The 288,358-nt window shown below is 32.8% G+C and overlaps 1 protein-coding gene across 1 annotated transcript; it reads right to left on the minus strand.

The window, feature by feature from the left end:
- Positions 1-11,116: 11,116 nt before the first annotated feature.
- LOC129229565 (nephrin-like) lies at positions 11,117-239,385 on the minus strand. The gene is made up of 22 exons (XM_054863892.1): positions 239,217-239,385; positions 102,758-102,898; positions 88,695-88,816; positions 75,971-76,028; positions 72,105-72,257; positions 67,233-67,400; positions 64,785-65,075; positions 62,079-62,290; positions 53,734-53,821; positions 49,159-49,295; positions 43,213-43,366; positions 40,309-40,367; positions 37,264-37,507; positions 33,959-34,270; positions 30,226-30,504; positions 22,691-23,002; positions 20,728-21,015; positions 18,718-18,903; positions 17,434-17,582; positions 15,310-15,370; positions 13,370-13,428; positions 11,117-11,311 (listed from the first exon to the last, which is right to left on the minus strand). Exons 1-22 carry the CDS (start codon positions 239,302-239,304, stop codon positions 11,117-11,119), a joined length of 3,756 nt encoding a protein of 1,251 aa, XP_054719867.1. The 5' UTR covers positions 239,305-239,385.
- Positions 239,386-288,358: the final 48,973 nt, after the last annotated feature.

Below are 288,358 nucleotides of genomic sequence, written 5' to 3' on the forward strand. Positions count from 1 at the left end.
ATTTCGTTTTGGGAGGTGAGCTACTGTTCTTGTGGGGCGGACAGTCCTGATTTAATGCATTTTACATTCACATGAAATAATACTTCCAATTGAAATGGAAAGGAGGGGGGATTGGTGTATTATTTTTTTCGAGGGGGGCGGTGCTGTAGCTTTGGGAGAAGGGGCACCATCGCACTTGCAGGATAGGCACACTTGATTACTAACTTGAACTTTGCATAAAATAATATTTCCTTTTGAAATGTATGGAGGGGGGGAAGGAGGGTACTGCTTCGTTTTACGGGGATAAGGGGGCTCTAGGTGTGTTGTGTCATCGCTCTTGGGGGTAAACGCCTTTATTTTCACGCTTTTAAGTTTAGTATGACATAATATTCCCTCTTGAAGTTTACTCTAAAAATTCCTCAAAACAGCAATTTTTAGATGCCCCCCATTCCGAAACCCGGGGTGGGACCTTTTACCTGTTCTTATTGGGTGGGTAATAAACAATTTGCACCAGGTTTAGCTTTTTTTTTTTTTTTTTTGGATGTTTGGGTCTGACCCTTATTTTTACTATAACTAAAATTGAACTGTTTAGTATGTAAACCAGCTTAACCCATGTAAGTAATAGGTTCCAGCAGTAAGGCTATGATATGAAGAGATGATATGAATGAAAATGCGACGTTAGTAAGTTATCTCAATAAGTTGTTGAATGCTCAATCGAGAAACCAGTGAAGGATTTCGAAATCGAGTTCAGAGAAGCACCAATGATAAAATATGGTCTCATAACAATGAAATGAAAACCTAATATTCTACATAACATCATCTTAACTAATAGTAAAGCTGAAAATCTGGATTTCTGTAACACTCCTAGACCGTTCAGCCGACTTTCATGAAATTTGGCACTAAATTATTTTGTAACATAGGAGTGGGTGGACACCTTGAAGTGATTTTTTGAAAATTCGATTTTGTTCTTTTTCTATTACAAATTCATTGCCATTTTTCCCATAAGTTTGATAATATAGGGTTTTTCTTCTCTTATTTTCTGTTCCAATTCCATTTAAACTCATGTGATACCTCAATTTTATGTCATGTATTAACTTGTGAAATAAAAAACGCAAGTTGATTAAGTAATAAATTTTTATATCGTTGATGGATTCAGCTGGTTTTAAAGTAAAATCGGTTTTTGCAGGTGGTGTTTAACCTGGTAAAAAGGATTTATTCTAACTGGTTTTGTAGCTTAATAGTATCGACAAAGAAGTATCATGTTAAGAGAAAAAAAAAAGGCTTTGAAAAGTCATGGATAGAATCTTATATATTTGTATTTTTTACACTAGTATAACTATTATGCCATACTGTTTTTAATAATAATAATAATAATAATAATCGTATGAAAAATATCCTTTTGTAGAGATTATTTTCAAAGTTCCTAACAAAAAATGAGCTGTTTTTAAATTTTATTTTTAAATTTTGATATAGGAAAAAAGGATGCAAACCCATAATTCCAAATTTCTCAATTTGGGCAAGCGGAATATAAAACGCTTCATTTTTGCTTTAGAATATTTTCGGTTTTTCTTTTTCTCTCTTTCCTTTTTCAAAATTTGTTCCATACTATATTTCCACTATGTTCAATAACTTATTTAGCGATACAGTCAAATTGTGATAAGTTATTACTATATTGGGTGCCCAAAAAAAAAAAAGCATTTTTAAAAGAAAGCAAAGCAAAATTCTTCCAGCCAAGACTAAATCATAGAAATTCCCTGAGGCACGTATATTTTCGATTCAAACTCGATAGAAAAGCTATAAAGTTCATACTCCGAAAGCAAAGCCTTACCTGCGGGATTTTCTGTTATTTCAGAAATGGAAATTGTTCTGTGGAATTGTTCCGAAAATCCAAAAATGGAAGTACTAAAATCATATCCCCTTTTTTAATAGAGTCAAATAAACAGATTCTGCTTCCCCTTCTTTTTGTGCACATATATTCTATCTAAAGAAATGGCAGCTATTTTGCCATTTGGTGATAACTCAAGTTATTTTAGGTTGCGGTTTAAGATTCTGAACAAGTTGTATTATATTTTTCTCCATCAAAAGGTATCCAAAAAGAATAAACTGTATTGTATATGGATCATCTCAAACGATGCATTTAATAATACTAAACAGAGCCAACAAAAATTATGTTCTGCATATTTTCATATTCAAGATACGTTTCTCTCACTGATTATCAGGTAAAGTTATTACCTAACATGGTATCAAAAGTTTTGCAGTATAATGCTTTTTGCAAACGTGATATAAACCGATCTTAAATATATATCTAAACAGTAATGAATTACATAGCAGCATGTCACGGAAAACGGTCATTTTGTCCCGCTCATGTATTTCATTAAAAATGATACTTTGAAAAAGCAATAAATATTTTTTAAACAAATTACAAACTTATGTGTGATTTCTTAATCCCAAAATTTCGTCATTACCCTTTAAAATTATTACTTTTTAATGAAATATGTGAACCGTTCGCGTGCGGGACAAAAGGTTGACTTTTTCGTGGAGTTGCCAATAGTTTAAAAATAAGGTTGTTACGATTGCCCAACATGGAAACTTCTATTTTCTGATGTGACTGCTTTTATTAAGGATTGGTAGCATACTCCTTGAGCATAATATTTGTGATCTTAGATATTTTCTTAAATTTTAAATTAAATAAAATTATTCCCTTTGCTTTCCATAAAGTCTTTTAATTTTAACTCAAAAATAGATAAATAATTGCGCTTCTTTTTTGTAAGAATCAAGCTGTATTACATGCAATTATGAAATATAAAGTGAATTATACAATGGTTATTAATTTTATTCTGTTAGGTTTTAATTTTTTCTCATTTAATCTTGGATAAGAATGAAAATTACAATTTCAAAAATCTGCACTGCGTACATCGTGACTTAACGTACATTGTTCCCTTAACGTTTTGATTCAAATTATTGCATCAGGCTGACATAATGGGGTCGTTTCCAAAACTTTGCAAGTATTTTTTTCTGAAAGAGCAGCTTAAAAACCTAGGATCTGACCCTTTTTGAATAATTCGTTTAAGTTTAATATTTAAAAATAAATTCAAATCGGTGCGCTTTCATTGTTTATGCTTCTGCCGATGACATCGCAAATGATGAAATGCCATTCACTGTTGCCATTCACAAAGCAAAATATTTAATTCGTATTTTTACTCACGTATATTGGCAACGATATTGCTGACAGCAAGCGTAGAGCGCAATAATTTAATTCGCTTCTTGATTGTCATAACGTGGAAACGTGGTATAAAGATGCGACAAAGTGCATCATTTGTGACGTCATAAGGACCACGCCTTGTTTGAAAAATCATTTATTTTAAAAAATTAATTAAAAAATTAACTGTTGGGAAAATGAAAGTACTTTCTTCGTCCATGTTATTATTTTTGCTTATTCTGTCAATTCCAGTGACTAAAATTAGTACCTTTGACTGAAGGAAACAACCCCATTGCAATTTTAATTTTTTAAACAGTTTTTTAAATGCTCGTTTTACTATTATAAATAATTTAAAGTTTGGGGGCATTTGTTGTCTTTTTTGCTAGCACATTTGTGACTGCTTTAGACCTCCACTGCACGAAGCAGTTTAGTTGATTAAACTTTCGAGCGAGGGGTTATAAGGATGTGTAACCAGGGAGAAAAGTGAAAGAGTCGCTTGGCAGCATGTAAATTCAGCTAGGGACCTTGTTATAGTTTTGGGACTCCTGATTGGCCAGCCGACGCAAATGCATCGGCAATATTTTTTTCTCCATCCAACGCATATGAACAAATTCTGTTCCTCAGAAATTCAGACTCACGTTTGAGAATGCTTTTAATCTCCTCCCCCTTCAAATAATGTCTAAAAGATTTCGTTTTTAAATGAAACAACAATAGCACGCAATAGAGCACGCAAAACAAACTATAAAGCAGATGACTGACGTTTTTATATGTTCGCCAATCAGTAGCGTTCAAATTTCCTGCCTCTACCATTCTCATCCCGATGGGTTGAATCAACTTTTTAGTTGATTAAACTCTTACAAAACAGGCCAGTCAACTATTTGACAGGCAACTTTTTCAAAAATTAATTTTTTTCAACTAACCACCTTGTGTATGGGAGACCTTAAATTTTCTAGTCTGGAACGATTTAAGGATCCTGAGGCGGAAACTATGCATCCAGTATTTTTAATCGGAACATCAACATACTTTTATTTTTACTTTTTAATACTTCCTACGAACATAATTTGAAACGGTAATTTGGGTAGTAATAAGTATACAGTAAGCCCCACAATAAAACTTTTTTTTTTAAATCTTTGTTAATGAATAATAAAAGACAATACCTCATGCTTCAATGTTGGTCCACACATTGTGTAATATCTATTATGACCAGATACTACGATATTACAGCTTTGCTGCATATCACCTCGACAGCCAGGAAATTCGCCCCTCTCCATCAGGTTAAGCACTTGGGGTAACAACACCAAACTTGCTATAGTAAGCAAATGTATTTAAAACCAACTAAATTAATGTGAAGAATACATTACGATGAAACATTTTGGTTTTGAAATCATACATTTAAAAAAAATGAGAGAAGATTAAAGTATTTTATTGATCCATGTTAATTTTTGTTAATTCTACCAATTTCAGTGTCTAAAAGTAGTACATTTGACTGTATTTAAAACCAACTAAATTAATGTGAAGAATACATTACGATGAAACATTTTGGTTTTGAAATCATACATTTAAAAAAAATGAGAGAAGATTAAAGTATTTTATTGATCCATGTTAATTTTTGTTAATTCTACCAATTTCAGTGTCTAAAAGTAGTACATTTGACTGACGGTTACAACCCCATTGAACCGATGTGTTACAAGTAAATAAGTTTATAGTAAAGGTTCTACTATTGGGAAAACTTTCCCCACCCGTAAAACCATGTATCACACTATACTGAATTTGTGACGCATAAAATTTCCCAGGATATTTGATTCCCTGTAGGTGCACCTGTGGAAATATGGCACTCTTAAATATCAGTTTAAGCATTTAGTTTGCTTTTCTCTTGTTCAAATTAATTAAGATCGTAAAAACTGTGACTTCACCCAATCTCTTGTTGATAGGTAATCTGCTTCTTTGGTATGCTAATTTAAATAAGATCCTAGGTTCTTCAGCAAAGTATTTCTTGTAGTTTCTGATTGTCATTCTAGTATTGCATGAAAAACTTACACAAAAAAAAATCAGATTCAAGGCATTTATTTAAAACAATTTTCAGTTTAGATATTTGTTTACTTTTTAATTTTCTGCAAATGAAAGAAAAACGTGGCGAATGCATAATATATATTTCTGTGTGTGAGAGAGAGAGAGTTCATATTTATGGTACAACGTAACTTTTTTTTTTAGCTATATCTTAAACAGTTTTAAAGTATCATTTCGTTTATTTAATACAAAAACTTTGCGCTAGCAAAAATGTGTCTACCGTGCACACTATTACATTGGATGATTAAAAAAAATAATTATCAGAAGCCTAAATTTCATTAATTCAAATCATAAACCGATGAAACATAGTTTTTTTAGTTTGAGCGAATGGTTGTTATAAATATTCTTAGAATTTATAATCTTGAAGTTTTCTGAGAAATCTGAAAACCTTTAAATCTGAAAAGTTTTTTTTTAATGTAGTAGTTTTAGCCAGTTAAAACACATATAAGAACTGTGAACATGAAAAATGAAGTGTTTCTCAAATGATTTGCAGACAAAGAAAACAAAACTTTTAAAAATTCTTCTGTTCTTTTATTACATCATCAAATACTAAGAAATTGATTAGTTTCTTATCTTCTTACAAAGCATGTCTGTTACAAAAATTGATATTCTCATTTTACTTTGTCTTCTTCACTGCCGTAAACAAAGTATTCACATATATACTTTTGCTTTATAATATACATGCCCTTTACACTGTAACAAAATCTATGAAATATATGAAAAAATACAATGATACAATTCTGATGATACAAATCTTTAACCACATTTAAATAAAACGCGTACACAATACATATTGCCTTTCAATATCAAACGCCTTTTTTATCTGAATAAAACAAGCTTATTTTAGTGAACTTACATAGAAAATTGTTACTTTATTTCGTTGCATAAAATCGCTAGCTTTTATAAAATGTTTTCTTCTTTTTTTCTTTTTTGCAGCATTGGAAAAGCATTACTTTATAAAAATCACAAAACTCAGGAGTGAATAAAGTTAACAAATCAGGATATATATCGAAAATAATTAACAAATCAGGAAAATTGAAGTACCCTCAACAGTTCAATAAAAGCTTTAGTTTATATTTCTTTCAATATTTTAAACAAGAAATGAGATTTTTTAGGGCTTCAGAGAAAAATACAGGTTTTCTAACGCTTCTTTTTAATTTTAAAAGAGAACTCTCACCAATATTTAAAAATAACTTACCTTATAAAACGTAGGCAAAAATGAAGAATGAAAAAAAACTAATTTATTTATTTTTTAATAATCGAAATAACATTCATGTACGTATCTATGTATTTTTAATCGCCGAGATCTGCATTAGGCAGAAGCTTTAATACTCCTCCCCGGTCTCATAGGCGTTTCGCAATTATAGAACTTGAATGCGCCACCTTGCGTTAAAACATTCCATTCCTCATTCGGGAAAAAATTAGGCCGATGACAGTTTGTAATGTTGATGTAATTTCAAAAGAATAAAAAAGAAAAACCGAGTAAACACAAAGAAAAGTTAGTTTTCGACTGAGCTTAAAGATACGTTTTATGTTGCTAGATTTGTTTCTTTTGCTTTTTTAAGCAGCCAATAGCCAGAGCCTACAGTGTATTTGAACTGCGTAGAAAAAGAAAAAATTGTATTTTTTCCCTCAAAATTTTAAGCTGTTTGAAAGCAGACGATTTTTTAAAAAAACTTTACAGCATTATTTATTCCGCAACAACAAAATAAACTTCTACCTCGTTCTAAATTAATTAAGCAAAGAAAATATTTGATTTCCCTGAATTGTTGCTTCAAGCACAAAGCGGTTGTAAATTGAAATCTGTATTTTTTTCTTTTAATTCTAATTTAAACAATTTTCAAGGTCAAAGTTATTCTTTTATGACCTTCTTCAGACATTGAGCTTTTCTATTTTTATACCTATTTCATTTAAAACAGTGTTCTTTTTAGATAATAATGTAATGGTAAGCAATAGTTCAGTTGTTCACACCGACTATCATGTTTGCTTAAAAATTGAAAAATTACGTTTAAAGGCAAATCCCCCGTCACGTGCAGAACAAAAAGACGCTTAAATTTCATTAACATTTTATCATATCCCTTAATATTTTAATGAAAAAGGGGTAAGCTATTTTTTTAATATTTACATTTCATACAAAGATATTTCTGATGAAGTTGCATTTTCATTATACAATTTTGTTATTTAAACATAATTGATTTGCATATGTCACGACATCCAAAGTCAATCTCTTGTAATTTGCTTATGTATAAGTTCATATTTTTGCTCTATTAATAATCTAATATTAAAAGAAATTGTAAATTTTGAGAGCAAAATTTCCAATGTAAAGGAAACATATCTCATTTGTTGAGAAACAATAGTTTAAACTATTGAAAAACAACATTTAGGTCATTCCACGAAAAAGCAGTCATTTTGTCCTGCACGTGGCGGTTCATATATTTCCTTAAAAAGTAATTAATTAAAAATGTAATGACGAAATCTTTTGCTTAATGAATTTATTATGCAATAACATTTTAATCATTACCCTTTCAAGTTATTATTTTGAATGAAATATATGAGGCGCGTCGTACGGGACAATGGTCTTTAAAGAAAAACCCTGAAATAAACGAAAGTTCAACTTTAATAGATTCGATAGCTGCATGAAGTTAAAAAATATATACCATGTTAAGTTACGTAATGTACTCGTTAAGTGGAAGCATATTTTTAATCTTTCCTAATGCAATATATATATGTATATATATATTGATAGGCTAAGAATATATTCTTTTATTTAAATATATTAAACAACTAGGTTATGTTAAATGAAAGAAAACATATAAGAAGTTAAGTTTGATATTAGTTATTAAAATTCAATGTCTGGTAAATTTAGTGATTTCATAATTAAGGGAGTAAGAAGCAAATGGATGTAAGTGGCAAAATTAAAAATTTGCAGATAACCAGTACAAATGATAAGCAAACCTCTCCTCCGTCTTGGCGCAAGAAATAGTACTAGTATCCCTGGTAGATGCTACTATAAGCATGATTTAGAAAATATTTTCATTGAAAGCCTACCTGGGGGGGGGGGCCTAGGGATGTAAGTGGCAAAGGGATGCCACTTACATCCCTTTGCTTCTCACTGTCTAAATTAATGATGGGGCCCTTTTTAGAATTGCAATAATCACAAGCAAATTGATACAAAAATCGGCTTATAAATTCTAAAGTGATTTATTTAAAAAAATTATATGTGAAAATGCGATTTTCCAGAATTGACAACTAAATACTCTTCAAATTTTCATAATCTGAAATGCTTAAATATTCAAGTAGTAGAAAGTACTTATAAATTTTTATCTATGCTTAAAATTCAATTAAATGCCAAAAAAAAATCATTTTCAATTGTATTTTAAAATGCATTAGCAAATACTCAATCGACAATCAAGAAAAAGTTCTCTTCTGAATCGATCTAAGATTCTGAATATGATCTTTTAAAAATTTCTTTTATGCAAAATATTAAGATATTTTTGTTTGAAAATATGTCATGAAGTTAAAAATATTTTTTAAAAAAATGAAAGAAAAAATAAAGTAAATAAAAAGTTAAAACAATGTTCATAAACCGATTCTCTTCTTAAAATGAATCATATGCATTTTTACATGTATTATTGAAAACTTTAAGAAAAATAAAGCTATCAAACCAAATAGGCTTTTTTGTTTAATGCATCAATTATTCTACCCAAAAATCTAGCGGAAAAAAGTCTATACTTTTTTGCAAAGATTTTCTGATTACTGAAGATTTTATAAGATACAAAGCTGAACTAAAAAAAAGACTTCTGATACCTGCTTGGATAACATGGAGTGTAAAATAGCATTAAAAAAAACTTTTTAATTGCAAGCTTTCTTCCTTTATCTCAGGCCTTCTAAAACTCAACAAGATGGTGCCCTGCAGTCACTTCCACCATTGAAAGGCACCCCTTAAATGTTATGTACAAAATGGCCAGAATTAAACATTCATTCGGAGCCAAATTTAGCTGCATCGAACAAATTTGTAGCAGTTAAGGTGATTTTTTAAGATACTTTTTGAGCCCCTGACCACCAGATCATACTGACAAGACTATTAAATATCTCAATAAATTCTTCTGATAAAAATTGGAATATTAAAAATTATTAAGCATTAGAATTAAGGGAGAATGGGTTAGGCAGACATTTTGCAGTACATATAAACTTCAAAATACGGTCTTAATATGTTATTAAAATTGACTGATTCTAAAGTATCAACAGTTCAAAACTGTCTGTAATTTCATCAAAAACATGCATGTATTAATTTTTAAATGTTTTTGAACGAAAGTGCAAAATCCGACAGAGCGCCTCTTTCTTTTATTTATATAACTTATACCATAAATTATATTGGCCTTCGTATGTATGTCCATTGTCCTTATGGATTAAATTTTTAGAAATTATTCGCCAGCACGCATTAAGTGCGTTAAACATCAAACTTTAGAAACACAAAATTATTTTAAAAGTTGAGAGTAGAAAATATAAATGCATAAAAAGATATTAATTGTAATAGTGATGCAAGAAATCAACATTCATAGTTTAGACATATTTTTTTAAGTACAGACGCAAAGGGCAAGATCTTTCGGGAAATCATTATCGTGGAAAACGAACTTGTAAAAATCGAAACTCAAATATCGCGATTGCAAAAATAGCGTCGCATTATCTACAAGTATGCGTATTGCTGTCACAATACTTGTAAGCGTATTTTTTTATAGTTTTCCGAATGTTTTTTTTTTCAATATTTTGCAGAAAATATTCAAGAATTATTTTCAACCTATATCTTGCGATTTATTTAAGTTGTACTAGGCGTTAGACGAAGACTGACCTTCAATTTTATTACTTCTAGCAAAAACTGCTGAATTGAAATGCATGAGTTGATACTTATTCCAGTCTACATTTAACTAGCATATAATTGTAGCAATGAATGTTGTACTTTTTTGATATGAATTTTGATGAAATTAACAATGATTTCCCAACAAAAAGGGGCAAAAGATCCCCTTAAAAACACCCGAATGCAACCATAAAGGGAGTTGCACAACTAGATCCCACTAGGAGTCTATGCACCAAATTTAAACGTTCTAAGACATTCCGTTCTTGAGTTATGCGACATACATACGCACATGCATACGTACATACAGACGTCACGAGAAAACTCGTTGTAACTAACTCGGGAATCGTCAAAATGGATATTTTGCGTATCTATACGTTCTTAGGCATTTATCCACGTGTGATCGAGTCGAAAACAAAACTCAACATTCATTCGAGGGTAGACAAAATGGAAATTAAGGTCGATTTTTGAGTGAAAATTTTTTTACGAATACAATACTTCCTTTTTTTTTTTGTAAAAATACAGTCAATCCCGCTTTTTGGAATATCTGTTAAAATAATCTCCCGTTTAATGTAATACTTTCTGAATGTACCAAGCCGTTTATGTCTGTTATTTTAATCCCGTTTAATGGAAAATTCCGCTTATTAGAATAATTTATCATGGAAAATTAGCTATTCTATTAAGCGGGTTTGACTATAGTATTTTTATTGTAATTACGGTAATGCAGCTTAATCTATGCCTTAGTTAGTGTTAAGTAATGAAAGTACCCTCCCCTTTGCACTGTTTAGTAAGAATAACTTAATATTTCCTGTTTAAAAATGTTGCATAACTTAGGCTTTCGAGATAATTACTGAGTAAGTTATGTCTAAATTTGGCTCCGAATAGTTTAGTTTATCAATGACTACGAAGAAAATCGAAATTAGACGATTCCAACAATGGTCTCATCTACAGATTTACAAATGTCTCTTGTAATAAACTTGATCATTTTCGTGAAGCTGTTTTTAAATGGAAGTACGATATCACACAAGATGGCTCCCAACTGTGCCAAGTATGCAGCTTCCAGGAGGACTCTCCGTTTGTCTCGTATGACAAAGCGCGGTATCGTCTGGAAGAAGAACCCTTCTTGGGTAGCGAGTGTCCTCAGTTAGAGTAGTGATGACTTCACTTGACGATATCGAGGCTGTCAGAGGAACTGACTGTAAGCTCACATGATCCTAAAAGAGTAGGGGGAAAACTATGTTTACCACTTGTCTAAGATAAGAAACACTTTGTATTTGAAGGATGTTGGGCCATTCCACGAAAAAGAAAAAGGAAAACGGATGTTTCGTCCATTGAGAAGGAATAAAAGGTGGAGAGAGGGAAGCTTTCAAATCTTTTAGGAAAAATCTTAAGTCACGTGATACATTTAAAGTAAAGTATTGAAATAATTAGGTTTCCTTCCCTCGTTTCACGTAAAACATGGCTCTCATTTGTCGTAGTCGAGTCATATGACTTGGGATTTTTGCTTTAGCGTTTCTTAAGTCAATTGCTCCTTCCATATGCTATCATGTTCTAAAATTTCATCCAGCACGTGACTGGTAATATATATTTTTTAAATTAACAATTTAATATGGTAATGAACAAACTTTGTTGTTTGAAAATGTTTAACATGTGTATGGAGTTGTAAGCAAATGACTGTTCATTGATTTTTTAAATCATTATTTTTTTATAAAATAATTTAGTCTTTATGTGTAAAATAACGACTTTTTCGTGAAATGGCCTTTTCAATAAGTAAACGTAATGTGTGTCGAAACTATGTGGGCAAAATTTTCTCGCCTAGATTCTACTTTTTAGAATGCTATTAAATCTAATGGCAATGAACTTCAAAGTCTGAATCTTTTTGTGTTGCAACAAGGATTTCACTGTAATCGAATTCAAACAAAATAATGGCAATACAAATGAGACTAAACATTTTTTTTTTTTTTTGCTGAAACGTTTATGCCCTTGCATTAATACTCGCTGTAATGAGATTTTACTGTATAGTTTCACATTGTACTGTGCTGCTGTAATAAAGGTGACGAGGCTCCGATATAATTAACAGACTGTTAGAGAAAGCAACCTTTCTACAATCATAGTAATACGACTAACATCTAAATACAGAGATTTCGATAAATCTATGAGTAAAATAACATCTTCAACTTCAACTCTAGAGTAATGGCCAAATTATTAGACTAAGACTGATTTAAAAGCAGATTCTTTATTGATTACATAACTATACACGTTAAGGAACATTGAAATAATTATCTAATACATATTTAGTATGCATTCCCTTGTTCTTGATGAGCATTTTAAGTCTTTTTGGCATACTTTTCACAACGTTCTTAACTTTTTGAAAAAGGAATTAAAAATTGTTTTACTTACTATTATATATACTCACATACTCACTAATTACCTAAAACTAACTTTAAATATAACAGAACACATTAATAAAAAGAACTAGGGAACTGTTTAAGCTGATTGACGTTATGTTCCTGGTAGGTAGATAAACAAAGAGCATAAACAAAGCAAACAGTGCTGCCACCTGCAATCATTAAATTATGCTTAAATAACTTAATAATCAGTGTACAGTATGTACTGTACTTTCACAGTAAAATAAATAGTATTTTAATGCAAATAGTGTACAAAAAACAAACAAACAAACAAAAAAAAACCTCTTTAGTCTAATAATTTGGCCAGCACTGTAGTACCCAATTCTGAGTGTAAAGTGTCACCTGTATACTTCGTTTCAAAAGCAGTTCTTTTATAGTGCCTTCTAGAATGTCTATAAAGAGGTTTTTTAAAAATTGTCTCTGTCACTATATGAGCTCTTTTAAACACTATGTACCGAGTCACTGCATCTATTCTGCCGTGTGCAGGTAAACGGCAATATCTGCAAAATGAGTTTTCATGATGTTTGAAGAAACACGTTTTGGATTCCGTACGAACAATAGGGAAATGTTGTAACTTACTTGTTTTCTTGCTTTTTTTTCTTTTGCAGCGTGAACCAAATACGCGAGCTTGTACTAAAAGCTAACGTATAATAGATGACAAAAATGTAAAAAAAAAAAAGAGAAATTTGCACTTACTGTCCTTTACCTGCCAAGAGGTTTTTCACTTTAACACCCAAAAAGTTTTTTTTTTTTAATAATTTCTACATGTAGTAACTAGTAATATTAGTATGCTACTACTAATAATACTTTTCTAGCAACAATAATTAAAATAATTCTCAAAACTTCAAAAGCTCAAAATCTTACCATTCCTCGGTTTTTCAGTATGTCTGGGCAGTTATCTTTTTTCCTGGAATGTGAGTATTCTAAAAGGAAATTTAACATTCTTTAAAACTCTCGACAGTTTATCAGGAATGAAATTTAAGATAATTTTAATTTTGTATGATTTTTTTACATCAAACCATCTGCAGAAGACACGTTATTTTGGAGTTTTAGTTACACAAACCAGCAACCAATATGAATAAACATGGTTTTTTCTAATCAATAAACTTTACAGACAAAAACTCATTCTTTGTTTTAGCACATTTTGGAACATCATTATTACCATTTAGAAGTTTATTAAAAATTATCATATTATTTACAACCATAAAATATTTTAGTAACATCAAACTTCTTTTAAAAGTTAGAATTTTTTCCTCATAAAAGTATCTGTTTTTTTTTTTTTTTTTTTTTTGGTTCATACGTTTGATTTAATAACTAATGAATACGTTATCAGAATCATTAACAAGTGTAATTTTTAACATTAAGTGGTTTGTCATAATTAAATACGCTTGGTAATAGAAAACAAAATTATGTAGACAATTTGCCAACTCGTTCCTTTATTAAGAATAATGAACTTTAAAAAAAAAGATCACTGTAAACTAGAAAATATTCTGCCTGTGAGTGTACTAGAAATATATTTGTTTGAATTAAAACAAGCAATGCACCCTTTTTGTATACTTTTAATGCCAATTTTCTAATTTATAACGAACCAATTAACAATCCATACTTAAAAGTATAAGAGTTACCTTTTTATGAACCACATCTTTTACGCTCAACTTTGTTTTCTAAAAATAGAGTTGTTTCCGAAACCTTACTAGTATTTATTTTTTTTTTGGAAAAGCATGCTAAAAACATAGGATTTAACCGTTTTTAAAATAATTTAACAAAGTCTAATGTATTTTTAACAATTATTTTAATCGGTGCGGGAACTGATTTTTTTTTTTTTTTTTTTTTTTTTTTTTGACTTCTGCACATGACATCACAAGTGATTGAATGTCATTCACATTAGCGTACTGCGCAAATTATCATTACCTGGCAACGCGGTTGACAGCAAAGCATAAACATTTAGTTCGGCAATGGAGTAGCGCGCCGAAGTGCATAATTTATGAAGTCATAAAGACCACGCCTTTTTTCCAAAATCGAACAGTAAAAAAAATTAAATAAAAAATAACTGTTGGGAAAATAAGTTTTTTCGGGCTCCATGTTTTTTTTATCTGTGTATTCTATCAATTTCAGTGACTAAAAGTATTACATTTGACTGAAGGAAGAAACCCCATTCTCGGTTAATAATAGTTAAGCTTAAAAATAAGTGGAAAGACAAGGGGATATATTCAAAACAATTACAAATTTGTATTCGAAATGATTAAACAATTTGGTCGCAACTAAATTCAGATAAATGTAAAAATTAAAAAAAAAACAGGGGGGGGGGGCGGGAGAAAAAATAATTGGGAACCCTAAAAATAATTGAATTACTAATTTGCTTAGTGAGATATAAATTTAAATAGGTAGTATGAGTACAGGTTGTATAGGTAGTAGAGTATTCAACACATTGTACTTGTGTTGAATACTCTACACAATATGTAATATGTAATAATATATACTATTTATTATATAAAATTAAAAAAAAAAACAGGGGCGGGAGGGGGGACGGGAGAAAAAATAATTGGGAACTTAAAAAATAATTGAATTTCTAAATTGCTTAGTGAGATATAAATTTAAATAGGTAGTATGAGTACAAGTTGTATAGGTAGTAGTGTATTCAACACATTGTACTTTTTAATTATATGCGAGAAGATGGTCAGACTGAAATTCTTCAGAAGATTTTTATTTAGTTGCTGCTTGTAAAGCCTGTTAAACGCCTTCTCAAAACCTACGTCCATGATAAAAATAATGTATAAGTAAATTAAAATAAATAAATAACTTACCGTATGATTTGGATGTGTCATAACTTTGAAGACACTTGTCGTTTACTTGCTTTTTGGTCTCCTAAAAAATGGTAACTTATTTATTTATTAAAATATGGCAGTGTTTGAATATTTTTACTTTCTATAACCATTAGTCTCAAGACAGAAAACGTTAAAAAAATATTTAGAACACCTTTGTTTTTTGAATAAATGCTTATTTATATTTAAAAATATTTTCAAACGTAAAATCTTCAAATTTATTGCAGTCAGGATAAGAAATTATGCAAAATATTTTCTCCATTTTTTATGTATGGTAAAGTTGAGTTGAATGGGGCAGCGCTGTATTTTTGCCCAAATAATGTGGGAAAAATAATTCTATCCTGATCAATACGTGTTGCAGCTTGCGATGCTTCTGCTACCTACATCTAATAGGCAAGCTAGATATAGTTTTCCACCTTTTTTTACCTGTATAAATGCAGCTCTGTGATTTCTCTCGACACTTCCCTAAGCTGTTTAGTGTATAAGTTATTTTGAAGTTTCAAAAAATGAATTTGTTATAACTGCAAATGGCGAAAAAGGGTAAAATAACACTCACTGAGAGCTTCAAAAAAAAAAAAAAAAAACCTCTCCAAATGCATGTGACACAATTTTTGCTAATTCTTACTTATGGTGACCCTCTAAATCCAAAGATGACCACTGATTTCCCTACATCACCCACGGCCTTTTATTCTTCAGTTTGCGATAGTTTCATAGTCAATACTTTTATTTAGAGTGGAAGGGTGTATTGAGCGTCAACATTCTTCTGAGGGGCTAGAGAGATGAAAAGTTCAAAAAAAAAAAAAAAAACATTCGTAGCGAGGAAAGAGACTCACGGGGAAAAGTCATTGTACCGTATTCTCCCTGTTGAAAGATTTAAAAAAATATCAAAAACAGTCCCTTTCTAATAGATTTTTTTTTTTGCACATTCATTTATTTTTGCTGTAGAACCAGAGTATTAGCCTCTTTCTATCAGCCTGATGTTGTAAAAGTTTTTAACGAAAAATATGGGGAGCATCGCATGTTGCACACAAGTCACATCGCAGACCTTCAGTAAAGATCCTTCTCGATTTAATAAATCAACATACATTCACATACATAATTTCAATTACAAAAGAAATGAAGTATGCTTTTAATAAATCATTAATGCGTATTTACATTTCTTTGAATTCATCGCCCCCATTTTTTTAGTAATGTATCAAGAAATTAGAAACTATAAGGGAAGTTTTCTTTGCCACACAGTGTGTTATATTATTGGGTTGCTTCTTATTTTTCAAAAATAATGTTCTCTGAAAGATCATGGCCGAAAACATGGGAAAAGTTACTTTTTTTTTTAATTTAGACTTATTTTCTCTCGCAAAAAAAAAAGTCTTAAACACTGCTGACGTCACAAGTGAGCGGCAAATCGCTAGGGTTACCAGAATAAAGTTTCAGGACTCTGCTAAACTTCGCTAAATGAAAATATTTTATTTAACTAAAAATTCTCATTCCGCTAATAAATTACTCACGGCGAAAAAATCATTAAATGGCGATATCTTGCCAGGAAAGAAAACCACGCTCTCCAATTCAAGATGGCTTTCATCACTTCTGACGTCACACAATGAAACAATTTGGTTTGAAAAGCAGACATTTTCAAAAAATGATTAAAAGTTTAATATTGGGAAAATAAAAGTTTTTTCTGGGTAATTGTTATTATTATTTTGCTTATTCTACCAATTTAAAGACGAAAAAGTAAGGAGATATATCATGCTATATATAGTAATATTGTGCAGTGCCACAAAAACTATCTTGTTAGAAAATAATTAAAAAGAAAAAAAAATAAGGGTTCCACAATTAATAAAAATGAATGTTCTAGTTACGTAGAATCCTTTCGAACGATTAGCAAGTAAAAATACCATCATTAACCCACAAATAGCAATAAATTTATTGTTATTGACGCATCAAACATTTATTTGCTAATTATTATTCCCTCACAAAGAGAATTTTTTACTCAGCAGTATCATCGGGATGATAATTCACGGGAATTAATTAATAGCTTTCATTGACAAATCTTAGAGAAGACGCATTACACAAATTGCAATTTTATTATCGTCAAAACAATGTACTTACAAAGAGCTCTTTCATTAGGATTTCTTCTTGATAGCTGGTTTTGTCGTCTACCTGACAAATTGCCTCTCCGTTGATGGATTGTTGATATTTGCTGGGCGTATACATCAAGGAATCGGGAGTTGTTGTTTGCGTTATTGTTTTAGGACTCCCTGGAAGAGAGAAAAGCGTGTTTGTTCAACAAAAAGCTAATGCTATGGAAATTCTTCTTTCGTGGTTGATGTTTTCTCTAAACAATTCAATGCATTTTTATATTTTAGTTATTTAGTTTTTTTTTTTTTTTTTTAAATGTTTTGTTGTTTTAGGGTTCACTTTTGTTAAAAATCGAAACTATGAAAAACAAAGCTCTGAACAAGTCATAGTTTTGCTGATGATTAGGGATTTATATCATTAGAAAGTAAAAACCAAGGTTGTACCATGCGCACTTCTTTAAATTTAAGCTAGGTGTCGTGGCTAAGACTTAATAAGTTTCAAGTTACTGAAGATTTGGTTAATACACCTGCAAAAATTCAGTACTACTTTACTCAAAGTAGCGTGCACAGCGTTTGGAAAGGGGGGGGGGGGGAGAGAGGGGAGAGGACACCTGTTCGACCGGGCACTTTTTGGGCTATTCGTACCAATAGAGGAATGAAATAGAAGCTCAAGTCCATTCTTACCTTAATTTGTAAAATGTTTGACTTAACGCCATTCTTAACACTCCAGAAATATACAACATACTATCCATTGTACTTTAAGCACTGCATATTATAAAAACGTTGCATTTAATTACATATTAATTGATTATACGTTTAAATACAGTTGAAGTATAGAAATGATTAGAATTTACCCTTTTGAGTTTATATCTAACTTGTGAGTCTTAAAGCTTTAGCAGAAAAACTAAAATCTAACAGTTTACTTTTTGCTTCCCTCAAAAAAATTCATATTCAATGCAAAAGCTGATACCTAAACTAATCAGTATCGTGGTTAACGACAAGTTGCTTCACGTTAAATAGCTTTATATAATGACATTTCTATCTGAAATGCATTCCCTGAAAGTGACGTTTTACTAAGATTTATTTATTTATTTATTTATTTATTTATTTTTTTTTTGGTAGAATGATCTCCTTTACGTAACTGATGTTCGGGTGGCACTAGTTTTGCTTCAAGTTTCAATAAAATCAGTTGACTGGTCTTGAGTATACTAAGACATACTAAGACGAACTAAGGACTACTAAAATGAAACTAAGACATACTACTTACGAAACTAAGACATACTTAATCTTTAATAGTAATAAATACAATGCATACCTCGACCATGGTGGTGTCTGTTTTTCCGTCTTTTAATGAAACAGATGACTAGAACAACATTTAATATTAATAGAAGCGATCCGACTACAGAAACAACAACAAGCAGGAGTTTTGGAAGCTCAGCATTGCTCTCGCTCAAGGCATCTTGACTTGCTCCAGTTGGCGCCATTGCATTTCCTCTTGATTCTGCAATGGACAATTTATGAATAAAGTCAAAAGAAGCAATCAATTTTCGATACTGTACTTTTTTTTATGATGCTCATACGACTTGATAGCACTTACGATTTTCAAATCCGTCACAGAAGTACTTTATCACGAAATTAATTTCTCCACCAATTGAAATGTTTTTAAAAAAGAAAAAAACCATGAAAGTATCAGGACTTCTAAAAGTTGAGACACAAATAGCAATTTGTGTATTTTACAAATTTTGAGAACTCTCACCAATATCGTTCTTTTCCTGACGAACAGCGAAATGTTATGAAGATGTCATGCAAGATAGAAATTGAGCCACCAGTAGCGTGATTGCCTGCATGCATAGGTTTTGTCCAGAGCATAAAAATGGGATGAGGTTTACGTTACGCAGGAAGATATTTTTTTTATTGAGAAACTTATTGCGTGCTAGAGTAGTATCAGATCTTTGCAGTTTCAGTAAAATCTAATACACAAATTTTTTTCGTTTGATTTTTTGATATTTTCTCTACCAGAAACTAACTTCAAATTCATTGCTCTAAATTTTAAAAGCGTTAACTCCAAAATCTTATGTTCAACAATGTCTCGTAAAAAATTAAGTTTTTACCTTACAAGTGTTTCAGTTTCTTTTTGTTATTACAGTAAACTTAGAATGCGTTATTTTTCCACATTAAAATTTGAGGAAGTTGAATGGTTACAAAGTGTTGACAGTTTTTTATAAGTAAAATCTTTGAGTGAAAAAAGTAACGTAAGAGCAGCGGTTTTAAAGAAAACACAAAATTTTTGATTCTTTGTTTTTGGGGTTTTAATAGTCAGCAACTAATTGCAAGCATGAAGATTTCCTAACAGCCGAACAACACATCATTAACACTAAAGTCATAACAATAAAAAAAAGGAGAGGAATATTTTTTTAAAACTCCATTAAAAAAAATATTAAAGAAGCAAAATATCACTTTAAGACCTTGTGATGAAAGAACTGACTGTCATAAGACCGAGAAATTAAATTTTACACCAATGTTGTGTGAAGGAATAAATTTGCTTGGAAACTGTGACCTTTCTTTCGAGACATTAACTATTCTCTTTTTAAAATTGTTTATTTACTCTTCATTTTCGAAGTATAAAAATTACCAGAACAGCTTATCATCCGCAGGCTTGGTACCACTGTATCAAAGTACACTGTAAAAATTTTTGTGTAACCTTACTCGGTAGCAGCTTAGTTACCTCCAGTGCTCTGGAGTAACTTAACCGATAAAACTGGCGTCAAGTTACACACCGCTTGTGGAAGGTTACACCATGGTAATGTAACTATAGCGTAATGTCTCACTAATTTTTTGCGTAAGGTTACGCCAGAAATTTCTGTATGCCTAAAAAAAATTAAGCTTTCCTCTGACTTTCTTGAACGAGTTATCAAGTGCATGCTTTTTAAACCCCTCCCTCCCCGCCCCAAGCAATGTACACCAATTGTTTATTTATTTTAAAATATAACAAGACATTTATATTGTACTAAGAAAGGAAATGACCTGAGTGGCGTCAGAACCCAGAACGCAAGTCTGAGGCAGGTCGCAGATCAAGAGTTTTTATTTTTCGGCCATAAAGGACGGTTTTCGTTTCGCTAATAAGAGTTTACCTGCTTTGCGCCGATTCTGATCGTTACGCATGCGCTTTGAATTCTACTGAAACCACAGTGCAAGATTCCTCCAAAAAATTTAAGTTTTCAATACAATGATGCTACACACTTCAGAGCTCGTGTAACGTTGCACCCATTAAAACTGGTAATTTAACAAAAAACATTTTACAGTGTATACGAAGAAATAAACTCACTTTGTGTGATAGCTCTTGTGTTCTCTTTGCTATACAAGCTCTCACCCAGCATGTTTCTGGCTGACATGCTGAAACTGTATTCCTTTTCTGGTTCCAGCCCAGAAATAACAAACACTGTGGTGTTTGCTGGGAAGACATCAACATATTTGGGATCATTTGAACCGGTAATTTCATATCGTATTCTGAACTGTTGCGGAAGGCCACTGCTGTATCCTGGAGTCCAACTGACTACCACGCTGTCCGAAGAAGAATTGACGATTCTTATGCTATATGGGGGATCGGGAGGACCTGAAAATTATGTTACTTATATATAGTTTCCATATTGTAGAAAATTCATTTTAAAATACTTAATGCAACCGTGCTAAGCGTAAAAATTGCATCTGCAGCTGAGTTAAAAATGAGAAAATTCTTTTTTATATCCATTACATTTTTTTTTTTTTTTTTGAAATGTCTCCCACCTTCAAATGCTTCTGAAACATTGTATTTTGGTAAAATATATTACAAAGAGCCACCTGACGACAATAATTAAATTTTGATAGTAAGTATCGATATGACTTTTGTGCTTAGCACTGACATACTCCTCCGGGTAAAAGTTAATTTTTTCCAGTGTTTTATTCTCATTCATACATTGAATGAGCAATAGCAGAACATACACGATTATTACAACAGTACATTTAATTTAGATATAACAATGTAATTACAGTTAAATTCAAATGGTTATGCAATTCATTAGTTTAATATCGATATCTTTTAGACATTGTAATAAATTAGTCAAGAAAGGAAATCATAAAAAGATAATTGTTAAAAATAATAATCACGTTTGATTTACAAAATTATGTGATTAAGAACGAAACAGGGAAGCTGATTAAAAAATTTTGTGAATCGCTTTTTTAGCTTCTCTATTTTTTGATTAACTGTTATTCCAAAATATTCCTACATCAAAGCGTCTGAAATCATTAAAAATACTTAAAAACCTATCAGTTTTCGGGATTTATCTCTTTATTAAGGGGACTGTGGACCTTGAAAGCTTTTTCTTTCATTTATTATTTTTGAAATATGAAACTGGGCATAAAAGTTGGTAAGTTTATTAGCATGCAAAATATCAAGCAAAAAACTGCAACAAAATAAAAATTTAATTAAAATTAAAAATTTTGAAATTTAAAATAAAAATTTTGAAATTTAAAATAAAAATTTTAAAATGCTCCACACGACTCAATTTTTGCTTTTTTTCTCAAATAATTTGCATTTTATCAGAGAACAGAACATTGTCAAGAACTTTGGGTATCCATTTAAGGATTGGTTCATTATTAACTGCACAGTATTTTTTTTTCGCTTAAAGCAATAGTTTTTGTTGCAAATATTACATAAAAATCAAAACTTTAATATTTTTAAGCAACATAAAATTCTCTTAAACCTTAATGCATACCCAGTTTTATCAAGCTACTACCAAAGTAGCATATTCTGAAATTTGAAGAATATCGACCAAAAATTAAGTCGCATGGAGCTTTTTTTTCAATCTGTGTCAGCATCAAATTTTCCAGTCCGAGATAAATGACGTTAAAGTCTAATTTCACCTACATTTAATGATCTTCGTATTTTAATACCTCCCGAAAGATATTTTTACGATGACTAAATATTTGACATTAATACCAATGTAAGAATTTATTGACACTTAGTTTACATGTTTTACACTTAGTTTTACTTAGTTTTTCGACTTTGTTTACATTTTTTACAGCCATTTTAATCGAAAACACGCTCTGTTTACTTTTTTTGAATGCATATAACTTCGCGATGAAACATCAGATTAAGAAGAGTTTTTTTTTTATACGATTCAGCACACTTCATATATTGTTACTTCCACGGAATAAAAAAAATCATATTTTTGACTGATTTCATCTATTTGGAAGTTCCATGGTCCCCTTAAGGTTTTAGAATAAAGAAAGAAAACTGTTTGTTGATTTACCTCTTCTTCGAAGTTTGACTTTGACGTGGTCGTGTCCCAACTCATTCCTTGCCACGCATGTGTAGTATCCGAAATCAGAAGCTTGTAAATGTTTCACAAACAACACACTTTCCCATGTAAGGTCGTCTAATTGAGCTGCCTGGGAAGCATATTTACTACTGCCAAAAATGTCTCCACCGATGACGCCGCCATTGTAGGACCATACAAAGCTGACAGCTGGCGCTCCTTCAGCTAGGCAAACAAGTCTTGCAGCTTCACCTTCTTCACCAGCAACGTCCACAAAACTGTGTGGCAAACGCACTTCTGGTTTGACTGTAAAAATATTTTAAGAGATATCATTAAAGAAACTTTAATTGTCCAAATATTTTTTTTTTCACAGAGAAAAGGTACAGAGGCAAAGGTACTGGGAAAATCAAAAATTAAATTTAAAAAAAAAGAAAGAAAACTTATCTAAGTGAACAAAAATTAATAGCTCCCGAAATTCCTGAATAGGGTGCGAAATTCACGAGCACTTTATGAATAGCTAAGTTCTACATAACTAATATTTTATCCTATTTTTCGCAAAAAAAAAAAAAAACTTTTTTTAAAATTTTATTTTAAACTTTGGCAGATTTACAGTTATCGTATTGCAAAAACAATTGTTTTGCATTTAAGGCGTTTAGTATCAATACCAACTAAATCCTTTTTTTTCCAGGAGAAACAAAAAATATTCACGGACGTTTTCTACCTGGTTGAGCTGGATGCTCTCCAAATTACATTGAGCATGATAGTATTCACCAAGAAATATCGAGTTACAAAAACAGAAAGACATTTAATAGCTTCAGCTGGTTTTGATACTAAATGCTTGATTAAAATTTCGAATAATCAATGGTTTTTTAAACGATAAAATATTGCAGAGTTCCTACAAAAACTATAAAACATTAAAAGGCTTAATACAGGTGTAATTTCATTTTATCTGTAATTAAAAGTTAAAATAATTTGCAAGCCTCATACGGTATGTCAATACAGGGATTTGCTTAAACTTTTTTACGATAATTGTAAAGAAAACTCCCCCCCCCCCTTTTTTTTTTAAATTTTACTTAGCCAATAACTAGATTTAATTCTTAAGCATTGTTTGTGACGAAGACAAAATCTAGTGACCTTCCACGGTAGCAGCAGACAAGTTACTCAGATAACATCCAGTCTGCTAAAGATTTCGAGAAGTGACAAATCCTTTCTTTGTCCTTCCGCATTTGCGGAGTGACTATGTTTTGGTGGTTCGAATTAAAGCTATAGATGTTCGTATTAGGGCTGCGGAGTCTGAATCAAAAAGTCGAAGTTGTTTCTTTTCCTTCAAAGTCCGCAATTCTGCCAGTGCTTTGCCGATATGGAGCCGAAGTCAGATTTTGTGGTAAAGGAGTCGGAGTCGAAGGCTTTAAAATTCCCGTTGTCGGAATCGGAGGTAGTCGGTCACTTTTCCTCCGACTCTGCAGCCCTGGTTCGTAACTTACTAAAAGATATCAAATTGCTGAAAGAACAGCTACTTTGATTACGCAAATGCTTCACAATGTCAGATGAAAAATCGTATGAGTAAACGTTCGAAAAGATGTTGTAGAAATACTGATAATAGTTACATGAAATCCAAAAAGGACTACTTTCTTGTTTTTTAATGCATATTTTTTCTGTAGAAAATAGTATTTCTGTGAATAGATAATGGCGATCGTGTTTTTTTAAAAAGAAAACATAATAATTCACTTATTTATCATATTTATTTTTTTTTTGATTAATTTTTGTCACTTATCCCCCCCCCCCCCGAAATTGTGCAAAGATTGGAAATTGATCAGGCAATAGGAAATCAGATTAATAAAAAACTGCATGTTGTGGACATCACTTGACACTCTAGTATACACTCGATATATTGACTAGATATATTGACACTCTAGTTTTAAAACGTGTGTTTTTTAATAACTTAGCAAAATATCTGACTTAGGCCCCCTAATAACGTCATGGTACGTCATAAATAGCATACATTTTTGATACCTTAATATAATTCAAGGCATAAAAGTTACTTCCCTGTTTGCCAAATCAATAATACAGGTTTTAAATTAGTAAAACATAACTCTCATCAAAACCTGAAAATCAAAATGTTTTGTTTTTGTAAAACTTCTGCTTCTAAGCCCACAAGTGTAATTGACCGTATTGGTAAATATGTATCTGCACATTATTATTGTAATGTTTCCCCCAATCACACAAAATATTTCCGTCTGGATTAAATTAGTGGTATATACAGGGTGTCCTAAAAGCCCCCTACACAATTGAAAAATTCATAGAAAAGCAACAAATTGTTATATAAATTCACGATTTGCGTCATAATATTCACTAGTACAAGAATATTTATCAACATCGTAAAAAACAAAGGAAAAAAAATAAAAGTTGTAATCATTAGTAACTTCTGTGACGGCCGTAAAGTCACAGTAAGAAAAGCAAGCGTAATGTGAGGTGTGAATTTTATCATACAGAAAGCAATACTTTTCATTACTAGAGTCGTTTAGATTTGGTTCGAGCAACAAGCGTGAACACATTGAAATCTGTCAATGAAAGGTAGTGTAGATCAGGGCACGTTTACGCAGTGCCGTTTTTTCAAAACGAATTATAACTGGAGAGCAAATAGTCATAACATATTGATGCTACTCCTCACAAGTTTTTGAGCATCAGTCGCATCATGTGTTGAGCATCAGTGGTGCATGGTTCGATCAGGTTGAAATGATACCGACTGGGGACGTATAGCCTTTAGCGATGAATACCGCTTCCAACTGTGTCCTAACGATCATCGAAGACGCGTTTGGTGACACCCAGGACAGAGGGGGGATTCTGCTTTCACTTTTGCACGCCACACTGGCCCTAAACAAGGCATTATGGTCTGGTGTGTCATTTCCTTTTATAACTGGATCCCCTTGGTCGTAATTAGAGGTACACTTACTGCACAGTGGTACATTGACGACATCTTAAGACCTGTTTTGCTGCCGTTCCTTTTGCAGTACCCTAGGTTGGTTTTCTGCAGGACAATGCCAGATGACGTACGGCACGTGTTGCTATGAACTGTCTTCAAGCTTGTCAAACTCTTCCGTGACCTGCCAGATCGCAGAACTCTCCCATCGAGCATGTCTGGGATACGAAGGGATGCGATTGCATCTGGTAAGGAATGTTGATAACATCGTTTGACAATTGGAGCGAATTTGGCAGGAAATACCACAGGACACCCTCCGGGAGCTTTATCGGTCTTTGTCACGCCTTGCTTCAGCTTGTATCCACAGGCTAGAAGCAGGTCAACACCTTATTGAACTTGTTAGTGTAACTTCGACATAAAATATTCAATTGTTCTGATAATTTAATCATTTACTATTCTGTGCATTGTCTTCCTATCCACCAATTTTCATCTCAGTCGGACCACTCCTTCTTGGTGCGTCGAATTTTTTGTTATAGAGTCTATTTTTGCGTGTTAAAAATAAATCCAAACTTCAAGGCGGGCAAGTTTACGCGTTGACGACTGAGCACCTTTACGCACGTTCTTACTGTGTCTTACTCCTGAACGTGCCATGACGCTTTTTTTTTTGCTCCGAATTGCCTCAAAACTTTTTAGTATTTTCAGGTGATTTAGTTTTGAAAATCCCCATTTAATGTTTAATTGAGTTACAAATACTTATCTATAGCTTACAATCATGTAATGCAGTCTTCATACCCGTTCAGCTTTTGCTTTATACACTATTTAGTATGTAATTTTTTTTTTTTTTTTAACGATGGTAAGTCATTATGTTCAAAACACTAACAGAACCACGTTAGGTGTCAAAATAAATATGCGATGGTAAGTCATTATGTTCAAAACACTAACAGAACACGTTATGTGTCAAAATAAACGTGCCCCTTATCCGGGGCACGTTTACGCAACCGACTTGGACTTAAAAAAAATTTGTTTAACTGTTAAAAACACAAACTGAGCAACATCCGAATATACCAATTTTGACTCCATTAACTGCTTCATAAACCCACAATGTCTAAAACTTCCTAAGTTAAAACATAAAATTTAGAAAATTCATTGAAAAAAATCCGCATAAACGTGCCCCGGTCTACTCTATAGATTTCTGTTTAATAAAATGATTAAACACTTCGCATTACGTTTGTTTTTCTTACTCAGACTTCACAGCCATCGATGAAGTTACATAGAACTTACCTTTTTCTTTCTCCTTTTTTTACGATTTCATAAAAAAAAATCATGAACCTATGACGTGTTATGGCCCAAATTGCATATTCATACGATAATTTATTGCGTTTCTACGAATATTTAAAATGTGTCAGACTTTTCGACACCCGTTTATATTGCTAGAAGAAGGCTGAAAGCCACCGAAAAAAAACGCAAATTAGTTTAAATCATCTCATTATTACGCGTCAGTTTCGAACTGGGCTTTTATTCAGGTCGCTCAAGCAGTTTAGGCGAATCGTTCGAGCGATTGCTGTAACTGATTACTACTTTAGTAGAAAACATTGCATTAGAAAACCTTCTAACAATACAAATTAGGAGAAAACAGTAAGGCAGTTACTTTTGCCATTGATGGAGCTCATTAGTCTTGTTTAGACGAATACAATTTGCATTATTTAAGTTAAAAAAATCCTAGCTACGTTTCTAAAGTAAATAGGGTACTCACAAGAAGGGATATAGACTAAAAACGAATTAAATGATCATTTACGTATAAATGTGTACTTGAACTTAGAAATAAATGTGCCATTTTTTTTTAGTGCACAAAGCTGTTCCTGTATAAATGCCATCTTTATTATGTAGTACATTTACTTAGGTTAACATGACCGTTAACAAGAATGGAGTCGTTTATGAAATTTTAAAAGTATTTTTTTCTGAAAGAGCATAGGATTTGACCATTTTCAACATAATTTGACAAAATTTAATATTTTTTAACAATTCATTAATCGGCGCGCAGATTGAAATTCATTTTTTTACGCTTCTGCACATGGCATCACAAGTGATAACATTCCATTCACAGATGGCATAAGCGCACAGCACACATTATCATAACCTGGCATCGCGGTTGTCAGCAAAGCGTAAACATTTAGCGTGCCAATGGAATTTCGGGCCAAAATACATCACTTGTGACGTCATAAAGACTGCCCCTTATTTCCAAAATCGAACATTTAAAAAAAAAAATCGGTAAAAAATAACTGCTGGAAAAATAAAGTTTTTTCTGGCTCCTTGTATTTATTTATTATTTGCTCTATTCTAGTGATTAAAATTAACACTTTTGACTGAAGGAAACAACCCCATTGCACAAGATTTTTTTTTTTTTTTTTAAATGGCTCTTGCTGAGAATATCGTCACAGCACAGTACAACATAGTGAAATATAATACTTTTTTATATTCAGCGGAAAAGCTTATGTTTATCTCATATCTACAGCTATCCTTACATGCATAAAGCTCGTTGTTAAAAGTAGTTTATCCCGAATTTCAAAAAGTAATTTATCCTTCTGTCTACATCAGTCATTCTCAACCTGTAGTCCGCAGATCACTAGATGACTGCGAGCAATTTTGATGTGGTCCGCGATCAGCTAGTGCAAATTAATCTACCCTGAATACATATAGTATTAATTAAATTTATAAAAGTAACCTTTGGGATTTATCTTATTTCACCTAATATAATTGTTGTAAAAATATTATTTACTAGAAAATCCCCTGGCAAGGAATGACGGGTGAAAATTGGCGTTGCAGTGACGTTTTCATAACTTCACCAAGTGTCCTGGCACAAATTCATTGTTGAAGTGATACGAAATTTGTAGCCGCAACGTGAGTTCTGTGATTCATCATTTTTCTGTCACTTTGTAACTGCTGACCTTGCAACTTTGAAATGACATTTTGTGCTATCAGGGTAATTTATAAAATACATGCTGCATAGGAATTTTTAAATGCAAAAACATTGTATTTTGTTAAATTAATGAGAAATGGTTACTAAATTTGAAAAAGTTTCAAAATCAGTCCATCAAACTGATTTCACAATTAAGAACACACTGCCCCTTTTAAAGCTAAAGCTGTTCATTACTTTGAAAACTGAACTATAAAACCGGTTTTTAACTTTATAAAATGTGTTTATCTTTCTTAATCAAGCACAACAACAAATATTATTCTTTGTTTCTTTTATATTTAGATCTTTAAAATTCTAGTTTAAATAATTCACCTCTTAAAAGAAAAATTCTCAATTTCAGAATGATTCATGGAAAGGGAAAGCATAAGCTTGGTGCGATCCAAAAGTACTGAGCCTTCGTTAAAAAAGACCGATTTATTGAGCTGATTGGAAGGACTGCCTAATAGTCTTAAAAAATAGGTACCTCTTGCAACAATGTACTTCTGTAGGCGGCTTTTCCAGGACTCAAAGGCATCCCTTAAATCCTGTTTCGAGGTATCTGCAAGGGCTGCCTTGACATGTGCTTTGATGTCCTCGATGCAGTCGAAATGTTTCCTTTTCAACGCTGATTTTTAATCGGGGAAGCAAGAAGAAGTCAGGAGGCCATAAGCCCGGACTTTAGGAAGGTTAGTGCAACACAGGAGCGTTGACTCGAACCTTCTTCAGTCAGAACTCTCAGCACGAGTTTCGTGCAGATTTTCCGCATGTGCAACTTCTCCGTAGCAATGCGTTGCACCGTTGTTTCCGATACACCCAGGGCTTTTTCTACTTGGTAGAGACTCAAACACCAGTCCGTGCTCAAAAATTCACACACTCGTTGCAAATTTATGTCAGTACGGGTCGAAATTGGGCGTCCAGACTGAGGTTTATCAGTCACCACTTTCTAGCCTTACGAAAGACCTCGTGCGATTTTTCCACTTGCGTATAGGACAGAGACTTTGTCCCAAGCGCCTGTTGAAGCATTGCGAACGTTTGGGAAGGAAATCGGAAGCATAATTTGATTTCTTTGCATTACTCTGACGAACTTCTTATATCGCCGTGTCACGAATCACCGTATAGGGGTTACTGTTAAGGCCGATGGTGCCGCTCCGAAACCTGGGAGGCAACTGAACTGCGTTGCACTGTAAAGCCAACAACCCCCACCACCGTCGCTGTAAAGCGGAGCGAGCTGCAGGGTGTGCATGCTTCAGTAAAGTGAGGCTCATTACTTTTAGATCGTACCATGTATATGTTGCTGTTAAAGACCGAAATTTGGTAATGTCGAACTTGCCGTAAAATGTCAACAATTCCATAGCAAAGATCTTGGTGAAAGACCAAATATGTCCGATGGATTTTCATATTCTTCAATTTCGGTTTTTACTGTAACATATACAGCATAGGACAGCATTTAGAGTAAAACTATGAACTTAACTAGCAACGTATAGCAAAAAAAATTGCATGTTAATTATTTTACTCCCATCGTTCAGTTCGTATAGTTAGTTATATATATTTTTTTCTTTCACTTTTGTTTTATGTCGTTATCTCACCCCAATTATTATGATTTTGCTTAGAGCAAGCAAACTGTGACCTAGGTGTAAGTGTTCACTCACAACTCACACTTGACTATGAGCTGAGCTCGTTGGACGGCTTCTTTCCCAATTCCATTGTAGGCCACGCAGTCAAATTCTCCAGCATCCAGACGAGTAATATTGATCACGCTGAGCACTGATTTCCCTCGTTCAACAGCTTCCCGCGTCCTGGTGAAGTCGAAGCCAGTTCTACGCCACGTGATCATTCGATTTACAGCGGGGTTGGCGTCAGCTTCACACTCGAATTCGGCGTTTTCTCCAGTACCGATCATTAATGTCCTTGTTAATTTGGTGACACGAGCTGGATCTGGAATTGTAAGAAAATATATAGAACACTGATTTATGAAGAAATTACAGTAAATTCGGTCAACATATTGAATAATTTAAAAATATATTATTAAATCATGGGTAAACGAACTTCTTTATAATAAGAAAGAGACCTATTGTCGAGCTCTGATAAGTTGACATCCAATTGGCTGAAGCGCAAACGATTCTATTTGATAAAATAGGGGTAAGAACAGCCACCGCGTCATTTAAAACTACGACTTTGGTTTGTAAATAAGTATTGGTGTACCGTTTTAATAGACCTGACTGTACCATGAATGAAACTAAACAAATAAAATGCACCTGACGTACATGTGCCTAAACCCTCGGCTAGCGCAGTGTGCCTACAAAAAAGAAGTCTTGACACAAACAGTACATATAAAACGAAATCAAATTTATTAATACGCAAAAGAAAAACACTATACAAAAGTAAAAAGAATAACTTGTAATATTCTAAAAGTAAAAACACGTGGCGAAGTATATATATATATATATATATATATATATATATATATATATATATATATATATATATATATATATATATATATATATATATATATATATATATATATATTTGTTAAAAAGCATAATTGTTATTTATGTGAGTAATGTGAGAAATATAAATCGAAATAGAGGGAAACGTGATATGCGAGTGCAACACGGTTACAAAATAAGGAAACTACTCAAAAAACGGTAATATTTACTTTTATCATCCCAAAAAATAGTTTAAATGAAAATTAGGGATATGAGGAGTTTACTCTTTGCACAAAAAATTTTCTTTATAAGATGATGCTGAAGTTCAATAGTGTGTATGGCCACCTCTGAGTGCCAGGCACGCTGCACAACGATTACTCATACTTTCTATGAGGTGGTGGATGAGTTGTGGGCTTAAACAGTTCCAAGCATACTGGAGAGCTCTTTTTAGCTCCGGAGCGGAGCTTGACGTGGGCGAACGGGCTGCAAGTTATCTCCCGAGCATATCCCAGACATGCTCGATAGGGTTCAGATCAGGGGACTTCGCAGGCCACGTCATTCGCTGGATATTTTCTGATTCGAGGAAGTCATCGACCACAGCTGTTCGGTGACATGGCGCGTTATCGTCCATAAATATGAACTCAGGACCAACAGCACCTCGAAACAAGCGAACATAAGGCTCAAGAACCTCGTCTCTGTATCTTTGATCAGTGACTGAGCCTGTCTCACAAATATGGAGGTCGGTGCGGCCATCCAACATAATGCCCGCCCACACCATTACTCCTGCTGACGCAAAGTGATGTCTTTCTCTTATGTTTTGCGGTTGGAAACGAGTCCCCTTTTCTCTCCAGATTGTTACCTGACGAGAATCACTCTGTAGAGTAAAGCGGGACTCATCACAGAACATCACATTAGTCCACTGTCCCACACTCCAATGCCGATGTTGCAAGCTCCAGTTTAAACGAGCGGTTTATGCGCTGATGTGAGAGGAATGCAAACTGCTGGTCTTCCGGCATACAGACCGACATGATTGAGTCTCCTGTAAACAGTTTGAACTCGAAATTGTTATTCCTGTGACGGCACTGAGCGCCGAACCCAGTTCTCTGGCACAGCTGTCCCTATGACGTCGTGCAGAAATTGCCAGAAAACGATCTTGGCTTGCGGTTGTGACTCTTTGTCGACCTGGTACTGGTCGGCGGGTAACATTTCCCGTATTTGAAAACCTCTGCCACAGTCTCGAGATTACACACTGAGGCACACTAAGAATACGAAACACTTCAGTTTGTGATCGTCCAGATTCTAGCATTCCAACGATTCTTCCTTTTGCAAACATGTCCAATTGGCGTCTTTGTGCCATTATTAGATCTGTTTCACCAGATCCAATTTTTCTTGGTACAGCAATTGCATGAAACGCGCATGAACTCTCCAAAGCGTGCGAGCTGTTTTATCCACATTCCGAAACGCGCACCTAATTCGCGCATGACACCATCGACTATACTATTTTGCATAAACATATTGTTTCTTCTTCAACCAATGAATCTCCATAAGTAACTTTATATAATTTTACGAAAATTTACAGATTTTTCTCGCATTTTATGAATTATGCTTAACTTTTGGACACTAGTGTATATATATATATATATATATATATATATATATATATATATATATATTCAGTTTAGTTAAGTTCACTAAAACTCGAGCAGAAACTAACTAACTTATTCTGTCAAATTATCTTTATTAAGAATATTTTAGAAGCATTTAAGTGTCCAAGGAATTTCAGAAATCATTTACTTTTCATGAATCAGTTTTTAGTGTTACGGAAATTTTTACACAAATAATAAGATTTAGAAAGATGCAAAACAAAATAAACATGTATCTTTGTTCTAATTGCTGAAAACTACTTTTTTCGTTGTCGAAAATTAACGTTCCGATTCTCCTTTAAAAAAAAAAAAAAAAAAACTGCTTTTGCACCTGAAATCATCAAAATTTGAACGAGATTCGGAAACGGTATGCATTTTTCTTTTAATATTTACCTAATTTTAATATGATATTACATCATTACAACAATCATTGAATACTTGATCAAATGGAGATTTAGCATCAACTATTTTATTTATTTCCTAGAAGTGGGTGAGAGGAGGTTTTAACACGCTTTATTATTTATCTAGTCATGTGTAAACAAAATGAATGAAACATAAAACTTAAATGTTCACATAATGTTTTGTTGTAGTACGAAATTTACTATTGCATATATTTTTTTATAACCAAGACATTTGGCGTAGCTACAGTTTATGCCGCCCGGGGCGGTACCTCGATTTGCCTCCCTTTCAGTAAAAAATATCTAATACATTAAACCATCGAAAATTATTAAACTTAAAATTTATAATTTTATTTAAGAGTGAAAGGAAACTAATTTGATCCGTATTCTTCCAACAAAAAAAGAGGGAGGGGGGAGGGATGTCACAAGCCTGTCTCGGAGAAGTATTCTAAATTTGCATCAAAACTCACTGCTAAATGTAACGTTTAAGGTGGGGGGGGGGGGAGGGTCCTCTCCCGAATCTTCATCAAAACTGAAATCACTTTTAGCCTCTGCTGACGTTAGTTACTCAAGTTCTTTCAAGGAATATTTTCCGAAATTTAAGTTTTAAAAATACAGTTTAAGTCTATCTTAGAGGATGTTAAGGTAATAAGGAATCTCCACAGATTCACTACGGAAATATTTCAACTTTGAACACTGAGAAACGCAGTTATAGTCATTTCGAAACCTTACTTTACAAAGGTTGTTCTTTTCCTTTCCCTCCAAATTTAAAGAATGATTCCCCCATTTAGATTTTTTTTCAAATCAACGTCGCTGGTCCTGAAAATATGCCTTCCGGCCTGGGGCACCCCCTCCGCTTTACCCTAGCTACACTACTTCAAGACATATTTACCAGGCAGTAAAATTAATCAATACTCACATATGACATTAATGTTTACTGATGTCCATGTTACTCCTTCGGTGTTTGCTGCTTCACAGCCATATTCACCTCCGTCATCCCTCGTCACATCTGTCAGTTCCAGCAAGGGCCCTCTGTAAACAGCTCTATGTCCGTACCGGGCCCCGCTAGGCCTAGCACTGCCATCAGCCATGTCCAACAGAGGAAGACCGTTTCTTGTCCATGAATAGGTGATTTGATTTGGATTTCCCTTGGCTGTTGCATTGACTACTGTAGACTCGCCTTCAAGAACATCAAAGCGTTCTGCTGCAGTAAGGAGAAACTCGGGCTTATCTGCAGATAAATAAGATTTTTTTATTTCGCTTATTATCCAAAGATAATACAAGAACATGTATTTTGCAGTAAAATATTAAATATGTTTTTATGTTATTGTATTAAATCATGCTTTACGACAAAAATGTCTTTTTACTCCATAACTAATCAGGATCAATTTCAGTTGTTCATGTATGTTGGAAATTTCGTTCAATTCATGCGTTTTAATTAAGGGTCCACAAAAAAAGGGCATATATGCATGCAGACATGCATTTTCCAAGATGTAAGCATGGGTTTCATCACCCGTTAAAGCGTAAAAATTAGTCGAAATTCTAAAACGAAAACCGCTAAGTACTACTTTAGATTTAGATCCTTCAAAAATACTATATTTTGGCTGTAGATGCTTCTGTAGTATGTATTTTCTGTATGTATTCTGTATATATTTTCGACATAGATTAAGGTAAAAAAGCATTCATTTCCTTACACACATTCCTGAACGAATAGTTATTAGTTCTCTTTTTAAATTAATCAAGGCATCAGTTTGACTATATAAATGTTTACGTTCCACTTAATCCAGGTAACTTTTCCGGATCATCATCCCCATTCGAGCACTGATATGACATTACGCCTCCTCCCCCGGGCGTATGTGCTCAATACAGGTAGTACAGCCATGGAAACAATTATAAGGACACGTTGAAAAATGAGTGTTATGTATGAAAGTAATCATCAACTGCAATCAAAATCAAACATAATTTTCTACTTGTAAATAGGAAGCATTAGGAACTTCTTAGTATGAAATTAAATTACAATATAATTGTTAAATCCCGAATTAACACAAATGTATTAGGTGAAACATTGAAAAAATTATAAGGATATTAAACAAATATGTCCCAGAAAAAATAATATTCTACAAAATCACTGTTTTTTCAGTTACCCTCATCAATCGTCCAGTCGTTGACTCAGAAAAGTTCAGTTAAAGTTTATTCGGAAATGTTTTTACATGCCAATTTAATGGATGACGTTCGTTCGTCTTAATTTGCATATTGTGTCCCATCCTTAGACACTTTACTAGTTAAAATGCTCCGCAGATTCTCTATGAGGTTTAAATAAAGACTTCTTGTGGGCCGGCCGAGAATTATCACTGAATTGGCCTCAAACCATGAATGTGTCCCACAAGACACATGGCAACTTGCATTGTCTTGTTGAAACAAATAATCACCACCTGTGATAAGGGGTGCTTCAGGTAGTAAATTTTCAGCTAGTGTATCAACATACGATTCTGAATTCAGGGAGATCGAATAGACTTACTTGGTGGTGCTTCATTAACTGCAAAACCTGCCCACCACAAAACCGTATCCGAATTGTCGTTTGGAAAAAAGAAAGGTTTCGTTTTGCAAATTATGCCAATAATAGTGAAAAGCATCTGGTCCGTACAAATAAAAAAAAAAATTTCATCAGAAAGTACGACATATTTCCATCGAGATCTAAAAGAAACGCGTTTCTTAGCGAATTACAATCAAAACTTCTTTTGAAAATTTTTAAATGGTGAATGTGACCGTAGTTTAGCATATGGGACATTGGAATTCTTTTGCGAAACATTACGCACTGTTCGGCAAGTGCAAGGTACATTCATGTGTCTTTTAATTTGAGTAGAACTCTTTTTTTTTTTTAAGGAAGCTCCATGAACAGTTGCTCGTTTCTGGAGCTTAGTAAGAGTGGGAAGCTTGCCTGTACGTTTTTCCTTGCCATACTTTTTTGGATTCCTCAAAAAATCATAAATTACTCTTTTAGATCTGTTACCTTCCTTGCAGTTTCACATCCACTTATTTTACATTTTTTGTAAGCAACAATTTGCTGTTTTCACATTCAGAGAGTTGTGTGCTGTTCGGCCTGATAAAGAACCAAATAAAGTGAACAAACTTAGTGCCTTACAGTTTTGTGTTACTGAAAATAATCGTATAATACATTTAAATATGCAATTTTTTTGTTCCCGGTCTCAAAATAAATGTGTGTCCTTATAATTTTTTCCAAGTGACAAACCAGTAAAACCTTAAAAATTCATGCATTTTAATTATTTTCAGAATATTTTAAGCAAAGTTTGTATGAAAATGTTTCACTTTAGGTATTTTTATCGTGAAAATATTTACATACTTTTCCAACCAAGCGGCGCCTAGAATTAGCGACTTTTTGCTTGTCCTTATACTTTTTCCCGTGTTTGTATGATCGGAAAATCGGATCTCAAAGCTATTAATTGAAAATATAATTCACAAAGATCCATGGATGAAAAAAAATATTTTTTTTTTCTAAAAATGCATACATCGCTTGAAATTGTTTTATGTTTCCCAGGGGCCACTCTCCTCGGGTTGCAAATCGCTAATTTAATGTGTATTACTTGAATCGGTTAAATTAAAACTAAGCATTAAAATTTAATTTTATGAAGTTTCAATACTCTCCTCGAAAACTAAACTTAGTTAAGAGATGTATTGAGAACTATGGAAAATGATTAAACAAATCTTTAAATCTTACGTTTGATTATTTTTTAAGTACATTTTATCGCATCTGCTTTTGAATTCTTACAGTTTTTAATACAAATTAGTAAAATCGTGGTTACTATTGTAAAAAAAAATAATAATAGCAATGATAATGATGAGAACAATAAAAATGATTTTAATATAATATTAACGTGACGATGAATGAAAATGATTTTAATAATAATAATGGTGATGACGATGATAACAATGAAATTGATTTTAATAATAATAATGATAACGACAATGAAAATGATTTTATAATAATAATAATAATCATGATGATAAAAATTAAAATGATTTGATTAATAATAATGATGGCGATGATAAAAATGAAATTTATTTTAATAATAAAAATGATGACGATAACAACGAAAATGATTTTAATAACAATAATGATGATAAAAATGAAAAATGAATTTAATAATGATAAATAAATAAAATTGGGAAAAAAACAAATAAAATAAAATGAAAGATTATACGTACACAACACCCTCAGAGTGAATATTTCATGGACAGTTCTCCTTAAGACATGATTTGTTGCTTGGCATGTATATGAGCTCAAATCATCAGCTGAAGTTACGTTGAACCGGACACGATTTTTTGTTGATTTTCCTCCGTATGAAGCATCCACAACCCCTTCATGGTGGCCCGGAATGGATTCTCCATCTTTCCACCACAAAATCGTAGCTTCTGGATTGCTGCTAGACGTCTCGCACGTTAGTGTCACCTTAAAAAAGCAGTCACGGTTTTAGTTGTAGAATGGAAACCGTAATTTATTATTGGCGTAAGTCACAGGTTTTGCAATATTTGTCACGTTTAAACTTCTCGATGTACTAAAAACCCTGCGCGTGAAGTGTGAAAGATAACCAGTAAACAAGTAAGTACAGTGCTGGCCAAATTATTAGAATAAGACTGTTTTAAAAGCAAGTTCTTTATTGATCACATAACTATAGACACATTAACGAACAGTGAAATAATTATCTAATGCAATTAGTATGTATTCCCTTGTTTTTGATAAGCATTTTAAGTCTGTTTGGCATACTTTTCACAAGGTTTACACCATTTCTTAGCTTTTTAAAAAAAGGGGTAAAAAATTGTTTATACTCACTATTATATATACTCACATACACAAACTCACTAATTACCTAAAACTAACTTTAAATATAACAAAACACACTAATAAAAAGAACTAGTGAACTGTTTAAGCGGATTGAGGTTATGTTCCTGGTAGGTAGTTAAACAAAGAACATAAACAAAGCAGACAGTGCTGCCACCTGCAAACATTAAATTATGCTAAAATAACGTTATAATCAGTGTACAGTATGCACTGTACTTTAACAGTACAATAAATAGTATTTTAGTACAAATAGTGTACAAAAAAACAAAGAAAAAAAACTTTAGTCTAATAATTTGGCCAGCACTGTATTTACATAGGTATTGCACTTCGTTCCATAAACGTTTTAAAATGATTGTCAATGTTTCGACAGCCGAAGATCTTTGCGGGCGGAAGGGGAGCAGAGTTCAATGCGCTACTATACGTAGGATATGCACTGCTGAGTAAAATAACTAATGGCGCCATCTGGGGGAAACTACGGAATCATAATTTCTATCTCAAAATTGTCTTCGAGATAGAGGGGGAAGTGATTTGTAGAGCATCATCGATTTCGTGCGAGCTTTGTTGACATTGATGCAAAAAAACAAAACGGTTATAACAGTTTTTTTTTTTCACAATTTTATGAAGAAGTCCCTCTTTTACATCCCTGTTACGTCAGGAAATTTGAACAGAAAGAAAATAATAACATTACGGGCAAAACGTGACAACATAATGTCATAATAATGTATATTGTTATAGCTTACTTTTTTTTTTCTTTCTCTGCTCATTTTCTCACGCCGCAGAGTGGAAAATCACGAAAAAGCAAATGCATGTTTTAATCATTTTATTCTTTGCCTTGATGCTCCCAATGTGCATTTTTGTACTAAATCGATGAATCTCTACAACTTTGTATGTTACTTCTTCACCCCATCTTGCTCTGTTTTAAAGATAGGAATGCTAACTCCCCGCAGTTTTCCACCAAGGGGTGCCTTAAGTGATTTTATTTAGCAGCCCATGGCCTCTGTATTATGCCTAAACTTTTGAATATACCACTTTCATGAATATGAAAGTAGCCATTCCGAAGTTATAAGGGTGGGCAGGGACTTGAACGGGAACATTTTTCAAAAATACAGCGTTTTAAAAATGATTTTTTCAATGTTAAAAAACAAGTTCAGGTCAGTTTTTATCCTTGCACAAACATAAAGGACACAAGGTTCTGAAATGCCTAGTTATTTAAAAAAATAAGTTCCAGAAGGTTACTAAATTTATTTTTCAAAATAAAGTGCTAGGAACCGACGGGAGTCGGATGTTTTTTTGCATGACCAGTACTTACGTGGATTTTTTACGAAACAATCCTCTTATAAGACTAAACTCGATAGAATTTGATGTTATTTGAAATGCAAAGTAAGAACGAAAGATAATGTCAGACAAAAAGGGAAAATGAGCCTCCTCACTCATAATGATTACTGCTTTTTAATGTTCTTTAAGCAGTATTTGCATTCAAATTTCTCGTTACTCAAAGTCTCTTGCTTTGTGCTGCTGAAAAAGATACATTTTGTAAGAAATAAATCAAAATCTGTTATCAATAGTGTGCGCACTGATTTACGACTTAAGTTTGGTTCACGCGCTTGTCTTCTGCAGACCGTAAGGAGATCGCTTGTTTCACTCGCTCGATGTTGTCCAGGTTCCTATCAGTCTTCGTGGGACCAGTTGAAAATCGCTTGTTTCACTCGCTCGATGTTGTCCAGGATCCTATCAATCTTCGTGGGACCAGTTGGCTTCTTTGCACTAATTGCTGTTGTCATCAGGTTGTTAACCCGCGTGAAAATGGTAATGCGGCTTGAAACAATACCGTAGCGTCCAAGGTTGAAATAAACACGAAAAACCGCAGCACAGCCGTAATTGACTAAGCATTTTTACCATGCGTGTCATAAGCAAACATGCGATGCTCAACTGTCCACTGATCCATAATTACTCAAATAGCATTGTTTACCAAGGGTACTAATAAGTGCATTCCCTCCCTACCTCGGGTAGCGGCTTCATTCTAATCATTTCAAAAACGTCCGTCGGTCACCCTGTACTATAGTTCGTCCAATATTATTGCATCATTAAAATTGTCTTAAATTGAGCAGTGATAAGCCAAATTAATGAAAGTGGACATTCTCAACTTTTGAGTAAAACACGGTAAAACGAAGTTCCGGTCCTGGGCAGACTTTCAATGAAAAGTTTTTATGAATCATGCTGAATAGCATCACCTACCAAGGGTACTAGTACTACATTTTACACGAAAACCAGAGGAGAGGTTCATCTATCATTTGTACTGGTTATCTCCTTTCGCACTTACATCCCTTTGCTTCGCACTGATTCAATTGCAATTTCACAAATAGTTATAATTATAATAACATCAACCATTTAAAACACTAAACCATACTTACTGAATCTTTCGCTTTTGGTTTTCTGGGTTTTATTTTGATAGAAACCGATGTTGGGGGAACTGTAATAAATGGCACAAAAAGCATTGTGTTATTACATAATAGTAGAATAAATTATTTTTTTACTGTTTAGCTCCTCATATCCTTTATAGAAATGTAATAATTTTCATCTGTTATTTGCTATTATTACTTAATAGCAAGGATAAATAAGTGTTTTTGGATGGATAGATTTACATTTTCCATTAATAATAAGCTTAAACTCATGAAAACGAAATGAATATTTTTTCGTTTCATTGCACAAATACACAAACAAATCTTTCCACAAATAACAATCAAAGAACATTTGATAAAAATTATTAACAATCATATCCCTCACTAATATATGAATGTAATTAAAGCATAATCAAAACTTATTTTTCAATCGTCTGAGAAGGCAAAATAATTGTACTACTACTTCCATTATTCTAAGAGAAAAGAAATTTTCAAAATAAAACGGAATTGTTTCCGTCATATTTAAACAACTGAAACAAAATAATTAAACTCAATTTCAACTGAAGCGTATGCTTGATTTATTGTTGAAAAATGTATAAACAGCTATATGATTCCGTTCTAAAGGTTAGTTGCCAGAACATTTTTTTCATTGTTTCTTAAAAGCTTTATAATTAATGAATTCATTATTCGAGTTTGTTATGTTGTAATATTTTCTCTAATTAGATATTTATACGTGAAGCAATATTATTTAAATGATATTTATGCATCTAATGATTTCCGCTGAGTATTATTTTCTTTAAAAAAATTCAACTCTGTAATTTGTTAGATATCTGTAAATATTAGAAAATAATAATCAACCTCAAGCTTTGAAGCGTTTAGAGACACAAAAATATGCAATTACCTTCTATGCTGTATGATATTGCGATTGAAATTGAAGTAAAGTTTTTACTTAATTGAACTTTACTTCATTCAAGCTGTTATTAAGTTTAAATGCATGTATAGTTTTTTGCATCGGTATGTTTGCTGATTAGTATGCATACAAATGCAAGTCAGAATGGTATCTGCCTGATGATATTTATATGATGTGTGCAAAGTATAAGAATAGTTGGTGCTTATTTTTATGAACTAGTAGGGAAGCCCATAATGTTAATGGGGATTTACTCTAGCGTGAAGGGAACCTATTATATTTTGCAGTTTTAGTTATAAGATGAAGAAAATGTTTTATAATGTTCCCGTGCAGTGGTGATGAAAAGATTGAAGATTTTCAAAAATGTAAAAAAAAAAAAAAACAGTTTCATGGATTTATTTGAGCGTGTCTGATATTGATGGTTTAGATGATCTTACTTGTCGTTGATACAAAAGGTATGTTAATATGCCAAATTGTGTGATGGGGAGTGGCGATCCGGAAGGAAAGAAAGGAAAAACGAGCAAGTCAGATATTCAGAGAAAGTGTAAAGTAAACCCTAAAAACGCTCCCATTCAGAAGACTGACGTTTCAGAAGTAACGCACGCTCATAGCAAATTTTTGAAAACGCGAAAGAAAAAAAATGCCATATTGAAATCCTCAAGCGTGTCAGATTTTTATACAGATAGTACAACTTCGTAGTCATTCTAGCCTAAAACCTTACGAACATTTAGAGGGGTATTTTTAACCTGACCCCTGAAAGGTAATCTCGCCATTTATTTCTACCAATGAAGTATTCCGTTTGAGCTCTCAGTTCCCCCGCTATCTCTCCGTGGTCTAGCTTTAACAAAACCGTTGTTTTGTTAAAGCGAGACCATGAAGTAAGTCTGTAATGAGCTATAGTTCGCTTATTGCGCATGTGCACACTCTAAACTTAATAGACGGTTTTTATTACTTCGGCTTGTAGAACTCGGCAGTTTATATTTCCTTCGTGATTCTTTAACTTTTTTCTTTAAAAAAAAAAAAAAAAAAAATCCCCTTTCTTTTTTTTCATTTTGTAACCTTCTTACACTCTTACGTTACGCTCAAATCATCCTATTTGCTAAATGCACGCATTCTAGCTAGAAATTAACCCACCTTATTCTGCCCCGCTTCAATGTTTCTGACGATCGATTTTTTTTTTACTAATCTGACGGGCTGTCCTAGACGCAAACCCCAACCTAAACGGTTTAAATTTGGTGGAGGTACTCGAAAGGATGCAAGATATCCTCCTATGTTTATTTGATGTGCTCGAATAAATCCCAGAACACTCTTGACACCCCCCCCCCTTCCTACTATGTATTTGACGGGTATATCATTAGGAAAGCATGAAAATGTTTAAAGTATTTACCCTAATGCAATAAATTCAAAACATGAAATGAGCATAATTAAATTTTAAATTTGAAAACAAAAAAATGGATTTTAGAGTCTAACAAATATTTAAAAAACGTTTCTAGTGTTAAAAACGCACATAGTATTGCACAGTATTTTAGACAAAAAAACTACCAAGCACAAGGACATTCCAGGCTTTTACACTAAAGCTAAGTTTCTGTACTTAAGTGTTATCCATTTTTCGCTTAACCATCTTGAGGATCATAAGCTAAGTATAAAAATTTGCAGTGTTCAAAAAATAAATGAATAATGATGCTATATATATATTTTTAAAATGACTTTTTTTCCTTTTCAAAATACATATTAAGGTTCTGGTGTCAAAATAACTTGGAAAAATATATTTAATAAATTATTTGTTTTCGGCAATTTATCAAATAATCTTTGCACTTAATGTTCCCTAATTAATTAATATCAAAAGTATATGACATCACTGACCAACATACAATGTATGTTTAAAAATATTCTCATTGTGTCGAAAGAAAAATAACTTCAAAACAAAATTTTAGAATTCTAATAAGGTGAAATACCATTATGCATCTATTGATATTGGAAGAAAAAAAAAACACAAAACTTCTACTTACAGAGCACTGACGGTTTTACTTCTGCTGTTAATGGTTTTTTTAAAGCACTGTTGCTAGCTTCGCATCTATAGGTAGCGCCATTATCACTGGACTCAGCACGTAACACTAGTTCACTCATTGTACCAGTTGTTGAACTTTTCTCTACTGCACGGATCTAGAAAATGCAAGAAATATTTACTTTATAAATCAGAACGCTCAATAAATAAGATGATTTTCTACCACGTTTGATTAACTACTTGCACTTGCAACACAGTTTCTTTAGTTAGAGAGTAGAGAGAATTTTTTTTTAATATTCATAAAATAGGGTCGTTTCTAAAATTTTAAAAGTATTTTTTCCTGAAAGAGCATGCTTAAAAACATGGGTCTGACCATTTTTTAAATAATTTGTTTAATATTTTTGAAAAATTACTTAAATTGCTTCGCTTTCATTGTTTATGCTTCTGTCGTGTGACGTCAGAAATGATGAAATGCCATTCATTGTTGTCCTTCACAGATTAAAATATTTAATTCACATCGTTACTCACGTGTATTGGCAACGATGTGGTTGATGGCAAGCGTAGAACGCAATATTTAATTCGCTTCTTGATTAGGATTAACGTGGAAAAATCTTAGAAGATGCACCATAGTGCATCATTTGTGACGTCATAAAGACCACGCCTTGTTTTAAAAATCGGACATTTAAAAAAAATAATTAAAAAAATAACTGTTCGGAAAATGAAAGTATTTTCTTGAACCATGTTATTTTTTTTACTCATTCTATCAATTTCAGTGACTAAAAGTAGTACTTTTGACTAAAGCAAACAACCCCCTTGTAATATATATCCTATATAATATATAGGGTGAGTGCAAAAGTATTGAAAAATGCATTTATTAGTCAAGAACAGAGAAAACAAGTGTGTGCTTTTTTAATCACTTTTGCCAAAATATTCTTAATGCATGCTATTCAAATACTTATTTACTTACCTAGATTACTTAAATGTACTCTGAATAATCTTAACTTCATAATATTTTAATCAAATATTTAAAATTATTGAAGTTGTGTAAAAGATCTAGCATGGGATGTTTCATTCCATATTCATTAAATGTTATGATTATTTAATTATTGAAAAAAATAAATTTAGAAATCTTTGTTGATGGAAATTACGTAATGCTCATTAATAATTCTCTTCTGTTTTCCCATTACTTTCACAACACGTCTTTCATGCGTGATTTAAAATTAATTATCTTTATTTTCCTTTTTTAGAATTTATCTTATTGATCGATAAGTGTTGATTGAGAGCCTGCTAAGAAAAACCACACACAATTCTAAGTTTTGTGATTAATGGCTTTTAAATTATATTTAGAAACGTTAATTAACAAACTTTCACTATACCGCTCTATTTTCCTAATGGTTTGAGAAAAACGTTAAAAATTAAAACTCCAGATTAATCTGTATAACATTATGTGTATGTATATGATTTTTTTTTAATTTCAAGATTTGCTTCCAAAATTAGTTTTCTTATTTCACACAAAAGTATTAGTGCTTTTTTTTTTTTTTTTTTTACAGAGAAACATTTTTAAGGAAATAGCCTGAAACATTTTTCGGACCACAGAAATCCCAGAAAGCATCATGTGACGCTTCTTATGTTTAAACAATTTAAGTTAAATAAATATCTTTGTGCTGAACACTAAAATAAGGAATAGCAACTTTAAAAAGTACAAGTTTTATCGTATGCCTTTTCATCCAAAAGCTCATTTCTTTTGCATTGAAAAAAGCGTTCATTGTAACGCCGAAACACGTGTCTGCAGTAATCAGAAATTTCCTTTTTGATGTTATTACTTCTTTTTTTTCGGTTAAACAATTATCAATTATAATTCCTTGCGATTTCTGAATACCATTCATTTATAGTACATAAAAACTCATATTTTAATATCGCTTTGTTAGGACAGCTTAGATTAGTAGCATTTTTACAAGTAGTATCACATTTTTTTGTATTTTCGTTTCGTGACTGTCGTAAACCTACCATGCGACCTAGTGCTAAGTACACAACTCAGAGGTAACGTTTTAGCATTTTGTTCTTATTTTTGAATTTAGTGATTTTTTACTGTTTTATTAGTTTGTGTAGTTTTAATTTCATTTGTGTGGGAAGTCTGCAAAATTTCATTCAAATAGGTTTTATGAAATATTAACTATCCGTCCTGTAGGTAGGATGAAAGTAAAAGTCACTGCTATTTGCACCTGAAGAAGGTATGTATATTCCCTCAATAGATAGTACCACCAGCTTTTTCTCTTGATACTATCTGGTTTTCAAATACTTATGTTGAAATAATTGATTTTTGTCGTTTATGCTAGAGAGTTTTGTAGCTTAACTTGCCGTGAGAATTTGATCATACAGATTTATGGATTTTTCAAAAAATAATGTTAAAAAAATTAAGTTTCAAAACAACAACTAAAGCTCGATACTAGAAAAATCAAAATGTAAATTTATGTTAAAGTGGGTAAATTTCGTGGACATAATTGTGCCTTCACTTCATACACAGCAGTGATATTAAACATTTCGCTAAAAATTAATCATCGAAGACCTTTAACTTCGTTCCCTTGCCCTGCTCAAACTGAAAGAAGGTACGTTATATTCAAGCAAACCAATTATCGGGGAAAAATGATAATTCTTACCTAAACACTTAATCATGTATCAAACATGATTATCGTGTGAAAGAAGCAGTCGAAAACTTTGTACAATGAAATAAGTAAAAATATATGGCAACGTGTATACTTGCACAAATAAAATCAATTGAAAAGCAGAACCCAGAGTGACGGTTCGCTTGTCCGGTTGTCTTTGTGTTCCATTGATTTTTTTATGCACTGATAAAGAGGTTTGGTTTTAAAACCCCGAAACAGCTGTCTGCAGAGCTTTTTTGAGCAATCCCATTGCTTATTGTTCTCACTTTACCGTTTTTGATGTTCTATGATTTTATTTTCCAGCCGCTTCCCTCTGCAGGACCACCCTTGACCGGTCCTCGAGACTTTTCGCCAGAACTTAACGCACACGCATACATACATACACACATACACACACGCATGCCTACATACACGCATGCCTACATACACGCATGCCTACACACACATGCCTACACACTGTGGCATACATATACACACGCCTACATACACACACACACGCCTACTTACACACGCGCACACACCTACATACATACACACACCATCGCCTACACACACGCGCGCGCACATACACACTCGCACAGGCATACACAAAGACACGCACACGCGTACACAAAGACACACATGCTCGTGATTGCGAAAAACATAACATGTCATTTAAAATGACAAAAATTCAAATTAATTTTTTAAATTATTTTAAACTCTTTTTAATTGATTTTATTTTTACATGTATACGTTGTCATATATTTTCAATTATGACTATTGTGATTTATACTTATTAATGCTTACATAACCATATTTCATTATCTATGACTACATTAACTCTGCTTTGTTTAAGGTACTTTAAAATTAATAAATCACATTTCGTAATTTCAGTAACATAAATGCATAATTTATTATAAATATTATTACTATTTAATACTTATGTAATAACTCTAAAGGGCTTTTACTGCACTAAAACTATATCTTCCGAATACTATGTAAAAATGAAACTTTATGAGAGAAACAAATGAATACCATTTCTATTGCTCTGTTACTCTTCAGATGTTAAGATAAAGCAGTTAAAGCTGACAACAATAAGTGAGGCACTTATGCATTATCTGCAGACCACTAAAAGAAGTATTCTCATCGGAAAAAACAACTTATAACTATGTAGAGAAGTAAGAACACCATGAATGATAAAACAAAAAATAAATAAATATAGTAAAAAACAGAAAAGGAAAGGGGAAAACAAAAAGAAAGGAAACAGACGAAAAAGGGAGGAAAAGAACCCGTTCTCATTTGAAAAGGAATGCCTTTGAGATAGAAAGCCAAATATAATAGATTTTATGGGTAGTTCGCAGATACATGGAAACTAGTCATTTCGTAGGCATACTTTTTGTTTGGTGCTTTGAGTATTTGAAATTTGTGGGTAAGTACTGGTCTTCTTATTTTTTTTCAATATTATTTTCTATACGTAAATAGTTCACCTAAATTGCTTTTACTACGAAAGAATACGGCAGATACTTAGTCAATGCGATCAAAGAATGGGGTCGTTTCAAAATTTAAAAGTATTTTTTTCTGAAAGACATGCTTAAAAACATAGGATAGGACTATTTTTTAAATAATTTGTTTAAGTTTAATATTAAAAAAAAACCTAAATCGGCGCGCTTTCATTGTTTAAGTTTCTGCCGATGACATCAGAAATGATGAAATGCCATTTAGTGTTGCCATTCAGAAGGCAAAATACTTAATTCGCATCTTTACTCGCGTGTATTGGCAACGATATGGTTGATAGCAAGCGTAGAGCGCAATATTTAATTCGCTACTTGATTATCATAACGTGGAAACGCGTTAGAAAGATGCGGCAAAGTGCATCATTTGTGACGTCAAGAACACGCCTTGTTTGAAAAATTGGAAATTTTAAAAAAATAATTAAAAAAATAACTGTTAGGAAAATAAAAGTATTTTCTGGGTTCATGTGTGTGTGTGTGTGTGTGTGTGTGTGTTTTTTTTTTTTGCTTATTCTATCAATTTCACTGACTAAAAGTAGCACTTTTGAATGAAGGAAACAACCCCATTCAGTTACTGACAAAAACAATTAACAAATACAGTATATATATATATATTTTTTTTTACAAGCTTTATATGATGAATTTAATTCGTACGACTTTATCAGAGAAGTTAAAATGTTTGCTAAGTGCCTCATAGGTACAACAACTACTTAATCAGAAAACATTTTATTCCTTTTACTGTTAGTTTTCTTCTCTGTTCAAAACCCGTCAGCGCCATTGCAGTCATTAGATGCCATGCAATCCAGTAGAGCATAGCTCGTCCAATTAACCCGTCTATTGTTAGTACGGGCGCAAAATTATTAAATTGTTAAAATGCACCATCGAAGATAACCCTGATTAACAGTGATGCATAGTTTAATCCTCAGGAAAAAGTGCTCAAGTAGAAAAATAATACATTTTTTTTTTTTTTGAATCGCAAGAAAAGTGACACGATGACCTGCCATTTTCTTCATTGATGCTTGAAAGGCCTTTGTATTCTCTTTAGAGAGAATAATCATTGACGATTAATGTTTTTAGTATGTGCCACCAAATCATTTAATTGTTCAAAATGCACAGTGACAAAAGAAAAAGAACTTTTAATAGTAGCGATACATTAATTATGCTCAGATAAAGTATTCTAGCAGAGAGAGTCCTTTGGTTGACTGCGAGAAAAGCTCCACCATGACATGCCAATTCTCCTCATCATCACATAAGAGGCCATCTTTAGGGCGATTCATCAATGGCGATTTCTTTTTTTGTAGTATGTGCTACCAAATAATTTATACGTTTGAAATTCACCGTGAGAAAAACAAAAAACCTTTTCATTGCAGCGATTCATTGTTTATGTTTCATATAAAGTATTCTGGAAGAGAGGGTAAGTCTTTTAGTGGATAGCGAGTAAAACTCTGCGATAACATGCCACTCTCTTTATTGTCACATGACCTTTCCTTCGTACTCCTTTTGAAACGATCGTTCATTGGCGATTCTTGGTTATTATAGGTTTAATTTTTATAAATTTCAGCAAACAAAACAGTTCTCGTCAAAAAGCGGCAAATAGCATTTGAATTCAGCAGTACGAGGGAATGTTACATGACGATGACAACACTGCGCTATTGATTGTGTGCTCTAACATTTATTCACCAAGCTCAAGACTTAACTCCATTTACTTGAGTGCGGTAACAAACAAATCAACAAACATACTTTGAGATGTTTTATTGCTACATATTTTTAAAATGTTTTGTAACAATCCAAACTTACCTCTTTATCATTTTTGAACCATTTCAAAGATGCTTGGGGATTTCCACCCGTAGAAACACAAGTAAACTTTTGTAAGTCACCAGCTTTGATTGGTTTTCCTTCTTCAAATCCAGTAATAGTTGGCGCTGATGGAGGGTCTGAAAAATAGTGTCAAAATGCTTTAGAATTGTTAAACAAACAATGATTTTGTTTGATTGCATCTAAATGCGAAAAAATGTGTTACAAAATTGCCGGTGATTTAAGTTTTATTGAGGGGAAAAAGGAAGGCTGAATTTAAAAGAATAAATTTAATTAGGAGTATGTTTTAAAATCAATATTAAGCCTTTATACCAATTATTAATCTAGCATATTTACGGGGGTTTTAGAACTCACAAAATGGTGATTCCACCGTTAGAGATAAATCGCTTTTTTTCTCAAAACCCCCACACTAACCCTCCAAATATGTTAAATCATCGTTTAACTACTTAAACTTTACAAAGAACGTAGGCTGTACGTTTACAGGGTGCGGCAAAAAATGGCAACCTTTTTGTCAGTCTTTACGCGGACATGTTTAAATGTAGCCACATGATTCTTTTACTATTAAATTCTCATTACTTTTTTGTGCCAGTCATTTATCATGGTTCTTTCGATTAATTGACATGCTTTCCTATGCAGAAAGTCAAACAAACGTGTTGCAATTTTGGAGCTGTTTCGACAAGGAAAACGTCAATGTGAAATTGTGCGTTTGCTCAATGTTGGAAAGGACGTAGTGTCTAAAGCAATTAAACAATGCAAGGAGCTTGGCCACGATGGCCGCCGTCCAGGAAGTGGCAGAAAGCGGACTGTCAACACGTCTGCTAACCGCAAAATCATCAAGAAGAGAGTTCAACGAAATCCGAGGGTCTCCATGAGAAAAATCGCTCTTGAGACCGGCATAAGCGATCGGTCAGTCCGCCGAATGGCGAAAGAGGAGCTCAACCTCAAGGCCTACAAGCTCCAGAAAGTTCAGCTTCTCACCGACGACAACAAACGCGTACGACTGCAAAGATGCCGCCAACTCAAGCGTCGGGCCGCTGCTTAACGATGGGAGCGTATCTTTTTCACGGACGAGAAACTGTTCACCGTCGAGCAAGCGCACAGCCACCAAAACGACCGAATATGATCCGTAGAAGCTCCAAGTACCTCAGCAATCGTCGAACATCGTCAAAATCCCGCTTCGGTGATGGTTTGGGGCGGGATCTGCGCCAGCGGTAAGACCCCACTCGTTTTTGTGGATCAAGGGGTGAAAATTAACCAATAAGTCTACCGCCGCGACATTCTTGAGGCTGTTGTGCTTCCCTGGGCTCAGCAGTACTTCGGCAATGCAAATTAGACGTTTCAACAGGACTCGGCGCCTGCTCACAAGGCAAAAATGACGCAAGACTGGTGCAGGACCCATTTTCCAGATTTCATCTCGTCGGCGGAATGGCCGCCCTACTCGCCGGGCCTCAATACAATGGACTACAGCGTGTGGTCCATTTTAGAGGCTAAGGTCTGTGCTAAGCCCCACAAAAATGTGGAGGCGCTGAAGCAATCCTTGCGCCGGGAATGGGCTTGATTGTTGCCGGAGGACCTGCGGCCCATCGCTGAAAATTTCAGGTCATGTCTGGACCTGTGTATCGCCGCCGGAGGAGGCCACTTTGAAACAGGCTGAATATGTTATGACCATAGGTCCATGCTATTGTTATTAATTGTTACATTTGTTAAAAAAAATTTTTTTGATAAAATTATGCAAAAAAAATAAAGTTGCCATTTTTTTGCCGCACCCTGTATATAAAAGAAATTAAAATTTAATGATAGTAAGGTGTTTTATGCAACAATAGATGCGCCTGTTAAAATGGGATTGTTCACCAAACATATTTAGGGTAACATAGTTATCTAGTTACTTGTTTCTTGATAGACTGAAAGTGAAATAAAAAGAATTTTTCATAACATGGGAACGATATTTCGAAGCTTTATTCAACACAATTGTCGCGCTTAGAAAGAGAATAGTGTAAGATATTTAAACACAGTTTCGTGCAAATATATGTTTCGTAAAAATGTCAGCAAAAAATCAAGACAGCCTAAATTTTAACTTCAAGAGAAGGATTTGTATTTAAGCATAAGTATTTCTTTGAGATCATGAATCGACTTTTATGAAAAGGTTTTGGTTTTAATGTAAGTTTTAGGTGCTTTTTTTTTTTTTGACTTGTGTCAATAAAAGCACTAGTGTCATTCCACATTTGCTATCTACTATCTGAAATAAAGTCAAGTACAGGCAATGATTGCTATAAGTGAGTGCAAACAGAAACTTATCGCTGCTGGTCCAAAAAATAGAGAGGAAACTGACTCACACCAATTTCTTTTTCACGTAAACAGCATGTTCGATCAACACACAAACTTCATACACTCCTAATTGCCAACATATGATTTTTTTTTTCACGATTAGTAGGGTAAGGTCAACAGTAACAGACAAGGGTCCAGTAACAGATAGCCATAAGTTTGGATTTAAATAATAAGCCTTTTAGACGAGTAAACTAATATTGTTGTGACCTATGGATACGGTGCAACCATCTACAGTCGAACCCGCTTAATGGAATATCGTGTCACGCCTCTGTCTGTATGTGTAAGTAGTGGATGAGATTTTAGACGTAGAAATGACGGCATTAAACAGGCTATGGTTTGTAAATGCAATTGTTTATTACATAAGACAAGGCAAATGACAGAACGTGCATAAGGGACTCTCAGTATTCCAAATCAAAGGGGGGGGGGGTAAAAGGGGATGGCTGATGGAGTACTCACCACGCATTCTGTCAGTCCTCGGAATCTACTCTCTGCGGTAATACTCTCCGTTGGATCTCTGTATATCTGATCTGATTACGTGAAGCTTTTATATTCCTATTAGAACTAGTGACCCTTGTTCCTTCTGGGCACGCGAGATGTGATTTCCTGAACTTTCAACTTTTCCCTGATTACATGGCTGGGTAAAGGGGCGAGTTGAACCTCGTGCATAAAACAAACATTCCTTAATCGATTACAAAGAAGTCGACGTGACTTACGACACGTTAATTACATGGGCTTGGTGTCCAAGTATCAAGGTTACGAACTAATCTTCTCTCGACCGCAAGTGGAACAATCCAGATGAATGAGTCGTTTTATTTTATGAGTTTTTAAAGCTAATGACCGTTGGATCTCTGTATATCTGATCTGATTACGTGAAGCTTTTATATTCCTATTAGAACTAGTGACCCTTGTTCCTTCTGGACACGCGAGATGTGATTTCCTGAACTTCCAACTTTTCCCTGATTACATGGCTGGGTAAAGGAGCGAGTTGAACCTCGTGCATAATACAAACATTCCTTAATCGATTACAAAGAAGTCGACGTGACTTACGACACGTTAATTACATGGGCTTGGTGTCCAAGTATCAAGGTTACGAACTAATCTTCTCTCGACCGCAAGTGGAACAATCCAGATGAATGAGTCGTTTTATTTTATGAGTTTTAAAGCTAATGATTTCGTCTATACGTAAATGTTCTAACGAGCGTTGTGACAATCGGATAATAGAATATCCCGCTTAATGTAATAAAGTTCCAATGTACTACACTGTTGATGTGTGTTATTTTTATCCCGGATAATGGAATATCCGCTTATTAGAATATTTTTTCTTGGCAAATTGCCTATTCCATTAAGCGGGCTAGACTGTACTAGTGTTATCAGAGGGAATTTTATGAGCTAGTTGGTATTTACAAGGCAGTGGTGGAAGGTTATAAACAATCACCACGAGGTCAGCTGGTAATTCATTTTGATTTATATATATTTAGGCTTTAGTTCTAAAAATAAAGAACTTTTGCCCATTTTGAAGAGTAAAAGGGAATTTTGTATATTACCCATCTTTTCCTCATCCTGTTTGTTACCAAGTATCATCAGATTTTTCGGTGTCTATTACTAAGAGTCGTATCTTTTTTAAAAGTCTTTTAAAAAGTCTAAATACACTAAAAGTCTCATTAAATTGAGTTAACCTGGGAGCGATGTTATAAGCATGTCTGTGACTGGTGCCGTTACCCTACCCTTAACAGTAGAGCCAAAGCTGAAGTTACAAACACACAAAAAACTCGTTTCGTAAAATCATTGACTTACATCATTATCACTCAAACTCGTCCAACTAAGTGACCTGTTACAAATACAGTAAACTCCCGATTATCGGCGGTCAGATTTTCCACTGGTCTTTTCACATTTTTTTAATGGTATGTACAAATATTATAGTCATTAAATGTTTTTAAACTTATGATTGTGTTATTGTTTGTTTTTAGCTTTTATATATATTTTTTTACATTCAGTGTTATAGATTTTAGCTATAATTCAAACGTATGTGTAAGTGTTATTCATATTTTTTAGCTATTGTACACACTAGTATCGTTTTTTTAATCTATTACTCGGATTAGCCAGTTTTCGGTTATCCGTGATTACTGTACCACCATAATCCGCTGATAATCGGGAGTTTATTGCACTCGTATGCTGTGTAAAATAAGATACGCGTAAGACCTACAGAATGAAAAAAAAAAAAAAAAAACTCACATACGACAGCTACAGTTGACGTCTGCACAATTGTTTCTCCTAATGCTTCACTTACTGCGTAACAGGAAAATGTTTTTGTGTCAGGATCCTAAAGACGAAAAAAGTCTTTTATTATTGCTGCTTTAGAAACATAGGGATTTTATAAGTCATATTTCTTAGCTTACATTATCTGTCATAATCCTTGCGTTTTGCTTCCGGTTTTTAATTGCTGCCAAAAATAACGAAAAAGTGAATAAAGAAATTGTTAATAAATATAACAAAGTATTTTCAAGACTGAACTTAAGCAAGAATATACTTGTGGGTGTTTTCAAAAGCTTTTTTTTTTTCACTATAATTGTTCAAAAATGCTTTTAAATTCGGTGATACAAGTCATCAGTATTAAAATAAATTAATGATAAATATAAGCCATTCTTTTTATGCGCAATACATTTATGTCAAATAGAAAGCAATGCCTTTTTTTTTTCGCTGTTTCGTTTTCAAAACGGAAGGTAACAGGTAGATATCTTTTAAATTTTATAAAGGTTCCTCTCAAATTTCTAAACGAAAATCTCTAAAATAAAATAGGATTTTTTTTTAAGTTCTAAAGACCATTTGTACAAGCTTGATTTGTTTTAAAATGTATAAAATAAAACAAGTATTTGACTTCTTGATTAAAATTGCTATTAATCTTAATATCGTTATATTTAGATTAATTTTAAAGCCGCCTAATTTTGTTTATGGCGGATCTACGTCCAGGAGTGCCCAAAGCACATCAAATTTTGTATAAAATTACTTCAAGATCCAAGGTTTTTCACTAGGTTTTTTTCTTATTTTGAATTTGTGTTTTTGGAAATATTTTTAAAACTATAATTCCATATAAATTGCCTATTAAAGGGATCAACATTTTCACATGCCCCTCAACGACATATGTCATTCGAAAGAGCTTTTTTTGCATTAAAAAGAGCATGTTAATTTGTTTTTAATTAATTAGAGCAGTAGATATAAGAGTTTCTAAGTTAGCGAGAGTAGGGCGTAAGGTTTCCAAGCTGCCCAAGCTCAACTCAACTCATACCCGGAGGTAAAGAGCGAAATTTTACCATAAATACGGAATTAGAAAGCGACTTTTCAAACGTACAAAACGGCGGTTTCGTTATATTTACAATTTGAGAGAAAGAGCACAAAAAAGTGACTCTCTTCTGGAAATGTTTTAGAAATGAATTCTCTAAAAATGCATTTTTTAAGGTTATTCGTGAAGATATTAGAAAAGGGTGTGGGATTCAGGGTTTTCTTTCAGACATTTAGTAGACCAAAAGAGCGAAAAGGGCAGTCTTAAGCTTTCTTTGGTCTTTTAAGGAGATCATGCCACCCTTTTGGCCTTTGGCACTACGCTTGGGCTCGTAACAATGCACTTGAATTTGCCATCCGAAGCAAGAGTTGGCTTTCCGCAGATCCGGCTATGGCTCAGACTCCAGGTATTTCGGAATATTTTTATTTAAAGATTTCCCTGGTAGTGATAATTTTTATTTTTGGTCATCTACTGAACCGTCTTATTATAATGTGGATCAATTGTAACATCAGTTACACGTAGGGTGGATCGAAAGAAAAGAAATTTCGAATCTTAATTTGGAGTACCCACCAAAAGCTGCGCATGTGTAAGAACAATACGCATGTAAAATATTATCAAGTTTGAAAAACTCTTTGAGGGTCCTACCAAGGTATGAATTTCTCAAAAAATTGGAAAAAAGGTCAATTTTCCAAAAGTTTTATGAAAATAATAAGGTTCAAAATTTTTTTTCTAATACCATTAAAATGTTTCCTCTTAACAATCTTTCCGTGTATCTTCAAAACTATTTACATTCTTTGCAGTATTAGGTTCACAAATAAGTTTGCAAAATTTCGTGCAGAAACTGACTTTTTTCAAGCTTTTTTGCACATTGATATATTTTTTCTATTTAAGTCCAGTTTTTTTTTTTTTTCAATGAATCTGCAGAATGCAGTTTTAAACGGAATTGAAATTATACATTACTAAATTAACAGCCTGGCACCTACGACAAGAAGCGTTATTGCTTCAAACTGGGCAAGTGGTAAGTTGTCGCTCCTGTCTAACAATTTACCTATTGGTCCTGAAAATTCACATGGACCAGCAATTTCACCATCAAGGAATGCGAACAGGTGAAGCAAAGTCTGCACGCATGCAGTTCGAAGATTAACTATTGGACAGGATGTCCAATTTTACTCTACGGCCGCAATTGCACCATTCATTTTTCTGGTTTTCTTGACCGTGCCATCACAGCCAAAAGCTAAAAGCTCCTTGAGGCTTAAACAAATTTTCAGTGCAAAAATCACATTGTTATTGCGACATGTTTTCGCGTTCCAGAAGTTGGCGTCACATGACGCAAGTAAAGAGTTTTTCAACCATGGATTTCTCGCTTATGGTTCTTCTATGGTTTCTGTCTCAAACCATTTATTTTGTCATAGTTTTGTCTTTTTGGCTATCGAAATATATACTTTTCAAACTCTTAAACTTATAGTTTGTAGGTTTTGAAGAGTACTTTCTGTCGCTGTCTTCGAACTTTATTCCTATCAACGACTTTAGAGCAATTATATTTGGTACAGTACCAAAATTCTGTAATGTTGCTGAAGCAATTGCTGTAGCACATCTGTCAAAAAATCCGTACTGGTCACACACTCTTGATAGAGTTTACAGAGGGACCCTCATTTGTTCCACATTTGAAGTGTCATCAACACCATAAGATGTTGATGGCTCTGTTGGTGGGAGTATAGCCGTTGCAAATTTTTCTTCTTCTGGAATTTAAACAAAGCTTCGCTGTTCCTCATTAGTGTTATTACAGCATCTCGTTACCTAAGTGAAAATCTGAAGAAAAAAAATTATTGATCCTGTCATTCAACGAAATGCCTATTTTTGCCACCCGGAAAATCTCCCCTTAACAAAGATCAGTGATGAACGAGAGCACATCAGAGAACTCACCTTGCAAAGAATTTTGAAGGCCTGACAAGTCACTTCTATTCATGAAGAAATAAGAGAGTTCTATAATCTAAAGATTAACTTTAATGAGTCAGACTACTTTGATGTTATCAATCGGCAAGAATGTACAATAACTGCCCCCCCCCCTATTTTAGTGCATATCTAATGAAAGTATTCTACAATCGATTAAAAACACCAACACCGATTTTGCTATTGTTTAGTTCGCCTGTCACATTCAGGTGGTGGAACGCTGTGTTAAGATGGTGACAGACGCTTCTTTGCTTGTGATTAGTCAATCGGCAAGAGATGTCTTCATACAAGCAAAAATCAAATCTCGAAGTATCATGTCATCGTTTGAATCAAAAAAGATTTCAAAGAGGTTTCATGAATGGATGTGACGAACTGACTATTTTCTGTGGCTTTGACTAACTGATACTTTTCAAATCCCTCATTTTGTGAAATATTGATGCTTATAAGTTAGAGCGACTATGTGTGAGTAAGTATACATTCTCAGTACACAATGCCCTTCTCTCTCTGTTTTTTTAGTTATTACAACTAAATTATTTTACTTGTTTACTTGTTTACTTTTGATGTAAAATGAATAATACATTTATACTTAATACATGTGGCTTGGCAGGTGGGAAAGGTAAAATGGAACTCGAAATGCAGCCACCTCTTTTCAGTGGGTGCGGGGTTGTTAATGTAACAAAGCTTAGCTTCACTTCCGTTTAAAACTGCATTCTGTACAGGCGTTGAAAAAAAGAAAACTGAACTTCAAAAAAAGAAATATTGCAATGTGCAAAAAAGTTTTTAAAAAGTGAGTTTTAAGTTAATTTCAAGAAACTTTACGGTTTATGTGAGAACTAAATGCTGCAAAGACTGTAAATAGTTTTGAAGATACATGAAAAGAGTGTTAAAAGGAAGCATTTTAACCGTATTAGAACAAAAATTTTAAACACTAGTATTTTCATAAAAATTTTGGAAAATTGACCTTTTTCTCCAATTTTTGAGAAATTTAAGCCTTGGTAAGACCCTCAAAGAGTTGTTCAAACTTGATAATATTTTACATGTGTATTGTACTTAGACGTGGACAGCTTTTGCCAGGTATTCCAGATTAAGATTCACTTTTTCGTTTTTTTTTTTTTTTTTTTTTTAATTCACCCTGTAGTCATCTAAGATAAAACCGTTAGAATCATCTAGGATTTTGGAAGGTGAACGTTTCCCCCTCCGTGCATCCACGCCTGAATATAAAGCCCATTGTTACAAAAGTTTGTTACCAAATAATAGTAATATTTATAGTAATTGTTATGAGAATGTTGAATGAAGGCTTCTCTGAAGCATGTATCAAGTTTATTTCCCGTCATTGTTTTATAGTGAGGGAAAACTTAACCTGGAAGCGAGGTAATGCTGTGATTATTATCCTGGTAACCCTCACAATGCTACTGGTTAGATTTGCCCCAACTATAGATCATTATCACCTATGCCAGTAATAGATATTGAGTCTAAGTAAGGAGGTGTGATATTGCGTCACAAGCAACTTCAATGTTGTGAAATATAAATTAGTTTGGAAAACCCTTTATATTTAAATGGTTATAATCAAATTAAAACACAAATGAATTACAGTGAGGAACAAGGACAAGTTTTTAGTGCCAATCGCTTAAAGTTAAAGGCGTGTTTATAGTTTTTATGTTAGTATGGACCATTTTTATGAAAAAATTAGGTTAGGTTTCATGATGTTAACTTTGTAGTATTTCTGAAATACATTTACACTAAAAAGAATGAAATTAAAATTTAGAAAAAAATTATTAAAAAAAAAGTAGAACAAATTTCAAAATTGTCCTAAACAGTGAAAAATAATTTTATTATTTGAACAACATCGATAATACTTTTTAACGTTATTTTTAAAGTTGGCGCAAAAATTATAGATAAAATAATTATTTTATCTATGCCATAATTCAGTTATAATTAAAAATTTAGCCAGGTCCAGTTTCTTCAATACCACTCGCATACATTATGCTTTGGTAATAGCATATTTGAATAACGGTGTAACTGTTTCGTTCCTAAATTGGGATGATTTTCTTAAAAACTGTAAATGAAGTATGGTTACACATGATTTTTCTTTTTGTTTTTGCGCGAAATTCAAAAATTACGTTTAAAAATATTATCGATGGTGTTCAAAGAATAAAATTATTTTCACTTTTTAATGCAATTTTGAAGTCCGTTTTTTTTTTCAAAATAATTTTATTTTAATTCATTAATTATTTAAAAAAGTAAACATTTGCAATATTACTTCTTTTCTTAGCCCAATAAATTAATTTGTAACGTTTATGCCTGTAAGAGGCCTCATTCTTGGCCAATTTGGTGCTGTTTATTGACACCGAAGCAGTTTCATACAATTTTCGTACCCAAAATAATACGTTCTTTCATTGAGGAGGAAGGTCATTCTTTGCCATGACCCCCACCAAAATGGTAGTCTGTATCCACCCTTAAATAAGTTTCTTATAGGTAACCTATTTATTTCTGATTTGCTCTAAGGCTTTCGTGAGACAGTTTAATACAATTTATTATTTTGTCATGAATTAACCTCTCCAGTGCAAGGTGATACATATTGTATAAATGCGTCAAACCATTTTTTACTGAATTTAGCACCAGTGAAATTGCTAAGGGAATACTCCTAAAAACCAAGTACACATTAATATGGATTTATTAAAAAAAGAAATCAGCCCACAAACCGTCTGTGCGATGTTTTTGACGCTTAACTCAATAAAAAATAGTATGCTCCATTAAGCATTATCATGGAAAGAAGGGTTAAAAAAGAAATGCATCTAAAATACATTTTAAACAATGTACGTAAAAAACATACTGTAAACACACAAAATCTGGGTGTTAAAACACATTTTCCTTGTTTTCTAGCTTAAAATTGTTTACACTTATGAATAATTATGAGAAAAATCAGTTAATATTTTACTGCTCGTCAAGCAAATTAATTTTAAAAGAAATAATAATGAATAAATAAAGTTTTCTTGAAGCAAAACGTTTTCAAAATAAGTTGACGGTTTTTTTCTTTTTTGGTAAACAAATACAAGTAAATAAAAATCATAATGAAAATAAAAAGTTCTGAAAAAAAAAAGCATTTTAAAATGGGATATTTTACAGGGAAATGAGTAAACAATAAGGTATATCCTTCTTATTAAGAATAAAAACACTTTTTTTTTTCAATGACGTACGAGACAGATACAATTAAAAGCAACTCCAAAAGCACTAATTAAAAGCTTCTTTGAAAAACTAGTTAGTTTTTTAATTAGCATATTTCTGTCTTAATTAGAGCAACGTTTCTTAGTACAACTACCATTGTTCTTTCAACGAATTCAAACGTGTTTGATATTTTTCTTGAAAAGAAAATTTATTAAACTGAGGGTGGGATATGATTATTTTTAAGACACGAAAATCGTTCAAATAAAATATTTATGAACCGAGTGTATAACTTGGTATTACTATTCATTACATAAATAAATATGCAATTAAACTGTACTGTAAACATTTTTGTGTAACCTTACTCCATAAAATCGATGGCAGTTTAGCTGCCTCCACTGCTCTGGAATACTTATTTTATATAACTGGTGTAAAGTTACACATTGCTTGTGGAAGGCTATACCATGATAATGTAACTATAGCGTCAAGTCTCACTCATTTCTACTCATTTCTAAGTAAGGTTACACTAGCATTTTCTGTAAGCTTACAGAAAAATTGCTTGAAAGGCTACACATTACCAAATATTAAGATTCATCTGATTTTCTTGAAAAATTTATCAAATTCATGCTTTTTAACCCCCCAACCGATATACACCAATTATTTATTTATTTCAATATACAAACAAGACATTTTTATTGCAGTAAGGGAGGAAATGACCTAAGTGGGGTCGGAACCCAGAACGCGAAAGTCACAGACTCGCATAGCAAGAGCTTTAACCACTTGACTACTAAGGCCGGTTACCGCTTCGCTAAGAGTTTCTGATGATTCTTCCCCGATTCTGATCTTTACGCATGCGCCTTGAATTCTACTAAAATCATAGTGCAAGGTTATTCCAACAATTTGAGTTTTCAATACAATGATGCTACACACTTCAGAATTCGAACATTAATACCGTTAACCTTACACATTTTTTTACAAATGAGTTCAAATAATTTACTGATTAAAAAAATACGATTTAGATACCTCTAAAATTAAATCACGTTTTACTTCGAATAACGGAAAGTAAAAACAAATTGATTTTATAATATACTCTAAAATATCGAAATCTATAAACAACCACAGTCAAGTTAGTTTATAAATATAATGCCTGAGATTCTTCTAAAGGTGTGCACTCATAAAAATAAATTTTTTGTAGTTAATGAGTGTAATTCTTATCTAAGATTTTTTTTATTTTGTTTTTACACCCTTGGGCAAAAAACAATCTATCTGGTGAAAGTACGTTACAAATGGCGCATCATAAAGCCCGCAGACAATGGAAAGTGTTCAAAAATCTCACTGTTTATTTGAGCCTCAAATGGTCAAGTTCATTTTTACCCAAAATGTTTCGTAAATTTCCATTCAAATACATAAAAAATCAGCTAAGATACAACGATTCAACTAAATAATTTTTTCATTGATTTTTCAAATGGTGCGTATACGCAGCACTTAATTTTTTTTTGCACTAGATTTGTAAATGGGGAGCAGACAGCATCAGACGCAGCAGTAATGGAAGAAAAAAAGTTACAATGATGGCTCAAGAAAATGAAATTTTTCTAAGATATACTTTAGAGTAGATGATTTAAAATGAGTAACAGAAGCCTAAAATTTTGGGTTTCTTTCTTTTCCTTTAGATCTCGTTTTAACAAAAGACCATAAATTTCATCGTAACATAAAACTTCTACAAGCAACATTCCACAAATTGACTTGATTGTTTGTCTGTTACAAATAATATACAGCATTTATCTACAATGTCTACTTTATCACTGTTTTATCTCTTTTCTTCAAATTCGTGGTTGTATTTGAGAGGTACAATATTTTTCTCTATAGCCTGTGGCAAACCTAACCAGGAAGCATCGTAATTCCATGATTTGGATTTGCGTAGCCTTCACAATGCTGCCAGGTTAGGTTTTACCTCACCAAAATTTAATTAACAGACAGGATATTTTGTTTATAACACATTATTATGAGACATTTGTAAGGTGAATGCTTGAGTATGATCTAAGAGTGATAAAAAACAATCGATTATCAGGATCAAGTTATTTCGCCATTATCAAACAAACTATAAATATAGTTAAGACAGTTGTTTAGTTAATTAAACTAGGAAATGTGACGTTGAGACGATCCAAAATGGAAAACACAGGAGATTTACCTGCCTGGACACAGAAACTGTAACGTTCGATGACGTCACCCATCCTCCAGTCTTATCTTCAGTGACAGCCTGGGTGGACATCATGGGTCTTCCATCAACAACCCATGATACTTCTACTGGGGGATTGCTGGAGCCAGTCAAACATGATAGTGTCACGGATTCACCAATGCGGACTTCTTTTGGACCACTAATCGTTACTTTGGTTGGTGCAACTGGAAAAAAAAAGCAAATTATAAACCGTTAAATAAGCATTGTGAGAAAATATGAATAAAGTGAAAAACCAACGTAGATAAAGCACAAATTCTCAAGAAAATAAAGCATATAGTGGAGCCTCTTCTCATATCAATGCAAAAAACTCATCGCACAACGAAAAAGTCACTGCGGAACTCGGTTATCTCTTGAAATACACCGCCAGATCGGTCAATTCCAGCTTCGGTCGCTCGTCTGGTCAGTGCTAATTCTGTATTAGCTACCAGTTTGTTTGGCAATCTTGGCTTCCTTAAGAGGTTTTCCACCTCCAGCTCCTCCCCCTCATACCATTAATGATCTGTTCCATGTTATGACCCTATACCCTCACACCCGGCAAAAGAGCTCACGCTCTCCACCGAAGAAAAATCATGATCCGTATCTCAGTCACTCCTATGCCGGTCTGATGAGTGCTAATAAACACGAAACTGCAGTCCTCGGTTGGAATTGACTGAGCTGGCGGTGTATTTCATGTACTTCTGTCTTAGCCCTGGCTATTTCAAAACCACATATTGCTTGTACATTAACTTTTCGAGGTTTATAACACAGTAATATGTTCAAATATCTTTTTGAAAAGTTAATACTTTTTCCGCTAGAGCTGTTGTCATAAATAAAAACTTATAAAAATGTGGTTATGAGAAAGTCAAGAAAGCAAAAGAAAATTTCAGTTAAAAGCAGTGCATTTGAGTTTCGAATATTTCTTCTAGTATTCTCAATAATTCATCGATTCAAAAGAAATTGCGGATTTAGAAAGGAAAACATTGGAGCTCTTTAAAGTTTTCCAAATATTTTTTTCCTTGATAATTAGGGTGTTCGCGTACTTTAAGATTTAATTAATCGCAGCATATCTTGATTTGTAGACTTGTTTTTATGAAAGTACAAAAAACTACTTGATAGCAATGCTTTTAAAAAATCTGAATTTAATTCTTAATTTATGGAAAATTATTTCTAATTACTTTTCTTTTCCTCATCAAACAGCAATTTTCCATTGTCAAACCAAAATTATAACTTCAATGAGTGCGATTTGGGCTTGTTGATCTGAATGTAGCGTAATATCAGATGCGGGTTGAGGTAAGAAATGTTTTGATTTTTATTGCCTAGACGGTGACAGTTGGATAACGTAGTGGAGACAGAGAGAGAGATGGATACGCAAATGAAAATGCACTCTTTCTCTATTTATTTTTTTCTCTATTTAGTTTTTTTAAAAATTAAATTTGGCAGAAATTTTCCCGCCTTGAGTTTTTTTAAAGTTTGAAACTCTGATGAAATCTTGATCAAAATGGAACTGCATAAAATCTCAATGCCTCTAAAACGTTTTCATAAAAACTATAAGTAATTTTTATTGAACGCTTTTTTCATGTGTCAAAACTTTTAAAGTTCATCTTAAGAAAAATAGTAACATGTAACTGAATTCCAGAAAACTGATTAAATAAACTTATTAAATGATCATCGGAATGTTTGAAAATTTATACCAGAAAGAAAGACGGCCAGTAGCAAAAACTCTTCAAGTGATTTTATATACTATACAGCTCGAATTAATTGCGACAAAGCTATTATTTTGCTGACTGTCAAGTTGATTGCCAGCTAGATCCGGCAAGTCCCAGTAAGCTAATGCATCTGTCTCAATGTGAACTGAATGTCAACTTTGATGGCTTAGAACTGGCTTAAATGAGAAATTATGAATATTGAACAATTCTTTAGCTTTTTTCTGTGAGAATAGGAAGTTACATTTTGCATTAATTCTTATTAGTACGCTTAAAAGGGACGTACTACTAAGAATTAATGCAAAATGTAACTAAAGTTAGCAATTGCAATCGTACTTAAAATCACGTATCTATACCAGTAAAAAATACTACTTCCATGATTGGTATTAGAAAATTGAGCTTCTCTAAGCTTCTAAAGAAATGCATTGTCACTAAACCATTTCTTCCTTAAAGAAAAAGCAAACGCGAAGGAAAAAAGAAAAAACTCAAATAGGATCAGTTCTTACTCTGAAATAGCATGATTCGACCTACAAGGACTAGCCAATACCTTGTGAGGTGTTTATTGCCTATTGATATTCATTGTTCGGGACTGGCGTTGCTCCTCTCTTTCTCTCTAGCCGCTGTATTCCTATTGTTTTCACTATAATGAAAGAATGGGAAATTTTGCCTACTCCTCTCCCAGATACAAACTATAAAGGATATTTTAATATTCCCAATTTCTCTTCTAGACTAGTTTCAAGCAGTCAAAACTGACATACTAATGACATTAAGACGGACTGAATTGCTTAGAGGAACGCACTGGAGCTATCTGGCAAACCAAGTTGAAAGTTATCGAAAAAATATATTGGTACCAATTAACTAGTTAAGAGTCTCAATCGCAAGGCAATGGCTCACGTCTAGCACATACCGTCGCGCTATTTTTCTTTACTTTGAAATACACATTGGCAAAAAATATCGATATAAAATGTATACTTACATAAAACATTTAATCTCACAGATGCTGTTAAAGGCTGCAACGTCACTACGTTTGAGGCTTCACATTTATAAACTGCTTTATTATCTTTAGGACCGACAGTGAACGTATGTGTATTAGTTGCTTCACGACCCCCAGTTGAATAAGTGATATCGACTTGGTCATCGTTTCGAAACCAGATGAGTTTCGCAGGGGGATTGCCTCCCCTTGATATACAAGCCAAAGTCAATTTATCACCTACTTGCACAATGTCTCCATCATGATAGCCTTCGATTTGTGGAGGTCCGGGAGGAACTATTAAAAGAAACAGGATTTGTCCTTTTTTTAATGAAATGCGCAGTATAGGAAAGTAAAACATAGTGAGTAACTGAATACAAATGCTATAAACTACAAAGTTTGCATGAGGTTTCTTTCACAAGTTTTCTCTTTATATAACAGGACAAAAACATCATATTATAAATCTTATATTACACGTATTTTAAAATTGTAATTTTTTAAAGCCTGTACTTTATGTGTACAGAACAGACTAAACAACTTGTTTTAGATTCTCAGGTAAATATCGACAGGTTTGAATTGTTCTGTAAACATGAATGGCACCGTCTGTGAAATTTTTGCGGTTCTTTATTTCGTTAATGGGGCGTATTAGATGCATACACTGTACTAAGCGGCATAAACAAATATGAGTATCGCGGGATTAAAGGGCCATGTGAACAATTTACAGGCAGGCTCTAGTACTAAAATATCACATTTGTTTTATAAACGAACGTTCTTCTATTAGTATTTTATACCGAACTTATGAGGATCGTTAAACTAAAAGAAAAAAAAAGCTGAAAAAAGGGTTAAAGTTTACATTTTTTCAAACGTGTAGGTTCTTTGCGCGATCGAAAGATATTGTTTTATTTCAAAAAGATATTTTTTTTTCACTTTGAAGTCTTCACTAAACGTAACTTCTCCGTTCTGTAGCCTGAAAAAGTACATTGATCCAAAAATGTTAAAAATTCGGAAAAATCCTGAAATTCTCAACTTTTTCGATTTTTTAGGCTTGGTTCTGGATCTGAAGGTATTATTCGATTTCAATTTTTTTTTTATTTCTGAAGGTTTCACCAATCGTAACGTTTCCATATTAGAGCCTTAAAAAGAAACATAAAACAAAATTTTTGAAAAATCACTAAGAAAACACTAAATTTTCCATTTTTTCAAATATTCAGGCTCGTTGCGGGATCGGAAGATATTATCCGATTTTAAAAATCTTTGTTTTGTTTTGAAAGTCTTCACCAATCGCAACTTTTCCGCACTATTACGATTCGAAAATAAAAACTTCGTTTTTTTCGTTCCACCCTACTACAGACTTGTCGTAAAAAAAATAATTTTCATTTTACTATGTAATAGAAAATTTCATTTAAACTAAGAAACCCCCAAACTTAACCAAAAATTCAAAAATGTAGGAAAATAAGGTTTGAAGAAAATTGAATAACTAGTCCCCTTTTTTTATGAGAGTACATTTTTTTTCTTAATATCTGCTTCGTTAAAAATGTAGAAAAAGAAACTAAAAAAAAGTATTTTTTCTTTGAAAAGTATTAATATTTCAAGGTAAAAGATAATAATTTCTTACAAATGTGTTTCATTCCAATTACTATACTTGAGATGGCGAAAGGAACAGCCTTGTTATTACATCCGTAAGAAAATGACATCGACTTTTACTGTGATGGAATTATCTACAAATTAATTTGCAAGTTAAATATTTAGCTTAGAGGTATTTTGCTTCTATATGCGTTTTATCTGTCACATACTCTGAATTAATGTGCAATCATATCATGTTTAGATTGGTTGAGTTACCAAAGTTATGCAAATCCTCCATTGTGCAGCCAAAGTTAACTACTGTATGATTTTGTTTGTAACTGACAAATTGAGTAACCTAAAGCCATGTTAGTCGACAAACATAATTTGCTTGTAGGAACTCTTGAGATACAGCGAGATTTCCACTGCCAACAACTTAGATAGTAACTATTCCCGAGTAGTTCATTGCAAAACCGAAACAGCTATCTCTGGATGCCATAAGCGGGCTCTTGCATGTAGTTCTGCCTTAGCCCTAGCTTGAGTGCGGTAACTTGCTCTTTATGAACTGCTTTTTATAAATCTGTATTTTGGAATAACAACAACCAAGGAAAAATTTGACATTGTTTTATTTTTCTTCAATATGATTCTTCGCAAATGGCTAATAGAGGGTGACAGTACGTACTGTATGACTCAATACTTAAATTTAGATATCTTTGAAATTTTTTAATTTCAAAACGCACCCCCTATAAAAATATATGAGCATCAAAGGACCTCTGTGCCAAACGTGGCAAAGGATTGACATAAAAAGTAGATTTACCAAAGGAACATTCGCATACATACAGCCATTTTTATGTAAATAGATTTAATTTACCTATTCTTAAAATGTATACTTACATAAAACACTTAGAAAAACATTAGTTCTCAAAGCTCTTGAAACCGCTGGATGTTCTCCAACGCAACTGTAGATGGCGCCGTTGTCGTCAAGCTTTGGTGACAGTGTTATAAAAGTGGATGTAGTCTTTAAACTAGAAATGGTTTCTTCGTCTCTAAAAGGTGTTGTATCTAATCATAAGACAAAAAAAAATTTTTTTTGTTTATATCTATAGAAACTATGCACATTAGTTATACTCATACAGGGTATTCTGAAATAGACTGACTGTTTTCTAGAATTTATAACAGGAAAACGAATAAAGATAAAAAAAAAAAATATCTTGCAGAAAATTTATGTGTCGGGCGAAAAATCACCCCTCCCCCACAAGGTGCAAATTTTAGTTAAAAAAATTCCAATAGATGGCGCTGAAGGTAGTAAGCCCAAAATTTAAACACAGATAGAAAGTTACATCATAATTTTTCAAAAATCGTTTTTAATGAAAATATTACATAACAATGTATAGTCAACTCTCGATAACTCGAAGTCCCAAAGGAACGGCTAAAGCGTTCGAGCTATTGGAACGTTCGAGTTATGGAAAGTTTCGACAACAGCCTTAAGTGTTTGGGACAATAGGAAAACTTCGAGATAAAGGAATATTTGAGTTGTAAGTTTCGAGTTATAGAGATTCGACTGTATTTGAAACGACAACTGTCGGCTGCAATCACATTTCGCAATCGGAGGAAAAAACGGTGAATTTCAATTCTTTTTTGACTTAAGGACTTGCTGTCTATAGCGCCGTCTACTGACAAATTTTTGAACTAGAATTTGAAACTCGATTTGGGGGTGGGGATTTACTGCCCACCGCAGGAATTTCTTTCAGGAAACTTGTTTTTTTTTTATCATTAACCGTTTTCGGACACCCTGTACGTTAGTTAGTTATGACGTAATGCGTACAATTGAATGATGTGCTGTAAAACAATTTTTGGAAGCAACGATTACAAAATGTTAAATGAATACGAGCATCGCACTATGAAACTTTGGAGCTCAAGATTTTATAAGCTACAGGGAAATAGAGACGACTATTATACATTGATTTATATTAATGGATTTCTTCAAGACACATAAAGTCGATTCCAATACATCCATTGAAATTGTTTTGTTTAAAATAAAACAAGCTGCAAAAGCACTATTTTTTTATTAAAAGAGTAAGAATAATTTATAGAAGAAATGACATACACAAGCGTTGTAAGGTAACCATAACAATTTTCTGTATTGATGATATCATAGCAAAAAAAAAAAAAAAAACTTCATATTGAAATGTTCTTCTAAAACAAAATCTAATGTTTACACAAGTTTTGTTGTGGCAAAAGTATGGTACAATAAGAAATCAAGAAAAGAGAAACTGAAACTACAATCAGCAGGACTAATGGATAAGTAAAGCAATTTTTTCCCTAATATTTATTTTTGTAACTTGATATTTTTATTTTTCAAATGCTTTGATGTGCTAAATATCATGCAGTTTAGAACAGGCATTCAAGGAAATTTATGAGAGATTGAATAAGAAAATGCAATTGTTATTTTTAGCTTTTTAGCTTTCTCTAAGCATTTTTATCGTAATTATTTATAATTTTATCTGTCTTTGGTAATAATATTAGCAATATTAGCAACTGTCATTATCATTTCTATTGTTTATCACTATCATTAACAAACGGTTATTATTATTATTATTATTATTATTATTACTATAGTGAAAAGATTTTAATACTTGTAAAATAAATTATTTATTTCAAAGAAAAAAAAGGATATTCTTAAGATTCATGATTTGCATCAGTAATAATAAGTTCTTACTTTTCTTCGTATTATTTTTATGCAATTGTTATGAACATTGTTTTAGATTTTAGTAGGTATATTTTGTAATATTTATTAATAGTGTTAACTGTCTTTGGCTATGCTTTCGGTAATAACAGCCACTATCATTATTATTGCTATTGTGTATATCGCATTAACTAATGCTTTATATTGCTACTAATTTTATGACTATTATTATTAGCAGTAGTACTATAGCTTATTCGATTTCAGTACTTGTAAGAACATTTTTTTAAAAAGTAATGATAATCATTAGAATCATTATTTGTATCAATAACAGTATTTTTTTGTTAATTGTACTATGATTTATTATCTTAAAGTATCAATATAAATAACAGGAAAATATGTGAAAGAAAAGCCTTTCTTCTACACATTATAATTTTTTAACAGTATATTGCTAATCAAGTTTGTAAAAAAAACAGGGGATTATTCAAACAACTATTTTTTAAGCTATGTAACCAGTATTTGCTTATAATATTTTTAGGTTTGATATTTTTGGCAACGCATGCCGCAAATACGTTATCGAAAAAAATACTCCTAAGAAAACTTTCATTTCTGCCAAAAAAAAAAAAAAAAAAACCTGCTCTTCTCACCTGCAAAAAAAAAGAAAAAAAAACTGTCGCTTAGAAAAACTCGTTTTTGTTTCTGAAAGTATCGGTTCTGGTTTAGCAGAATCTTGTGACTGTAATTCCATCAATACATAGAGAAATCAATTTATATGTTATGATCGAAATCTGTTTTCTTTTTCCTCTGATCCTATAAATAAAATACGAATCTCAAAGCTCTTTAATAACAATATCAGTATTCCCAACCATCCATTTCTTTTCATTTTCAAATCCGATTACCACTGAAGATACAAACTGAGAAAGAGTTCTCTATCTTTCTAAAACTTATTGTAACTCAACTATACAGAATTCATTATATATAAAAGATTTTATTTTTTCAAAAGGTAAAAGATGCCAAAAATCAAGAAGCAAAAAAAAAAAAAAAAAAAAAAAAAAAAAAAAAAAAAAAAAAAAAAACGGAAATAAAATTTTACAGGATTTTGCTTTCGAAAATGAATATCCTTCAGTTTTATTTTGCTCAAAACTTTTTACGAAACTTGATCAGGAAATCATTGCCTAGAATTTACAACAGCATGTTTAAATACGAAAAATGTGCATACAGGGCTTATCTGAGAGATTATACATACTTTTAATATCAGTTATACTGTGTTTCACAATTTGCTACTTATTTTGTGAAATTTTGTGGTTTATTGAACATGTTTTGGTCAGTATAAATTGATGATTTTTTTTTATAATTAAGAGCTACTTTTGTGTAGTGCAGTATTTATTATTAGGCATATTTGTTTTTAATCGTTTAGCGTAATTAATCAAGTGCACTTGGCACAAAGGGAATGGATTAAAGTAAAGTAGTGCATTTTATCTATTTATTTGTTCATTTTTTACTTCGTTAATGCATTCCTTAATTAATTTATTTATTTGCATTTCTTCATTTATTCATTCACTTATTTATTCATTCATCCACTTTTCTCTTACTCATTTACTATTTTATTCCTTCATAAATTAATGCATTTCCTTAATTCATGCATTTATTCATTTAGCGTTAAAGAATACTATCTAAAATAACCAAATATGAAACATTTTATTAGAAATCAGTTTTTCATTGCAATTTTGTTTGAAGATATCAATTTAATGTCAAAGTTCAAAATAATATTCCATACAGGTTTTATTATGAAATATTGTTTTTCTTTGCTTAATTTAATTTTCAATACAAATTTCCTACTTGTTCACATCTTAAAATGTAACTTATCTTTACTATTTCTCTTGACCACACATTCTCGTACTGATCCTATGCTTTACGAATTTCATAAATGCTTGTTTATGTATAGAGGCGAGTGGTGTTAAAAAGCGGGGCAACGTTAAATGGTGAAAAATTACGTCGTTTCTCATGCCACCTGTCTAGCAAAATTTTAACTATGTAGTAGCACATAATTACCCCTATTCAAATTAGAAAATAAATCCTCCAAAGATCAAAGCATATGATAATACAAGCAAATTTCAAAAATTTATACTTAATTTGTGATGTTTTGTTATCTTATCAACTTATGAAGTTCTTGTTATTAAGATTTTAACAATTTATTGAGGCCTACTTATATTCGGTGCAGTATTTATTTAGTTAATAATAGGCTTATTTCTAGCTTAAATATTTTTTTTACAATTAGTCAAGTGCACTCGGGTAAAGTGTATAGGGCAAAGTTAAATATTTCATGTCGTTTACTCATTCAATCATTTACTAAACCTCTTAGATATTTTTTATTATTTTATATACTTTCATTCATTAAATTAATAATTCACTCGTTTATTCATTCATTCTCTTATTTCCTTATTTACTCATTTGTTATTCATAATGTGTTAATTAAATAATTTATTTATTTATTAGTTTAATGTTTCATTAACGTTTTATTTAACTATTCATCCTTTCATTTACTCATTTCTTTGATTAAAAATATTTTTTTTACAATTGAATACAAAATCTCTTATTAGGAAAATATTTAATTTTTCAGCTTGTCCCATGTCAGTTTTCCTTTTTGTTTTTTTTTATTTTTTAAAGCACAAATAGTTTTATTACAAAATACAATGTTCTTTCTTTTGTGTTTGTGTGCATCTTAATTTTCAAAACAACATTCCAATTTGTTCATTTTGAAAAATCTAAGTCATCTTAACTATTTTACTTTGCCTCACATTCCCCTACATGCATATATTTTTTAACGGATACACAGGAAGTTAAGATATTTTAAAGATAATTCTTTCCTTGAACATTATAAAAAAAGAAATCTAAAAAGCAAAAAGAAGGTCGTAAAAGATTTCCTAAGCAAAGAAAGAACGTCTGTAAAATAAATAACCTACTTTAGTAGCAAGAAACTCTATTTTAACCATCCGTACTATTCCTGGCCTATTAAGCATCGAAGTGTACAGTCATTAAATAAATAATTCACAAAAAGTCATTCAAATGTTGGTTTTACTTACCTTTAGTAACTTCTATGCCGTTTCTCATCCATTTCAGTTTGGTGGCCGGTTTACTGTTTCTTGCTGAGCATTGAAGAGACAACTTCTGCCCCTCCCTCATTTCTACAGTGCTTCCGTTTTTGTGACCTCGTATTTCCATTACCCTAGGAGGAACTATTAAAATAGAAGAGAAGAAAAAAATACTCCAGAATCTATGCTTGAAAGCTAAAATGTGATAAAAGTTTTTTGATAAAAAATCTTAAGTAATGTGGCAGCGGTAATTAATGTGTTAATATATTATGCCAGTGGAGAATCCAATGGATACTTAATTTGTTTAATAATTATCAAAATTAAACAACTGATTATTGAAGAGACAACTTCTGTCTCTCCCTCATTTCTACCTAGCTTCAGTTTTTGTGACCATGTATTTTCATTACCTTAGGAGGAACTATTAAAAAAGAAGAGAAGAAAAAAAAAAAAAACTCCAGAATCTATGCCTGAAAACTAAAATGTGATAAAAGTTTTTCGGTAAAAATTCTTAAGTAATATGGCAGTGGCAATTAATGCCCAGTAAAGTAGAATCCAATGGCTACTTAATTTGTTTAATAATTATCAAAATTAAATAGCTGATTATTGAAGAGACAACTGCTGCCCTTCCTTCATTTCTTACAGTGATTCCGTTTTTGTGACCTCGTATTCACATTACGTTACCCTAGGAGGAGCTATTAAAAAAGAAGAGAAGAAAAAAAAAGACTCAAGAATCTATGTCTGAAAGCAAATTTGTGATAAAAGCCGCTGTTGAAAAAATTATAAGGTTATGTGGTATCGTTAATTAATGAGTGAATATTTTATGCGAAAATAGAATGCAATGATTACTTAACTTGTTAGGTAATTTTTAATTAATAAATAAACTGATCATTGAAGAGACAACTTCCGCCCCTTCCTGGTATTTAAATGTGCTTCCGATTTTGTGACCTCGTATTTCCACTACCCTGGAAAGAACTAACAAGAAAAAGGGACGAAAAAATAAAAGTCTTCGGCTGTATAAATGTTAAGAAACTATTCGCGGGGCATTGGTAATTAATTTCTGAATTATAATATGCAAAAACAATGTGCATTAATTTTCAAAAAACAAGTATTTTTTTCACCATTCTCATTTTAACCGTGCATCTATTTTCGTGACTTCGTAAATAAATAGCGATGACTAACTTAATTTATTTCTATCTTTAATAAATAGGGCTTTAAACAGAGAAAAAATTAACTAGCAGTATATAGCTACTAATAGCAGAAGAAAACCATAGTACTAAATATATAGTGCAAAACAGTACAAAAAACGATAGTTGTTTTTTGCATCCGCCTTTTTCTATTACCATAGGGGATTGCATTAAAAAAAAAGAGGGAAGAAAAATACTTCAGAATGAATTCTTGTTGTTTTTTTTTTTTTTTTTTTTAAAAATTTGAAAAAGAAAGTTTCGGGGGAAAAAGTATTAGCTGTTCGTTTCACCTGAAAATTATTGGAACAAATATTGTACGACAACAGAAGGTAATGAATACTTAATCTTACTTTATTAAAAATTGGGTGTATCCATCTACGTATGTATGTAAGTATCTATGTCACTCTTACTTCTTTCGAAAGCTAAAGATTTGTTGATCGAACTAGGCATCAATATATTCGTAGTTTTTCTAGCATCATGTTTTGGAGGCTTTGCTCTTCCACGACTTTAATTGACGGAGAAATTATATAAAGTTAATAACTTTTTTTTCTCCTATCATTCTTCCTCGTAACTCTACTGGTAATTTGTTTTTCCTTTCGATTGGCGGCTAATCTAGCCGCAATGGGAAGTAGTTTATGAAATAATTTTTTACAATAACTAGGCTTTTAAGGAATTATTAAATTAATTACTTATACCAAGAGAGGAGGTATCACTAAAAATATTATAGGTTCTATCAATTGTTAATAGACACACAATGTTAATGAGAATCCCCGAGATCATTTTATTTTAATCCCGTATAAAAAATTGATTTTGTTAACTCTTTGTGCTCAACAATGTTCACAAATTAATTACTTGATAAAAAATTGTTATTAATATATAGGATAAGCGAAAAAAAAAGAAATATTACTGATTTATTTTTTTTTAAATAATTTATTTACTTATTTATTTTTTATTTGAAACTTCCTTCGTAACGCACGCCATTTGTGTCATTGAACATGATTAAATTTTACAAATAAAATGTTTACTTCCTGCGATAAATTATGAGAAAATAGCAACGTTCAAATCTTATTAGTGACAGAGTCATTGCCATGTTTCGGGATTGCAAGGAACCCCTTTACCTGTGTCAAAAAAAAAAAAAAAAAACTCTGGAAACGCTTTCTGTAGTTGCTATTTGTGAAGCTTTAACATAATAATTTTTTTGTAATGATCACCACCTACTGTGAGAAAAATTCCAACTGTTCGAGACTTCTCTGTTGAGTTACAGTAAATATTTTCACTTTAAATTAAGTCAAAAAATGTCCCTATTTTCAAATCATTAAAACTTTTATCCTAATTCTAAAATTTGCAAATGAAGAAATGATCACATTATACAGACTGTAGAGGGGAGGCATCCTCCATGACTAGTTTACCACGCATTAATCTATTTAGTTGAAGTTTCTTGGTTTGAAATTAGAAATCCAGGTTTCATACATTTTATTGAAATTAGGTTCTCTGCTCAATTAACTTGTCTTTTTTCTCAAAAAAAAAACAGCTCTGTTGATGCGATTATTATTATTGTTTTTCAGATCAGGGGCCATTCATTAATTACGTAATGGTCCCGAGGGGAGGGGAATTGAAAAGATCTCTACATACCATTACTTGGAGGGGGGGAGGTCAAACCCATTCTTACGTAATATTTTCCATATCGATATTTTATATTAGAGATCGCGCGGTCAAGTGGTTTGGCAGTGATCATATTTCATTTGCGTCTGGAAGGTAAAAAAACATATTTGGATGAGCTGTTTTTTATTTGTTTTACCAAGAATGATTTAGTGTAAAATATACTAAAAATATCGCACTATGTATGGCATGTTCTGTATTTAATTAGTATCTCATCATACATGTGTACAAAGAAATGTCGAAAAAACATTCAGTCTAGATTCTAGGAAATATTTCTTTTCACGTGAATTTAACAACGATTCCAGTGACGTCAGATTCGTTATTTTTGAAAACCGTTATGGAATCATACGTAAGAAGGGGGGGGGGATCTTACGTATCCTTACATGGGGGAGGGGGATCAACAATTGCCAAAATCATCCTTTCGTAATTAATGAATGGCCCCTTACCTATTTAAAACTCAATGTTTATTTACATTGTCAATTACTTTGAACCCGACTAATTAATCTCAATAAGGAAAAGCAGCCGGGGTTAAAATTTTAAGAGTGCGCACACGCAAGAACCTATTTTCCACCCGACAAACAGCTAAAACATCTCCACCATTATTCTGCAGTGGGCAGTAACTACAAATTTTCATTCAATTTTTGTCATTCAATGTAAGTTAGCTTTATTCTGCAAGCTTGCTTTATTTGGTTTCCACTATAAAAAAAAAAAAAAAAAAAGCGGGGAAAAAAACACCCAATTTCAACATTTCCTTATTAATACTATTAAATCCAAAACGCGTTTCTCCAACTATCTCGAAAACTATTTTCTGCTCATACTGCCAGTAACCTGTTCCCAGCAGTATACCCTTCCAAGGTTAAAATAAATCGAGGTCCATCATGGATAGGCGGGCTGGGGTTGAAAGAGCAAAGAAAATAATTACGCATTTTATGTCAAGTGCTGTTTTTACGAAATCCTGATCATATTTATAGATAAAATATTTTCGAATAACCAAAATAATATGTAAACATTTACCTATAACACTAACACGTGCTTCTGCTCTAATCGGTTGATTGTTCAGTGCTGGACCAACCTGGAAAATAATAACTAAATGAGTGCTGTAGTTGTCAAATGTATTCGTAGCATACATCAGTGAATATCACAAATTCATATGGGAAAGAAAAAGAAAGGAGGGAAAAAGAAAAGGGAAAATAAATAACTTTTTTTTTTTGGAGGGGGGTGGGGAGATAAAAAATATAGCAGTTGAGAGTTTTAAGTCCATTCTTTTTCAACGAGAGGACTGTTTATGGAAGTTTTTGGATATGTAGGATTGTGGGGTAAAATAAAATAGCGGGACAAAGTGAAATGGTAAATATTAAAGGCCAATTAACTATCAAAGTTACCACTTTGATAGTAAATTGGCCTCGATTTTGTTAATTGTGCAAACAATCAGCTATTTTAATGATTAGTGGGAATTTAATATTAAGCTCTCTTAATTAAAGTACGGTTTAGTTAGTAGTTATCCTTTTAGTTCAAATGTGTGTTAAAAATAGTATTTAGTAAATTTGAGAATACACCGGCAATTTATAATTTTGGTAGAATGCCTAAGATTGATGTATTTTCCTACATCATTTATTTTCACCTCAGAAATAATGACATTGATAAGGTCTGTCACAGAGGGAAGGCATTTTCCATTAATATAGGCCTCAGGGGAATATTTTTCTTCGTTGCAACAATCTGCACATGTTAAGCATATGAAAACATATTCACTTCTTTTTACTTCCTTTTATAAAAAAGGAAGTATTGTATTCGCGAAAAAATTTTCACTCAAAAATCGGCCTTAATTTCCATTTTTCTCACCCCATAATGAATGTTGAGTTTTTTTTTCAATCCGACCACACGTGGATATATGCCTTGTAGCCTACAGACACCCGAAATATCCATTTTGACGACCCCTAAGTTAATTACAACGAATTTTCTCGTGACGTTCGTATGTACGTATGCATGTGCGTATGTGCGTATGTGTGTAGATGTGCATGTATCTCGCATAACTCAAAAATGGTATATCCTAGAAAGTTGAAATTTGGTACGTAGACTCCTAGTGGGGTCTAGTTGAGCACCTTCCCTTTTGGTTGCATTCGGATGTTCCTAAGAGGGTCTTTTGCCCCTTTTTGGGGGGAAATCATTGTTAATTTTGATGTAAACACAAGTGGTGTTATAATTTGTCGGACACTTGGCGATATATCACCAGTCTTCTAGTCGCCAAGTTTTGTCACCACCTTGGCGACAAATTTGGCGATTTTTTTTTTAAATTTTGAATTTGGTTTCAATTTGGCCACTGTTGATGATATTTAGAGAGTAAACAATTGAATCACATTAAAATTGCCAATAATGGGGAAATGACATTAAATTGGAGTAAAAGGAAGTCATGTGATGCAAACATCAGCTCGTTTACATTAGTTTACATCCCTGAAATTCAAGTTCACGGAGGTGAGAAATCAGAATAACCAGACTAAGTTTTTAGAGCAAAATCTATCTTCTTGTTTTTCGACAAAAATCTCACATATAAACAAGGAGGAACGCTTGTATCATGGAAAATAAAATTTGGTGTCATTACTGCCACGTGTTAATGAGGAATGACATTTTGTTTATGTAACGGAGGGGAGAATTTATTGTGTGACATGACTCCTTCTCCTACTAAAACGAACTAAAACACCATATTAAAAAGTTAAATATACTTAAACAATTAGTATTTGAGACACTTGTGAAAGGAATAATAAATAAATATGTATATACTTTTAACTAAACAAGTTATTAAGCAACATATACAGTCACAGTAGATGTGTGACATGCCACGGAGGTAAGAATTCACATGTTGTGAACCAAAAATATGTTAAAATAGAAATCTTTATTAAACAATTGTTGTCAGGTTTAATTAGATACATTTTTGATGAAATTAAAAAGCATTATTAAATGAATTGTTCCTTAAAAGTTTTACAGTAAAAGGTGTGTGACAGAAAAGTTACACTTTTTGAAGAATGACCCATAATTGAGTTAGGAATATTCACACAAATTTTCAGAACGATTGGTCTATAACTCTTTGAGCTGGAATGTTCACCAGTTAAAAAAAAAGTCGTTTTGAGCAAAACGCGTTTGAAAAAAATAAAAAATGCTGCGAACGTTTTCTAATTTCCACTGTCACTTAAGTGCTCATAGCATAAGAACTAATCAGAATTTTTCACTGAAAATTTTGGTCACACTTGAATATTTTTACTAATATTTTATGACATTTAAAAAAAATGGATTTTTTGATCCGTCTAAACTGGTTTACCCCCTTATACGAACAGTTTGAGCACTAAACGAGTAAACATATACTAACACAGTATCTTAATCATATTTAACTTTGCATTTGCTTGAATAATTGAGTTGAAACAATACTGCAGGACTTTTCATTTTTTTTAAGGAAGTGTTTAAAATCCTGTGACGGGTGTGACTCTTGCGAGACATGAGTTTTCACCTATACTCATATTTCTAGAAATCCTTCTGAATGTTTTGATGTTACATGATTATAGCATTTTTTTCTTATAAAAGACCTTTAAATGAAACTTAATAGATGATATTTTTGATGAATTTAATTATTTTTACTGAACAGGATTTTTTTCGTGATTTGACGGGCGTGACATTGCGCAAAGTAGACAACTTGGACATGCAATTTCTAAAAGAATAGTGATCAGTATAGATAACAAACTTGGCAATAGTGAGTACAAATGGTATGGTTTCCTTCAGTCAAAAGTACTACTTTTAGTCATTGAAATGGATAGAATAAGCAAAAAAAAAAAAAACATAGACCCAGAAAATTTCCCAACAGTTTTTTTTAAATTAATTTTTTTAAATGTCCGATTTTTCAAACAAGGCATGGTCTTGATGACGTCACAATGATGCAGTTTGCCGCATCTTTCTACTACGTTTCCACGTTATGATAATCAAGCAGCGAATTAAAATTGCTCTCTACGCTTGCTACCAACCAGTAAATATACGAATTAAATAATTTGGCCCGTGAATGGCAACACTGAATGGCATTTCATCATTTGTGATGTCATCGGCAGAAGCGTTAAACGATGAAAGAACACCGATTTAAGTATTTTTTTTTTTTAATATTAAACTTAAAAGAAATTATTTTAAAAATGGTCAGATTCTATGTTTTTAAGCATGCTCTTTCCGAAAAAAATACTTCTAAAATTTTGGAAACGACCCCGTTTATATTTCATAAAAAAGAAAGCTAGTAATTAGCACTTCTTTAATGGCCGCTAACTAAATTGGGTAGCTTGTTTTGGTAATAACAAATGCTTTTAATTCTTAATAGAAACAACACCTTTTCGCAGAAAAAATATGCATTTGATGAATGCTTTCTAAAATGATTCACGTATGTGCAATATTCGTTCACTTCAAAAAAGTAAGCTTTATTCAATCAAAATGCTAGCTAAATTTTTAATTTCAATTTTCAGTTATTTCCTATTTTCTTTAATTTATTTTCTTGATTAGCACACGTTTAAATTTTTATTCATTTTTATAACACATAAAAAATATTTTCCATGTTTCAAATTCGAATAATGCATTTGAGCACGATTTTTTCCATTACTTAAAATTTTTCAAACTGCATGAATTTTTTGCTTAAAATAAGTATAAAGTTTCTTAGACGAGCTATTGCTGCCTTAATGAGGAGCATAACCGAAAGAGTTTTAAATTCCTGCAGAACTTCCAGGGTGACTTTTTTCCCCCTTATGAGAATATTTTACCATTGCATTTGCAATTCTAATTTAGAGAACTTGATTTGATGCTTAAAAGTCAAGCGATGTCGAAGAAATAAATTGAAATGAAAGATTCTTTATTATTTCGTGATCGAATATTCTTCTTGACGGAGGTGTATAAACCAAGTGGGAGGAAAACTAACACCTATATATTAATGTTTTTTTTAATTTTCAATTTGAGTTGAATGTAAAAAGTTGAAAACAGAAATGCTTTATCGGGTTTTGTATCTTTTGCTGTTTTAATTTCTTTTCAGCTTTGCATATTTATTAAAATTTCCATTTATCTTTATTTTAGTTAAAATTAAAAAAAAAATAGCATTTATTTCATCGCCACGTTTGTTTCTCTTTTTCTGATTGAACATTTTATTGAAACTCTATTTCCTTTCTCAATATGTGGTACAAAAATTAAAATGAGAATACTTTCAAATTTCAGAAGAAAACCCTTCTTTTTATTACTGATTTGTATTCAGAATAACAATGTGACCTTGCATACTGTTTTTCGTTTAATTTCAATTGGCAATTGAAAAACAAAAGGCAAATCGTATTGCTTTTTTTTTTCTTTTAACATCGTTGCTCATAATTTGAAAAGTACCATGGTGATGACTATGACACTATCTGCTTTTTTATGTAGAGCCCTGAACCAAAAGAGAAAAAGAAGGCTTTGCGAGGTTTAACCCGGGATAACTAGCATCGGGTCTCTCAAGCCCGGTCATTACAAAACTACGCTCCAAAAAATCACTCCTTCATCGGAAATGAATGAGGTCCTCAGTAGCTGCGTTCAATGTGACCTACATACTGACCACATGCTTTTCAGGAATGTACATACCCCCTTTTCCCCAGAAAATTCCGGTTCGGGACTCAGAGGCCCGGAGCGAGCGCTCACGCTTTTCATTTCAGAATGTGAATGTAAAGAAAGAGGTTGTGAAATGCATCGCTATTTAAGCTACAAAGATGAAATGAAGAGGTTGCAGACCTTGTTAGTTGAGGTTTCAGCTGATGAGAACTCCCTTAATGAAGAAGAAGTTGACACAGAACAATATAGGGATCATCTGTCATGCTTAGAAGAAGATTTAGATTCATGTATCATAAAACTTTCTTAAACCTTACTTTTTAAAACATATTTTAGAGGTTATTTATCTACTTATAATTCAGTGTTGAAAATACAATTTTTTTTTTCTAGTTTGTTAACTCAATTTAATGAAATAACTAATCCGGGCCTAGGAGCCCCCCGCGAGCTTTCGTGTGACGAAATTTACCGCGAATTTTCCCGGGTTAAATTAATATTTAATTTTTGTTACGTATTGTGAAAACAATATTTGAAAAAAAAAATGAGACAGGAAATAAAATATATTCCTATGAAAAATGAATCAAGAAGAACTTCAACATGCTTATCCAAATTTTTAGTTTAAGCATCGGAAAGTATTTTATATAATGCTCAAAAATACATTTCGCTGGCATTTACCGTTAGTGAGAGCGAGAGTCTAAATTTATATCGTCTGTTAAAATCCTTAAAACAGAACTATTTTATCAAATCATGTATGTATTTTGTATTTTCTGTATGAAATACCAAAATTGTATTTGTTTTCAATGCTTCATGAGCCTTGACCTGTTAATGAGCAAGTTTAAATAATGATGGTTCCTTTGTGAAAAGCGTTGGAATGAAATCCAATTGTGTACAATAACTATTTCAAACATTCGGTTATTTGTTTTACAATTGTTGAGAAAGTCTATTCTACTCAGCGTTTTGGAGTCAATATTCATTTTTATATGGATACGAACCCGTATCAAAATTTTATTTCTTTGCTTTGAAAGATTTTAATCAATATCGATTCACATTTTGCCTGTCTTGGCTTTAGCTTTTCTTACCTTAGCGCACTAAGTTGAATAATTGTCTGTTCTAGTTTCTAAGAAAAATAAAATACATTTGATCTTTTTCTCAGAATGTTACACAGAATGTTCACAGAAAACCATTAAAGTAAACTATAAATATTTGATTCCTGACTTTTTCAACAATGCATCGTTTCAAAAGAATGCAATATTCCACAGTTCAATTCTATTTGTTTTAGCAAGCTTTTTTTTCGGATTTAAAACTTTGGCTTTATGTTTGGCCCGAATTCTTGGGACATAATGACGAACGTATACTATTTATTTAAAACATAAAAACACATATATAAGATACATGTAGAATGATTCACAAATGCATCTTTTAACTTTAAAGGCAAAGGAAATATTAACAAAAATAAAATAATATTAGTTAATAATTGTATGACTTTGAATAGCAAATAAATTCAGATCATAAAAAATCCTCATACCTATAATAGCCAATTCAGTGATCGAGTAACGCTCCTGACGTCACCAACAATGAAAACGCGTGCCACGGCATGATAATTTGATAATATTTTTTGGTAATGCTTGACATGCAGGGAAATGCTTTATTTTGACAAGGCTGAACTGGATCCGGTAACTTAACTGTTTTACTGGTAAGACTAGTTTTAGAAGAATGAAGAAACGAATAAAGTGGTCAACAATGAACGCTATCGACTAGAGTTTAGGTTAATTCACAGGAGTTACGGATAAATTTTCAACTCACAAAATATCACTTAACAGGCGATTGCTTCGTTCAAATGTAGATGCAACTTTCGCCCGTCATACCTTGACGGGCGATTTTCTGATTAATATGAATATAAAATAAACTAATTCTAAACGAAGAGACATAATTAAATTTAATTATTTTCCTGCAATATTCAAAATGTTTTTTAAGCCAGATTTTAACATGTTGAGTTTCAATATGCTTCAAGTATGCAAAAATGACTTACATTACATTCACAGTTCTAGAGGTAAGAGCCTGCGGTGATTGAAGAAATCAGTCAAAGAGGTAAACTTTTCTAATTTTACGCGAACATTACAGCTGTCTTATCGGACAGGTCACATGGTTTTACTTCATTCAACCGCAATTATATAGAGACCCTAGTGCCTCCTATAGTTTATTTGACTAACGAATAGCATTAATGGATTAATGGGGTCGTTTTTTCCAAAATTTTAAAAGTATTTTTTTTTCTGAAAGAGTTTGCTTAAAAACATAGGATCTGACCACGTTTTTAAATGATTTGACTAAGTTTAATATTGAAAAAAATACTTTAATCGGTGCGCTTTCATTGTTTTCGCTTCTGCCGATGACATCACAAATGATGAAATACCATTCACTGATGCCATTCACCGATAATATTAATTCGCTCCTTTACTCACATATGTTGGCAACGATATAGCAAGCGTAGAGTGTGCAATATTTATTTCGCTTCTTGATTATGATAACGTGGAAACGCGGCAGCCAGATGCGCCAAAGCATATCATTCGTGACGTCATAAAGACCACGCCTGATTTTCAAAATTGGACATTAAAAAAAATATATATAAATTAAGGGTTGGGAAAATGATCTTTTTTTCTCGCTCCAGGTTAATTTCTTTGCTTATTCTATCAATTTCAGTGACTCAAAGTAGTACTTTTGACTGAAGGAAACAACCCCATTATAGGTTGCATTTTCGCAATTAGCAATTAAAGATTTAGAAAGGGGACTGCAGCTACAGAAGAGTAAATTTTGCTGTGTAAAATATTTTGCAAAGAAAAATCATTGGCTGTGAAACTAGGTTTGGTAGTTAGTAATTCCTGTTATTACATATAAAACATGATTGTATGTGAAGACGCCATTTTAGTGTTATCTTGCAGTTATAACGTCGATGAAATTAAAATTTAAAAAAAATAATATATCCTGCTGACACCGTAAATTTTAATATTCTGACTCACAAATACTTATTCTATTCAAATAAGTCTCTAAAACTGGCGACGCAAATAAAACAACTCATGATTTAATGCATTCAGGGCATGACCAACAATATGGCGTTCATAGTCAAACCGACATATGAATTTCTTTCAACCGACACAAAAATTACCTCCTGCCTCCTGCTGTTTTATTGGCCTCCATTATTGACGGAATTTCAATTTCTCGGTAAAGTTCTAGAATAGTTATTTCGTTGCGTTTAGAAGGAAGCTTTCTTAATATAACATTTGCAATTCTAATCCAAGGAGCTATGGTTTTATGTTAAGAGCGTGGCTACGGGTGCATCGAAACAAATCTTTTGGATGGATCATTTTGACTTTGAAAATGCGGTAAAAGTTAACGGTTTCACTAAAGCTGAAAATTGAGTTTCGGGAAGATGTTGAGGACGCAAAAATGTAGCGTAGCATGAACGAAATAAACATTTTTCTTCATTATTCATTATTATATTTTTACAACTTCGTATGAATAATTTTGCAATTTCTGACTTTTAATTTTAAAAATAAGTCCTGAAACATAATCATTTTAAAGCGTATCGAAGTTTATTGGTATTTTTAAAAATATTTACTTAATTTATTTGCATAAAGAAGTTGAATTGAAGGTCATGTTTGATAAATTATCTATATGTACCATCAATTTAAACATGAGTTTTGTTTTTCAGCAATTTTGCATAACATTTTTTATTCTTTTAAGATTTGATTTTCTTATAACAGAAATAAATAAAGTCGTTAAACATTTTGGGTTTTATTTACTACCAGTGGCACCACGCACGGTTTTGTCCGTAGTAGAAAATTAAAAGGCCTTTTGGTTCGGTTGTATATTTACAAATAATGTATGATGAATTTCTCGCCAATTGGCTTACCCATGTTACGGTTCCATGTTATGATAACTTGGTAATTTACTCCTCCATCTTATGATAATTTTGCTCGGGAAAATATTTCTTAAAATTGGAATAAAAAAAGAACAAAATCGACTTTTCGAAAAATCTTTTCGAGGTGCGCACTCCCATGCTACAATCTAATTCTGTGCCGAATTTCATGAAAATTGGCCGAACGGTCTATGCGCTATGTGCGTCACAGAGGTCCCTGACAGACAGAGATCCGGACAGAGAGAGATCCAGAGAGACTTTCAGCTTTATTATTAGTAAAGAAGGCATTGTCTAATAATGAGTCATCTGAATCCAATAGCTTTGTATAAATTGCCTTCTGAAAATTGTTTTTACTTCGCACTCAGTCTACTCTCTGTGTAAATAAACAATGAAAGACACGGACGTCTATGCCTAATGACTGATGTGGAATTAAGAGCGGCCCAATTACGTACCATATGGGATGTCCAATTAGACATATGCCTCGTCCACGCGTCATTGAAATGTTTCACGTTTTTGACTGATTTCATAAATACTCGCAGGGTGGCGTAGTCAAGCACTAGAACTGCGAATGTGTTGTTCGTGAATGTAAAATGGCTTTAGTTGAAAACAAATTTGCACAAGAATTTGGCAGTAAACGAAATTTAGAATCAATTTTTCTCAATTTAGAATCAAATTATTTTTTTTATATCTAAGTTTCAACACTAATACGTTAGAAAAGTTTGACAGAAAGTTAGTTTGAAATCCTACAATATTTTAGGGTCGCCCAAATGAAACAGGGACAAGTTGAATAAAAATAATACTTTTAATGTAAATGAAAAGGATTTGCCATGGGCGTTTGAAACACAGGTCCCAGCGTTGCGGCAGCAGGTCGATGCGTTTTGCTGTAGAAAGATCGGAGCTGATTCCTGAGGTAGTCCTGTACGGCTTCCTTCACTTCATCTCCCGAATGGAAACGTTTCCACTGCAATGCTCTCTTAAGTGGCTCAAAGATATAGAAGTCACAGGGTGACAAGTCCAGACTATACGGGGGGGGGGGGGGCTCCGAAACTTCCCAACGGAATTTGTTTTGGGTCGTCTGGGTTTCCTGCGAGATGTGTGGGCGGCTTTGTGGATGATAGTGTGAACCGTTCCTTTACTCGGGTTGAGTTCGTCACTGATTTCACAGGTCTTGAACCTTCGATAAGCTCTGATCATTTCATTAACGAAGGCAATGGCATCATTGGTGATCGCGATGTTTGCTTGGGCCGGTCTCCACTGCTACTATTCTCTGATAGATGTTCGCATTACGCTCACCTTCCGCAACCAGAAACCGCACTACCTCGCGTTGTTCCGATCTGTGCGCATACATGTATAGTATTACTTTCTTTTTCTACAATTTCCTCTACTGTGAACAAGTTTAATCGCTCAACGGCAACTGAGATGCATAACTCATACCACCCTTTACATACTTGTGCAGTCGGCGCTGCAATCGAATCATTTATTCTGATGTTATCGCACGAGTTCACTTTCATTTGGACAAACCTTATAATAAGTTAGTGGCAACACTAATGAGCACTTTGTCTTACTTCTGCTTAAGAATTAATTACTGAAGAAATGTGATTACAACTTAATTGCTTAGCAGCCTTATTGCACCTACTAAACCACACTGGTCAACAAAAGAATAACGCTCCTTTAAAGAATTATCATGATACAAGTTGACATTACCTCAGAATCATAGTGAGCAGTAGAGGTTTAAAATCTAAATGATAAATACCAATTCTTGTACCAATACAAATGTCATACTAGTGAATCTTATTATTAAAATATAGTGTATTTGATTCAACTCACGAATTCGTCTTAGTTCCTTAACCGAATTTTCAAAGCAATTAGATATATTTTCCTTTTCTGCCAGACATTTAATACACGTTCCAAGTAATACCTAAGAAGCATTACATGCTTTGTTCCCTGCCCTACACACACACGTTTGAAAATACCTCCAATGTCCTTTTGTTTCGAAAATCGATTTTCGTTTAAAATCATAGCACATTACATTCAAAAATGAATAGCAAAGAAAGTTATCTTGCGATTCCCAGTCCAGGCATCTGTCATGGAATCGAAATTCTATTTAATTTCCTCTGCCAGTAAACTATTTTAAAATTTCCAACTCCCTTGTTCAGAAACTATTCGTGACGTCCTTAACAAAAGACATTTTTACAGAGTTAAATTGAAGAACGCGAAATTAGTCTGGAAAATCTGGTTAAACAATAAATTAATTGCCTGGCTATTTTATTTTCTAGGGTTAATTTGCTGAAGGTAATTTCGAGCAGATCAGCCTTTCTGGGGAAATCTAATTAGCTCGAATTAACAAGATTGCGAGTACTTTTTTAAGCTCAAAATGTCTGATTTTGGAAATAGGGTTATCTGAGCGGGGAATAAAGGGAAACATGATGGGAGACTTTTCTGGTTGTTAAGAGTTTTACAAAAATGTTTTTTCTGAATTCTTTGATATAATGTTGCTAATTTCGCTCTTTTTTTATGTAGAAAAATCCATGTTTATATGGATGAAAGCCTACGATTTCTAAAAAATGTTAATCATTTAGCAAGCATTTTCAAAAATGTGATTTCTTTTTTTTATATTCGTTATCCAACAAAAAAAAAAATTTTGTTGGAAATTTGAATGAGTTTTTATTAAAAATATTACTAACAAAATTAAAGATAACCGGTTTTTTCTGTAAATTTGTTTGTGGCAATATTGAAGTTGAATTAAAATTGTAGATTCAAATAACATTTAGCAGTGCACGTACTTATAAACAAGCTTAAATCTCGAAACGTACTGCATAGTTTAACGACTGCTGTGAACTTTCATTGTTCTATACAACATTTCTCTTTAACCCCTTCAGACCTGGGGTCTGGTATACCGGACATAAGCTGCTAATCATTTAGTTATTGGTTAAATTACTTGGTTTCTTTTTTCGTAGTTGACTTTTTACATTCTGCTTATTATTATCCGTGAAAAATTCTTCGTTTTTGGGGGTTGAAAATTGTAACATATAGAGATCGGGTTATTTTTCTAACTATGGATTCTCGTCGCAAAGGCAAGGTTTTTTCTGATTTTTTTAAAATATGTAATTTTTTATTAATTATTTCAAAGGCCTATATTATGTTTTATTATTATTTGGAAAACATTCTACAATAAAGTTCGTTTGATATTTCGTCGTTTTTTTTATCTGAAATATTTAATTAAAAAATATTAGCCCGGAGTGTTGGACGTATCATAACTCTTTAAAATTTTTGCCTACAAACTTGAAATTTTATCTACAAGATACTCTTTACCATTGTACACTGTGTACAAAACATAAACATGTTTGGTTTATCATTTCATAATTCCGATTGAAGGGGTAAAAATGTTATTTACCGTTCATGTTAAAATGATGCATTGGTAATTGATAATTTAATATAACATTGATGTGTGTTGCCAAATGCACTAATCATTTGAACTTCAGGAAGGGTATAATTTTTATATAAGGCAAACATACTAATCCTACAGAAAACTGAAACGTTATTTTGTGTTCTTCCTTCATTGCACTTAAATAATTGTGTCAGAAAGTACTGAACATCTAAATATTATATGATTTTATTTTAAAGTCTATTTTATATTAAACACCGTATTTGAGAAGTAAAAAAATACATTTTTCAATTTGTTTTGATAATTTTAACTTTTTAGTTTAGCAGTTGGTGTGCCATTTTTAATTTATTTATTTTATTTTTATTTTTTTTTTATTTTTTTTTTTTTTTGCATAATCAGTCACTTTGACGTCAAACTTTGATTTTCTTTAAAATTTTAACAGTAATGTATCTTCTATGGTAGTGCATTGAACGAAAGTTTTCCCTTTTTTAAACTGTTTGTTGGTTGACATTTCTTTAAAAAGGGAAGAATTGTTTCCATTTCACTGATTATTTATTAATTTATATTTTCTTACCTCGGAATCCCTTTTTTTATATATCAACAAATCATATAATTTTGTCCTAATTTATCTTTTATTTGCAGAAAAATAGCCACTCTCATTAATAAACTAAAATAGTTCTGTATTTGATCTTATCTCAGTGACGTATATCTATTCTTGGAATTTCGCATTTATTTCACAAGGTAATATAATTAACGTATAGTTCAGAATATTTTTCGTGTGTTATCAGAAAAATAGGTTCCACTTATCAAAACTAATTTAGTTTTGGAAATAATTGGGATTTTTCATAGCAAAAATGAAATGTTACCTGGCATTGGTATTCGGCTTCATCATCCATTTGAACATTATGTATACGCAAATTATAAATTCCCTTAGGCGCATCCACAATCATACTGTACCGCAAATATCCAGGTATTGCAGCGTCAAAACCTGAAAAAGAAGATAACACTAATGAGATTTTCATTCTTTTTGAATTTTGGAATGCATCCAAACATAAAATATCGTTATCAAACACTCTAGAATAGAGCTAATGTATTGCACGAAAGAACGTTAGCTTACATTCGAGTTAATTAAAATGAGTTTACATTTTGAAAGGGATACATTAAAGAATTTCCCTATCAATGGTTTTGAAAAACTTGTTTTCTTTATCTTCTTTACTAATAATAAAGCAGAAAGTCTCTCTGTCCGGAGGATGTCTGTAGGATGTCTGTAGGATATCTGTAGGATGTCTGTGACGCGCATAGCGCCTAAACCGTTCGGCCGATTTTCTTTACTAATAATAAAGCAGAAAGTCTCTCTGTCCGGAGGATGTCTGTAGGATGTCTGTAGGATATCTGTAGGATGTCTGTGACGCGCATAGCGCCTAAACCGTTCGGCCGATTTTCATGAAATTTGGCACAAAGTTAGTATGTAGCATGGGGATGTGCACCTCGAAGCGATTTTTTGAAAATTCGATGTGGTTTTTTTTAATTCAAATTTTAAGAAAAAAAAACTATCATAAATTACGAAATTATCATAACGTGGAATCGTACCATGGGCGCAAGCCAATGGGTGAGATACGAAATTATCATAACGTGGAACTGTAACGTCGGTACAAGCCAATTGTCGAGAAAATTCACCATACATTATTTGTAAATATATACAAGCGAACCAAAAGACCTTTAATTTTTCTATTACGGGCGAAGCCGTGCGGGTGCCACTAGTTACTAATAATAAAGTTGAAAGTCTCTCTGTCTGGATGTCTGTGACGCGCATAGCGCCTAGACCGTTCGGCGGATTTTCATGAAATTCAGCACAAAGTTAGTTTGTAGCATGTGGGTGTGCATCTCGAAGCGATTTTTCGAAAATTCGATTTTTTTTTATTCTTATATTCTAATTTTACGAACATTTTAATAAGAAAATTATCATAACGTGGAAGATTAGATTACCAGATTGACATAACGTGGAACCGTAGCATGAGCGAGCTAATAGCTATAGCAAATCGGCGAGAAATTCATCATCCATTATTTGTAAATATACAGGCAAACCAAACGACCTTTTAATTTTCTACTACGGCCAAAGCCGTGCGGGTACCACTAGTGTTAAATAAAATATAGTTCTCGTCATTAAATATTATTCGTATTTTTGAAAAAAGATCACAAATGCTTCATCTTAAAATATTATTACAGGTACTAAATTTAAATTTTCTAAAAATAAAAAATTTCGACCCTGATTGCCGTCCTCATATTATGATGTATCTTGCTGGTCAAAACACACTTAAAATTTCAATTCGTGTAATTTTTGAGCAATTACGAATTGCTTATTGTTTTTACTAGACGGTTAAATGACGTCCGTGTCCCTTCATTTTCGTCCCCGAGTCTTCTGCTAGTACCACCATCTCCGTGTGCTGCTCCTCTGGCCCTGGGCCTCCACCATGTCTACCGGAATCCGCTCCTCCTGGGCAGTTGCGTCCATCACCTACACGCCTACATACACACATACACGCCTATATACACACTTTTACTGCCGTTTACTACCAGCCATCCCAATCTCATTCAATTTCCTTTTCACTTGTATTTTTAGTTTATTTTAATGTTTTTATGCTTTTGTATGTGTTTCTGTATTATATCGAAACTGTTCCAGCGAGTGCTTGGTTGCTCATGAACTGTTCTGTTCCCTCCAATTACCACATCCGGTAAATCCTCACTAGGGTTGGTACGGTTATGATTGGTGGAGTTTAAATAAAATGAATACACATACACACACAACACTACATACAAGAACACACCACTACATACACACACAACACTACATACAAGAACACACCACTACATACACACACACCACTACATACACACACACACACACACCACTACATACAGGAACACACTACTACATACACACAGACAACACTACATACAAGCACCCACCACTACATACGCACATACACCACTACATACACACACGAACACACGTCTACACACAAACATGCCTGCACACAGCGCACGCACGTCTACATACACACACACATACATGATTGTGAAAAGAATAATTTGGATTCATGATGTCAAAAATTCAAATTTCCTTTTTTATTTTCTCTCTTTCTGTGACGTTTGAATTACCTGTATACGCCTAAATTTCGCTTAATTTCTAAATCTCCCAAAAACATGTGATTTTCCGAATTGAAACGTTGATAAAACTCAGTGGTGTTTTAAATGACCCGAATAACGCTATTCATCTAAAATGATTGACTATTTAGGCATTTATAATCATGAAAACCATTAACTACATAAGTATTTTTCTTCCAAAAACCAAACATCCTTCTAAAACAAAAAAGAAAAAAGCATCATAAAAAATAAGTAAATGTCTAATTAATTTTAAATGTGCTCTATTCTGCTTTCAGATTCATAAGGAAGAGTAAAAAAGCTATAAAAGCAGCTATAGCTTTTTTACTCCTATAATATCCTATAATAGCTTGATAATAATAGCATTATAAAAGAGGGAACAGCAGTTCTATTATGTTAGGATGTGATAAGAGTCGTCAGACATTTTTTGTGATTGATGATGACGCAGTAATATGCATCAAACAATAGAATAAAAGCGATAAGCTTTCTTCTAGCTCGTTTTTTCTTGGTCTTCCAATGTTTTCCAACGCATACATCATTTAAAAAAATATAGTTTTCCAACTTTTACTTTTATCGAACAAAATATATTTTTTGCCTAATTACAACAATGTTCTTTACTGATAACAAAAACAAATTTTTGGTGTACAGCAAAGCATAAATATTACCAGATATTCTCGACTATAAATGGGGCCGTTTCAAATAGTTTATTAATTGATTATTAATATTTTTCTATTTATTTTGTGATTAATATTTTGCTTTGTAACTCATTTGTTGCAAAAATGACAGAAGAATTAATTTAACACATATTAACAAAAGAAAATTCTGTTCCATTTCAAGGTGCAATAAATAAACAAATACAGCTCCAAAAGTCTTGCTTAGTAATACTTTTTTAAATTCTTAAAAAAACACATCTTTGTAAATATTTTTTTTTTAATTATTTGTTGGAATTTGCTCCCTACAGTATAAAGGGATTGCTTTCTCATGGGTTCACTACGATTCGATTCCGAGTCACAACTGACTACAACAGTATTTATGTCGAGGACTGCATACTAAGTGCCTTGCCTCCATTATTTTTTTATACCGATAGATGGCAGCACCATCACCGGATCGAACAGTTAATGAGAATTTAGAACTAGACCAGGAGCTAATAGCTGTCTGGTGCTAGCACCCCAGAGGTATCGTTTCACTTGGAGGACATTGAGACCACGAGCATATTTAACGTCGCCCAGTCTTTTTTAATGACGACGGTGGATCTTCGACCATCGAGGTTCGAACTCAGGACCCTCCGGTCCCGAATCCGACACTCTACCGATCGGGATACCACGGCCCTCATGTGTTCACTATGCAACGTTTTCTCCGATTCAAACAAAAAAATTACGATATTTTTAAACGTATTATTAATATTTTATTAATTGTAAGTAACACTAGTTTTATGCAGGCACATTGAAAAGGAGAAGCTGAAGGCGTGGTTAGTTACAGATCCTGACATGCAATACATGGTGTAACTGGTATACTACACTGATGGACAAAATTAAGAGATGGAAGGCATTTTCACACATTTTTAATAAAATATCACATAAAACCGGGACAGTTGGTTGCCATATAATAGTACTATGGTGCTGGCGTTGCTGAGATAAGGTTATGTATTCTTGTGGGCGTTGCTAAGGCAGCAAGATGTATAAAAGTCTGCAGCCAGCTTCTCAGCTCATTCCATTCTACAACAAAGTAACGATTTGTGTTGTGTTTCTTGAATAATCTTGTTGTTTGTGTTGATTTTTGGGTGAAATAAGTGAACATCATCGTTTAGGCGAAGGTGGGAGGTGGAGAATTGTGGGTAGACTTGAGGCAGGACAGTCCTAATCTCAGGCTGCTTAGAGAATTGGGTGTAACTCCAAGCGTTGTGTTTCGAATTTGTAGAATCAGTTTAAAAACAGTGGAAAGTGTCAAGAAGACGAGGACAAGGTTGTCTGAGAGCAACAACGCCCAATAAAGACCACTATTTGTTATTTACAACCTAGCGCCAGATGATGTCTACAGCGACATAACTGTCTAGGGACCTCGCTGGTGCTTTATACAAATTAGTTTCAAGGAAGATAGTTGCCAGGAGGCTCGGTGAAAGAGGGTTGTATGCCAGGAAGCCCGCCATTTGCACCTTCCTACAAAAGACAGCGCGTACAATGGTGCAGACAGCACCAATACTGGTCACACCTCCAATCGTTCTTTTCACAGATGAGTCCAGATTCTGTCTAGAACCTGATTCTCGGCGAATATTTATATGATGGGAATCTGGGATCCGATACCATCCCAGTAATATCATAGAAAGGGACCATTATGCTGGTGGAGGAGTGATGGTTTGGGCAGGGTTCATGCAAGATACCCGCACACCGCTCCATGTGTTTGACACTGATTCCGTGAATGCCCAGAGGTACAGGAAAGAGATTCTACAACCCTATGTGCGTCTTTTCAGGGGTGCTGTTGGCCCTGAATTCGTTTTTATGGACGATAATGCCGACTACATAGGGCTGTCCCAGGTTGAGGAGTATCTGAAAAGCGAAGATATTCATCGAATGGATTGGCCAGCCAAATCATCCGACCTGAACCCTAATGAACATGCTTGGGATGCTCTTGGGAGGGCTATTGCGATACTCTAAACCCCACTCAGATACTCTAAACCCCACTCAGAATCATTTAGGAGTTAAAAACTGCTCTGGTGGAGGAGTGGGAGGGTCTTCCACAATCACTCCTGAACTCTCTTATTAACAGCATGCACACTCGTTGTGGATGCTGTCTATCTGTCGGAGATGACCGCACACCATACTAGAGGCGACCGCACACCATACTAGAGGCGGCCACACACCATACAAGCCTCACTTTCATTGCCATCTTTCATCCTGAAGTTCAGTGCACATTGGACTTTTGGCAATAACTCTTGACAATGAATGGCACTTTAATTTTTGCTTTGCTCACACTGTTGTCGCACTATAAGTTATATCCATACCGAATTTCATTTATTTTTATCCAGTATTTCCCGAGATATTTGGGAAAATACTTTCCATCTCTTAATTAGTGTATTAGACACACATTTTTCTATACATACAAAAAAAATACGATGATTATGTGTGCAGTTCACCTCCTGCGAAAATGTTAGGTCTGGCAACATGAAATTTTCATAAAGGTATAGGTTTTGACGACGTTGTATCTATGAGCCTGATTTTGGACAAATTAAGGTAAATGTACCGATACTAGGCGATGTACCACAAGTAATTTACCTGCTTTAATTGGTGAAAGCCTGACTTTTGACAAATTAAGGTAAATGTACCGATACTGGGCGATGTACCACAAGTAATTTACCTGCTTTAATTGGTGAAAAGTAGGCTTATAGGCCACTAAATGAAAAGTAATTGAATTGGTCGAAGCTTTTTGCTTTAAGAGCGCCAAAGATAATATTTGTCGTTTAAGATATAGAGCCGATTCACCTCGACAAAACGCCATCTCGTGGCAGGTGCTTTAAAACCGCGATAAGAAAATTCCATATTAAAGGGAAAACAACTGATGATTGATGGTTGGAATTTGGTCCTTCTCCGTAACAGGTACAAAAGGGACGGTTTAGAAGAGGCATTGGCCAACTGCAGATCGCCAGCTTTTGAAAATCCCTACTCCTGGTAGTAAGCTATGTCATTGTATTCTTTTTGTAAACGAGCTAATGGACAATTTCTAACGAAGACTGAAAAAAAAAAAAAAAAAAAAAGAAGCAGCGATATGAAGACTTTGTTTCACTAACCTAAAAATACTTATCACTCTTTTTTGGTTAATTTGCGAGTTTCGAGTTATGGAACGTAGAGAAAAGTTCCCAATGGTGTATTTACATGGGTTTTTCAATGTTACCAAGTTTCAAATGGTAAGGTATAAAATTGCTGTTTATGTGGGAGCAACAATTGTATGCTTCATATATTAAACTAAAAACAACAAAATCGAATTTAAGAAATATCTCCGAAGTGCATAACCCTCGGCGATAAACTAATTTTACGCCGAATTTCAATAAAATTGACCGAATAGTCTTAGTTCTAGGCAAGTCACAGATAGTTATACATTGTCACAAACTAGAGTTTCGGTGCATGGTATTACATTCTTTTGAATATACATTGCTAAGGTATTATTGCAGATACTGAGGCATTATTTGTAAAGCATTAGAGATGATTCTAATGGTGGACAAATCGTTGCGTATGATCACTTGTGGACGCATCACCTATTGACAGATCAGTTTGCAACTATAGCGAAATAAACTATGCAAAACCTTTAAGCTCAATTTTCCCATTATTCTAGTGAATTCGCTCTTTAAGAAGTTTAAGATTGTTACATTACTCAGCAATCTATAGTTTATAGCAGTATTCAAACTTAAAACACAAAAAACAACATGTAAATTGCCCAGATGGCGTAGCTATTTTTTACTGCTATATATATGTATGGAATTAAGAATTTGATCACTGGTGATAGAGTGAATGATGTAATGTCTGATCAGATGTTTAAGTTAAGTTTATTGATCAGCTCAGTGAGCTTCGTTTTTAATTTTGTATGTTATATAAACCAATAAATGTTTTTTTTTTATCAATATGTCTCTTGCTCAACCACACTCTGTTTTTACCAGTTTTTTTTTATGTAGCATTTATTTGTTTCTTATATTTTCTATAGCTTGACGTCACTAGTACACAGATCCATAAAATTGACAGGGTCAGGATAAAATTGAGTGTTAATAACGAGGAGCATTTTCAAATGTCTCGGCGAAAATTCAAAAACCAAATTTCGCAAAAATGAAGAATTAATCTTTGAAAACAGTGATAGGAAAACAATTTCTGCAGATTGGGATATGAGTTTATGAGGACTGAGATAAAATAAATATTTACTCGAACACAGCCCTTTTTTTCTTTATTTTTTTTTCATCTAAGAAAACTGATATTAGTAATTCCGACGAAAAACATAAAAGTATTGTAATATACATTAAGTACTATTGTAAATTTACAGGGTGTCCTCAAACAGACTAACAGTTTTCCAATATTTATAACAGGAAAACGGTTGATGATAAAAAAAAAAAAAAAATCTCGCAGAAAATTATTGTGGTGGGCTGTAATATCTCTCTCTGGAGGTCATTTTAGTACAAATTATTTTAATAGATGGCGCTGCAAATAATAATCCTATAAGTCAAAAAAGAAGAATTCAAATTCACCGATTTTTCTACCGCTTGCGACGTGTGATTGCGGCTGCCGGTCAACATTTTTAAAATATTGTTATGTAGTTTTGTTCATTAAAAACATTTTTCGAAAAATTGTGATGTGGTTTTCTATCTTTCTTCGTTTTACGTGCTTATTATCTGCAACGCCATCTATTGGAAAATTTTGTAATAAATTTTGGAATTCCGGGTAGGGGAGAGAATTTACGGCCCACGACATAAATTTTCTGCAAGAAATATTTTTTTTATCATTAACAGCTTTCCTGTTATAAATTTTTGAAATAAGTCAAATTCAGGAAACCCTGTATCATTCGTATTCAAATGCACATTCTAAGGTGAATTTTCTAAGAAGAATATACTATGAACTTAATACGAAGTAAAGATTCGAGTAAAAACTGCAGTTAGTAGATTAAAGTACTGAAAAGAAAATGTTAAAGAAACACTTTATATTAAACCACTTTTACGAAAAAATTGATTTCGAGCATTAACTTAATTGATACAGAAGTTTGAAAAAAAGTTTTCTATATTGAATCTCAAAGCTTCGGTTGCGTTTAAATTGATAAATTAATTAAGGTTACTTTCCTAAACTACGGTTTTTTAATAAAATTTCAATTTCATTAAGAAAATTGTTTTTGATCAGCTTTGAAATTACTTGTCACCTTAAAGTTTGAATTTCCCCTGACATGAGAAATTGTTGTTTTTCTGTTATTTTCATGTCTTATTATAAACAAGTCGTCTGCTTTTTCTGGAAGGTTTTTTTTTTTTTTTCTTTTTTTTTTTTCTAATACGCATAGTAAATTTTCAGTGATTTTTTTAAAAACAAGTATTGAGACCTTCCCCACTCATACATAGCAGCAAGTTTCACTCAAAACTAAACGAGCATACATTTCCGTACATCAACATAGACTTTCTAGCATCCGGAAAATCTTCTCTTGATTATCCAAGACTGCACATTCTGTCAAACATACCTTCTTAACATTAAAAGTTGGTTTAGTTTGTAGAAACTAAATATTATTTTCTCATCTTGGGAAATAGATGCGTAAAATACAAACAAAAACGAACAAATAAAGCGCTTTTTAAACAATGCAGCTAATGCATTTTTTTCTATAAGAACATTTTTTAACAGATTTCAGAAGAAGGAAAAAAAAGCACAACAAAACAAATACTTTTTATCCCCTCACCCCCCTCAAAAAAAAAAAAAAAAAAAAACATGTTGCTCTTTCTTTTCAGTGGTTTTTATTTCTCCCCCTTTCCAAAAATAAAAGAAAAACTATAGTATATATTTTAGACAGTAAATAAGTAAATAGCAACATGTCATTTTAAAACAATAATTTTCATCAAAAAAAAAGGTCTGCACAGTTCTTCTTTGCATTAAATAAAAGCAATCCAAAGTCCCTTTTTTGTGTGACCAAAAATGTAATAAATAAATTAAAGCTTTAGAATGAAAATAAGAACTAATAACCTTAACAATCATTATTTCACAACAGGAGCCATAGCTGCAGAATAGCAGTTGGAGTTGGAGTCAAAAGCACTAAAATTCCAGGAGTCGGAGTAGGGAGTTGGTCATTTTTCCATCAACTCTGCAGCTCAAGAAAAATATCTGAGCTTTGAATTTATTTTATCTTGATTCAGTCATATTTTTCTCTATCTTACGTCAATGTTAAGTCTACGAGATTTGGTATATCGATTTTTATTTATAACTTTTTTTGTATTTCTTAAAACTAAAAAAAAAAGAAAAAAAAAAGATTATGTTCAGAATTCACAATTTTTTTCAGTATTTTTGTGCCACAAAATACTTTTCCATGTTTTCGTTAATATTAAAAAACTTTAAACTGTTTAAAAAATATTCTAAAGTATCTAAATGAAAAAAATATTTTCTACACGTTCTTTTTCAAAAGTGTTTTCCAATAAAGTTTGTTTGAAGCAAATACGTCTTTGAACTCGGGGTCTCTATTTCGCTATTTTTTCCCCGTATGCGCTAATATTAAGGTATTTTGAACTGTTCAAAATTGAACGAAATTTTTTCCAAATCAGTTGTAAAATTTGGGAATGAGGTGTCCTCGCCGAGATCTTTCGACCAAAAAACGTTTGTTCAAGGACGGATACAAGGGATGTTTGATGGGGGATCGCTCCTTCTTTGATAGGGATTCTGCACCGGCAACTTTTTTCCAAATGGAAGTCTTGAAATCCAAGTGTAGGCCATCTTTGATGACGTTAAGGAAAGGAATGGGGTTCGAATCTCCCTCCAGGAAATGTTTCAGAATTTAAGTTCCAAAAAGGCAATTTTAGACGATCCTTAACGATATTATTAGGAGGAGTCTGAAGGTCTCCCCTCTGGCATTATGCAAAAATTTTAAGTCTTTAATGTGTGGTTCTAGATATATCAGGTAGTTTAGGTTAATTAAATTAAAGGTTCAGTGACTTTTCTCCAGTAGTTTTGGGAACTGAGTTTCCAAAAAGCGCAATTTTAGACAAATACTATCTTCGATGTAAGGGGGAGAAAAAAGTAAGGGGGAGTGTTTCAAAAAATTTCCCCGGAATTATTCTTCCTTGGCTAAATCTCTATATTTTAGTTGTTTCAGTCAAAATGCGGTATCAGCTTTAAGCCCTCCCTCCCTCATGCATTAACAAAACAAATACGTTGTAAGAGGTAAGTTACAAAATCTACCGCCCCCTCCTTGAAACATTTCTGGATCAGCCCTTTAGTTTGTTTGAATCGGACTATGCACTGAAAAATACAATGGATGAAAGGGGGGGGGGGCAGACATATTGACAGCCAGACAAACAAATTTCCCATCTAAAAAACTCCTTTTCAATTTCTAATTTTTCAATATTTGTGTTATTATTTTATTCATAGAGAATCTGCAAAAAGCTTCACTTCAAACTTTTTTTTCGTCTTTGTTTTATTTTTACCAGAAAAAAGGCTAAAAACGTGTAGATAAGTGAAGTAAGTCTTTAAGACGACTCGGATTGGTGACTGGATATTTCAATAATAATAATAATAATAAAAATTTATTTAGATTCTGAAATTTTGAATTCAAATTATGTTTTTTGCAATCACGAGTTGCAAAAGGACCCTACTCATTTGTTTCTAGAAACAGCTCCTGTCCCTTCAAGCCTGCCCCTCCTCTTAGGCGTTTACGTATGTATAGTTGTGTATGTGTAGGCTTGTGTGTTTGTGTGTGTGCGTAGACCTGTTTGTATGCACGTTGGCATGTGCGTAGTGTATGCGTGTAAAGGCGTGTGTGTGTATGTGTATGAGCGTGCGTGTGCGTAAAACATGGACGACACCGGCCAGGAAAAGCGGATTGCCAGGACCGGGGGAGCTGCGCCTGCAGAGGATTGTGGGGGCTGAAAAAGGAACCAAAAATCAAGGACGGTCAAATGAAAACAATTAGCAATCGTGATTGCTCAATAAACTGCAGCCGTATATAAACGGATTTACGAAAATTGTACTTTTCATATAGAAAGAACATAATTTTACAATTTTTTCTCCTCTAGCTTCTAAATCTTTAAAAAAGCATTAAAGACTTCTGCTTCTTACGTAAAGTTTGTATGATACATAGGTTAAAGTGGTTTATTTCATAGCTAGACCCTTACTAAAATAATGAAGAATTTTACAAAGATATTCTATAATTATCAGCACAAAAGCTCATTGCAAATTATAATGCTGACTACAACAACACTTCCAAAACGATTAATAGAAACTAAATTTATAAATAATTTCGTAGTCGTATTAGAAAGAATAATCATCAAAAATATTGACTGAAATACACATAATTTTCAATAAATCTATTCATAATTATCTAACAATAATCAACGCACCTAAAGCCAAGCAAATTTTTAAACAGGATTTAATGTAGGTGATAACTTACTTATATTCAATGATTTTTTTTTAATGTTATGTAACCTTAAGTTTCCGTATAATATACGTTTTTTTAATTACAATAGGATTTTCAGTTTTATCAAAATAATATTTTTTCAAGAAATCGCATTTAAAAAATGACATAGCCCTGAACAAAGATTTTTTAATATTTTTGTCTGGTACTTAAAACGCATGTAAATATTAAAGGCATCGCACTTCCTCTCATATGCGCATTTGAAATAAAAATCCGAAGATAACTTTAAACTGTAACAGAAAAAGATACTATAATTAAATTTAAGTTCACTCAAATATCTTAAAGATGCTACATTTTTCTCTTCACCGTGCAAACAAATTTTCAACTGAAAGGAAACTTAGAAGCTCCAATTAAACATGCTGAAAACATATTTTCACTTGAACAAATGTTAAAATATTTGCTTTAATTAAATCTTACATGGTTAACTGAACATTGTTTATTTAATTGACGATAAAATACTTCCTTAGATTTAAGGTAAATAGTGTAGAGATTTATCAATTTTGTTCTTGAAAAATATAATAATATTTTCCCTTGAAGGTATTTTCTCTTAAACGTTAACGGTAGGATAGACTGATGGGTAAAATTCATATATCACTCACTCCTTTCAACACTGTCATATCTCAAAAAAAAAAAAAAAAACGTGATTTTTCAGGAGAGCGCTTTTAAAGTTTTAAAGTAAGACAACATCTATTTAAGCTATACAGGGTGTTTCTGAATTTCTGGGCAATACTTCAAAGTGTGATAGTACACATCAAGATAAATAGTATGAAGTAAAAAAAAGGGTGCCAAACGTCTTCCGAAGAAGATAGGTTCCATTAAAGTTCACGATCCAAAATTTCAAATAATCATAAAAAAAGAAAAAAACTGGTCGATTCGTCTGCGGTTTTTTTTGCAAAAATACACTACTCACTCATGGCAGTCTTAAAAAAAGCATGCCTCAAAATCGCTAAATTTTTAGACATGATGTTTTTGAAAAAAGTGAGCGATATATAGGGTTAAGTTGAAAAGAGGGCTTTACATTTTGAGTGCGTAAGCGTGCAGAACTGAGGGTTTTATAAATGAGCAACAGACTTATGCTGATTTGACCTACATGCGCGAGATAAATCTTTTTTATTGTTAGAGGGTTGTTCGTAAAAAAACGTTTTTTTTTTTGTTTTTTTTGTGCATATTAGCAAGTTCTTACGTTTTGCTTTTAATTGTGCTATACGGTGCGTATAGGCCATTCCACGAAAAAGTAGCCACTTTGTTTCACACGTGGTGGTTCATATATTGTATTCAAATGTAATAACTTTAAAAGCTAATGACGAAATATTTTGTTTCTAAAATCGCACACAAGTTTGTAAATTGTTAAGCAACAAAATTTTGTTCGTTACTCTTTTAAATTACTATTTTAATTAAAATATATGAGGCGTCACGTGTGGGACAAGATGCCGTTTCCTGAGGAATGTTTCTTAAGTGATTTTTATCATATTAAGCGCGATATTACTGTGTACCTGAATACGAAGTATGAAAGTACCTAATGCAAGTTGCTTATTGCTCGAACTTCACTGTTTCGAGTAACGCAGTGAAAAAAAAAAAGTTTCCTGAACTGTCGAGAAAAAGGTAACACTAGCTTGGAATACTGCCTCGTCGCAATCTCATAAATGCATCCTCTAATCTCACGAAATTTTCGTCGTATTCGACGAACTGGCTTCGTGAGAAATGCTCCGATGAAAGTTTTCATCAAATTGAGTTCAAACTGTTTGTCAAAGTGACAGATATTTTGTAAGATTTTAAAATGCATTTCTGACTCACTGAGGAAAGAATCGTCGTAAATGAGGAAATTTGGCTATCAATTGCGGGAACCTCGAACGTGAACGATGCATTTCTGAAAGTGCATAAAGCACCATATTTATCATTCAGTATAAGGGCTATTTCACGAAAAAGTCAACCGTTTGTCCAGCACGTTACGGTTCATATATTTCCTTAAAAAGAAATTTTTAAAGGGTAATAACGAATTTATTTGCTTAAGAAATTACACATGAGTTTAATTTGTTAAGCAAAAAGAAATATGTTCATTAATATTTTAAATTGTTATTTTTAATGAAATATATGAGGCGTCACGTGAGGCACAAAATGATCGTTATCCGTGGAATGGCCCGCATCCTTTTTATTTTATGTTATTTCATTTACTTTAGTTTTAAAAATCTTAAAGTTTCAAATCAGAATTCTGCCAAAACTTTACGGTGAAAAAGCTGAGAAAAACACAAGTTTTATTATTATTATTATTTTTCTTTTAAATAAACCACGAAATTCAAACACTGCAAACTTATATGTTCCACTCCTCATATATTTTTCTTAACATAAAAACATTGCATATAACGTATTACTTTTGATTTAAAATAAAACTGCAATTCTTACATATAATGGAAAAGTTGTTTTTTTTTTTTTTTACTATAGGAAGTAAAATGGCACAACATAATTGAGAGAAAAATAGAGTTGTACGAGATAGTCTTCGCTAGCATCGTAATTTTTGCTTGAGAGTTTCGAGTTTTTTTTTTTACTATTTTTATTAGTACGTTCTACTACGTTGAGTTACATTATTTCTAATATGTTTGTGCAAGGATTTTGATGTTTTTCGAAATTAATTTATGCTTCTACTTACCGAGTAAAAAACCATCTTTGCTCCATTGTACGTCCCCTGCCAGATCTCCAACTTGACATGGTAAATCGAAAGTACTCCCTTCTACTGCAATCATGTCTTTGGGCGTTTGCAGAAAATGTTGTTGGAGGGGTGGCTTGGATGCTAAAAAAAATAAACCACGTTAGAAGAACTGTATGCTAGAGAAGATAGTAACTAATTTAAAATATATGCGGTTTATTACATAACTAGTACTGGGTAATGCACACTAATATGAGAAATTTTGTTTAATGAAATGAGCAATAGTGCGCCCTTTTTTACATACAGTTTAGCTCTCTTATTACAAACATAATTAAAACGATATCATGACTATAACGAACTTTGTTTTTTCAAATTTGATTTAACACATAATTACATAAAAGTATCACGAATAATACGTGCATTAAAATAAAAATTTCGGCTGCGATGAACAACAACTGCTGACAACTGTTTGATGGAATACTGTAAATATCTTCTTTTTTTTAGAAATTACTTTGTGAGGTTGCAGAAAGCCCATTAGGTATCTAAAACTATTTGTTGACTCTTTTATATTAAGAATAAAGCATCCTAAACTAGATCACTTGTGACATTTTAAATTTTTTTGGAGATAAAACTATCTCTCTTCCATTTGTAACTACAATCTGTCGTTCAATTGTAGATTATCATCGTTCATTTGCAATTGCTTTCAAAAAATATTAAACATTCACAAGTAAGATAATTTTTCCTGAATGTACTAATGATTGAACTACAATGTAGGGGAGAAGTGGATACAGTGAGACAGGAGGAGCAGTAAGACAAAAGCAATATATATTTTCTGTTTGGATATTTAGAGCAAGGTACAACTTTTGAAAAGTCAGGACGATATACTGTAAGCAATTTTATAGATAAAAGTTTGCTTTAAATTATCATGTAAGAAAAATAACTGTGTCATCATAGTTCTAACCCATCGAAGTAAAATATCCCCACTGTTTGTTGCATTGTTTCTAATTGTTAAATGAACTGTACAGGCTGGGGTTATTAATCTTACATTAGTCTATCAACCAACGTTCATTTTAGCAATAGAATGATGTTGTTACTTTTCTTCGTCTGAGAATGGTAGCCATTATATTTTGCAATGAGGAAACAGTGAGACATCATTACTTTTGAGACACCATTTATTAACTAATGGTCCCTTGGCACTTTTATATTAAAAGTGGTGAAATTATGCATTGAAGTATATTCAACTGCAACTAGCCTGTTGGTGAAGATAATTATAAAATAAGTTTGAAAGCCCTGCATCAACAAAAAAAGAATGCTTAATTTGAATTATGACTTTTATTGCTATTCAACATCACATACATATTTAAATTTTGTACTTATTCTATTGATATTGTTTTTTTTTACTGCTTCATTGCAATATGCTAAATGAAATAATATTTTTTCACATTTCAAAATTTCAAGATGCCTATAAAAAAGCAACTCATAAATTGTTTTGGAGATTTTCTGAAACAGAGAGGAAAGAAGCTGTTGTACAAGAAATTGACAAAGGCTACAGTGAAAGCATTCCTTCCTTATCTAATGTTACATTACAAGATGACACTTAAGATCAGTTTACCAATCCAGAATCATCTAAATCATTCTGTCCAAAACAAATACGTGGTAGATGTCCCTGTTATGTGTCAAGATGACACGAAAAAACCTTGCCAAATGCAAAACTTGCTCAAACCAAAACCAAACGTCAGCAATCATTCATATTTTTCCAGGTTAATTTAGATTCTATAAAAGTTCGCTATTTCAAAAAAGATGTCTCACTGTTCCCACTTACCAGAAGAACAGTGAGACAAAAATTGCATTTCGTTTTAATATTTTTCTCGTTTTCACAAAATTCGTAGTTTTTTCTAGATTCTCTTTTATAATGACTATTACAGAGACAACATCTTACGATTTGAAAAAAAAATAACTTCTGTGTTTTTAAAGCTAAAAAATGCGATTGAATTGCTGTGCCTCATTGCACCCACTCTTCCTCTATGTCAGCAGTAATTAATATCTGTATTTCTTGCGGAGACGCTCCTTTATTTTTTTCACATAATCACATAATTTTTACAAATAACGACTAATACAAACAATTCCGGAGTTTTGAATGTTTGTTTTAAACGAGTTCAACTGTATTTGGCATCGTTTCGTCAGCGCTGCTACAGATTTTTAAAAGTAAAATTGAGTCTGTCTGTAATGTATGTACAATAGTTTTTTCTTTAATTTTCTTTACACTTCGCACAAAAGCGTTCACAACATAAAACGTATAAGTCAGACGATAGTTCGAAATATCCAGACGCAAATTTGAGGAGCTGGTTAAAAAGAAATAAATAATAATAACTTTTTCCCCGTAACATACTAGCTGGAATCTTTAATACATAAAAAAAAACCAATAAACTGAAATATAATTGATTTTAAACTGAAAAAGTAAGTTTAAACAAGTAAGTAGAATGTAAAAAATCCTAACTTAAAATTGCAATTTTACTTTTTATTCGCTCCTCCGTATTGTGTTTCATAAATACTTTCTGTTCTTATTAAATAGGTTTTGAAAAGAGCATGGTTTTCATTTCCCGCAAACAAAGAGAAAAAAAATTATTTCTAGAGAAACGGGAACAAAAGGCACGTAGAAAAAGGAAAGACAGCGAAAATAAACTTTTTTTTTTCTTTTAATCAACAGTACGTCTTAGACTGTTTTTAAGTTCATAATACCATAATATCAGAAATTCAAATAGTATAAAAATGACAATTAATAACATCCACCTGTCTCTGGAAGTTGTAATTTCGTTGTTTAATTAAAACTAGCTTTTTATACGGAGAGTTTATTAATTTTTTTAGCAATATACTTTCTAATGTAATTCAAGGTATGTGTTGGCCTAAAAAATGTCATAATGAGTATTTTTTCTTTAAAACTTTTAAAATTCTTTTTGCTTTAGTTAGTGAAACTGTTTCAGAGAAGAGTATAAGAAGTTACTCCTATGACAAAATATGAAAAAAAAAATCTATTTTTTGATGCAATAAGTTTTTTCTCAGTAGGGTAAAAGCGCCATTGTTCGTCCACCATTTTCGTTTCTCGTTGTATCGGGAAACTTATTATTATTACTATTTTTTTTTTTGATCAACCCCGATTGTTTAACACGCTCCACTGGACACAACTTTGTATTTTCAAGGTAGATTGTGCAAAGCGGGGAGAAGCAGCTAGTCCAAAATAAAACAAAAGATGTATAGCTGAAACACTGCTGTTTTCCATTACCTCAAAAAAAAAATAAATAAATAAATAAATAAATAAAAAATAAATAAATAAATAAATAAATAACCGTTCTTCTTCAAGCAAACCATCGTTTTGCGATGAGGGATTAAAAATTTATTTAGCTAAGTGTTGTGATTTTAAAAAATAAGACTTGTTCAATCAAATGGACTAAGAATTACTTTAAGATTGTGTGCATATGATGCTTGACTGTTTAAATTACCATCAGGTCATCATTCAAAATTAAAACTAAAAATATATAATTTAATATTTATTAAACTAGTCGACCCGTGCGGAACTCCGCACTGTATTTCGAATCGTTTCATAAGGCATTTCGCTCTTTAAAAATTTCAAAGAAAGAATATTATGAAGAAAAACCGAAAAAAGTAAACGGAAAAAAGTAAGCGCACAAGAGAAGGCATGTAATTTGAAAGACATCAGTAACAAAACCCCGTTAAATACAACGTTGTGATAATTTGATCATCGCTCACCTTTTGGTTGTACGTATTTTCAATGCAAACATAAATATCATTAAAAGTGTGGCTGAGTGACTCGTTAAAAAGCAGTAATTTTGCATGTGAAAAAACAGGTTGTGGCAAATACAGTCCCCCATGTGAGCATCTGACGGGAAAAAAAAGCAACATTAAAGAGATATGTATTGGCAAGAATTCGAACTGGCGCCATTCTGATTAACAGCACGACACTCCAACAAACCTAGCAATTGCGCGTTTCTTTTCAAATGCTATTCATTGAAGGAATGCGTAATAAAAAACAGCAAAAAAGCTTTTTGCCGAAAAAAAATAAAATCATGCGTCTATGTTTTGTTATTAGCCAGCATGATACGACTTAAAATTATTCGTAAAACATGGAATTTGATTACAGAATGAGGAAGATCTCACGTAGCTATTGAAAAAAAAAAACAGTCTAGAGAAGTAATAAATTCGATTGAAATTAAGTGTTTTTATTTTTGAATATTGAACAATTTCCCATAGCAGGCTGCTTTAACCGTTACGACTTAAATGCCCGCACATGTTTCTCTTTTAATCGAACAGTTAAAATTCAAAACCAAAACCAGTTGAACTGAGTCCGTTTTTTACGTGTAATTTTTCGAACGTAGACAAAATGTTTTTTTTTTAGCCGAAATCAGAGTTGTAGAAAAGGATTTCTTACTAATGAAGTTGATAATAATTTTAATGTTTTATTTCGAAAAAATAATTAAAGGTTTACTGGATAAAACTCGTAATTTCAATTTTACGTAGTATTTTTTCATCCTTATATATTATTTCTGTAGCCTGTTTTTGGTTTTTACGCGAGATCTTCCTCAATTCTTGATCGATTTCTTTGATTTACACCTTATTTTAAAGCTAATCGTGCAGGGTTACTGACGAGAAATAGACCCACGTTCTAAAAATTGTTTTTTCTGTTAAAAAAACCTGTTTTAAAGAACCAGAATGCGGTTTTCGGTTAAATTTATTTCAACTTGCACTAAGACCGGAAGAGCTGAATAGCTTGCTCGGCAGAGCATTCGACTGGTAACCAGGAGAATGAATGTTCGGGGGCCCATGTCCGGACAATCTGCATCAAAAAATTAGAGAAACATCACGTATTACATAAACACTTAATAACAACGAATATGAGGGAATAGAATAAATGAGATGGAAAAGCTCCTTGCTGTTATGAAAACTTGATGCAACATGGAGCTAAAGTGATTTTTAAATGTAAGGCTTTATTATTATTATTATTATTATTATTTTTTTTAAACATTGGCTCCGGTAAGAAAATTAGAACATAATGTAAGCGAAAATTTAAGTATCAGGTTTAAGATTTCAGATTGTGCAATAGAATTGTTTTTGTTCAGAAAAAAAAATCGTATATTGAAATATAGATTCATGAAATGAGTTTATGACTCTTTTTACAAATAAAAAAATTACTACTTCAATTTGAAAGGTAAACTACATTTCTTTTTTTTCTTTTTGTAAAAAATAAATATCCCATCACATTTTTAGTACATTCGAAAAGCAACGCTTAAAAAAGAACTTAGTTCAAATTATTTTGTATTTTAACCATGCTGTTAAATGATGAACACGTGCTGCCATCTAAGTTATAACGGTTCAAGCAGCCTGCGATAACGCCCCTTGCTGTTGCGAAACCTTAATGCAGCCTGAAGTTTATATGCAGATTTTTTTTTTTAAGCAAAGTTCTAATACAATTTTCCAATTTTTTGCGTCGGTTTCGGCAAGGGAAAAAATAAAATTAACCTGTGTGCGTGCGTGTGTGTGTGCGTTTTAACAAAGCTTAAAAGCACTGAACTTAGTTGTTCGGTTAAATTGATAAGTTTTGTTCGGTAGAGCGTTCGGCTATAAACTAACTGATCTTCGAGCAAGCTCGGGCTGTCCGACCTAAAACAAATTTACATTAATATTACGCATTACATGTACTCATAACATACAACAGATAACACACGTAATAAAATAAATCCAGTAGGAATGCTACTTGGTGTTTCGACTCCTTTATGCAGGCTACAATCATCATTCAAATAAGTTGACTGTTAATCGAAGAGTGTTCTTCCTTTTTTTTAAGCTTCGACTCCGTCCAGACAACTAAGCATAGTGTAATCATAAAAAAGTATTAGATTTACCTCAAGGGAATCCTTTTTTGCGAAGAAAACATTTTCATTGCATGCTGAAATGTAGATTTTTCTAAGAGCAATGTTCGACCTTTTGTACAAATGAAAAAATACTACGCCAAATTGAAACTACGAGTTTCACCCAGTAAACCTTAAACTATTTATTCGAATACGATATAAAACATTAAAATTATTTTCAACTTCATTAGTAAGAAATCATTTTCTACTAATCATCTCTACTTTCGGCACGAAAAAAAAAAACATTTTGTATACGTTCGAAAACGTACAATGTTTGTTTCAATCGTTGCGTGAGATCTTCCTCAATCTTTAATCAAATCCCATGGTTTAGGAATAATTTTAAATTGTATCATGCTGGCTAATAACAAAACATAGACGCATGATCTTATCATTATTTTTTTCCGGCAAAAATTGTTTTAGCTGTTTTTTACTACGCATTCCTTCAATGAATAGCATTCGAAAAGGAAGGCGCAATTGCTAGGTTTTTTGGAGTGTCTTGCTGTGAATCAGAATGGCGCCAGTTCGAATCCGTGCCAAAAAATATCTCTTTAATGTTTCTTTTTTTCCCGTCAGATGCTCATATGGGCATGACTGTACCACAACCTGTTTTTTCACATGCACAATTACTGCTTTTTCACGAGTCACTCAGCCTCACTGTTAATGATATGTATGTTTGCACTGAAAATACGTGCAACCAAAAGGTGAGCGATAATCAAATTATCACAACGTTATATTTATCGATGTTTTGTTACTGATGTCTTCAAATTACATTCCTTCTCTTGTGCGCTTATTTTTCTCGGTTCTTCTTTATAATGTTCTTTCTCTGAAATTTTTAAAGAACGAAATGCCTTATTAAACGTTTCGAAGCACAGTGCGGAGTTCCGCACGGGTCGACTAGTTTGTACAAAAGGTCGAAAACTGGTATTGGAAACATTTACATTTCAGCATACAATGAAAATGCTTTTCTGCACAAAAAAGATTCCCTTGAGGTAAATCTAATACTTTTTTCATGCTTACATTATGCTTAGTGATCTGGTCGGAGTCAAAGCTTTTTTTTTAAAAAAAGGAAGAACACCTTTCGATTAACAGTCATCTTATCTGAATGATTACTGTAGCCTGCATAAAGAAGTCGAAACACCAGGTAGCATTCCTATTGCATTTGTTTTATTACGTGTGTTATCTGTTGTATGTTATGAATACATGTAATGCGTAATACTAATGTAAATTTGTTTTAGATCGGACAGCCCGAGCTTGCTCGAAGATCAGTTAGTTTATAGCCGAACGCTCTACCGAACAAAACTTATCAATTTAACCGAACAACTAAGTCCAGTGCTTTTAAGCTTTATTAAAACACACACACACAGGTTAATTTAATTGTTTTTCTTGCCGAAAGCGACACAAAGAATTGGAAAATTGTATTAGAACTTTGCTTTTAAAAAAAAATTGCATAAGAACTGGGCTTTGCATAAGAACAAGGTTTTGCAACAGCAAATGGCGTTTCCGAAAACTTGATTTTTAGACCGAGTCTATTTTTGTCATTATCCGGTCTGATAAGTTTCAAAATGGGGGGGGGGGTCTTTAAGAGATAAGCAAGATCTCGCATACTGACAGAAAAATAATCCACAGAAATAAAATATAAGGTAAGATATTGAAGATAAGTGTTTTTATTTTTGAAAATTTTTACAATTTGCTATCGCAGGTTGCTTGAACCGTTATGGCTTAGATGGCAGCACGTGTTCATCATTTAACAGCACGGTTAAAATACAAAATAATTTGAACTAAGTGCTTTTTTAAGCGTAACTTTTCGAATGTAGTAAAAATAAGATAGGGTATTTGTTTTTTTGCAAAAAGAAGAAAAATTTATATATTACCCTTCTAATTGAGGGTAGTAATTTTTTTATTTGTACAAAGAGTAAAAAACTCATTGGAAGAATCAATATTTCAATATACGATTTATAATATTTTTCTGAACAAAAAACAATTCCATTGTAGTCTGAAATCTTAAACCTGATACCTATATTTTCGCTAACATTATGCTTTAATTTTCTTGCCGAAGTCAAAGCTTTTTTTTTAAAAAAAAAAACCTTACTATCGAGAATCAATTTAGCTTCAGGTTGGATTAAGTTTTTATAACTGCAAGGAGCGTTTAAATTTTATTTATTCTATTCCATCAAATTTGTTATTCATTGTTAATAAGTGTTCATGTAATGCCCGATATTTTTCTACTTTTATGATGCAGATTGTCCGGACGTGGGCCCGAACACACATTCTCCTGGTTACCAGTCGAACGCTCTGCCAACCAGGCTATTCAGCTCTGTCTGTCACAGTGCAAGTTAAAGTTATAAACTTAACCGAAAATCTCATTCTGGTTCTTTAAAAGAGGGTTTTTTTGCGCCGAAAAAAAACAATTTTTAGACAGTGGGGTCTATTTTTCGTCAGTAGCCTGCACGATTAGCTTTAAAATAAGGTGTAAATCAAAGAAATCGATCAAGAATTGAGGAAAATCTCGCGTAGAAACAAAAAACACGTTATCCTTTACAGGCGCGGGTCATTAAAATTTTAGAAATATAATAAAAAAAACACAATGGATGGAATAAATTGGTTATCTGGACATAGATTTTAGAGTCAAAATTTTTTTTAAATTCACCCCCTCCAGCTGGGGGTGGTGTCCCCGCTTGTGACCACCGCTCTCCTAGAGCAGAAATTGTTTTCTGAAGTGGTTATGCTTACCTCGTATGACAATTGGAGTAATTTCAAATATTTTAAGCTCTTAAGCATTTTTACTAATTATTTCAATAATTTATGCCATTAAGAATATTTAGAACACAAAATTCAATATTTTTACTATAAAAATTCCAAGATGAAGATGAAGTAAAATTCAAGAAAGTTCAGATAGATTATATAAAATTATCTAAATAAGCAATTTAAAATGTTAAAAATATTTTTGGCACATTGTTCTTGCTTTATGTGCATTCCCTTTGTGCTATAAAATATTAAATGAAAAAATACGACTGTATAATACCATTTACAGAAAAAATAATATCAAAGCTGATAATAAAAAAAGTATACAACTGCCTGGTAGGAAAAGCAGATCTCAAATGTGTACAGTCATGGACCTTCAAATTCACCTGTTCTGGGTCAAGAACCCAAAATAAATAAACAAAAGCCCAATGTAAACTATTCTTATGGTCCCCCTTTTCTGAAATGTATCAAATTACATCTTTCACCCACAACAGTGAGATCAATGCTCTAGACGGGCGGTGTCCACATTTGGGGACACCTGGAAAGAAACTTTGTTTATGCATTCAAAAATGAACTCGAATCTTTTGCAAAATTATGATTGATTAGCTCAGGATTCCTGAGGGAAAATGGTTGACTAATTTAGTTTATGGTGTAAATTTTAAAATCTAGAAAAAAATATTGTATTTGAGCTTGAAAATAGAGGCATTTTAAACAAGAAATTAAGCCAACAAAAAGAGTCATATTTAATAGTGCTGCCATCTGTGTGCATTAAAGAGAAATAAAAGCAACAAATGCAGCTATTTTTGGAGTTTTAAAGAGAAAACTTTTTTTTAAAGAAATTTTTTAAATTGGTGTCCCTTTTTGTGACCACCGCGCCGGAAAGGGTTATAGAAATAATATATAAGGATCATTCCTTTACTTTATCAGTTTCACCGTATTTAGTTTAATATTTCTATTATTATTATTATTATATACATTTTTAGATCATTAGGTAAAGTCTTCTTTTTTAAACCGCATTACTCTATGTTAAGGTGTATCGAAAAAACTAGTTTTTGGAAATTCAAAATTTCAAGTTATTAAAAAATTGCCCCGTTCAGACGCACATAGGCCATACAAAATTCTATTTAAATCAAAAACGTTAGATCTCTCAGGAAAAAGTTTTGCTCTGATGTAATATATCAGTCTCTCGCATGGTACTCAACAATAAGAATTTTTTTTAAAGTTAAAATTAAACTTTGAATTTAGGACAAATTAATTGCACAGTACAGCATAGAAAATGTCTCTAACACTATTCATGCCAAATCTTAGACAAAATGACCTCCTGAATCCAAATAAGATATTCGATTTCCTACACCACTCCCATTTTTTGGACCCCCCCCCCTTTTTTTTTTTTTGCTTTTTCGACAATTCTATAGCCATTATTTTTATTTGGATGGAATAGAAGAGTTGAATTAACCTTTGATGTTCTTTTAAAAGGCGTCTATCGAGTTTCACCGACGCAAAAATCCCCCCCCCCCCCGTTTTTCAGTTTTAATCATACTTTTTGATATAGTAAAGGGAAGGTTAAGCTTTAAATGTCGGCGAAACTGGGGATAAACCCTTCTGAAGGGCTACAGAGATAAAAAGTCCAAAAGTTAAAATATATATACATTTGTAGCAAGGATTTAGAGATGGATGATTTAGAGGAGTAGATCTGCGGAGTGATTGATATGCAACGTGCGATGCTTGGATGATTTTTTTTCTTGAATATTTATGACATAAACATTTTTTACGATAGGTGCTCTTGTTAGTGAAGCTGATGTTCTGGTTTTACAGTAAAAAATAAGTGAAACAAATTGTGAAGAAGAAAGCAGAAAATAAACATGGTTTATGATGATTTTTTGAATATTTTAGGCGGAATACCCTCGAAATCTTTCTCTTTGCTACACATTTTTATCTTTTTGAACCTCTCTTGCCCTTGTAAACGGTTAATATATTGCTCTCTTCTCTTTCGAATAAACGAGCTGATGTGTGCATCACATGACTTCCTTTTACACCAATTTAATGCTATTTCCCTATTATTGCAATTTTAATGGGATTCTCTCTCTAACTCTTTAAATATCACTAGCAATGGCCACATTGAAAGCAGATTTAAAAAAAAAAAAAATCGCCAAATTTTTCGCCAAGTTGGCGACAAAACTTGGCAACCAAAAGACTGGCGATATATCGCCAAGTGACCGCCAAATTATAACACCACTTGAGTTTGCATCGAAATTAACAATGATTTCCCCCCAAAAAGGTGCAAAAGACCCCTTTAGAAACACCCGAATGCAACCAAAATAGGAGGTGCACAACTAGACCCCACTACGAGTCTATGTACCAAATTTCAACTTTCTAGGACATACCATTTTTGAGTTATGCGAGATACATACGCACATACGCACATACGCACATACACACATACGCACATACATACAGACGTCACGAGAAAAGTCGTTGTAATTACCTCGGTGATGGTCAAAATGGATATTTCGCGTGTCTATACATTCTTAGGCACTTTTCCGCATGTGGTCGAATCGAAAAAAAAAACTCAACATTCATTTGGGGGTGAGCAAAATGGAAATTAAGGGCGATTTTTGAGTGAAAATTTTTTCGCGAATACAATACTTCCTTTTTTGTAAAAGGAAGTAAAAAGGGCTATGAAAGTGTAGAAAAGGGAAAGAATATAGGAGAAAGTTGTTTCCAAAACCTTAATTTTGAGTATTCTACGCAAGAGACCAACTACTGCAGAAAATGGAAAAATTAAACAATAATATTCAATAAAGTTATTTATGTCAATCACCTATAAAATGTTTTTAAAAATTCCTTAATTTTAAAAAATACACAGAAAAAACTATTTTTTTGAAGAAAGTTAAGTAATTTAAAGAACCTTAAGAAAGTGAGGAACACCACTTGATAAAAATGATGTTCTATATGTGAGTAGGGGCAACTTTTTTTACCAGTTTGGAATTTTGAATTTCCAAAAAAATATGTACATTCATTACTATCGTACATTCTTTGTTGCTATGTTTGTGATACATTTAATGAGTTTTAAATGTGTGTCAGAGATAAATTTAGTTAAAGATATTTAGTATACCGATCTTCATTTTCTATTTAAAAATGAACAACACTAAGAAAAAACACGTCTCTTCACCTTCGTTTTTTAAAGAATGACATTTTTTTCAGCAACAATTTTGTTTCTAGAAAGTTCTATCTAAATTATAAACTTTTGATTAAAAATTAGCAATCGTAGAAGTTTCTCATACTTTTTTTTTAAGGCTTACTACAGAATTTTTTTTCCAAGAATTTAAATAACTTTAACTTCGATAGTCGCAGATTCATTGCTTATAAAGCCTAGAAAGTTAAGGACTTCAAGTAGCCTGGCAAATTGTCAAGAAAACTATCCTTCTGCTAAGAGTTGATTATTTGGAAGATTTATGAATGGCAAAGACTTTTGCTCATAATAGAGAAGATAATGGACAGAGGAAACGTAGTGGCAGAGCGTGATTACTTTTTCTTCCTCCGCTTTTCCGCGAAGCTATAAGAATCATACGCTCTAAAAATTCCCAAATAACGAACGCTCTAAGTTAATTTAATAAACATTGTATACATTTGCGGAATGAGCGCTACTGAAGACTGCGTAATGGAATAACCAATTGCCGGAAGTATGAAAATTTTCATTTCTACATCAAAAATTTATTTATGATCTATAAATTCTGAGAAAATATTTCTCTTAAACGATTAAACTTCACGGAAGAACAAATTTATTTCAACAAACTCGATCATCTACTTTACCAATTCGTAATTCGAATAAACTATGGGAGGTGCTGTAGAATCTGGCTAATGGCTACCAAAAGAGGTAAAAGTAAGACCCACCCATTTACGTAGGATATCAGCTGTCCAATGAGCAGTGGCGGATTTACAGTTTTTGGGTCCCGTCGCATTGCATTTTAGGTAGTTCTTAGAGATAAACAACGTAATCTATAATATGTGTCATGTGCCTTTTTTGACCGCCTTCGGTTCTCCTATGTCGCGCATTTAAAATATCCCAATTACGACATTAGCGACACGGTAAATCCGCCCCTGTCAAGGAGACATCTGATTTGTCCGGGAAAAATTGAAATACTTAACGTCTTTGACTAATTTCTTAAGTCACCGCAAGGTGGTGTGTTCAAGCTCTAGAATTATAAATATCAATATCAGTTTTGAAACATTTGTAATCAAAATTTCAGTTTCTTCTTATGACAGATGTTTCTATGTATCAGTCAAAACATTGGTCCCTAAGCGAATACAAATGGCTCTACGTAAAAAAATAGCTAGTATAGCTATGTTGTAAAAAATATATGTAGGTATTTTTCGTGGGAACGCCATAACTTCCTTAATACTTTATCAAACTTCATAAGTAAGGCATCATTATAAAGTGTTTTCATTCCCATTTTGGATGTTTTTTCGAAAAAAAAAACAAGCAATGTATTTTGTTTTTTATAACGCGTTACTTTAATGTATAGTATCTCAAAATAATGATTAACTGCTTCAATTATTTAAAACGTAGTGTTAATAATGCGAAGGTCGCGAAGTGGAATCCCCATGGATCAAAAAATGTCGTTTTGTGGACATTTTCTTCAGCAGCTTTCTGATTAATTCAGTTCTGAATATGTGAACAAACGCATTGAAAGATTCTGAACTACAGGTTTGTTGTTATGAAAATTATATCTTAATTTCATGGAAAATTACAGTATACATTTTTAAAAGTATTTAAACAATCAGAGACATCGATTTCTATTCATTTTGTCAACTCATAACGCATTAGTTTAGTGTATAGCATCCAGACATTTGCGTGAGAATACGGTTAATAATTCGGGTAATATAGGATCGATCATTCCTATGTGAAAAAAAATGAAGTTCTTAAATGACTGACTTCCCTGAGCTGAATTCTGAGCAAAAATTCCATGAATTTATAATAATGTGACACACACACGTAGTCAGAATAATGTAATTAAAATCTATGCGATATAACAGACATCTTTGAAAAAAAAAACTGTGTGTGACCTCTTTCAAGCATTTATTTCAACGTGTGAGTTGTCTTAAGCAGCAATGGGGTGGTTTCCTTCAATCAAAAGTACTACTTTTAGTCATTGAAATGGATAGAATGAGAAAAAAAAAATACATGGACCAAGAAAATACTTTTATTTTCCCAACAGTTTTTTTTCCAATTAATTTTTTTAAATGTATAATTTTTCAAATAAGGCGTGGTCTTTATGACGTCACAAATGCTGCAGTTTGCCGCATCTTTCTACAACGTTTCCACGTTATGATAAACAAGCAGCGAATTAAAATTGCACTCTACGCTTGCTACCAACCATATCGTTGCCAATACACGTGAGTAAAGATGCGAATTAAATATTTTGGACCGTGAATGGCAACACTGAATGGCATTTCATCATTTGTGATGTCATCGGCAGAAACGTTAAACGATGAAAGGCACCGATTTGAGTATTTTTTTAAAAATATTAAGCTTATAGAAATTATTTAAAAAAAGATCAAATTCTATGTTTTTAAGCATGCTCTTTCCGAAAAAAATACTTTTAAAATTTTGGAAACGACCCCATTGCTATTATTGTTTTCAATCTGATTTCCGGTAACATTTTACGAATACTAGTAGAAAATACGACAAAAGAATGCGTTGTTTTTTTCTTTATTATATTCTTCTCAGTGCGTTAGAGATTTAGAAAACTAGGCCATTTGGGCTGAAATTAAATTGGAGTGTAGAAGAGTTGCTCAGATGTATGTCCACTCTTTCGGATGAAAAGGTTCTATGTTGTCTAATTCTTTATTTTTTTTTTTTTCATTAAAAAAAATAGTATCTAGAAGAAATGAAACAAATAAGTAGAAATTTTTTTAAATGTTTAGTAAAACTAATAATAATAATAAACTTTAAAAAATAAAAATAACACACAGTGAAATTGTTTTGACAAGCAATTTATAAACACAAAGCAAACGGGGAAGTTAAAAAAAAAAGAGAGAGAAACCGAGAAATCGATTACGTTTGCGAACAGCTTGAGATGTAAAAAGAACGGCAGGACTTATACTTAGCATTTCTGAAACTAACAAGTAGGGAAAAAAGGCGCTGTGAGAGAGGTTGTACCAAACCGCATCAAAACCCTGGTTTAAAAACATATTGTCAATCTTAATATAGTAGTTTTATACAAACATAGGATTGTTTGGTACATTCTAACTGAGCTAGGAACATACAATTTGAAATTATAGTGTTTATCTCCAAATAATTGAGTTAGATGTGCAGGACCTTGTATTTTGAGTAAACTTCATCCCAATAATTAGTAGTGCCTCGTTATTGAGAGATAAATGCGGTATTTTCCATTGAAAAGATTATATTGCACGGAGTTAATGTTACCATTAATAAATTGATTCATCCGTGAGATGGTTGTTAACATGCGAAATGAAAGAGTGCGAAAAATGATTTATTAAATCAATATTGATTAATACAACATACTTACACCCGTTTATGGCATCCAGAGACTGCATTTTTGTCCTAAATAAAGGCTCATTAGTATGGAACTATCAACAATTGAGCAGAAGGCCGATGTCCCCATTTTGAAGTTGAGATTACCAACAAACTGGTAGCAAATCTAAATTTAGTTCCTCAGCGAGCAATGGTGCACTTTAACTCGAAATATAAGGTAAAACCTAAAGTAATAAGCAGTAAGATACACTCAAGCAAAGGCTAAGGCAGAACTGCATGCTATAAACCGACATCCCGGTTGACCGCAAGCAAGGTTAACCGGAGTGAAATATTCAATGAGAGATTATCTGTCTCCTGCTCGGTTACTGACTATCCCAGATTGATGAGATCATAACAAGGACAAAAAGGAAGTCTTTGGATGTGATAACCGGGCTGTCGGCATATTGCATGAAGTTTTGCCTAAGCCTTAGCTTAAAGAAGGCAACGTATTGATTATTAGACGTTAATTGAAAGTTTGAATATGAGATCTTGAATTCAAATTATGTTTTTCGCAATCACGGATTGCAATAGGACCCTCCTCGTTGGGTTATTCCCTTCTAGTAATGAATTTTGTCGCAATCATAATTTGATTTCAATTAGTCAGAGTTCAAATATGTGCCAGGCGCTGGATGCCGGATGCTGTGCGCTGGATACTGTTCTTGTGTAAAAAAGACTGCGTTAAGTCGAGAAGGTCGTTTATAAATAATTAGGTTCTGAAACCCACTTGCCCCAGCATTATAAAAAAAAAAATAATAAATTAAAGGACGACATCATTCAATGGTCAAGTGAAAACAATAACTCCAATTCGTGATTTCTCAAAAAAAAAAAAAAAAGTACTTTCTGAAAATCGAATCAATTAATTGAATGAGGTACTGAACTACAAAAATGCACTTTTGAAATGGGGTGCACCATTAAGCAAGTATGTCTGTTTTTCTTCATTAAGAACTCTTAAACATAATAAATTATGTAGTAGTAGATATTTTTTTTTCAAACAAATATGTAATTCTTGCTTTTTAAAAGTTTAAATCGTTAAGGTTTTAAATACAGACCATTAAATAATTTCGAAACGAACATGAACGATATGATTAGTTTAAACTGGTAATGGATTTTCATAGACATTTAGCATTCCTTAGTTTTAAACATGTTATCTCATTTTACTTCTTGAATTAAATTAAATGTTTTTATTAAGATAGTTTCTGAATATAACTTTGAATAATATGTTTATACTTCTTATTCACTAATATTTGTTCCATAAATCCCCCAACCAGACTTAAATAGGAAAACATTGAATACGTATGACAAGTAATTAACAGTGTGAGAATGTTACGATCAAGCGGTAATGAGCTAGCTTTTTTTTGCTGCGAAAAAAAGCAGATGAAATACCTACTTGAGGTTTTTTATATTTTTCTAAAAAGTAAACGAATTTCAAATACTTACACTGCTTAATGCCAGTAAATTAAAAAAAAAAAAAAAAAAAAAAAAAAAAAACGCCGTAAAAAAATTACAGAAAACAAATTACGCACGATGAGGGTTTATTTAAATGCATATTTTTTTTTTTTTAAATCATCATTAAAATATTTGAAAAATCAGAAAAAATACCGTGTAAAATATCAGTATACGCTGACAATTATTGAGGTATATGAAAAAATCTTTGATAATACTTTAGTCGTGAGCGAGATTCAATCAAAATTTTCAAACGAGGTCATTGTATGCTTTCTTCAAACTCCCTCTCCGGGCGTCTGAAGAAAGCTCGATTTTCTAATACCAACCATGGAAGTTGTATTTTGTTACAGATAATAGATGCGTGACAGAAGTACGAATATCTTTGCTAACTTTCTAGGAGTTAATTTTTTTTTTGGCGTACTAAAATGCACTAATGCAAAATGTAACTTCCTCTTCTCACAGAAACCATCTGAAGAATTGTTCAACATTCATAATTTCTAATCTAAACAAGTTCTAAGCATCAACATTGACGTCTAGATCACATTAAGACAGATACAACAGCTTATTGGGAGCTGTTGGAGCTGGCTGGCAATCAACTTGAAAGTCCGAAAAATAATAGATTGGCCCAATTAAAATTGAACACTACTTATGATGCGTTTTTGCGCTAATAGCATTCAAATTTCAGGTAAACTTGAATGGTGGTTAGCCTGTTGTATTTTTAATTTTCTGCAAAATGCGTTTTATAAGTTTTATATTAGCACTTAAATCACTTGAGAAAGCTCAATTGGTTTACTCTTGCCAAATTACACCCAGAGACTACTGGAATAGGAATCACTTAACCGTCTTATTCTCCTTATCTAATTACTTGCGTGCATTGGCGGATGTAGGGAGAGGGTCAAGCTACATTTAATTCATTTATATTAAATTTACTTCAAGAGTATATACAATATTTAGTTGTGTTTTAAAATAAAATACATTGTTCAGTTCGCAACAGCATACGCAACAATTCGCAATAACGCATCTACTCTGTATTATATCGAATCTGTAATTATTGGTCATTTAATATGAAACTATGCAGATATTGCTAACTACCAGTCAAAAGTGCATTAAAATTACTGAAGCGAATGCGAGGTAAACAGCAGTATCTGCTTCAACCAAGATTTCGATTGCAAAATCAAAATGAAAGTAACTATCTAATAAATATTTCGATATAAACATATAGAATCGACTAAATTAAAATTTCAATGTTTTAATTATGTTTGTGGTAAACCAAAAATGAGTTTCTTAAAATATCTAAAAAAGTCCATTTTGTAGAAACTGCCGTTTACTTGCTCACGGTAGTATACGTCCAATGTGTTCAAACAATTATGAGGGAAATATAAACCGTTGCAGTTACCTTTTTAACTCATTAAAAATTTTTAAAGTAAACATTTTGAATACTTCTTCTTTTCATTGCTTATGAAATTAATTAGTAACATTTTTGTCATTTTTGGTGAATTATTCCTAGCCGATTTTCTGGTTTTCATTTCCAATTTCAGTTTTCGATTTCAGTATCAGAAACTTTTCGCATCCAAAACCGCAGTTCCGTACGTATTAGAGCAGAAAGGGAGTGGGGGGGGGAGGGTGTCAATCTTCAGCATCACCCCCCCCCCCGCCCCTAAAATGCTAGACTGTATCCTAACCTGCTTGTTCATCGTATCACTTGCTCATTTTTGCAGGGAATAGAAAAGAAAACGCTTATTAAAAATGTCCCGAAAGACATCTTTGAGCTCAAAACTGCCATTCAGTTATTCATCGAAAGCATTGATATCTCGAAACTCGACTTTTGCAGAACTTCGTCTATTCGTCTGCACCCATGACACAGTCATTAATGGCAAGCATGTTGAACATCGCATAAACTAAATCGGAACATCTGTAAATACAAGATTATTATAAAGTTTTTGTTTGCATTTGGAGACCTGGAATTCTACTTTTTAAACAGAAACTTTGAAACGGTCACTACTCAAGCACTTGTCACTACTGGTGTTTTACCTTATATTGTTACCTCTAAAATGTACAAAAGAAATTTGATTTTTTTCTTTTTTTTTTGAGAACGTAAGTTTTAATTTCACATTTCTCAAAAATTGTCACCTTGCACTTTTTCATCTCGGAAAAAATACGAAAATATATTAAAAAGTTTTTATTTTTCAGTTTTGTTACACATTTGTTACATACTTCCTTAAAAGTCGAATGTTAAAAGATACTAGCTACGTCGCCCGGCTCATACTTGAGTTATTTGATCATATTTGAGACAAAAAATGGCAACAGATCTTTCGTGTCAATGATTTTCTTCACGCTATAAATTTCAATAAAACCATTGTTGCGAAAAGTTGAGATGAAGCACTGAATAATAATTTGAATGGAGGAAAGCCTTCGAAAAATAGGGATTTTATGTCGAAATCTAAGTCATAATTGAAAGTTTTTAATTTATATCTCCGCTAATTATTATGAAAGGATTATGTTAAATAGCCAAATATAAAGACGAGAAGATTACGAATCCATCGATACCTGATTCGATGGTCAGTTCACTGTCGTTCGGGAGAAGAAACTTGGACATAGATACATAGGTACATACATACGCTCACTTTTTAATTATATAATATTAACTCCACTAGTGAAGATAATATACATGTTTTATTCGATAGAATAAACAGAGACAGTGGGAAGAGAGAAAAGTCAGACAAGTTCGGAAAGTTGATAATGCTTTCCGCAGTTTAATGAAATCATGTCTCTGGATCCCAACAAAAATCAATTCTCCAGGAAGAAATCCCAAAATATTGTTTCTCCTATGGATAGGAATTCAATCGTCGCTAATCTCTATTGATCGAAGTTAATTAAGGAACGCAAAAGTCAATAGGAAATTAACGTTCTTTTCAGTTTTGTTAGATTTGCTTGTAAGCTTACAAGAGTTATATTTTTATGTTTATCTTTTTTTGGTAGTATTCCTATATTTTACCTCATGTAAACTGTATTGCTTGCTGTATCGATTATAATGCTATCGTCTGTAACGAAGAATAACTATCTGTCATCAGAGAATAAAATAAAATATGGGGGTCTTCCATAAATAATGTCAAGATCTGACGGGGAGGGGGTTCAGCTTGTGAGAAGGAAGAAGGAGAAGTTAGTAAGAAGTGTGATATCACACAGTTTTATATTATAATATGTTTAAGAAAGACAGCGCGACATGTGACAAGCTAAGGAGAGGAGGGTAAGGTGAAGGATGTCACTGTGTGGCAATAATATGGGGGGGGGGATCAAATACGTTTAAATGCTACTTGTGTGGACAGCCAATATTTATATTTAGATTAGAGCTAGAGCTACACTTTGATTTCACTGTCAAATTTTTGCTTTGGAATTTTAGATATTCTAAAACTTATTCAAATGGAACACCACGGTAACAGTAATTTAACTTATAACTATGTGTTACATTACACTTTTGAAATGAAGCCATCAAATATCAAGTTTTCATACTAGTAATATTGCCCATGTTTGCTATGTCTATAAATTAGTATGTTGCGGTTATCACAAAACTTTCTTCAATATCTTTCTTATGAGCACTTGTATAGTTAAAAAAAAAGGATTCGATTTAGATTTAAAAGTCCAATTTTTAAATTGAAATTTTAGTTATTCTATTTCCCATTCAAATTAAACACTACGTGACCAATATTTCAACTTGTAACTAGTATATCACATTTTTGAAATTAAGTCATAAAACATAAAGTGTTCATATTTTTAATATCACCAATGTTTGCCACGCCTGTAAACTAGTATGTTTCGGTCATCACAAAATTTTCTTCTAAATCTATCGTATGAACACTTGGCTAATCTGAGAAATTTTTGGATTCGATTTAGATTTTACTGTCAAATTTTTTATTTGAAAGTTTGGATATTCTAATCCTTATTTAAATGAAACACCACGGAACCAGTAATTTAACTTACAAGTTGTGTGTCACACTTTTGAAACAAAGTCATCAAATATAACATTTTCATACTGTTAATTTCGCCCACTTTAAATCGATTTAGCGATATTTTATCGGCCACTGTTAGTATCGCTAGTTCCGAAAAGAGTAACCTCTCCCTCCCCTTCCTTTTTTCATGCACTAATTATTAATACGCAGCTAAAGCCCTGTTAGTTACTTAACTTTTTACTGTCTGTCGCAGGTGCGGATATGCAGGTCAAAACAAAATTTAGCTAGATAAATAGAATATGGTTGTAAAACCGCACGAGAAGCGAAAGAAAAAAATACACAATTGTATAATAATATTTTGATCGCACTTTTTTTTTGTGCTCCTTATAACGAAAGAAGTTTATATTTGGTTACTTCTCAAAATCTTTTGATATTTTGTTTTCGGCTGATTGTTGCAATACGAGGGCATATTTACAGCACTATCTTAGTGCATGGTAAATGAATTCAATAGTTGCACAAGTTTCAGACAGCATATGTCACCTGTTTTTTCAGTTTTAACTTTCATTCTTGAAGAGTCATTCAATCACTATTTTTAAGAATCTTTATGAGTGCAACGAGACGACAGATTAAGCTTTCTATCTATTCTCTAAATTGAAAAAAAAAAAGAACATGATACTTAAATGCCTGCATACTTTTAATTAATGGAAATGCCATTGATTTGTTTGCTGTAAAAGTAAAAAAAAATACAAATAAAATAAAATTAATGTATAAAAAGTTGTTTGTGGAAATTCGTTTTGTGAAACTGAGTTCAAATTACCTACGAGCCGCGACCGGCAGCAATAACTAATATTTATTCTAGGTATATCCTTCAACAACTAGTGTAACAGACTCACCGTGCAAATTGTCTCGAAAATGGGGTTAAAACATTTTAAGAGATTTTTTTTTTTTTTTTGAAGAACCAAGTTATACGTAAAAACTCATTTTAATAAAAATGTTATTCCGAGCTTTGATATTTTCACTATGTATAAAATAATTGTTCAATATAATTGAAAACTATGAAGGTTTTGTGTAGGCAAAGAATTTGTTTATTAAATGAGCTGAAAAAAAACCTTGGCTATTTTAATGTATCGTTAAATTTTTATATAAATTACTTAGCAAACATGCAAGTTTTCTTTTAAAGTAATTAAAATTTTGGCACCAAAAACATGTTTAAAGATTTTATCTGACTCCATCTGATCTGTTGTAGCAAATTGTTCTTTTCCAACGGAGTTTTTGCTTTAAATCGTTTTTGCTGCATATTTTCTAAGAAATTTTAATACAATTATTGTGTGACGTATTTAAAAATGTTTAATTGCGTAAAATTTTCACAGCAATAATTATGATGACGATAACGATGATAATATTAATGATAATAATAACAAGAACATCAACTATAATAATAATAAGTAATTATAAAACAAATCATCAACTTCAAATGAAAAAAATAAACAAATTTACAGAGTATCATGAAGCACGCTGTTTAACATTTTCTGATGCACTGATATGTCTGCGAAATGAAAACTTAAATGAAAAAAGTTTTAAAAAAACGTTACTGTTTTGCTTTATTGCAGACTAGCTGCGTTTTCCAGCTTTGCCGGTCTACCTTGAAAATAAAAATTGTGTCAAGTGACGTATAGTTAACAATCAGGCTTAAATAAATAAATAAAAAAAATATCATGCAACATTTTCCTCCCAAACAATGACGACAGATATTAAAATACCTTTATGAAATTAAATCGAGAAAGATGGATTTAAAAAGCATTACCATGGAAATACAAAATAAAATAAGTTTGAGGAATTAAAATGCGAAAGAAAATGGTTAACAATTTGAATGGAAATGAGATTTTTTGAACTTTATTTAAAAAGGCTTGTAACATTTTTTCTTTTAGAGAAAGAAGCTTAGTTTTTCGAACACAAGTCGAGATAGATCTGGAGTAAAAAAGTCGCTTTTTCCAATGGTGTCAAAAAGAAAACTGTGGGACAATTCCTTCATTTTTTATTGATAGATTTAATGAAGAAAGTATTGCCTAACTTTCAGCTAAGCCAAAAAAAAAAATTCAAGCTAAAAACTCAAATAACTCCCACCACAATTAAGTTAGAGCATTGAAACAAATCGCGTAGAACGCGGAAAATCTAACGATCTGTAATATTAATATGCGCAATTAATTTTTCACTTCCATATTCAGGAATTTATGCGAAAATTGGACCTAAATTGGAATGAAAAAAGAACTATTCGATGATTTTTTTTTTCAAACCGGTCTGCAAACCTTTCCGGGGCTACAAGAAAGATAATGAAAAATTTCAACAAAATCAGCCGGGTAGTTCTCTAGCTTTGCGCGTTCAAACAAACTGACGCTTTTTGAAGACTTCATTTTATACTATGTACATATTATGTGCAATTCTTTCACTTATATACTAAACAAAAGCAAATAATTGCCTAAATTTACTCACCTTTAAAATATATAAAACGATTATCAAAACAAAGCTTTAACGAAATTTAAGAAGTAAATTAGTTTTAAATTAGTTGTTGAAACTTCATTTTGCGTTATAAAGACAGGCAGGAAAAGGAAAACGAAAACCAATTTTAAAAGAAACTTTATGCTCTTACTAAATAATAATTTTCGACAAAATGCAGGTTAAGCAAAAAAACAAAAAAAAAAAAAAAAAAGAACACATTTTTAATGCATAAAAAATACCCCACAAAACCAAAAACAGATGCTGTAACATAATTCAAGTTTTAGATTGGAAGGAACAATGCTTAATACACTTGTTTTAGCTTCTGTAATAGGGAAGCGCGGAAAATCATGAAAATAAAAATATAATAACCATAAAAGAAAAAAAAAGTTTCAGGTGTTTTCTTCATCAATCTTCGAAGCAATGTTTTTTTTTTCACAGTTTTTCGTAACAGCTCTCAAGCTTTAAAAACAATTTCTAAAATCAATTTTTGCGTTGGGACACAATTTATTCGCTGCGTTCCTTTCACGAGAAATGAGAATATAAAGTGATGCGCAAGAAATAAAGATGTTCTAAAACTTTTTTAATGTTCTCCCGAATCCGGAAGGAACATAAATTAGAACGAAAATGTGGTTGAGCGAATATTAATGGCTTTTGCGGAACCATAGAAAAATTATGATGCTAGAAAACAAAAACTAGTTTATTTTCACCTTTGCCAATAAAAGCGTGTAACTCTAGGAGCAAAAATCTTTGCAAATGATGGTATAAATTTGCCCATCGTTCTTTAAAAGTTTGGTTGCAGTTTTTGGAAGAACATTCCGAAATTTTTAATGGTTATCAATAGCATGTCATATAATAGTATTCGTGTTTTGGAAAAAAAGAAAGTGTTTTATATAGCTTAAAGTAAAAACAACTTTTTCTATCTGTCATTTTATTTACGCATTTGTCTCAATATGTAAAACTAGTTAATAGTTTCCTTTTTAAAAACTACATTATTTATGGTTAAAAGCAATGGTTATTTTTAGAAGTAGAAAAGAGAGGAAAGAAAAACATATTTATTTTCCGCTGTAGTTCTGAAATTTTGACACCGTTGCATTACGGTTACGGATAATCTTTTTTCTGTTTGGTTTTTCATAGAAGGTTCAATTTAACTTGCAGAAGTTAATGAGTTTTATTTCATAATTTTCATTACCAAATCTTGATTTTACTATTTTAAAATATTTTAAGGCAGATACTTAATGTTTTACAATTATTTCAGCCGATTACCAAACAGCAGTAATACATGTAAATGTGTTAGTCATTCTCGAAATTTTCCAAAAAATCATAAATATTTTTTTACAGGACTGCCCCTTGCTTATCTTGAATTCCCTTTCTAACTCAGTTACTTTTACGTTCTGATTCGCCTGACGGTTTGTTTCCGAATTAAAATACGTATCATCGTCATCATACGTATGACTCCAAAACATTATTTTTATTGTATTTGCAACCAGTATCTATTAAACTTTGACAATTTCTATCATATTTCGAAGAATTTCGTCCGTGTTTCGTTGCTTAGGTAACTAAATATTTTTCAGCAAGAATAATCTGGAGGAGCTTTCATTCGTATGCAGCTGTCAAAAATTTCCGTTACAAGTGTTGGATAGTTTTTTCTTTATAAATAATAATTTTTACCACTTTAGAAGCAATAGCTATTGCTAAATGTATAACATCTGAATTTATAGTTTAGCAAAAAAATTTAAAACATTAGTTTTTTGTGCAACAAATAATATTTGTCATTTCTCTTTCAGAACTCTTTTTGTGCTTGTTTTTTACAATTCCGGCAATCCATCCCCAAGCTAGGATGGCAAAAATTATGACGCTTTATAGAATTCCTGTCAAAAAAAGGGTATGCCAGGTTAAACTTTAGAAATAAGTGGTCAAAGAAGTTTGAAAAGAATACAGTAACTCATTAAAAACTTAATTTTATGGATTCAAAATTCTATCAACGTTGATTGTTGTTGTTCCTACCTTAGTTGTGTACCTAAGCTGGGAGTTTTTGCTCCCCACCCCCGAGCTGCCACAAAGAAAAACACATTAAACTTTGTTCTTTTATACAAAACTGGCTTCCCCGTTTTTTGCGTTTTCTACCACTATAATTAGACAAATGTCTGCCTAAATATTACCGGTACAAAGCGCTTATATACGAGGAAAAATCTGAAAGTCTTTGCACCGATTTTTTGAAGCCAAAATAGCTGCGAAAACAAAGCAAACGTATACATTCCCAGCATTCACAGTTCCTTGAACCGTACCAGACATACTTGCTTTTTGCTCGGAAGAGAGGAGCTGCTATCAGTCATTTAAGATGAAAATTGTTCTTCAGACGTCCACAGCTTATAAGCAGCGAAGTGTTATTCGTTTCGTACGGAACAAGGGTTAAAAGCCCATTGCAATTCACAGGGAAATGCACCTGCAGTCCAGATCTTCCCCTTGGGAATTTTTACGATTTCAGTCCACTGAAGAAGTTTTCGGCAGGACAGAAGCCAAGAACGTGGTCCAATGGTGATTCCACAGGCAGCTGGAAGAATTCTACGACAGGGGTATCTCTAATTTAGTGCTGCGATGGGACAAATGTCTGAACCGGTGTGGTGACTATGTGGAGAAATAGTGTAAGTGACATAGTTTACTACGTATATTTGTAAATACCTGTATGTATCTTTTTTTGGCAAATAAAAAATAGTCGCAAAGACTTTTTGATTTGCCCTCGTAATAAACACATTTCTTTAGCATTAACAAAACCTTTAATAACACATAGTGCGGTCAAATTTCACTTTATTTTTTCAACAAAATATCTGTTAGAAACATATTTGCCAGTAATATAGAAAACGAAACATCTAAACCAGACAGCTCATTCTATCTAAATGCGTTTTGAATTTCAATATTATGCCAAACAGTCTACAGTTATCCATTGTCACCAGAAAGAGAATTAAATAGTTTATGAGAACTGAATTCTCTGCCGAATGGCAGTTTAAGCCTCGACTGAAGTGCTACACGTTAGCCCAAAGTGCCCGACAATAGCAGAGAAAATGAAACAAGGATTAACCATTATTCTCGTGAGTACTAGTGTTATTTCATGGTTCAAATGAAAGATTTGAGTAAATAACATCCTGAAGACAGCAGCAGATCTACTGCGCTTCATTTATTGAGTTATCTAACTAAAGATAAATTATGTTTTGGTTCTGTTTGAATAATTATTCCTGTGTTTGAAATTGCAACGTCAGACGCGAGGCTGAGCAATGTTTGTTGCATTATGCAACAGAAGATGATTTGAAAATTGTTTCCTTCAATAATAATAACAAGGTTAAAATATCACAAATAGCAATAGAAATTGCAAACCATTGTTCTCCAAATTTCTTACAGCACTCGGTGATTAAAGTGAGCGTACTTCAATTTCTGTATTAGATTTGATTCAATGTAATAAGTTATGTTTTTACGCACACTGTTTCTAGTAAAACTGTAAAATGATACCGGTTCTGTAAAACATTTCAAATTAAAATCTCTTCAGGCATTCAAAATTGTAATCTCTATATGTATATTTAAAAAAAAGTAGCGTCAAAAAAATTGTGAAAATAAGTCTTTGGCGGGACTGTGTTGAAGAGACCTCCTAGCACCTACAGCCTTGAAATTTGGTACAAAACGACTTCGAGCTCCGGTGGTTTAAACCAGGGGGTTTTATTTTAAATTTCGAATTAGTTCTTTTATAATATTTTTTAAGCTCAAATTTTACGTAAATTGCCTCTTCAAGGGATGAGAGATTTCAAACACCCTTTAACATACTATGTCATTCAAAAGAGACCTTTTTTGCATCAAATAAAGCTTGTTCCAACTTTCTCAATTAATTAGAGCAGCATATACAAGGGCTTGTATTTTAACGTCAAATCCTAGGCTCAACTCAATTCAAGCGCTTAGCTAAAGAGCAAAATTATATCAAATGCTCAGGAGTCCTTCTGCACCAATAGCTCTGCAAGTTTGTACAAGTTAGTTTAAAACCCGGGAAAGGGTTGCTTTTTGTTCCAAACGAAACTCGTAACACGTTTTTAATCTGATTCTTTCTATTTGACGATTTAAAATTTTGCAAGTCAAATACAATTGCGAAGCAATCTTCGGGGGTTGGTGAGCGTCAGCGAGCTGTGGGCAGAGCCCCTTCATAATTAGAAAAAAAAACCATTAGAGGCCAGCTAAAACACTGTATCAGGAGATAAGTTGTCTTCGCTCGAAATATGTACCAATCGATCTGTCTACCACAGGACTGAGAGAAACGCTAAACAAAATCTGATTGCTTCCCCTTAGTTTCCAACGTTTTTCTCTCTTTGTTTCTTTCTTTCCTAAGAGGATTTTTCCTTAACGACCACAGCCTTTTGTTGACCTAGTGCGATCCCTCAATAAGATATCCAGTGTTCCATGTGCTACTGTACAGACGCGAGTATCAATCGTACAAGAGTATTTTTAATCCCAGTATCCTTCTGAACAGAGGCACCTGGGTTCTCACGATGTAAAAAAGATCTAGGAGCTTAAATTAGACGAGAGCGCGTGAGCCAAATAGACACTGAAGGTAGTTTAATCTTTAAAAAAAATTCCGTTTAATCACACGACGTGGACGCTGACAATTTTCTGAATTTCGAAAATTCATCGATTAAAAACTTGGAATGTAGGTTCATAACCCGCAAATAAAAACATATGTTCCATATGCCAATGATTCCTAAAGGGGGTGCCGCTACCCCCACAGGGAGATACAAAGAATACCGCGAAGTGTCCACGCTATCAGTATATATCTATACATACAATGATAGATATAGTCTGGGATGCCGTGAGAAAACTCTTTCTTATAATACTATATATATTTCAGGGCTGGAAAAATCTTTAAAATTTGACATGCCCTGCCGAGCATGTTTGTCTAAAAAAATACATAGACGAATAAAATGTTTACATATTCAGTGTTTTTTATTGTATTACTAGCTGTACCCTACGCGCGTTGCTACGCCAACAAAAAAATATATCATTATACTGATTTTCATGACAATCGTTTGAACGGGGCAGAAGTTGCTACTCTGCAGTGCCACCTGGTGGCGAGTGGCTTCAATGAGCATATTATGCACCTTCTCCGTGGAAAAATACATATATGTAGCAATTTTCATAATGATCGGTCCAGGTATCAAGTGAAGCCGTGACTATACTCAAATTTTGTACTCACGCAGTTTGCAAGATTAATCAATCGCTAAAAATATCAAATAGAAAAAGTTTTAAATCCCCCCGTTGCATGAAAAGCCATAAAACAATAAAGAAAGAATTTATTTGTTCAAACTCAAGAAAAATGGCAACAGCTAACTTCTTATCAATGAGATCTTTCACGCAAATTAATTTCTGCAGCCGATAATTTTATTCGTATTTATTCAATGGATTGTGACTTAAATTGGAATGAAAAAGGAACTATCGATCGGATTTTTTTCGAACTGGTCTATAAACATTCCCACTACCAAAAATAACAAACGGTGAAAGTTTCAGCCAAATCTGCCGGGTAGTTTTTGAGTTCATGGATGACATACAGACAAACATTCATTTTTATATATATATAGATAAGAAAAATATTTGAATTTGTCATATAGCATTAATCAGACAAAAAAATAATTTAAAAGTTTTATATCTGAATCAAGAATCATTTCAATATAAAATACAAAAAAAAGTTTAAATAAATAGTACATAATAAGTCGTCATCACCAATACTTAATTAAAAAATTATGATAATTGCATGCCCAGCCGGGCATGTAAGGGTAAAAGATTCATTACTGATCGGAATTTTTACTTGCCCCGGGCACATCGGACAGTATAGTTTTCAAGCCCTGATATATTTCCCACAGAAACATCTGTAACTTATACATCACTGCTTTAGTGCACATTTAAGTTATAGTGCTTTGATACTTATTTTTTATAAAATCCTATGATTAAAATAATTGACTAGCTACCTGGCATTATATAAAAAATATAAAACAGTTCTACTTATCCAATTTAAAGTCAGTACATTTGTTAATAAAATATAAAAAAAAATAACAGAGTTAATTAATAGACTAATTACTTGCCATCCTAAAAATAACTTTTTAAAGTTATACTTATCCTATTGAAAGAGAAAATCTAAGTCAGCACACGAGTCAAGAAATTATAAATAAATATATGATTAAATCTTATGCCCGCTTTTTGTCCGAAGGCACGTTTTTTATTTCAATAATTATTACCTTAAATTTAAAAAAGAATCAAACGAAATGACTATCGTAGTTTGTAGGTGGAAGGTGTCAGGATAACGTAATATTATTGACAATCAAAAAAATAAGCTGGTCTTAGACCAATCACAAGTTCCAAACCTTTTTTTTTTTTTTTTTTAAGCGTGATTGCGCCATGCTGCTTCATTGCTGCTTCGCTGAGACTGATTAAAACATGGGGGCGTTGATGTAAACATGACATACTTATGCATCGCCGCTAATACACCATGGGGGCAGGGGGACATGCGAAGGCCTATCGGCTTTGGGCCACCCGGCCCTACGTGTGAATGTCATTTCTCTTTTTTAAGCTACTGTTTTCACTTGTACAGTCTTTTGCCTATTATATGGATTATCCGAAATTTTTACTTATTCACGGTTACCGTGCCACCCTATTTCGCAAATAATTGGGAATTTACTGTACTAAACACCAAATAACTACGTGAAAAATGCGCATGCTTGCAGCGGAGGACACAAAATGTGGATTTAGACACAGATGAGTTGGCGATAATCCATCAGAACTCGAGTGGAGGGGGGAACCAAGAGGCATTTCTCAGGCCGTCAATCGTTACTCCAAGCAGAAGAAACATTGAAGATTTATGTCCGATTACGTGCCAGATGAACACCATTTGGTATTTTGAAAACGAGAGCGTCCGTATTATACGCGCCGTTCGGGTGGAATGGAAAGCTCGTAAAAGCTTTGGAGGAGAACATAAAATGCGATTTTAATTACGAACTGCAGAATTTCTTTTTAAGATTCCCAAGTTGGAAATGGATCGGAATTTTCCAGTTAAGTAATCTTTGGAAGCATTTTAGAACGATAACGACAGAACCTTTAGGGATTTTTCAAATTGTTGTGTTACATAGTTTTGTGTTTATTTCATCATGCTGGACAAATGTACAATCATGAATTAAATGGTGAATGATGTATTGCTTATGATTTTGTAACGCAGTTGAACTAGTTTAACTTACTAATATCGCAAAGATTCTTCTTAAATTTAAAAATGAAATAATTTGTTATCCAAATGAAAGCAGCTCCTTACTTTAGAACTTCTTTTAAACTATAGAAATTTTAAATACGTTATATGTTATGGTTTTAGTTTAAAAAGTGAGAAACTAAGGTTCGGTTTCTTGACATTTTATGCAATAAATAACATAAAGCAGTAAGTTACCGCACTCAAGCCAGGGCTAAGGCAGAATTACATGCAATATATCGACTGCCCGGCTATGCTACCACGAGACTGCAGTTTCGACCTTGTTATGGAATCAATAGTCTGGAATAGTCACCCACTCGTTTATTGGGTATTCCAGGCTGATGAGTCTATAACAAAGACGAAAACTGCAATCTAGTGACGTCATTACCGGGCTCTGCGTATTTTGCATGCAATTAATAATATATTTGGTGTGGTTATAATGGAAGCCTAGTGGCTCAGTGGTAGCTTTTTGCGTTTCCACGCCACTGGCCCGGGTTCTTTTCCAGGGTCTTGCATGGTTTATTCAGGCGTTCATCCCTTCAAGGGGTGGATAAAATGAGTACCAAACGTACTTGGGAACAAAACGCTGGGGATTTCGTGTCAGGCTTAGCACGTATCTGAAACATCTGCCTTGCACCCCAGATCCCCAGGCCAGGAAAACTGAGTTGGGCACAGTAGGCCTTGACCCTCACGGTCTGTTGTGCCATGGGGTTTGGTTTGGTTTGTGGTTATAATGAGGTCATGATGAGATATAATGTGGTTATAATAAGAGTGGAGTTAGTCCATCATATAAAAGTTTCGAGCCATTAAAGATATCGAAATAATAACATTGGGAAAAAATATCACGGGTTTTTAATTTTGACTTGTAGAGAAGGTTTTTAACGTTTCGTACTTTGACTTACCTTTTTTTTTTCAATTACGCATTAACTTTTATCAAAAGAAGCTCAAAATTCGTTTTAAATTAGCTTTAAATGAGTAATGTCGCTTTCATTCTGCATGCGAGCACTAGCACAGCCTGAATTTCCAATGTTGGGGCGGAGAGTAGTCGTAAAACTCACTGACTCTATACTAAATTCCATGTTATGGTTGGTAATAAATTTTAAAATCAAGGATTTTGGGGGGTTTACCACCAACTTCCTCCCTCGTTGGCCACCTGCATGAAAGGACTGTTAAGAACTCGGCATGGAAACTGACTTACAATTATCTACCTCAAGATAAGATGAAAAAAGTGAAAATTTCTGTACTTCCTTATTTGCCAATATGTTTTAGCACATTTTTGAGCAACTGGTACACTTAATAGATGAGAAAAAGAAAAACCTAAACACCTAACTTAACTCATATTGTACATTTTTGGACTTAATCACTATCTTTATAACCGGGACTGCAAATCTTATGTTCCCCTCCATGACTTAGGATATTCAGTATAAATCTTGATCTCGTGTAATTTAAGATTATTAGTTTTGGGGAGTTATTGATGAAAAAGATACATTTATTAAGTAGTTTTAAGATAAAAAAATAATATTTTTAATTTACTTTATGATTAAGTACGGTGGACTATTTCATGTTCACACTGTGACTATGTGAAAAGATTGAGTTGGGAAGGAGAAATTCTAACCCCCTTCCAGTTCTAACCCAGAAATTAATTTCTTTCTTAATGACCTTTCGTAATTTAAGCCAATAAGAGACATTACATGTTTCATTCAAGGTAAAACTTGAACAAGAGAAGAAAACATGTCAGTGATGTAAAAAAAAAAAATTCTGTTTTCGTCAACTCGGACAGTCGCAAAGCACGATTAAATCTATTGTTGTTGTAGTTGTTGACTAGACTGGCACTCTGTGGTGCGCTGCTTCACTTTTCCAAATGTACTGTAATTTGGTGTGAAGTCCGATTTTCACAGTACACGCATGCTATAAGGACTGGTTTATAGGGTAGGCAACCAATCACATCACAACAACACATTCACACAAAGAAAGAGAAGAAAACAGGGGAGAGAAAGTACATCCATGCTCGAGCCGGGATTCGAACCCGGGAACTCCTCATCGCAGCCAGATTTTTTTGGCCACTAGAGAAGGCGGCCAACTATTAAAACTATTGTGACACAAAGTACTGAGCAGCTTGTTACAAAGGATTTAGTGAAAAAAACAATTTGCTACGAAGGTCTTCACATTATGTTAGCTGTCGATAAGGTAACTTTCATACGTTCTGGGGGAAAAAATGGAAATCTATAATGCCATTCGGTGATGATTAAACATTGTAATACAATCACTTTATTACAGTCATTTTTCAAAGCAGCATATTATGCAGTGCCTATATTAGCAACTAAGAACTGATTTGGAGGCAAGAGTTTTTACTAATGTCATATACGTCACATAAAAAAATTACGAGACAAGTAACTCCACCACCAAATGCTCATAAAGGTTCAATAACTGGGAATTCAAAGAAAATAGCATTTTCTTACAATTTTGAACTCCAGCCATTATATTTGGGATGAGTGGGGGGAGGTACAGAGAGGGATCATGGGGGTAATGACACCGGCCCCCCTGAATTGTCGACACTATTTTACATTCACATTGTGCTAAAACAATTTATAAACAAAATGCAAACGATTGCAGTAATCCATTTGATTCATTTTTTTTTAAAGTAACATTTCAAATACTACTTTTTTTCCTTGCTGATGAAATTAAAGTAACATTGTTGCCGTATTAGGTACTTTCTGCCCGATTTCTTACTTAAAACCGTAGGCTTATTTAAGGGGGGCGGGCCTTTCCTCAGCAAGACCCCCCTCCCTAAAATGGTAGTCTGTATACACCCCCGTAAGGGGTTAGGGTTTAAAAATATTACTCAGTAAAACGTCACCAAGTAATAATGAGAATTAAATGATAATAAAGTAAGTATAGACAAATGCAGAACGATCTTGTTGTTCGTAACGATTTCAAGCATAAAAAACGAAACAAATCTGAATTCCAATATTTGGGAGTTAGAAGCGTCATCTTTTTTAGTAAATTGCAAGCCTTAAATATGTATCAAAAAGAAGAAATGAACTTGCCCCACTTTCAATACAAGCGCCTTAAATATAAAACTCAAACACCAAACCATTAAAGTGAGTACCAACTCGCGAAATGCTCTCGTGTTTCGTGATCATTTAATCTTGAAAACGTTCTCGAAGACTTTCGTGGTTTGGATGTATGGTCACAACCGTCGCTCCGCCAAATTTGCTTCCAGAAATCTAAGAATCATGTTTCTCTTAGCTTATGTTACACGTTTACAGTCGCTGTTTCAACAAAGAGGACAACTTTGGAAGATCGTGAAGCAACATACATATAGCAACTTTATTACGCGCTTCGAGTTCTCTCTTAATTAATCTTAACCGTAAGTTCTTCACAGAAACTTTTCCTTACCCGAGTTTCTCCGAGATTGGTTTAGAAGATGCTAGTAGAATGCAGTCTTATGCTCTTTAAATAAAGATAATAAAGCTGCTTCCGAATTAGGTACGTCTTAAGTGTGTTATGTAAGAATGTAATCTAGTGGTATCTTGGAAAAACGTTTAAATAAGCATGTAACGTCAATATTTTTAGTATATTTTGTTGTACACGTTGACAAAGACACAGAATGGCAAAAACAAAATAAATATTTTAACAATTGAGGAAAATTTCCCTGGTTGTTAATTAAAAACCGATAAAAAAAACGCCATCCTAAGTTTGCATATTTTCTGCAATCAAAGTTTCGAGAAATTATAAAGAAAAATATTGCAAAATGAAAAATAACACATACAGGAATGTCAGCTAAAACAGGGGAAAAAATATAAAGTGTTTCTGAAATAGCTAAAAACTCTAGAAATAACTTGAAATTAACCTAAATACTTAAGGCGTAGGGTAGACCGGGGCACGTTTACGCAGTGCCCTATTTTCAAAACGAATTATAACTGGAGAGCCAACAGTCATAACATATTGATGCTGCTCCCTAGCAAATATCCTTATACATTTTTGAGCATCAGTAGCACTTCGGTATAGCAAGCAGAAAGAATAATCTGTTATCTACCAAATCGTGTAAATTTTGAATTGAACGTTTTGAAGCTTATTGTGAATAAATAACACTTAGTTAAGAGAAAACAAATATATAAAAATTAGCAAAATTTTATCCTTTTTTGAGAATTGTATTTGTATGAAATGAAATGTTATTGAATTTTTTTGCACGTTAAAAATAAATCCAACCTTGGCGAGGGGGCAAGTTTACGCGTTGACGTCTGAACACCTTTACGGACGTTCTTACTGTGTCTTACTTCTCTGGTGAACTCAAAATTATAAACTTTAACTTTCTGCAGAAATATGAACTTTAACTTCTACCAAGAATACGAACTTTAACTTCCACTTCCACTAAGCAGCGCGGCAGATAAGCAGCTGCCATTGAATTGTCACTCAGTTTTTCCTTGCACGTTTTGTTTGTTGGTCGTGCCTCCGGCGCTAGTACAGAGCGACGTGTTGATTCGTGATGTTCGCGGCTACAATTTAAGTGTTCTCAATGCTTTAAGAAATTATCTATTCTTGCTAAAAAAAATATTTTTCAGTGTTTTCTCCTCAAGAATGTTTCGTCGTCTTTTACGGAGGGTTCCTCGACCAAAAATAGTGACTCACTCAACCTATCAAAGTGGTAACTAAAGTTACGACCAAACTTGTAAACGTGCCCTGTCGTTTTTTTCACTCCGAACTGTCTCAGTGCTTTTTAGTATTTTCTAGCAATTTATTTTCAAAAACCACCTTTAAATTTTTAATTGAGTTACAAATTCGTATAGGTCTGTCTTCATTCCCGTTCAGCTTTTACTTTATACACTATTCAGTCTGTAATAAACTTGCTTTATTTTAACGATGGTAAGACATTATGTTCAAAACACTAACAGAACCATGTTACGTGTCAAAATAAATATGCATAAACGTGCCCGTGTCCGGGGCACGTTTACGCAACCGACTTGGACTCAAATTTTTTTTTTTAACGGTTAAAAACACAAACTGAGCAACAACTGAATATACCAATTTTGACTCCATTAACTGCTTCATAAGACCACAATGTTTAAAATTTCCTAAGTTTAAACATAAAATTTAGAAAATCCTCTTGAAAAAAAATCCTCGTAAACGTGCCCCTGTCTACCCTACTTACTATTTACCGTGTTAAGGTACCGTATAAGGACCTAAGCAATCCCTAACATGATCTATCTGACTATTTCGCATGTAAGCCCAACCCCTGAATGCGGTAATGCCACATATTCCTATCTTGCATCGGGATGCTTTTCTCCAAGTGTGATGGGGATAATGTGGGGATAAAGCAGACCAGGTTCGTATAGGCCGTGAGCATTTATTAGTGAAGAACCTTCATACAGCACAGGTACATAGAAATTCAGTTTGCCGATGCAAAAATCTTATTTACTGAATTCATAACTCATTGAACATAATAAAAAACAAAGCTCACCCATATTAATGGTCTTCATGGTAATCCATAGAAGTATATCCGAGGAAGACAGGAACACAAATGAACCGCAAACTCACAACCCCGCACATGATCAACTGCCGCACGAGGTCCAAAACACCGTGTTGCGAGTTCAGAAACGGAAGTCCTATGCACACAGCAAATTTTCCAGAAAGATCGCGAAGCAACCAGAAGGGCCGGGAACCGGAAAAAGTAAGAGGGAGCGGCACAAGCGCACCCCCAGCCAAATTAGGTCAAGGGGACAGCGGAGCCCCGTGGGCTCCGTTCGTCGGAAAATGGGGATAAAAGCATCCCGATGCAAGATAGGAATATGTGGCATTACCACACTGAAGCTTAGCCCTTAGAGCAGAAATTGTGCAAATGGAGGGAGCAAGTCCAATCATTGGCTAAACGAAATCTGACCAAAAGATCCCAAGTCACGTGACTCAACAACGGAAAATGGCTGGAAAGTCTTTGCATGAAACAAACGAAGGGAACCTGATTTCTTCTAATGCTTTGCTTAAAAATATTTCACGTAACTTGGGGTCTTGGCTTCACGGATGGAAGTCTTTACTCCCTTCATTTTATCCCTTGTCAAATATTTTGCCCTAATTTAAAGCTTTATTCAAAATAATGTCGTATAATGCTACAGACAGACCGCCTATTTATCGACTAACTTTATTTCTGACTTCCTAAAAACATATGCAACAAATATGTTCGTTGGAAACAAAAGAATCAAAAGTGTTTGCTACAATGGACAATTTTCAATATTTTCTATAAAAAATTGCTTTAAAAACAGTCGTTTAGCCTCTAATTTAATGCAAAAAATTGCTTTAATAATAAGTTCAGTTAAGTTAGTTTTTATTTTCTGTATTGAACTAAATGATCTGTGAACGAATTCTTCACTTTAGAGCAAAGTGGCTTGTTGTTTGCAAAGCTAATATTCAAGAATTCTTGAGCATTACCAATTCAGAGTGTCCCTCGAAAATGTATGTCCTGTTTGAATGTTTATAACTGCCACAATTGGATTGTTTCCAAATTTTAAAAGTATTTTTTCTAAAATTACAATTTTTATAAAATTTGACATAGTTTTTTTTTTAATATTTTAATTGGTGAGCAGATTCAATTTCATTTATTACACTTCTGCTCATGACATCACAAGTGATAACGTGCCATTCACTGATGTCATCAACTTAGAGCATAAATTTTTAATATTTCATCTTTATCTAATAACAAAGAAAAGATAAAATATTAATGAATGCCATGTTAGCTTCAGAAAAGCCTACATTCAAAAAAAATTATGAATGCGAAAATTATTACCGTTTAATAGCAACCTTTTTTAAACAATGCGTAAACATTCAGCGCGACAATGAAGTAGCGCGCCAAAGTACATGACTTGTGACGTCATAAAGACTACGCCTTGTTTCCAAAATCAGACATGATAAAAAATTGAATAAAAAAATAACTATCAGGAAAATGAAAGTTTTCTTTGGCTCCCATGTTACTTTTTTTGTTTGTTATATCAATTTCAGTGACTAAAATAATACTTTTGACTGAAGGAAACAACCCCATTGATGTCTCTTTTTCAAGTGTGAGGGTTTAAAATGAAGGGTGAAGCTATACTCGACATTTAGTACAGAAAATTCACCTCTAAGCGCTATTAGAAAACTGAGAAAATAAAGTATGTACAAAATTGTTTAGAAAGGAGTTTCCCCGACGTGTACCAACAAAATTCAATTATTCGTTTACTGAATACGTTGAAGAAAGAATAGTGATAAGAACCATTTCGGCTGTGTGTGTGGGAGATTACGAGCTTCCGAAGACTCATAAGAGAATGAAAATTCCATGAAATGCTCCTTTAACCTCCTAGCAAAACTGTTAAGCAAGCGGCGCTTGAGACAGTAGGGCTTCTATCAAATTTTGAACCTTGCTTACGAAAAACTTTTACTCCTTGATTTGTACAATCTGTCAATGAAGAGGATGAAGACTATAGAATTGTTGTGTGTGGTTCCATGAAAACATTTCAAAGAACAGTCAATGCCCATTTCCCCTACCTCCCATGGTCTCTGGATTTGAGCCCAAAGATTTTTTATTTTATGAACTTTTGTTGCCAATCCTAATACAGTAGTTCATACACGCGTAAGGACTGTTTTGACCGTAGATCCGGAATTAAACTGAAGGGAACAAGTCCAATCATTGGCTTAGCAAAAGCTGACCTAAAGACGCCAAGTCACGTGACAAACCAACGGCGAATGGTTGACACGTTTTGCGTGCAACAAGCAAAAGAAACCTGATTTCTTCCAATGCTTTTGTGGCAACGGCCTAAACTCAGAGAAACAGCGCATGCAAATCTGGCAAAGTTTATTTAAAAGTCTCCAGCTGAGTTGGCTAGCTCACGGTATCTGGATTGATGTGTTGTGTAAATGTTAGATTATTCCGAGATGGAACTGATTAATTTATATTTATTTCTTTTAATGGTAATGTGTTTTGTTGCAATTTACAATAAATGTTCGCTTTTAACAACTGGATTACCCGTCTCTACACTTTTCTTCAAAATCTATCACGTGACTTCTGGCCTTGATTTCATAAATGAAAGTCTTCCCTCCCTCCATTTTTTACTTCCTTTTACAAAAAAGGAAGTATTGTATTCGCGAAAAAATTTTCACTCAAAAATCGCCCTTAATTTCCATTTTGCTCACCCCCAAATGAATGTTGAGTTTTTTTTTCGATTCGACCACATGCGGAAAAGTGCCTAAGAATGTATAGACACGCGAAATATCCATTTTGACCATCACCGAGGTAATTACAACGACTTTTCTCGTGACGTCTGTATGTATGTGCGTATGTGTGTATGTGCGTATGTGCGTATGTGCGTATGTGCGTATGTATCTCGCATAACTCAAAAATGGTATGTCCTAGAAAGTTGAAATTTGGTACATAGACTCGTAGTGGGGTCTAGTTGTGCACCTCCCCTTTTGGTTGCTTTCGGATGTTCCTAAGGGGGTCTTTTGCACCTTTTTGGGGGGAAATCATTGTTAATATCAATGCAAACTTAAGTGGTGTTATAATTTGGTAAACACTTGGTGACGTATCGCCAAGCTTTTGGTCGCCAAGTTTTTTCGCCAACTTGGCGACGATTTTTTTTTTTAAATTTTAATCTGGTTTCAATTTGGCCACTGTTGGTGATATTTAGAGAGTAAACTATTGAATCACATTAAAATTGCCAATAATGAGAAAATGACATTAAATTGGAGTAAAAGGAAGTCATGTGATGCACACATCAGCTCGTTTCTTCTCAATGGTTGTGACGGAAAAACGACACCTAGAAGTGATTTCTGTCTGCGCTAGTGTGGAACGTGCACGTTTAAGTAGTTACGTACGTTCAAAAAAACTTAGAAAGTTTATCTTTATTACTTCCTTTTACGAAAAAGGAAGTATTGTATTCGCGAAAAAATTTTCACTCAAAAATCGCCCTTAATTTCCATTTTGCTCACCCCCAAATGAATGTTGAGTTTTTTTTTCGATTCGACCACATGCGGAAAAGTGCCTAAGAATGTATAGACACGCGAAATATCCATTTTGACCATCACCGAGGTAATTACAACGACTTTTCTCGTGACGTCTGTATGTATGTGCGTATGTGTGTATGTGCGTATGTGCGTATGTATCTCGCATAACTCAAAAATGGTATGTCCTAGAAAGTTGAAATTTGGTACATAGACTCGTAGTGGGGTCTAGTTGTGCACCTCCCCTTTTGGTTGCTTTCGGATGTTCCTAAGGGGGTCTTTTGCACCTTTTTGGGGGGAAATCATTGTTAATATCAATGCAAACTTAAGTGGTGTTACAATTTGGCGGACACTTGGCGATATATCGCCAGTCTTTTGGTCGCCAAGTTTTGTCGCCAACTTGGCGGAAAATTTGGCGATTTTTTTTTATCTGGTTTTAATTTGGCCATCGTTTTTAATATTTAGAGATTAAACTATTGAATCACATTAAAATTGCCAATAATGGGAAAATGACATTAAAATGGAGTAAAAGGAAGTCATGTGAGGCACACATCAGCTCGTTTTTATGTATCATTTGTAGTGGTAAATGTAATAGTTAATCTTTATACATAAATGGCTACTTCTGTGTGTATGTATGTATGTCCGCGGTAATCTTGAAAACTACTGGACCTAAGATAAATAAATATCTTTGTGCTGAACAGTAAAGTAAGACAAAAAACCGTTAGAAGAAGCACAAATTTGTAAATTACAGCAGACACGTGTTTCGGCGTTACAGGGAACGCCTTTTTCAATGCAAAAAATAATGAGCTTATGGATGAAAAGACATCCGACAAAGGCCAAGAGCAGATAAGCATGCAGCTTAAAAGATAAAAACAGCGGATTAGCCAAACACCAATGACAAAGTTATAAACCGATCAGGAACCAATAGGAATGCAAGCAAAGGCTAAGAGCTTTCTCTTAGGTGCGAACCCAGAAAGAAAGATTTCAATTGGACAAAGATTAAGCCGAAGCTTAAACAAAAAGAAAAGAAATTGTCAGTAACCGTGAACCGCAAGAAAGGAAAAGCTGAATGGAAAACCATGAAATAAAATAAACAGAAACAAAATATATTCGAAAAAAGGAAAAATAAAGATAAATAGAAGAAAATTGGGGAGGGGGGGGGGAGTTTCAATTTTATGTTCGGTATGTTGATGATTGTTTTGTTCTAATGAACCAGGGTGCTTATTCCAAGCTCGAAATTCACCTTGCAAGATTAGTTCTGATCGTCTCACTAGATGGCGCTTTAAGGAAAATCGCAGTCTCGCAGTTTAAATCTCGCAAGTTCGTATTCTAAGATCCAAAAGAAGGGGGAAAAAGTGACTTTTCGCGCCTTTACTTGCGAGCGAAATCTCGACTGCCCCGAAGTAGGTGAGATTATGCGATTTTTGTGATACAATTATGGGAGTTTGTTTTTCTGAAAGGTATTGGATCGAGGAAAACGAATTTGGATGATGCCAATCTTGGAAATGGTTTAGGAAGGGGGGGGGGGGGTAAAACTGCACCGGGAGGAGGGGGCAAGTGGTTTTCTATTCAATTTGTGATACAATTGCGGCAGTAAGTTTTCTGACAGGTATTTATTGGCAGGAGGATAACTAATAAGGAATTAGGATTTTGCCGGCGCCGAAAATGGTGCAGGGGGCAAGGGGGGTCGTAACTGTATAGGGAGAGTGGTTTTCCGTTCCATTTTCGTGCCGCAAAAACGGGAGTTAGTTTTCCGCTTGCCAATACATTTCAGAAAAACTAATTTGAATGTTGCGAACACCGAACATGGTGCACAGGAGGGGGGGGGGGGGTGCAAATGGTTTTTAGTGGAATTTTTTTGATAAAATTACGGGAGTTGGTTTTTATGAAAGGTATTGGCACGAGGAAAACGAATTAGGATATTGCCAACCCTGAAAATGGTGCAGGGAAAAGGGGGGGGGGTCATATAACTGCACTGAGGGGCAAGTGGTTTTCCGTTCAGTTTTTGTGACACTAAAACGAGAGTTTTGCAAAAACATTTTGCAGGGAAGAGGGGGTGGGGGGGGGGCAAAGTGGATTTCGGTGAAATTTTCGTAATAAAACTACGGGAGTTGGTTTTTCTAAAAGGTATGTTATTGGTACGAAGAAAACGAATTAGAATGTGGCCAACCCCAAAAATGGTGCAGGGGGGTAGAGAGGGTGGGGGGAGAGTTATAACTGCAAACATAAAATAGGCATATATGCAACATTTCTCGCTTTAAAACAAGTTTTCAATGCTTAAAAGACTTAAACCCACTTTCACAACATTATAATACACAAATATCCGAATGAAATTGCAGACACGTGTTTTGGAGACATTAAGAGCTCCTTTTTCAATGCAAAAGATGTCAGTTTATGAATAAAAATGCATTCTCGGCTAAGGTTGTTTATTTCCATGGATTTCATTTTCTTTTAACCAAATCCATCACTTAGGAAATACGTTGGGAGGGGGGGGCGGGGATCGGGGACTTCCATTTTCAAGAAATAATGCATTTGAAAAAATTAAGGAGCTATGAATTTTCTACTCCCCTTTATTGGTTTTGACCGCTTGACGGCCTGCACAAATGCGTCTAGGGCAGGGTTGGCAAAAACCCGGGTTTTTTTAAAAAAGCCCATGGACCCAGGTTTTTTTGGGTTTTTTTTAAATAAAACCCAAAAAAAACCCCAGCTAAAGCTGGGTTTTTTAAAAGAAATGTGGCTTTTTTTCTTTTTTTTTTGTCTTTTTTTAGGGAAAATGTGGGGTACTTGTAGCACATTGTAGCGTAAGTATATTTACAATGCGCAAAAATTGTCTTAGGGTAAAAAAACTGGAAAACTAGTTAAAATTCAGCGTTTTCTGAAGAAAAGTATAAAAGACGACAAAACCCAAGAATGGTGAAGTTTCAGATTTTTTAGTTTTCATGATTACCAACAGTTAATGCAAAGTTACTTCTCGAGTGAGAAAATCTATTGTTCGTTTTTAATTGCTACTACTTTTTTTTTTTTTTTTTTTTTGCATTTTACTTTCCTGTATTTTATTTTGTTATGCAAAACTACTGTAGATCCTCAAGTAGTTTTTACTCCCTTTTTACTGAATTCCAGCTTAATCAAGATATTTCTTTCAATTTTATGTTGCCAGTTTTTCTATTTCTGTGTACAAACTAAGAAATATTAAACTTTTTCGTTAGATAATGAAAATACTGTACATCCTGTTCTGTTTTCTGCCCGACCGTTTGAAAAACCTGTTAATTTCTAAAAAATATACCTTGTGTTTATTCGAGATTTGCGAAGTGTTTGTTTGCAGGAAATAATTCACATGAAAGCCTTTTAGCTAGAGTAGTTTCCTCTGTACAATCTGCAAATATTAGGAAAATCAGACGTGACAGGACTTAGTCAAAATAATTTGAGTCCATTTATTTATCAGTTAAAGAAAAAAGTTAAATATATTTATTTAAAATCTTTGAAACATTTTTTTAATGCTGTTAAGAGTTGAGAAATACTATTTCAAAAAATTCATTTTTTATGTCCAATGTCTGTGGTGAAGAAGAAATGAAAAAAGAAGTTTAAATTGTGAAAGTATTTAAATTAATTTTTTTAAAAACTTCCCAAAAAATAAAAAAAACCCAAAAGTGGGCTAAATAATGGGTTTTTTTAAATGGGTTTTTTCAAAAAAACCCATTGGGTCCGACCCAATTGGGTCCAATCCGGCCAACCCTGGTCTAGGGCAAATTATATAAAAAGCGTTCATAATTTTTATTTGTCTTTTGTACATTTTCCCATTTAAAATTTAGTTGTTTCAGAAAAGTACTATTTGTTTCTGAAAATTGTATGAATTTCAAGTTTACACAGAATAAACAATCCCCCTTTTTTTGGGTTTAAGGGGGGGGGGCGGTGACATCACAAATGACCGCCCCGTCTGTCATACATGCTAGGTACACCACTGACGAATGTAATTTTTTTTCTGTCTTCTTTTGCTGTAAAATCCTCCTCCCCCTTTTTTCCCCTAAATTCTTTCTTTGTTACTTACTGTCATTATTCAATTTCAATTGAATTTAATTTGAGAGAATTTTTTTTTCTTTATTGAAATTTGATATTGATTAACTAATTACAAAAAAGTACAAAGCCTGGTAATTTCTGGGAAATTGTTTCCAAAATTTGATTTTCCATTTCGCCCCGATTGCTCCTTTTTTCATTTCTTCTTCAATTTAGAATCTTTCCTTTGGGTTGAACGTTTAAAGTTCTTTATCAGCTGAAGTGAAACGATGATTAAAAAGTCTTACTCCCTTTACGAATATTTTTCAATATACATTTACAGAAGCAGAGTATTTATTCATTTTAAACTGCTCTTATAACCAAGATTGCTGTTTTGACTTTTTAATCTTGAAGATAAAGATGAAATTATGTAATCATAGTTACAAGTTGCTTGTTTTGAAAAGGAAATCTAAAAAAGTACTGTTTTGAAGATATCTTAAGATTGGGTCTTGGAAAACAATACCTAGAAAAAATGGAATTTGAAAACAGGAATAATGAAGAAATAAAACTTTTTATTTAAGCATATGCTTATTAAATTATAATTTTAAAGAAAAAGAAAAAAAAAACTGGAATATGTCTTTGATACTGAGATTGTTGCTATAATTACAAGTTACAACTGAGCGGGGGGAAAGGTTGGTTTTTACATTACCAATCCTAATATGGAAGATTGTATACTCTGTTATGACTACTCTCATCCCCAAAAGCTCAATTAGCCCAACAAACCTTTTACATGTTTCAGGGGTGCCCCTCCCCCCAAATATCGCAAAGACTCCCCCCTACAAAAGCAAGAGCCCCCCTCCCCAATAAACAAATACCCCTCAAAACACCACCACCATCCCCTAAAAAATTCAATAGCGCAGTCAGCGCCATAACCTAGGCCCCCCCCCCCTGCATTTTAGTGTTTTATATTCAATTTGAATTAGCAGATTTTTTCATCAAGACTTTTGGATGCAGCTAAACCTTTCGCATTCGACACGAGACACGACAACAACATAATATACAATCCCCGATTACGGACTATTAATATTTCTTCGTCTGCATTTATGACAGTTAGGATTTTTTTTTTTTTTTTTTTGATATCATGATTTTTTCTAAAGTTATTATTATTATCATTATTTTGATTATAGTTTCTCGGGAAAAATATATTTCATACAAGACGTTCTTACTATTATAGATGGTTTCATATTATAAATCAACAAAATGTACGGTTAATTTTTTTTCTCATGTATGTATTGGCTTTTTTTCCCTCTTCGATTTTTGTTTTAGGACACTGTAATATTGAAATACTCGTATGCATAAAATATGACTTACCTTTAGCCCTCGGCTCATTTTTCCTTTGTGTACTATTTTGTAAAATTTTCGGTGAATTTATTTTTATGAATTCTAGATTTGCTTCTAGAAAATCTAAAATTATTTCGATGTGATTCTTTGCAACGTAAAACGTATTCTTTGAAGTATGAGCCATTAGCGTGCCAAATCGTCAAAATTCGCGCCTTATCTTGCACGGATGGAGCAAAACAAAAAGTATCTGCGCCTAAAGACCATTGGTTGGAAGAAATCACGTGCCTCCTCCCCTCCCCCCGCGCCGCCAAAACCGGCGAAAAACTCTTCCTCCCCCATCGCGGCTGGAACTTGGACTCGTCGCCACATCGCAATAAGAATTTTTTTCCCTCAGAATACCACTTTGCGAGATTTCTCGTCACGTGATCGGCTCTGACGTAACGTTTCGAACTCGAAAGTAGAAAATGTTTGGAATGACCTCCCAGAATCAGTTTGAGAGTGATGAGGTTTTATCTATTTTAAACTCCATTGATCCTCATATTCAGTTTTCTTGTGAGAAAGAACGGAATAATTGCATTTCATTTCTTGATGTACTTGTTTCTCGTACTGAAATTGGTTTTGAAACTACTGTTTATCGCAAACCTTTTGCTGTTTCTTTACCTCCTCATAGACTATCGTCTCATCCTCCAAATCAAAAATATTCTGCTTTCAATTCTTTTGTTTATCGCGCAATTAATATTTGTTCTTCGTCGGAACTTCTCAAAGTGGAACTTAATTATCTTAAAGCTGTGGCAATTGATAGAGACTATCTGCCAACTTTGATTGATTCCATTTATAAAAAACTTTCAAATAAATCCCAAACTAATGTTCTTAACCGAACCTTCATCAGAAAGAATTTGGTTGTTTTGCCATTCTTTCCATCTGTAAGCTATCAGGTTGCTAAGATTCTAAAACGTTTCCAATTCCAGGTGGTGTTCTCTCCTATTAATAAACTTTCATTCTCTTCTCTTAAAGATCCTATTCACCCTCTTAATTGTTGTGGAATTTATAGAATTAATTGTAGTTGTAAACTTGCCTATATTGGACAGACTCGGCGTGCTTTAAAAATTCGCTTGAAAGAGCATCAAAATTATGTGAAAAAACAACAATTAAATAAGTCTAGTATTGCTCAACACTGTTGGGATTCGAATCACTCTTTTGATTTTAACTCTTATCAGATTATCCAAAAATGCCCCAATTCATCAGATCTTGACTTTTGGGAATCCTTTCATATTTTGAGGAACAGTTCTAACTTAGTTAACGATCTTAGTGCAGTTCCATATTTTTCTAACATTTGGCTCCCATATCTTTAATACTGTCCTTTCCCCATTCCCCCCCCCTTTTTTCCCCATTCATTTTTATCGATCTTCCTTTGTTTATTTTTACCTTTTTGTCTTGATTGACACTCCCCCCCCCCCCAATTTTCTTCTATTTATCTTTATTTTTCCTTTTTTCGAATATTTTTTGTTTCTGTTTATTTTATTTCATGGTTTTCCATTCAGCTTTTCCTTTCTTGCGGTTCACGGTTACTGACAATTTCTTTTCTTTTTGTTTAAGCTTCGGCTTAATCTTTGTCCAATTGAATTCTTTCTTTCTGGGTTCGTACCTAAGAGAAAGCTCTTAGCCTTTGCTTGCATTCCTATTGGTTCCTGATCGGTTTATAACTTTGTCATTGGTGTTTGGCTAATCCGCTGTTTTTATCTTTTAAGCTGCATGCTTATCTGCTCTTGGCTTTTGTCGGATGTCTTTTCATCCATAAGCTCATTATTTTTGCATTGAAAAAGGCGTTCCCTGTAACGCCGAAACACGTGTCTGCTGTAATTTGCAAATTTGTGCTTCTTCTAACGTTGTTTGTCTTACTTTACTGGACCTATTTCAACCATTTTTTCACCATTGATAGCTACATTATCAGGGAGCAACTTAGGCTGTAATTTATTCCTAAAAGACGTAGTTTGAAAACGTTATGATGGAAAACAGTAAATGTCATGTAATTTCCCCATTAAATGATTAAATATAAAACTCATTGTTACAAAAATTCGTTGCCTTACAACAGCAATATTAAAAGTAATCATAACGAAAATTTTGAATCAAGGCTTTTACGGAGCAAACATGAGTTTAAAGTCATTTAAACATTTGGAAACTCTACTTTTTTCACACTTCGGGAAACATAGTAGAGAGCTTTTTTTCCTTCTTCTTTTTGTGTGTCTGTACTATTTAATTAAATAAAGCGCACAATTTTTTTAGTGATCTTCGTTTTTGTCAGTTCATATTTTGGAAATTCTTCAAAATTCTTGTATGCTTCAATTCGTGCTTTCGTTTCTAAATGAATACTCGTTGGTTCTTTATACTTATTGCTATTTTACTTTTATGGGTAAGGAAGAAGCTCTATTTTTAATCACGTCAAAACGGTGTGTTTTGAGTTCTTTCAGTTGAAACAGAAAACGAAAGAAAGTAGCGATTGTTTCTCACAATTATTACTGACCCAGGCAACGCCGGGTATTTTTTCTAGTTAAATATAAAGTTTTAAAACCGGAATATTCTTTTGTGCAAACCCTGCATTATTTAGGCCCACTCCCGTATTAATTATCGTCTATGCAAAAAAAAAACAATTAGTTTATACGGAAAGTTATAAATTGTTCGAAAGATTTTTACCATACAAATCTCCATCGGAAATAAATGGAAATGACCCTTCGAAATAAAATAAAGCCCCCTCCTTTGATTGCATGGCAAACACGGCGCATACGAGGCGCAAGGGATATAAATTGAGGGCGTAAATTCCAATCACATATGTTATTTTAGTGTCTTATTTAGGGTACCTTCCAATCAGCGTGTACCGGGGGTTTTATTGCCCTAAACCTAATCCCGAAATCTGTGGCGCTGACGATTGCTGATTGATGTAGCTGAGGAAGAATAGAAAGGGAAGTAATTGCATTGAGGAAGAAACAATGGAATCGGAGGACATTCTGTGTCGGTTGGAGGGGAGTTCGATGTGTTTTGTGTCCTTTTATGGGTAAATAAAACTCCTTTAAGGACATTTTGTTTCTGATGATTACGTCTGCGCGTGTCTGCTCCCTTTGCTAAGCGGAGATTTCTTGTGGTGGTCTTAATCAAAGATGAGATCTTCATTCATATTCGGTACTAGACCTCAATTTTATGATAGGAGACATTGGAGAAATGTTTGATTGAGGCATGGAATAATACAGATGGAAAATTATAATTTTAGTTCTGGTTTATTTTTTGATTCTCCGTCGTAATCTTTTATGGATTTTTATGTTCCTTGTGATATCGCACCCCTGCAAGGAAAGTGACACAGCTCGAAATTGACCAAAGCGTTCTAGCTATTGATTTAAAATCAAAATTTAATGTCCTTTCTTGTCACAAAATCCTTTCAAATTTAGCTTGTAAAACTGGTATGTAGTCGCGTAAAAATGATAAAATCAATAGTAGCAAATCATTAAAAATTTATAATTTAGAAGAAATATTTTTTAACATAAAGTATGCATTATTAATTTAGAAAACAAAACCAATCAGCAAACACTACAGAGTGGTGTCGCGACGGGGAGGGAGGCAGGCGGTCCTCCCCGGGTGTCACCCGTCTGGAGTGTGATACCAAAAGTGGAATTGTAAGTTTCTGAAAAATATGAAGCTAAAATGCATTTTTTAAGACTACAAATTTGAATTTTTTTCATGCAGAAGCACTTCTTTCTCGCGCTCCACATCATGGAGCGAATTCTAAACTCAGGATTAGGTTCATATTCTCAGTACTGAGACTGAAAATTGTATGAATTTCATGCTTACATAGATTTTTTTTTTTTGTGATTGTGTGTGTGTGCTGGGGGGGGGGGCACCTCAAATTACAGCACCTGGTGTCACCCATGCTAGGTACGCCAATGCTATAGCATGATGAATTCGCACGTATTGTAATATTTAAGACCACTAAATCACTGAAAAGTAGTATTACGTAAAACCATGGTCTCTCCAATGCTGATTTTTTGAATTGATTCACTCTCCCTGCCTGGGTGCGGTGTGTGTGTTCTGTTTACGTGTGAGAGCAGGTACGTGTGTGCCCTATTTGGAAAGCCTTTAGCATTCAAAAATCTTGTAATCAGATCATGCATTTGTACAATGTACAAATGATATAATTTTGACAAAATATCATGCATAAGACACATAGGACAGGCCTGATGTAGCCGTTTGCATCAACGGTCAGGAAACGTAGCTGTGTGGAGATGAAATTTCCTGTCTGTTATTGGAAACTACTTTTAAGGCACTTCCAGGGAAATGTCTTGAAACGGCCACCTAAGTAGACTTAATCGCAAACTGCATATTACTTATTTTGATAACTATATCTGGTTTTAGATTCACTACATCTACCTTTTCCAAAATTTTATTTATAACGACTAGTATTTAAAATATCGTTCTGTGATTTTCAATTTAACAGTTAAATAGTTGACACTAATCACTTTTTTCGATTATATATTCTTTTACTAAAGAGCTGTCGTCCCCTGCTCGTTCTCGCTCAGAAACTTTGGGGAACTGCAATCAGTTCCATTCTGATCGCTTATAGATCCGAAATCGCCACTCTCGAAACCAGATTACCTACATTTTGGTGCTGCAGGAGCGAAAACAATATAACGTTCAAAATAACATTATATTATAGTCTCTACAATTTTTAGGTCCTGCCGATCTTACCAGATTGAAACGATAATCGCCCCAAAAAATGATTGCGCCAAATTCTCAAATACGAAAACATCTTACATCATTATAGACTTCTTTTTCTGGATACTGTGGAAGCACTTAGTTTAGCAAGGCTTTAAAATTCGTGATTTTTTCTAGCGCGTCGTAACTGCGAAAATTTAAGCCTTAACAAATATATTTCACTTATATAAATATAATCAAGTTTCGTTTCTTTTAATATAAAATTCGCGAAATTTTCAACTCGCAAAATCATTACCAATATCTTCATTTTCGCGAAATTTTCGGATCGCAAAAATTAGTTTTTTTACAGTATTCAATTCTCTAACAGAGGCTTGGAGGATTATAAGATTTCATTTACTTCAACAGAATTTATATCTGTGGGTTTTTTTTTTCAAAGATAGAAAATTCAGCAGAGTAACATGAAGTAGCGGAAAAGAAGTACTTTGACCAGTACAAAACATGCTATACATTTTGCATATTCTCATGTTTAGCAGCACTCGTCCTTTCAATTTTACAGGACTTCAGTTTTTACACTTAGATAAAAAACAACTTCTTTTTTTTTTTTTTTTGGTCAAGCATTTACGCATATATGTCACACTAATTATTTAAACTTAACTACAGTTTAATTTTATACCTATTGCTTGTAAATCTACGTAAATGCAAGGATTTGTAAATTTTCTAGACATTCTACTTTAATTACTAGGGCACAAATAATAACTTTTAGAGATACAAACGTTTCCCGCATGAACAACAGCTAATTACAACACTAAAAAAAAACACGTTGTTTTCTATGTTTACCTCAAAACATGTGGAGCATATAATAAATAACCCAAAAACAAATGGAAAATATAAATGTAATTTAAATCTTACTTTGCAAAAAACACATTTCAGTTCAAACGTAATTTTGGAAAAAATCAGACAAATATATTTTAAGTTACTCAAGTTCTAATGTACAACAATTCATATTTGAGTTTGCTATAACAGTATAGTAAGTTTAGGTTGCATGTAATACCCCACAAAAATATTATTCCATAGCACAGTTTACGTTACATAGCTATGTGATTAGCAATAAAAAGTATGAAAACATTTGATAATCACTTTTTAATTCTCATTAAAATTTTGTTTTTCTGCACATCATTAAAAGTAACATTGCCATACCCAGTAAATACCATTAATTATTAATCGTTTTTGAGCTTCATTATTTATTAATTAAATACACTTTATAAACAAGTCCTATATTATTTAAATTAGTGTTCTTGTTTCAAAACCCTTTGAATATTGTATTAGGTTTATGTAGAAGATTCTTAGTTCTAATTTATTAAAATTTTTCTTTTGATGTTAAGTGGTTGCAAAAAACAATCTCACATAATTCATTAACACTCTTTCGCAAGTCAAGAACTTTTTTTTCTGAAATTTCACAGAATGCCATTCATTCAAGATCAAAGGAATCTTGTTAAAATTTAGACGGAATCTAACGATAAGGAAAAGACTTTTGTTCCCTCTGCGTTTAAGTCGTAATTGGCAGCACAAAAAAACCTTTTTTTTTTCTTTCGGGAATTTAATATTTTTGCTCTTCTTTGATAGCAAAATGCAATTTTATTATAAGCCACAACTAGCATACCTATTTCTTAGCGTTTCTGTTAAGACTAGTATTTAAACCATGCACGTAAACAATACAAATATTTAAAGGAAAATATTTTTTAAATGTTAAGTTTTAAGCACTGCACAAAATTTTTGCTCAGACGTTTAATAAATTGCATCGCAAAAGATGGCTTATTATCAAAACCAGCTAAATTTATGACTATTTAAAAGTTTTTTTTTTTTTTTTTTTTTTTTGTAATTTTACTTTCAAGCATAGTTTTACATTTCTATGTCTATAAAATCGCACCATAAATTGATCTAGAACGAATTTCTTTCAATCAGATCGAAACCCGTTTACTTAAAAATCAGTTCAATCCATAAATATTCAAAAGCGCTTTTTTTTAAACACAGCTTGATGTTTCTGTATCTTTACAACCACGTCGCTGTTGTTTTTAATCTGCAAATAATAGGACAATAATGCACATTTAAAAAACAAAACACAGATTAACTCGTACTCCGAATGCTTTTCAATGCAGGGAAAATAGGGGTACACGTGAACAAAATTTTTCATTTTTTCATATCTCGGAAAATGTTGTAAATTTCTAACAACAAAGGTTTTCCATAATAGTCTTTTCTTTGTAACATTTAGGTTTTTTCAGCTTTTTTGAAAAAAAAAAAATCTTTACTTTATGAAATTCTCAAAAAAAGCTCATTTTAATTGAAAAGCATGGGATACATCTGAACACGATTGAGAAATAAAGGACGAGCATCATATTTCAACAAAGAATCCTTTAATATAAAGCATATACGTATATACCAATTACATTGAACGGTTTGTAACCTATACTGTGTCAGTTTAAATTGTACAGTAACTGTCAATACGAAAAGTATTTTTTTCCGAATTATATAACTCTTCTCACTGCAAATTTTAAAGCTTCGCAGCATGTTCTAAATTACTGAACTGAAAAGAAAAAAAAACTTATAATTCTAAACATTACAAAGACTATATTCAGTAAGTTACCGCCCATTAGCCAGGGTTTATTGCGTAAAATTTATTCTTACGGACACTCTATACACAATAGAAAACTTAAATGAGCAGAATTTTGTATGCCCTGTGTGTTTTTTATTTTTTTAAACATATGCTGAGCTCGTTTTAACATTAAACGCTGCAAATATGTAAAACTATTGATCACATTTTCTGATCAGTATGTAACATCGAAGGTGAAAAGATTAAATTAGAAAAGGTTAAGCAACAAAATTTCAAAAATATTTCAAAAATCAAAGTGGACAAATAAAGATTCCAAAGTAAAAATTGAAGTAATTGATTGCACATCGTCAAAAACGCGCAATTAGTTTCAAAACTCATGAAAATAAATAGCAAACAGAACTTCTCATAAAGCTAGGAAAATTGCGGAGTACGTTGAAACAAAATTCATTGCAACACTCTGGAGAGAATAAGCACCGTTAATTACATGCGGTTTCAAATGATGTTTTGGTCTACTTTGTGCTGCTTGAACGGTGATAAGAGAAACACAGCAGATGATTGAAACGCGAACCGTTCTGTTTAACTTCATAATTATTGTCAGCAGTTATGTATTTTTCTTTTCTGTTTTAACCTGCTCTTCAAAAAAATGAAGGCAATGGATAGTCTGACCACCGATGAGATGGAAAGGTAAACATCTGGTTTATAAGCGAAAATTGATGTATCTATTAGTTTACAAGGTGGTAGTATGTTCATTACAGATGAGCACTTTCGTTTCTCATTTATTTAGACGCAATTTTGTAAAAATAACAAATTTGATCTATATTCTCACAAAAAAAAAATAATAATAATAATTTTTTTTAAAACACAATTTTGATCTTATCATTTTGCTCTTACATTTCCGGAGAAAGTGTAAACATTTTATTTTCTTTTGCTGTTTCCATGTTTTTTTTTTTTTTTTTTTGTTTCCTTCCTGCTCAAGTTAGAGAGCTTGATAAATCAATAAGGCCCTAGCCACATTATAAAACGCGTGCATCAAAATCCCATCGCTACTTTCACCTCTCTCCCTGCTAGATTCATTTAGATGGAATCGTCCTAATTTGGCATCTTGCCCTGTTTCACGTCTTCCACGGGCAAAATATATATTCTAGAACTAACCAAAGTGTGACAGCGAAGAGTTGACCCTCCGCATTTTTTCAGAATTGTCCATTTTTTCAACTGGCGATATGGAGAGGAAAGTTTAAACGGACTTTGCAAGGGGGTCATTGGTTCTAGAGTTTGAATACGTCACCTTGATATTTAAAAAATAACCAAAGAGGTAAAACATTTAAAATTTTTTAGGTCAAGACAGATGTCTCATTGGACAGGTAGCGTGGAGGTCTTGGTTTTACTTCTTTCAGAAGCCATTGGTCAGAGATAACAACGCCTCCTATAATTAATTTCAATTGAAAGTTAGCGAGAGTTGGGTTGCAGTAAAGAATGCAAAGCTCGTCATTTTTACTTTTTCGCCAACGCAATGCAGTAACTGCTGCAACTTAAACTTTTCAGGTCTTAATAATCACATAACGAAAATATTCTAGGAGTACCTCTTCTTTTTCATATCGCCAAAATATTACTCAACTGCAAAATATGGCACGCGTTCTTTCTTCCTTTTCTACCTATTTTAGGAATGGACTCGTTTTCTCGAATGATTGACAAAAGTCATTTGTTTGCGGGTGGACTATAAACAAGTAACTGAGCTGTCTAACTTGACATTGAAGAGAATTACCTAGGGTTGTTAGTTGTTATTACAAAAATGTTTTTGTAAATTTTAGTAGGTTGTGGTCGTAGACATATCAAATTAAAGACTTTTTTGCTTATGGTTTTCAAGCACTTTCAGACTTTCCGTTCCTTATAAGCATGGGCTGCAGAGTTTAGTCATGAGGAACCCAGTGAGTTCTCGAAATCTTTAAGGTATGTGTCATAACGAAAATAATTAGTAATTAAACCTAACTTCTAGAGTTTACTCTTGCAAGTAAATGACTGCTTCCCGGTAAGTCAGAATTTCTTTTTTGTATGAAGTGACCAAAAATATGTATGTCCGTGCCTTTTGAATAACTTGAACTCCGCTGAGATTAAAAAGAATTCATACAAAATACATTAAAAATGACTAAAGTATGGTTTCAAGCTAAATGCTACAGCACCAAAAAAATTTTAGTATAATTTTGCCAAGGAAAGATTTCGGATGAAGTGGAAGCGGACACAGAACACTGCATTTCGTACTAGGTAAGATCTGCTAGAACTCACTAGCTGTAAAACTGTGACAGCTTGCGCATCCTTGCTGCCCTACAAAATGAAAAGTACCGCTTCCGCTTTCATTTCATCCGCCAGCTCTCCTTTTTCGTTGCTGATGCATAGAGCAATCATCTGCATAGGGCAATGGAACATGTGACTCGCTCTCTGCTGATAACAGAGGAAATAAAACGAAATAATTGAAACTCGGCTCTGCTTGACCTTCCTTCATTTGCCGTTTTAGGCAATGGACTACGTGACTCGCCATCTACCAATCATTAAACGCAATGCCCCAGAAAAATAAAATCAGTAAGTAAAGCTCATTATCAGTTTGTCGTGTGATATAGCGTTACACTGACACAAAACTGCATTATTACATTTATAAAAATTTGCTATACTAACAAACAATCTTACAGAATTTCCAACGCATAGTGTTTATGTAAGACAGTATGATTACTTAATTAAATAGAAAAGCAACATACCAAACTTGATATTAAAACTCCATGCTTTTTTGTTTTATAAAACAAATGAGAGCATACCTAAGAAAAAAAAGAAAAGAAACTATCATTTCAACTCGATCATTTCATAACAATGAAAGTACAAAATATACAAAATCAAATAAGCCGAAATAAATGTGGAGGGGGGGGGGGGTGATCTCAAGCACCGTCTGAAAGAGCATTAAAATTAGAAAACAGAAATAGAAAGTATTAGTAACAGAAGGAGGCAATGGAACACGTAACTTGCTCTGTGCTGATTACAGAGGAAAAAAACAAGAAATAATTGAAACTCGTGCACTGCTTGACATTCTTTCCATTTGCCATATTAGGCAATGCGACTACTTGACTCGCTGTCTACCATTTATTAAACGCAAAGCACCGGAAAAAAAATAGTAAGTAGAGTTCACTTCCAAATAATGCAAAATCGAATAGAGATATTTGTAATCATACCCGTACAAAAAGGCTAATTTAGTCTAACTAGAAACAACATATGAAAAATCGAGATTAATACTCCTGACCTACGCAGGTGTGTTACCTTTGCTCTCAAAGCAATATCTGAACATGCAGCTCCGTCCAGAACCAAACGAGCCTACTTTTCCGTGAAAAATATCGACTTTCTAGTATCTGATCAATTTCTCAAAATTAGTTAAAATCGCGTATTATTTCAAAACTAATTTTTTTTAAATAATTTAAGCTGATTTCTAGAAATAAAATAGACCTCGCTCTTCTAAAGAATTTGACGCGTAAAAAATAAATAAACGAATAAATAAACTAGCAGCACCTTTTTAAACAAAGCAGCAAATACATTTTTTTTTCCACAGAAAAAAATCTTTAGCCGCTTTCAAAAAGGAAAAAAACGAGCTGATGTATGCATCACATTACTTACTTTTACTCCAATTTAGTATTATTTCCTCATTATTGGCATTTTTAATTTGATTCAATGGTTTACTCTCTAAATTTCCTAAATTTTTCATCAAGTTGGCGACAAAACTTGGCGACCAAAATACTGGCGATATATCGTCAAGTGTAAACCAAATTATAACACCACTTGAGTTTACATCGAAACTAACAATGATTTCCCCCCAAAAGGGGCAAAAGACACCTTTAGAAACACCCGAATGCAACCCACTAGACCCCACTAGGAGTCTACGTACCAAATTTCAACTTTCTAGGACATACCGTTCTTGAGTTTTGCGACATACATACGCACATACGTCACAAGAAAAGTCGTTGTAATTAACTCGGGAATCGTCAAAATGGATATTTCGCGTGTCTATACGTTCTTAGGCACTTATCACGTGTGTTCGAGTCGAAAAAAAAAACTCAACATTCATTCGGGGGTAAGTAAAATGGAAATTAAGGTCGACTTTTGAGTGAAAAGTTCTCTTTTGTAAAAGGAAGTAAAAAAGAATTAATATTAATAGGCTCAATGAAAAAAAAATGTTTGTTTTTCCCCAGTTGCCAAAAAATAATTTTTAAATTTAATGTACATTCAAAAACTAAAATAAAATAAAATAAATGTCAACCTTAAAGAAATATTTTCATTGTCAAAAAAAAAAAAAAAAAAAAAAAATCGTCTGCGCATATTTTTATGTAGAAACATAAAGGACTATTAATTTCTCTGCCAAAAAATAAGTACATGAATTTTTTGAGTGGAGGAAAAAAAAAAAGAAATCATATTAACAATAATTATTTCACAGTAAAATTCATGGCTGCAGAGTCAGTGTCAATCTCATTTTGATACAAAAGAGTTAGATTCGGTAGCCGAAGGTTTTTTATTCAAAGATTGAGTTGGAATCGGTCTCTTTAAGTCGGCAACTCTACAAATATTTGCGAACTCGGAGTCGATGGGATAAAGGAGTCGGAGTCGATTTTACAACTGTCAGAGTCAGTCATTTTTCCTAAGTGTATAATTTTTGCCATTTTTGTCAGAGCCGAAGACGGGGAGTCGTAGTCGGAATCAGGTGCCCCAAAATTCTCGGAGTCGGAGTCGGGAGTTGGTCGTCAAGAGCTGTTTCCAATAAAATTTGTTTGAAGAGAATCCGCCTTTAAGTTCGGAATCTATATTTACTTTTAGTTTCCTCGTAGGCACTAATGAGAAGGGGTTTGAACTTTTCAAAATAGAACAGAAGATGGTTCAAATCAAATGATATTTTTTACGCATGTCCTTCATCAAAAGCTTTTTCTTTCACCGTTTGCTAGAAGAAAATTAGCCTCTAATTTCAGAAGTTATATTTTTCTTGAATTTCCCCGTAGTCCCCCCCCCCTCGTTTTTTTTTTTTTTTTTGATTTGATCAAAAGTGAACGAAAAACTGTCCATATCAAAGAATGAAGTATAGGAATGAGGTGTCATCGCAGAAAACTTTCGAACAAAAAACAATTTGTTCGAATCGGACTATGCACTCAAAAGTTATTAGGGGAGGGGGTCAGACCGATAGACAGACATACATTTTTCCCCACCTCAATGTCCTACTTTACAATTTTTAAGTTTTCGATATTTATTTAATTACTCTATTTATTTATGACTTTTTTTTTCATGTTTCGCGACATTTTTAAGATGTGTTAAGCCTTCTTTCGTGCTTTTTTTTCCTTTCTCTGTTACTGGTAAAGTAGGCTAAAAATCGAGGTTAATACTCATTACCTTGTATTCTTTAGCCAAACGTAAGTAACTTATGCTCTCAAAAACATTTGAAAAATAGAGGTTATTGAACCTGAGGTTATTGAAGTTACTGGTTCTGACCTTCAACTCTGAAACCACACGTGTATGTGCCACGTGTCGGGCTAGTTCGAATATAATAAGACTAAACGTATTACTTATATATACAAATATTTTTGCATTTATTTTAGTTTAAGTATGAACCCATTAGATATCTAAGAGGTTTCTTAGCTCTTTAAAAGAAACAATTTTTCATAAGAAATTATATTTACGTACAAGAAGTTTAGAAAAAGTCGTTAATGAAGAAACCTTTTAAAAGTAGACTACATTTCAGACTTCTCAAAAAATCAATAATTTTTCATATTTTATTCCAAAAATGTTCTCTTTAAAGTTTTCTGCGATTCAGCAATTTTATTTGAAACGATGTTTGTTGATTGTTTTTTTTTTTTTTTTTTTTGTAAAGCAATATTGAAATAAAAAAAATTAAAAGTGTTCACTATAGTTTTACACAGCTGATTGTTTTAAACGTTTGCAACAATAACGTACAAAATGTTTTCTTATTATTTGTTAGTTTAGCCTGGTGCCAACGATATGAACTCTTATTTTACTCAGTACTGTCTCACTACTCCTAATATACATTTCTACACTAAAACTACAATCCATGTTAAGAATTAAAGTGATCAATGAGTGTTTTTTTTACTTGCACAGCTTTCATTTGCTTTGCCAATGTCACTGATTCACAACCCTCATCGAAATCGTTCACTGTTTCCCTATTCGGTTGACTAACTGTTCTAGACAGCTAATATTAGAGAGCATAAGCTAGTGAAACGTCGCAGCATTGTTTTCATATTGGCTCGCAAAAAAAAAAAAAAAAAAAAAAACTGCTTGGAGCGTCGTCAAATTTCACTCTTTTTTTCCCTTTTCTGGAAAATAACATTGAATTTATGTTCGTGAAAGGGCTTGTAGATTTCAACGGAAATCAATGAGGATAGATTGCTTCCTTGGGGAAGAAGTCCCGCATAGAAATCAAAGAATGAAGCTTTAAAGAATTCTTTTCTCAGATCAATATCCTGAAAAGAGCTGCAAAGACTATCGATATTTTACTTTATCAACTGATACGAGTTAAGAAAGTTTTGTTTTAAAATGAAGCGAATCGAAAGAACAAACCGAAATGTCGTCTGCTTTCGAACTTTCCACAAAATGACATAAAGTGTAAAAGATCTTTATGTTTTCCGAATCCTGTTTGATACGAGCAATTCAACTTTGTAGTTTAAACATTTTTCTTTACTTCGTACTTTAATGCTATCAATACATTTTGATTTGGAGCGTTTAGGTAACATTTTAACAACTGCATCACCAGCACTTTTTTACAGTCCAAGGAGTTAATAAGGTATTACACTGATAAAGGAAATTCAGGGGAATCTGGGGCAAAGTAAAATAGCGTGTCAAAGTGAAATATTAACTATGTTTTTTTTTTTTTTTTTTTTTTTTTTTTTTTTGCGTCAATTATTTGGTAATATTTAATCATGTAGTACCACATGTGGTCTATTCCAGTCAGGAAAAAGTTATCTCTGAAGATGATCAAAGCCAGTGGCGTAGCTGGGGTGGGTCGGAGGGGGTGATCCGCCCCGGGCGTCAGTGTTGAGGGGGCGGTAATTTGACAGTGTTGACGTGAAAAGAGTTAAACATATTTCTCCAACGAGGAAATAATGCCATTTATTCCGTTACTGGAGGCAAAAGAAAAGGCTCTTCGAAATATTCGGGAGTTTAAGGGGGTCTAAGGACCTTTAACCTTCAAAATTTTTGACTTTTCGGAAAAAATATATGTTTTGCATCATTTAATTCTGAACAATTTGATACCTTATTTATTACCATACGCAAAAAACTTTTTAAGTTATTGTAAAAATGCGTTAACTTTCCCCCAGCAGCTGTTTAAGCTTCTTTTTCTCAAGTGCCGGTTTCTTGTTTTGCGTGCGTGATGTCTCAGAAAGTTTCTTATATATTTCCGTAAAACTTTTCATGCATGTTTTTCTGGTTTATTTTTATGGTCTGAATCTAAATTTTAACTAAAAATAAAAGACATTACTTTTTAAAAAATATATATTTTTGCCCAAAATTTTGGAAATTTTTGATATTAACTTATAAATTTTACAAAATAAATAAATTTAGGTAAAAATTTAAAAATAAACCAGATAAAGATGTATTAAAAATTTTATGGAAATATATAAGAGACTTTCTAAGATATCACGCACGCAAAACGAGAAACCGGCACGGGCCGGCACTTGAGAAAAAGAGGGTTAAACAGCTGCTGTTAACATAAATCTCTATGGAGAAAGGTTACGCATTTGTACGATAACTTGAAAAGTGTTTTGCAAATGGTAATAAATAAGGTATCAAATTGTTCAAAACTAAATGATGCATAACATATTTTTTTTCCAGAAAGTCAAAAATTTTGAACTTTTAAGAGGTTCTTAGATCCTTTAATGATATTAAAATTACTCTGATACAAGACTTTGTTTCTTGATGACTGCTTCTTGTGCATAGTTGCTTATCTCGTTTTGAAACGGTGCCTAGCATTACTTATAAACTGGGCTACAGTGCACTCTAATAAAAGCTTTGCATTTGTCGCGCGTATCTCTCAGATACACTGCTTCTATTCTAAAGACATTCTCAATTAGACATAAAAATTACTTCAAATCATAATCCAAAACAACAAACGCACTAGACTCACTAGGTTTTGCTGTGAGATTTGCAAGAATTTATAAAACGTAGGTAATAGTGTGTCCCAGATATATGCGCCACCTCTCATTTGCTTATAGAGACCGCAGCTGCTAGAAGGTTGAAAAAAAAACCCATCCAAATTCTACAATGTAGCAGTGTCGAATCTAGGAAATGGGTAAGCTTGGGCTGTAATTTCTGAACCCGTCAAATTTAAGTGCACCACCCAAGCATAAATCCAAATAGGGGTTCTGACGTTGCGAGAACCCCTTTGATGAGACAATAGAAAAAATCCGCATTTTTTGTCCCTTAATTTCGGAAAACTTCCAGGCTGAACCCACAATATCCACCCCACTTCCTATAATGCCTCCAATTAGAGCATTTCTAAGACTATAATTTTGACAATTTTCCGGGAGGAGGAGAGCCACTTACCCGTCTCTTCTTTAACTTGGCCATACATACATAGCCTAAAATGTCGTTTCTTGAGATTTCAATTTCAAACAAGCTCCGATCGGAACCCTCCTTGTCTAACGTAGCCAAAGATATATAGCTTTGAAAAGTGTTTTTAGGCGGAAAAGCTTCGGTACCTCCTACCCTTCTCTTAAAATTGCGTTTTTAAAGTTTCATTTTCGAAAAAATTCCGGGCAGAGCCCTTGAACCCTCTGTTTTTCCCTAACGTCATTAAGAACAGCCTAGAAGTCAATTTTTTCCCCTTCAATACCGAAACATCACCGGGAGAGAACGCATTCCCCTCACTTCTCAACCTTAAGGCCAAAATTGCGTTTTTAAAATTTCAATATAAAAAAAATTCCAGGAGAGCTCACAAACCCTAACATTTCCCCTAAAAATAGTAAACATAGCCTCTCCGGAAGGTACCCGACCCCCCCCCCCCCAGTTTTGTAACGTCACCACGGACAATTCACTTTTATAATTCTAAAATTTCACTTTTATAATTGAACTCTTCTTTGTCCAAGATAGCCTAAAATAAACCTGTTTCGAGAACGATTTGAAGGAAATCCTCTTTCTCGTCCTCTTCCTAATGTCATAAAAAAAAATCCCTTTGAAAAATAACATTTTTGGTGACGTAAGGGACCCTCTAACGGCACCAAAGATCGCCTACCATTGCGTTTTTCTGTTAAATCGAAAAATTTTCGGTAAGAGCTTCCCCTTAAAATTTCAATGGCGCAGTGTGCGTCATGGACACCCTTCCCCCCAGTTGGAACCCCTAAAAGAGCTGATCGAAGTATACGATATTACAAACAATTTTTTAAAATAGATTCTGATATTGCAATATTTTGTGCAATTCAAAATTTATTTTTGTTATTATAAATGATAAAGTTTTTGTTATTGACGTTAGAAAGTTTCCTTTAGACTAACTAATACTCGGTGCTCTTTTACTTAGTTATTTCATATTAATCTTAGTACTTCTTTTTACAAAAAAGGAAGTTATGTATTCGCGAAAAAATTTCACTCAAAAATCGGCCTTAATTTCCATTTTGCTCTCCCCCGAATGAATGTTGAATGTATTGCTCAACCCGACCACACGTGGATATATGCCTAGGAACGTACAGGCACCCGAAATATCCATTTTGACGATCCCCGAGTTAATTACAACGAGTTTTCTCGTGACGTCTGTATGTAGGTATGTATGTGCGTATGTGTGTGTGTGTATGTATGTCGCAAAACTCAAGAACGGAATGTCCTAGAAAGTTGAAATTTGGTACTTAGACTTATAGTGGAGTCTAGTTGTGCATCTTCCTTTTTGGTTGCATTCAGATGCTCCAAAGGAGATCTTTTGCCCCTTTTTGGGGGGAAATCATTGTTAATTTCGACGTAAACTCAAGTGATGTTATAATTTGGTGGACACTTGGCGATATATCGCCAGTCTTTTGGTCGCCAAGTTTTTGTCGCCAACTTGGCGACAAATTTGGCCATTTTTTTAATTTTTAAATCTGGTTTCAATTTCGCCACTGTTGGTGATATTTAGAGAGTAAATTATTGAATCACATTAAAACTGCTAATAATGAGAAAATGACATTAAATTGGAGTAAAAGGAAGTCATGTGATGAACACATCAGCTCGTTTTTATTTTTAATGTTTAGTACAATTTGTCGTGTGCATGCGGGGCACAGTGAATGGGACAAAATGAAATAGATTATTTCATTTACTGATTCTGCCATTCGTTAAATAACTGACGTATTCATGTATTAATTAGTTTTTTTTTACATTCCATCCTTTAGTAATTCACCTATTTGTTCATTAATTCAATCATTTTCTGATTCATTCACCTTTTTATTCTGTGATTAATTTTTGCTCCTTTTTTTATTCATTTATTGCTTCATTGTCTATTTCTTTCATCATTCATTCTTTCATTTACTCATTCATCTAATCACAAGTATTTTTAATTACCAAATAGAAATGATTTCGATAAATAAATATTCTATTTTTTTTTTCCTCAAGGGAAAAAAAGATGTACATTATTTGAAGGTACAAATTTATTGCAAAATTTAAAATAATGTTTCAATGCCAGTTTTGTCATAAAATACATTGTACTTTCTGTATCAAACGTAATTTTCAAAAAAAAAAATTCCAATTTGTTCATTTTGAAAAAAGGAAGTTTTCTTATCTATTTCACTTTGCTTCACATTACTGAGGTATATTAACACTACCTTTTTTATTTTTATCCGTGTCTCAAAATCTTTTTCCACAACTTGAATACACTTCTACGCGCTGCAGTTCTAATGGATTTGAGCTGTTACATTAGGCTTATTAAAATCAGGGCTGTGGAGTCGGTGGAAAAATGATCGACTCCGGAAATTTTAAAACCTTCGACTCTGGCTCCGATTCCGACTCCTTACCCCCAAATCAGTCACATTTCGACTCTGGCTCCGCAAGCACTCGCAAAACAGGACACTTTGAAGTGGGGTTGGGTTTTGGCCACATTTTATTTTATTTATTCTCCTAAAATAGCACTCTTACCAGTAAAACAGTTAAGTTACCGGATCCATTTCAGCTTTGTCAAAATAAAGCATTTCCCTGTGTGTCAAACATTACCAAAAAATATTATCAAATTATCATGCTATGGTGCAAGCTTCATTGTTGATGACGTCAGAGCGTTTCTCAATCAGTGATTTCTTTATAGATATATATTTTGAGGATAGGCATTTGAAAATATGTAACACTGTATAACACGATTTTTCTAACATAATACTATCACGTGTATTGAGTTACCTATTTAATTGCAACAAAATTTGCCAAATAATATGGGTGTCTAACACATCACGTTTCTAAGTAATAGCCTCTATAGTATTTCCATACACCTTCGCTTATAATGTAATGAAACGAATTGAATTCCTTATATATTTCAATAATGAGAAGTATAAAACATTATGTAAGTATAACTGTAAAAAATATCATCTATATCAGTTATTGTTCAATAGAATCTTTTATTTCAATTAGAATTGCTGAAGTTTCTGAAGTGAGAACGCTTAATTTTTGAATTTACCTCTTATTTCCGCAAGAAAATGATTTTTTCACTCTTACATACGAGGGTTATTTTTTTCAAGCTCCGTTTGGCTAAAAAAAAAAAAGATAACTATACAAAAAAAAAAGGTTTTTCTATCAAAAGTAAGGTACAATGCATATTATTTCTCCATATAATCACCTTGACGATTTAGGCATTTGCCGTACCTGTGCACAAGCTTTTCTATACCTACCTCATAGGTTGCCCCAATGATTGAAAGTGATTTTTGATGGTGTCTTTGAGATCTGCCCTCTTTAAATTTTCGGCATCACTAACGAACAATACTAGCACTCATTAAGTTTTCTCCATATACACGACTTATTCTTCCATGAATTTCCGCTGCCCTGTTACCTTCTGCTTACAAGAAACGAATAAATAACACTTCTCAATTCACATTTGGCGGGAGACTCGATAGAGACAGCCAGTGTTTCAGAGACACAGTTTTCGTGTCTGTAGCTCAACAGGAAAGGGCAGATTGGACTCGACAGTAACTGAGTGATTGGACAGGGGTATGTGCAGTATCCTAGTACGCAAACCAGCCACCTGCCGCCCACCTGGCTTTCCCACTCTGAAAACGGAGCTTGAAAAGAAAAAAAAAAAAACTATGTATAAAACTCGGTTTGACAAAAAATTTTGTCTCACCTGTGGATAAATCTGGCAAAGCATTTTTGTATTTGAAAAATTTTCTTCCCAAATTGAATGATACTAAATTACACTGGTGTAAGAAATTAAGAGAATTTTTAGATTCGGTCTATTATCTCCAGAACTACCGGACCGATTTTAATGAAATTTGGTATGTACATACTTTAAAACAATACAAAACAAATAACCACCAAAAATTTAAAATACACACGCATGATCATAAAAAACACTCGTTAGAGTCGAATGGTATGAAACAACGGTTGCGAAATTGAACAAAAAGAATGGGTTAGTAGGTGGTATAGTCCCCTCTAACAGACATATAGGCCTCGCAGTGTGACTCCATACTTGAAATGAAGCAGTTTATGGAATCCTAGGGCAATTGATTCCACCCGTTCATTAACGCTGTTCTCAGGCTATGGAGGATCCCCGGAGGGGTGCTGCGAGTTGCGATTGCCCTACCGAGAGCGTCCCAGACATGCTCTATAGGGTTGGAGTCAAGAGATTTGCTTGGTCAATCCATCCAGGGTATATCCTCCCTTCCAGAAATTCGTCGACCAGAAGAGACTTGCGTTAACATCCATTAAAATTAGCTCAGGGCTAGCAGTGCCCCTCAAGAGGTGAGCAGAGGGTTTCAAGACCAGATCTCTATACCTCGCAACACTCACAGAGCCTTTCTCAAAAACATGGAGGGGTGTGCGGCCATCCAACATGAGGTCTGTCCAGACCGCCAACCCACCACCACCATAATGGTCGATTTTGCGAATATTGGAGGGTAGGTAGCGGGTCCCGGTTCATCTTAACCAACTTTATTATTCTACGTTCATTTTGATAGAAATAGGAACCCGCTATCTACGCTCCAATATCCGCAAAATCGACCGTTATGGCGGTGGTGGCTTGGCGGTCTGGGCAGACATCATGTAGATGGCCGCACACCCCTCCATGTCTTTGAGAGAGGCTCTGTGACAGTTGCGAGGTATAGAGATCTGGTCTTGGAACCCTCTGCTCACCTTTTGATGGGCACTGCTAGCCCTGAGCTAATTTTAATGGATGTTAACGCAAGTCCATATACAGCTCTTCTGGTCGACGAATTTCTGGAAAAGAGGATAATCACTGGATGGATCGACCAGGCAGATCTCCAAACTCTAATCCAGTAGAGCATGTCTGGGACGCTCTAGGGAGGGCAATTGCAAATCGCAACGCCCCTCCGGGGACCCTCCATAGCCTGAGAATAGCGTTAATAAACGAGTGGAAACAGTTGCCCTAGGATCCCATAAACTGCTTCATTTCAAGTATGGAGTCACACTGCAAGGCCTATATGTCTGTTACAGGAGATCATATCCTCAACTAACCAATTTTTTTTTGTTCAATTTTGAAACCGCTGTTTCATACCATCCTACTCTAACGAGTATTATTTATGATCAAGCTTGTGTATTTTAAATTTTGCGTGGTTATTTGTTTTGTATTGTTTCACAGTATGTACATACCAAATTTTAATAAAATCGGTCCAGTAGTTCTGGAGATAATAGACCAAATCTAAAAATTCTCTTAATTTCTTACACTAAAAGAAGTCATTTTTGTCGGCCCACAAATAAGAACGCTTATGAAGAACAATGACCTTCATGAGAATATTACCCAAACGGAACTAGCAGCTTGGTTGTCTCAAAAAGATGTAACTAGAGGATTTTTAGTCAGTCGATCAAAACACTAAAAATGCCAATTTTTTGGAGAAAAACTTGTCGCAAAACGATGGGGTGCAGAATGTCATTAAAGATACATTTCTTGTATTCTCGCTTCGATTCTTTTCCTCCTAATCTTGCAATGGTGAGTGATGAGCAAGGTGAACGCTTTCATCAAGATATTAAAGGCATAGAAAACTGGAATTGTGCTAGAGTAAAAGTTACTTGTATTGCAGTATTTCTGATGCAAGGGATTAAGTAATAGGACATTTTCATTTTCAACTGCCTTTTAGAACTATGAGAGTCCAGCTTGTTGCTCTTTATGTTATAGTTTTGCATAAAATGGCTTCAAAAAGAAAGTTAGTTGAACTGAACTTGAAATTGCTAAAAAGTATGAAGTATTAAAATTAATTGAAAAGGGAAAAATCCAGAGAAAATTAGCTGACACATATGGAATTTCCAAAACTAGTGTCTAATAAGTGCGCCAAACTATGAATTATTATATTAGCTATGAATTTTTAGGAACTATTAATATCAAATAACTTTTTATAAACAATGATTTTTTTTTTGATCAATTTACTGAAATTTTAAATTTACATGACACATTATATGTCATTCTGAGAAAATAACTTCTAAAGATATATGAATAACATTTTAAATTATTGTTTCAAAGTAATGTTAAACAATGAAAGTGAGTTGAACGGAAAGAGTAAGTGTCAATTAGTCAAAAAATGAATACATGGTGCAAGAAATTACAAAAGAAACAAAAAATCATTACCCCCTTTATAAGTTGACCACCTGTCTAAGTTGACCACCAAAGTACTGCACCGCAAGTGGTCAACTTACACAGGTTTCACTGTATTACCATCATTCTATCTTCATATCGTTAGGTCAAAGATTGTCCAGAAATGAGGTAGTGAGAAGCAAAGGGATGCAAATGGCAAAATTAAAAAATTTGGAGATAATCAGTACAAGTGGTAGGTCAGTTCCTCCTCTGTCTTGGGGCAAGAGATGGTACTAGTAGCCCTGGTAGGTGCTGCTGTACAGCATGATTTAGAAAAAACATTCAATGAAAGCCTACCTAGGACCTTATCTTTACACGTGTTTTACTCAAAACGTGAAAATGTCAACTTACATCCCTTTGCTTCTCACTTCCTCCAATAATGCTTTACTTTGAGGAGAAGAGGAGTTCGTGAAATCGTGGTAATCTGTGACAAGGGGAAATGAGGAGCAAGGAGCGTGAAAGCACACTACTGAAAACACATTTCATAACAGAAATTGAAACATTCTCGGTAGCAAAATGTTTATGTAATCAATCGTGACGTGCTGTAAAAGTTGGAGAAAAGGTAGGGGGAAATGTGGCACTGTGCAACAAAGAGGGGAACGAGGGTGGGGGGGAGGTCAAAGACGTTGGAAAGTTTCGACAATTACTGACAGTCTATTATCAGAAATAAATATTTTCTGAATTCATTAATTCACATTTTACTGCAGTGAAAGTCCTTAAATTTTACATCTAAGTTTACTAACTCACAGAAAATTCAACGTAATTTAATAGTTTTTATTACGTTATATTTTACTTTTTGCTCTTTTATCAATTATCATTAAAGCTCATGAAGAAATAAAGAACTTAAAATACGGTAATGTACCGAAAGGGACTTGCTGTGGTTTTTATTATGGAAAAACTCTCCTCATTAGTGTAATTCTATTATCAATTATTTGGGCAAACTTTAAAAGTAAACGCGCAGTAGAAATTAAGGCATTAACAATTAAAGACGAACTTTAATTACAACGAAAGAACCTTGTTGAATTTGAAAAACGTTTTTTCGGATACTGTGAAAAAGAAAGATTTCCCCACGGCAAAAGAGAGGTTAATTAAAAATTTACATCAGAGGTATGAAAGTTTAGAACCATTCTTCCTCTGCATTTAATAAGAAAATGACAATAAGGAGAAGGCATTAAAAATACTATAGCTGCAAATTTTGTGTGCTTAAAAAAATGTATTAACTATTTAAAAAGATTCGGACTCATCTAAAACACAGAATATAATGACTATATATATGTGCACTGTGGTGTTCAAAAGTTAAGTATCCTCATATACATAAAAGTGAGTTGACTGATCGAGTAACGCTCTGACATCATCAACAATGAAACCCGTGCCATAGCCTGATAATTTGATAACATTTTTTGGTAATGTTAGATATGCCGGGAAATGCGTTTTTTTTTTTTTTTTTTTTTTTCAACAAGGCTGAACTGGTGAGGGAGAAAGTAAAAATTTGATGCGCGTTTCGCTCATTTGAATGCGACTTATTTAAAAGACTAACTTAATTATACAAAAGCTGGCATCCCTAAAAACTAATAGATGCGTCCATTTCCGCCTGTAAACCGGATGTTTGCCTTTCCTTACAAACCGTGGTTAGACAGTACAGTTAACTCCTGATTATCCTCGGAATTCGGTGCGGTAACCGCGGATAAGCAAAAACCGCGAATAATCCGAATTATAGTAGAAAACGATTCTCCTGCATATATCAGCTAAAAGATATGACTAATACTCACACATACATTTAAATTATAGCTAAAAGAATTGCTACATATTGCATTTACTAACATTGAATGTAAAAACAAAATTATGAGAAAGGTAAAAACGTACAAGAACACAATCATAAGTTGAAAAAAGAAATGTGGAAAGACAAGCGAATAATCCAAACCGCGGATAGTCCGACCGCCGATAATCATGTTTACTTTATGTGGGAAATGGTTTCCAGATCAGTTAGCATCCGTAGCAAGTGACACTTAAACAGTTCTATGTACTTCTGCACAAATTAGTTTTTTTTTTCTGTCGAAGTCTGCTAATACGCTTTGCTTATTATCATATCACCCGGATTATCCGGGTTTTCGATCATTCAGATTATTTTTGGTCCCCGTTAGTCCGGATAAACGAAGTTTTATGTATTGCTTAATTTTAAAAAAAAGAAAAAAACTTTCATCATTTAAAGCGGTGAGAAGCAAAAAGATGTAAGTGGATAATTTCAAGTGTTGAGTAAAACGCGTTTAAAGATAACGTCAAATTCAGATTACCGCAGGGGCATGTGGGGGCACAGGCCCCTCCTCTTAGATTTCAGAGGGACCCAAAATCCCCTCAATTTATCATGCTAATTAAAAACAAATAATAATTTCACTCAGAATTTAGAATACAATGATATCATTGATAGTTTTGCAAATGCAAAGAAAGACAAGGAAAAAACTATTTGTTGATAAAAATTTCCCTTAAAAATGTGATCTCTTTGCAGAACCACTCCAAATCAGAAAACCACTCCAAATTTAGTCTGTATTTACTATTAAAAGTTATATCATACATAATTTTGGTATTTTCGGTTTACTGCAACGGGCAAGTTTAACCACATTTTATATATTTATCGTATACTACTATATCTCTTCTACTTTTTAAATGTATATATTATATTGTGATATGAAGTACCACCAAATTTAGTTTGGTTGTGTAAAAACGCAAGAATCGAAATATTTTATTGCTTTAACATGTAAAAAAGCGGGAATGGGGGAAGGGGGGCACAAAATTAATTTCGTGCCCGATGTCTACAAAAATCTTAGTCGGACCCTAGGGGACCCTGAAATAGAAATGTGCCCCGTCCAACATCAGGATGATCGGGCTCTGGATAACGTGATAAATAGACTTCATTGTTTTTTTCCCTAAATCATGCTGTACAGCAGCACCTACCACGGCTACTAGTATTATTTCTTGCCTAGAGACAGAGGACAGGTTCTTTACTGGTTATCTCCAAATTTGTAATTTTACCACTTACATTCCTTTGCTTCTCACTGCCTCATTCAAATTTTTCGAACTATTTCGCTGAAGTCTGTTTTCCATATTTTTTATCAATTTATCTTTTTAAAAACTATTTGAATAAAATAATTTGAATAATAATCAAAATGAGCTCCACTACGAGTTTGAAAAAGACTTCCATAATTAATTCAGGCTCTTTTAATTCCTTTGTGGTCGTGTCTAAAATCAGCTTTTCGTTTCCACAAAGATAAAGAGAGAGCGAAAAAAAAAAAAAAACTCTAGAATTGAAAACAAAATAAGCAAGGGAAAAACTACAAAATAGATTAGTTCTTCATTTGCATAAGCGAATCTCTTGCTTCAGTAAAGTTTTAGAGGATTACATTCCGAGTTAAAGAGCTTTGCGATGAAAGAAACACTGCAGCGTGAAATTGATCAAGATGTGTACAGAAATATACTTAAAAAGGGGACTAAAAAACAGATAAAAAAGATAACAATTAACTATTCTTTAACTTTAAAATACAGGCATCCCTCGTATAACACGGTTAATTCGTTCCGTTTAGTATTGAAACCGTGCTATACGAGACTTTTTTAAAAATAACTTTTGAACTTATTTTTTACGCTAATTAATCATTTACTTAGTAAAAATCATGTTAATATGTATCTTGTTGAATCGAAACTTTTTTTCGTCTTATATCGAAACCGTGTTTTACGAGACTTAGAAATAATTTAAATCAATGGATGTGTACTGTGTTATATCGATACCAAGTTTCATAAAAACAAAGTAAAAACGTATTAGCGTTATCAAATATTAACAGAATGTTATTAAACAAGTGTGAAACTCCATCTTATTTTAAAGATAACATTCGTGTAATATTGAAACCGTGTTATAATAATTGCAATTTCGGTACCGTGTAATAATGAAACCGTGTTGTATAATCGCAATTTCGGTACCGTTTAATATTGAAACCGTGTTATAATAATCACAATTTCGGTACCGTGTAATATTGAAACCGTGTTATAATAATCGCAATTTCGGTACTGTGTAATATTGAAACCGTGTTATAATATACGCAATTTCGGTACCGTGTAATATCGAAACCGTGTTGTACAAGTACCGTGTTATACAAGGGACGCCTGTATAGTAGCTTGCCAAAAGTAATATCAAAATATTTCTTTTGGAAATTATATTGATTTTTATGTAGTGCACTAGCGCAGACAGAAATACCTTCTGAAGGGGGTTTTTGATCAAAACTATCTTCTGAAGGGGATTTTTTGATCAAAAATATCTTCTAAAGGTTTTTTTTTGATCAAAACAGCCCTTTCATATAGCATTTTTGTTAAAACCAACGCCTTCGGGGGGAGAGGGTTCACCCACAAACCCCCCTTTCGCTGCGTCATTGATGTAGGGAATGTCGGGCAAAGCGAAATGGCTTAGATAACTTACTTTTTTCAAAGGGAACAAATTTAAAATTTGTTCTGAAAATTACGGTACATAAAGAAATAACAATATATTTTTCAGCAAATCTTGTATTGAATCATCATTTTTTCTATTTTAGGAGTTTAATTTGTATCTCAAAAAAAAAAAAAAAAAATCACTTTTTATTTTCATTGGGCAAAGTGAAAAATGAAATGTTTTTCTAATGAAATTTTTTCTATTCAAAATTATATTTTTAATCATGTAAATGAGTAAATATAAGAATGAACGAATAAAGGAAAAGTAAAAAAGCAATAAATGAATACATAAATGAGAAAAACTAAATGAGTGAATAAAATAGTGAATGAATAAAAAAAAATAAGTGAATGAATCAATAAATATGGGAATTCATAAATGAAGGAGAGTAAATGAACTAATTAATAAATGAATACATAAGTGATTTGATAAAAGACTAAATATGTAAACGAAATTGACTACTTCGCTTTGCGCATCCGCTTTGCCCCGCAAGAACTTGACTAACTGCACAGCGTATTTAAAATACAAATAAGCCTAATATTGAACAAATAAATATTGCAATGAATATTAGTGGGTCTCAATTAATGTTTTAAATGTTAGTAACGAAAACTTTATTATTAAATAATACCAAAAATAATAGTTAAAATGTTGCACGATAGGTGGCACTGAACAACAAAGTAAATATTTCAGCATTTCATTTCGCTCCGCTATTTCACGTTGCCCCACATTCCCCTACATGTATACTTATATAGGTAAAGAAAAGTGGTTGATATAGATTATCAAGATTTTTGGAAAAAATTACTCTTGTTTATTCAGGTTAATATGACTATTTAGTACTTGTAAATAACTAGCAATATTACTCCCTAACAATTTAAATTTGATATTGCTTTAAACTTTTTTTTTAGGTAACGCATGTAGATACTGAATTTCGTTCCTACACAAAAAATTCATCTCGTAGACAAGCAGCTTTAAAATGACTACTTTATCGCTTGGAAAAATCCACAGAAAGTGCGAATAAATAATTATAAAATTTTTAAAAAATGAAAGAAAAAATGCTTTAATTAAGATGTAACTATAACCTCTACACATTTTCCAGTTAAAAGTCAAAATTTTGCCAGTTAAAAGTCAAAATTTTTATGGTACATTTTTAATGTATATTCGATCGACAATGTATCAAAAGCTAGAAATTAGGCAAAATAAAAAAATGATCAAAAGTTTTAATTTTTGATGTGTATGACACAATGCCAGGAGTAAATCTACAAGTTACAAAACAGAACTTGATGTTTTATTAGAAACTATGTGATGAAATGCCACTCACTGATGCCATCAGCGCAATCTGATGCTAAAGATGCAAATCTTTAGCATCAGATAAAGATAAAAGTATTATGTTGCAGTTTTTCTCATGAATTTTATGTTTGATTTAGAAAAGCCTTCATTCGAAATTCACATTGTGATTGCTATTGAAAGTACTGTTTAATGGCAGCCCCCCCCCCCCCTTTTTTTTAACACTGCTTAAACATTTAGCGTGCCAATGGAGTAGCGCTTATGACGTCATAAAGACCAAGCCTTATTTCCAAAATCGGACATTAAAAAAAATAAATAAATAAAATAAAAATATTTTGAAAATAAAAGGTTTTTCTTGGCCAATGTTTTTTTTTTTTTTTTTTTTTTTTATTCTTTCAATTTCATGGAATAAAAGTAGTGCTTTTGACTAAAGGAAACAATTTCATTGTACTTTAAAGCAGCATTTCTCAACCTTTTTTCACTTACGGACCGGCAAAGCTTTTAAAAAAATTGCGGACCGGTGATTTTGTTTTTATTTTAAAGCTATGCTTCTCATTGGATATGCTTCCCAAAGCGAACTGAAAAAACGTCCGTGCGAGTTTGATTCTCTAAATTCATCATTTCAACACGCATTTCATAGTTTTCGCGCGCTATATTGATTAAAACAAATTTCAACTTGTTTGGACTTACCGTTTCGGATGTAATTGAATTTTAGTAAAAACTAACCTTTTATTTTTAATTTCTTTTTTTTCTTTAATGTTTACTTCTGGGTGTGCTATCCATTTGAAAATCTGTACAAATACTGCTTTCAACGTGTGTTTGCACAAAAATGTTTCACGAATATGCTTTAGTTAAAGTTTTCACTTTTTGGTACGTTGTATGGTGGTGTAGGATGAAAAAAATATTTTTGATAAATTTAAATAAAACTGAATAAACTTAAGTGAAAGCAGAAGCTGAATTATATTTGCTGCTTCAATAATTCAATATTTTTTTTTAGCAAATGCGTAACTTTTAACTGCTTTTTTTTCCGCCTTTGACTCGCGAACTGATCGCTAACAACTTGTATTTTGTCATCAATAAATAATTTGTTTCGTTTTTACGAAGTAATAATACATAAATTAAACTTTTCTTGGCAAAATATCTCACTTTTCTAATGCAATTATAAGTGACCAGCATAAATACCCGGCGTTGCCTGGGTCAGTAAAAATTGTGAGCTTCTTCCTTACACATAAAAATAAACTAGCAATAAATATATAGAGCGAAATAGTATTCAGTTAGAAACGAAGGCACGACATTTAAGCATATGAAAATTTGAAGAATTTCCAAATTATGTACTAACAAAAACAAAGATCACTAAAAAAAACCGTGCGCTTTATTTCTTTAACTAAATAGTACACGCACATACACACACATAAAAAAAACTATATTTCCCTAAGTGTGCAAAAAGTAGAGTTCCCAAATAATTAAATGACTTTAAATTTAAGTTTGCTTCGGAGAAGCCTTGATTGAAAATTTTCATTATGATTACTATTAATATTGCAATTGTAAGGCAATGAATTTTTGTAACAATGGCTTATATGTAATCATTTAATGGGGAAATTATATGAAATTCACTGTTTTCCATAATAACTTTTTCAGTCTAAGTTTTTTAGAAATAAATTCTAGCCTATGTTGCTTCCTGATAATGTTGCTATCTGTGGTGGAAAAATGATTTAAATCGGTCCTATAATTTTGAAGATTACCCCGGACGTACATAAAGTAGCCATTTATGTTGATATATAAACATTGGTTCTTGTAATAATTATTACATAAGCAAATATACATTTCCGAAAAATCATAGAGAATTAAAACAATTAATGTAAAAAATGTCGTATGAGACATTAATGCATACCACTGTCATTTTTATTTATTTATTTTATTTTATTAATTTATTTGTTCATTAATTTATTTATTTTGATTCAAGGAATTTTTTTAACTTAAAAGAGCAAAAATCTCCGTGGACCGATCACATTTTTCTACGTACCGGTGCCGGTTCTTCGGACCACCGGTTGAGAATAGCTACTTAAAGGATTATTAGGAGGTCAAGTTTAGTCAAAAATTCAATGCCAAATTTAGTCGAGATCTGACGTTAGCTATGGATTTGTATAGGGAACATACATGCACACATATTCTATACACCATAATTATATTCTCTTTTTTTATTTATATACAGGGTGTTCCGTTTTAACCTGCAAGACCTTTATTTTCGCAACAGTTAGTCCAAGATGCATATTTCCGATTGCAAAAAAGTTCAAAATCAGACGCAGGGTTAAGACATTGAAAATTTGAAGCAAAAATGAAAATCAGTCCAAAAATATAAAATTTAACTTTTTATACGGGCCCTAGGTCCCCTAACTTATAATTAGGGAAATAATTTCTATTGAAAAATAATTCTAATACAAAAAGTTTGTCATTAGTACGACTAATTTTCACCGAGATATGAAACGCAGCGTTTTGTGACTTAGACCACTTAACACTTGCCGTCTATAACACATTTGGGGGAAAATATAATAGTTAATAAGGGTCTAAAATTATATTAGCATAGAGTGTGGTTTTTCAAATTGATTGAGGTTTTGTAGTGTGTTTTTGCGTATCATGGCATAACAGTTGCATTTATTTTTGAATAGCAATGAAAAATATAAATATTTTGTTTTTTTACTTCGACAACCTGTCATTCTTCTGAAAGGGCGATAAGGTATAATCTTATATTCTGGATGGTCCCTTAAATTTTTGAACTCAAATATCTCCTTTAGTTTTGGTAGCACAAATTTCAATTTCTTTTTGTGTTCGTAATATCTTTCAATGTGGATTATTTCCTTAAATATAAGTTAGGGGACATAGGGATAAAATAAGGACCGTATAAAAAGTTAAATTTTGTATTTTTTGACTCATTTTTATTTTTGCTTCAAACTTTCTATATCTTTACTCTGCATCTGGTTTTGAACATTTTTGCAATTGGAAGGACCATCTAGGACTAACGGTTGCGAAAATAAAGGTCTTGCAGGTTAAAACGGAACACCCTGTATATAGATTTAATAATCCATTCAAAATTATAATTCAGAGTTTCTCACTTGACTTAACGTGTTTTGCCATTGAATAATATGCTTACAGCTTAAGTTTGAAAAGAATCACTTTTGTAGAATAAGATTGTGTGGACTTCTTATTCAATAACAGTGATTAAAATACTTTCTAAATAGCAAATACAGCCCTTTTTTTCGCATTTCTAGATTTCTTAATTAACAAGCAGTGTTCTTGTTTTAATATTATTTTTAGTCTGCTTAAATTTTATTTAATCAAATCGTTGTCATTTGTTTTTTTCTTCTTCATTTAGTCATGCTATTTGATGAGGTGAAAGTTGTTTTTGTACTTGTTCTTTTATTTTCTTATTATTTAATTAAATTTATACAAAAGCGTTGCTTCTGTTACAAAAAGGAACGAATTAATTAATCGGATGATCTCGCGGGAAATGTTTGCGTCTTAAGATAACATTTAAAAATTCACTATTTTCTCTTACTTTCCCCATTTGTTTAAATACGTCCTAATCCACTCCATTTTGACAACAACTTAGGTTCAATTCCCTTGTAGCCGCTGAGTAATACAATTTTTTGCCACGCAGCTTTTTTCTTTAGTTAAAAAAATGATTCGATACTTTATGAAACAAATCAACTAATAAATTAACTATGATTATAAGACCAGAAAGATTTCAGATACTTTTCGAAGACTTTGTTGTCACCAATGACAAGTTCTTCATCTATTTTCTTCTTTCTCTGTTTTATATTATTCGCTGAAGGAACCACCAAATAGATTAAATCTTCACCATGTTTTCTAGTTTCTGCAGATTTCTCCTGCTCCAAAAGTTCGTCAAAACTTTATAAATTCGTTCAAAAAGTAAAACGATGATAAAAATAGCAGTTGCACAAAGGCAAAGATAAATGGAGTTTAAGAAGAACAATTTTGTGGTTAAACAAATGAGCACTATGTGGCTCGAATATGTAACGTGAGAAGTTGATGAATGCATATAAATACCGACAGCTCGATTACGACTTCCAAATAATGCAGTTTCATTTATAGAGATCAACCAATCCAAATCAAGATTTCGTTCTGTGACTATGAAACCGCCCAGCTCTTTAAATAAGTGCTGTGAATTTTGTTATTTTAATTGTATTTTTTGAGTAATTCAAAATATTTTAATATCAAAGCTTACAAGAGAAATTCAGTTTTTGTCTGAAAAATCACCATAACTAATTACTAAATCTTAGCACCTTAAAAATTCAGTAAATTACAAAGATTCTGGTTATGTTTCAGTATTTTTGTTTCAAGAAATTTATTATTATTATTATTGAAGGATTGCTGTTATTTTTTATTTATACAGAAGCTAAGAAGCTTCACATAAATAGAGGACTGCGGACAAGGAGCCTTTCTTTCAGCCACTTACGGGAACGATTTACAGCACAAGAGAAAGATGTAATACCCGGGGCACCGGCGGGAATCGAACCCGCGACCTCCGCCTTAGAAGATTATGCTTCTAGCAGAGCCACGGAGGTCCCAAAATAGGAATGTCTTTTATCATAGAATAAGCTCTAACGAAAGTAGACGATTGATTGAATCAGAGAAATGAAGTGAAATCAAAGCGCAAGAAACCAGCATTTTTTTTTTTTTTTTTTTTTTTTTTGCAAAAAAAAAAAATGCCCAACATCTTTTACAATTAACTGTGTGTTTCATACTTCGAGTTAAAATCTAAAAAAAAATAAAACTGGGGTTGTTTCCTTCAGTCAAAAGCACTACTTTTAGTCAGTGAAACTGATAGAAAAAGCAAAAACAAAAAGACACGGAGCAATAAAAAACTTTCATTTTCCCAACGCTTGATTTTAATTATTTTTTAAGTATCCGATTTTGAAAATAAGGCGTGGTCTTTATGACGTCACAAATCATGTACTTTGGTGCATCTGTCTACCGCGTTCCCACGTTATGATAATCAGGAAGCGAAATAAATATTGCGCTCTACGCTTGCTATTAACCATATCGTTGCCGACACATGTGAGTAAAGATGTGAATTATGTGCTCAGTGAATGGCAATTCATCATTTGTGATGTCATCGGTAGAAGCGTAAACAATAATCGTGCACCGATTAAAATATTTTTTAAAAAATATTAAACTCAGTTAAATTATATAAAAAATGGTCATGTTTTTAAGCATGCTCTTTCAGAACAAAATATTTTTAAAATTTCGGCCCCCAATTTAAACCCCATTTACTCCACCGCCAAGAACAATGTGAAACCAATCAGAACAGTTTTCGACAATAGCAATACAAACGCGGTTACTTATACTAATACATGAAATATATTAGAGCACGAAGTAGAACAAAGGATTTTCTCCTAGCCCCTATCGCAGACACCAGTCATTTCTGACAATTAACAGAGACATTTTGCGACAGCTTAGCAGCTGTGGCTTAAACATAAATCGAGCGCGGTGATTAAATACCGCGAATCAAGATTTCGTCACGTGACGATTAAACCGTCTGGTGTCCTGAATAAGTCCTTTGTCCGTCGTTGCGGTGGAGGCGTGCGCAGACAAAGTGCGCGTTGTTGTTGGATGTTATATTGATAAAGCTGCAAAAAAATTAAAAAGGAAAGTTGTAATTGAAACTTAAGCAAAGTGTTGACGCAAAATGGGTTTTAAGTGTTTTGGGGTTCTTATCAATCTACACAATGCCGGTTCTATTTGTGTAATTAATAGAAGCTTATTTAAAGGAAAACAGTTTGCATTTAAAGCTGTTTATATTTAAACTGGCTCTGCAATTTCAATGCGATGCTTTGGAGCTGGCTTACAGGAGTACAGCGGGCTGTCGCGATGGTAATACGATGTTACGGCATTTTTCTACTACACGAATTCGGTAATACTGTTATAAGTAATACTTATAGTCAAAATCACAGTACAAATTTCTAATCCCAGCTTTTTGGTTTCGGTCGTAGTGGCCTGATGGGTAAGGTTTGTAACCGGACTTATAACCGGAGGGTCCCTGGTTCGATACTAACCGTTCGAAGATCCACCGTCTTCATTAATGGTGACAGTGGGACGTTAAGCATGGTCGTGGTCACAAAGTCCAGCAAGTGAATCGATACCTCTGGAGGTATTGTACCAGGGATTGCTCAGTTTTTTGTCTAAATTAAAAAAAAAAGAGAGCTGTCTTCAGGATTCCCAAGCAAATGGTTAAACCACAAATAGTGGTAGGTACGGGGGACCCGGGACTGGAAAATGAAAAAAGCTGTTTGGTTTAGAAAGAAAAAAAACACATTTTTATGCAAAACTATCATTAGCTCTGCTTCTTCCGGATTGTCCATCAAAATGTGGTAGCCAAGAAGAGGATCTCGCGCCAGTATCTTGAATGTTGCGGACCGTTTTTTTTTTTTTTTTTTTCTCTCTTTCGTTTCAAATCTCAAAGCTGTATAGTAGCTGTAAGAGGTGCGGGTTTTTTTTTTTATTTCAAAATCGTGAATTTTTCAAAACCGGTCTATTTCCCCTTACCCATTCTTTGCTATGTTTTTGGGACCATGCAAAAGGCCTAAAAATTGCTTTTGTTTTTAGCTCAAACACTAGTTCAAAATTCACGAACTTTGAAATTAAATATCTCCGAACCTTCGACAGCTACAAACGAAATAAACGCCTCTGATATGGACACCACACTATTTCCTTTTACGTCGATTAAATGATATATGAAGCAGTGCGAAGCAAAGGGATGGAAGCGCGAAAGTTAAAAATTTGAAGTTAACTAGTATGAATCGTAGGTGAACCTCTCCTCTGTCTTGGAGCAAGAGATATAGCCCAGTAAATTTAGGATTTCTTCACAACAAATTTATAATTAGGAAATATTTTCAGAACCAGTTCCTCATAGCAAATAGAGTAAATCCTAAAATGTCCCCTATGTATTGGGGTTTCCAATCCCGAAATACCGATCCCGAATCCCACGGGATTCCGCATAATATTTAGCGGTATTTTCAATCCCGCAATTTTTTTCCATTCAAGCGTTTTTCAACATTTGCCGCTCATAAAACGACTATTTTTAAAAGCATTGTGTGAAGTTTGAATTATCTTCCTCATATATCTGCAAGAAGAGCAAGACAAATTCTGAGTCTCATATGATGAACGGAGGATTTACCATTTAAGAACACAATAAAAAAAAGAGCATATTTTCTTGAGAATGAATTGATATTTTCATTCGAAGTTTCTGTTTTCTTACGGTCAGCAACTGAGAAAAGACGTATAATTAAAAAAACATTTTTGAAGACCATCATTTAAGTTTAAAATCCAGGAAATTACACTTTATAAAAAATAGGGAAAATGTATTACTGATTGCAAAACCCGCTGGAGTAGCCGGCATGCAATTTTGGAGCACTTCTGTAACCTTTAGGATTGCCCTCAAAACCTTTGACTCATAAAAGGGTACAATATTTTTCTCCAAAGAGAAAAGCAAGGAAAAACATGGCATTATTTATATATTCGAACGACTCTAAAAGAGGCGACAGAAATTTGGATGAAACGCAAAATAATTCGCATGACAGAGCAGCAAATTAAACTGTTCAAGTTTTTGAATGTCTGTTTAAAGTGAGGGGTAAAATTAGCGAAGTTATCCAAAAACTTTTATTAAGACTGCGACTTGGTGAAACCAAGCAGCACTCATCCCTTTGCTGTAATGAGTTAAATGCACTGTCACAATGACAAACGTTAATGAAGCCACAAGAGTATTTTCAATGCAAGTTACACTAGATGCAGCAAAACACATATCCAATCGACATCGTTTTTGTCCGAAATTTGTAGATCTTGAGCAAAAACACAGCATGTGTTTGCATCAAGAGCATTATTTTTTTGAGCTAATTTTCTCATTCCATCCGAGCAATGTTTTGTTAAGACGCGTTGAACTGTTTTTGGGAATACTTTTGCGTACAAAACGATAATTCTTAAATGGGATCTGATTTTGTAGTGCTCTGCAATTGGTGTACAGAATTCCGGAAAACTATTAATTCATGTAACAAAAATAATTCTTCCTAAAAAAAGCACATTTTTTTTAAAACTAAAGTTTAATTTTTAGAAGAAAAAGTGAATCCCGGGGGAACCTGGGACCCTGCGGGATTGGCTCCTTACAATCCCGAAATCCCGTGGGACTGAATTCGGCACGGGATTGGAAACCGTAGTTTGTATGTGAGCTTCCATCCAAAATGGCGGATCAAAGATGGCCGCTCTAGTACTTTGAAAATGAATATTTTGCAGTTCTAAAAAAACCTCTATGATATAAAAGTAATAGTGTTTCGATAAAATAACCAATAAAAAAGTTCAAACAATTATTGTTTTGACACCAAAAGCTAAAGTTTTTATTTTCCACGTAATATTCAGCAGAACATATAACCTAAAGAATTTATTATGGTATTCTTTTTAAGATATTAATTGCAAAATGATTAATATACTATTCCATATATTAAATAACCTAGTAGCTTTTATTCCATATTTGAAAGAAATCTTGCTATTTTTAGCTTTGGAATGAGAAATGATAAAGGAAGAAAAGTGACAAAAATAATTTTTAAAAAATTGCAGAATATCATTTATTAAGAACAATGAACTAACATACTTATAATATATAATTGAAAAACATGTAAAATAAATAAAAGATAGTAATGTCGGTGAAAATCTAGGTAATTAAGCGTTCCCCACCAAAAAATATTGTAAGAACTCGTCCGCCGTGTGAGAGACCTTTTCTGGACCAAACTCAAAACTACTGAACTGTGAGATCAGAGGAAGCAATTTTCTGATTTTTCTGTAGCAACTTGAAAGCTCTAGACTTTCCCTTTCTGAATGTTGCTGACGTGGAGTCACATCCTGCGCCTAGGGGCCCAAGACTTATTGTACTTTCAATGTATTGCAACATTTTTCTTTGTCCGAAATTGGTTTGAAGGTAAAAAATACAGTGATGTTCGAGACATACCTTTTTCAATTAGAATCAAGAGCAGATCTGTATCAGTACCTATTACTGCTACTGGTCTGGAGCTATTCCGGCATGTTTTTATTGAAATTAAGCAAATTAATGCATCAGCGTCCCTATCTACTTGTACAACTGTGATTTTCCTAATCGGAAGTATTTCATCATAAATTGATCTTGATTTGTTGTCAGAATTCCGCAAAAAGTTGTTTATATATATAGTCGTTGCCAATACATTTTCTTCAAAAATCAATAGTCTCAGACATTTTCGGCATCACCCTTCTTTGTTTATTTTCAATGTTAGTTAGTAGTACACTAGTGTATCCATTAAAAACTACTGCTTCACATTAAGAAGCTTTTTCCGAAGACCCCTGAAGTATTTGAGGCATTGTCTTTTTATTATACGTCTGAAGTCCCCTATGACAAAATGCGTGCATAAGATATCCTTCATGGACGAATAGATTGGTGACGGTTTAACACAAGGCTCTACTGATTCAATGGTAGCTACCACACTTGGTTTCTTTTATCATTAATCAGAGAAACCCGACCAATAAACGAGGGTGGTTGAGGGGTTAATTCATATTTGGGATGAGCTCGTAAATTATCGTTTGATTTGAGAGCAGCAGCAATCCGGGCGAAAAGCTGTGGAAGCATGAACAGAACACTCATTTCTCAATAACAATCCCTTTTTAACCGACTTCAAAAAGGAGGCGGTTATCAGTTCATACCGTATGTATGTTTTTTTTTTTTTTTGTTTGTCCACTCATAACGTCTCACCTAGTGAACCGATTTTGATGATTCTTTTTTTAATGGATAGAGGATGGCTCAACTTAGGTCCCATTACTTTGTTTGACCATATTTGTTCTTTAGATAAAAAGTTATGGGCATAAAACAGTAAATTTCCCTATTAAATGATTAAAATCATATTGTAGCGAAGTTCTCTCATTTCATCCGTGGATAACGGTGGCTCAGTGGTAGAATTCTCGTCTCCCACACGAGCAACCCGGGTTCAAATCCCTACTAGGACAAAGTGAAATTTACTAAAATTTCGTTTCTACTGTTGTCCGTATTTTCTCGAATGTTCTATTAATTTCTGTATCTTTTCAAGTTTGGAAAGTTCCAGCACTTTTTCAAGTTGTATATAAGGAGATGTAACGTTCATTCGTGGTTCTGAATAAAGATCTCGAGTTGAGACTAACAAGTATTCGCTTCATTTGGCTTTCACATTGTCTTCGCTATCTTCATCTACGCGACAATATGAAACTCATTATTATAAAAGTTTGGTGCCATATAACAGTAGGTAACATTAATAGTAATTGTAATGATAATTTTGAATAAAGGCTTTTCTAAAGCAATACAGTGATAGAGCCGAACTTCTTACTAGGTAACTTCTTACTTTTACTGAAATATCTACATTTACACTAAAAAGAATAAAATAAAAAATTTTGAAAAAAAATAGAACCGACTTCAAAATTGCTCTAAAAAGTGAAAAATAATTTTATTCTTTAAACACCATCGATAATACTTTTAAACATAATTTTTGAAGTTGGCGCAAAAACAAAAAGTAAAATCCATTGTAACCATGCTTCGTTCATATTTTTATCAAAAAATCATCCAAACTTAGGAACGAAACATTTATATCGTTACTCAAATATGCTGTCATCAATGCGTAATGCATGTGGTAGTGAAGAAACTGGACGTGGTTAAATTTATACTTGTAGTTGAGTTATGGCTGTGAATGATTTTATCGATCGTTTTTGCGCCAACTTCAAAAATTATGTTTAAAAGTATTATCGATGGTGTTTAAAGAATAAAATTATTTTTCACTTTTTAGAGCAATTTTGAAGTCGGTTCTATTTTTTTTTTCAAAATTTTTTTTCTTCTGAAGTTCAACTTCCCCAAAAGAACTTCCTAAAATTGACGGCAGTAATTTTTCACCGACATTTTTACCATTGTCACATAATTATATGGAAACGTAATTTTTTTTTAAAAAATCGTTCTTGAGGAACTATTTGCTATCTAAAATGCACAAAAACACGATTTTGAGATAATAATGATCTTTTTATTAAAAATAAAATTTTTGAAATATTTTTAACAAATTTCTATCCCTCTTTTTTTTCCTTTTAAATTCTCACTGAATATCACAAAAGGAATTTTGAAACATTTTACGATATATGGTAGTTTTAAAGAGCTAAACAGATCAGCATTGAATTTTCGCAACAAAAATTTTGCATTTCAGGCAAAAACACAATTTACAGATCATTATATGTTTATAGCTCTTTGTGGGGAAATGTTGGTAAAACACAAGCATCAATTCACACATGCATTTTTCAAAACAGAGTACATAGCATTTTTAGAACTGAAAATTAGCAACTATTGACTGATATGAAGGGAAATATTTTTTTTTTTAAATACCGCAAAAAATATTGATATTAGTAGCTTATGTGTTCTGTTGCATGCTACGTAAAACAGAGAAATTTCAGTTTTTGGTTCAAGACAAATGGTTGAAATTTTTTATTGGTTATTTTAGGTTTTATACCGAAACAATATTGCTTCTAGAACCTACAGGTATTTTTTTCAGAATAGAAAAAAATCATTATTTTTGACATAGTTATAAAAGGGGCAAAATCTAGTTAGCGGTTCGCCATTATGGATAGATGTTCACATGGGAACTAAGGCGATTTTTCAGGATTCGTTCTACACATATTCAGGAACTAATACTAAACATTTCAGCTAATTATAAATTTGTGGTGCATCAACCCTATTTTTGGCCTAAATTTACTGGGCTAATAGTACTAGTTCCCCGGTAGGTACTGCTATCTGCATGATTTATAAAAACTTTTCATTGAAAGCCTACATAGAACGGGCTACTAACGCGTTTGATTCAAAACTAGAAAATATCCAATTTATATTCATTTGTTTCTTATTGCCTCATAAGTCTTTTAGCAATAACTTCGAAATAAACAAAGATACATGGCATGGCAAAAAACGTAAATATTAGTTTTGAATTTAAAAAAAAAATCTTTGTTGTTTTATGAGATCATGACCATAAAAGGGATTACTAATTAATAAAAACTCAATTCAACTACAAAACTTTTTTACGCATCTTTTATTACATAGTTAGCTGTTGCTGTAAAATATAGCACGCAACGCTTTTTTTTAATAGAGAAAATATTCTGGCGATGAAGATTCAAGCTCCCATTAATTCTTAATCATTATTTTTTTTTATTTATTTTCTTCTTCCGAAGAAAGGTCCAGCTGTTACCTTATAAAAAACGGTTTCTCTCCCGAAAATAAGCAATTTTGCTTTTTAACTATTTAATAAGACTCCTCGTAAAGCATAGTGTTCATAATTAATCATAATTTAAAAAGCATTTTTTGCCTGCTTTTTTTCTTCATTTAATACTAACCGCAACGGGTCTTTCTGCACATGTTTTCAAAATGTCATCAATATTTCAATATAAAAAATCCTTTTAAGAAATAATATAAATTATTAATGATAAGCATTTTTCTTCTTCTACACGGAATATGATTTTTTTTTTTTAAATTCATTTTATGATGGCTTTCTATTTTTAAATACGATTTTGCTGACATTAAATCTTACTACTATTATATATGTGAAAGTTTGTATGGATGTTTGTAACTCTTTCATGCAAAAACTATTGAATGGACTTTAATAAAACTTTACAATAATATAGCTTATACATCAGAATAACACAAAGGGTAGTTTTCGTCCCGGAATAAGGGGGGGGGGTGCATAACCCCACATAGAAGGCGTTAAAACAAAATTTTTAAATTAATTCTCTAATATGGGGGAATACTTGCACATATTAACCTTATATGTCAATCGAAAGCACTGATTTTTCTGCTGTAGATGGCACCTCTTCGAAATTTCTAAGTAGAATAAAAAACAAGTTATAAGCTTTTTAGTTCCATGCTTTCATCATCCCAATTTAGTACTTAGAGTATCACCTCAATTTCCTGTTAACAGCTAGAATTGTTGTATTGTTTAATATTTTTGCTGTTTGTTTGACTGTTTAAGGCTTTTCTCAAGTCAAATCTTAACACAATGATTTCGCACAAGACTGGCGAATAATAAATGGATTATGCTCATTATTTTCCATTTTAATGGAACTTTAATGCAATAAATGGTAATTTTTATTTATTTGTACTGATTGGACACTTATTCATTATCCAACAGACCAGCAAGAATTTCTTCAATTTTTTTCGCAAAGAGATAATAATAGCTCTGAGGCATTTAGAAATTTTTTCAACTGTCGCTGCTTTTAAAGCTAAAGACTACGTAATACTGTTTCTCGGTTTTCACCATGGAACCAAAATATCACCATCAAAAGAATCTTTAATAACTTTTGTTAAAATGTAAAATAATAAGTTTTTTTGCAGTTCTAAAATCTACTTATTCTTTTTTAAAAACTAATTAGGTATTACTTCATGTAATTCCCTAAAAAACACTAAAAGTCATTAATTTTACGGGACCATTTTCATAAGGTGTAGCCAAGATATTCTATAAAATATCGACTAAAGCAATCACCCCCCCCCCCCCTAGTTTTCTCAGAAATCAGCTGACCAGCATCGGAGCGAAGAGCAAGAAGTCGTCCACAATGATGGCAATCTTTGAGGTCAGTGGCGACCTTATCATGTGACAATTGTCGCAGTGGCGAGAGCCCCCATGACACAGAGACCCAGGAGTGTATCCAAAAAGGTGCATGAAAAATACTTAACTTTAAGGAGGCCCCTTAAAATGCCTTGTAAAGTGTCATCAAACCAGTAAAACTCCTAGGTTTTTTTTTTTTTTATAAGGGGAAGGGGTTCCTGAAATTGTGACAGTTTGTGACAAAGAGGAGGAAAGGGTAACAAAAAGTTTTCCTCGAGTAAGAATTATAGACAAATATGTACAGGTTCACTAATAGAATTCTCAAAGTAAAAGGAACAAAAGCTGAAAGATATAATACAGTCAACGACCTTTATAAAGACCCCTGTCGTCAAAACAAGCTGGGAGGGTCCAGCTGGTCCGGACTACTCTCATCGAATCTTTAGGGTTTTTTTTTTTATTGAAAATGATCTTATGTATGGAGTGCATAAAATACTTCCAAGAAAAGTAAAGAAAAATTTCAGCTTTAATAAATGAAAAAAATACAATTTATTTTCTCACTTTCTTCCCCTGCAAAATCAAATTGTATATGAACAAAAATTGTTCTACAATGAAGATTTTGTTTCGCTGTTTTTATTTTTAAGAAAAGTAAATATACATACATTCTTGGGCTCTCTGGTAATTTTAATTAAGTATTTCTTATAAATAATTTATTTATAAACTATTGTTTATTTAAAATTTTATTTTTTCTGTTTTCTTTCTCCCGAAAATCGATAAAATAAAAAGATGATGGTTGCAGCGTTTGTATGAGAATTGTGGGCCTTCGATCTTGGACTACCCCCCCCCCCCCCCCCCGTCCGCTTTCAAAATTTCTTGTGAGCGCCGCTGTTCTAGAGAATTGCAAAAAAAAAGGAAACAATTTTGGTGGGTCCCCATATTGGGATGAAAGGTTCAGTTTAAATGCTTTGACGGACGTTTAAAGAGCATTTGATCTATGGAACATGAAACGAGACTGCATCTGTTGGACGATAAAATGAAACAGTTGTTATGAGAGGTCGTTTTAAAGAGCAATAACTTTAACATGCTCAAATAGCCACAAATCTATAGATTTTTTTTTTAATCAACGCTACAAAATTCGTTTTATATCAAAAAAATTGAGTGGAAATTTATTTTAAAAGAATTTAAATGAGCTATACTCTTGTATAAAATGTAATCATTCCTTACTATATCCTGTAAACGGTAAGAAATCAATGATTCGAAACAACATTCCTATTGTCCTATTATGCAATGGCATAAACACTAGTGGACACTGGGGTAATGAGTAAAACCTATTGATATATTTTGCTACATTTTATACAAGTTGAATTTTTACAGAAAATAAGTTCCCCTTTGGGTAATTTCAATGAGTTGCACGGATAATCGCAATCATAAGCAGTAATTTACCCGCACTTGAGCCAGAGCTAAGGCAGAACTACAAGCAATATTTCAACAGCCCTGTTATCCCACCCAGAGACTGCAGTTTTATTCTAGTCACTCCCGATAATAACTTACTGCTTATTAATTTAACTTTAGCCTTCATATTGCGAGTTTAATCTCACCATTATTTAGGAATTGTCGCTGGCGTGTTAATATAATTTTAGCTACCAGTTTGAAGGTAATCTCAGTGTCAATGAGAGGATATCTGCCTCCAGCTTGATTATTGACGATTCAGACCAATGAATCCACAACAAGAACGAACCGAAACTCTCCGGATGTGAAAATCTTGCTGTTGTTATATTTCTTGCAATCATAAATATTCTTATTTTATGAATTTCTGCGGAACATATGTCGGGAAGTTTATTTATCTAATACTTATCATCTCCACAAGTTGCTTCAACGTCCTTAAGATAAATAATACCCTTTTCATTATCGCACAAAATAAAAGAATATTTCCCTTTGCTTTCTTTCTTTCTTTCTTTCTTTTTTTTTTGTATTTTATGCAAATCGAAGGGCACGATCTTTCTCTTTCCCATTTTAGCCTTTAGTCCATTAAGCTCAAATGCCACCTGTGAAGGAACAAAACTGCCAGCTTCCTTTTTAGCAGACGACTTTGTAAGCCATGAAATATGCTTACGACATATTGGAGGAAGGAAGATTACGGGAATAGCTGTCATAAAAGGCAACCTGTGAAGATGATGAAACAAGAAAAGAAAGATTTCGCAGGAAATTTCACTTTATGAGAGACTGTTTCTTATTAAACCTTGTGTTAAACGGCGTTACTAAAAATTTACACTTTTCTCATGCAAACGCGTCGCAGGGCGTTGAGTGTTTGAGTTTGACAGAAGATGCTTCGAAAATAAACTTAAGAAATTTCTTATGATTTTTTCTTATTTAATTTTACGACTAAGAAATTTTGCACTTTTCATTAACTGTTTTTCTCAGTCGTTTGTTATACTGCTTGAATTATAATTGCACCATATATAGCGTATTTTAGTTTTACAGATGTTTCAGAAACAAATTCGAGGAATTTCTCATGATTTTATTTTTAAACTTTTAGGGTTTAACATTTTTTTAAATTTTATTACTTGTTTTATTGAGTCGTAGGTTCTACAGCTTACTGTCTCTACAGTTATGCTGCCGTAGGCAGGTCAAGGTCATCGAAAGAAAATATTATTATTTTTATTTATTTATTTTTGCATTTTTGCCATCTATTGTTCGTTAGTTTTATTGTACAAGTTATCTTATTTGGTTTCCGCAGAAAAAAAAAAAAAAAAAAAAGGCGAAAAACGTCGAATCCAACATTTTCCTATGGTTAGTACTGAATCCAAAAACTTCTAGCGCCTCTTATTTATCCAGGTAGCACGCTTTGTTTTGTTATGCGTTTTTTAATTGCTATCATCGTTGTGATCACCATTTAAAACGTTTATGAAACATTTTTAAATTGCAACGTGGTGACAACCACGTGCACCACTTCAAAAGGTTTTGAAACTTTTTGAATTTTGAAACTGCAACGTTGTGACAACCATTTTAAAACGTTTATGAAACGTTCTTAAACTACTGTCAACGCTGTGATAAGCATTTTAAAACATTTTATGTTCCTCTGGAACATTTAGTGGCTCCGTTGCATTTATCCTATTCAATGCGTTTTCCCTCTATGAATTCCACCATTTCACAATGAGGGCCGCTGACCTCCCATCTGGGGTGATCCAATGGAAAGTTTAGGGAGGTCACTGTGACCTTCCAAAAAATTCTTATTCGACAAACTTTGTCTAATGATTCAGCAAAATTATCATAATTCGTGCGAATTTGGAGTTCTATTCGGCAAATTATCATTATTCGGTAAAATTTGGAGTTTCATTCCGTAAGTTAAGAATTTTTGTTCTTCCAAACAATTTTAAGTTCGAAGCGCCCGTGCATTAAGTAAATAGCCTTTTTACTGGTTTTTAATCCTTTCAAATGTTATTATTACTGACAAAGATGTCCCACTAGGCCAAGTTTGCCCAGTTGACGGTATATTCGTGAGGGAAAATTTACAGTAACAATCCGAAAAATATGAACATTTGCACAAATAAATGAAAGTCATCAATAGTTGAGTAGCTCATTAGATTCCATCTGAAACTTTACAAAATATCCAACCTTTCGGATTTAACTTCCCGAACTTACACTGTATCATCCAATTTCTAACTTTCATTGAAACAATTAGAATAGAAAATCCAGATCTACAAATCCTCCAATGCTAAATTTAGTCCCTCTCGCTTATTAATTCAGACTCATATGGAAAGAGATTAAATTCTAAATTAATTCCGCACCTGGAGACGATTTAGTTGCATTGTGAAGTCATAATTGCTCGGACAGAAAGGTCCATTAAATTTCTCGCTATGCATTCATATGGCTTGCATGAGGTGCTGAAATTATACTGTATACTGTCCAGAATGGGAATTGATTTCAATGAGAACCATTTATTGGCTTATTTCAGTTAAACTATGCGGTGTTTAGTCTTGCACAAATAACAAAAATTCTTGCAGAAAAAATGTTCGGGAACTTTACATGATTATTTTCTTCTTTTAGTTCTTATTACATTAAGTATATTTGTTCATTGGTACAATACAGTATGAGACCCCAAATCCGGAATTCTGAAATCCGACAGACCCGAAAACCGGAACCCATATCCTTAATATTACAAAAGAAAAACAAAATAAAATTCCCAACTCTTCCTTCAGTTTTAAAAGTTGAAAACTGTTAACGTTTGTTGTTGAAAACACAGTACTTTCATTCAGCCTGCCACGTGTTATGCGTAAATAAGCATTTTGCTGTAATTGTGCAGCGAACCTTTAGCCTCCACTTTCGGTTAATAATGCTTCTCTTTTTCTTCTACTATGTATACAATACAAAGCCTATTGAACAAAAATACAATATTATTTTTGGTAAAAATGTGAATTATTTATTGTATCGATCGGCACCTTGCAAAAAAAATTAAAAGCGACATCCACGGACTATATACCGCCGCAGATTATCTCCGACTTTTGTTTTGTCATTACGAAATATAGTTTCGTTCAGATTGATCAAAAAATAAAAGAAATTCCTCAACATTATCAAAACTAGGAAAAACAGAACAATTTGTAATCAAAATCCAAAATTTGGAAAATTCTGAAATCCGGAAAGGTTGCGATCCCGAGCATTACGAATTTGGGGTCGTATTAGTTAAAGGTAGTAGGTGGCGTTAACATCGAAAACTGAAAATGGCATTTCTTAAAGAAAGAAGTACCAGGCGCATCGCAAAGGAGATTTTTGTAAGTCAATCTCCCAGGACTTTCGCTTTTATCACACATTACCAATTCCAACGTGACAGTTTACATCCATATAAGGGCTATTATGACGAAACCGTCTCCCTTTAGAAGATAAATTCTTTCTTCGCTAGTACATGACGCGAAGTTGAAGATCGTCTAAATGTTCTCAAATCTAATAGATGAAAGGTGCACGCGAACAAGTGCATTAAGGTTAGGAAAATATCGTTTTGAGGTAAGAATAAAAAAAATGAGTTTACATTTGAATTAGGTTTTTTTAAATAAACTTCCTTTTTTGGTACAAGAATTTAAAAATAACTTATTGTTTTTCCTGGATTTTGGGACATCATAACATCGGAACAAAAATTATTCAAAAATCCGTTCTTGATAATTATATTGTCAAAATACTTGTTTTAATGTGGTTCAGTCGTAGAGCGTATTGATTTTGTAAAAGATATTGTCATCCAAAATTGGCCACCAAAATCCTTTCCCGGAAAAATATCTTGTTTTCAATGCATTGTAGTTCTAGTTTGTCACCTTTCATCTACTTTTTGTGAGAACCAGTAAAAGGAAAAAAAAGTCCTATGAATATAGGGTTTTCTTCTTTATGATGTTTTTTCGCATAAGGATGAAAAAAAAGAGCTTTAAATACTATCTATTGTCACGAGAAAAGCTCAATTTACAATGTGTAATCTATGGTAATTGGTATGGAAACCTTTTTATATAAATTTTACGACTCTAGAGAGCAATTTATTTTTATTCTTCTTTTTAAAAGTTTTCTAGTAAATTAAATATAACTGAAACAGAAAACTATCTTGTTCAGGAACCTGACAGATAAAAATAGAGAACAAGATAGTTTTCTATCCCTCTCGTCTTTGATTCTCAAATTAACTTTTAAAAATATTTATGCAAATTCACCGTTTACGTCGAATCTCTCAAATTTGGCAGAGTTCCTTTTATACTACAGAATCCACATAGGGGTTATTTCCGTTCCTCGTGGGGGAGTAACTCGATTTTTAGGGTTTGTTTTGCCAGAAAATCCGTGAAACAGAATGTGTATTAATAAGTATGAAGGAGTTTTTGGAATAAAAAATTCCAAAGATATCTAAATATAAATTTTGAGTCATAAAATTGCTCTTTTTCTACACATTTATGGAAAATTTTACAATTTTTTTCTTTTACTTAAGCTTGATTGTTCAACATATGAACATGCGTCACTTTACAAAACCTTTTTTTTTTTCGAAGTAGACCGTACAACGGCGGGCAAATCAGCTAAATACCGTTTAAAAATAAGAATAAAGCTAGACTATTTAGATCTGAACTTAATTTGGTTAACTGGAAAAATCTATAATATGGAGTATATAACAATATTAGAAATATCTGACCGTAATTTATGAAAAAAAGGCCATATTCTAACGAAATAGTAGCGCACTAACAAGGTGAAAGAAATAAATTGAGAAAAAGAAATCATAAATATTAATAGGACATGAGCTATTTTGCATTGCGTTACCAAAAAAGTGCCTTATTAAAGATTCCGTACCCTGCCCGAGAGCTATTATCCTTTGTTACGTCTAGTAAAGTCTTTTACATTGGATGACATATTTATTTCATAGCATGTTCTAAGAATTACTTCAAATACGACGTCCGCAAATTTGACTCTAAAAAATCTTGTTAACGCGGTTTTTTAAAATAGGTGATAAGAGAGAAAATTTGTGAGGTATGATGAGGAACTTGATAAGGAATTTGTAGGAAAATGAGCTACAAGTTTCGCAGTAGGATTCTAAAAATATACCTTCATGTTTCCTTCTTAAAAAGTTTAGGTATAATGATTTTTAGTGCATTCTAAGTTAACCAGTTATTTACTGATTTGTTTGATCGAAATTGTTTTTTTTTTATATAATCGACTAGAAAATTTTTCTTGGGATTTTTTTTTTTTTTTTTATTTTGCTCCACGAGAGAAAAATGGATATATTTTCCACTTTCTTTTGAAGGTGCAAACTTACTGCCAGAAATAAAAAATAGTTTCAACGGAAGTTTTACAATAAAATACAATGTTCTTCCTTTATGCACTGTAATTTTCAAAACAAATTTGGGATTTGTTCATTAAAAAAAAAAAAAAAACTCAGTCATCTTAATTATTTCACATGCCCCACATTTGCCTATACTGCCGTGTGCAGGTAATGGGCAGTAACTGAAAAATTTTCATTTTCCATTTTTTTCGCATTTTTGTCAGCTAATGTACGTCATCTTTATTGTACAAACTCGCTTACTTGGTTTCCGCTGAAAAAAAAGCGCGAAAAAGACTTCTAATTCCATCATTTCCCTATTGTTAGTATTGAATCCAAAATGTGTTTCTTTAAATTTCTCGAAAACTCATTTCTGCAGATACTGCCGTTTACCTGCATACGGCAAAAAAAAAAAAACTATTAAATAGACATCATTCCGTTTTTTTCTTTTTCTTTTTCTTTTTTTTTTTTTTTTTTTTTTTTGTCCTTATCTCATCAAAGTTTCCTCCATTGGTACAAGATTAGCTTAAGGTAGCCAAGTGGCGTTGATATGGGAAATTGAAAATAGCGTCTATGAAAGATAAAACATCTTGGGGTGCAACGGACGGAGGGGGTGGAGGTAATTTGAGTGTCAACCCCTTTGAACCTTTGAGTTTAAGACATATCGACCATACTCTAAGCCCCCAGAAGTTATATTGTGGCTGCGGTGGTGCCTGGGCGAAGTTGAAAATCGTTGAAATCTTCTCAGAACTGCTAAGAGTGGAGACATAACAGTGCATCAAAATCATACAAAAAAAAAAAAAATTAATTTGGATTCTGAAATTTTGAATTCAAATTATGTTTTTCGCAATCATGAACTGAGACAGGACTCTACTCATTGGAGTTATTGTTTCTAGAAACAGCTCCTGTCCATCCCCCCCCCAAGCCTGCCTCTCCTCTTGGGGGGTTGCGTGTGCATAGTTGTGTGCGTAAGTGTGTAGGCTTGTGTGTGTGTGTAGACCTGTGCGTATGCACGTAGGCGTGTGAGCGTGCGTGTGTGTAGGACACGGACGCCTCCGACCTCGAGAGCGGATAGCTCAGGATCGGAGCAGCCGCGCCGCCTGCAGAGGACGATGGGCGGTGGTCCTGCAAAGGCTTCTGGTCCAAGCTGAAAAAGGCACGGAACATCAAAAACGGTCAAATGAGAACAATAAGCAATCGTGATTGCTCAAAAAAAAGATAGGAATTATGTTCAAATCCAAAGTAGTATTTTAAGCGAATTTGTATCAGTATAACTCTTAATAAGGAGCCTGTATATATTTTAATAATAACCAGTAAGAGCCGCCCGCCTTGTCTAGTTGTCAAAGGAGTCTGACATTGATAGGCTAGTCCCGGGTTCGAACCCCGACGCATAGATGTACTTTCTGACTCCTGTCCTTGTCCTTCCTATGTGTGAATGTTTTTGTGGTGTGAATTGCTGTCTACCCTATAAACGGGTTCCTATGGCAAGTGTGTACTATGGAAGTCCGACTTAACACCAAATTACGATACAGTTGTAAGTGAAGCAGCGAACCTCAAATTGCCATCCCAGTTGCCACAAAACCACAACAACCAGTAAGAAAATATATTTATCATCAGTAAACAACACTTTCTCGAGGAAAATAAAAAGTAGTCTGCCTTCGAATTTTAATTATTATTTTTTGTTCTCGTTTCTGGGGATTTTTTATTTTTTGTTTTCCTTTGAGTCACTAACCCAAACTAATGGCATATGCAATAAATCATTTCCAAACTCTTTCATCATCAGAACGGACGGAAAAGAAAGAGCGAAAAATCCGAAGCATTTAAAGTGATTACTTTCCGTGTGACGCGCCTCAAAACCAGCTCTTCTCACACTTAAAACACTTTATCGGTCGCTCACTTTCAACTGAAATACAGACAGGGAAACCTTATGGGGGGAAAAAAAACCTCCGAGGCAGAAGAGGATCCAAGCATGTGGGCAGTGACAACGACTGTTGTCGCTGTTGGGATGTCAGATTGTCACTCACCAACAGAAAGATGCTTTCGACTCGGAAGGCCTCAACTCCTAAGGGTATGGTAGTTGCATTAACGAAAATAACCTCTTCGTTTTCTGGGAGATGACTCCTTTCAGAAAATAGAAGCTTTCGCGCGACAGTGAAGCTTCCGTTTTTGAGAAGTAAGACAATTGTTAAACTTTAGAACTGCACTTTTATTTTGTACTCCAGGGAAGGGGGGGGGAGTGATTTTTGTGTCAAGTACTTCTCAAGAGAATGTGACGTTTTAAACTATCATTATTATTTTTAAAATTCTTTTTACGTTGTTTTTTTTTTCTTTTACTTCCTTTTACATAGTAAAGGAAGTATTGTATTCGCAAAAAGTCGTAATTGTATCGCAAAAATTCGTAAAAAAATAATTTGCAATTTATGACGTTTCGAAAGCAAATTAATCATTTGTAGTTGTCCTATGGTTTCACTATAAGTTTGATTTATCAAAATAAGGTAACGACATAGCTTTTCGTTATGCTTTTCTTTGGTACCATTAAATATTAATCACTCTGAATAAAAACGAGCTGATGTGCGCATCACATGACTTCCTTTTACTCCAATTTAATGTCATTTCCCCATTACTGGCAATTGTAATGTGATTCAATAGTTTACTCTCTAAATATCACCAACAGTGGTCAAATCAAAACATATTATGAAAAAAATTAAAATTTAAAAAAATTGCCAAATTTTCGCCAAGTTGGCGAAAAAACTTGGAGACCAAAAGACTGGCGATATATCACCAAGTGTCCGACAAATTATAACACCACTTGAGTTTACATCGAAATTAACAATGATTTCCCCCCAAAATGGGGCAAAAGACCCCTTTAGAAGCACCCGAATGCAATCAATAGGGAAGATGCACAACTAAACTCCACTAGAAGTTTACGTACCGAATTTCAACTTTCTAGGACATGCCGTTCTTGAGTTATGCGACATACATACGCACGTACGCACATACGTACATACAGACGTCATGAGAAAATTCGGTGTAATTAACTCGGGAATCGTCATTACGGATATTTCGCGTGTCTATACGTTCTTAGGCACTTATCCACGTGTGATCGAGTCGAAAAAAAACTGAATATTCATTCGGGGGTGAGTAAAATGGAAATTATTGTCGATTTTTGAGTGAAATTTCTTTCGCGAATACAATACTTCCTTTTTTGTAAAACGAAGTAAAAATGCTTAACTCATTTTGTGCAATCTTTAGCTTTCTTACGTCACTATCGTTTCTAACTTCAGCTCGGGAGTAAAAACCGTGGAAAACATTCCTCCATCTGGAACAAAGCTTGTAAGTAATTCTGCATTCGGGTTTCTTTCCCTGACATCATTCCAGTTATTCTTTGTTACCAAAGCACTTTAAATTAAAAGGCAATTAGACAAGAACAAAGAAGTAAGTTCCGGAGTCACTCTCTATAAATAATGAGCGAGATTTTTGACTTTCTCTTTCACTGCCATGTTCTCTTTCACTCGTCAAGAAATCTGGAATGGTGCTTTAAATTGAAACTTACTGAAGAATTAAACGGAGAGTTAATGGATGGAAGTGATGTTGTACAACTTTTAGATTATTGTAGGTCAGGGGTTGTCAACCAGTTTGGTAAGAGTGTACTCTAAAAACAACAATTTTAAAAATGACGAAGAAGTACTCAAATTTCAAAATATTGCAGAGTCAAAATGGCTCCGACTATGTGATATTCAAATTTGAAACATTTAAATGCTCATCAAATACTCAATCCAACCTAAGCCCATTTTTGAGGTATTTGTGCTCCTTTTTGTCTATGTAAGAATTTAAAAATTGAGTATTAACTGAGTTATGTACTCATTTTTGAGTATGAAATAATTAAGCACACTATTTGAAAACGTGGATACTCATATTTGAAACAAATGGTTTAAAAAAAACTTGAAAGCATAAATGCACTCATTTCTGAAAACTTCATTTTTCTCAGTGTGACACTTTCTGGATGAACAAAATTATTCCTGCCACTCATCCAAACGAAGCAAAAAAATAAAAGAAAATACACAGCACACACAGATCTAACTGGACGAAACATTGATGCTGCCACACGTAAAATCAAGTCATCACGTAGCACACAGCATACAGCATGCAGTCCCTTCCCCGACTTCACTGTTATGTACAATCAATGAAAATGCGAGTGCAGTAAAAACTTAACTCCTCGCGAATTCTCGCAGATTCTATGATTATTAACACTTTCGATTTGATGCGGCAGAAAAAAGAGAACATTAATACTTGACTTAGAATAAAGTGAGAAGTCAAAGTTTTGATTAAATGGTATCATAAGAAAAACACAATTATTAAACTATCTGCAATGGAAGTCCACAAATTGCTAATATCATCGTTATAGTTAACGTCGTAAGATCAAATTAGAATGATGCAAAGAGACATTGGTCATTAGTAATACTCAAATTAATTGCTTTGTAAATTTGCACAGAATCTAACCAATTACTGAAAGTTCTATTTAATGTGATTGATTCTGAAATCTACTGATTAGTTAAATTATTTTAAGGTTATCATGAAGAGTGAAAGCGAAGTTTAATTTTATGCCATGATTGCATCTATAGATTTCAATCTGGTTAAATATTAATCGAGATCCAAAGTCATGTAAAATTAACTATGTTACATTGAATGTTTTAGTTAAGTTCATTTTGTAAGCAATAAGTATGGTTCCTGAAAATATGTAACGGAGGGTGGCTCAAAGCGGGTAGGTTTTCAAAGAACGCTCTAAAATTGTAGCTTTTTGATTTTTATCGCAACAAGTCGGTTTTATTTCCTAGCAGGGTTCTTTAACTTCAAAATAAAAAGTGATCTTTGTATCTTTTCAAATCCAATATTTACTTATAATCAAGCATTACAAACACTTGAAAAACCAGCTTTGCCCTACCAGGGAGCCCAATGCGGATAACCTTAACTAACTGATTTGGTACGTTTGCCAATCAACTATGAAGTTATAAATGATTAAAATAATTGACTAGCTACCTACCATTAAAAAAATATGTAAAAAAGTTGTACTTATCCAAATTAAAGTCATCACATTTGTTTATAAAACAAAAAGAAATAACTTATTAAATTAATAGATTAATTAATTTCCATTCTTTAAAAAAAAATTCTAATTATACTTATCCAATTGAAATGGAAAATTTAAGTCAGTGCATGAGTCAAGAAATCATAAATAAACGTATGATTAAATCCTATACCCACTTTGCCTGACCCGTTTTGCCCAAAGGCACGTTTTTTATTTCAATAATTATAACCTTAAATTTAAAAAAAGAAACAAACGAAATGACCATCGTAGTTTGTAGGTGTATAGTTACAGAATAACGTACTATTATTGACAATAAAAAAAAGCAGGTCGTCGACTAATCACAAGTTACAATACTTCATTTAAAAAAAAAGAAAATCATTTTTTTTTAATTTTAAGCCTGGTTGCTCCATGTCGCTTCACCGCTGCTTCGCTAGGACTGATTAAAACTCGAAGGTGTTCGGGTAAGCACGGCATACGTATGCATTGCCGCTTAAACACCATGGGAGGGCTATCCGCTTTGGGTGACCTACCCGCTTTAGACCACCCCTCCCTAAAGAGCTAATGTTAAATTAACAATAAAAAAACCCCTCCTATTCTCATCTCAAATTAAAATTAATTTCTAGGGTAAAAATGTGTAAAATTTAAATTATTTATATCAGAAACTAGATTGAAAATTTAGAATCCTTTTAAAAAATTCACTCAGGATTAAAATCATCTACCTGTAATTTATTTATTGAAAATTAGAAAATTTCAATCAATAAATCATTGAGCTTTCTTGCTGTCTGCCAGCAATGAAATCAGGTGAAAGGCATAAAATATTTAAAATTTGCCAAACAAGATGACAATTCGGGGGCTTAGGGTCACACAAACGTAACTACAACCACTCTCAGTTTGAGTTAGTTTGTGCGAACTTAAACCTCCGAATTCCAGTTATACATATAGCTTTGAAAATCCAAACAAATTTAATTGTACAAAGTAACGAGCTGATGTGTGCACCACATGACTTCCTTTCACTCCGATTTAATGTCAATTCCCCATTATTAGCATTTTAAATGTGATTCAGTAGTTTACTCTCTAAATATCACCAACAGTGGCCAAATTGAAACCAGATTTTAAAAAAAGGCCAAATTTGTCGCCAAGTTGGCAACAAAACTTGGCGACAAAAATACTGGCGATATATTGCCAAGCGTTCGCCAAATTGTAACACCACTTGAGTTTACATCGAAATTAACAATAATTTCCCCCAAAAAAGGGGCAAAAGGCTCCTTTAAAAACAACCGAATGCAACCAAAAAGAGAGGTGCACAACTAGACCCTACTAGGCGTCTACGTACCAAATTTCAATTTTCTAGGACATACCGTTCTTTAGTTATGCGACATACATACGCACATACGTACACACAGACGTCACGAGAAAGCTCTTTGTAATTAACTCGGGAATCGTCAAAATGAATATTTCGCGTGTCTATACATTCTTAGGCACTTATCCACGTGTGGTCAAGTCGAAAAAAAAAACTCAACATTCAATCGGGGGTGAGTAAAATGGAAATTAAGATCGATTTTTGAGTGAAATTTTTTTTTCGCGAACACAATACTTCCTTTTTTGTAAAAGGAAGTAAAAAAGCGTTCCATACTTTAAATGTGCAAGTTAATTGCCCCTTATAAAATTTCTAACGACTGTTAATTCGGTTTTAATATCTCCGGTAATCGAAGTCGTATAAAAATGAGACTAGCTAAGAACACTCTAAATCAAGTCAACTTTCCAAAAAAAAAAAAACAATATCGTTTAATCCGTAAAAGCACTATGTCTCAGAGAGACACACAAATGCATCCGTCAACTTATAAACCCCTTCCTTTTGGGATCGGTGGTTATTATTGTTATTGTCTTGTGCCAGCTAGGCGCTCAATTTTGTACGCTGCTTCATTTTTCCAACTGTACCGTAATTGGGTGTGAAGTCCGACTTCAACAGTATACACATGCCGTAAGGACCCGTTTATAGGGTAGGCAACCATTCACAACACATTCACACAGAGGAAGGACAGAGACAAGAGAGAGTATATACAACCATGCCCGAGCAGGGATTCGAACACGGGAACACCCCTTCACAGTCAGACTCCTCTGAGATCTCCACTAGACAGGATGGGCGGTGGCGTAGGTGGTTAAAAACTATAACACGAAGTAATTTGCGGGACGAAATGGGTTTGGACATGCGTAATTACTGTTTTCTCACGGTTGATACGGAATTGGCATAAGTCCAATTAAAACGAGTCTATCTGAGTGAAGGGGGGGGGGAGTAAATATTTGATGAGCGTGTTTGTCCACTTTACTTCGATTCTGCTAAATTTAGAGGTTAACAGCCATCTACAAATTAATAGATGAGTCCATTTTCGGCTGTAAACTTGATGTTAGCCTTACCATCTCACCGATGTTAGAATGCACGATTTTGTTAGAAAAAAGATTATTTATTGCAAGAAAAATGTGAACAGTATATAGGTTTTTTGCCTTGTTAGTCAATTTCTAGCTTGAAGGTCGAGAAAACACAAAAATAGTCTTTCACACTCGACAGTTTTCTTTGTTAAACTTCTAGAATAACAATCTTAGGGTGAGAAGAATATTTTTAATAAATTATCAGCAAGTGCATATTTTTACCTTTAGAATTAATTTTAAGATTATCCATGTAAAGCTAACCTATTGCTTCCATACCTCATTTTGCTTTTCTAGACCCATGGTGTATGGCATTTTAGGAGTTATTAAAGTTTTGTGAAATAAAACAGCATCATCAAATAAAATTCAATTATTTTTTGCACTAGGTCCAATATATATATATATATATATATATATATATGTAAAAAATCCCTATACTTTATTTTTAACATGATCATATGAAACCTTTTCAATCGACTTCAAAGTAAAAAGTCAATTTCAGTTCAAGTTACCAAGCACGCCAAGCGATCGATATGCACATTATGACTCTTTTAAGCCAAACGAGTTTTTTTTATCCTTCTAGATGGGCGATTTTATCGTGGTTTGACGTTCGAAACATCAGAAATTGCCTTTCAAAATAACTAATGTCAATACCCGATACCTGCAAAATGTATCGAAATTCTAAAAGCTCATTTCGTCGAAGCACAATACACTGCTTCGAGAAGAATGCAGTATATTTAGAAAAATTGATCTCCGTATGGGCTCTGTAGCGTTTTTGCGTAGTGGAAGTGTTCGGTCATGAGTCAGCTGCGGTTGAAGTTTCGTAATAGCGTAATGTCGTTCTTTTCACGGTTTTTAAGTTTTAGTATTGTTTTTCTGGTAGAAATATGGGGGACATTCATTAATATTCTGCGTAGGTATAATTACATATCAAACTTAAAACGTCCCATGTCATAAACTTACTTTCTTAATTATGCTTCAGGGGAGCAAAGAAATGTATTTCTTTATTTTAACTTTTGAATGAAGTAGTTCTTACTCTCAAAATGGTTTTAGCGGTTTTTTGGTATTTTAGAGAAAAATTTTATTATTTCTAAGAGGCACGTATGTGTTAAATGAAGTATTCATTGTGGATGGTATGATTAATTAGCACTTTCGTGCTATTTAATTTTACAAATTTAGCAACAGTGCTCTTCAGAGCAGGGGCATAATAACAATTTAAACCGTTACGTATACGAATTTATATGCAAAGCTTTTTATTTTAAAATATATTTCATAGGGAAAGAGTTTAGTTTTCTAAATTTAAAATGTTTTTATCTCCAACATTATTCATTACTCTCATCGATATTTGTAATAACTATTGTTATAATAATCCTCATTTTTATCATCATTATTTTCAAAGTTGTATTTCGTAGTTAAGATTCTATCTTTGTTATTTAGGTGTAAATATGATTTTTCAATATTTGTAACACATTATGATTTAAAACGTCTTTTTCTCAAATATTATACTATTTTCTATATAAAAAAATCGCTTAATCTTTAAAGCATTTCTACATGTACGTTTGTTGATCTTCGTGCGCTAAATGACCTTATTTATAATTTATTGGCTAAAGAAAGGAACTATTTAAATATTAAGATATTTTTCAATATTCATTAATGCGTCAGAATGTTTGAGTGCCAAGTATTTTTGTATTTTTATTTTAAATTGAACGTTGTCAAACAATGTTTTACCTATTCGCCATAGTTAAACTAAAATGCATTTTTAAAGCATTTTCCCAATGATAAAAAAAATAAATTAACGTCAAAGGACATTAAAGAAAGGTTTTACATAATTCAGCCCATTTTAGGATTACTTAATTTTTTTAGCAACGAAACCTATTTTTCCTTTGTAAAAAATAAATAAGCTTCAATTCTATGATCAAGAAGTATCCAAAATATATTTTTCTTAGCGAGTTTTGGATGCACTGACATTAGTTTCCTTCTAAAATATCTTTTGCCAATGTCCATTAAAAACAAAAAAATTTTGAACACTAATGAAATACTCATTTTCCCATAAATTGATTTACCTAACGTGAGGAAGAAAATCTAATAGTGCTTGCTTCGTAGTCCTTATTTTCATATACATATCACATTTCGATTTGCAATATGTGAAGCAATTTCGGAGGAATCGATATTTTTTTAACATTTACAACGACTGACTTAATCGATATCACTCACTCAAAATCCAAACCAAGAAAATAACTTTCCCGCTGATACACGATGTTTTTATGACGCGTATTTGATCTGGTTTGGTATCGATATTCGATTAAAGAGCATTCTACAGAATATAAATGTTCTGTTTTGCATTGTTTTCTTCCAGAATTCTGAATTATTTAGTTTATGTTACATTTTATTTGGCAGTTTCAGTAACAATATTGCGTTGAATGTATTTTGTAACAGAATGTATGAAACAAATGAAGAAAAGAAAAATATGCTAGTTATCCAAGCAAAAAGGTCATTATAATGAAATATATTTAGTTTTGTTTTACGTATTATCGCGTCAACAATCGTCGCCAAATTGAAAATGTGAAACTAGCTGTAAACTGATGTCTTTTATAATTGTTCTTTGAAGCTCACTACGGAAATAGTAGTCAAGTTTAATGGTTTGCTTTCTTTGGTTAGGGAGTTGTTTTATTAACCGACTTCAAAAAAGGAGGTTTTGATTTCGTCTGCGGCTTTTTATGTATGTTTTTGTATCACTCCAAGAATGCTGGACCTATTTGAAAAATTCTTTTTTTTTTTTTTTGAAAGAGTATACTCTTTCCAGATGGGCCTATGTTAATTTTGCCTCGATCTGATGAGGGGTCCCGGAGAAATCTAAAAAACCTTAAATTTCATACGTTTTGGCTACGTAGATCAGCTTTCGTCAGCTGCGCGATACGTCACAGATCACATGGTTTTGGCGTGAACGTTGCATTTTTTCGACGGAGGAATTTTGTCTTGAACAATATTTAATTCTCACGCATCGGGATGTTTGATTTTCACGGCGCCGCCTGTTAATTTTAACTATAGCCTTACTTTTGTATTTCTTACTCATGTAGCAAATCAGTAAATTAAATGTGTTTTGCTACGAAAACAGAAATTTGTTTGCTAATAAATAACTATTACATGTAGTCATAAGTTTTTTTTTAATATTTCAGTTTTGAAATATATGTAGTGTTCAATTCAAGGGGAATTGAAAACAAAAATCCTTCCCCCCCCCCCGATTTAATACTTCACGACGCCGCCAGTTTAATTTACGGTTATGGCAATATTAGTTAACAGACTTAGTTGGAATTGTTTTATGAAATATGCTCCACGATTACTAGAAGACACCTGGGCCGACTAGGAAAATTCTTTTTGTGTTTGAAACGGTATACTTCTCCCGGTCGTCTAATGGTCTTCTAGTCCGGGTATGAGGGATCCTGAAGAAATCGAGGGACCTCTTCAAATTTCATACTCGCGCTTTGTTGTTTGTAAATTCATAGCGTCTCACTTAGTAAAACGATTTTTATGGGTTTTTTTGTTTAATGGATAATAGTGATCTAACTAAGGTCCCAAACCTTTGCTTTACTTTATCTGCTCTTTAGAAAAATGTCATGGGCAAAAAACAATAAACTTCATTTAGTATCAATATTAAACGATTAAATATAAAATCCATTGTTAAAGAAAGTGCCATAAAACAAAAATACTTTCTTTACTCAGTGTTAATATTAATCAGGGGTGCCGCCTTGAGGGCGGGGGAGGGTGTTTTGAGGGGTATTTTTCCTTTTTAGGGAGGTTCTTGCTTTGGGGGAGTACCCCCTAAATATTTCCCCTGTATTAATCATTAGCAGGCATATCGCAAATTTTGAATAAAGACTCCCCTGAGGCAAACAGGAAATTCATATAGTATCATTGCTCCATTAGTATTTTGATCTTCATGGTACAACATCACAGTAGATACTTTGTTTCTAGTGTGGTGTTGATCCATAACGTGGCCAAGTAAAGAGAAATGTGACACACGTAATATTATGAAATATAAAACAGTAACGAAAACCATTGATATTTAATGGTTCTAATTAAATTAACGCAGAAATAAATCCTTTAGAGGAACAAAGATCAGTTTTTAGTGCCCATCGTGTAAAATGTTATGTGCATTGAGATTTTTTCTTTTTTTTTTAACTGATTTTTTTTTCTCAAAAAAGACGTTCTCAATTCGTCGGAACCTTTTTATGTATGTCCACTTGAAACTCAAACACGCATAGACCAATTTGTATTTTTTTTATTTTTTTATTTTTTCTTGTTTGAAAAGGTATAGACTTCCCAGGTGATCCCATGGTCATCAGGTCAGTATCTGAAAATAGAATCCTTGAAAAATCAAGAAAACCCTTCAAATTTTATGGGCAAAGCTAAAGCGATTTCTGTTGTTTTTTAGTGACTTGTGATTTTTTTTCGGAAAGAACACTTTAATAAAGTCAAACTGATGATGAAGACAATTTTCTTTGTAAATAATTGCGCATTCGAGAAAGCCTTTCTCCACAGTATTCTGAAGTCTCCGAGACGCTGTACTCTATTTCTTTCTCTATTTTTCTCATCTTAGCTGTTTTCAGACTGTGCTCGACGCTTTCTCACTCGAGAAAAACAAAGAGGAACGAAAAAGTAAAAAATAATTAGTCATACTTACATGCGATTTCCTATCCAAACGTATAAATCAAATTTATTTTACAATTCCAGTGCAAAAATCAACTAAACACCCAATTATAAAATAAACACTGATTTTAATTACTGTACGATGAATTATTTTAATACCTAACTGATTATATACGATCTCCTAATTTTTAATAATCGTTTGAAGTTCAGACCTCTTATAAACTACTACCTAACGTAACTGACAACCCACCAAATCCTGAGTAAAACACTACTTTAACAAAACACGAAAGTCTTTAAAACTAAACCTACTCAGTTACGTTAGGTAGTAGTTGATTTTTGTACTAGAATTGTAAAATAAATTTTATTTATACGTTTGGGTAGGAAATCGTATGTAAGTATGACCAATTAGTTTTTTACTTTTTAGTTTCTCTCTGTTTTTCGAAGTAGGTTCTTTATTTATTTAAAACTAATTTATGTTTTAAGGAAACTTTAATCTCGTTTAATATCTTTTGAATTTGCCCCGATAGTCATCAATGGAAAAAGGTTTTTAAAATCCCATCAAAAAATAAGTAAATAAATAATCATAGCGGTAAATTATCGCCTTTTAGCCAGGGCTAAGGCAGAACTTCATGCAATGTACCGACAAACCGGTTATGTCATCCAGGAATGAAGTTTCGTTGTAGAGGACTCATCGGTCTAAAATAGGGAATAAACGAGCTGGAGGCAGATATCATCTCATTGAAACAGAGAGTGCCAACAAACTGATAGACAAATTAAATTTATCTCACCAGCGAGAGTCCGCACCATCTTGCGGTTCAACTCGAAAATCGAAGGCAATCTTTGACTCTTTTACAATATAAAGCCACTTACTCTCCATCATTATTGTTTGTTTTTGTTAGCTATTAAAGGTTAAATTGTTACAAATTAAGATTTCAGGAAAAGTTCCGATTCACCCCTTTCTACGGGTAAATTGGAACGCAGCCAGCTAAATATTATATAAATACACATTGCTTAGAACGGAAATATTTGGCATAAAACGGAGCAAAACAAGAGCGAAATTTTTACCCAAACAATATATATATATATATATATATATATATATATATATATATATATATATATATATATATATATATATATATATATTTAACTACTTTTTCATGGTTTAAGTTAAAAATAATTTCCGATTCGCTCCATTTTATGATAGTTTCTTATTTTACTGTTTAACCACTGGTTAGATGGAAATGCAAACTTCCGGTTTACAGGAAGAAATGGACGTATCTATTAGTTTTGAGGGATCAGGGATGCCAGCTTTTGCAGATGTATGTTAGCCTCTAAATTAAGAAGAGTCACATTCGAATGGCGGAACACGCGCATCGTATTTTTTGCATTTCCCCCTCATTCAGATAGACTCGTCTTCACTAGACGTTTGTTAATTCCATACAATCTATGGTCAAACAGTACTTGCCCTATAACTCCTTCATACTAGGTAGTCTTAATAAAAAAATATATTCATTGTCGCTGAAAAATTTAAAGTGAAAGGCTCCAGTCCACTCCAATATATATATATATATATATATATATATATATATATATATATATATATATATATTGGAGTGAGACTGAGGTGTAGAAAAGAAAATAATTAATTGCAAAATTTGCACACTTGATTAGTGAACAGAAATACGCAATGGCTATATTGTCGCAGGCAGGTAAAAGGAAGAAACCGCAAAATTTTCATTTTCTTTTTTCGGCCATTTAGCCATCTATTGTACATTAGCATCATTGTGAAAACTTGTTCATTTCGTTTCCGCTGAAAAAAAGAGCGAAAAACATGCCTAATTTCAACATTTCCCCACTGTTGTCATTGAATCCTAAACGCAATCCTTCAAATATCTGCAGATACTGTAGTTTACCTGCCCACGGCAGTATACATTGCAGTAGCTTACATGATATTTGTTCAAAGGATTACTTTAGTTTAAATTTCTTTTATAAGAGACAATTAAAAAACAAACTGCTTAGCATGGAAAACTTAAAGACGTAAATTATTATGTACTAGTGGTACCCGCACGGCTTTGCCAATAGTAGAAATTAAAAGGTCATTTGGTTCGCCTGTATGTTTACAAATAATGGATGATGAATTTCTTGCCAATTTGCTATCTTCATTTACTCGCCCATGTTACGGTTTCACATTATGATAATTTGGTAATTTACTCGTCCATGTTATAATAAGATGTTTTCAAAATTATAATAGAAAAAGAACAAAATCGAATTTTCGAAAAATCGCTTCGAGGTGCTCACCCTTAAGCAACGAACTACTTTCGTGCCAAATTTCATGAAAATCGGCCGAACGCTCTAAACACTATGTGCGTAACAGACATCCAGACAGAGAGACAGAGATCCAAGAGACACAGACTTTCAGCTGTATTATTAGTTAAGATAATGGTAAATATTACTGCAGCAATTTAGAACGAAGCTATTTTATTTTTTCTATTTATTGCTAATGCGTCATTTAGCTACTGTTCTAATGTACAAAAATGACTGTACGTCCATTTATTGCATTTAAAAAATAATTTCCTACTTTCGAACAAAAACATTTTCTAATATGCATACTAAACAATTCCTTAATCCTTCTGTTTCCAACACGGGGTAGCAATTTTCTCCTTCTTAAGTTCCATAAAATTACTTTTGGCTCTTCTGGCAATTTTGCCGGGAAAGTTTCGGATTTCCATAAGTAAGGTTAATTAATTTTCTCTCACGAGTTGAGACAAACTGGAAGCAAAATTGGGAAATTTTAAAAATCGAGAAGAGCAAGGATTGAGAAATGCTTATCTTCAGAACAACCTCAGACATTTGAGATTCCAGAAACATGTAATGTACCTTAGTTAGAAAATATAATTTATATATCTTCCCTCTTTCAATGTTGTTACGCGGTAAAGAAAGATATATATTTTCTTACAAGTTAAAAATGTACAAATGTGCATGTAACAATGTGCATGGATGCTATGCTACGAATGTGCAAGGTAACTATGTGAATTGAGAATGATTTTTCAATGGCTTGAGGCGCCTATATTAAAGTGTTTCCTCCATTTAGAATCGAAGTAGTGGGTAAGCTCGTCCCGTTCCGTTATGTATTTATAAAAATAAGTTTAGCGTCATGTACCAAATAGCCAACATTTTCAACAGTTCCATGAATTTCTAAAAATGAAATTAGGTCCATTTACTGGGTATGCTACCTTGCTACTATAGTATTTAAGCAATCTGGAAAATAGTCTGGAAACTCCTCAATATCATTATAAATTCCTTTTTTTTTTTGTGACGTAATGATTGGTTATTTCAAACCGCAAAACGAAAATCATTTTCTATTTCTTTTGCTCAAAAATACGGAAATCAACTGGAAGATTATGATATGAAAATGGCTATTTTCTTTTCAATAAATTGAGAATGTTTTATCAATAAAAAGCTTGATATACCTTTGATCAAAAGGGTCGTTTCTGAAATTTTAAAAGTATTTTTTTCTGAATAAGCATGCTTAAAAACGTAGGATTTGATCAAAGTTTACTAGTTTTAAAAAGATAATAATAAATTGGTGCGCAGGCTCAATTTTGTTTTTTACGCTTCTGCGCTTGACATCACAAATGATGAACTGCCATTCACTGTTGTCATTAACACAGAGCGCAATATTAAATTAACATCTTTTGCTCATGTGTTGTGTCAACGATATTATTGATAGCAAGCGTAGAGCGCAATATTTAATTGCTTCTGAATTATCATAACCTGGAAATGCGATAGACAGCAAGCGTAACATTCAACGTGCCAGTAAAATGCGCCAAAAAAGTACATCATTTGTGACGTCATAAAGACCATGCCTTATTTGAAAAGTTGGACATTAAAAAAATTATTAAAAACATAACTGTTGGTAAAATGAAAGTGTTTTCTCGGTCTATGTTATTATTCTTCGCTCATTCTATCAACTTCAGTGACTAAAAGTACTTTTGACTGACTACCCCATTCTTTCCTTGATCCACAATCGATGCAGTGGGTAAACTCTTTCCATTATTTATATCTAAAAATAATTTTACTTTCGTGTACCAAAAGCTAAAATTCTCAACAGTTCTATGAATTTTTGAAAATGGAATCGCCTCCATTTACTGGGAAAACTTCCCTATTATTTAGAAAATCAGGAAACTAGTCTAGTATCATTACAAAGTTTTTGTAATTAGGTTTTGTGACGTATGATTGATTGTTTCAAGCCGGTAAACGAAAATCATTTTCCATTTCTTTCGCTCAAAAATACGGAAACCAACTTTAAGATTATGATATGAAAAGGGCCATTTTCTTTTCAATGAATTGCGAATGATTTCTCAATAAGAAGCTTGAGATACCTATAATCAATTCTTCCCTTGATCCACAATCGATGCAGTGGGTAATTTCTTTCCATTTTGTATATATTTTCTTCACCAACTGGGTTCCATTCCCCGCTAAAAATATCCGACGGCTACCGACAAAGAGAGACTACAATTTTTTTTCTCACGCCTGATCGTGCCGGATATCGATTATTCTAATCATAGAAGTAGATTTTTTTCCCTTATTCTGTTTTCTTCTCGTTCTTCCGCATCAAGGAATGCCAAATGCGATTTGAGTTCTCTTTGACGGAAAGGACCGGGAAAAGAAGTTTTTTAACTCGAGGGATATAGGAAATCAAAGGAGGGAGGACTCTGAATTTTCTCAAACGTTATTGCTGTTGAACACTGCTTATGCGAACGTTTATAGTAAAAAAAAGGAAGCATTTTTCAAAGATTTCGCATGTAGCGTACTTTTTGAACCCACACACACACACACACTCGCAAAAAGGTTAAACGTTTACCTTTTTGGAAAAAATATAAAATAAACGACATGAGCACAAAATGAAAATACGGAATTGTAAATTCGTGTTTCTGCTCTTGTTGGATGTTTTTTGGTCCTCTTGATCCACAATTTTGCAATTATTTGCATTGAAAAGAGAATCAGCGTGCTCCTATAATATGGTTTGTGTTGCTCAGAGAAAAGGTTAGAATGTTTAATTAAAAAAAGAAAAGCTTCAACTTTATTTATTATTTATAAATTTACGCACAAAAGAAAAGAAAAAAAAAGATGGTACATACTATGACGCTTTATCGAGTTTCAATCTAAAAACAAATGTTTAAAAATTTTCTCCTTTTTGTCCTTACCATTGCCAATTGCCATTCCAGTAGATGGAAAATATAACTAAAAATAATTCATACTCAAGAAACGTCAGCTCGCTTCAATATAGCTAAATGTTAGTCGAGGTGGGGAGAATTTTTTTATGTTGCTACATTAAATACTTACAAGTTACGTGAACTTTAAGTGTCAAAAAAAAAAAAAATCCGTGCTTTATTTTTAAAATTAAATTTATATTGATATTATTCCCCCCAGGGCCAAAGCTCTTGGTAAAAAAATTTTATTGAAGTCTCCTGCGAAGACCTTTCATAAAAATTTAACATTGATTTCATAGAAACATCCATTAGAATAAACACATAGGCTAAAATTTTTCGTCAGAATGAAGAACGCAGTTCTATTAATCTCAAGACAATAATTCTGAAATTGCGCCCGCAGTCTCTAAAAATCTCGTTTTTACTCTATATCTTTGTTAACTCAAATTCCACAGAAGAAAAAACCCGTATCAAATGATTAACTGAAGTTTTGACAGTGAACTCAAGGATATTTGAAATAAAACGGGAAAAATACACGTAAAAAAATAATTAAAAAAATCCTTCAAAAAGTCGTTTAAGTGGTTGAAAAAATGGCTAATAAGGAAGAAACTTATTCTCGTGCTAGCGACAATATGCTCAAAGCAAATGTAACTTCAATTTTAACTGACCTGAAAGCACGGGTTGGATTCAATTTCTACAGTACTGACTCTTTTGACTGGTGCAAAAACTATACAGGTTCACTTCCAAACTATTAAAATAATGTTGAATGCAATTTCTAATTAATACGTACTTTAAAAGGAACATTTTCGTGACGTGACTGAGCAAAATGTTCCCCAGTACTATTGGTATGTCTCGGTACATGTTTAAACTCCGTACTTTCGGCTGTTGCTACCACAGAGATACAAATACACAAATATAAAGTTATACATACCTAAATGGGTTTTTAGACTGAATTTAACCTGGGAGTTTCGCTAACTAAAACGCTCTTACCGGAAAAAATACTGTTCAAATTAGACTCTAAAAACATTTCAAAAACGTTCCTGAAAAATGGATGCCTTAGTTGCCAAATCGATTAACTCCACTTTTAAAAAAATCCTCATTTCTGCTTTAATAGTGCTTATCAATGCTTAGCATGTGAATTTATATTAAAGTTTTGGTTCAGTACATTTCTGATCCTGTGATGGCAGAAAATGTAACAAGAGGGCCAATTCACTCCTGTGGATAACACTATATTCTTCATTTTTTTCCTGACTTTTTGTTTTATGGAGTTAATCGATTTGGAAAGTGAAGCATCCAAATAATGAGCAGTTAATGTGCCCATATTCTGCCAGTAACATATCTTCCAAAAACCAGGAACCTTTTCCTGCTTAGAGACAGTAACCTTCCGGAAAAAACCTTGAACATTTCTTGAACGCAGGGCCAAAGCTAAAGCAGAATTCAAGCAGGAACCAAGCATCTCCCTTGAATACAATTCTTGCCTTTCAAAGCTGCAGCTATCAAGGGACTTATTTGCTATTATCGGGAGCTTAGTCCATATGGACGGGCCGTAATCGAAGTAAAGCCGACATACTTATTAAACACGCTCAGTCAATTTTTAAATCGGTAGCTAAAATATGTTTCACGTCAGAGAAAAGTCTGCATTCGCGCAGCTTGTAGGAATTCAGGAAATGTTTCTTCACATGATTTTATGGGGAAATAGATGAAAACCCGTGATATTCTGAAACTTTGAAGAAATAATCAGTGACGTTTCGGAATTTCTTTTAGTGTAAGTGCACTTCAAACAAACGCCATTTTCTGCAGAAAAAAATATTATCATGTTAAGATGCGCAGGAATTTCTTCCCCCTACTGTTGGGGAGTTTACTTAAAAATGTTGCGTAATATTTGAAAGAAAGAAAAAGAAAATTAAAAAAAAGAAAAAAATATTTTAAGTCGCTTTTTCCTGGCCTTCAATTAATTTTTTTTTAACCAAATTTTTAAACTGAAGGTACTTGCGCTACGCTGAAAAACATGTAGCCAAACAAACAGACGAGTTTAAATAGGCATATCGATTTACATATTACCATATTCCTGTTCAGCATATAATGTCTATACATCTGCAAATCACCTCGGAATTTCAATCAGTTACAAACCATTGTCAGGGATTTAGAAGGGTATACGGTGTTATTCAGATAATAATACACATAAGAGGTTTCCAGGCATATTGAGTGGTCTGTCAGTGCGTGTCATATTTAGTGTGTTAGTAGAATGTCTTCAAAAGATTGATTTTCATCAGTTCTCGAAAAATCATTGTAAAATACTGATAGCAATAGATTTAGGATAAGGAAGGCACATTGAATTTTTACTGTGTTATTCAGAATATTTTAAGAAAATTGAAGTTATATCCAATGTATAGCCATGTTCCGTAACGCGAGCATTTTATGCACTTTAACATTAAACCAGTGATTCAATAACAGTGAGTTTAGTCTTACATTGTAACTCACAAGGCTTAAGAGCCAGTTTTTATAAGAGTCGGCAGGTCAGATACATGCCATTTTTTATTTCGCTAACAATTTTAGAGTGGTTTCTTTGATTGATTTTAGAAGACACATATTTTTTCCTTTCTTCCGAAAAAAATTTTTGTGACCCACAAAAATTCCGAAAGTTGGTCCCAACTTAGGGTTTTTCTCAAATCCACATTTTTTAATATTCAATTATCTCTGCGCGTAGAGCATCAGCAAAAGTAATCTTTGTGATTACAACATGTTTTTGTTGCCTCAGATGAAATATATCGTAAATTTTATGGCTGACCTTCAGTGAATCCTGGCAGGGGTGGCTAAACAGTGCGGAAAAAAACAGAAAGTGAAAATGTGTCATGTTTGAGGCATCCTGGTTCCATGCACTGAGGTTCAACCATACTTTTTGAGAGTAAATTTGTGTAGTGATATATATAAATTACTAAATAGGCTCATTAAATGCATGGTTAATGCTCACTGCTGCCAAAAAAATAGCAGTTTTTGTCATATAAATATGACAAAAAGTGTACTTTTTTAGGGGCTTGTATCTCAGTGCACTGAGTGTCAGTATAGAGCTTACTGCCTGCATTAGAGTATGTGAATATTCACAATCTAGTGATAGAACTATGGGCAAATTCTTTTCAAGAACACAATACTTATTTCAAAACAGTAAAATTGAACTATTTTGTTTTTAATTCAATCAACATATCCGGGTTTAAACTTTCCTCCGGGGACTTCAAGATACTATTTAAAAACTAGTATGATCAAAAACTTACCATAAAAGAGTAATAGACTTGCAAATAGACTGATTATGCTTACTCGCATAATTTATAATATGATAACTGAAAGCAAAATGAAAAAAAAAAAGTTTATTATATTGCGGTATAAACGTAAGTTATTTGTTACACATTTTGAAGGTGTTTTAGGTATATTTTTTCAATTATTTTAATTGAGAGAGCTTTTTTCCGTTTGCACTGTACATCATAGTTCGTTGACATTCGTTTAGGCTGTACATTATAGTGACCAAAATTATTTTCTCTGCACTAAAATACCATGATAGCAAATAATTACTAAGTAATATTTTATCACTTATGATAAAAGCAATACTGGGTCATTCCATAGTGACTAACGTAACATTCGCAGCTGATTTTCAAACTCTTTTTACGTACACCGGGAGTAAAAATAAATGTGTTTTGGTTTAATATGAAGATTTAAAATGTACAAGGGTGACTATTTTTCATTTCTACCAAGAATTTGAAGCAAAATAAGCGGTGACAGGTGTTTTTTCCTCCAAAAAAGGCATCGTGACTAACGTAACATTTTTGCAACCCTGAGAAACAATGCTTATGTTACGAGGCAAATTTTTCTGAAATTTAGGCAGCCATTAAAAATTGGCCGATATATTTGTAAGAGGCAAACAATCTATTTTTAAAAATGTACTACAGATTCGTTACAGATGAATCTTTTTTTGCCCTAAATGGTACTTTTCCGAAAAAACTGTGTGTGACTAACGTAACGTGACTAACGTAACCATCGAATAACAAGCAATGAATGCATATAAAAAACTTTTTATAATTAATTTCTTGCTCTTATATTAATTTTACTCTTTTTAGGAGACTTCTTTGTGTTGTATTATGGTTCTTTCTTTACTTTTTTTCTATATTAGTGTAAGAAATTGAATGGAAGGATTCAGTTCAATTAACTCAATTTGAATGTGCGAAAAAAAAATAAACAAATAAAAAACTGCTTTTACAAGCTGAATACCATCATTTTGGGCTGATTAAATCTTAAATATCTCTCTTTTAAAAAATTAACTTTATGCAAGTTGATAGTTTCACCGAATTCTAGTATTCTGCAGATATACTAGTTATCGTCATAAGAAAATCCTAGTACTTTTCAATGGCATATTATTTTTTAAGGTTTACTGATTCATCGAACGAATAGTGTTGTGCATCCTTTGGAATTAAAATGTAATATTGAAAAAAAAATATTTGAACGTTTTTGCAGAATGCATTTTAATTCCAGATATCACCGCAAATGTTTGAATTTCTAAATGATCATTCTTGCATTTTCTGAAATATATGGCTGCAGCGCTTATTGTCACTGTATCATGTAACATCTTCAAATGTTTTCCAACGAGCAGCCATTACTTCATTTTAGTAATAGGTGGAGATGTATTTTCTAAAAATTAGAGACATTCTCCTTTGTTAAGATTGTATTTCTATTATCTTAATTCTTAAACTTGGATTCTTGTGTTAAATGCACATTCAGCAGAATACTCATTTTGCTTTACTCATCTTTTTTCTTTTTAAATAATTCTTTAAATTAGAAGTATCTTTATAAAGACCTTTAAAAAAGTATTTTTCTAAGTAAACAGAAGGTCTACAATGTAATATTACTGGCATTTTTCACCCTTTATATTTTCAGTCAATATAGAATGCCTACATATTCAAAATTGTTCATGAAAATGAACATTAAATTAAATAAGTTTTAATTATATGCAGTCATTTTTAAAATGTTACATTAGTCACATGCAAACTGTTACGTTAGTCACACCTCAAATGTTACGTTAGTCACACTAATTATTTTATATCTACTGATACTAAAATAAATATTTTGCACTTTTTAAGTAGATATGACACAGATGTAAGAAAATAAAAAGTGCTGTTTGGTTTAATCATCTGGTTTAGTTTTTAAGCAGAAAATAGTACATTTTCGTGACTAACGTAACGCAAATATTTTCAGTTAAATAACCAAACTAATTAAAATACTTATCTTATAATGTGTGCAAAAAGAACAGTCAATTTTATCGGGCCAACATCTAATCATTTAGAATAAACATAGTTCTTTTAAAATTTTGCAAGAATTTTTATATTACACAAAAAAACGTAGACGCATGTTTTTTGCACATGCTAAGCCTTTTCTACAACCTCGCACGTTTAGAGCCAGAAGATTTATGTACTAGAAAGTATGCTTAATGAAATGATAGGTCACAATTAAGGCTTTGTGGAAAAAAAAATTCTGAGGTTGAGGTTGACATTTCTATGGAATGACCCTACTATGACATTATAAAACAAGGGTATAGTTGCCAAACTGACTAGTGGGACAGTAAAAAAATGCAAGGCAAAGCATTGTAGCTTGAGTGCAACTAACTGGACGCGTCGTTAACTCTTATGCAATTTCCTCATCTTGAAGTGCATTTTATGAGCCTGCAGTACCATTCTCCTTAGTTATGAAATACACCCTAGTTTGAAATGTAGGCATCAAAATCTATAACAACCCTCAGAGCACTGAGATATAGGACCCTAAAAGTACTTTTTTTTAAATCATATTTTGATGTTTTTCTTTCATTTTGCTTCTAGTTATCATGTTATAAAATATGCGAGTAAGCATAATCAGTCTATTTGCAAGTTTATAACCTTTTTATGGTTAGTTTTTGATCATACTAGTTTTTTAAATAGTATCTGGAAGTCCCTGGAGGAAAGTTGAAACCCGGATTTGTTGACTGAATTGAAAACTGAACAGTTCATTTTACTGTTTTGAAATACGTTTTGTGTTCTTGAAAAGAATGTGTCCATAGTTCTATCACTTGTTTGTGAAAATACCCATACTCTAGTTTCAAATGCAGGCATCCAGTTCTACACTGACCCTCAGTGCACTGAGATAAAGGCTCATAAAAACTGCACTTTTTAGCATTTTGCGATACAAAAACCGCCATTTTTTGGCTGCGTAGAGGGTGAGCCACGCAACTAATGAAGGTATTGAATAATTTTATATATATTCTTACGCAAATTATGTACAAAAACTATGGTTGAGCCTGAATGCAGGGAACCAGAGGGCCTCAAACATGGCACTTTTTCATTTTTTTCGACAAAGTTTGGCGACTCCTGAAAGGTTGCTCTGAAAGTCAGTCACAAAATTTATGATATATTTCAATTTAGGTACTAAATGTCATATTGTCAACACAAGAATTTTTTTCGCTAATACACAGATATAATCTTAAAATCTAATATAATTTTATAAAACGTTGATTTAGAAAAACTTCTACGTCGGGCTCCACTTTACGAATTTTTTCGGGTCCCCCAAAATTTTTTTGGAGGAAAAGAAAAAAAAACACGTTCTTCTAAAATCTTTAAAAGAATCCACCATAAAAAATTAAGCAAAATCAAAAATGTTGTACATCCGAACACCCCATTTCTGCCGGGTTTTTATAAAAACTGGCTCTTAGTGTTTAACAAAGTATGCGCGGGAACTCTATGTATTGCAGTGCTAAGAGCAAAAGTCGTATCTGCAGCAAAGTTCAGAATGAGAAATTGTCATTTAAAGTTCTGTGCCTCCATGTATTTGATGCGGATGTAACTTTTTTAGATTTTTCTAAAAAATATTTATCATTGACAAACGACCATAATACGTTACATTTAGGTAAAATATGTAGCAAAGAACTACCGAATGAACTCAACTCAATTTTGATGAAAAGTGCAGGTACGACTGTTGTGCTTAGCACGGCAGTATAGTCTTTAGAATTCATTCTAGTGTTCCATAGTATGATTTATGTCAATACGTTCAAATTGTTGCAAAATTAAAGATAAATGCAAGATATAAACTCCTATGAGTCCCATGCAAATTATACCTAGTTAAAGTTTATGTAAATGGAATACGCCTCAATATCTTTACAATACAAAACGATTAGGCTCTTTTTTTTTCTCCATTTAATTTTTCTTTTAATTTGCTATCATTAATGAGGTAAACGCGTTTTAGATTCAAACGAACAAGAAGAAAATTTTGGAACTGGATTTTTTTTTTTTTTTTTTGTTGCACTCTTTTTAATTTTTAATCGGAAATCAAGTAAGCAAGCTAGTGCAATAAAGCTAACGTATATTAAATGAGAAAAATGCATAAAATGAAAAATAAAATATCCTCAATTACTGCCCTTCACCAACCCACGGCAGATATCGACTTGGCATATAAAGTTTTAACTGAACTTTTTGAATTAGTTTAAAATCAAAAAAGAATGAAAGTATGATATTTCAGTTTCATATGAAAGACAAGGTTGTTGACTAAATAATAATGTTTTTTATTACATACAATCTGTTGCAACGTTCATCGAGAATTACATTAATGGTAAACAGCCTTTAAATGTTAAATTAATGTACATTCAAATTCTATACGAACTAGCTTATAATGCATTTCAATCCCAGTTAACTTTAGGTAACTTCTCTTGTCGGTTCATTATACACTGAAGGTACCCCGCACGGCTTTTCCCTTAGTAGAAAATTAAAAGGTCATTTGCTTTTCCTGTACATTTACAAATAATGGATGATTAATACCTCGTCAATTTGCTATGGCTATTTGCTCGCATATGTTAGGTTCCACGTTATGATAATTTGGGAATTTAATCGTCCACTTTATGATAATCTGCTCGGTAAAATGTTCTTAAGATAAGAATATAAAAAGAACAATTTCGAATTTTCGAAAAATCGCTACGAGGTGCACACCTTTATGCTACAAACTAATTTTGTGTCAAATTTCATGAAAATCGGCCGAACGGTTTAGGAGCTGTGCGCGTCACAGAGATCCAGACAAAGAGAGATCTAAACATCCAGACAGAGAGACTTTGAGCTCTATTTTTAGTAAAAAAAAAAGATATATAGTTAAAAATATAAACATAATGATTTGTAAAAAGCAGGTAGATGTCGAGTAATGCATTTCTCTAAACATTCAAAAAAAAAAAAAAAAAAGCTGTGATTTTTTTTACCTCTCAAGTCTCGAACTTTATAAATTTAATGAACTAGTTCGACTGATTGATAATTTACACCCATTAAGGCTCAAAAGCATCATTCATCAATTGCCGACTAAAGCAAATTTACTCTGAGATGATGACATTAAAAGTATTACGACCCAGACCCGTCATTTCAAATTTTTCCACTCAGAGCAAATGCGTATTAAATGGGAGTTATGCCAAAAAAAAAAGAGCAAAAATCACGACCATTTAAATATATTAATTTCCCAAGGCTAGATGGGAAAATACTCCCTTTGACTAAAACTCTAGATTAGCGGTCATTGTTTCATTGAAAATGCTACCAAAGAATCAAGTCCTAGTTGCCAATCATACGTTTTTTTTTAAAAATAATATCGCATTACGAATACACGCTCCCAATCCAACTTGAGCCCTTTTCTTGAGTCTTTTATAAACGTGTTTTAGAATTAGTATTACAAAAAATTGTCATTTATTTCAGGCCGAAGTAGCAAAACTAATCATTTCTGATGTTTTTACACCTACTAGTGTTTGAAAATGGTCTGTTTTAACGATCGCGTTTTTTTAAGGTAAAGGGTTCGCTTGTGTGTTTACTGTCTTTCACAATTCCAAATTCCCTAAAAAAATCGTGGCTGGTAACAGACGTTTTCTAACTAATAAATAAAGCCTGTATGTGTTTTCATATGATTTTATTTAGTTATAATTGCCTACATTTGTATTACATTAAAATAAAATCATATTACATTAAAACACATTTTGTTGCATGGTTATATCTTTAGATGAAAAATATTTTCAGTGAAATGTTGTTTTATCTTTGTATTTGTTGTTAATATTATTAAGGGAGAATAGGGTAATTACTTTTTGCGCGACGTGCATATTAAAAAAATGGCTACCAAAAGTGCAAAAGTGGCTGCCATTTTTGTGACTTTGGTAGCCAGTGGCTACTTTTTAGAATTCCTTAGTCTAGAGCGTTCCCTACCCATCGAAATGACTGGTCTGTCTTGCCGTTGTTCAATTAACATATAGAAGAGTTGCAAATAATGCGAGAAACTTGAAATGAGAAGTGTAAAACAGGCAATTTTCGAGAAAAAAACGGGAAGTTGGAAAAATTTGAAGATAAACAAATTACAGTGAAGAACCGTTTATACGTTTCTCTTTTATACGTTTTATCAATTATACGTTTTTATAATTGGTCCCTGCAAAGTCTAACACATTAACCTATACCTATTATACGTTTTTTCATTTGTACGCTTTTTTCATACCGTCCCTTCAAAAACGCATAAACGGTGCTTCACTGTATTATGTAACTTTAAGCACAATTGCCATGCTTTATCACAGAAAAGACGCCTTTCATTTCGGGAAAAAACTAATTTCAACTTAATAAAATAGACACGAAAGGGCATTTTACAGCAAATTTTCTTATTTTTCAAGAAGATGGCAAATACTTGTGAACAATCACTTGACCTTAGCTGAAGTTAAAAGCTTGTGAACAACATTTGTTAAAGCAGATAATATAAAAAATGCTCTTCCTAATTTAATGTACACACACACACAAACACGCAAACACACACACACACACACCACCGCGGACACACACACAAACACGCACACAAAACGCACACATGCACAAACATGCGCGCGCGCACACACACACACACACACACGCACAGATCAGAAGTTAGATATGAAACGATTTTTCAAAGTATTTTTCCTATTCAATTCCTATCAAACTTTTAAAACAACTTTCGATTTAAACTTCATCGGCTTTGTTTAAAATTTTTGATTTATTCTAAACTTTGTCAGTCAAGGCGTATGTTTTAACTATTGTAATATATTAACAATAAGATATTTAGCATCGTTAGCAAACATGATTTCTATTTTACGTTAAATTTAATAAGAATTTCATCTTCGTGGACATTTTCTTCCGCTTAGTCATAATGCTCTTTTCTTCTTGTAAAAGAATGTAACATAATCTTGTTAATCTCTTTCCATACTCGAATTTACGGTTCATCAGTTATGAGCCATAATGGCTCCGAAGCTAATTTTGTCGCATGGACTGGAAAATAAAGAATTGACAGCTTGAAATTTATTGATTGAAAGTCTTTCATGCTTAATAAAAATGATTGATTACTTGAACAATAATTATAAAAATCCATTGCTTTGGGAGAACTTTTCTGAAAAATGAATACCTGAATGAACGATAGATAAAATTTAAAACATTTGACAACGTATTCGATTGTTTAATTTATTTAGAAAAAATATTGATATTTTGTTTTTCATAAAAGTAATTCACTTAAATTGTTTTTGAAATGTCACATTTTAAAAGTAAAGAAAAAAACGAGCTGATGTGTGCATAACATGACTTCCTTTTACTTTAATTTTAATGTCATTTTCCCATTCTTGGCAATTTTAATGTGACTCAATATTTTACTCTGTAAATATCACGACCAATGGCCAAATTGAAGCCAGATTAAAAAGAAAAAAAAGCCAAATTTTTCACCAATTTGGCGACAAAACTTGGCGAACGGAAGTAAAAATAACTTGAGTTTTAACGCGAAATATGTGCGAATTTTTCAGTGTTTCGCAGAGTTTTACTGAAACATGATAAAATCTCTTGTTTCGGTGATTAGGGATTATTATAAATAACATAAAATGTATTTATATTCTAACTAGAAAATCTTTTGGATTATTAAGTTAATAATATCCTTATTTATTAATTTTTAATGTATAACAAAAGCGGTAGGGAGTAAAAAAACGAGGTGCAGGAGAACGTTTAATTTGAATTTCTAAAACGTGTGTTAAACCTAAAATCCGTGTAAAACTAAAATCTTGAAAATTTTAACGGGGATTCGAGTATACAGGTTTAATTGACCAGTCAAGTTTTTTGTAATATGTGTTTTTTAGATAACGGGATGATAAGAAAACTCACGAACAATTGAAAACTAAAACTTGAAGCTACTGGAGGCATCAAAACTTACGTTATAATAAATTTCTATGACATGAGTATTCAACTATATAATTGCCATATACATTACATTACACTTTCTAAATTTACCTAAAATTTAATAGCAAGAGAAAACATTGCTGTGGGAAGAGATTACATACTTTGTATAGATTTACCATTCAATATTAATTTGTAATTTCTGTAAAATATACCTGCAGTGAATAAAATATACTGCGTTGCATTTTATTATTTCAAATAAAAAATATAAAACGTTATGCCTCAAATGTTTTTGAAATTACGAAATGTGAAGGATATTATTAGTTTAGAAAATGAAAAAAAAAACCTTTAATTGCTTAGTTTATGATGCTTAAATTAAGAAATTGCTTATGAAATACATTGAAATCTATTGAAAAAATAGAGAAGAAGCAACATTTTTGTGAAGGTAACTTAAGATGCTACACTGTAAACAATCACTAAAAGACACAAAAGGGAGAACTTCTGAAAAGAAAGGAGAACTCTTTTAATGATATTCCATTTTAACTGAACACATCCATATATATTTTTTTTAATTCAATATTTAAAAAGTTCGATTTTCGTATTTTTTCTTGCGAAACTATATAACTAACACATTATGGTGATGATATAAATTGTAAAAAAACAATAAGTACTATTTTCGAAAGTGAGAAAGAAAAAAGAAAAAATGACACATGTTTTAGTGTTATTTCTATTTAGTCAAAAGATTATCACAGTAAATTACCGCCCATTAGCCAGGGCTAAAGCAAAAATACATGAAATACACCGCCAGCTCAGTCATTTCCAGCCAAGGACTGCAGTTTCGTGCTCATTAGCACGCATCAGCCCGGCATAAATGATACCATGCCTTGCCTTCAATCTTCGAGTTGAACTGAACCATTGCTTCGGTCACTCGTCTGGTCTGTGCTATTTCTATATTAGATACCAGTTTGTTTGGCACTCTTGGCTTCCTTAAGAGGTTTTTCCATCTCCAGCTCAGTCACTTTCCTATGCCGGGCTGATGAGTGCTAATAAGGACGAAACTGCAGTCCTCAGCTGGAAATGACTGAGCTGGCGGTGTATTTCATGGATTATCACCTTAATTTGATGGTTTCTAAATGTTCATTGATTTATTCTTAAGAAACATATATAAAACTCTGAGCTTTAAGAGGTTCGTTAAGAGTCAATTCGTTTCAGTTTCATACATAGAGGAAGCGGTCTAAATACGCGCCATGGTCTAAATATGGGCCACCCGCTGAAAATGAGGAAAGAGAGTTTTGCGCAGTCGCAAAAATGGTACCGAATGAATCAACAGAAAGAGGCAAAAACTTAGTGAGCAAATGAGCTTGGTAGCTAAAACACCTGCTTTGTCAGGAACTGTTTTGTAAGAAACACTCGTTTTTGAAGAACTCGAAACTTTTCGAAGCATGTACAAGTTGATTTATATTGTTCTAATTTATACAGTGAAGTAAGGGGTTTTGATCTGAAAACAAAGTAGATTATATGGGCTTTCTTTCAGTGCAGTTGTTTTGAAATATTTGTTTCTTTAGTAATGGCTTAGTACATCATAAACTTAAAGTACTGCATGGTCTATAAACGGGCTACTGATGGTGGTACAAAAACGGCTAGCCCGTTTTTTGGCCACCATTGGTAGCCCGTTTTTTGACCACGCTGTTTTCGATACTTGAAAGTTTTGACTTAATACAACAACTTAAATTTACTCGCGGTAAGACACTGTGTGTGTGCGGTGGGGGGGGGGGACTCCAGAACTAGAAAAAAGGGAAATAATCTCAAATTTAGCATTCGAAATTTCTTACCCAATTCAGTAGCTGAATTTCTACTTGTGTTTGACTAGCAAAACTGATATTAAGTTGCAGCTGTGCATTAGTGATGAATTTGTGATATTTTGCTGCAAAAGATGTGGGACACATCCTATATTCCTAACCGTGTAGGCGATTTTTTGGGCGGATGGATTTTATTGGGAATTTACTTTCTTGCGATTAACAGTGGAGTACTTTCTGCTTGGTTGATTCAGCTCAGCATCCCGAATCAACTACCAAGTAGTCAAACTTCAACTTTCGAACACGTCAGTCCGTATGAAATATCTCCAATTCCCCCAATTGCAAAGAAAAAGAACAATCGTGGCTGCAAGAGTGCAAAGACTTGCATCATGACTGGATCACCTTACAAAGACGAACTGGCAAAAAGTGTGGAGCGTACATTGGACAACAAATTTTGAGCGTGGAATCAGTTGCCCGGGAAAAGAGAAAAAATCCTAAATCTTCAAGTCAAAGAGGAAATCCCAACGACAGTAGTCGGACTCGTAAGGAGACCCCATTGATCTTCCTACTGATGGCAACAACAAAGATGACGAGTTGATGGTTCTTGTTTTTGATACATCTGATGATAGCAATGTAGTATGCACATTTTGCACCAGATTCTTTTTCAGATGACACTATAGGAGAAGTTTAGATTCTTTGCTGTAAGGCTAGACACACGAGTGTATGGGAAGGGAAAAAAAGGTTTACTACATTTGTAACTTCTGCAACTAAAAAGGAAATAAATGATTTTATTTTTCATAAAAAATATTTAAGATGATAGTTAATTAAAGTTTTGAATTAAAATTTCATGCTTTTTTTTTATTTTATAAGAGATAAAATAATTTTTTCTCAAGTGGCTCATTTTTGGACCACCTCATAAAAAACGTGATTTTGCCTTATTTCATAATCATGAAGTTTTAAAGCACTTAAAACTTGTGTAATGGTTTTTGAACCCTAAGATCACCTTTATGAATGATTTTAAGAGTTATTGGCACTAAAATTACCCCTTTAGCGTGAACAGTTAAATCAGTAGGTAGAAAATGAAAGTGGTGGCACGTTTTTGGACCACTTCCTCTACATTACAGTTATCAAAAAGTACTTTCATTTCAATGCTTTTAATTTGTTCATAATTGTGTCACAACTACAGAGGGTGGCCAAATTATTATACTGAAACAAACTTTTCTGTATTTAAATGTTTTTTTTTTTTTGCTGTTGTTACATAGTTTATTATTTGAACACATTTTAAAGTTCATTCAAAAATATGAATTTAACTTATTAAGCGTAAAATACCTCCTGATCGATACTAAAACATTTTTAAAAAAGTAATTACTAAATATTTAGTTACTCCTGTTGCTGCTATCGCGCCTTGGATGCGCCGTGGCATACTTTCAATGCATGATACGGCTACTTGAGTTACCTAGCATTGTATGTAAAGTCGTTATTTTTTTTCAAAAATCCCACTCACAAGAAGAAGCGTGCAACTTGAAGTTTTAAGGGACATTGACACTAATGTCTACCACATTCAAAATATTTTTTAAAAAATAAAGTGTTGAAAGAATAAACTTTAAACTTTAAAATAAACTGTAAAATGTTGTCAAATAATAAAGCTAAGTAACATCAATAAAAATCAACAAAAATACAGAAAAGTTTGTTTGAGTATAATAATTTGGCTACCCTCTGTACAAACTTCAGAACAAAAACTCATCATTTCAAACAGCTTCAATATTTATTTTACACTCACATCACTTTTTAATCACTGGCAACAATTAAAACTCCCGATGCCACGCAGTTTAGCTACTTCCCACGAAATAAATAATACCTCATTAATTCACGCTTTTGTATAATTATTTAGACTTGAAATCTAATCTTTAGGCTCAACATTTTTGAAACTACCTACGTAAATAAAACACTTTGTTCGGCATTTGCATTTTCCTACACATTAGAACGTATTTGAATATCTATCGAGATACTCGAAATTTACATTCCGTGAGTAAATTGAAAGAGGAACTGTAGCGCCAGAAGTTCCCCTCGTGTATAAAAGAGATCCCTGAATATAGGGTAGATTATTCTGCTCATGGCTGGTATTGATTACCACGTACCGTTGAATTACCTGATCTGGCTCCCAATACAAATAAAGTTCTCTGCCATCAAAGTACACAAAGGTTACCTTTAATCTCGATAGAGAATTTAAGCATTCTCAGCAGACTTGAAGAAATAATTCGAGTTGGTTACTATACGTGATTTATGTTTAATTATGGTTTTAAATCGAAGACGGATAGAAGATTATTTACAATCGCAACATCGAACACTGGCTTTAGTTTAGTGCTAATTGGTGGATAGCTGCAAAAATGTAAAAAGTCTGGACAAAACACTCATGCAGAAAAATCATTAAAATATCGGCAAATGCTTGAGTTTTCAGGCTGAAACAAGCATTAAAGAGATTTATTTAAAGCTGCGAAGTAGTTTAATGTTTAAAAGCAATCTTTTAGAGCAGATTTAAGTGCGTTTGATGAAAGAAGCGTCTTTAGGAACTAATGTTCAATAGAATTACGAAATTGCAAGCAAGTCGCATTTTAAGTTACAAATGGGTGCTTTAATGTATTGTTCTTTGAAAACGTGTCTAGCACTCTCCTGAAGTCAGTTTAAAAGCTACGTATTTCCTTAAAGGTATACTTAATGCTTTCATTAAAAATTTAATTATAAAGTTAATATTTTATACAGAGGTGGCATCACTAGTCTATGCGACGTCATAAAATGCTGATTAAAAGCTTTTCAAATTTCTGCATTTCTGAAAGAAATAAAAACTAGGATTTTTTATTTCCTGAAATTTGAAAATGAACAACATTTTAATTTAAAAGAATTATTTTTTTTTTTTGCAGATATTGTGGTACTTGATTTATAATTGTATGGTAATGACCGAATATTATAGGCTTTTAATTAAGTTTCATTAGTTAATATGAATAAGCTATGAAATTAACATTATTAATTAAAAAAATAAAATTTCTGAATTCTTCAGAATGTTCCACGTTAATATCAGCAAAGTTAAAGACTTTTAGCGGGAAACGTTGCTGTGTTTGCTAGATATGTTACTGGCAGAAATTAGCCACATTAACTACCCATTGTTTTCCAGGAACGATTCATATTTTTTTACAGTGCATGTTCTATAAACAAAGTTCGAATTTAGTGTTAAACATTTTAGTATTAAGTATACTCATCTGATACTAAATGATTGAAAATCCGTAATCATATATTTGTTATCAGTTTGAGACACACATTTCGTTACTAATCTTTTTATTTTTCCCGGTATATTCGTTAGGAAATGGAAGCAGACTAGCAGCATTTTTTGTTCTTTGACTAGTTTAACTTAATGCAAATCTCCAAAGTATTGAATCTACAAGATAAAATGCGAAACAATTTTACAGTTTCAGAATACAATCCGGTAGTCAGAACAAGATAGCTCTAGTGTTGAAATATTAAAATGGTATCAATAATAAAAATAATATATTATGTGATGCGTCAAAGAACAAAAAAAAAAAAAAAAAAAAAAAACCATACAAATTCATGAGTACCAGTGAGAATTTCAAAAACATATCTTTCTCAGTAAAAGTTTTTTACGAATGTATTTCCATCTATAAGCTTATTCCTTTTGCGTTGAAAAAAAATTTGTTAGTAACTTTGAAAGATGTGTATGCCATTGTTGTTGATATTTGCGAATATTTACATTGCTTTTGAGTTCTGTAAATATTTTATATTAGTTACGAAATATTGATATGAAAACAAAGAGCTAGTAAAGAATATCGGAGGTTGTTAGCAAGTCGTCCTACAACATAAATCAGGCTACTTTTTTACATTATTTGGAGCATTTTTAGTTATTCTTTTACATCAAAACAATTTGTTTTATATCAATTACTTAATGTGAACTCTGATTTTCCTCAGTAAAAGACAATAGAAGGAAAGAATTGACAAACACATAGTACTTTCATTTTGTATTGGACGCTACTGGCGAGGTTTCAGAATGGGGTCGTTTCCAAAATTTTAAAAGTATTTTTTTTTTTTTTTGAAAGAGCGTGCTTAAAAACATGAGATCAGACCATTTTTTAAATAATATGACTAAGTTTACTATTTTTAAAAAATTACTTTAATCGGCGCGCTTTTATTGTTTATACTTCTGCCGATGACATCACAAATGATGAAATGCCATTCACAGTTGCCATTCGCAGAACGTATAATATTTAATTCGCTTCTTTACTCACGTGTACTGGCAACGACATGGTTGATAGCAAGCGTTGAGCGTAATATTTTATTCGCTTCTTGATTATCATAACGTGGAATCGCGGCAGACAAATGCGGCAAAATGCATCATTTATGACGTCATAAAGACCACGCCTTGTTTGAAAAATCGGACATTTTAAAACATTAATTGAAAAATAACTGTTGGGAAAATGAAAGTATTTTCTGGGTCCATGTTATACTTTTTGCTTATTCTATCAATTTCAGTCACTAAAAGTAGAACTTTTGACTGAAGGAAACAACCCCATTGTCGCATTTTGCACCTTTTGTTTTTGTCAAACATTAACTGTGAGCTAAATTCCCGTTATTTGCACTTTTACTATTAGTTTTGAAAGAAGTTTAAAATGCTCTAGGTACAACTTTCAACTTTTAAACCCAACAAATGCTCTATGTAAAACTTTGTTACAACTTTTGCATCAAAGTTGTAATAAAACAAAAGTAAGTATATGAGTATTAGAATTAAGCTTAAATGTCATAAGTAATGATATCAGTTCTCAAGAGTAAACGAAACTTTTTATGAACCGAAGTGTTTGCGACGCAACGCTGAAAAAAAAAAAAAAAAAAAAAAACCTTTCTGCCTAGCAAAATGATCCATCAATGCTCCGTTTGAGCATATAAAATTGTATTTACAAATTTTTTTGGTCCTATTAAAAATGCTCTAATAAATAAATTAATGAACTTTAAAGAACACGACAAAGCACACTACTAAGAGTAAAATGGGAGTCGGAGATGCGATAAATATCTTGGGTACTATTTGGTTTATAAATAAATTCCCACAGTTCGTTAAAAATACAATAAACTCATGATTATCGGCGATCGGATTATCCATGGCTCGGAATATCAGCGGGTCTTTTAACATTTTTTTAAACTTATGATTGTGCTATTGTTCGCTTTTAGATTTAACATTCATTTCTTATAATCAATGTTTGTGGATGCAATGTAGCTATGTTTTTAATAAAAATGTAAATGCATCATGTGTGAGTGCTATTAATATTTTTTAGCTATTGTATACACTAAGTACCGTTTTTTATCTATTATTTGAATAATCCACGGTTTTAGATTATCCGCCGTTACCGTCCACCCTAATCCGCGGATAATTGATAGTTTACTGTATAAGGTTTTGTGTTATTGTAACAAAATTTTATTGCTTTTTTTAAAAACTAATTGATGGTTTTTTGATCACATCGACAAAAGACGCATTTTCCACACCATCGTTTAACATTTAATCCAGCTGCCAAAGGCTTACGAGATTTGTGCCGTATACGAAGAGGGCGCCATAGCTGAAAGAGATGATCCGGATTGGTACGTCAAGTTTACAAATGGAAATTTACACCTCTAAAACGCACCTCGTTCCAGACAGTCAACTGATTATGATGAAGGGTAATTGAACTAACTTTTGCACGAAAATGCTCGCCAAAAGACAAGAGAATCGGTCGAACAAATGAACTGTGAGCCATAAAAAATAAATAAACCTGTGCATAAGCCCAATGCTTCGAGGAATAAATTACAACAATTAAAAAATTAATTCTGAATAATGTTCGTGGGGGGAGGGCGACAGTCGAAATCAAAACAACAGAATCTGTAAAATTTCGAGATTACTTAAATATTGTGATACATGTTCTACTTGTCTGCTGGTAGCGAACGTTCCGACTTAAGTTACGGGGTGAAAAACCTTAAGCTGTAAGTTTGTAAAGTACTTTTTTTTTTTTTTACGTAGATGCCCTAGCCATTTTGGCAACCATTTGCTTACTCTGGATCGAAGCATTTTTTATATTACTGTAAGTTTAAACCCATAAATTTAGTTAAGTCGTAGACTGTCAGTGAACACATTGCTACCAATTAGTCCATGTAGCTTCTTCTGTCGAACGCAACAGAAAGAGAAAGTTATAAAAAATAACAAAACAAAACACTAAAAGTTTTGTTAATTATTATACTTTTACAACAAAAATAACAGCTAGCTGCTAAAATTATCTTTTTTATCTTATCTTTTTTTTTTCCAGAAATTATGTGCTTCTTATTTTAAGCGACCCAAGAGGTATGTTGAAGAATTGAATAGTAAAGCAATTATTTTTCCGTCTTAAGAGGGATAGATCAAAATACTTCACAAGTTTGCGTACTGAGAGATATAGTGCAAAATATTGCAATTTCGTCCCGATACGAGTTTTTCTTATTCTAATCTTTTAAAAAAACATAAATGTTCTTAAATTTCCACATATGAGACAGTGAGAAGCAAAGGGTTGTAAGTGGCAACATTAAAAATTTGGAGATAACCAGTGCAAATGGTAGGTGGACCTCTCCTCTATCTTGGAGCAAGAGATTGTATTATTAGCCCTGTTAGGTGCTGTAATATAGCATGATTTAGAAACACTATTCAATGAAAGTCTACCTAAGACCTTTTCTTTAAACACGTTTTACTCAAAACTTCCATTTCCGAAAATGTCCACTTACATCCCTTTGCTTCTCACTGCCTCATATGGCTATAATCAGAAATTTGTTTTTCTCTTCATAAGAAAGTGCCATACTATCACTTTTCTTGTATATGAAGCAAATTTATAGAAGCGGTAACATAAGAATTTTAAATAAGCAGCTTTAAATGGCGTTTGTCCACTGGGGAGGGAAGGGGGGGGGGGGGCGATATCCAGAAAAGTATGGCAGTAGCATAACGGAAAAAATGATGCTGAAAAATTGATTGATTCACTGAAACAAAAGCAACACAAATTCTATTCTAACGTAACGAAATGAAAAGCACATTCTAATACTGGCATAAAATGCTTAAGAAAAGGATTGTATCAGTACATTTCTTATTTTGATAATTACCTTATAAATACTAACTAAAGCTGCACACCCATCTTATCGTTATTTCTTAGTGTGAATGTTTTATATTAAAGCAATATAGTTATTAAAGCAATCATAATTTATTAAAGCTATATAATTTCACGGCGAAAAATTTCAAAGGTCCCTTAACGGAGAGAATTTAAGCCGATTTTTGCATGAAAGTAGTAAATTTGATCTAAAATAAATACCCAATACGGTACAACGTAAAGTTATAGCCATGAAACATAAGATTATAATTTTTTTATAACTTATACTTGCAATACTTGTACATTTGTGTACATTGCTAGATTTGTGTAATTGCATTCTTCACTCGACTCTGGTGGATGTATATTCTGTAGTTAATCCAAAAACGAAGCAAAAAAAAAAATGCACTATGTATCATTCACTAATAGCAATGGGAACTGTATTCAGGTAGTTAATGCAAAAATTAAGCAAAAAAAAAAACTATGAACTATTGAGAACTATTGTTTTGTATTATTTTGAGCGAAAAACCATTTCTACAGCTTAAGTGCCAATTTTAAGTTAATCTCGTAATGTAATTTTAACATCAAAACACTCAAAATACATTATTGTTTATGCTTTGTTATGAGGTGGGCGAAGAAGGAGATATATTAAAATTATAATGGAAAACTGGGTAGCGGATACTAAAAAGTAGAGCATCAATCCTCCATTACAATGGTTTATCTGCCTCATACAAAAGAGAAAAACAGTCAAGCCCGCTAATCGAACAGCCAATTTGCCCACAAACAATCTATACTAATATTATAAAGAGAGAGAGCGGATTTTGTATGTTTATATGTAAATCTCCAGAACCATTGCACCTATTTGAAAAACGTTTTCACTACATGAAAGGTGTGTTCTCACTGAGTGACATAGGCTATAAATTATACATAAATGTATTTATACTAATATTTTAAACCAATAGTTTGTCTTCGCTTCCTTTTCATGTTTCGTACTGATTTATTCTTATACACGTTAAAACAACCGCCTTTTGTCCCGCATTGGCACCGAAAGAGCGGTTAAAGGCTCTTTATGAGCTAAGTGCAAAGGGATGGAAACATGTGAACGAGAAAAAAAGCATAGTGTCAGCATAAGAACAGCTAAAACCTTTGCATGTGTTTGAGGCCGCAGAGGATACGGTTTAGCCTTGGAATTGGAAACCATTTAGTGTCAAAGAATGTTTAAACTTCTAAATTTGCTATTTTTAACTTTGTAATTTTGCATGCATTTCGGGCTAATCGTTAAGGTTTCTATTCATACTAAAATCGAAATGAGAAACATCTGCAAATGAATTCACTTAAGTACAATTATCAACTCAGAGTTATTGCACATTATTACCGTACATTCAAAGTTATGAGTTCAAACAATAACGAACAAAAAACATTCAAAAGGAAAGAAATTGAAAAGAAGAGGAAATGAAGCACCGTTTATACGTTTCTCTTTTATACGTTTTCTGTTTTCGTTTACTGTTTTCTCACTTGCAAAAGAAAACAGTGTATTAATCTACACAGATGGTTCCTCTGACATTGACTGTAATAGAGGTGGCGCAGGAATCTCCATCATTTATCCCTCAGGAAATAATGTCAAGCTTAAAATACCCATTGGCCAAATCGCCTCAAACTTTACTAGCGAACTTGTTGCTATTAAAGAGGCTTTTGCTCATTGTCTTTCTTCCCCTACTCCTGAAGACCTAATAGAAGAAATCGTGATATTTTCCGACTCAAAATCAGCACTTGAAGCCATACGTAAAGGTATGACAAGACTGACACAAGAAATTAATTTTTTTCTCCACTCACTCAAGACAACCTGCATTCTCCAGTGGATCCCAGCTCATGTCGGAATCGAGGGAAATGAGTGTGCAGATGCCCTTGCAAAGGAGGCACGTGACCAAGACCAACCACTAACAGCCACCTTCAAAGACGTTAATGCTGTAGCCAGGCGAAGGATCTATAATCAGCTTTTCAGCAAGGCAACAATCCCTCACCTCCACTGCCCAAGAAACCTCTCTTCTACAATAGCTAGGCTACGTACTCTACATTTCAAGGGCATGAAGATTCTACCAAATAATATTAAATCCCATCCCATCTGCAAGCACTGTCCCTATTCACAAATAACCCCGGACCATGTCTTTAATTGCCAGGCCATTATTCGCTCCCTCCTCCAACTTGGAGCACCACCACATGAAATCCTTTACAGTCATCGGGCTCCAGAATTAGCGGATCTTGTTTTTAAGACTTTTGGAGCCATTTAAACCTTTCGCACTCTGCACTTCTTTGGACACGACAACAACATCAATTATACGTTTTTTAAATTGATCCCTGCAGAGTCTAATACGCATTAACCTATACCTATTATATGTTTTTTTCATTTGTACGCTTTTTCCATACAGTCCCTTCAACAACGTATAAACGGTGCTTCTATAAAAATTATATGGAGAAATATTCTTCATGATGACCGCATTTAAGCATTTAAAACGATATAGTTAAACAATATAAGTCACAAGCATCCTTTCAGGAAGTAATTGACAAGTAAAAAAAATTTTACTGCTCTAACATATTTCCATAAACTTTTAACATTTAAAGGTCCTGCTAACTTATCAAGCAGCATGTATATTGCTCAAAAACCTTGGAATTTCACTGTACTTGATGCATGTAACTGTCTGACTCCGCTCCTAACCATTGAGAATTGTTGATAAGCTATTTAAACTTTGTGTCCTTTTTTAGATTATCTTGCTTAGTAGCAAACATTTGAAAAATATCTCTAAGACAGCAGATTGCAAGGAGAGCGGCCGCAGAAATATTATGATTGTCGTTTAATGTTAAACGATATAAACCAAAGCCTAATTTATCAATGAAGCGGAAACTCAATAGGTGACTTTTGTTTGCCACCGCCTATTGGAATCATCGAAAACATTTTTTAAAAAAAAATCAGAAACGCAAATTAATGTTAATCGGTTCCAGGTGGAAATGGAAAATACATTAATTTATCGCTAACCAAAGCTCGATCAGTAAGCTTTTGCGATGGTTTTTCATGGATCTGCCAGGACTTTACTTTGGTGGGAAAACTGACCATTCCACATTTAATTACAATGAAAATCTCCTTCAATAAGCTCTGTTTGTTCTAGAAGAAAAAACGAGCAGCTGGGAGAGTTTCTTCATGAGGGAATCTCATAATGTAGGACGAATGTTCGATGGATCACTGTTCGACTATAGAAGGCGCAGATTGAACCCTAAAAGGTCACAAATTTACAAACAAAATTATGAGAGATGTCACCTTCGTATTAGACGGTGACTTACACCATTATCTTCGTGTGGTATCCTAGAAGAACACGTGCAGATATATATACTTCACATCTGATTAAAGTCGTCCCCTCTACAATGTCTGTATCTTAAGAACGACTATAAGAGCCCGTTTAGGAGATGGTGGTAAGCAATAGTACAGTATTTTATGACAAGTAAATAAAAATACCTGGAAAAGGGTGTCTTATCAAAATAGATGAGGTTTGAAATTATCTCTGAATGATTTGATCTTCAATGTTTACCATGAAACAAAGACTTCCAAAAAAAAATAACATTGGAAATGCGAGAGCGCTGTAGTTTTTGCCACTATCGCTGTGCATCATCTAAAAAAATTCCTTAATTACCTCAACTCCCCGGGACTTATCTTCATTCTTCTAAAATTAAAGGCAATATCCAAATAATTTTATTGCGCTATTTTAATTTGCCTAACCTATGCAATGGAGTTCAACCCCAATTAAAATCGCTAAGGAGTAATATGATTTTGACTCAGAGTGTAATTCTTACATAACCTGCAGTAGATCAGTTGGCTCATATTCCTTGCAACCTTATGGTCCTTGCATATTTTCTTTTCCATTTTAAGTGATTACAACTCCCAATGAAAAGTTCTAACGAACGTACATACGGAAAGATTATATTGCTCAAAGGGAATTATGTGTTGGTCTCTCTTGATCAGGAAATGAGGTAAATCAATTTGTTTCTAACCTCATAAAAACGGAATAAAAAATGTTGCTTACTATTAAATCTTAAATCAAAAGTATCTGCATGATATTTTTTAAAGATCGATCGCTTTTTAACCCGAACAAGGTCGGGACGGGGCACTAGTATTCAAATAAGCAGAATATTCCATTATCCGGGATCAAAGTAATAAATTAATACGGTTTGGTACATTGAAAATGTATTACATTAAGCGGAATGTTGTTTTAACCGATATTCGAATAAGGCTCGAATGTAGGTACTACTCCTATTTTTTAAACTTAACATAACCTATTATTTGAGTGTTCATTCACAAAAGTAAATAAATAAAGTGAAATTATTTTGAGCACATTGACAAAAACGTTTTTGTAATTATGTTTTATATCCACGAAAAAACACATGAAAAACTATTTATTAAGGTGAAATTTAAATAGGGGGGGGGCGGAGGTGAAAAAAAGAAGAAAATCACAAAATTGATAAAATATCAAAGTCAAAAACAATATTTTATCCCAAACTATTCGTTGTATAATGTTAGTAAACCCGAGTAAAAAATTCATATTCGAATAATTCAATCCGATTTTCATTTCTTTGACTAATGCGTTCTTGATCAAATTTGAAACAGGTCTGTATTTATTTTAAACATTTTTTAAAATTTATTAATGTTTAACTTTCAAAGGTTAAAAAAACTGTGTACGAAATTCTATTTAAAAGTATAAATCCACACATAAAAAATTAAAGTTGTTCTAAAAATTAAGACATTTCAAATCCTTCTATTTTCTTAGTTTCTCAACGTTTAGTTTTTTTAAATACTATAGAGAAAAAACTTCCCCAAAACTGTTCTTTCTCATAAAATGGTAAATCATTCATAAATTTATAGTGTTTCATAGGTGTAAATATGCAACACATTGGGACAAAAATAATATGTTGCATATTTACAACTATCTTTTATATATAAAAAAAACCTTACCTTGTGAAAAAAAAGAATTTCAAACTTTTCATGTGAAACATATAAAAATGTGTACTATATAGTGTTAATTTCTAGTTATTTAAGCATTATTTTATTTACCTTTATTTACAGAAAAAAAGGCATGAAGAAACCTTTTGCAGTACTACTTTAAAAAGAAATAAATGATAGAAAAAGCCCGTGGGAGGCAAAGAGAAGAACATCCGGTAAAAAACAAACAAAATTCTGAGACGTTTCGAGCAAAGAAATGCTTTAAATGAAAATGCGTTTTCCCTCCTTTATTTTACAGCTGCCTTGATATTTGGATTTTATCTTCTTTAAAACAAGTATTTATTCTATTAAATTACATCAAATTAAAAAAAAGAAATATTTTCAATGAATGAGATTAAAACATAAGCCTCAACAAAGGCGCAAGTATGTATTAGATCAAGAATTGACGACGATCAAGAGACCAATCGAATATTTGAATAACTAAGTGAGAAAATGCAAGAGTAAAAGTAAGAAAACTATTTTAAAACAATCATTTTTTATTCATGTTACGCAACTAAGCACTTTTATTTTGCAACAAGTATCTCTTAAATTTTTGGAAACCTTACAGTTTTGCGCATCCTGTTATTAATTACATTTGTTCTCATTAAAGAAAAAATGATTCATTAATTTTTACAGCAAAGAATTTACTTTAAAATCAAATACCTCCATAAGATTTAAAATTTAAAACAATTTAAACAATTAATTGTAAATCGATTTGCATGTTAAAAACATTTACTTTTTATTTTCATTTTAGTACTTTAAATGTCTTTTTTATCAAATAAATTATTATTATTATTTTTTAAACAACAAGCTGTTTTTTAGACCCCAGGATTTAAAAGGATATTTATTTGTGTCCTTTAATCCGTCATTTACAGTATCTAGAAAGAGGTCTAACATTAAAACCATACAACCCAACCCTAAAACCAAACTTTCAACACATATGGCCTCGACTGTTTTTTGTTTGCTCGCAATATTTCAAGACACAAAACGCAAATATAAATAAATAATGGTATCATTAAATTGCTCTTTTTTGCTCCACCTTAACAAATTATTCACTGCAACTTGCTCAGTACCAACAATAATTCTCAACAAAATACTAATCCAAGCTTTCTAAAACCTTACCTGTCACAAATCCTTTGTCAGAAGCACAGTATAATATCACAAGGAAAACCCATCCCAAAGAGTCACAAATTTCACAAAACGCCTTCATTGTATCGCGCTCCACAAATTAATTTAAAAAAAATCAAACTTCACAACAAAGAAGCACGTGTTACGTTCGGAGGAATACCGTTTCGGCACCGACTGCCACGCCGTAGTGCAAACGGAACAACTGAAAGGGGCATCGGGATGCTTGCTGCCTCCCGTTGGAATCTCTGTATCGATTCTTTGTGCTCGGTCCGAGCGTTAGTGGGGGCGCCACGAACTGTCCAAAAAGTAAAGGAACAATTCTGACTTTTTTTTCACTTACTTTTTTCTTAGCTTGATGAAATGACTCCTGTTATGAGAAAATGCGGACATTGTGTGGTTTCAATGGCTATTATGTTGGCGTAATATAATAAGTCAGTGACGTTAGAAATTAAAACGCATGGGGAAGTTAAGCAGGATCTAAATATTAGTTTAGGAGCTTAAGAATAATTTCGCTGATTATTAGTATTATTGGGTTTGTTTACTTTTTATATTAATTAATTAATTTATTTATTTTATTTGTTTATTTTATTTTATTTGTTTATTTTATTTATTTATTTATTTATTTTTATTTATTCTTTCTTTCTTTTCTGTTTTGATCTTTAAACTTTTTTTTTCCTTTAAGTATTTTTTTGCAGGGTTTTCAGCCATGGGAAAATAGCCACCAATTTCATGCTAAAAATTAAAAAAAACAACAACAAAAAAGTCTTAGACAGTAATCGCGTACATTATTTAATTAGATTCATTAAACACATATTTTTAAAAAATATATTTCAAATCATTGCTAAAATATTTAAAAACTATAATTTCCTAGTTCTTCCTCAAAATACATCAAATTCAAATCATAAATGTGAATTTAAAAAAATGTTAAGTTTAAATGAAATCTTATTTAGGTATACTCATAAAGAAGAACGTAATGCTTAGCATTAATGCTTATTAGAATAAATGCATTATTTTTACCTTGATCATACAGCAACATTAACGTAGTAACATAAGAGCTTTGTTAAATTTGATTAGACTTTTATCAAGGCAAGTTTACGAAACAGTTTACATCAAAAATATAGCGTTGAGTTTAAGTCTTGGCGCGTGTCAAAAGCATATAAAAACGTATATTACAGTAAAATTACGTAAACATTTAAGCAACATTACGGTAGTAAATTCAACTTGATTAATTAATTTAAATTCATTAACATTTTATCTTAATAGCTCAATAGATGATAAAACAGCAAAAAAAAAAAAGGAAAAAAAAAAAGGACTCTCTGCTTTAGACGCATACCAAACTCCCAGCAAATCCTATACACAAAAATTATGGAAAGCTACTACAACAATGATGAAAAACTACGAATTTAAAGACCGAGTTTTGCATTTCATAAATGTTTAGTTAGCGAAACTAATACACTAACATCTTGAGAAAAATTGTTTCTTCTAACCTTTGGGGTGCATCAAAAAAGTAACGGAACTAAAGTTTGACCTGCAACAAAAATAAGCATCAATTATAGTTTTCTCCTCGGTAGTAATGTTAACAAATTAATTTCGGTTGAAGTTAATCAAGCATGGAAGTGCAGATATTCTCCTTTAAGGACTTTTCATCTAACAGATTCTCGATATAAATACACCCAAATCTATTTTTATGAGGCCTTTTTTTTTCTGCGGTACATTAAAATTTTAATCAGATTGGGATTCAATTGACGAAATTATTTTTAAAACGAGTGCGAGGTAGTATCTTCAAGTGACGACATAGGCACCCCGATGGGAATTCGCTGTGACCTCCCAAAAATTTCCTTATTCGGGAAATTTTGTACGACTACTCGGCAAAAATTATCACTTTGTTTATTTTGATTTCGTTTTCAACATTACTTTTTTATAAGTTTTTGGGTTATTTTCTACGTGAGACTTTTTTTATGCGGTGCCTATCCACCTCTAGTGTAGAATTATGCGAAGGATTTCTTAAAATTATATAAATTGAAACAAATCCTAAGTTTTCTGTACGTTATCAAAGTCAGCATATCTTTTCTTGATCTTTTTCTAGTAACCAAAAATTTATTTAGTTTAATAGAAATTAGGAAATTTTATCAATAGAACATTAATGACTTGATTTCATTTATCAGGTTTTAATAAATGTTTTTTTTTTTCTTATATACCGTCGCGTGTGATTTACTGCTTAAAAAAAAGAACATTTTAGAAAGTAATTATTGCGTTTAAATGTTTTTTAAAGCATTTGAGGCAATGAGTAGCAAAGGAACGCAAGTGGACATTTTCAAGTTTTGAATAAAACGTGTTTGCAGTTCCGGTCCTAGGGAGGCTTTCATTTAAAAGCTCTTCTAAATCAAACTGTATGGCAGAACCTACCAGGAATACTATTACTATCTCTCTTCCAAAACAGAAGGGAAGTTCACCTACCATTTGTACTGATTGTCTCCAAATTTTTGATTTTGACACATACATCCCTTTGCTTCTCACTGCCTCATTTGTAAATTATAATTTTAAAATGAAGCACTTTTTCTACACATATAAGACAAATTAAAACACAAAAGTGTATGATATAAAATAGTCTTTCTACAAAAAATATCAAACCCATCAAATTTTCTAAAACCTTTTACAGCAACCCGGAAGAAAGTTTAAAAGCTCTATACATAAGTGGTATAAAATATTCAAAGATGAATGTTTGAGCAAAATAATTGAGAATTAGTTTTTAATCAACTTCTTTTAATCATTGCTAATTGCTACGGCTGAAAAGGAATTTCTACTGATTTTTTCAAGAAAACTTTTGAAGTTTCCAACGGTTTTAATCAGCGTATTTTTTTTCGGAGGAGGATTTTAAAGTGCTGTAGGCATCTTACCTAAGCACTATAAGCAAAGTGTTTTACATTGAAATTAATTTTATGTTTGCTCAAAAAGTCTCTTAATTGAACGGTGTTATAATTAGTTGAAATTGAAAATATTGGATTTAAAAAAACGAATTTTTTCAACAGATTTTCATGCAGTAATTATTTGTCTAATTTTGTAGTACATACAGTGCTGGCCGAATTATTAGACTAAGACTGTTTTAAAAGCAAATTCTTTATTGATTACATAACTATAGACACATTAACGAACAGTGAAATAATTTTCTAATATTTAGTCTGCAATCCCTTGTTCTTGATGAGCATTTTAAGTCTTTTCTTCATATTTTTCACAAGGTTTACACCATTTCTTAACTTTTTTTAAAAAGGAGGTAAAAAATTGTTTATACTTACTATTATATATACTCCATACACATGCTCACTAATTAAATAAAACTAACTTTAAATCTAACAGAACACACTTATGAAAAGAACTAGTGAACTGTTTAAGCTGATTAAGGTTATGTTCCTGGTAGGTAGATAAACAGAGAACATAAACAAAGCAGACAGTGCTGCCACCTGCAAACATTAAATTATACTGAAATAACGTAATAATAAGTGTACAGTATTTACTGTACTTTAACAGTAAAAGAAATAGTATTTTAGTACAAATAGTGTACAAAAAACGAAAAACAAACTCTTACGTCTAATAATTTGGCCAGCACTGTAATACTTTAAATTTTCTAAAATGTAAAATATTTTAAATTTTTTATAAACTTATTTTGTACCATATAGTTAATAATTCTGTTTTAATTTAACTTCATGCATTGATAACATTTCCCGAAAGAGTTATAAATATTTATGGTGCAAAGTAAAATTATTTTTAAATTACTGTACCTTTGAACCACATATTAATTTAACAAAATTACTAAGTATCTAAATTTTTCTTTGGCATTAAATAATATCAAGAATTAGCAACGTTATTGGGATGTGAAAAAAAATATCTTTCAAAATAAAATTTCATACATTTGATTTTTCAAGTGAAAACTCTAGAAAGTTATCATGTGTTGTGCAAATATTATTTGAAAAGTCTGATAACTGTTTGAATAAATTTCCTTTCACTAATAAAGTAAAGCTAATATTTTGAAGCTAATTATATTATATGAGGGAAAATTTTTAAAATGTACTTGTCGCATGCAATCATTATTGTATGATTTTCGGAAACGCGTTCAGAAAATGTTAATTACTCATATTGTGGTTTAGGAGTTACATAAAAACGTTGTTAAACCAATTTTTTTTTTCGCTGAAATATTTTAAGTTTTAATAAGACACACTTAGTTAAAATTTGAGTCAGATTTCCCTACGTACGTGTTGATTTTAGAAGTAACAAGCTTGTTATTGAGTTCCAATAATTTTAAGAATCATTTAAAAGTTGTTACAACCTTGGGTCAACGTCAAGCTAAAACGTTTAAATAAATCGCACTCAAAAATTTACATTTGACTTTGATTCGTAACACATTTCTTAAGCTTTGGTGTTTGAGTTCAAGCAGTAACGCAATGTTTATTTTAGATGATTCTCTCCAAATAGGCTAAATTAATGTCTCAAACCCATATCTCATTAATTATCATTAAACAAAAATTTAACGGGCATGCATAATGTGATATTTTGAAGTTATTTTGGTAGTTTTTGCAATTTAGATATTTATAAATTAAACTAGTGGTACCCGCACGGCTTAGCCCGTAATAGAAAAATTAAAAGGTATTTTGATTCGCCTGTATATTAACAAATAATGTATGGTGAATTTTCTCGCCAATTGGCTTGTACCCATGTTACGTTTCCACGTTATGATAATTTCGTATCTCGCCAATTGGCTTGTACCCATGTTACGGTTCCACGTTGATAATTTTGTTCTTAAAATTGGAGTAGAAAAAAGAACCACATCGTATTTTCGAAAAATCGCTTCAAGGTGCACACCCCCATGCTACAAACTAACTTTGTGCCAAATTTCATGAAATCGGCCGAACGGTCTAGGCGCTATGCGCGTCACAGAGATCCTGACAGAGAGAGATCCGGACAGAGATACTTTAAGCTTTATGATTAGTAAAGATAATACTGTAATTCAAACAAATTATTTGTCCGACCCTCATACTGTCCCCACCAGAGGCAGGAAGTAGGGCGCTACAAGCAGCGACGCTACTGTAGTAGCCACATTTATTAGTAGTTTGCAGTGTATCGCAATACTTAAAAAAATAGAGTAGCGAGTACTTCGATACAAAAAATAGTAGTTTGTAGCGATTTCTAACTTCTTTGTAGCGACTTTTAATTGAGTTAAAAAAAATATAAAAGAACATTTTATCAGTAGCGTAAGAAAGAGGATGTTGTTCAGATCCAGACCCCTAGCTTGAAGTTCAAAATTAATTAATTCGATCCTACAAAATATAAAGTCCTATAATATTAGTTCCAATATTAGTTCTAAAATTTTTCTCCTCAGTTTAATAGATGTTTCTCTCATCTAATCAATTGCATGTATATGTATACCGATGTAAAATCAAACCAAATGTATGACTGCTTCTAGTTACATTTTTCAAATAGCCGAATTGTAAACATTTGAATCTTTCAATTTTTTAATCCTTTGTTGCAGCGAATATTCGTAAAAATGGTTTGAAGAAGAAAAGGAAGGAAAAAAATTATAATTGTGAGTAATATTCCATGTTTAAATGAGATTAAGCTGAAATAATTAATTTATTTATCTGGGCAACATTCTTTCGTTCAATCAATGGTGTGTGTATGTTTGCTTTTTATTATTTTTTCTTTAAATAGCGAAGTAACGACTACTTTTCAAAAGTAGTTTATAGTTGCCACATTTTGAAAAAAGTAGTTGTAGTTAACTACATTTGTAATAAAGTAGTTGTGGTTTGTTACAAAAAAATAATAGTTTTCCAATCAATGGTCCCCAAGCAAAATTTCAACTTTTAAAATTATTTTTGCAGCACTGAATTATGAATGAATTATTTTTTTAATAATTTGATAATCTATTTATATAGGGATTGTAATATGCCATTATTATGATTTATTATTAAAAATATTAACTTTAATATCATTATAGAATGTTGTCCTTACCTTCTTAATTCACTCCCTGACTGCAACTTGACGGCACATAAAAGTAGTGGATGGAATTAGAATGCTTTGGTAGCCATTACAGCATATTGTATCAAAAAAGTAACTTGGTTTTTAGTTATATTGTTCTCATGGGTAAATTTTGACACAGAGTGGTCGGGTAGTTTTTTTTATTTCATCACTCCTTCAGCACCTAGTGAATACAGGTAAAAATTAAAAAATGTCTTACTAATATTAATTCATAAATATTTAGGTATAGTTAAAGCCCACCAAGCCTAATATCCATTCAAATAAATGAAAAAAAAAGTAAATGGCAATTTTATTAAAATTCGTCACTAAAACTCGTCTTCATTTTATTAAAATTCGTGAGGGAGTGACAAATTGAGGCTTTTATGTTATGAGATTAAAACTAAATCATTGCTGTTTTAAAATAAATGCTAAATTAACAGATTTTTTTTCATGCTTTAGGAATAAAAAAAAGCATACACTTTATGATCATCATTATATTATTCAGGGTTGATTGTGTTCCGGTATTTTACCGAATTTCCGGTATTTTCGGGCGTATTTCCGGTATTTTTATGTCCAAAAATACCGGAATTATGTTTTTTTTTTGGGGGGGGGTATGCTTTTATCTCCCTACCTCCGTAATTTTTTAAAATTATATAATACTCATCAAATATACCTGCAAGAGCCTTAAGATGGACACCTATCCCTTAAGATGGACAAATGTCATGATAATTTGTATAACACCACCCCAAAAGTAATTTTGTAACCCATTAAAAACTTAATCAAAAATATAAACACAATATTTTGACTCAGAACTATATAATACTTTGGCAAAGGTGCACTCAAGTACTAGGGGCCAAAGATTACCCCTTCCCCCTCCGTTCTCGCTTTGAAACTTTCAGGTATTTTTTGATGAACTCACAAACACACCTGATCATAAGTTTAAACTCGATTAGCCACTGACAATGGTTATATTGTATAACTTCAGTCGATTACTTGCTAGTGTAGAGTATTATTATTTAAATTAGTGTTTGTTAATTTTAATATGTTGCAATCAAGTTGTCTATTCAAGAAATGTGTCACGTATTTTCTTAACTCATTAAGGTGTTTTCAATGTCCATTACGGTGTATCGAAAAAAACTTTTTCGAAATTCAATTTGTCAAGTTGATAAAAAGTTGCCTCTATCGACCCACATATTACATAAAAAAAATATCCGAATTAGAAGAATTATTAGAAGGTCATGTGGTTTGTGGAGATCTTTTGCTAAATATCTACAATTTTTTAAATTTTAAAAATAACTGCTGTGGAGCCATAGCCCACGTTTTCATCGATCGCATTTTTTAAGGAGGAGGGGGGGGGGGGGGGCAAAAATCTCTTCCTGTCCCATACGAAGCGAAGGGCAAACTTTTGTGTACCTAACGATAGTTGCTTATTGTTATGTCTTTGCATTTCTCTACGAATCTTGTACTGAAAAAGGATTCAGCAAAACTCACGCATCCTTTTACAGCTGTTGAAAAATAGTATGGTAAAAGCTTGATATAATATGATAATACACATAGTATTCTACATACGTTTTGGTATTTAGTAGTTAACACTTAATTCTTGTAATGACATATTTCTATGTAATGAAATGAAAACGATGTTTACAAGATTATTTTATAACCTGCTTTAATTTATTTTAAAATTTTACAAAACTAATCTCACAACATAATCAGAAAAAATTCTATTCTTTGGAATGAGAAGAATTCTAGAAGCTAAGAGCTTGCGTAACTGCTTGAAATCATATATAAAAAAATTTAAAATTATTTTTGGCGGATACAAATACTACAAAAGTATAAACATAGGGAAATTGGTATAACCCATTGTTGACCTTTAAAACCATTTTTTTAAAGGGAGGAAGAAAAGGTGTTCTTATTGGCGTGTCCATAGTAATGAAACACTTTGGAAAGGTTAGGTGCTATCGCGGCCTCAGAAAAAAAAAGTTAATTTACTCTTACTAGTTCTATTGTTTAAAACGAATTCCGCTTTAGACAAAAAAAGACTTCTTTTGAGTGAGTTATGTTAATATTTCATATTTTCCATTAGGTCTTCATTTATCAAAGATCTCATTCATTTATTTTCAAAACACTTTTGCATCACTCATTTTTTAACGCTACTCAGATCCATTAATTAAGGCGATTAATTTTACTGCGATATGCATTTTCCTACTAATTAATGTAGAAATAATCAATTTACAGTTCAATAAGCTTGCAAAGTCCTTTTAGCATATTTATTAGAAAGCACTTACTTATTAATGTCATTAAGAGCAAGCGACAAATGCTTCAAATTTTATAAGAATAAGTCGGAATTATTGAAAAAAAATACATGAGTGTTGCTTTTAACTATTCAGCATATCAACTCTTGCGTAGATTAATTATGAAAATTTATTAATTTTTCTCTTTACTAGAAAAGTTTCTTGTTTTAGCTGAATTAATAATAAAAACGTTTGTTTTAGTATTCGGTAAATGATCTTGAGCGCAATCATTTACGTTTCAGTTCTGTCTTTTAAAAGGATTATGTAATTAATCACTTCAGACAAGATGAAATGTCCGGAAAAACGCTTAAGAGTTTTAGAGTATGACGTTCCGAAAATAAACGTTAAAAATATCTAACTTGATAATAAGCAATTAATCACGATGAGAAAATTAAATTTTCTAAAAATTGCGATAAGTAATTTTTATTTATTAACAGCATGGAATGGTACTTACAACAACCTTTTAGATTTTATATAAAATGAAAAAATAGTGTTTATAAATAAATTTTAATTTAGTGTGAGAACCATTCTTCTTCAAAACTATTCTTCTTGATTACAAATAAAAATAATTGTCAAAACCAAATACTCAATTTAAAAATGTCTTTATTAATCATTAGCTAAACAATTTTGAAATGTCATCCAAACTTAAAATTTTAGTCATTGACTGGTATTATTTAAAAGTGTTTTTTCAATAATTCAAATGCGACTGAAGGTTGTGTATTGTTCTATTCTCTCTCGCATTAAATAGTTAAAAAATTGAGTTCCAGGGTGCGACGTGTTTTCAACAAAAATTTCTTTTATATGTCATTTGTTTCCCAATAAAATTGTGTCATCTACTTCATAAAACAAATCACTCAGAATAAATGCACTATTGTATATGTTTGCGCGACTGAATATAATGAGTTCCATAGCAGTGGTCTGCGATTTCAACTTCTTCAACTTTCTGGACACTTTTCCTTAAGTCAATACTCGCGTAATGTTGTTTGACACCACCGATAACAGAAAAGAATCATTACTAAATGGTATAATTATGTATTTATAACGTAAAGGTTGCCTAAGTGAAGTTGGAAAAAAGTTGAATGAAAAGAACACCTTTATTGGAAATTAAAAATGAGATCTGAGCGATGTAACATAGATCTAACTGTTAGGCTTCCTTCACACGAGAAAACTTAGTTGAACCAACTTCCAAACGAGCGATTATTAGAAAGGATTACTAGGTAGAGAAAATTGAAGGAATCATCTCCCTCATGCACACTTTCACATTATTTGTTTACAGTTGTTTGACCGCCGACCGCATTGTCTAATATTTAGAAAAGTCTGACTGCGGATGGGGAGGTTCTGGGTTTGAATCCCGACTCGGGCATGGATGCATTTTCTCTCTCTTGTCCTTTTTTACTTCCTTCTACAAAAAAAAGGAATTATTGTATTCGCGAAAAAATTTTCACTCGAAAATCGACCTTAATTTTCATTTTGCTCACCCCCGAGTGGATGCTGAGGGGTTGTTTTTTCGACTCAACCACACGTGGAAGAGTGACTAAGAACGTATAGACACGCGAAATATCCATAATGACAATTCCCGAGTTAATTACAACGAATTTTCTGTATGTACGTCTGTATGTACGCATGTGCGTACGTATGTCGCTTAACTCAAGAACAGTAAGTCCTAGAAAGTTGAAATTTGGTACGTAGATCCCTAGTTGGGTCTAGTTGTGCACCTCCCCTTTTGGTTGCATTCGGGTGTTTCTAAAGATGGTTTTGCCCCTTTTTTTGGGAGGGGGAAATCATTGTTAATTTCGATGTATACTCAAGTGGTGTTATAATTTGGCGGACACTTGGCGATATATCGCCAGGCTTTTGGTCACCAAGTTGGCGACAAATTTGCCAATTTTTTAAAATCTGGTTTCAATTTGGCCACTGTTGTGATATTTAGAGAGTAAACTATTGAATCACATTAAAATTGCCAATAATGGGAAAATGACATTAAAATTGGAGTAAAAGAAGTCATGTGATGTTAGTTAGTAGAAAAGAAGTCATGTGACGTTTCATCAGATCGTTTTGTTTGAATGCGTTGTGAATGGTTGCCTACTCTATAAACGGGTCCTTATGGCATTTGGAAATCGGAACCACCAGATCATGGTACAGTTGTAAAAATGGCGCAGTGCACCTCAAACAGTGTTTGTAATTGACGGCGACCATTCAAGGATAGATGTCCGCAGTACACTTGACGTCCGCAATCAGAAATCGTACTACCGCGCATTGTTCCGATCTGGATGCGTTCCATGTATTGCAAAACTTTACTTTCATTCACTTTCCTCTACCATGAACAGTTTTCATTACTGAAAGCTTAGAGCAGGTATTAAAATGAAGGGAGCACGTGCAGTCATTGGCTTAGCATATGCTAACCCAAAGATCCGATATCACGTGACTCAACAACGACGAATGGTTGGCACGTTTTGCGTGAAACAAGCGAAAGAAACCGGATTTCTTCCGAAGCTTTGCTTTCAAATCCATCATGAGAATCGGGGTCTTGGCTTCACTAATGAAAGTCTTCACTCTCTCCATTTTATCTTTTCTCAATGGTTTGAAGCCGTTTTCATTGCACACTTCCTACCACCCTTTATGTCATTCTGGTGGCACTACTACAGATGCCGTCTTTCTGACGCAATCGCACGTGTCCACTTCTCACTTGGGCAACCATTTATATTTTTGAAGACTTCTTTATTTATGTCTCTCACTTTTAGAAATATTAAAAAATATAACGTGTTACAAATGGGCTCTGTACGCAAAAAATAAAAATAAAAATAACAATAATTTGAATTTTGACATCTTGTATTCAAATGTATGTTTTTCGCAATCACGAGTGTGTGTAGGCGTGTGTGTTTGTGTCTGTGTGCAGGCATGAGTGTGTGTAGGCGTGTGTGTTTGTGTCTGTGTGCAGGCAGTGGTGTGTGCGTGTGTGTGTGTGTATGCGTGTGTGTGTGTAGGATATGCGCGCAACCTGGAGACTGTTTTCGCTAGAGGAGCAGCATCGTGAGGCCGGTCGACAGTGGTGCTGCAGAGGGAGGCGTTGTGAAAATAAAATCATAGGAATTCAAAACAGTCAAATGAGAACAATAAGCAACGTGATTGCTCAAAAAATAGAGTTCATATATGTGTCCAATTGTTATGTTTAAGAATAGAGTTTTACCAACAGTATCTTTAAATTTCAAAGTACCATGCTGTGTTATTATAAGTCTATCTAATCAAACTAGATAAAATCTTAGTTGAAGCATTGTTGCAGAATAGCAAATGACATACACGAACAAGTTTAATTTAACATTTCCTTGGGAGATAGTGATCAGTTTTAACATTTTGCTATTAAAGTAAATTGCATTTGAAGACTTGGAGCTCAGATTCAGTTAAAATTACTTGTACTGAAACAATTTCTTCGGAATTTTAAATTCCTAGATACGGCATAGGAGTTAAATTAAGATATTGAGTAAAATATTCTTGACTAATTTGTCACTTTCTGTCATTAAAAAACTCAATGTTTATGCTGTTTATTCTATGCACGTGATAGGTTAAGATTTATATCACATAAAATGTTGCTGATCGTATGTATATCAGGTCTTAGAAGAGGAGGCTCTTAAAATTTTATTCAGCAGTTCTTTAATGTAAGAACAACTGTGAAAGTCCTCTCAAATTATACAATAAACAGCATTATTTGATAAAATAACCATCATTATATATGTAAATAATCATCATCATATGTGTTATATATCTCAATGTATCACCTAATAAAATAGCATATTATGTTACGTTTGTTATGTGATACATTAGAATTACATCACTTTGAATGTAACACATCATATTTTCATTAGGTCCTAGAAGAGGTGTCTCTTAAAATTTTATTCAACAGTTCTTTAATGTAAGAACAACTGTGAGTTTTCCAAAATTATTCAATAAACAGCATTATTTGATATAATAACCATAATTATATATATAAATCATCATCATATATTATGTATTATACACATTAATATACCACCTAATAAAAACAGCATATTATGTTACGTTTGTTATGTGATACATTAGAATTACATCACATTGTATGTACCACATCATATGTTCATCAGGTCCTAGAAGAGGTGTCTCTTAAAATTTTACTTAACAGTTTCTTAACTTAAAAGCAACTGTGAAAGGTCCTTTAAATTAAGTTCATTACATGTTCCAATGAACATTATCATTATGAAGTAATAACCATCACATATATTAGGATGTCTGTTACTCGCATAGCGCCTGGATCGTTCGGCCGATTTTCATGAAGTTTGACACAAAATGAGTTCGTAATTTAGGGGTGAGCACCTCGAAGCGTATTTTTGAAAATCCGATTTTGTTCTTTTTCTATTCCAATTTTAAGAACATTTTACCGAGCAAATTATCTAACGTGGACGAGCAAATTACCATAACGTGGACTAGCAAATTACTATAACTTGGACGAGCAAACTACCATATGTGACCATGAGAAAGCAAATTAACATAGCAAATTGGCGAGAAAATCATCCTCCATTATTTGTAAATATACATGCAAACCAAATGACGTTTTAATTTTCTACTACAGGCAAAGTCGTGCGAATACCGCTAGTATTATGTATAAATCTTCATATAGCATAACAAATATAATATGTTATGTTTATTATGTGATGCATTTCAATTATATGACATTATATCAAACACATCATATGTTTATTAGGTTCTAGAAGAGGTGTTTCTTGAAATTTTTTTGGCCAGTTTTTTAATGCAAAACAACTATAAAAGACTTTTAAATTATGTTTTTTTTTTTCCTTTATAGCTCCAGCAATGCAAGTTGAACTTTTTGCATTCTAAATTGATGTTGTCAGTGACCTTATAGAAAACCTTGCTCACAAAAAAGGGAGACTTTGTGAATTTTTTACACAAAGAAAAAAATATATCTTTTACTCTGCACGAAAGATATGAATCTTCGTCGGTACAAATTCCCCTTATGGACACGTTGAAAGATCATTTGAGTCAAAACTATAATGAAAAAACTCTATGCACTAAACATCTATGGTAGTTTTCTTGTGTTTAAAAAAGACAAGTCGTATTTATTTAACAAGGAGTTTGGTATTGTCATCACAATCGGCCGTTTTTAATATCTACATAATTATCGTCAATTAATTTTAAAAAAAAAATAATGTTTCCTAGGTACTGTTGTTTGCGAGATATATTCTGTAAAAAAAAGAAAAAAAAAGTTTAAAAAAAAAATACAATTTTACTTGTTGATAATCAAGCAATTTTTAAAGATATTAACAATATTTTAACGCTTCGTCGCAGTTTATGAGCTTTCAAAAAGGGAAAAAAACTAGAATGATGCTTTGAAATGCTTTATTTTGATTTGTTTGTTCAACAGGGAAAAAAAAAGCTCAGAGCAATATTTTGATTTGAAAGTAGTTGCATCAGTTTTGCTTAAAATAATAACAAGTAGTAAGAGAAATTGGAATGATACTACTTCCGTTTTTGCTTCACGTGATTAAAAATGATAAATCGTCTGAGAAAATAACTCACAAGAACATTCTAGTGGACGTGATGCTTCGGCCATTAAGGAAATAGAAATTATTTGTTTCGTTTAGTTTTAAACAAGAAGATTCAGCTAAAATCTTAAATAGCGTTAAAAGTAGTTCTGATGCACACACACAAACTTCACACATATTATATATATATATATATATATATATATATATATATATATATATATATATATATATATATATATATATATATATATATATATATGCAAATCGTTGAAACTTCTGATGCACGCACACACACACACACAGGGTGTATAAGTACAGCGTTTACAGACTTTCAAGGGAGATAGAGTACACTTAGACGGTGGGAAATTACATAGCAATGCATGGTCGAAAACGCTTTCCTGGAGCGGTAGTGACGACACATATCACCAAAGAGATAAGACACGAAACAAGAGAGAAACATGTTTATTATCAGTAGTACAGCGAAAAACTAAGAAAAAAGAATATGAAGGAGCCAATGATCGTCATCAAAGAAGTAGGTGTTCGAAATCACGACCCCTGGCCGTGATGCATGCCTCACATCTCCGGCGCATTGAAGATCGAACGTCAAAGCGAGCGCGGCAACAAAAACCGTGTGTGCGCATGCACCGTCATCTGATGCTTCGGTTTACGTAATATCTATCGTGTACACCTAACAAAAACTTACGAGCATTTTTGCTGCATTAAAAATAATAAACATGCTTTCTCCTTTTATTTATGTCCTGTCTTTCTTGTGCGTTGTGTCGTCACTATCTCGTTAGGAAAGCATTTCCGACCATGCATTGCTATGTGATTTCCCATCGTCTAGATGGACTCTATCTGTCCTGAAAAGAGAGAGATAAGGTAGTTAGGTAGAGATATATACTCATTAGGCTGACAAAAAGTGTAAATTATTAGGTGTTAGAGAAATTTTTTATCAAGATTAATACGAATAGTCCGTGCATTATGATTTCTAAACGGTTCTTGTTTAGAAAGAATTAATCGAAAATACATCTTTTTCTTCACCCAGGCAATAGGGCTCGAGATTTCAAACTTTCGAATGAGGGTTCTCGATAGTTTCGGACTCTGGACCCATGTGTATTGTATATTAGGGCGGGCCAAAAAAAAAGAGAATATTTTTGATACACAACTTTAATAGCTAAAACGCTGTGCATTGGAATCCTTAATATTGAAGAAAAAGATAAATAAAACCAAAAAATATTTTTGCTACCAAGTCACGCATGAGCTTAAAAATTTGATTTTTTTTTTCAATTTAGAGAGTATTAAAATTTTTTTTAAGAGACAAATCTTTAAAAACTCTCACACACCATTGTGAAAACTAAGTCGTAAGTTCAATTTAAAACCTTGATCCAAACGTAGAAATTTGATTAAAGTCAGGCAGTAATTGTTTTTTTACAAATATATAATTTTTTAAACAACTATCCTCCTCGGCTGGGTGGATGAGAAGGGCAATGGGGGATATGAAGTACAAGAACCAACTTTGGTGGGTCCTGGATTGTTAATGTAATGAAATATATTTGTATTTCCTACAAAGAGCTGTATGGTAGACGTTTATACAAAAAAAAGTTAAAACTGAACTGTAAAAGAAGAGCGAAATATGCGCAAAAAAAAGCCAAAGTATAAATATAGTTTTGGGTCACCAATGTGCAGTTTATGTGCAAACTAAAAACTGCAAAAATGAATGTAAGTATTTTTAAAGATTTATGAAAAGAGTGTTAAAATGAAGCATTTGAATGGTTTTCGAAAAAAAATTTTAAACATTTGGACTTTCAAAAAAATATTTGAAAGTTGACAGTTTGTTTTGAACTTTTAGGTTTATGCGATATCTGAAGACATAAACATATTTTTTAAATTATTTATCCTTGTGTAGTATGCTGGAATACAACGTTTTATGATATTAGAAGTTGCTAAGAATGTTTGAACTCCCCTCCTTTAAGAAAAAGAATAAATAATGTTTATTACATATGTTCCCAGGCATTATGTGTAATACCTAGGCATTCTATAGAATGGTAAATTCTCTTTCGGAAAAGTTAAAAAAAAAAAAAGAACGTTCTGATAAGTTAATTATTTATGTTACCTACAAAGTTTAAAATTTGGCATTCTTATATTCGTATACTGACACTCCCAAACAAACTGCGAAGCGCAAATGACAAATTTTAAGCCTGAGGCGCACGTTAGAAGTCACGTTCCTTGCCATATGTATTCGAAATGAATCTGTAATGTATTTTATTCTCTCTTTGTCGGTTTCACATCTAACATTGTATAGGAAATGTTTAAAATACGAATCATATAAATTACCAGCTAGTTTTAAGCATAATGCACATTGCACAATGCCTAGACATTGTATAGAATGCTGGACTACAAATTTTGCCGGTGCCGTATATAATTGTTCAAATTAGGTTTAGCAATATATTTGTATTATATTTATGTTTTGGTAACTATACCCATTACGATATAGATATAAACATTACTTTCAATACCATATAATTCAGAAACAGAATTCTTGTCACAATAAGTAGAGAATTCCAAGATAATTGGAACAGCGTTTTTTCGATGCTTCTAGCAGTTGCTGTAAGAATATTGCTAATCATATTATTGAAATAAAAAGTAAGACTATTGGTAGGAGAAAAAAGTTTTTTTATTGCGTTGGTGTATGTATTACTTGTCAGCGGATATATAAATAGGTTCTGTGAAGTAATCGACGGCGACAAATTATTTTCTTCGGTACTGAGAATTTGTAGCATGATTTCAAGAATAAATATTTTTTTTTCAATTCCAAATCATTACAGAAATGTGAGATTTACTCAATATTACCTATTATTTTAACGTGAGTTGTTATTTTGTTTTATGCATAAATTGCTCTAAGTTTCGTTTTTGATGATGATTTCTTATCAAACATTGATACATATTTTTGTGTTCATTAAAAATACTTTTTTAACCTGGTCCGTGGAACTTTTTCTGTAAGTAGTTTGATCTGGAGTGAATATTAGTGGACTCAATTACATTGGACTCAAGGTTGAAAATACACTAGGCACCCGTCTTTCCGGCTCTTGACTATTCGGTTATGCAAAAATGAAGAATGTTGGAACCTGTCATCTTTAAAACTCGTTGGGGGAATTGGAGGAAGAAAAATATCCATATAAACCGGGAAATACAAAAAAAAAAAAGATAAAGTAGCAAACAACAAGAAGAGGAAAAAATCGTTCTGAGTTGTAAAGGCAGGGCTTAGTCTATCAAGGACATTGTCTTAAATTAAAAAATTGTACAGACTCTTTTTAGACATAACTTTTCACATTTGTGCAGTTTATTAAGGAACAGTTACTAAGCTTTTTTTATATTAATCATTTTCCCTGACATGTGTTTTAATGTGCGAAAGAGAGTCTCGTAGGAGGCACAACTGTCCTGTCCAGCATTTTACTATCCTGTCAACTCTTCTGTCACTTTCAGCCGACAGACGAGAGACTACTGTAACCGTGTTCGCGATTAAAAGTCCGATTTTTATGCATAAAAGGTACCAGTGCACTGCCAATTCCCAAAAGTCAGGCACAACGACCTAAAATATCCTATAATTAATATATATCTAACTTAAAATCAAACACGACTCATCCTCGCATTGATTCTTTTTACCAATCATCAGCCAATGACAGTACGTTATGGGTAGTTGGTAATTTAGAACCAAATCAGAAGCCAAAAAACTCCTGGTTTAGCACCCTCAGAACTATAGATTCTCTTGGAGAACTTTGTGACCTCGATGCTTATCAGCGGGAAATGGCGATTTATTTGTGCTTGAAGGTAATGTTTTCATTTTCTACTATGAATCACAAACACAAATGAAATGCTCGCTAGGAAAATGACGAAATAAACTTCTTTTCTTAAACTTGGTCAAAGGACTGTTGACGAAGAAGGTACGCTTAGCAAATTTATTTATTTTATTTATTTTTTTTGAGCAATCACGATTGCTTATTGTTCTCACTTGACAGTCCTTGATGTTCCGGTTCCTTTTTCAGCTTGTACCAGGCCTGCAGCACCACCGTCTACCGGCGGCGGCGCGGCTGGTCCTGAGCACTGTCCCCCGGAATCCACTTTTGCTGGGCGGTAGCGTTCATGTCCTACACAAGCATGCGCATACACAGTCGCCTACGCGCGCACGCCTTTACACACATACACACGCCTACGTGCACACACGTAAGCCTACACACACACGCACACAACTATATACACGTAACCACCTAGGAGGAGGGACATGCTTGGGCGGGGGAGCCATTTCTAGAAACAATAACTCTAACCAGTAGAGTCTTGTCACAACTCGTGATTGCAAAATACATAAGTTGAATTCAAAGTTTCGGAATTCAAATTAGAGGTTTTTTTTTTTTTTTTTGAAGTTGCTAACGCCAGTGTTATCAAAAGACGCGTCTTGAAAATGAAAGTACGAGTAAATGCAGATTTGGTTTACTTTATAAATTAGAAAAATGTACCAATTTTGTATGTTGCATTCGTAGATATGTTTGCGAATGCTTACAACTTCGCTGGCAATAAATAAATAAATAAATAAAAAGTAGTAAGAAAGTAAAAGTAACTGTTTACCAAATCTTCAAGGAAAGACATTAATATGCAGTGACATTGTTTTTACTGTTTATTAATTTAATTTACTGATTTTTTTTTTTTTTTTTTTGATTGACTACAGTATAGATAATTGAAATGTTTTCTTGTTTTAACTGGCTTGAAGTATTGAAAGCGTGTCTATGTGACCCTGAAAAAAAGAATATCCCGTTTATTAGATTATTCTTTTTAGCAAATTGGCTACTTGACTGTATTAACGATAAACTTAGGCTTCTGAAATCATTTGCGATTTCCCCAATTTTATTTAAAACATGAAAATGTGGTACGTTTTTTGTGATAAAAAAATATATATATAACCAATCAAAAGTATTCGCTTGGAAAATATGTGAAATAAATTTACTGTCTCTAAAATGATGATAAGGCTATCCGAAGCATAATACTATTCACTGTTAATGATTTACAATCATTGGAACCAGAAGTTTCGTCTTTAACGATGCAGAAAGATTTATTTGCAATTTCGTTGCAACTTATATTATATATATATATATATATATATATATATATATATATATATATATATATATATATATATATATATATATATATATATATATATATATATATATATATATATATATGCGTGTGTGTGTGTGTGTGTGTGTGTGTATAAGCGAAATTTTAATACCGGAAAAGATTTTAATCAGAGCTTTGTTAATGGTTAAAATTGTGTAATTATAATCAGATTGAATAACAACTTTATTTTGAAGATAATATTTATTTTAGATACGAAACAGCACTAGAAAATTGATAAACTTTATCTAGTGCTCTTTGTTCCGAAAATTGCTTCATCAAAATATTTTAATTAATAATCCGTTATTCTCTGCAGATAAGATTAAAACCAACGATATGAAAAATGTTTTACTGCGAAATAATAAATTAAAATTCATTAAGACATTGATAGTAGTAAGATCTCGTTAAGTTTCAAATTTGTAAAAATCAAATTTCTCGAAACATTGATGACTACTGGCATTGATTAAAAAAATACTTAAACATCATTAAAAAGCACTAATTTGCTAAACACTGCTGATACATGTTTTAAGGTTACAATGAGCCAATTTTTAAGGCAAGAGAAACGAGTTTATGAGTTACAAAACATCCTACAAAAGCCTCTAAGTACTTTTCTGCTGACAGAAATAAAACGTTGAAATGCACAATTTTGAAGAAACCTGATTCATGTTTCAGGTGAACATTTTTTTTTTTCAATTCAAAGGAAGTGAGCTTACGGATAAAAGCTCATACAATGAAAAAGGATATATTTTCATCCATAAGTTCACTCCTTTTCGATTGAAAAAAGGTTCCGTATACCCTGAAACATGTGACTGCAGTTTGCGTAAAATTTTTGCATTTTGACGTGGTATTTTTATATCTTTTACTTTTCAACATGAAAGTATTTATTTATTTATTTATTTTTGATTAAATTAGAATCATGCGGCATTTTATTACCAACGTTCTTATAAAGATGTAACAAAAGAATAACTCTTGTCTTAATACGGAAATGATGTACTTTATTACATATTTTTGGACTAAAAAGTCGTAAAGTAAATCTTGTTAACTGGTTATTATGAATACAGTTTAACAGGTCAATAGTCATTTTATAGCATTAGGGTTAGGTAGCCCAATATGACTGCATTTCCTAATATATGGTTCTTATGGTTTTTTTCCTTACCTCTATCCGATTTGAACAAAGAAGGTCAAAACAAGTTGAAGTGGATGATTTCTGCTTTAAGCAAAAATAGCGAAGTGAGCTTCAGTTACACGGTTACATGTGTTTCTCTGTTTGACACCTATCTTCCCCTCTTTTTTTGAGCAATCACGAATTGTTTATTGTTTTGACTCTACCGTTGATTGGCGTCCGTCGTTTTATTTTGTTTTTCTATGCGTATAACTCAGCCGTTCATGTGCCTCCGAACTGAATTATTTATAAATGATCTTCTCGACTTTACACAATTTTATTACGCGAAAACAGTATCCACCACATAGCATCCATCATCCAGTAGATACCATCCAGCATCCTGCCCCTGGCATTCATTTGAATTTTGACGTCTTGACGTCAATTTATAGTTGCATGAGTAAAAACAAGAAACCCAGCCTGTAGGGTCCTATCGGAATTCGAGATAGCGAAAAACGTAATATGAGATCAAGATGTCAACATTCAAGGTTTTTTTTTTTTTTTTTTTTTTTTTTTGTAGCTCTGCGGCAATTACGTCTTCCCGTTTTTATACGCTAAAAAATTTAATTTTATAAGCATTATATGTTTGGTGTCTACGTTAAATACGTTCTTTTTGAGTATTTATTCAATTTCAAGCATAGTTAATGCGTGTGGTAACGAGTAAAAATCAGATTAGAGAAGTGCAATATGCGGTAAGGTGCATAATCGAGCAAAACACGTGATATGAGACGAAACAAGTTGGTTTTTCTTCAGAAATGGAAGAATGGATTTGAAAAAGTGAAGATGAAAATGGTGTTGCGTGTGCGTTGCGTACTTTTCAAATGGTTAGTGGGTTCGAGGTCAAAAATTTCTCATATTAGCTCACATAAACCACGCTAGTAATAAACAATATATAGTATGTTATTTGTTTAAAAATGAAACAAAAAAAAAACATGATTTGTGTAGCCTCATAATTGCAGACATACTGTATAAATAAAACTTTTGCAATTTTTTGGGGAAATTCAAGCTTTCAGGAGACAATTTGGTTTAAGATTCTAAACTCGAAAGATTTTAATCACAGAGGCCTGAATTTGATTTTATGCGATCAATATTGTTATTTTTTCTCAATTATTTGAGATACGAGCATTTCTCGAAGGAAATTTTGAGTCGCTGCGGTTTCAATAAGTATTAAATGTAAAACAAAGACACCGTATGCTAAGAACTCATTTTAATGTTTGATTTAGCTTGTTGTAAATTTATTTCAATTACATTTTTCAATATATGTTAATACTTGCGTACTTTATATTTATGTGGCATCGCTTCCACATAATGAGGAGAGATGCAAAACTTTTCAAACGTGTAAATAAAGGGGTCTTTTGTTTATTGTTTTTTTTTTTTAAGAAAGCAAAGAAAATATGTGAGGAAGTATACGGTAATTAAGGGGCAGTGGAGTGAAGATAACTTAATTATGGCTATTGAAAAATTAAAAAAGGAGAAATATCAAAAAATGAAGCTCAAAAACCTTATGGAATGCCTTGACAAATGCTACACCAGGTTTTAAAGCTTGAGGAATATTCCCTTTTTAATCCTAACGTTATTCCAGATCATTTCTTAGCTATATCTGATTTAATTGGTGTAGCTACTCCTTGTATTCATCTTGAATGAGCTGCCACCCTAGCTCTGTCTCCACAAAAACCATCAACTTTCCGACAAACATCCATTAGTAAAGAAACACATAAAGATTTGTTAGAAGTCTTATCTAATTCCAAAACTACTTAGCTCAACAGAGAAGCGAAAACAAGTTGCTTGTTTGCACGGAATGTAGGAAATGTTTTTATTTAACAAAAAAACTGGCTAGATTAAATGTCCCTTACGTTACAAATGGCTACATGAGTCATGTACTACAATGTGCGCTCTGCATTATTACAATAGTAGTAAGTTGTAGTAAGGAAATTATCCGCAAAAATTTCAAAAACAAGGAATAATAACATATATGGCATCTCTCCCACACGTTACGGGAGAGATGGCCAGTTGCCAGTCAACTTACAATTTTTATTTCTCATTTATTTTTTATTCAAGTCTAATGCTCATTAATGGTAATTTTAATATTAACGTAATAAGAGTAAAGTAAAAATAAACAACGTCAAAAAAGCACAAATTTGCAGAAATACTGCATACACGTGTTTCGGCATTTTAGGGAACGCCTTTTTCAATGCAAAAAGTAAGGAGCTTATGGATGTAAAAACATCCGACAAAAGCTTTTGTCTGATGTCTTTTGTTGGAGTCAGAAAGGCACCAAGTTATACCGATCAAAAATGTTTCAAGAAATTATACTGCTCATTGAAACTGCTCAGAAAAAATTGTTGCCTTGCTTGGAGGAAAACCTCCAAACACCTCTTGCATCAACAAGGTTGAAGATAGTCTTAAATTCCGTTTTTGGAGCTTCGATTTCGAATAATTTGTGGGATCCTAACGTTACCAAACAATGGTCTACAATTGCGTTTTTAAGGCTTCAATTTCGAAAACTTTTCTGGAGAATCCTCTTTTATTACCATGGAATGACGAAATAGAGTTTTTAAAAGTAAAATTTCAAAAAAATTAATAGGAAGAACCTCTGATCCTTTCTTTCTGATACCTTTACGATCGTTTAAAAGCTTCATTTTTAGGACTTTAACTTCAAAGCATTGAGAGAGGGAGCAAATTCATCCGAAACGGATCCTAAACACTATTACTTTCCCTCGGCAAGAAATATGGTCGATTATCGCGTTTTTAAGACATCAATTTCGAAAAGTATTGGAGAGGTTCTTGTAACTTTTTCTCTCCTTTACATCTCTATTGATCGTCTTAAACTGCGTTTTAGAACTAAAATTTTGAAATGTTTCCGTGGAGGAACCCCCAGACTCCCCCCCCCCCTCATTCTAATCCGCTTGTATTTGAGTTCTAATCGACCCCAATGCTAAACCAGAGGTTTTACTAGCTTTCTCTATATCTTTCCTTCTCTCTCTCTGTATATCTATATATATAAAAATCTCGTGTCACGATGTTTGTTCGGGGTAAACTCCGAAACTACTCAACGGATTTTTATCAAATTTCATACCAATGCGTCATTTGGTCCAACTTAAAAGATAGGATAGTTTTTATAATTTTTTTTTTGCAAATTAAGTACTAATTATACAATAATAGTGTGAATTAATTGTTTAGTTCTAAAAAATTTTAATAGATGGCGGTGTAAGTTAATTAATCGATATAACTCTAACATCGTTTGACTTACTGCTAAAAACAATATGCTAAAAAAACCCGAAAAGTCACTTATCATTTTTATAGAACGTTTCGGGATTTTACAGCTTTCTATTCACTTCCTGAGAAAATCAACTATATTTATCAAAAAAGTTTTCTGAATTGCTAGAAATTGCAGATTTCATACTATTGTGAAAAATATTTTTCTCCACCAGTATCAAGATTATTTGAATGTATTTAATAGGTTTATCGGTTTCAGTTTGATCACGGTTCGTCCAGATCGTCTCAGCTCCCAATGAGAGCGAAAAGAAAGGTGTCTGGATCACGTAGTCTTTAAAAGAACTGCTGACGCGTTACCGTTGAGCTTCTTGCTCAAGAGTTTGTCTTAGCGTTAGCAATAATTGCATTAATGGTTTGGGAATTTAATTGGAAAACCAAGACGGTTCCAGACTTTTGCATTAAACCTACGTTAGGCTTCTCTAAATATGCCTGAATCATAACTGGCTTTAACCAGAAGACTACTGATTTCTTCGAAAATATTCCAGGATAATATCTGGAAAGTTACCAAATTTAAGCGGAAAACATTTATTTTCTTTCTCTCCCCCCCCCAAAAAAAAAAAATTTTTGATATCATTAATTCTTGCAAAAATATGTTCGCAACAGAAAATTGCAGTTACAATTGCATCGTTAGGCATTGCTGCTACCTTTTTTAGATGGTAGACGAACAGCACATTCAGCTTTAAAGTTGCCCATTAGATATTCATAACAAACCAAATGCAATGTGTAACATTAAAGAAAAAACGCAGAATTGCTGCAGTGTTGGAAAAGAGATTGCAATATAATTTGGGATAAGTGTACTATGGTTCTTAAGTAAAAGCATGCATTCGAAGCACATTATAGGATTATGCAAGATTTGAAAGGCAATGATAAACTTTTAGGTGGTATTGTCTGAATACTGTCTGGGGACTTCCGGCAGACAATGCCAGTTATTCCGATGAAATCAACGGATGTTTAAAACAATCGTTTTGATAGCCTAATTTCGAGATGATACGGTTGACCATGAACATGCGAGTACAAACGCAAAATGAACTATTCGCACAAGAATTTTCTAATCAATTGCTGGGTGTTGGAAACGGTGAAATTGAAATGTATCAAAATACACAGCACATCAAATACCCTGACAATTTCTGCACTGCTGTTGAGACGAAAAGTGAACTAATTGAGAGTGTATTCCCGAATAAATTTAATGTATTTTATTGTGATTGCCTCTGTAATCGCGTTATTTTGGCAGCAAAAAACGTTGATGCAGACGCATTTAACTTTTAAATGCAACAGTTGTTGCCCGGTAATTTGAAAAAAATTAATTAAATCGATACAATTGCTGATTAGAACAAATCATTAAAGTTTCCAACTAAATTTTAAATGATCTGTATATACCAGGAATGACACTACACAATCTCCAGTTGAAAATTTATTCACCAATTAATCTTCTCCATAATTTAAACCCACCCAGGTTTTCACAAATATACACGTATAGTTATCAAAAGGGTCACCGGAAATGCTCTTGAAGCAGCAATTTTGCCGGGAAAGTTTAAAGGAGGAATCATCCTGCTGCCATGCATTCCATTAATATCATCATAATCTCCAATACAACTTAGAAGGCTTCATATTCCGCTTCGCTTTGCCTTCGCGATAACCATTAATAGATCTCAAGGCCAAACAATAATGTCAATTTGGACAAGGAAAGTAGGTGTTTCTTCTATGGGTAAATACATGTAACCTGCTCAGGTGTGAAAAAACCATCAAATCTGTTCGTGTTAGCAAAAGACAGATTAACCAAAAGTAATGTGAACGAATGAGTACAAAGATAATTTTCAATTTTAATAATTTAAAATAATCGAAAAAATAGTTCGAAATCAATGTTATCTACCTTATTTTTAAAATTCCACTTTTATAGTTTATCAGTTTATTTAGTATATTTTGTGAGAAGTCATTGATTAAAAACTATAGTTAAAGCTGAGATGAATAAAATGTGCATACAAAAACTGTATATTGGTTAATGCTTAATTTCAACATTATGATACTTTACCTACCACTTTCAAGTCTCTTTGCACCATTGGACGAAGTAAGTACACAGCAAAAAATTTCCGAAACGTTTCTGAGTATTTCCGTGTAACGTTTTAGGATTTCAGTGGTTCTTATCAACTTATCGGAAAAATCAAGTAACATCGTCCAAACGTTCTCTGAATTGCTACACATTGCACAAATGCAGTTTCTCACTGTTGTGAAAAAATATTTTTAGCTGCCAGTTCAAAGATTAACTGAACGTATTAATAAAGTGTATCGGCTTCCGTTCGACTACGGAATGTATATTCGTCCATGCTAATCAGCTCACAAAGATAGCGAATGTCAGCTCACAAAGATAGCGTATGAGTATGAACTACTTGCTTTGTAAGAATTGCAAGCGCGTAAAATTCGTGGTACATATTTGCAATTCTGGGTTTGCTTTGGCCATGTTTGCGAAGCTGCTTATGGAGTTTTCTTAATAAATCATAAAGGTGCCAAACTATTATATGATACCTACCTAAGTTTACTCTTAAGGCCATGTTTGCAATACTTCTTATGGAATTTTCTAATTAAATCAGAAAAGTGCCAAGCTGTTATGTTATACCTACTTAAGTTTTATCTAATGTTCGGGAAACACGACTGACTACAAGCGGGAAGATTTCTGAATTTTTCAGGAGGCTTCAAGGAGAATTTCAGAAATGTTACTGAATTTTATCGGAAAACGTTTCTGATTTTTGTAAGGTATCTTACTGGTAGAAATTGGTCACATCAGCCGCCCATTATTTTCAAGGAACAATTCCGAATCGTTTTAACTGTGATACTCACTAAATTTAATAAACGTAAGTATAGAAAGTAATGCTTTCACTGTAGAAAATTTAGTTAGTACTTTAGTAATAATTAGTTAGTTAGTAATTTAGTAGTCCTACTTCGGCCAAACACGACCATTCTCAATTCCCTGTAATTTAAAATCGACTAAATATTTTCCAGCATTGTTAAAAATATTGATTTGATCGTATAAAAATAATGAGTAAAAATTTATTTTCTATTATCAGCCACAGCAACGCGTGGCTGGGTCAGCTAGTATATATATATATATATATATATATATATATATATATATATATATATATATATATATATATATATATATATATATATATACAATATTATTTATGGAGCGCATAGCTTCAAAAGTAGGTATCTCAAATTTTAACTGCTCTGCAAATATGTTTTCTTCAGTTTTTTCAGAGCAAGGCCAACGATCTCAGACAGTAGGAGAGTTTGTGGGTAACTCATAAATTCATCAGATCAGTATCTGCAAAAGCAGAAATCCAAATTGCGCAATAATGGATACCCCAAAATCTGCTTAACCAGTTGAACTCCCATAAGGCTAACTGAGAGTTTGCACTGGGACTCAGGGGAAGATTGTCACTGGAAGGGTAAACATGTAATTTCATGTATTAAACAGTGATTTACCAAAAACCGTGTAATGTAGTCAATATTCCACTTCTAGCATCACTACAAGTTTTAAAATGGTACCGTAAACGTTTTAAACGTAACAGGAATTGTTATTGCAATTCATATCTTTTTTTGGCGACAGGTATGTGACAAAAACCATATCTAAAAAATGGTTTTTTGGAGATACTTGAAAGTATGATTTTTGCAGCCATACGCTTCATATTCTTAATATTTCGAGGAAAGTAAACTTAGATGCAGCATCTCCCAGTTTTTGACTTTTAGAAAAAGAAAAAAATGGACTTGTGACTCTTGAAAAATTAAAGCTTAGTTCGTATGCGAAAAAATAAAGTGCGCATAACCCCTCCTAAAACCATTTTTTTGGTTCCTAACTGTAAACTGATAGTGTCAATCAGTTTATTTAGTATAAAATGTTTTCAGTGTGTAATATGCAAATATATAAATTTGTTTCATTGTTATTTTTTGAAAAATAAAAACTTAATTTTCAATAAATTAATTTTAGAGTACATTTTGACAAAGCGAAAAGTGTTTACACATTATTTAAAAAAAAAAAAAAAAAAACTAAGTAGCAAACGTATTTTTTTTTTCGATATTATGTTGATCTACAAAACCTCAGTCCAGGAGTTATCTTCATATTCCCTGGACGCCACTGCATAAGGACGCTCAAAAGACATTTGCACGACGGCGCCGATGTGGCATGGCGCGTGCCTGATTGTAGATGATGTCACTTACTAACATAATATAGCAGAGAGCAGTTGGAAATTTTTTTCCAATTAAAGTGGATGCAGCGTGAGTTATTATGCAAATTGATGTTTTTTCTGGACTGCAAACTTTTAAAAGGTTTTAAGAATAACTCTAAGTTGAAGACCTATGACAAGAGAATGAAGATACACGTTTTCGTGGAGTTTTTCTTGTGATTCCAAGAAGGAACATTCCCTTACTATTCTCATATATGCTTCTTTACCAGATCAACTAGTTTAGCCCCATAAACAAACCAATGAATTTTTATATCACTAAACATGCCAATTCCCAGTCGATACAAGGCCATGTTGAAATTTTCATTGTTGCTGGAGTTGTTCACAAAAATAATGGATTTTCATTACTCGTTGCACTTTATAGGTACAAATTCATTTCTTTTTTAAACTTTTTATTTTTCTTTTGCACTGTCTATAAAGGGAGGAAAAAAGAATGGAAAGTTTCCAAACTTAGCATTGTATATTCGTTTAGTTCAAAGATAGGATACTTTAAATATTTGATGTTTCTCCTAAAACTTTTAATAATCCTTACACTAGAAACCCATTGCATGTATCCGATCAAAGTTTACGTATAAAAATTGTTTTAGCAGAATAAACAGCTATTATCCTGAAAGTGAAACGAAATACAAACACTGTCTGTAATGTTTCGAAAACATTGAAAAGTTGATGATGCCAACATGATGGTAAAAAAGCAATAAAAATTATAATTTAAGTTTTGAGATCGCGATCTTTTATTTTGCTGACTTTTTACGATTCATTACTGAAGTTGAGACTTGTTTATGTCTAACTTTATGAGTCGTTAAATGCGCTTACTTTTTTACAATTTCGAAAAAATACTAATAGAATTTAACACTGTTGTTTAAGGAACGGAATAAGAACAAGCAGCAAAATTCTCGAGAATTATTTTTAGTGCATAAATAGAAAAGTACGTTGTTTAGAAACAGTTTAAAATGTTACACAAATAAAAATTAATACGTCATAGATTTAAATGAGGATTAGTTTAACAGGCACATTAAACTTTGAGTTGATAAGTCTTGCTCATGTGTGAAATATAACTCATTGAAGGTCAACGCGCATTAAAAGATGTAAAACGTTGCGAAGAATCTATTTGATAGCACACTGAAAAATATCAATTGATATATATTGAATGCTTTTATTGATTGCTTTTGAACAGTGACACTGCATTTTTGAAATCCCAGAAAAACTTGTACCAGATTCGATTAAAAGAAAACTTCGAACTATAATCAAGAACACATTTTATTACAGTCCAACAGTGTTAATTGCTATATTTTCAGTTAAAAGGATAATGGCTACAGTAAACTGTTAGTGTACTTAATTTTTTTTTTTTTTGGAGGTAAGAGTTTTTTGACACTTTTGTATTAGAATCCAAGCTAATGGATTTTCATAACGTATCATTATTAAATGTAAATAATTCATCATTGGAGTAAATTCAATACATGGTCGATTTAGTTACGTCTTCTTCAGTAAAAAAAGGATAAATTTTGATCTATTTAGTACCAAAAAATTTTTTGAAGTGTTTTCCCTCGAATTTGATACTTTTTTTATCACTACTATCAACTACAAAGCCATTTAGAATTAATCAATTTTAATAAAGTCAAGGGAATCGTTGCTCAAAATTAGTTATACTTCAAAATCAGCTTAATCGTTGCTTTTACCGCAGATACCGCAAACAAACGTACGGGAAACATCAGAATTATCATGTAATAAATTCCAAAATAAACTTATATTTTTGATAGTATAGGCAAGTCCATGGTATAAAAATGAGAAACCAAATTAGTTTTCTTGGAATGGAAATGAAAATACTAAGTTTAAAAAATGAAGTAAAGTTGGTTAGCATCGAAATCTGCTCAAACCACATTTTGCTTATATGTAAAGACAACTTAGCTATTTTAGTAAACGAAACAAATTTAAGTCGTACACCAAATGTTTTGAAACAAAAAATCAACAAAAGTCATTGTCGGTCGTCATAAAGAATCTCAGAGTACATACTCGTCAAATATGGGAACTTAAAAGTCATGTGCTTCGGTCACTGAGCAGTTATCCCGGTACAGTACACGCAGTATACTTCCCTTCCCGTTCTATTCATACGTAAATAAATCATTGATGGAAAAAATTATGTTAACGCCATCTTGCCGTAAAGACAATTACCTTCCAATTAAAAGTCAAACCTTCCGAGACAATAGCAGTCCTTCTTTTCATGCATTTATATAAACAGCTACAGCAAAACGCAACATGCCATTTTGTTGCTTTTAAAGTTTGCGTCACTTTATCGAGAAAACTATTATCACAGTAAGTTTCGTTTTGATTTTTACAGATATTTTAAATGTTTTACTTAAAACAAATAACTCTTTAATTTTTTATGCACTTTATTCGATCTCATTGAAACTGCTCTTAAATTTTGCCTATTCAAGTACAGTTACTCAAGATCTATTTTGTTTTGTCCGTAGTTTCAAAAGATACATTCAAACATCATCGAAATGTGGGTTATTGGAAGTCTAAATAACCAAAAATTAAGGCAACGTATTATATCTCATTTCAAAAACTTTCCGTAAATTCTTGTGAAATCAAATTCAGAATAAAAAATAGATTATCTGAAAACGATAAATTTATTTACAGATCGGTGAACATGAGATATTATATGAAATACACGCAGTTTTAGATATCAAGCATTCTGTGAATTTAATCGGAAATCCGTAGAGTTTATTGTTCCTAACTAGTACCCTTTTAAACATATTGAACAAGTGCTTTCATACTATATTATGACAATCAAATAATGGCGTTGCAGCAGCCAATGAAGTCGTGTAAACTTTATGACGTAGAAAAGTCGGGCTAAATTTCACAATCAACGTTTAAAATTTCAAGCAATGGCTGACATAAATGAAATAATATAGTTATCAATGTACTAAATAATACTGGAGCAGCAATTTAAAAAAATTATGGCATAATAATAAACGGTATAATTATGGCATATAAAAGAAAGGCCAAACGGTTGAAAAAATGGCAAGTTTGGCATTTTTTCAACAAAATCGTCTAAAAGAAGGTGCAGGGGCCCAATGAATTGGAATATTTTAATACTTTAGATTTCGGGAAATTATATTGTTTCATTTTGTTAAAATTAGCAGGAAAGTAATTATTTAATGCAACGAATATATTGTTATTGTGCGCATATTATTGCACCTGCACTTAATAGAAAATACTGATTTACCTTGAGATGGTAAAGGGCAGTAGCTGCAGAAATAAGATTTTAAAGTATTTGAAGAAACAAGTTTTGGTTTTCATACGATCAATCGACAAATGTAGGAATTTGACGTGTTTTTCGTGCTTTATTTTCGGCGTAAACCAAGCAAGCTTGTTCAATAAAGTTAACGATCAAAAAATTATGGATCTCACTAAAAAGTATGAAATAAACTAAGTATATAATCTCTTGTTTGCAGAACCCAAAAATTGAAGTTGATCTTAATACACTCCTGTTTGTGAAAATTGCAACACCACGAAGGACTTACGCAAGTGAGTTGAAAATTGCAGGAAATGTAAAGTAGGGCATGATATGCAAATGATTAGAATTGCAGACCGGTAGTGCATGCGTACGTTGAGCAGTGCCCTCTGAACGGCGGATCGAACCGAATATAAATAGACGGCTGTAGCGAGGCCTCTATGATTATCGGTGGTTATATGCTAGAGTAAACGTTATCTGAATCTTTATTATGCCTCTTCGACGAAAAAAAGGGAAATTTGAGCAGATTTCGGAGTTTGAACGGGGCAGAATCGTCAGCCTTCGTGAAGCTGGAGTCTTATCGTGCAGTAGCCGCTTGTGTGCAGCGTAACAGCAGCACAATCATGCGTGTTTGGAAGCAGTGGACGGACGAGGGTCGGCCAGCTCGGAAATCCGGGAGTGGACCCCGAAATGTGACGTCAGCTCGCGATGACAGACACCTGGTGCGTATGGCACTGACGGACCGCACAGCTTCTTTTAGACAATTGGCAGCACAATGGTAAACAGCTACAGGTATTTCATTGTGTGCTTCATCAATTCGGAGACGTCTGCTGCAGCGTGGGCTGCGTGCAAGTATTCCTTTATACAGGATTCCTTTCACGCAAAACCATCGCCACCTGCGGCTACAATGGGCGAATATGCATAGGAGCTGGCGTGTTAACTGGCAGAAGGTTCTCTTTTCTGACGAATCCCGCTTCAATTTGTGGCACCATGATGGTCGAATTCGTGTTAGGCGCTATGCCGGTGAATGGCACATTCCGGAGTGCATTATCGAACATATCATGGACGATCACAATTGCTACGAATTGTGGGCAATTTGAACAGTATCCGATACATAAACGAAGTTTTACAGCCCTCTGCAAGGATTGCCAGGGGCTGTATTCCAGCAAGATAATACCCGTCCACATGTCGCCAGGACTGTCAAATCTTACCTTGATTCGCAGCAGTTACAGCTTCTACCTTGGCCTACATGTTCCCTAGATATGTCACCGATTGAACTTGTGTGGGATTTCGTTCTGCGGCGTCGGGAGATTTTCAAACTTTGTTTCACTCCATGCCGAGTCGTGTAGCAGGTCTTATTGCGGCGCATAGTGGCCACACAAATTACTAATTTCTATCTTTTTATTGCTTGTTTGGTTTGAAAATGTAATCATTTATTTGTACCATTACCACTCAACTTTGTATTACATTTTATTCAACTATGATGCTTCCTTTATGGTGTTGCAATTTTCACAAACAGGAGTGTATATGTACGTTTATGTTAATCCTAAAGCAGACAATTAAATTAAAATTAAAAATTTGAGGGAAGAAGTATAGGCGGCATAAAAAGCTATTCGTACAGAGATGTATACCGCTTTTCAGCATTTTGAATAATTAATTTTCGGACAGGTAATATATACGGAAACAAAGGACCGATTTTCTGAAAAAAAATTTAACTTACAAAAATTGCCATTACTCCTTTCTTCAAGCTTAATATGAATTAGGATAAAATATGCACTTTTTCTTTTGCATACTAATAATTTTTCAGTGCAAGTACTTTTGTCAATACGTTTTGGTAAAACCAACCATGTCTACAATGTGTGCTTATAATGATTTTGCAACTCAACAATAGATCAGTATTGGATCATGTGTTCAAAATTACGGTATGCATAACGTAATTGCAAGCAATCCTTATGCATCGCAGCTGTTCCACGGGCAGCTAACAAGACAAACATTCATTAATGTTATCACCACAGTTGTCCCATTGAGCGAGACATTTAACGAAATGTAAATGATTATCCTATAATATCTCATTTGGCTTATTATCCCAATAATAAAGTAATAATTGATGATACACGTTTTGCTTAAGGCTTCCAACAACAAGACAGATGTATTTCAGTCAGCAATTACCTGATTACATTTACATTACTGCTGCGAATTTGTAGACCATACATACAGTTGAACACGTCGCATTCTCCAATGAAATATATAGATTATACATCAGTACCAGTCAATAACATGAAGTGTCTTCAAGCCACATAAAGTAACATCGCTTTTGCTTAGTGATATCATTAAATAGCGGCTGATTCCAGAACTTGGATTTATAGTAGAAGCATAGAATGAATGTTTTTCAGTATGTAAAATATTTTCAGTGCCTTCGTTTACGTAAAACTAGAAAAATGCCCGTCAAGGTATGACGGGTGAAAATTGCTTCGACATTTGAACGAAGCAATTTCCTGTTTGGGAATATATTTTGATAGTTGATGTTTTAACCCTAAACTCTAGTAGATAGTGTTCATGTTGACCACTCTTTTGTTTCTTTATTCTCCTAAAATGAGCATTTAAACAATTGTTTCAGTGGGACTGACGTCATCAAAGCAAACAAACGGGTTAATCGGTTGCTCTATTCGGACATAACCTTTATTTATCGTCTGTCCTTTTTTATTTTTTACAGCCAACGTTCTTGACTCTTTTCAGCATATGAAAGATATTTCTTTGGTTATGTTTATTTATTGTAGTATAGGTCTATGTCTTGCCCCCAAAAAAAGGAGAGGTTCACCTACCATTTGTGCTGGTTATCTCCACATTTTAAATTTTGCCTCTTACATCCCTTTGCTTCTCACTGCCTCCTATATATTTTGTTTAATAAAAAAATAATCTGTAGTTGTTTAAAATTGTAACAGTTTTGAAAGTTGTACGTTTTGAGCGCATATGCATTTAAGTATCAAACTATCAACAGCTCACTAACTTGAAACCCAAAATACTAGAAATTTAAACGTTTGCAATGGCTCTAGTAGTGAACCTCTAAGCAGAAAATTGCTAGTTTCTGCAACGTAAAGTTTCAAATTTGCGTTACATTTTCCAAGGAGTTTTTTCGTCTTGGCAGGTCGTGGTCGAGTTTTCTAGATTCGGTCGGGTTATTGAGAGCAGATTTTTTTTTGAGACTCTACAGTGTAAGGTAAAACACCAATAGTGGCCAGTGCTTAAGTAGCGGACTCTTCAAGGTTCATATTTGAAAAACTAGTATTCCAGATCTCCCAATGGATTCAAAAGTGCATCACACGTGCAGAGGGTATTTACCATCACGTTTGAATTCATTGGGAAACCTTGAATCCTAGTTTTCTCAAATATAAACATTGTAGTGGTTACTACTGGTGTGTTTACCTTATGCGTAACTGTTCTTCAAAGCTATTTTTTATTATCTAAGATCACGCTGGCAAAAAAAAAACCTTCCCCGCATGTTTAACGAATTTGAAAAAACAGATACCAACTAATAGTCGCATTAAAGCTTGATTCGTTAAAGAAATATAATATAATCAAAAAGAAAATTTAGTTTTACGTGCCTTTTTATAGAGTTTTTTTTCTTAGAAGCAATTTGTACAACATATCAACCGCCAAAACTGATTTCCCAACTAAAACGTATTAATTTTAACTTCATTAAACTCCTAAATTAACGAAAGAAACTCCTACAGTTGTATTATTTGCTTACGCAAATATTAATATATAATGAGTATAACTAAATGATATTAGTTCAAAATATCAAAACAAAATTACGACTTTATCAGATTTTTAACGAAATAGTTTAGACTACAAAGCTATGGTCGAATCCTTTCACTTAAAAATGCAGTAAACTACTGTTATGCGAGTGAACATCTAAGAACTTAATGAATACAAATAGTTCGGCTGCTTCTTTGTGAACAAGGTAGTTCTACCTCCATTATCAGAGTTAAAGAAGTACTTCAATTTACCTTTAAAATGTGCTCGAGAACAAGTCAGTTAGTTTGCATTAATATGAATATAACTAGCAAATAAGCTTCTCGAGATTTTATTCTACTGTTGTGAGTTCTAGTTATTGTAGCATTATGGAAAGCTAAATAGTTCTGAAGTTCTTTAAAAGTACTAGTTTCCCGTTTTAAAATTGCCTTACATTTGCTTCTGAAGCGCGTAAGACAGTAAACCAAATAATAATCCAAAACTTCTACTTGTTTATAATTAAATATATTTTTGAATCTTAGAATCATGTGGCAAATTAAAAACTTTTATCTTTGGGAAGAAATTGCTTTATATATTTTTTAATACTGTTGATGTTTTACATTGTGACTAAAATCATCTTCAATATAAAAAAAAAAAAACGGATAGCAGTATTATGATTCAATCTCATTTGATGTGTAACTACGTTTTTATTTATTTTACAATGTTCATTAACCTCATAGTTAGTTTTTAAAATTTGCTTTTAGCATATCGATAATGTCTCAAAATTTCTCATCATTTTATACCTTGGATGAGTTTATTTGTGTTTAGGTTGATAGATCTTTATTGGAACTCAAGCCGGCTTTTCTAAATCCTGTATTAACAAATGAAATCTTTTAAGCTTCAGTGAGTCAGAAGTTAGTTTATCAGAGGCAGCCTATAAACTAATGGCCAAGGGTTCAAGAGTTCATCTGTTTGTTCTAGATCAGCGATCTAGTGTATAGTTTGTATATCGTCTTCTCAATAAAGACACACTTTTTCATCTGATACAACTTCAGTAATCACAGGGCAACAAACGGGGCATGTGTCCCCAGTGAGAAAAAGATGAACAAAGTGTGTCGCTATACCGTTTGGCATTATTAATTTTATAGAAAATGTGCTCAAGACAGATGTAGTTGCATCAACAAAGTTTGCAGGCATTGCCCGAAATGTCTATAACCAAGTTCCAATGTTCAGAATGTTCCCAGAACTCCATAAGTCATAATTGTCTCCATACTACAATATTTTAGATTTCAATTATTGAGAAAGTGGTCAAGTGCGTCAAATGTAGTTGAGTTCTACCAAAGTCAACTTGAACGGACATAAAGACTTTGTTTAGAGATTACCATCACATTTCTTAAACAAATTTCAAAACGTGAAATACGCTTCGAAGTTCTTTGGGGATAACATCATGCTCAATGGATCTATAAAAAAAATACCGTCTCAAGATATATAAATTTAGAAATCATTTTGAACTGCCAACAAGAAAAATCTAGAACTCGTAACATATGCTCATTTGTTGCAAAACATTATATGAAAAGATGATTTCCAGCAGTAACTACATCCCAATAACGAATAAATACTTTGTTCTTGAAAACTAAAGGAATGAATGACCAACGTTTTAATGAACAAAAATTGCAAATTATTGGGTCTGCAGTAATTTGCAATTTTTGTGCATTAAAACGCTGGTAATTTATTCATTTAAATATATCATGTATTGACTCAAGAAATGATAATCAACTGTTAAAAAACTTAAAAGGATATGGATTAATTAATTAGTATTTTTTTTAAGTGTGTCATAATCCGAGATTGTTGGACATTAGTGATATAGCCTTTCGAATGAATTTTTTGCTCTAATGCTTTTGACGATAATATTTCTTAAGAAACAAAAGCGAAAAGGGTGGGACTTTTAAAAAGAGAAATAGGTAATAAACCTTGAAAGGAGCCGTATTACAAGATGATCGTTGATTTTTCATCAAATAACAGTGACTTTATAGTATAAAACCTTTCTAAAAAATAAATATATTTGTTTAGAACCATCAGCGCTTCAAAAAGAGTGATAAAATGGAAAGGCAATGAATCTTACTAGAAAAGTAATGCAACTATTACTTCATCAGGCCTGGGATGCTTCACGAACGGGGAAGGGATAAGACGGGAAAGGGATAGGGGGGTCTTGACGCAGACCATGACAATGAACTGTTTTAGAAGGGTTGTTTTTAAATGGGTTTCTTTTCGGTATTTGAAGGATGGGGGTAGTTCATGTCGGTCTTGCCCTTGGGCGACTCAATAGTGTATTCTGGGGGAGGGGGTGCACCACGCTCTGGGGAGAATATGCATCCGCTATTAAGAGTTGCAAAAAGTAGAGCAAAGCATGGGTAGCAGTGAAGGAAAACCACAATAAACTTCGTACAAAAGCTACACGTGTTACTGTAAAAAAAAAAAAAATCCATACTTGTCTTTTTTATTTGTTCTGAAAGGTTATACTCTCAAATTTTCATAGAATTGCTTAGTTTTAAAGTGTATAAAACAAATACAAAGTATAATTTTGACTGAATTTGGACGAATTCCATATTTTTCCAGAAATTAAAAAGTTTGCGGCTGTGATAGCGAACTTTAAAATGTGTATTAAAATCTTAAACACGTTGTAGATGATAAATGAAGAGCGGGTTCGAGCAAGAAAGTAAAACTAACAGTCCACTTCCTTCCTTTTTGTGTATTTCTAATTTCAAGATAAAACAAATTCTTCATTTCTTATGTTGTCACATTAGTCCAGATAAACATGTGTTGCTGAACAATTACGCGTAGAATCTCGAGAAACTTTCTTAATGTTTAGTTAAATTTAGATGACCTAAACTAATGATAAAAAAAATGCGAAATTGGATGTTCATTTATGAAAAAAAATTTAAAAAAATAGCTAATTATGTGTGTCAACGACATGACGTATGTCATCTTGAATATCATATTTTTACCCACTACATTTTGCGTCGGATTACTTTAACATTAATATTGTTGAAACGATCGTTAGATCATAGATTTTTTTTTTTTTTTTTGGAGAACGTATCATATACTCCCTTACTACGTGCTATAAGGAGACGTATTAATAAGAAAAGAAATTCTCTTTAATTGCCGCTCAGTAGCAAGCACGTTTTATGTTACTACTTTTCATTAATTAATTAATTAATTTATTTTTTGTGGCAAGTAAGTGAAAACATATTATATTTCTGCTTTTTTTCTTTTAATGAAATGTTCTAAAAATATAAATCAGAGAGCTAAAACTCAAATTAAATGATATATAATTTCCGCTCTAACTCCACAGTTATTCTAAAATTCAATATGTTATAATACATGTAACTTGAATAAATGTATGATTTTCAAAAACTTTCGCTTAAATTACAGTTTGAAACTGATGTTCAAATAACTTTTAAAAATTAACCTTTCAGTTTTGTCTTTTTTACAATGAAATACAGTATACTTCATTATTTTATATTCCATTAAGTGCAAGAAACAATATATTTATAAATAAAGAATACAAAAACTGAGTATTTTTGTGTCTTTCGTTAAAACCCCATTCATTCCAATAATTGAAACCCTACTCGATGCTACTTCTTGCTTCAAATTAAAAAAAAAGACCTTGTTATTATTATTACCCTGTTATATATATAAAGCCCTTGTTATGTTGTCTTTGTTAATTTATGTCATAAAAATTACTTAAGTTAGATAGAAGTTTGAGATAATAAATCATTATTTCAAAACATTTTCGAAGGAATATCTTTAATAAACTCCAAAATATTTTTAGATGCATTCAAAAACGTTTCATTTTTATTTTTTCATAAAAATATATTTTTTAACTATACACAGTACATTAAAGCTGGAAATAAATAAAACGCAACATTTTTTAAAAATTCAAGAAGTATAACTTTTCGTTTTCCTAAAAACTATACATTAAAAAAACGCATTTCAATTAAAGTTCAAAGTCGATTATATGCATTTTTAAAAATTAATAATACGCAAAATTGATTATATTGACTGAAAATAAATAATGCGTAATGCTTTTAAAAAGTCCAAAAAAAAAAAAAAAAACACTTTTTAATTTTATAAAAGATATACATTAAAAAACAAATTTCAAATAATGTTTAAAATTAATGATACGTATGTGATTTAAAAAATTCACACAAAACGAAAGACAAAACGCTGCTGAAATTTTTTTTAATCACATTTTGTCTTATATCCGATTTTCAAAAACCAATAAAAAGGTTATACTTAGAAAAAACTTATATTTTGTGACCAGTTTTTTTCCTTGCTTTTGAGTGCGATGAAAATCTGAATGCATGACCAGAGAGAGAGAGCTCAAGATGTTCTACCTAATACTGAGCAGCTGTTAAGAGCTATGAGGAAAGATTTTTGGACACCACGTTTTTTTTTTTTTTTTTTTTTTTTTTTCATGGAAATGTGCATTTTTGTTTACGTAAACCATCCAGAAGACTGTGGACAGCACTCTTTCTTGGATGGATCATCCATTTATTTGATGAATAGTCTTATAATGCCCGGGAAGCAGTTTTTTTAAGGAAAAAGATTTGTTTTAGCATGTGGGTAGCAGAATAGTGCTGCATGAAGTAGTGTGATAAGAAGGGAATGAATGACACGCAAATTTTGTAAGCATAATAGATCAGCTTTTCTTTCTTTCTTTTTCAGTACGTAGTAATTTTTGGATTTATAACTTAATTTTGCAGGAAGTTCTTGATTTATTTGAGATGAAAGGTACTTTTATGTTATTTTCAGTTAGCTCTGCTCACCCGTCATTAAGGGAGGGGGGGGGGGAACTACCTCTAGCTTTGAAAACTTAATGTTTTCACTCATAAGTGGACTTGTTTTTTTTTTCTGATAAATTTACGTTGAGATTATACCGTTTGGAAAAATTTTAAATGACCGATCTGATTTTCCGATTGAAAACGTTGTGCATTATTATAACTTATTCCACTTTTTATAACAGTAGTACCTCGATTAACTGAAGTGAACAGGATCGTATATCCATTGGTAAATCCAAATTTCCGAATAAAAGAGGGTACTTAAAAATGTCTGTATAGTTAAAAGAAAAATAATAACTCTAAAAACTATACTTTATTTTAAAATTCGGTTGTTTTTGAATTTAAAAGTCATACATCACTGGAATCATTTATTATTTCAAAACTGGTAGAATTTAAAAAAAAAAGAGAGAAAAAGAAGTGATAGGATAATTCGGTGCCTGCAGTTGAAATAACGACCTCCGTTAGCCTACGGAAGATTTTTTCCTACCCACCACCCACCTACAAATAAATAAAAAACAACATAATCGACTTCGGTTTCACGAGGCTCCGGTTAAAAAAGATTCGGATAATCGAAGTTCTACGGCATTTTTTAACACTTAAGATTGCATAACAACTCTTGTAGTCGCATAGCATCAGTAGACGAGAGCTTTAATACTACAGTCTACTCCCGGTAACACGATGTCCCAAGGGACGATTAATTGGCAGTTCGAGTTATGGGAAGTTTCCACTAAATCGGTCCACTCGGGTCTTTTCCGAGAAGAACCTGTTTTGGAGAGCCAAAGAACGCCTGAGGCAATGATTTCGGTCAATTTCTGATAAATTATTCACTGTTCTACATGTTTTCATTCTATAAGTGTAATCTGCCTTGCCATCCTCATAAAAATAATAGCCGATGATAAAGTAACCGGCTAGTTTCAACAATAAAACTTACGCCACGGCATGATAATTTGATAATGTGTTTTGGCAATGTTTAACATGCAGGGAAAGGTTTTTATTGTGACAAGGCTGAACTCGATCCGGTAACTCAATGTTTTACTGGTAAGACTGTCATTTCAGGAGAATGAAGACACGAAAAAAACGGGCAACAATATGAACGCTACCTACTGGAGCTTACACTGTTATAACCAGAGGTGCTAGCTGGGTGCGATTTTCTGCCGTAGGGTGCAAAGACGGAGCCACAGGGTGCCACAGAGGCTAGGAAATATTGTTCCGATATCTTTTAAGCACCTCAGTGGATGAAAGAAGGTAATGAAGGGCCATCAGCTCACGCAGTAGCCAATAGCGACTCTTTTCCTCCGCAAAGGTGCCTCGCTCGCACATGCGCTGTACTATCCGGCATAAGTTCAATTCAGCCACTTTAATGGCGGACGACGATGCTGCAAAGTAGTTGTTGGTACATTAAATTTTCACATTGAATAGACAATTATACTGGATTAAAATTCCAAATTTCTGGACAAACCTTCAAAACCTTGCGTAAGTACAGGCATTTAATCATGGTATAACATTTAAGGCTTTCCAACAGGCTTTTAGTGTTTTCAGAGTTGTGTTTCAACAAAGTAAACTGAGTACTGCTTATTGTTTATAGTTAACTGTTTTAACATAGTGATGTATGAATTTTTTTATCACGTGTACTAATATATGGTGTTCATTGCTTGTCACGTCTGCGGTCTCATGTATTTTCCCCAAAAATGTTTATTGTTAGCAATACGAAATAATTAATAAGTAACCGGGATGAAAATTCAATGATGTAACTAACGGCTACAGCGGATACACTAAATGTCTTTATCTTCTGCTTCTCAATAAAATATCTGCGTAGACGTAGCAAAGAAAAAAAAAAGCTTTGAAAAGAAATCTCTCTGTGTGTTTCATGCCATGACTCATTACGTGAAAATATTTCGTTGGTGTTATTTCAAAAACCGAATGCAGTGTCTAGACGCGTTTATTTTTTTTCTCTCTCTCTTTAATTTCTGCTTCCAATGCTTTTCATTATGTAGGATGCTAAAAATTTGTTTTGATTTTTAATGTCAAAAAAGTTTCTATTTAACAAAGAAAAAAAGTGCTTTTTTAGATTACTTATGTTCAAATAGGATATTCAAATGTCGAACTACATAATACGTATCAATATGTTGTTCTTAATTAAAATATTTTGAACGCCTGCATTTTATGAAATGATTTGATTTTTCCGTGATTGTAATATAACTGAATATTTTTGGCTGTGCTTGTAAATTATCCATAAATGCCTACACTCTTATTTTTTAGTATCATGCTATAGTAAATGTAAATATCATTTAAAACTACTGAGCAATCCAAGGGTTTTTATGAGAGTTAAAACTCAGATAGAGGAATTGAAGTCATGAACACTTCTATATTATGTTGGAAAGCCTGAAATGTGATCAAATGCCTTAAATGACAAGTTTTAATCCAAAATGAATTCAATGTGAAAAAAGTACCAAGACTTTGTCTATCATAAACCCAAACAATAAATAGAACACAATAATATTCAAAAACGCACACAATAGGGGGGGGGGAGGGGGAAGAGGATCTACTGTAGAAATCAGTGAGGGTGCCATTTTTCTCTCCGAAGGCTCCTTCTTTCCCCCCGTGCTGCCTGTCTTTTAAAAGGTGCCCATTTTTCGCCCTAGTAAGAGGTGCTATTCCTGGTCCGTATTGGGTGTCGCTGGTGAACAAGCGTTTCACCCCTGAAAGGTGCCAAACGCAACCTGTAGTTTTAACAGTGTAGGGTTAATCCACTGGTGTTAGAGTTAAAACTTAAACCACCACGATATCACCGAACAGGTAGGGATTGCAATACCGGGCCAAAAATTCAATACCGGTATTCGGTATTTTTAAAACGTGATACCGGAATACCGGTATTAATACCGGTATTAGAAATTTCTCAAAAACTGCTTGAAAACATATTGCTTCGTTGCCACATTTCATAATTTTGTACAAAAATTGTACTATTATGAAAACGTATTGCGAACAAATATAAATTGTTGGAACAAATGTCATAATAAAAAATCATTACTAGTAAAAAACATAATGCATCTATTGAATTGTCTCTAAGCCTGGAGCACATTTTAGCGCTCAACTTCCCTACTGTTGAAACTATTCTTTCTGAATTCACGCTGGTCGGTGGTACTGTTAACAATACGTGATACACCTCCTCTGCTTTAATTGCCTAAAAGTATTTTATCTTCAAAAAAATTCGGTGTGTTGCAAGTCATTTTTGGATAAACCCTTTTGTGTGTGTGTGTTTCTTTCGTATTGTGTGTATTTCTATTATTTCTTTAATTTAAAGGTAGTTGAAATTTCTTTCCTGAGAGATGATACTTTTCCAATATCAACATCATTTTCTCTTGAACAGAAGTTTGTGTTTACGTTTTACAAGTCCTTTGGTTTGAAATTTACGATAAACTTGACTAATTTGATCTTGTTGGTTTCTCTTATTCGTTTTAGCTTTCTTTTCAAAATTCTTTGCAATTATAATTATGTAAATATCTGAAAATATATTTGAATTTGTGGAACACATTTATATTTTCCCTCTAGGCAAATTTTCAAGGCAATATATAATTCTAAATATTATCTTGCCAAGTATGAAGCCATATAGCGAGACGGCACAACAAACTAATACTGGTGCCAACAAATTGCCATTTGTAATGCTAACAAGAAACAGTTTTTGTCAAAATTTAGTACAGTTGAGACAAATATTTAAGAAAAAAAATCAAAGTATTTCTGCAACTGATGGTTTGAATAAATTGTTCATCAGAAAAAGGAGGGAGGCGTACAAAATTACACTCGAAATTAACTTTCCCAAAAAAGGAAATGAGCGATCAGGGAAATGGAAAAAATAAATACATTTTGCACAAAATACTTTTTTTTTAATGATATTCTATTAGTTCATGCTTTTGAAGCTAAATTTTTAAATCAAAGGATTGATTTCGGTTCTTTATCATGGAAAATGTACACATTTAAAATAAAAGTAGACATTTAATAAGTTGCATTAAAAATTCTTGAATTAAAACTATTTATTATTTTTAGCTAATACCGAAAATACCGGTATTTTCCTCAGCAAATACAGGTATTACGAAATTGCTAAATTGCTCGAAATCCCGGTGTTCGGAATACCAGTATACCGGTTTTGCAATCCCTACAAACAGGCAAATTCTGCTTTCAAATGTAAAAGCAAATTTTCACTCGTCATACCATGACGGGCAACTATCTAGTTAAAAATAAATTTAAAAAAAAAAAGATTCGAGTTATCGAGATCCATCCTAGCGACAACTTATCTGAAGAAAATATTATTACGAACCAATCTAATATGATGAAATAAGGCAACTACATAATTACAAAAAATTTTATCTATTGCGGAAGTACATAAAATCTCGTAAAAATATTAGGTAAACTCATAGCAGAATAGAAATAGTTATATTATTTAAGTGTCGGGTGACACGTATTTTTTCTACAAGCATTTAATGCAAAACTAAACAAGTTAAATACCAAGGATATTTTTCTAAAAACTCTCAGAATAAATCCCACGGAATGTCACTATTTCGAAACTGGTAATTGATATATTTTCCGACAGCATGTGACTGAAAAACTTATTCTGACTTGAGTGGGCGAAAATATATGATCGCACAGGAATCGCGCACGTGATGACAGGATACTACTATTTGTCTTTCCGTTTCATTAATCATGTTTTTCCGGGGAAAAAAGTTAAAGTTGCACTTAAAAGTAGAAAAAATGCCATTTTTATACAAGAAGCTGTTTATGCTTAAGATTTTGAAAATGTTTACTTTAAGTTTTTAAAATGGATATTTTTCTGTAAAGAATGATTTTGCATTAAAGACAAATAAATGCAAATTTTACAGCTTTGTTTTTGGGTACAAAAAAAAAAAAAAAAAAAAAAAAAAAAAAAAAAAAAAAAAAAAAAACACCGAACCTGACTCGATTCCCCTTTTTAAGGATGGTAAAAAACAAATCACAGACCAGATATTTGCTAGACAATGTTTATCAATATAAGGGCTTCAGCTCACAACTGAAAAAAATAATTACGTGAAAGTGCCGTATGTTAACACTTTTCCCTTTTTCTTCCGAAAGTGGAGTTTTCTGAAAGTCAATAATTGTTTGTAATGAAGAGTTCAATTAATTTATTCAAAAAGAAATGTGGCCAGTTTTGTGGCAGTTTTCGTTAAAAATTCTAAAATTGATGTCATTGGCTCTTTTTTGAAACCCATCAGCTGTTAAGATACAATAAAAATGATACATGGTATAAGACGAAAAGAGGGAAAAAGTCAAGAAATTTTAGTTTTTTCTTTCTTTCTATGTTTTTGAAAATTCAACTACCTTTGACTTTTAAAAAATCCTTACGGGATTGATGAAAAAGGTCTTTTTCGGAACCTGCGCTAAAAACCCTAAGAAACATTTATCATACGGAACAATGCATAACATACCTCCAAATTTACACCCTCAGAAATGAAACTTTCTTGTCTTAAATCTAAGTCTGTAGTCCCCTCCCCCCCCCAAAAAAAAAAAGAGTAGAGCAGAAATAAGTTTTTGAAAACTCATTTAACCGGAACCTCGTATAACCGACGTTTCCTTCAATTCTATGTATTAGTTTGATTATTTGCTTTTTATCTGTTTATAAACAATCTAACTTAGTGTTAAGCAGTAAGTTACCGGATCTAAGCAAGGGCTAAGACAGAACTACAAGCAATACATCTACAGCCCAGTTATTCCCTCCAGAGAATGCAGATTCGTCCTTGTTATGGACTCGTCAGTCCCGAATAGGGAATAACCGAGCTGGAGGCAGATGTCAGTTCATTGAACCTGGGAGCGCAATCAAAACGGGTAGATAAAGTAAATGTGTCTCACCAGTGAGTATCCGCAAAATGGTGGGGTTGAACTCGTGAATTGAAGGCAAAAATTAAATGCCTTCATTCCAAGATGAAATGTGAAATATAAAAAGCAAAAACATAAATAGGAGTAATTATAAAAACACGGATTTTTGAAAATTCTTATTAACCATTGAAATGAATACCAACAAGGAAAAAAGCGTTTTAACTAGTTTGTTCAAAACATTTTGTCTGACATTTTTGTGTAACTTTTTTTTTTCTAATGGGGGCTGCATTCTAACGCTATTAAACCTTTAGCAGACCTAGTGCTATTCCCCGATACGGCATCCAGTCTTTCATATGCCAACATTCACCATTAAGGCGCAGGATGTCAATGGCACGAATAATTTGGTCGCCCAGTGTCCACCAGAGGGAGGCACCTGGGCTCTCTTTTGATGCGAAATTGCACTAGAAATTTTAATTTAGTCGAGAGATGTTCTAAGTCAAGCGAATACCCAAGGGATCTTTTACATGCCGCCTTATCATACGACATGGGCGCTGATGATTTTCTGCATCTCAAAAATCCACTGACTGGCCACCCCAGGTTCAAACCTGGGTCCACAGGCGGAAAAGGCCAATGCCTAACCAGCGCGCTACCAGCTGGGCTTTTTTGTGTAAATTACTATAAAGCAGAAATGTCATGCATTCAAAATTAAAACTGTGTGATTTTTCTGTAGTGGGGAACGCAAATTAAAGGCCAAAGCTAGAAATTTGAACACTTTTTAAAACAATGTAAATTAATGCTTGCTATGACCAATATTGAAACTCAATGGTAACTTCTCTAGAATTTATTCACCTATTACAAAGCAAAGTATGAGATTTATAACTCTCACACAAAGCAAAATTGCTTGTACATACTTTACCAGTTTCTAACAGTTATGAACTCGTTAAAATAATACACTGTCTCTTTGTATGAACTCAACACTAAGAAATGATTCAGCTGTTTATAATGCAAAAAGTCAAAGCTTGAAACCTTGACTTTTCTCTTTCAAATTGCAAGTGAAAGGATTGCTTTATAATTGTATTTAAACTTTGAAAATTGAGACGACTATCTAAGGTTTCTTGAGACATAAATGCATCACGGAACTGAACTAAAAAGTAAAGAAAATGAAACTGTGCTCTTATGTTGTGAAGCTGTTCTTTTTTAATAAAGAAATAAAAGAAAACTGATAAGAAATATCAAGCATTAAAACCATAAAAGATTTCAACTGAAGGTCATGCAGTCATTTTCTGACATTTAGAAAAACAAAAAATGGTAATTTCTATTTTGCCGAGAAATTTCAGTTTTTTAAATACTAATTTCTTGCGTAGTTTTAACCAAGCATCAAATAGTACAGTCTACCATTGGTACCTAGTTCAATACATATTTCAAACAATTAATTTGTACAGTGTATAGTCCGGGAAAAACTGTATATGCTGTTATTATGTACAAAAAATGCGCTTACATTGTATCAAACTTTATGATACTTCTAAACCTATGCAATCACATGACAATTGTGTCATTAGTTTTAAAATTAAACCATGCTAATTTGTTTTTGTGCATTGTGTACGCTCATTGCTATAGTATTCGACATGAGAGGGGGAAAAAACATATTTTGCATGTTTGATTTTGTCTTTAAAATACAGCATGTTTCTAAATGAATACTGGAGTTTTAAAACTTCGTAGTATTGATTACGTAAAAATTAATTAAAAAGTAATACATGAAATGAAAGAAAAAATCAGATAGTTATGCGTACAAGTTCACAAGTGTTCAGTGTGAGCACCTTTCGTCATACGGAAACACATCAAGTCGAAAGCCCAGTTCTTCCCAACCATTGCTTATTGCGTGTGGTATCATTGTTTCAGCAGTTGCTTCAATCACGTTATTTAAGCTAGGTCGGTCAACTGATAGTGAAGAACTTAATATCTTTTATGAACGCGCACAGGTAGAAATCCTATGGTGTGAGATCCGGTGAACGTTGAATTTCTACCTCTAGGGGTTCATAAAGTATCGTGTGCATGTGCCACCACTACCAGCTGACCTACCCGACCTAATAAACAGGATTGCGGCAGTCGTTGCAACAATTCGCAACAAGCACTCAACAACGTTTGAAAAGTACTGGGCTATCGACACGCTGTGTACTCCGTGATTAAAAATGCTCACATTGATCACTTGTAAACTTGTACGCATAGTCATGTATGAGTTATGAGTTTAAGTTTTAAGCAATAAAAACTACAAAACGTTAAAACCCCGACACTCATTTAAAATCACCCTGCAGTTTGTTTCCAAGAAATTAACCAAGTTGCTTAAAAGGTTGCTTAGATATTTTTTTAATGTAGGGGAATGTGGGGCAAAGTGAAATAGCGGAGCAAAGTGAAATATTTACTCTGCTTTTAGCGCCACCCACCTAGTCATTTTTTAGCCATGTAGTAACACATGTAATCTATTCTAGTCAAGAAAAAAAGCCTCTGAAAATCAAATGTGATAATACAAGACATTTTCAGAAATTGATACTTATATTGTAAAATTTTGTTTCTAAATAAAAAGTTATTTTCGTTATTATTAATTGATAAAATTTTTATACTTAACATTTTAAATATTAATGGAGACCTACTAATATTCGGTACAGTATTTATTTGTTTAATAGTATAAAACTTATTTTAATTTCAAGTGGTTTAGAAAGCTAGGTGAATGCATGCGGGGCAAAGTGAAGTAGTGCATTTTATTTACTTATTCAATCTTTTATAAAATCACTTGCTTGTTCCTTAATTAGTTGTTTTATTTATATTATTTCACTAAAAAAATGCCCTTATTTAATCATTCATTCACTTATTTTCTTGTTCCATTCACTATTTTATTCATTTAGTTTTTCTCACATATTAAATTATTTATTTATTCGTTTATTCTTTCGTTTCATTTTCATTTATTCATTCATTCCTTTATTTACTCATTTATTTGATCAAAGATATCTTTAACAATCGAATAGAAAATATTTCAAATGAAAAATATTTCAATTTTCACTTTGCCCCATAAAAAAAGAGGGGAAAAAATTTCACCTTTTTTTTTGAAGGTACAAATTTATTGTCAAAAACAAAACACAATATTTCAATGCAAGTTTTATTATAAAATATATTGTTCTTTCTTTATGTACCGTGATCTTCAGAACGAATTCCCAATTTGTTCATTTTGAAATGAATAAGTAATCTTAACCATTCCACTTTGCCCCACATTCCCCTACAATGCGATAAAAATAAGTCCTCAGCTGCAACTTAAAACCCCAAAACGTAGTAAAAATTAGTCAATTAGATTTTAAAAAGAAAAGCTTTGCCTGTAAAAAATCTTTATAATGAATAATTCCTTACATTTTCTTCCTTTGAATATTTGGCTAAATAAGGTGCATTAGGAAAGTTTCTCTTAATCCTCAAAAGCTTAATGAGCAATATACATAATTTTTTCCGAACCTTGCCTCAGGAAGTAGAAATTCAATGCAATAACAACATTATTTTTTATTTTTAGAGATGTTTAGAAATTTCAATTTACGTAGCTTTATTCATCTGTAAAAAAAATTAAATTAATTAAAAAATCTTGGTTGTTTTTTTTATTTACAAATCTTAAAATTAAAAAAAAAATTAAATGGAATGTTTCAATAACTCTAGTTTTTTAACTCTAGTCTCAGTTTTAGCTAAATTTTGTTAGATTCCATTAAAGAGTAAACAGTGACATTAATAATTAATATAAAAAACTGAAACGTTTAGATAAATTGGATGGAACGGTTTAATAAAG

This window comes from Uloborus diversus, chromosome 9, assembly GCF_026930045.1.
Source record: "Uloborus diversus isolate 005 chromosome 9, Udiv.v.3.1, whole genome shotgun sequence".
Lineage (NCBI taxonomy): Eukaryota > Metazoa > Arthropoda > Arachnida > Araneae > Uloboridae > Uloborus > Uloborus diversus.

Coding starts and splice junctions, on each gene's coding strand:
- LOC129229565 (XM_054863892.1), bottom strand. CDS start 239,304: ATGAAGGCGTTTTGTGAAATTTGTGACTCTTTGGGATGGGTTTTCCTT. Junction 72,258..75,970: donor AGCACGTGTTAGTGTTATAG/GTAAATGTTTAC, acceptor CTATTTTAATAG/TTCCTCCTAGGGTAATGGAA. Junction 43,367..49,158: donor GGTTCAAAAATGATAAAGAG/GTAAGTTTGGAT, acceptor TGCATTTTCTAG/ATCCGTGCAGTAGAGAAAAG.